This window comes from Pongo pygmaeus, chromosome 23 (assembly GCF_028885625.2).
Source record: "Pongo pygmaeus isolate AG05252 chromosome 23, NHGRI_mPonPyg2-v2.0_pri, whole genome shotgun sequence".
Lineage (NCBI taxonomy): Eukaryota > Metazoa > Chordata > Mammalia > Primates > Hominidae > Pongo > Pongo pygmaeus.
Genome location: NC_085931.1, coordinates 37,011,322 through 37,259,694, shown reverse-complemented (window position 1 = coordinate 37,259,694; position 248,373 = coordinate 37,011,322). Strand labels below are relative to the sequence as shown.

At 44.2% G+C, this 248,373-nt stretch overlaps 1 protein-coding gene across 9 annotated transcripts; it reads right to left on the bottom strand.

Moving 5' to 3' along the window:
* Positions 1-33,673: 33,673 nt before the first annotated feature.
* On the bottom strand, positions 33,674-248,094 carry SEZ6L (seizure related 6 homolog like). Of its 9 annotated transcripts, none has more exons than XM_054470080.2 (17): positions 247,793-248,094; positions 123,248-123,988; positions 121,971-122,104; positions 119,422-119,614; positions 117,325-117,510; positions 110,399-110,564; positions 105,691-105,857; positions 104,563-104,757; positions 102,639-102,777; positions 76,786-76,982; positions 69,510-69,704; positions 65,663-65,854; positions 51,782-51,976; positions 43,800-43,832; positions 41,598-41,712; positions 39,497-39,599; positions 33,674-37,008 (listed from the first exon to the last, which is right to left on the bottom strand). In XM_054470080.2, exons 1-17 carry the CDS (start codon positions 247,884-247,886, stop codon positions 36,979-36,981), a joined length of 3,075 nt encoding a protein of 1,024 aa, XP_054326055.2. In that variant the 5' UTR covers positions 247,887-248,094; the 3' UTR covers positions 33,674-36,978. The 9 variants fall into 9 exon arrangements, with proteins under 9 accessions (XP_054326055.2, XP_054326056.2, XP_054326057.2 ...); XM_054470081.2 differs by having other exon boundaries at positions 41,598-41,709; XM_054470082.2 differs by having other exon boundaries at positions 41,598-41,706; positions 247,793-248,068.
* Positions 248,095-248,373: the final 279 nt, after the last annotated feature.

Sequence of the window (248,373 nt, the reverse complement as noted above, 5' to 3'; positions counted from 1 at the left end):
TAGGGTGTCCCTAGAGAGATGTTCCTGATCTGCTATTACTGGAATTTGCAACTCCTGTAAAAAGCTGCCTGGGGCATGAGTCACCCAGTCGCTGTCCAAACCACTGCCTCTGCAGCACACCACCCCATTCCCTGATTCTCCTCTCTCTTTCTGCAGCTGCAATCCGAGAGGCATTTGTTCCCTCCAGGGAGGGGCCCCAGGACCTGGAGCCAGCATCCTTCCCTGGCCAGCTGCCTTTGCACACTGCAGGTAGTTGGAATTTTCTGAGTTCCAGGGAGAAAGAAGCCTGTCTGAAGAGCCCAGACAGTATGTCTCCTCATCACGTAGCACATACCTAGAGGGAACAAGCTGAGCACCATAACTGGGAGTCACCTGGATCAGTGTTACAAGCTCAAGCATGGTAAATGAATTTAGGACAGCTCCAAGGAGCTAAGTTTTCTTTGCACTTCTTTTTTGTTTTGTTTTGTTTCAGCCTAAGACAGCATCCAATTCTTTGCGTTTCTTAATAATTAGTTTGATCTGAATGCATCTGGTAGTTTTGCAGAAGCCTTAATCAGATGCATTAGGGGTTAGTTCAGTTTTTTTCATTTTTCTTGCAAGCTTCCTTTTTGTTGTCTTTTTGTCTGTATTTTCCCCTCCCTTACACCTGTCTAAGGTAGTTATATATCATCCCTGCCAGATTCTATCTAGTTGATTCAGCAGTGGAGTGGGAGGGTGTTCAGGTCACGATGTGACTGTTATAAATTCAACCTACTGGCTGACACATATGACCTACCTACAGCTGAGAGGCTGTGTACTCAATGTTCCTCCGAGTCTTTTGCTGGCAAAGTCATTATGATTTCTGTTAACCTAAGAGGCACTGTTCAGAATTTTTGCTTTTACACCTGGTGGAAGAAAACAAGGAGCTTTAGGCTCAAATGTAGGTTTGAATCCCCGTTTTACCCATCATTGGCTATGTAGCCTTAGACATGGGTTACTGAAGCTCTCGGAGCCTCAGTTGTCCATCTGTAACAATGGGCTTATTACCAACCTCACAGTATTGTCGTAGCAATCAAATGGGATAATATAAGCAAACCACTTACACACAGTCTGACTTAGGAGTGCCCAACAATTTTTAGTTTCCTCCTGTGCTCAGCCTCCTTATCCACCAAAGCACACACATTTTAACCACTTTTATTCAAGCTACTGACTCCAGGATCTTGCTTGACCACAAGAAGAGTTAGCATGAACATGAAGAACTGTATCATTACTCACAGCTTTCATTACCCCTTGTAGCTCCCTTGACCCAGGCAACACAGCACCCTCAACAAACCTTCTGCTAGGTGGTGTCATATGAAGAGTGTGATGTTTGTTGTACCATGTTGATTTGGGAAGTGGTAGATTCAGAGCAATGAACTAGAAATGCAGAAGGTGGGTGGTCAGGGGTCATGGAATGTAAGGGTGTGCCAGGGACTCAGGGGACTTGAGAGGGTCTGTGAAAAACTGTGGGACTGCTGAGAATCCTAGGGAATGAAATTTACGCCTCCCTAATGGGGCCATGCAGGGGATATTGGACAGGTTTGCCTGGCACACAAGAGGCCCTCAATTAATATTGGTGAATGAATACATTTGGAGGATCGGGTGAATGGGCAAACCACTGGTGGTCTCAGGGAACTTAGAAGAATTGGGTCCCTGCTTAAATGCCCTTATCAGAGAAGCCCTCTTTGACATGCACAACAGCACTCCATCAGTCCCTTCTCACAGTGCTTATTATCATATTGCATATTTATTTATTTATTTTTTCTTGAGACAGAGTCTCGCTCTGTCATCCAGGCTGCAGTGCAATGGCACGATCTCGGCTCACTGCAACTGCTGCCTCCTAGGTTCAAGTGATTCTCCTGCCTCAGCCTCTCAAGTAGCTGGGATTACAGGCACAAGCCACCATGCCTGGCTAATTTTTGTATTTTTAGTAGAGATGAGGTTTTGCCATATTGGTCAGGCTGGTCTCAAACTCCTGACCTCAGGTGATCCACCTGCCTTGGCCTCCCAAGCTGTTGGGATTACAGGTGTGAGACACCACGCCCAGCCATGTTGCATATTTATTATACACTTATTTGTTTACTGTTTGTCATATCCACTAGCATGTAAGCCCTATGAGGGCAGGGATGCGGTCTCTTTGGGTCTCTCCTGCATCTTCAGTGACTGGAGTAAAGCTTGGCACCGAGACTCAGTAAATTTGTTTGTTTGTTTATTTATTTATTTTGAGACAGGGTCTCATTCAGTAACCCAGGCTGGAGTGCGGTGGTGCGCTCATGGCTTACTGTAGCCTCTGCCTCCCTGGGCTCAAGTGATCCTCTTACCTCAGCCTCCTGAGTAGCTGGAAGGCTACTTGGCAGCCCAGCTAATAAAAAAATTAGCAGGGCTAATATTTGTAGAGATGGGGTTTCACCACATTGCCCAGGCTAGTCTTAAACTCCTGGGCTCAAGCAATCCACCTGCCCTGGCCTCCCAGAGTGCTAGGCTTACAGGCAGGAGCCACCACGCCCAACCTTCAGTAAGTGTATTTAAATAAGTGATTGTAGACACGAGAGCTATTATAGAGGTGGGTGGGAATAAGAGTGCCTGGGAGAAAGACTTGCAGTGCTTCTCAAACCTCAGTTGCCTGAGACTCACCTGTGGTTGGGTTGAAACTCCTGACCTACTCAATCAGAATCTGAATCAGGAACATGGAGGCCTGTATTTATCAGCTGCTCTAGTAGTTCGAATGCAGATGTTTTGAGGACCACATTGAGAAATACTTGCCTCATAGATATGGGCGGATTTCCCCCAACAATATATCTCCCTTCTGGAGTAGACTTTTCCTCTCTACTTATCTCCGAATCACTTTGCAATATCCAGGCACTCGATCTAATAGCTCTTCATAGCTTTATAGATCACCTTGGTGAAGGCCACCCAGAATAACTTTATGAAAAGGAAGAGACAAATTTCTCCAAATTGCTCCATTCAAAAATGATGCTCCACGTCTCTCAAAACACTCCTTCTTCCTAAATGCCCCACTTGCTTTCACATTATAAAGATATGTATTTATTTATTTTTACTTTTAGCCTGTTAGTGTCCATTATCTAATAGTCTCTAGTCTCTTATTTCTAAACGATCCTTTGTGTTTGGATTGCTCATTTTAGAAAGTAACCTCAAAGAATGAAGATTGCAACTTCTATTTTCTATCTTCTCTTAGTTCCAGCTGTTCAAGAGGATGCTCGCTTAATGCTCTTAACTCCTGGACCGATTAACAGCCACAGCAGGGCCCTGAGTAGGGGCTTAAAACATGAAAATGAGGACAAGTGCAATACTAATAATAACAGCTTCCATGTTTCTCCCTTTCCATAACACCAATGACTTGATGTAAGGAAAGAGGAATTTACCTTTCCTCTTTTTTTGAGACAGAGTCTCCACCCAGGCTGGAGTGCAGTGGCATGATCATGGCTCCCTGCAGCCTTGAACTGGGCTCAAGTGATCCTCCTGCCTCAGCCTCCCAAAAGTCTGGGATTATAGGCACATGCCACAATGCCTGGCTAATTTTTGTATGTTTTGTAGAGATGGGGTCCCACTATGTCACCCAGGCTGGTTTCAAACTCCTGGCCTGAAGTTATCCTCCCACTTCAGCCTCCCAAAGTACTGGAATTACAGGCATGAGTCACTGTGCCAGGCAAAAAAGGGATTTTTATATTGCTATGTAACTTTCACTTTTTCTTCCCTACTCTTTTGCTTTCTTTTCTAACCCATCAAAATGATCTGGCTCTAAAGGAAATTTTTCATGTAGACTCAAGAATATGTTTACAGTATGGATTTCTAGGTTAACACAGAGAGATGGGACTTTGCAGGATGAACAAAAGGGGATGCTAACAATTTTGCTGTTGCTGACTCACCTTACATTTAAAGCATAAATTGTGGCTCATGCCTGTAGTCCTAGCACTTTGGGAAGCTGAGGTGGGAGGACTGCTTGAGCCCAGGAGTTCAAGATCAGCCTGAGCAACATAGGGAGACCCCATCTGTACAAAAAATAGAAAGATTAGCCAGGCATGGTGGTGTGCACCTGTAGTCCCAGCTTCTCAAGAGACTGAGGTGCAAGGATCGATTGAGCCTGGGAGTTTCAGGCTGCAGTGAGCCATAATCATGCCGCTGTATTCCAGCCTGGATGACAGAGCAAAACTCTGTCAAAAAAATTAATAAAGAGGCATATGTTGGCAGGACAGATGGCTCTTGCCCTCTGAATTTGTAGAAATATTATTTTACTCCTGTGCCCCTCACTGATGATAAGAGCAGTGGTGGGAGAATGAAGGCTGGGACTCACTTGATTGGCACCTATTGCTGGTGGTGGTGGTGATAGTGATAATGTGTATCTCTGCATGTATGTTGCAGTGAATAGTCTCATCTTTTATTAAAATGCTTCTGACGATTCTTCAGTCCTTACTTCCAGCCCTAAATCTGAAATCCTTCTATCTTTTCCTTTTCAGTTACTGACGCTGCCATTCTCCCAGAGCCCAGTTTTGAATATTAGAAGCCAACTTTGATCCTTTTCATTTATAAATGCTTGCTACATCCCATACAGTCTACCTCCCTTGTCTTTCTCACAAGCATCTCTTTCCCATTCTCTTTGCTACCATGGTAATTCCAATCTGCACAATTCCCCAATCTGTACCCTCTTCCCCATTCATCCTACATATCATTCATGGCTTAAGCCTCCTAAATGAACAACTTGGTTTCAATGGCTCTCAGTTAACCAATGGAAAAGATATACAAACTCATCAGCCTGGTTGTCAAGACCTTCCACAAGAAAGCCCGTATCTGGCTGGGCATATCCCCTATACACTGACATTTTCCTCCTTTAGGTATGAAAGCTGGATACACAGCTCAGGCTGTGTCTATGTCCAGGAACGCCTTCCTTTGGTGTTGTGCATCTGTAAAAATCTTTTTTCACTATTTGAAGCCTCATGAAGTGCCTATAAATCAGCCCTTTGTTTTAGCCAATCTTTACTGAGTTTTAGGCACAGTGCTAGGTACTAGGGAAGACAAATAAATAAAGCGTGGTCCCTGCTCTCGGAGGAGTTCACAGTCTGATAGGGAAGGGGGACGGAAGAGCAGATAATTCAATAAAGCTGATAGTTCCAAGGATTCAGATTTCTGTGGAGTACTGAAAAGGGGCACCTGACTTAGACCTTTTTGTGGGATGGAAATGGTAAGAGGATAGGGAAGTTGATACTTGGGCCAAGTCTTAAGGGGTGAGCAAAAGTTAGGTAAAGATTGCAGGGCAAGGCATGAGCCAAAGATGGAGATGGAACAAACATAAAGCGATGGGATACTGAGCAAGCCACAGCTCCAAGAAGAGGCAGAGCCAGTTTCTCAGTCACGTGGGACATCTCTGAGCAGGCTGTAGAGAAACACTGTGCCTCAGAACAGTTCATCAAAGAGAGGAAGAGAGACGAATTTTTCCCTTGTTTCCTCTTGACTCTTGACTCTCATTAATTAAAGTTTATTTCACGGAGCATTAAGTCTCCATACTTAAACTAGCATTTCTGGGAAGCTGCTGGGAAGGCCAGATCCCAGGCTATGTTTCATGGTGCTTCATCTAAATCTAGACATCATGAGCAGAGTCAAGTCTCTATGAGGTTGGTGTGGTCAGGAACTTGGGTGTCCAGCTGCTATGGCTCCTGCCATGGTGAATGCAGTGAAGACTGTTATCTCAGAGAAGGCAAGAAGGTCAGCAGTGGGGCAGTAGAGGCTTTGGCTGTGATAATGGTGTCTGGGCTTTCCAAGAGGGGGAGCATCAATTGTGACTGATACAGTCCACCCCTGGAACTCCTCAGCTATACTTATGCCTTTTTATGATATCCAGCTTTCATACTATAATATCTGGCCTCAATTTTTGGAAAACAGGGCTACTACATGGAGGGTGGATCTGAGGAGGGCAAGATCAGGAGCAGAGAGATTAGCTAGGATGCTACTGCAGTAGTCTTAGCAAGCATATCAACTGGGACAATGATCGTGGCAATGAAAAGGAGCAAAGAAACTTGAGAAACATTTAGGAGATAAACAAAATTTGGTGATTGATGGATGTGGGGGTTAAGGGAGAAGAAGGAATCCAGGTTGAGTCCCAGCTTTCTACCTTGGGTAACTGGAAGAAGGATAGTGATTCCAGCATCTGAAATGGAGAAGTCAGAAGTTTCCCATTAACTATTGGAATCATGGATAAAAACCAAAAGGTAAAGTCATAGTTTTCTAATGGCTCAAATGAAGTTTACCAGAAAAATAAAGGCCAGAATGGGACCTTTGTCAGAATAGCTAAGTTTTTATATCATAACAGAGAAACAAAAATTTTAGTTTCTCTATTTTTTTTGAATCTATTTTTTAAAAATAAATTGAGTGTTCTCTTTAGAAGCTCTCTTTTAAAATTTCATCTTATGGTATGTTAATCTGACAGCTGTTAGAAGATGCTATTATCTTTCATTTCACATTACTGCCTTACAGAATAGATTTAAAAAATAGATATACTGTATAATCAAACAAGTCGAGGAGCTCTTTTTTAGCCCTGAGAGTGGGAGGTAGGTTGGCATGCAAGAGATGCTGGGTTCATTTTGTAAGCGTATTCACAGTCATGTTGTTGCATTGACCTGTCAAGATTTAAACTCTGAGAAGAGCAAACTGGTTTCTTGCCCATAATAAAATCACGTCTGAAGTCAGGAGCCTGCAGATCAGCAGGTCTGCTTCACACGATAGCTGCCCAGAGCTTGTTTTTAAAAGGACAGAAAAATCCAGACAGGATGTTGGGATCTAGAAATGGTGTCAAGCCATTCTTATGATGGTTTGTTTTCCTTTGTCCTCTTTGCAAAGTTGTGCTATTGTTTCTCTTTTACATCAGGTCTTAGAAAATATATGGCAGGGTAGTTCTGGACATCTTGACTTGAAATTTCTAGCAGCTCTTCCAGCAAGTGCTTTTTTGTCTCCATGGAAACCAATAATGTTTTTAAGAGGCGGTGACAGGTGGAGCACATATGAGCTACCATGGGGAGTGCATGTCAGTCTATCGGTTAAAGTCAATAGCAAAATACCCACAGTTCTGGGGCTTTCTCCAGCACACCCAACTTGACCTTCCGAAGGAAGAGAAGCAGAATGATGAAGATGAAGTCATTTTTCCCCCCAGCATTTTAAGCCTATACACTAGTTCCTTTTTACATCACCAAGTCATTGTTCCAATTCATCTTCAGCACTCCCACTTTTAAGCCACCAGTGGGGCAGATGCGGTGACTGACGCCTGCGTGAATCTTGTGATCACAGTGCTAGGGAGATGGCTCTGGCAAGGCGAGGCTACTTTTCCATTGGCTGGTATTTCCTCGCTTGTGGGATTCATTCCCAGGAACCCTAGCTTTTCTTACTAGTAAATTTCAGGTTGGGGCAGTTGCTTAAAGAATTCATGGTTTTCACATATGCATGTGTGGGGGAGAGAGGAGCATGCATTTTTCACAAACCCTGGGATTCTTCTGGATTTGGGGAGACATTCCTGATTGATCCTTGGAGGCGGGACCCACCTGCAAAAATCCAATTACTTGTAGGCCAGGCATGGAGCACTATCAACAGGAAAGCAGTGCTGACCTTCCACTCCAGCTTCCTAATCAGCTGGTAATGATACGTTTTTATGGAAACAAATATATGTAGGGTGGGTGTGGGGGCTCATGCCTGTAATCCCAGTGCTTTGGGAGGCCGAGGCAAGTGGATTGCTTGAATACAGGAGTTTGAGACCAGCCTGGGCAGCACAGCAAAACCCTGTCTCTACAAAAAAAAAAAAAGGCCAGGCATGATGGCTCATGCCTGTAATCCTAGCATTTTGGGAGGCCGAGGTGGGAGGATTGCCTGAGCTCAAGAGTTTGAGATCAGCCTGGGCAACACGGTGAAGCCCCGTCTCTACTAAAAAAATACAAAATATTAGCCAGGCATAGTGGTGTGCACCTATAGTCCCAGCTACTCGAGAGGCTGAGGCAGGAGAATCACTTGAATCCAGGAGGTGGAGGCTGCAATGAGCCAAGACTGTGACACGGCACTCCAGCCTGGCGACAGAGTGAGACTCTGTCTCAAAAAATAAAATAAAATAAATAAATAAATAAATAAATAAATAAATAAATAAGCTGGGCATGGTGGTATGTGCTTGTAGTCCCAGCTACTCGGGAGGCTGAGGCAGGAGGATCCTTTGAGTCCAGGAGGTCGAAGCTGTAGTGAGCTGTGATTGTGCCACTGCACTCCAGCCTGGGCAACAGAGTGAGACTGTGTCTCAAGAAAGAAAAAGGAAGGAAGGGAGGGAGGGAGGAAGGAAGAAAGGAAGGAAGGAAAGAAAGAAGGGAGGAAGGGAGGGAGGGAAGGAAGAGGGAGAAAGGGAGAAAGGGAGGGAGAGAGGAGGGAGGTAAGGAAAGAAGGAAGAAAGGAAAAAAGCAAAGAAATGTAATTTTCAATAAGATTCAGCAAAAACACTTCACTGCTCTCACAAACGCAAACGGAGAAACTGTTATATATATTTCGCTCTGGCTTTTACAAGCCATTTGACCGCAGAAGAGGCACTCTTGTTTGTCTCATCACACACTCTCATCTTAGAACTTGCAGGAGATGCCACATATGCCCTTGTTCTTGAGCACTTATGTGCACCTGCGTCCCTTGCCTTGAGGGCTTTCTCTGGAGACCTCCATTTGTTGACACAGGGGGCAGGCCTGAAAGTATCAGGGATTAACATCCTCTGAGAGCTGCCCTCATACAATGACTGCTGAGAGCTGGAAGACAAATATCTCTATTCCTTCACCATTTGGAATAGGAAGACCAAAGTGTGTATTCTCCACTGGCCCCCTGAGGTCCCCAGAGGGATGGAGCTCCAGTCGCCCACAGGACTAACTTGCTCAATGTACTTTTTTACTAACTGTCGCCTCTTCCCTGTCTTATTTCCCTACTTTCCTATAAATATTTCCCGGGAGGGCTTCTTATGTATTTATTTTTATTTCATTTTCCCATCAACTTTTTTTTATTGAGGCGAAATTCGCGTAACACAAAACGAACCTTTGCAAAGTAAACAGTTCAATGGCATTTAGTATAGGCGCAATGTTGTGCAACCCCACTGCTAATTCCAAAATATTTTCATCACCTCAAAAGAATACCTGGTACACATTAAGCAGTTACTCCTCCTTCTTTTCCACCCCTAGTCCCTGGCAACCACCAATCTGCTTCCTGTCTGTATGGATTTGCCTCTTCTGGATATTTCATATTGATGGAAGCATAGAATATGTGATCTTTTGTGTCTGGCTTCTTTCACTTAGGATAATGTTTTCAAGGTTTATGTGTGTTACAGCATGCATCAGTATTTCATCTTTTTTTTTTTTTTTTTGATGGAGTCTCGCTCTGTTGCCCAGGCTGGAGTGCAGTGGTGCGATCTTGGCTCACTGCAAGCTCCGCCTCCTGGGTTCATGCCATTCTCCTGCCTCAGCCTCCCGAGTAGCTGGGACTACAGGCGCCCGCCACCATGCCCGGCTAATTTTTTGTATTTTTAGTAGAGATGGGGTTTCACTGTGTTATCCAGGATGGTCTCGATCTCCTGACCTCGTGATCCACCTGCCTCGGCCTCCCAAAGTGCTGGGATTACAGGCATGAGCCACTGCGCCTGGCCCATTTCATCCTTTTTTATGGCTGAATAATATTCCATTGTATAGGCCACAATATACTTATTCTTTTGTCCATTAATGGACATTTGGGTTGTTTCCACCTCTTGGCTGAAGAGTGCTGCTTTGAACATCCAGGTACAAGTATTTGTTTGAGCACCTGTTTTTTAAATTCCTTTGAGCATATACTTAAAAGTGGAATCGTAGCATCACATGACAATTCCATTAACTTCTTTGAGAATCACTCAACTGTTTGCACAGCAGCTATACAAGGATTGCAGTTTCTCCCCATCTTTGCCAATACTTGCCATCTTCTGTTTCTGTTTTTGTTTTTATTATGGCATACTAGTGGGTGTGAAGTGGTAATCTCTGTTTCTGTTTGCATTTCTCTAATTATTGGTGATGGTAAGCATCTTTTTTCTTTATTTTTATAGACAGGGTCTTGCTCTGTCACCTAGGCTGGAGTGCACATGACCATAGCTCATTGCAGTCTCAAACTCCTGGGCTCAAGTTATCCTTCCACCTCAGCCTCCTAAGTAGCTGGGATTAGAGGCATGCACCACCACACCTTGCTAATTTAATTAATTTTTTTTTTTTTTTGGTAGAGACAAGGTCTCACTATGTTCCCCAGACTTGTCTCAAACTCCTGGGCTCAAGTAATCTTCCAGCCTTGGCCTCTCAAAGTGTTGGGATTATAGTTGGGAGCCATCACACCCAGCCTAGGCATCTGTCTTACTAATTTGTTTTCATTTTGAAAAATTCCAAACACATTGAGAAGTTTAAAAAAAAAAAAGGACACAGAACACCTCCTGTATATACCCTCCACTTCTAATTGGGCATTTCCTGCAAACTAGAAGTTTTGTGTAGAGGTTTGAATAGGTTCAGGTAAAACATTTCAACTTGGCATCTTTAGTAACATTAGCAGGTGAGAGTACTGAGCGTTTTCTATGGGCCAATTGTCTCACACCGATATTCTCATGGAATCTCATAATGATTCTGGGTAGAGGATGCAGTGGTTGCTTCTATCTCCCTAGAATCCACAGCTCTCTCTCCTGGTAATGACATTTTGATTTTCCTCCCAGAAACCACTCATCCTTTGTCGATCCAGCTGCTCGGATGAGGCTGACCTCAACTTCCAACCCTAGAGGTGCATGTGTCTGAGGCATTACAACTAGAGACTCCATGATTGGCCAGGGAGAAGCACGTGACCCAAGTTGGGCCAATAAGAGCCAGCCTCTGAGCTACCATAGATCATTGAATAGGAGGTACATCTTTGTAGGATTCACTGTTCTTTTACATATGCTGAAGACGATGCTGCCAAGTAGTTATAAAATAGCATCAGTTGTAAGATATATCCTAATTTCAGAAATGTTCATATGTGAAAGGAAAGAAACTGTCTTAGATTGCTGGACTGGAGGTCATCTCACCCTCTCTGGAGGAGAGTCTATCTGAAGAGTTGAGTAGTGTTTACCCCCACCCCCAATTTTTTTTTTTTTTTAAGAGATGAGGTCTCTATGTTGCCTAGGCTAGAGTGCAGTGGCTATTCACAGGCTTAATCATGGAACACTCAGCCTCACATTCCTAGCCTCAAGTGATTCTCCCACTTCAGCCTCCCAAGTAGCTGGGACTACAGGCTACAGACACCTGCCACCATGCCCAGCTTCCTGGTTAACCCTCCACACCTTCCTGCCCGTTCTCCAGTGGCCCACAGTCATGCACTAGGAAGCTACTGGCTGGAGCTCTGGATGCTCAAGAAACAGACCCCCAGACCCCACCCCCAAAGGCTTGCTGAAAATGCCCTGTACTCACTTACCCATCTGCCTTGACAACCAGGGTGTCGTGGTTCTTTGAATTTGTAGGACTGTTTGGAGTCCACTCCAATGAGGGGTCAGCACTAAAGGCAGTTACACACCTTCCAGAGGCACTATATGATGGGTGAAAATTCCACTGGGAGTGACCATGGTGCTTAGTGCACTCAGAGGTGAGGTGGGGAGTACCAGGAACCAGCATTCCCCCCAACTCAAAGTCTCCAGGTATTGGGCCAAGGAACTGGACTGTTCAAAGAGTAGACCACTTAGCTGCATAACATTGGCTGAGTTAGCCAGCCTCTCTGAGCTGCAGCCAGTTTGTCATTTACAGGATTGCAGGGAAGATTAAATGAGATCATCTTTATGGAGCTTATCACAATGCCAAACACATTGCAAGTACTGAACACTTGTTAGCTGTCAGTCTGCCCAAGGTTAGCCAGCCCTTAAGTGTTCTGGCCAGGCTTGAACCCACGGATGTCTGGCTCAACTGCTGAGCTCTTAACACCTCTTCAGGATCTTTTCACAGCCTTACCCTACTCTCCCTTCTCCTGACTCTTGTCACTCTCTGAAGCTCACAGCTAAATTGTAACAAAAGAGGAATTTGTGGCTAATGGCTCAGCAGGATTAGGAGGCAACTGCTGGGCACATCTGCTGTGCATGTTGACAGATTCCAGAAAACAAAATTGTTATCAGCTCAACTCACTTTGGTGTTCATGGTGGGCACTGGGGAGAACTTCACTTGGAGGATTGCTTGTGGGGCAACTCCCACTGAGGGCTTCCAGGGGTTCCCATACCCTCGTGCTATGTGTCTTTCAAAAAAACACAAAGTTTATTCTGCTTCAGGCAGCAGAGACAGAAATAAAATAAAAAATAATCACAAAGTTTAGGAATGAGGTTTGTTTTTTCCAGGCACTGCTATTCCCTGAGGCCATTCTATGGTCTTTTTATTTGAATCTCAAAAGTCAAAAGATTTTTTTGTTTTAAGTAGAGGTGGACGCAGGAGAAATCTATCTATGAGAACGTGCGTGGCAGGTTGTTTCAAGGCAGCCCACGACGTGAGCAGCCTGACAACTTGGTCCCTGCAAGAGGAGGCTGGTGTGGGGGTGATGTGGCGGGGGTGGGATACAGACAGAGACCAGGAGAGAAACAGAAAGTGAGAAAAAGAGACAGAGAGAAAGAAACAGAGCCACACAGAAACACACACACACACACACACACACACACACACACACAGAGTGAAATAGACCACAAGAAAAGAGAATAGGAGAAGAGAGACACACAGAGAGAGGCAGGGATGGAACTAGAAGAGACAGACAGAAAGACAAAGAGACAGAGAATCAGGAGAGAGTGGCTAAGAGAGGCAGGACCTCAGGTCCTCTGGGATTTAGCCAAAGGCACTGCCCACAGCTTGGCCTTCTCTTGACTTCATTCATTCATTCAACAAATATTTAAGACTGCTAGACTTGAGTGGCAACAAAGGCCTCCATTTCTCAAGCATTTTCCATGTGCCAGGCACCGTGCTAAACATTTTACCTGTATTATCTCACTTTGTTCTCACTAGTAACTATATAGAGTAGTTATCATTATTATAGATCCATTTTACAGACTGGGAAACTGACACCTCTGGCCAAAGTCCCAGGGGTATTAAGTGATAGAGCCAGGTCTGCCTGCCTGGATCTCTCACTGTGCCATTAGGCCATTCCAATCACTATTGCCCTTCCTCCTTCCTCTTTCCTCCTTCCTCCTTCCTCCTCCTCCTCCTCCTGTTTTCTTTCTTCCTCCTCTTCTTCCTCCTCTCCTCCTCCTCCTTTTTCTTGTTTTTGTTTTTTTGACACAGAGTCTCATTTTGCCACTCACGCTGGAGTGCAATGGTATGATTTTGGCTCACTGCAACCTCTGCCTCTTGGGCTAAAGTGATTCTCCTGCCTCAGCCTCCCAAGTAGCTGAGATTACAGGTGCCTGCCACCACGCTCGGCTAACTTTTTGTATTTTTAGTGGAGATGCAGTTTTGCCATGTTGGCCAGGCTGATCTCAAACTCCTGACCTCAGGTGATCCACCTGCCTTGGCCTCCCAAAGTGCTGGGATTACAGGCGTGAGCCACCGCTCCCGGCTCACTATTGCTCTTCTAAATGGGACAGGAGACAGAAAGTGAGGCTCAGCGGGTAGGGAAGGAGCATCTGCTTCAGGAATTCTTCTTGTGGGCAGGCAGATCACAGGGAGCTGAATTAAAACAGTAAGAAGGCTGTTCCACATAAACATAGGGTTTTTAACACAGTGGAGGTTTGGGCAGAATTGGCAAGGAACAATAAATCATGCCCCTAAAAGCACAACCTGCCTGTGTCCTTGGAACACGAGGATTAGAAGAGTTCAAAAATTCACAAACTGATGGCAATGAGAATATCAGGTATAAGGAGCTACAGGGTCTCGGGAATTTGTTTCTTTTTTTAACAAGGCGCTAAGTCACCATATCAGGTGGCTTTGCAGTGAGCACCGCTTGCTTGGTGTGTGGAGTCCTTTAGAACAGGGATTTTTAGTCTGAGGATGTGGGTGGACTCTGGTTTGTTGGGAGTCTCCTGAGTTTGAATAGAGCTTTCCTGGTTTGGTTCTCTGGAAGCCGACCCTGAGTCATGGATTCCTCTAGAAGTGGTTCATTTGGAGGTGATACCAGAATGCACCAGAAAAAGGACAGAGAAGTGAGTCTCGGAAAGGAAGAAAGCCAATAAAAGGCATGTTACTGAGCGCTGTGGACAACCGAGGCCTCGATCTCCCTGGGAACTCTGGGGACGGCGCAGAACATGCCTCAAAGGTGTCCCTCCCAAGGAAAGGAGGAGCTGGGTATTTACCCCTCAACCCCATCCCTCTTTAGCTGAGGTCCGCTTCCAGGCATATCTCTCTGGCAGTTCCAGATGCCTTATAAGCCGCCAGCATAGAGTATTTGATTCTTACCTGTGGGTCTTGAATCCTTACGGATCTCAGACTTATTGTTAGAAGTAGGAAAACTGTTTGTATGTTACATCAATATGATAACTTTGCAGATGAAGTATAGGTGTTTTGTAAGTATGACTGAATTCTTAATAGCTCTCTGTATGTGTGAAGTTGGGGTGGGGTGGGGAGGCAGGATGTATTTTCTTTCTTTCTTTCTTTTTTTTTTTTTTTTTTTTTGAGACAAGATCTTGCTCTGTGGCCCAGGCTGGAGTGCAGTGGCACGATCATGGCTCACTGTAGCCTTGACCTCCTGGGCTCGGGAGATCCTCCTGCCTCAGGAGATCCTCCTGCCTCAGCCTCCCAAGTAGCTGAGACCACAGGTGCACACCACCACACTTGGCTAATTTTTAAATTGTGTATACAGATGGGGTCTCCCTATGTTGCCCAGGCTGGTCTCAAACTCCCGGACTCAAGGGATCCTCCTGCCTTAGCTTTCCAAAGTGCTGGGATTATAGGCATGGGCCACAACGCCTGGCCGATAGGATGTATTTTCTTAATTACTTGAAATACAAATAGTGTTCTATTACCAAGACCTCTTTTAATTTCAACGGACAGAAACCCAACTCAAACTGGCTTCATCCCAAAGAGAATGTTTGGTTCATATGACTGCAAAGGTGAGAGGTGGGTGGGTCTCACTTTCAGTCCAGCTGACTCTAGAAACTCCAACAACATCACCAGGGATCTGTCTTTTTCTCTTTCTAGGCTCTGTTTTATTCTCTCTTGTTTTCATTTGCAGTCATGATTGCCCTGCACGGCAATAAAATGGCTGCCAGTGGATCCAGGCACACCTCCTAGAGGCCTGGGAGCTCCTGCCAAAAGAGCAAGTCAGTTTCCCATTGGTCAGTTTGGACCATGTGACTTTCTCTGAGCTACAGTGGAATCTTTGATTGCCCAGGCTGTGGTCAGGTCCTCATGGTGTCAGGAGGGAGGATCAGTTCCACTTAAGCATGTAGCCCCAGAGCCCCTCTCTCCTTCCTCAAAGGAAAAATTGAGGAACTGTTACCATGAGAAGAGGGCCTAGATTTCCATTATAACCAACATATGGAGTTCCTGAAGTGAAAAAGGGACCCTTCTTTTGGAAAATGTTGAGCTCTAGGCCAAAATGTACCAGGGTCTTTCTAGAGAGACATGCAATTGCTTTGCCATGGTGTATGGCTGCTCTTTCATCATTTGATGAAATACTTTTGATTATATAATCTCTCAGAAAATTCACCAGTAGAAGATAGTTGAAAGAAAGGAAGGCAGGACTATGGGGAGGGAAACTGGGGAAGCAGAGCAGAGCAAGGCTTCAAATATTCACTGGAGAGGAGGGCCAGGTGGAAGCCATCTTCCTCCAGATGGGATCCTGGAGTATTGAAGGTCAGGTCCAGACTGATAAGAAAAGATGACTTCTAGATCAACTAGTAAAGCCTCTCGAGATAAAAAGCATGTATACGTTTCACATGCCATAAAACGAAATGTGAAAGGAAAAAAAAATTATTGTATTGTTAACGGTCCCCCAATATTAAACTCTACGGATATCTACTTGCCCCTACCCCTGCCTTCTTAGAAGGAAGGACACCAAGGAGGGTCCTGCAGGTGGATGGATGGGGAACTGAAAAGGGAGACCTTGCTTGCATGTATCTATGTATGAATATATTCAGCCCGAGATTTTATTAGTAAAGGAAGTCCTCTCAAGCAGTCTCACCTGGCACAAAAGTTGTGAGATTCACGACGTTGGAAAATTTGCAAATCAAATGGTTCATTTTGTATGATACTGTACTTGCAAGTGGGATTATGTTGATTATGCACTATGAATAGCATATTTTATTTTTCTTTCTTTTTAAAAAATTGGTTGTGGCAAGAACACTTAACATGAGATCTCAACTTTTAACAGATTAAATTTTTTTTTTTTTTTTAAGACAGAGTCTCGCTTTGTCTCCCAGGCTGGAATGCAGTGGTGTGATAATAGCTTACTGTAACTTCAAACTCCTGGGCTCAAGGGATCCTGCTGCCTCAGCCTCTCCAGTAGCTAGGACTACAAGCATGCACCATCACGCTAAGCTAAGTTTTTAATTTTTTTGTGAAGGTCGGGTCTTGCCATGTTGCCCAGGCAGGTCTCAAACTCCTGACCTCAAGCGATCCTCCGACCTTGGCCTCCCAAAGTGCTAGGATTACTGGGGTGAGCCACTGCACCTGGCCCCGAACAGATTTTTAAGTGTACAATATAGCATTGTAGAACTTGTTCATCTTATGCATTATTTTTATATAAGAAGGGTGTGGTGGTAGGGTTGCTAGAGAAAATGCAGGATCCCAGTTAAATTTGAATTTCAGATAAACAACACTTTTTTTTTTTTTTTTTTTTTTAGTATAACTATGTCCCAAATATTGCACTTTCCCATTGGCCCAGCTTGGCTCATGCGACCATCTCTCCACTAATCATGGAACCTCTGATTGGCCAGACCATGGTGAGGTGTCCCACAGTCAGGACTTATTATTAATACTACAGATTTATTTAATTTTCAAATTTAATTGGATGTCTTGTATTTTTATTTTGTACATTTGGTAACCCTACGTGGAAGAAAGTCAGATGGGTAGGGGGTGGGAGAATTCCTGAGTTTGGGGAAGGAGAGCGATTCGAGTAGGTTCCCAGGAACGTGAGACTCTTGGGGACAGAAATTGGTACAGAGGATTTTATAGAAGTTTTTCTGTGTGATGCGCCTGGTAATATACTTCCCACTCAGTCCCTTCTAGAGAACATCAGTACAAGTTAGAATCTTTGAAAGTCTTTTGTGTGGTTCTCTGGTTGGGGGCAGCATTGTTTGAGCCCTGGGTCCAAAGCCACCCCATTTTTTATCTGTAACACGCAGCCTGGGCAAGGATGAGTAACAATGACGCTGGTTTCTTTTACTGCCAAGAATGAAGGGCAGCCTGCTAATTCTCCAAATCATATTTTGTTTTACCGGAAAGAATCCATTTCATCACATGTCTTTGTCCAAAGAAAATAACCATTGTGAGGAAACAGAAGTGTGATTCAGTTTCTGTAGGATTCTCAAGGCCTTCCTTGAGAATCCCATGCTGAGGATGCCATCTGGTGGTTTAAAGGGACCCAGCTTGCCAGTGACACCAGCCCTGCTTTGGGCTTCTCTACTGGCTGATAGTCATTTCTTCACCAAATATTTGAGTGCCTACTCTGTGCCAGGCACCGTGATAGCGCCACCAACAATAGTATTAATGACATAGTTTTAGAGTGATGCAGGCATACCTTGTTTCATTGGGCTTTGCTTTATTGCACTTTGCAGAGACTGATTTTTTTACAGATTGAAGGTTTGTAGCAACCCTGCATGGAACAAGTCTACTGATGCCAATTTCCCAACAGCATGTGCTTACTTTATGTCTCTGTGTCATGTTTTGTTAATTCTCACAATATTTCAACTTTTTAATTATTATTATATCTATTAGAGTTATCTATGATAGGTGATCTTTGATGTTACTACTGTAATTGTTTTGTGGTGTCATGAACTGCACCCATAGAAGATGGCAAACTTATTCCATAAATGCTGTGTGTGTTCTGACTGCTGCACAGACTGGCTGTTTCACCATCTCTCTTCCAATTTTTGGGCCTCTCTGTTCCTTAAGACACAACAATATTGAAGTTAGGCCAATTAATAACCCTGCAATGGCCTCTAAGTGTTCAAGTGAAAGGAAGAGTTGCCCATCTCTCATTTTGAATCAAGAGGTAGAAATGATTAAGCTTCGTGAAGTAGGTATGTTGGAAGCCAAGACTGGCCTATTGCTAGGTCTCTTTTGCAGCTTAGCCAAGTTGTGAATGGAAAGGAAAAATTATTAAAGAAAATTAAAAAGTGCCACTCCAGTGAAAACACAAATGAAAAGAAAGCAGAATAGCCTTATTGTTGATATGGAGAAAGTTTAAAGATCTGGATAGAAGATCAAACTAGCCACCACATCTCCTTAAGCCAAAGCCTAATTAAGAGCAAGGCCCTACCTCTCTTCAATTCTGTGAAGGCTGAGAGAGATGAGGAAGCTGCAGAAGAAAAGGTTGAATCTAGCAGAGGTTGGTTCATGAGGTTGAAGGAAAGAAGCTCTCTCTATAACATTGAAGTGCAAGGTGAAGTGGCAAGTGCTGATATAGAAACTGCATCAAACTATCCAAAAGATCCAGTTAAGATCATTGAGGAAGGTAGCTACATTAAATAATGGATTTTCAGCATAGATGAAACAGCCTTCTATTGGAAGAAGATGCCATCTAGGACTTTCATAGCTAGAGAGGAGAAGTCAATGCCTGGCTTTCAAACTTCAAAGAACAGGCTGACTCTCTTGTTAGGGGCTAATGCAGCTGGTGACTCTAAGTTGAGGCCAGTGCTCATTTACTGTTTCAAAAATCCCGGGGCCCTTAAGAATTATGCAAAATCTACTACTCTGCCTGTGCATGTATAGCACATCTGTCTATGGCATAGTTTACTACATATTTTAAACCCACTGTTGAGACCTACTGCTCAGAAAAAGATTCCGTTCAAAATATTATTACTCATTGACAATGCACCTGGTCACCCATGGGCTTTGATAGAGATGTACAAGGAGATTACTGTTGTTTTCATGCCTGCTAACATGAAATCCATTCTACAGCCCATGGATGAAGGAGTAATTTTAACTTTTAAGTCTTGTTTAAGAAGTACATCTTCTAAGGCTATAGCCGCCACAGATAGTGATTCCTCTGATGGCTTTGGGCAAAGTAAATTGAAAACCTTCTGGAAAGAATTCACCATTCTAGACACCATTAAGAACATTTGTGATCCATGGGAGGGGGTCAAAATATCAACCTTAACAAGAGTTTGGAAGAATTTGATTCTAACCTTTCTGGATGACTTTGAGGGGTTTAATACTTCAGCAGAGAAAGTGATTCAAATGTGGTAGAAATAACAAGACAACTAGAATGAGAAGTGGAACCTGAAGACATAACTGAATTGCTGCAATGATGAGAAGCTTCTTCTTACAGATGAGCAAAGAAAGTGGTTTCTTGAGATGGAGTCTAATCCTGGTGAAGCTGCTGTGAACATAGTTAAAATGACAGCAGTGGATTTAGAACATTACATCAACTGAGTTCATAAAGGAGCAGCAGGATTTGAGAGGATCGACGGCAATTCTGAAAGAAGTTCTACTGTGGGTAAAATGCTATCAAATAACATTGCATGCCTCAGGAAAATCTTTCATGAAAGGAAGAGTCAAACTTCACAATTTTGTGACAAATTTTACTGTTGTCTTATTTTAAGAAATTTCCACAGTCACTCAGCCTTCAGAAACTACTGCCCTGATTAGTCAGCAGCTATCAATAATATCAAGGCAAGGCCCTCCACCAGCAAAAAGATTATGACCCACTGAAGGCTCTGATGATCATTAGCATTTTTAGCAATAAAGTATTTTTAAATTAAGCTATGTAATTGTTTTTTAGAAATAGTGCTATTGCACACTTAACAGACTACAGTATAGTGCCAACGTAACTTTTCTATGCACTGGGAAACCAAAAAAGATGCGGGATTTGCTTTGTTGTGATATTAGCTTTATTGTAGTGGTCTGAAACAGAATCTGCATGATCTCCAAGGTGTACCTGTAATTTCTTAGTTCAATGCAAATAAAAATTTATATTGGGAGTATAAGAAAATGAAAACTTAGGTCTTTAAGACTTTTAAGCCATGAAATTAATGTTGAAACTGTGTTTTACTTTGCTATATCATCTTTCAGTGCAAAGGGTTAGTTAATCTTGGACAGTGACATAATATGGAGAGAGAAAGAGAGAGAGGGAGGGAGAGGAGAGGGAGGGAGAGGGCGAAGCTTGCCATGGGAAGTTTGCGGGGGCACAAGATCTGAAAAGTAGGTAGAACTTTCCAGAAAATGGCATTTATACCTTATCTGTGTTTTTAGATTCCACCTTGATGAACAATTTTCTTGCCTTATACTTTTGCAGGACATGTAGATCTATCACTTAAATTTCACAATGTACATAGCTAGTTTCACGAATTATGTTTTATGATTCTCTCAGGTGGAATTATGTTGGCACCCTCAGAAACCCAGAATTTTCTCCCTCTTTTTGCCATAAAAAACATTTTTTAAGTTTCATAGACACAGGGGGTACTTGTACAGGTTTGTTACATGGTTATACTATGTCATGGTGATGTCTGGGCTTCTAGTGTACCCATCACCCAAATAGTGAGCATTGTACCAATTGTGCCACCCATAACCCAAATAGTGAGCATCGTGCCATTGTACCTATTGTGAGCAGGTAACTTTTCAACCCTTCCTCCCTTTGCCCCTCCCACCTTTCCTCCCTTTTGGAGTCCCCAGTGTTTTTTATTATTATTATTATTATTTTTATATTTATTTATTTATTTATTTATTTATTTTTTGAGACGGAGTCTCGCTTTGTCGCCCAGGCTGGAGTGCACTGGCGCAATCTCGGCTCACTGCAAGCTCCACCTCCAGGGTTCACGCCATTCTCCTGCCTCAGCCTCCCAAGGAGCTGGGACTACAGGCGCCCGCCACCACACCCAGCTAATTTTTCTGTATTTTTAGTAGAGACGGGCTTTCACTGTGTTAGCCAGGATGGTCTCGTTCTCCTGACCTCGTGATCCGCCCGCCTCAGCCTCCCAAAGTGCTGGGATTACAGGCGTGAGCCACCGTGCCCTGCCTCATTATTTTTATCTTTATGTCCATGAGTACCCATTGTTTAGCTCCCACCGATAAGCGAGAATGTTTGGTATTTGATTTTCTGCTTTTGAGTCATTTCACTTAGAATAATGGCCTGAGTTCCATCCATGTTGCTGCAAGACATGAGTTTATTCTTTGTAATGGCTGCATAGTATTCAATGGGGCATATGTATCAATTTTTTTTTTAATCCCATCATCTACTGATAGACACTTGGGTTGATTCCATGACTTGCTATTGTGGATTGTATCGTGATAAATGCATGATGAGTGCGGGTGTCTTTCTGATGCAATAATTTCTTTTTCTTTGGGTAGACGCCCAGTAGTAGGATTTCTGAGACCCAGGGTTTTCTGCTTGTCCACCCCAACATTCTTCATGTATTGCTTTTGTCTTCAAGCTGATCACATCCATTGTGAGATGGCCATGGAAGTTATGACACACCATGACGGGGTTCAGGGTAGGAAGACAGGGGCCTGGGGCTGGAGCTGTTGCAACTGTGTCTGCCCCCTTTTATCAGGAAAGCGAATACTTTCTGAGAACAGCCCCTCTGCCCCAAGCCAGTTTCTGCTGAGGCTCATTGGCCAAAAGGAGTCAAGAGGATCAACCCTAGCAGCAGGGGAAGCTGAAAAAAATGAGTGACAGGATTATCCTAAGTAAAACCAACCATGATGCATTGCCTGTGGCCGGGTTCATAGTTGCTCCGAACAAAATTGGGATTCTGTTAGCAAAGGGAAAGGAAACAGATATGGCTAGGTACTTTTGAGTGTCTGCCCCAACATTCTATGACAGTTAGTATAACTTTTTCTCTTTCTTTTGCATGGGGAGGTAGGAACACCCTCTTGGAGAGTCCCACAATGATACAGGAGGAAATCTATCCCCTCCAGGGTCCCTCACTCCACTAAGCTGCTAATCACGGATGGAGTTGAGATTCAAACCCAAAGTTCCAGCTCTTAGCCACTGCCTAATCCATCCCTAACACCTCCTGGGATATGAGCCAAATAAGGCCGGGCTTCTGCATCCAGGGCATCCCCAGGCTGAAAGAGCCCTGCTTTGTTCTGAGCACCCTGGGAGGAAGTAGCTCTGCTCTCTGAAGGTTGGCCTTTAGTGATTTCTACCCTGGCATCCAAGGGGAGCCAGACCTCCTGGGTGCTGTTCCTTCATGTACCAGCTGTGTGAACCTGGGTAAGTGACTTCGCCTATTTGCACTTCAGACGCCGCATCTATAAAAGAAGATGGCTAGTTTCTTTACCCACAAAAGTAAATGAGATATTAAAGTGCATCGAATAGTTAGGAAATCTAAAAAGTATTCTAGAATTTAAAAGGTGTATTTAAAATGTAAAAAACAGCCAGATGTGGTGGGTCACACTTGTAATCCCAACACTGTGGGAGGCTGAGGTGGGAAGATGGTGTAAGTGCAGGAGTTTGAGGTTGCAGTGAGCTTGTGACTATACCGTTGCTCTCCAACCTGGACGACAGAGCCAGACTGTGTCTCTAAAATAAAAACATATATAAAATAAAATACAAAAAGCAAAACAAGCTGGGCGTGGTGGCTTACGCCTGTAATCCCAGCACTTTGGGAGGCCAAGACAGTTGGATCACTTGAGGTCAGGAGTTCGAGATCATCCTGGCCAACATGGTGAAACCCCGTCTCTACTAAAAATGCAAAAATTACCTGGGTGTGGTGGCAGGTGCCTGGAATCCCAGCTGCTCCGGAGGCAGAGACAAGAGAATTGCTTGAACCCAGGAGGCGGAGGTTGCAGTGAGCCGAGATCACACCACTGCACTCCATCCTGGACGACAGAGCAAGACTCTGTCTCAAAAAAGAAAAAACAAACAAAACAAAAACAAACAAACAAAAAAAAAAACCAAAAAATAATTAGCTAGCAGTCAACAAATGCCAGCAATTATTATTATTGTCGTTACTGTGTTATCCTGACAGGGATCTCTTTGGTCACTTTTTTGGGGTCCTTTCTCTCTCCTGGCCCAGGTCTCTCTATCTTGTTTTGTTTGTCTGAAGTACATCTACTAGTGAGGTAGGTTCTGATCTCAGGAGAAGCTCTGTCTCTTCGCTATTATTCTAAACTTGGAGGACAGCCAGTCCTGGTAAACAGGATCTGGGTTTCTGCGGCATCAGGGGCATGGAGTGACCTTTCCATCTTTTTTCTTTCCTTTGTTTGTCCTTCCTCGGAATCCCCATTCTTTTACTGACTGAGTGACAAGCCCATGAATGATCAGCTGAGCTCTGGCCCTGCCAGCTGTCCCAGGTTCACTGAATAGGCTTCTCCCCATGGGGCCCGTCAGAAGCCCAGCCCTCTGTCTGCTTTTTCCTTTCTTTCTTTTCAAATTTTTTTTTTTTTTTTTTTTGAGATGAAGTCTTGCTCTCTCGCCTAGGCTGGAGTGCAATGGCACGGTCTCGGCTCACTGCGACCTCCACCTCACAGGTTCAAGCGATTCTCCTGCCTCAGCCTCCTAAGAAGCTGGGACTACAGGTGCCCACCACCACGCCTGGCTAATTTTTGTATTTTTAGTAGAGATGGGGTTTCACCATGTTGGCTATGCTGGTCTCGAATTCCTGACATCAGGTAGTCCTCCCGCCTCAGCCTCCCAAAGTGCTGGGATTACAGGCGTGAACCACCACGCCCAGCCCTTTTTCAAGTTTTTTGAAACAGTGTCTCACTCTATTGCCCAGGCTGGAGTGCAGTGGTACAGCCATAGCTCACTGCAGCCTGGACCTCCTGGGCTCAAGAAAACCTCCTGCCTCAGCCTCCCGAGTAGCTGGAAGTACAGATGCATACCACCATGCCTGGTCAGCAGCCCTCAGTTTTCTAATGGGAAAAAATTGGATCCCTAATGGAAAGGGGCAGCCCGACATGTACCTAGAATGCTTCCCTAACAAGCCTCCCCCACTTCTCTATGTGTTGTGCATCCTCCATGAAGGTAAAGGGTGAGCGTGGAGCCCCCAAATCCTCCTCCTTGGAAGCTACCCAAACTATTGCAGTCCCCATGTGGCTGTCAGAGGGGTTGTCACACATGAGGTCCACTCTTGTCTCTCCCCTATTTCTGTGGGTTGAGTTCTGCCCCTCCCACTATATGACCCCCTCTCTCCAGCCTCCAGCCACACTGGTTGTCCCTCAGAGGTGCCAAGCTCCTGTTGTCCTCCCTCCACATCCTCCATCTGCCCTGAAAACTTTCTCTGATGTTCCTTTACTGCTCCACTCTTGCCTTAGGTCTCAATACCAATCACTTCCTCGACCAACAAGAGCGAAATTCCGTCTCAAATAAATAAATAAATAAATACCAAAAAACTTCTAGCTAACTTCTCAATGATCTTAGAACAATAGCCAATACAGTTCTTGGCAAACAGAAAAGGCCTTTGAAGTTTCAAATATGTCTAGAGATCATGCAAAGTGATTGGTTGGTTAATCAAATAAAAATATGACACTGATACTATAGAATACAATAACATGGGAGCATTTATTCATAAGATTCTAAGTTACAGGAGATCTGTACTTATAAAATCCTAGCCTATATATTATGATTCTGTTGAGCTTCAGTGTGAACAAACCCCCAGTCTCAGAAACATCTGTAGTGAAACTACAGAGAGAGATGGTGGGATGGCTGAAGAGTGACAGGAACATCTCCAGCTGGGATTTTGGACCTTCTAGGGGAGGCTTCTTTTTTTTTTTTTTTTTTGGAGATGGAGTTTTGCTCTGTTGCCCAGGCCGGAGTGCAGTGGCGTGGTCTCAGCTCACTGCAACCTCCGCCTCCCAGTTTTAAGCAATTCTCCTGTCTCAGCCTTCCAAGTAGCTGGGACTACAGGTACCCACCACCACACCTGGCTAATTTTTGTATTTTTAGTAGAGATGGGGTTTCACCATATTGGTCAAGCTGGTCTCGAACTCCTGACCTCAGGTGATCCACCCACCTCGGCTTCCCAAAGTGCTGGGATTACAGGTGTGTGCCACCAAGCCCAGCTAATTTTTAGTAGAGATGGGGTCTCACCATGTTGGCTAGGCTGGTCTTGAACTCCTGGACTCAAGTGATCCACCCGCCTCAGCCTCCCAAAGTGCTGGGATTACAGGTGTGAGCCACCGCGCCTGGCTGAATTCTTTGAAGGCCACCTAGGATTGCATGGATTCTGATTGGCCCTATGGTGACTGTGCCTTCCTGGGTACAGAGGGCATCTCTCCCAGCTCTCCTGTCCTGATCCGAGCTCCAGGCATGGCCAGTATGTTCAATGGGAGCACTGTGGGATACAGTTGAAGGATGGACACTGACTCCCTTTATGGCTGGGGCTTTTTGGAATTCCCAAGGGGCCATTAAACATTTGAAAAAAGTCAGCTCTTTGTCTTCTTACTCTTCCACAATGCCCCCAGAGATTAAGAGCCATGGAAATTCTTGTCTCTCAAGAAGGGCTCAACTCTTTCTGGAATTTAAGTAATTTGGGTGCATTTGTATCCCCAGATCTCTGACAGCTTTGGGGTTTTTGAAAAAACTTTTTTTTTTTTTAAGCTTAACTGGATTGTTCTCAGGGTTGGGTGGAAGCAATGATTTCTTGAGCCTTTTATGTTGCAACTGGAGGCAAATGTTCAATAAACAATTTTTGAATGAATAAATAGGATTCTGACCCCCTTACGGGAACTTGGCATTACCAGGCTCAAGAGAGAGATTCTGATATTTTTGCTGATCTCTATTTCATAACCAATACAGTCACAAAACATCACAGCTAGTTTTTCTGTTCTTTGTGTATGTGTGTGTGTGCTGAATATTTTGTTGCATTTCACACCAGAGGAAAGACTGTAGATGGAACTGTCTTTCTTATTTCTCACCCCTTGGTCCTCTGCCCAATTGCTGGGGAACAGATTGAACTTGAAGGATTTAAGAACAGCAATTTTCGTGCCACCGCTTGGCCAAATTGTTTTCTTTGGGCTGTGTTGCTCTACTTCCCGTTAAGATTTTTCTTCTGTCCTTTCTTCTGGGCATCATCGGGAGAATTGGTTTGTCAAATGGATACAGGCCTGGGAGAAAACATCAACTAAAAAGACACCAGTTTTGCCCACTTCACATCACTTTCTGGAAAGGCTGTAATGTGATCTTTTTGATGGCTGACTCTAAATCCTATGTAATGTGTAGGAAACATTTGATGGTACTTGGGTATATTAGGGCCAAGGAAAGTCACCCAAAAGGCATTTTCTCTGTTGCTTAAGGATGGTAGGGGACACTACTGTGATTAAAGCTTTGTTTTATACTGTCAATTCAACTTTTTTGTAGATTTAGGAAACAGTCTGTGAGGAAGCAAACAATGGTGAATGAATTCTCATGCAGGATCATGGCATGAAAACATATACTTGTCCATAGGGTCTTGCCGCTGTAAATGTGCCCGATCTTATCTGATCCTGGAAGCTAAGCAGGATCGGGCCTACTTAGTATCTTGGATGGGAGACTGCCTGGGAATACAAAAGCCTACAAGTGCTGTAGGCTTTTGAAAAAACAAAACAAAAACACACACACTTATCTTACACTGCCAATCTGTGTCTGTCATGTTAATAGATTTCCAATTCATAAAGGGTAGATCAAGAAGTAGTTACAAAACTCTTAGGTTACTTGCAAACCCTCATTTAAAAAAACTCTCTATCCTGCAGAAAGCTATACAAGAAAGAAGTGGGGCCAGGTGCAGTGGCTCATGCCTGTAATCCCAGCACTTTGGGAGGCCGAGGCACGTGGATCACTTGAGCTCAGGAGTTCAAGATCAGCCTGGGCAATATGGTGAAACCCCATCTCTACAAAACAAACAAACAAACAGCAACAACAACAAACCCCCCCAAAACAAAAATTAGCTGAGCTGGGCATGGTGGCAGGTGCCTGGAGTCCAGCTACTTGGGAGGCTGAGGCAAGAGAATCACTTGAACCCGGGAGGCGGAGATTGCGGTGAGCCAAGATTGCGCCACTACACTCCTGCCTGGGTGACAGAGTGAGACCCTGTCTCAATACAAAAAACAAAAAAGAAGTGCACAGGGTAGACTCTCTGCCCAGAGTAGAAATCATTTAATCAAAAAAATGTTAAGCACAATTAAAATCCTTGTAATTCTATCTTTTCTCCTTGCTGATCTCACCAGTGGCCACTGTTTCACCAAGTCATGTTCCAAAACTTTGGCATTACGTATACTATCAATTTCTTTCTTTCCTTTTTATTTATTTATTTATTTATTTATTTTTGAGTGGGAGTCTCACTCTTGTTGCCCAGGCTGAAGTGCAATGGCGTGATCTCGGCTCACTGCAACCTCCACCTCCTGGGTTCAAGCGATTCTCCTGCCTCAGCCTCCCCAGTAGCTGGGATTACAGGTGCCCACCACCATGCTTGGCTAATTTTTGTATTTTTAGTAGAGATGGGGTTTCACCGTGTTGTCCAGGCTGGTCTTGAATTCCTGACCTCAGGTGATCCGCCCACCTGGGCCTCCCAAAGTGCTGGGATTAGAGGCGCGAGCCACCGCACCTGGCCTCTTTCCTTCTTAACACGCCTATTTTGCTTATTTTAAGGGTAAGCATTTATAGAGGACAACGACAAAGTGTAACCTCATCAAGACTGAAGACTATCACTCCCTTTTGTTGAGATCTTTCATCCATCCTTTCCTGGTCTCTAATAGCCTCATTTTCATCCTCTTACAATTCCCTCCTAGCTAACAGTTTTGGTCCCATTAGTATTAGAGGTGATACAATGAATCATGAAAGCAAAACTAACCAGAATTTTGTCACTCAGATTTTTTTCTTTTTTGAGGAAAGATCCAAGCTCTTAAAAACACAAATTGCTGATGTGGGAATTTTTTTTTCATCTCAAATATTATTACTGAGATGGAAACATTAGTTTCAGAAATGTCAATTGAAAAATTTCTAAACGTTATGGACTTTTTTTTTTTTTAAAGAAGTGAGCAAAAGAAAAAAGAATTTTAAAAAAAACAAAGAAATGAGCTAGTGTGCCTTCGTTTGAAAACACTGTTTAAATCTGTATGTTAATTGAAAGACATTATTATCATCAGAAGGGGAAGGGTTAATTTTCAATGAAATTACTTTGAAATCTTAGGCTTTCTTTTTTTTTTTTTTTTTTTGGTCAGTCAGCTTTCTCAGGTTGAACGACATCTTTAGTCTTTTAAGTTTTGATCCCACATTTACTTATATTTTTAGGCTTTCCCACATTTGACCAACTTACCAAGGTGTTGGCATCACAATAAGCTGCTTTTTTAGGTGCTAAAAATATTTGTTGATGAATTGATTGACAATTGACTTGGGCAATAAGTAGGTGTAAAAGATGCTGTAGGTGCTTTGCCCATATTCCTTTGGTAGTTGCTTTCCCATGAACTCTACTTGATGCTTTCTACCTGCAGGCATAGATAACTCTCTTTCTCTTAGCACAGGGAATCCCAGAGGTGCCTAGGAGTTAATGCCTCCCAGAAACAACTCAATCAGTGACAGTTGGGAACTGGTGGATAAATACCCCAGCTCCCTCACTGCTCAGAGGGAACAACCCTGAGGCTTTTTCTTCACCACCTCGCAGAATTATCCAGCGCGATGGATTCCCAGTTGTCCCCAGGAGTAACTTGCTTGACCAATGCACTTTTTATTGGCTTATTTTCCTTTCTAGTCTCACTTCACCACTCCTCTACTGGTACTCTGTGGAATTGCCTAGCAAATACATTATTTGCTCTTGAATTTTTATCTGAAGGTTTGCTTCTGGGGGAGCCCAACCTAAGATATGGGGGTAAGTCAAATATGCCTATATCTTAAGAGTTGTGAAAACATTCTTCTGTTTCTCTCTGAGAAATAGCAGCGTCATTGCAAGACTTTAGCATGGACACCATAGCTCATTAGAGTTGTCACCTTGCATTTATAGGGCTTTGGGAGTGTGACAGTTAATTTTTGTCAATTTGACTCGGCCATGGGATGTCCAGCTCTTTGGTCAGACATTATTCTGAGTGTCCTCATGAGGTTGTTTTGGGATAAGATTAACATTTGAATTGGTAGACTAAGTAAAGCAGATTGCCCTTCCTAATATAGAACCGTCATCCCATCAGTTGAAGGTCTGAATATAACCCAAAGGCTGACCCTCCCATCAGTAAGAGGGAACCCCTCCTGCCCGACTGCTTTGAGCCAGGACATTGTTCTTTCATGACCTTTGGATTTGAATGGAAGTGTCTGCTCTTCTTGTGTCTTATGCCTGCTGGCTTCCAGACCAGAACTTACGTCATTGGTTCTTCTAGGTCTCAGGCCTTAGGACTTGGACTGGAACTACATATCAGCTTCCTGGGTTTCCAGCTCCCTGGCCACAGATCTTGGGACTTCTCACTCTTCATAATAGCATGACCCAATTCCTTGTACTCTCTCTCTCTCTCTCTCTCTCCATACACACACACACTCACTTTATTAGTTTTGTTTCTTGTGGAAGTGGCTTTGGAACTGGGTAATGAGTAGAGGCTGGAAGGGTTTTGAGATGCATGCTAACCTACATTGCCATGAACAGAATGTTGGTAGGCATATGAGCATTTAAGATCATTCTGCACTTTGGGAGGCTCAGGCAAGTGGATTACTTGAGCCCAGGGGTTCGAGACCAGCCTGGACAATGTGACGAAACCCCATTTCTACAAAAAATACAAAACTTAGCTGGGTGTGGTGGTGCATGCCTGTGGTCCAGCTATTTGGGAGGCTGAGGTAGGAGGATCAATTGAGCCCAGGAGGTCCAGGCTGCAGTGAGCTGTGATCACTTCATTGCACTCTAGCCTGGGTGACAGAGTGAGACTCTGTCTCAAAAAAAAAAAGGTCATTCTGGTCTGCTGAGATCTCAGGCAGAAACTAGAAACATGTTATTTGAAACTGGAATTAAGGCAGTCCTAGTTGTAAGTGAAAAAGAACTTAGCTGAACTTCGTCCTAGTGTTTTATGGAAGGTAGAATTTGTGAACAATGAAACTGGAGACGGTAGTCCCCCCTTATCCATGGTTTTGCTTTCTGCATTTCTGTTACCCAAGGTCAACTGCCATCTGAAAATCTTAAATGAAAAATTCCAGAAATAGGCTGGCCGCAGTGGCTCACACCTGTAATCCTAGCACTTTAGGAGGCCGAGGCCAGTGGGTCACCTGAGATCAAGAGTTTGAGACCAGACTGGCCAACAAGTTGAAGCCTCGTCTCTACTAAACATACAAAAATGAGCTGAGCGTGGTGGCAGGCACCTGTAATCCCAGCTACTCAGGAGGCTAAGGCAGGAGAATCGCCTGAACTCCGGAGGCAGAGGTTGCAGTGAGCTGAGATCACACCATTGCATTCCAGCCTGGGCAACGAGCAAAAACTCTGTCTCAAAAAAAAAAAAGAAAATTCCAGAAGTAAACAATTTGTAAGTTTTACATTGTGCCCCGTTCTTCTGAGTAGCATGATAAAATCTTGCACTACCTCATTTTGTCCCTCCTGGGACATGAATCACCCCTTTGTTTAGCATGTCCATGCTGTCTATGCTACGTGCCTGCCCATCACTTAGTAGCCATCTTGGTTGTCAGATGGACTATTGTGGTGTTTCAGGGTTTGTGTTCAAGTAACCTTTACTTTACTTAATAATAGCCCCGAAGTTCAAGAGTAGTGATGCTGGTATATTGTTATAATTATTCTATTTTAATATTATTCTTCATCTCTTTATGTACCTAATTTATAAGTTAGACTTTATCATAGATATGTATGTATATGAGAAAACATAGTATATATAGAGTTCAGTACTATCTGTGGTTTCAGGCATCCACTTACATCAGGTAAGAGGGAACTACTATATTTAGCTGAGGAGATTCCAAAGCAAAGTGTTGAAGGAGTGGCTTGATTCCTCCTGACTGCTTATAGTAAAATGTGAAAGCAGAGAGATTAATTAAATAAGTGAGAAGTCACGCCTATAATCCCAGCACTTTTGGAGGCTGAGGCAGGTGGATCACCTGAGGTCAGGAATTTGAGACCAGCCTGGCCAACACGTTGAAACCCTGTGTCTACTAAAATACAAATATTAGCCAGGCGTGGTGGCATGCACCTGTAATCCTAGCTACTTGGGAGGCTGAGGCAGGAGAACTGCTTGAACCTGGGAGGCAGAGGTTGCAGTGAGCCTAGATTGTGCCACTGCACTCCAGCCTGGGCGACAGATCAAGACTCTGTCTCAAAAAAAAAAAAAAAAAAAAAAAAAAGTGAGAAATAACAATAGAATTCTCAGTTCCCAACGGACAGAATGAATTTCCTCTTGGCCAAGGAGACCCCAGGGAAACTGAAGCTGAGTTTCTGGCCATGATGGGACAGGGGTCAGACATACCTCATTATCCCCTTGCCCTCAATAATTGCCATCAGTCTTTCTTTTCTAAGGGCTAAACAGAAACCAGCCCTTTCAAAAGACTACACACTGATAATGTAGACAACTTGCTTATTTTCCCAGGTACAGAACAAAGACAAGATGAGATTCATCGTTTCTTCACCTCTCCCTGAGATGTCTGCTTCCTCTATTCCTTTTTTCTTCAAATATTCATCTTATCTTACGTAAAATGTAAATTTTTTGGGCACTAACTAAAGTCTCTCACAACTATGTAATCATTTACCTCATTGCCCCCTCCTTCCTTTTAAGGAAAATGTAGAACTACTAAACCTCTTAAGAACCTCTCTGGAAAATACAGCCACAGATGTGTCTGTGACTCACATTTTTCCTGGGTGCACCCTTCAGCTGGCTCCATAAACCTTGATTGATTGAGACACCTGCCTCCATCACTCATTTTCATTGTCAGAAAAACCAATTAAGCAAAAAGGAAGCAGAACTTGAAGATTTGGCAAAATTTCAGCCTATCTATATTGCAAAAAAAAAAAAAAAAAATAGAAAGCTTGTTCTGAAGAGAACACTGAGGATGTGTCTGAACAATCACGTGGTGAAGAGATCACGAGGCCAGGAATGGTGGCTCATGCCTGTAATCCCAGCACTTTGGGAGGCTGAGGTGAGGGGATCACTTTAGCCCAGGAGTTCGACATCAGCCTGGGCAACATAGTGAGACCCTGTCCCTATTAAAAAAAATAAAAATTTAAGTAATAGAGATCATGAGTACAACTCGTGGACTTCATCAGCTATCTTGGCAGAATCCAGGAATGGAATTATACCAGTGAAGACACTGCCAGTTTGAACTAAAGGGGGTAGAGAAAGCAGGACACAATGAAGGATAACTCTCAACCTTCTTGGAATCTACAGAACCAAACCATAGAGCCATCAGCTGCGAATGCGTGCTAAGAATGAACCAGAAGGTGATTAAGGAATCATCAGGGGTGCCACTGCTACCATAGGTCCCAGAACCAAGGTGTTTTCTCCTCTGTTTCCAAGGGCAGGGCTGTGTCTCTGGTTTCAGCCAGGACAATCCCATCCAGTGCCTCAGGAGTGGGCTGCTCTCTGAAGAAAGCCGTGTGAACAGGGCAGCTTGAAAGAGCCGTGGAGGTGTTGCTGCCACCTCAGTGGGCCTTTAGGGCAGAGCATCAAACCATAGAAGCTTATTCTCAAGTCTTGAGATCTAATGAAATTTGCCTTGCTACGTTTTGCACTTGCTTGAAACCCGACACCCCTTTCCTCTTTCCTTATTTCTCCCTTTTGGTACAGCAATGTCCATCCTTCGCCTGTCCCACCATTGTGTTTTGGAAGCACATAACTTGTGTGGGGTCACAGATTTACAGATAGAGAGCAGTTTGCCTCAGGATAAATCATACCTTGAGTCTCACTCATATCTGATTTAAATGATATTTAGATGAGACTTTAGACAAGTCGATGGTGTTATGAGTTAAGACTTTGGAGGCTGTTGGAGTAGAGGAAATGTATTTTATGGGCAAGAAGGACATACATTTTGGGGGTGCCAGGCGTGCAATGCTATAGACAGCTGTGTCCCTCCAAAATTCATATGTTAAAGCTCTAACCCCCAATGTGACCGTTGTTGGAGATAAGGCCATTAGCAGGTAATTAAGGCTAAATAAGGTCATAAGGGTTGGACCTCATTTGATAAGACTGTGGCCTTTTAAGAAGAGGAACAGCTGCCTCTCCCTCTTTCTCTTCCTCTCCTCCCCTCCTTCCTGCCTTTTCCCTTCCCTCCACTGTGTGAAGACACAGCAAAAAGGTCATCTATAAGCCAGGAAGAGAGCTCTCACCAGGAACTGAATTGGCTGGTACCCTGATCTTGGACTTCTCAGCTTCTAGAACTTTGAGAAACAGGTTTCTGTTGCTTAATCCATCTAGTCTGTGGTATTTTCTTATGATAGGCTGAGCTAAGACAGGGAGGATGGTGGAACATCGGATGATGGCAGTGCCATCAAAACCATCTTGTCCCAAACATCCCTTGAAGGTCCCAGAACCATTCCAGAGTGGGATGTCCTGTCTTAGCATTCAAAGTATCAGTAGGTATTACCCCAACCCAATCCCCAGAAACTGGATACATTCCACTTGGTGCCATCCTGAAGTGTCTGTAACAAAAATCCCACACACTTGAGTCTTTTTCATCTGTTTTATTAGCATCAATATATACAAAGTGGAAAATGACTTAATTTCATTATTCTAGCTTAGAAAGTTTGTTTTGCTTTTTATTCTGTTTGGCAATAAAACGGAAATGAAAATTTCCCAGGAGAATGCCTACCTTTGGGGGTGCTGAACAACTCAAATAATATCTGACCTCAAATGACTCGTCATGCCTAGTCAAGGACATAGGAAGGTCATGCCCTTCAGATTCACTCGAAGGGCATTTTTGCCTGAGGCCCGTGCCTCAGCCTAAAGCTACCCACATATTTGCCAAATCACTACGTCTTATACAACCCTCCTGATTATGCAGATGCTTTGCTTCCTTCTGGGCTATTTGGCAGTCTTCAAAGCTATCAGCCTGAGGTTCTGTAGGCTCTCCAAGGGGTGAGCTTCAAAGGATCATAGTTAAAGCACATCTATGAAACTAAGTAAGAATGGCCATCAGGTAGCGATCAGAATACTTATGTTAGCTAAATAATTCTACAAAAAAAAAAAAAAAGCAAAAAGCTGAGCTCCAAGCTAAAGAGGGTCGAGTGTGTGCATTTTTAAAGCACAGGGTGGTAGCTGACAGATACAGCTTATATGAATTAGCATGTAATACACGCCATCACATGCATTCTCTGAAGCTCACAATCTCTGTAAACGTATTTCCCCACTGTTTTAAAAACAAAGAGTGGCTTGTAGGAAGGCTCAGTCCATTCTCGAGTTTCTCAAGAGTGTATCCTATTCAAAAATATTTAATCCCAATGGGTTTTAATATTGATCTTATAAAAACAGACGTATATGAACTGTAATGAGATGCCTTGCACATTTTTGGCACTATTATTTTTTTACCTTTACGTATTACAAATACACATTCAGATATTTTAAAAAGAAAAATAGACACCAACCTGTCTTTTCAATCACACTGTACATTGTTGAACTCGTATGATCTGTCTCTAGGCTAAAACAAACTTTTAAAACATGGTTACAGGTGTGGTACTAGTAAGACAGAACTGAGACACTGGTCTTCTGAAAAAAACAACAACGACAACAACAACAACAACAAAACAAAAAACCCAACGCCTTTTCTGTCTTTCCAATAGTCAGTAAGAACATCTGGGGTGTGGCCTGGCTAGTTTTGGGGATAGGGTTAGAATAAAGATTTATATTTTGTCAGTCTTTGTAAAAGGCATATGTTTAGTTTTCACATAACCATAATACATTGTAAAATCAAATATTATTAATAGAGTTCTTCATTCCAGGTGACCCAGGGTTAGGGTTAGAATAAGCATCAAATAAAATGGATTGGGTTCTGCCTTTTAAGGAAAGGTTACATTATTTGTGTTGTTATCTTTCTCCAAACATGACATTGTTCACTAATGGCCTAGAACACCTCTCTGGTTCTTGCATTAAATGGGGCTTTGGGTCCTGGAAAGCAGCCTTTAGCTATTTCTTGCCATGGACCACACATGCATGCCTTCAGGAGTATATGTGCAAGATTCTTTTCTGGCAGAAGGAAAATATTCTGGTCTTAGACCCCCAAGACTGAAGTCTGAATTCCTGCTGGCAAGGAGGGTACATGTGTGCATAAAACCAAGTTTCCCTATCTTGCTTAAGATGTTTCCAATGTAACCACCAAAACATAGACTCCCCTCTATTCTCCCTATGGCAGGAAAGGTCTTTTCTTGTTTGAAAACCGGCAGACTTGAAACAATTCCAGAGAGAATGGGAGGGCACCAAAGAGGGTTCCAAATGCCACTGAGCCCGTGTGCCTGTCCAAGACATTGACTGTCACCACCATGTCACCGGTCCCAGGGAGGTGAATCTGCTTCACACATAGTATTTCTTCCATGCACCCGCACCCTCCACCTTCTCTTTATACCTGTATTTAGAAAAGAATCTTCCAAAGAGTCACACACTCACTGGTTTCACTGGGTTGGGGGAAAACAGACCCTGATAAAATAGGAGGAATGCCCGTGTGATTAGATGTGGGGCTATGGAATCCTTTCTGAATGAAATTCCTCTCTCTGTCTTCATTGATGTTCAGGTCAGATGACACAGGATTCCACTGGATGGTTTGCTGTGATTTAAAATCCCCTGCCCCTGTTCTCCGCACCTCCTCAGTCAGCATTCACACCACCCTCCAACATCCAGACAGCTTCAGAGAATAGAAAAATAGTTTCTTCTCATAGGACCCTCCCGCCCCCTGGAATGCTTGATGGTAAGTATATTCTGAAGATGACACCTTTTAGAGAATCAGTGCACTTGAGTCTTCTCTATTTTGAGGGCTGAGATATTCCAGAACCCCAGGAGAAACCAGAGCTCACCCCTGGATTTCCAAACATGGCACTTCCTTTTTCCCATCACAAATCCTTGTCACTGTATGAGTGGGGCCACTGGTGCCTCCCAAGCCTGTGTGTTTATTACCACAGCTTGAGAATGGCTTGCTGAACATGGTGATCAATTCTGGCACTTGTAGCATAAATTACGTGCTCTTTCATCGTTGAAAGAGTGTCAAAGAAAAGAACATTTTATTAACCCAATTCCCTTACCCAATGATCCCCCTCACCCAATTCTTCATTGGAACTCTCAAATCTCTCATTTTTCTCTGAAAAATTCCCTTTGGTCATTTATCACCTTTTTAGAAAGAAAACGTTTTCTTGTTTTGTCACTGTCCAGCGAGGCCAGAGTGGTAAAAGACAATGTTTATATAACACCTTTGCTACCTTCAGAAGAACCGTGAGAGGGAGGGGCTGTGGAAAAACCTTTCAGAAGCTGGCAAAATGGGAAGAGAGGACAAAGAATTTGTTTTGGAGCACAGCTCCCCAAATGGGTTTAAGTACCCATGCTAAATTCCAACCCAAACTAAGCCAACAAGAAATACCCTTTCCAACCTAATCTTGGGACTTAGATTTGTACTGAAAACACCACGGGCATGGTTCCCAAAGATGCATGCAATTCGATGCAGCCTTAGCATGGCATTGCTGATGGGAGAAACTCCATCTGTTGTTTTGTGTTTTTGCTGCCGCGGTTTGCCATTTTGCAAGTCTTCCACCTGCCTTCAGAATTGAGGCTGTAACATGAATTTGGCTGAGGCCGCGAAACATCCAAACCCACACCTATTTCACTTTTAAATATAATAAATACAGGGAAGAAAACAGTAAACCTTCAATAAAGAGTCTAAAGAAAAGACAGTCGACATTCTGGGGTTTCAATCAAATGCCACATGGTCTCTGGATGAATGTCTCGAGGAGATTGTGGTTGAGTTCACAAGTCCCCTTCTCAAGTGTAGCTCTCTTTAGATAGAAACCTCATACTCTCTGGTTTCCTGCAAGAGAGAGAAGCACGGATTGTCAAACGCTTGTGTGGTAGAGGGATATACATAGCGGGATGCAGTTCTTTGCACCTCCGTATGTCCATGCCCTTGGTCGTGACTTTACAGTGCCCTCCCACTCTGACCCTGACTTGCTTTTGCCAATGGGTTATAAGGAAATGGCGTACAACAGCTGCTTGAAACATGCTTGTGTGTTTCTGCTCACATCCTGTCCATCTGTCATCACCATGAGCAGGGCGTGCCCTGCTAGGCTTTAGTCTCTTCAGGAAAATGAGGGACACACAGAGCAGAGCTGAGTCACCCAGCCATCAACCAGCCAATGCCAGGATTACCATCCAGCTGAAATAAGCCTAAAACGCTGTGCCACAGATTGATGAGCAAATGAATGCTTGTTGCATTAAGTCATTGAGTTCAGAGATCTTTGTTACTCAGCATTACTATAGCTCTAGGTCACTGATACACTCTACTAATAAGTATTCATTCATGTCTAGTCTCTAAAATTCTCCTTTATTTCAGTCTGACCTTTTCCCATGATTTCAAAGCAAGCTACATAGAATGCAAAATAACATATGCCCTGATCTACCATTGCCATATGAAATGACTACAACATGGGGGTAGTTTGATTTCTTCAACATTTATGGAGTGTGAGTAATGTATTCCAAGCCCCAGGGACAAGGAGCAAGGAGATAGAAGAAGGCTCAGCCCTGGAAGTTGTCACTGTCACATGCTTTAATGGAAGTCTCCAGCTCCCATTCAGCCAACACAGATATGCAATCACATCTATGCTTCATGGTACATGGGATTGTGGTGGGCAGGCCCCAAGGTGATCCCCATGATCCCCACCTCCTGGGGCTCATGCCTTTGTGGGGTCCCCTCCTTTTAAGGGTGAGTAGAGCCTGTGACTTGATTCTAACTAGGAGAATACACAGGTGCTAGGATGTCACTTCCATGTTTGCATGACAAAAGATTGTGACCTCTGTCTTGCAAGATGACTCTGTCTCTCTTGCTGGCTTTGAAGAAGCCAGCTGCCATGTCATGAGCTGCTCTATGGAGAGGCCCACATGGAAGAAACTGAGGGTGGCCCCTAGAAGACAGCCCACAAGAAATTGAGGCCCTCATTCTAACAGCCCGCAAGGAACTGAATGCTGTCAACAACCATGTGAGTTTGGAAGTGGATCCTTCCCTGGTTGAGCCTCAGATGAGACTGCAGCCCAGTTGCTGCCTTGTTTGTAGCCTGTGAGCCATAAAGCAGGGGGTCCAGCTAAGCTGTGCCTGGCTTCCTGACTTATAGAAACTATGAAATAATAAATGTATGTTGTTAATTTAAGCCCCTAAGTTTGCAGTAATATTGTTACACATCAATAGATAACTAACACAGGAGATCAGAGGAAGTGGAGGTGAAGGAAGGTCAGCAGGATAAGAAACAAGTCAGGTTTATTCCCCTCAAATGTTGGGAGATGGCTGCATATCGTTACACAGTGAATTTGAAGGATGCTAGTTTTGCAAAGTCATAACCAGCCTTTTGCTTCCTCGCATGTGCCCTGGACATTTGCACATGCTCTCCCTTCTGTCTGGCATCTTCTTCAGCCCATCGTCCAAGCTCTACCCACTTCCCATGTCTCAGCTTTACTCTCACTTTCTCAACGATGCCTTCCCCAACTCCCTCTAAGTGTCCCCATTATACATTCTCCTAGTGCGCTGTTCAATTTTTTCATAGTCCTTAAAAAGTATTATTTGTTGTAATCAAAATATTCATGGGCACATTGGATTGTCGGAGGTTCGAGGGAGGCAAGATAGCATCACGATTAAGAGTGTCAGGTTGAATTTGCGTCCTGGCTTCAGGCTGTGCATCCTGGCTGTGTGCCACCTTGGCCAAATTATTCTTTCCTCTCTCTGGACCTCAACGTTCTCATCAATCAATTAGAGACAACTGTGGAAACTACTGCAGAGACCTGCAAGGATTTAAGGAGATTATGCATTTAAAGTGCCCAGCACATGGCATGTATTATTATTGCTAATAATAATTCACAAGACGGTAGGCTCGTTAATGGTGGAATCTGTGTCTATTGGGGTTCATGACTATGTTCCTAGCACCTAAAACAGGACCTGACACTCAAATGTGTAGGGATGTTTCACACTGCCATTGAATAAAGGGTGGAGCCCAGTGGGATGTGTGGGAATGCCGCACGTTGCCACCGGCCACCGGTGGTCTGCTCTCTGTGGGTCTTGGGTGCAGCCTCTTTTTTCTGTGGGTGTTCTGCTGACGGTCATCAGCCTCCTAGGCTCGTCCTCAGCACCAATCACCTGCAAAGAGAGCTGGGTTCTCCCAGCATTTATCTCTTTAGGGCTCTTTGTGGGGATAAGACAGGACCACTGGCTGTGCCTCTTGTGAGCAATAGGAAATGAAATGTTTTGTCTTATTCTTGGTGAATTCAGAGCAAAGAGGGAGGGAATTGGGAAGAGACAAGAGAGACCAACTCACCCCTGTCTCGTAAATGGGGTTGTCAAACTCGGTTTCCACGGTGATCTGGCTGTAGGGGTGGGAGTACATCAGAGGCAGGCGGAGGTTGGAATAGTAGCGACATCTGGGGGAGAGAAAGGAGAGAGAAGTTACTTCTCCCCAGCTAGGAGACACATTACAATATTGAACGGGAACAGTTGGTGCCACTTCCTGAGCAGCGGCACCTCTGTGAATGACAACGAGGATGTGTGCAAACAGCCCTTTTTGCAGGCGAGAATCCTAGTGAGGTGAAAGCAGAAATCATAATTGCTCTCAACTTGCAACCCAGGCAGTGAGAACCAAAGCCTTGTGATCTCTCCTTACTAGGGAGGGGGTGGAGCTTAATTTGTTTTCCCCTGGAAGGTCATTCAAGTCCCTCTTGAATGCAAAGGGAAACAAGAACAAGGATGAACATTTATTGAGCACCTACTGTATGCCATATTGCCTTAGATCAGCCTTCCTTGACCACCTATTTTTTTATTTAGAGACAGGGTCTTGCTCTGTCACCCAGGTTGTAGTGCAGTGGTGCCATCTCAGCTCACTGCAACCTCTGCCTCCTGGGCTCAAGTGATTCTCCTGCCTGCGTGCACCACCACACTTGGCTAACTTTTTAAGTGTTTTTTTTTTTTTTTTTTTTTTTTTAAGAGGCGAGTTCTCACTATATTGCCCATTGCCCAAGCTGGTCTCAAACTCCTGGGCTCACGCAATCCTCCAGCCTTGGCCTCCCAAAGTGCTGGGATTACAGGGATGAACTACCATGCCTGGCCCCTGACCACCTATTTAAAGGTGATCTCTCTGTTACTCACCACACCTACCTATTTCCTTTATTGTGTTTATCTTAGTGTGTTATAATTTATTTGTGTATTTACTCTACCTGCCCCCAGTAGACTGTGGGCTCCATAAGGGCAGGGATGATTTATTTTAGTCACGCTCCTGCCTCAGGACCTTTGTACATGCTGTTTCCCTGCATGAAACCCTCCTTTTTCACATATTTCCATAGGTTTCTTTTGTTTTTGAAATGGAGTCTTGCTCTGTTGCCCAGGCTGGAGTACAGTGTCATGATCTTGGTTCACTGCAACCTCCTCCTCCCAGGTTCAAGTGATTCTCCTGCCTCAGCTTCCCAAGTAGCTGGGATTACAGGCACCCACCACCATGCCCAGGCTAATTTTATTTTTTATTTTTTTAGTAGAGACGGGGTTCCACCATGTTGGCCAGGCTAGTCTCGAACTCCTGACCTCAAGTGATTTGCCTGCCTTGGCCTCCCAAAGTCCTGGGATTACGGGTGTGAGCCACCACGCCTGGCCTGCATAGGTTTCTCATGATCACTTTCAAGTCCTTGCTCAAATGTCATTTCTCAGTGGGGCCTCCTCTAGCTACACTATTTAAAAGTCAACCACCACTTCTCTTCCAGAATTCTTGCCCCCTCCCAGCCTTCTCTTCCTGCACTTATCAGTTTCTAACACTACATATTTTCTTATATACTTTGCTTATTGTCTATCTTCCCTTGTTAGAACCTGAACTCCAGGAGGGCAAATATCTCCTTCTATTTTTTTTTTTTTTTTCCACAAATGATGTTTCTAGAACCGAGAAAACTGCCTGGCACCTAGTAGGTGCTCAACAACTGTGAATGTGAATGAATGAGTGGCTATTCTGGGGCATGGTTTAATATCTTCCTTCTGCATCAAATGCAAGTTTCTAGACCCTCAACACCTGGGACAATGTCTGATATACAACAGATTGTCAATACATATTTGTTGAATAAATGAGTGAATGTGTGAGTGAGTGATGGAAGGAACGAATCAACATGCCTGGCAATATGTCATGTCTGTGTCCCCCACTAAATCATAACCTCCTTGAGGGCAGAAATAGTATTTGTCTTACTTGCTTGGAGGCTTCATAATTGCCCAATGTAAATATTTATCCCACAGAATTGGGCTGAATCTAGGCATCTCTGCAATAACACAAATGCCACTATGCCCGAGCTCCAGGTGGAGACCCTGAGGCTCAAAGAGGTGAAACGCCCAGTCCCTCTGAGTACTGGTGGCTGAGTGCTTGGTAGTGGTCTCCCCCATCAGCTCCCTACCTTGTGATGTAAATGTAGGCTCCTCCCAGCAGTAAGGAGATGATGAGGACCGGGATGAAGATAGCCAGGGCCATGTTCCCCCCTTCCAGCGACGTCTCTGCTGCCGCTTCTGCTACTGAACACAGGAGCCAGTGAGGTCCTCATTTCCCAGGTAGCTGACTCCCAGTGAGTGCCCAACTGCCCAGTTCTCCACCCTTTGGAGACAGCTTTCCAAGGTCTAAGGCTCTGGGAGGGCCTTAGACCTTGCAGAGCCATCTCCAAAGACTAGAGGAAATGGTGGTGGTCCTTTGCAAGGGGTCCCAGACTCATCCTTTGGTGGGTTGGCCATAGGAGCTACAGAGAATTACACTGTTTGAAACCCGATCGTACCATTCCCATTTTTCGGGGGCTACAGTTAAAATCTGATTAAAGTCCAATTCACAGGAAGACTTGGAGAAAATCCCAAATTCAGTAACTGGGAAAGCAGATTTGCTGGACATTCCATGGAGTGGAGAAGAGAAACAGGAATAGGTCTGGACCCCAGATGCAGGAGTGGTGGGCGGATCTGGGTTTGTGTGTGTCGTTGAGTTGAATGGTGCTGGTGGTCAGCCACAAGGTTTCTAAGGGATTCTCAGACCTGGTGCTCACCTGTGGACTGGGGAGCTTGTTGCATGCAGACTGACGGGCCCCTCCTAGACCTTTTGAGTTCCACTCTCCAGTCCATGAGTGGGCTCTGAGCATTGGGGACAGCTCTCTGTCCTGCACACCCCAATGACACCCCAAATGTGAAGGCCCGGTTTGATTCCCAGAGGCTACCCCTGCACATTTCCCGGCTGCTCTCTCAACCTGCCATTGTTTGTGGCAATTGCAAGAACTATAACAGCTGCTGCAGGCACCTGGGGCAGAAGGCTGCTTTCCCAGCATAGCTCGAAGGGGGATCCTACATTCCTTCTAGAAACTTGGCCTCCAGGTTTCCTCTGCCATTCTCCATGGTCACATCTAATAGAGCTTGCCTGTATACCAATCTATAACCCATTAACCACCACTTTATGGGGTCTGAAAAATCAATCCTGATACCCACAATAAATGCACGAGCACAAAACGTTACAATGGCTCTCATAAGCTCCGAGCAACTCCAGCCCTTTGAGACGTTCTCATGGTTCATTGGTTGGCAAAAGGCAGAAAACGGATACTCTGAATGGAGACTAACACGAAGTGCCCTCTATTTTCCAAGTAGAGTGTATAATTCATGCTCCTTCACTTATATTTGAGACCTAGTTCCACCCGCTTGGATTCAAGTGTTGTCTGTTACAAGGAACAGCCACTAGTGAAATGTAATTTACATAGCCCCAGATTCTAAGTGAACTCATTATTGTCAGAAAGCTAAAGATGGCTCCAGGAATAATAAAAACTGCTTGATTTGGTAAAAACATTAAAAAAAGAAACAATATATTACAGTATATATTTTTAAATATATATACTATAATATACTGTATTTGTATTTACATATATATATACACACAGTAATATATTACAGTATATATTTTACATCACAGTCCCGGTGAGTGGTTTTGTACCGAATTCAATAGCGGTGACATAGAACGCTGGACATTTTACACACGGGAGGGGTTGGAAAGGGAAGGAACCACAAAATGAAAACAAAACTGAAATAAAATCCTGGATAGATTTTAACATCTGCTCCTCATTAATAAGTCTCATTTGGGAATTTCTAATAAAAGGAGAGCTGAAGTAAGGAGAGATGGGAGAAGGGGTGGGTATGTTGAGGGGAAAAAAGACTCAGGGAAAAATGGACCACTGAATGCTTCCAGGGCAAACTCTTCCCTCTGGAAACCAAAAGGACTCTCAGCATGGAAGGTGACATGTCACTAGATTTAGTTCCCCTTCTAGAATGACATCATGAAAAGTTTTACAATAGGGTTATGCCTTTCTCAGGCTTATGGGCTCTGAGCTTTCCTTATCTCATTGCTGTTACCATGTATAGAACAGCTGTCAAATCCCTTTCAGGTTATTGTTAGGGTCCTGACTTGCAAATCCCATAATTTTTTTTTTCCCTTACAATATTATTTTAAAATTATCTTTTGCAGTCTGAAGGTAGAATTTATTTTTTTTAAGTGTCTAAATAAAGATACTCAAAGACCTGCCCTTGTTTTGTGCTATTAGTTTGATTTATTGAACTTTTTTTTTTTTCGTTCTGGAACTCACCTTCTAAAGCATGTTCAAAACTGTCTTGATTAACTGAAAGAGAAATCAGGAAGCATTGGTCAATGTAAAGTGAATTCACTTCATTTGCATGAAATGAGGCCAAAAAATTAGATGCAAAAGCCCATGCCATGCTTTGGTGAAGTTAGTGGTATGTTTTTACTTATCTTGGGCCACTATAATCAGTGAACGTGCCTGGACTATTCACTTCCTAAGTTCCCAAGAGAAGACGAGATAGATAAGACCCAAGATCAACAACAGTGATAGCGAATAATTACTGAACACTCACCGCGTGTCCAAAATTGTGCCAAGAACTCTATATACATTTGCTCATTTAATCCTCACAACAATCTTGTTAGGTCAATGCTATTATCATCCCCATTTTACAGATCAGCAAACAGAGGTTCAGAGAAGTGAAGTGACTTCTCTGACATCACACAGCTTCTCAGTGATGGAGGTAGGATTTCAATCTGGGCTGCTCAAGCTCTCTGGTTTCTGCTCTCAATTATGTGGTTAAGGTCTTTTTATCATTTTCATGTGGGGCAAAGCACGAATGAATTGCGAGGCCGAAGACCTTTATACAAAATCCAGCCAGAGGTGGAACTGTTTTCCTGTTTTGAAGACTATCTATGTAAACCTCTCTAATTTCATTTTTATTCCTTTTATATTTGATGAGGCTTTGTATCCCATGTGAAACTATTTTTAATCATTTATGTTTTTTGTAAAACTTCTCTGGAGGTTCAACATGATGGGGACTGGCACCCCATCTTTGTCATCAGTCATCATGGTAGCTAAGCACAAAAATATACCAACAAGGATGGATGTTTATTACAGGAATGCAAAACCCCAGCATGAAGGACTTTGATGAAAAAATTGCAGCATTAAGGGATAGGAGGGAGTGGCCACCAAAGGCTTAGCTATACTGATGTCCCCAATCCCAAGACATCCTAATCCATGCCTTGGTTAAAGTCACTCTCTGGTTTACGCCATCATCACACCATGACAACAAAACCAGCTGAAAAGCTAGCTGGCTAACTAAGTGCACTCTTCTCTGCAGCTCTGGCATCAAGAAAATGGAAAGATTGAAGCAGATGGTCCCGCCCCAAGATGTGAGTTGCACCGTGGTTGAGTGGGAGTGCGTGAATGTCCATGGAATCTTAGAACTGGGAGGAGACATTGAATCATGTGTCCCTCGGAGCCCTGTGCTCATGAACCCCACAGGGCATGTTAAATGCAGATTCCTGGGCCATTCCTGGGACTTGTCAGAGTGGTATTCTCAGCGGTGGACCTCTGCAGGTCTTACCAATGCCTCAGCAGTTCTGATGCATCCAGTGGGCTCACCGGCTCCTCTTTAGAAACTCTGATCTAGACTCCCCTAGTTATTTCACAAAAAGGGAAACCAAGGTCAGAGAGGGAGGGGGGCTCACTCAAGGTCACACAGGTGGTCCACAGCAGAACTGGACTGGAGCCCGGGGTCCCCAAGTCCCAGTCAGGTGGCCTCACATTGGCACTGAGTTGCTTCCCCTCCTGTAGACCACAATGTCACGCATCCCAGTTTTTTTCTGAAGAGGAAGTGATTTATCATTTCCTTACAGAGTTGGTGGTGGGACAGATCTCAGGAGTGGAAGTGGAGAGGTGAGAAAGGTGCAGGGGTCTCCCGAGAGCCTGCCTTGCTAGCAATTCCATCACTGTTGTGGGAGAAGGCAGTGAGCTGATTCACCTTGTGGGGCTTCTAGAGATACTAGCCCATAGAAAAGAGAGGTTTCAGGGATCACCTGCAAAATGGAGCCTCTTTTTATCTTTTCCTGTTTTTTTTTTCCTTTTTTTGTCATTTGTGTATATTCTTTTTTTTTTTTTTTTTTTTTTTAAGACAGAGTCTTGCTCTGTCACCTAGGCTGGAGTGCAGTGGTGCAATCTCGGCCCACTGCAACCTCGGCCTCCCGGTTTCAAGCAATTCTCCTACTTCAGCCTCCAAGTAGCTGGGATTACATGTGCACACCACCATGGCCCAGCTACATTTGCGCATATTCTGATGGTAGTTTTATTTTCTTTTCAGTTTGGCAGCATTAAAAAAAATTGAAAACATACAGTGCTGGCGAGGAGGTGGAGAAATGGACATATTACACATTGTTGGTGAGCGTGGATTGCTCCAATTGCGGGAAACAATTTGGTGACATCCAGGACAACTCGATATCCATAGATCTTTGCCCACACCTTCAATCCTGCTTTGAGGAATCTGTCCTGCAGGATGAAAAGTGCCAGCATCCAAGGATTCATGGGCAAGATTTTTTTTGGCAAAACAAAACAAACAAAAAACTGGAAGAGAACTGATGTCTCCATCAACAGAGGAAGGGCTGAATGCACTGGGGAACAAGCAAAGTGTGGAATGATGGGTGGCAAATAAAAAAAATAACATGGCGCTACTTTTGTAATAAGTAAAACACAGAGTACAGCATGATATGAACCTCCCTCCCTTTTTTTTTTTTTTTTTGGTGATACAGGGTCTTTCTCTGTTTCCCAGGCTGGAGTGCAATGGTGCAATCACGGCTCACTGCAGCCTCAAACTCCTGGGCTCAAGCAATGCTCCTGCCTCAGCTTCCCAAGTAGTTGGGACTACAGGAGTGTGTCACCATGCCCGGCTAATTTTTTGATTTTTTGTAGAAATGAGGTCCCACTATTTTGCCTAGGCTGGTCTCGAACTCCTGGGCTCAAGTAATCTTCCCACCTCGGCCTCTCAAAGTGCTGGGATTACAGGTGTAAGCCACCACACCCAGCCTTTTTTTTTCTTTTTTTTTTTTTTCTGTAAAACAAAAACAAACATCCCTCTCTCTTTCCAAATATGTCTATGTGTATAAGCCTAGGGAAAGGTGTGACACTGGAAATTCAGGTGATTAGCACTGGCTTCTGGAGAAGAAAGAAAAGGATGGAGGAGAGAGGAAAACTCTGCTCCTTCCATTTGAAGCTCTGATTTCTTCTACTTGTTCCATGAGATACCTTTGCAATTAATCCAAGAAGAATTTAAAAAGCTGCTGTGGCAGATACAAACACGTTGTCCAGGCCAAAGTGGCCCTTTTCATGGTTTTCTTATTTAGGGTTTTTTTTTTTTTTTTTTTTTTTTTTTGAGATAGAGTGTCATTCTGTCACCCAGGCTGGAGTGCAGTGGCTCGATCTTGGCTCACTGTAAGCTCCACCTCCCACATTCACGCCATTGTCCTGCCTCAGCCTCACGAGTAGCTGGGACTACAGGCGCCCGCCACCACACCCGGCTAATTTTTTTTTGTATTTTTAGTAGAGACGGGGTTTCACCGTGTTAGCCAGGATGGTCTCGAACTCCTGACCTCATGATCTGCCCACCTTGGCCTCCCAAAGTACTGGGATTACAGGCGTGAGCCTCCACGCCGGCCGAGGTTTCTTAAAAAACAAATCCTGCTAATTTTTCTCCCCTGCAGAAAACTCATCAACAATGTCAAATTAACTTCTATTAATGTCCTTGTGACAGAGGGTTTACAGGCAATCTTTACTCAGGAACTTCTCAATACTTAAGCTCTACAAAGCAGGTTTCCTGTGCTATCAAAAATAAATTCAGGTCGGGTATGATGGCTCACGCCTGTAATCCCAGCACTTTGGGAGGCTGAGGTGGGCAGATCCCTTGAGCCCAGGAGTTCAAGACCAGCCTGGGCAACATGACAAAACTCCGTCTCTATTAAAAATACACAAATAAAATAAATTCAAACACAGGGCTGGACTTAGTCAAAATTATGGGGGAATGAGGGAAGGCAGCTGTCTTAAATGCTAATTGTGGATTTCTTACTGTTCGCTGCTCTTCAAAAGGACCCCTTATTCTCTTATTAGGAACTGCTTACGGCCGGGCGCAGTGACTCCGCCTGTAATCCCAGCACTTTGGGAGGCAGAGGTGGGCAAATCACGAGGTCAGGAGATCGAGACCATCCTGGCTAACACGGTGAAACCCCATCTCTACTAAAAATACAAAAAATTAGCCAGGCGTGGTGGCGGGCGCCTGTAGGCCCAGCTACTCTGGAGGCTGAGGCAGGAGAACGGCGTGAACGCGGGAGGCAGAGCTTGCAGTGAGCCGAGATCGAGCCGCTGCACTCCAGCCTGGGGGACAGAGCGAGACTCTGTCTCAAAAAAAAAAAAAAAAAAAGAACTGCTTATATAAGTCATTGTCATTCATGTGATGAGCCCCTGCTTCTTGATACCTGGTAAGATTAAATTGCATCCCTTATGCTAGTGTTTCCCATACTTGGCTGATGATACAATTCACCTGTGTGGTTAGTTAAACTGGTCCCTGGGTCCTGCTTTAGACCCAGTGAATCAGAATCTCCGTGGAAAGGGCTCAGGACTCCGTTTATGTTTGGAAATCACGGCCTTAAATGGTTCTCACATTCAAAGTGCATTTGAGAGCTTGTTAAAATGTTTATTCCAGGCCCGCCTCTCAATGATTTTGCTTTGGGAGATCTGGGGTAGATTCGGGAATGTGTGAACACACCTAGGTTTCCATGCTGCGGTGATTGGCTGGTTGGGGGTCTTTCTTAGTAGCCCTGAAGGCGGGAAATTTATAGTCATGAGATGCAGGTTCAAGTCCTAGCTTTGTCTTGTACTAGCTGTGTGGCTTTGGGAAAATCACTTAACTTCTCTGAGCTTCTCCTTCCATATCTGTAAAACAGGTAAGATGGCTCACCTATCTTAGACAGTGGTCATAAGACTTAACCGAGGTGATTCAGGGGAATTTTTTTTTTAGGTAGATAAAATTCACATAACATAAAATTAACCATTTCAAAGTGTTACAATTCAGTGGCATTTAGCACATTCACAATGTTGCGCAACCATGACCTCTGCCTAGTTCCAAAACATGTTCATCATCTCCAAAACAAGCCCCATACTCATTAAGCAGTCCCTAGACAACCACGACTCTGCTTTCTGACTCTATGGATTTACCTATTCCAGATGTTTCCTATAAACAGAATCCTAAAACGTGACCTTTTGTGTCTGGCTTCCTTCACTCAGCATAATGGCTTTGAGGTTCATCCATGTTGTGGCATGTGTCAGTATTTCGTTCCTTTTTATGGCTGAATAATATTCCCTTTTTTCTGCCACACTTCTGTTTATCCATTCATCAGTTGATGGGCATTTGGGTTGTTTCCATCTTGTGGCTATTGCGAACAGTGCTCCTATAAACATTCTTAGATAGTGTTTGTTTAAATACCTGTTTTCACTTCTTTCGGAAATACACCTCGGAGTGGACAAACTAGCTGGGAAAGTAGTTTTAAGCCTCAGAGCTGGGGTTCATGAATAAGGCATTTGGGGATCCACTGAAGTTATGGGTTCCCAAGTAGAGACATAAAACTTCATGCTTCTGTTCCTTCTGGAGGGCAAATTCAGAGCCTTTTGCCTGATTCTCAAAGGGGCACTAATGCAATAAAGGTTAAGATCACTGGCCTAAAACACTGAACATATTTCCGTTACTATTACTGATTGTGCACTTCAAAAGTCCAGATAAACGAATCCAAATTTTACTTAGTGTGTTACAACTTAATTTTAGTGATGAGTGTTCAATGGATTCTAAGATGCAATTTTCTCACTTCACCATCTGGGAGGTGGGGGAGAGGCTTAAAGCAATAATGTGTAATAATAGCTGCCACCAGGTGGCGCTCACGATTTCCCGTGTGCACAAACGTGGGGCGTTAAGAGTATCAGGGTTTGCAGAATGCCGGGTAGCGCCCTGGGAGATCACCCCGTAGGCAGTGGCGGAACACACCTAACTCATGGTAACTAACTGGTTGTGAGAAGGCGGTGCAAGAGGTGGGAAATAATTAAGCAGGGTTCTCTAAGCAGGGATCAAAAGCAGGCAGAGGTCGGATGCGGTAATCCCAGCACTTTGAGAGGACGAGGTGGGAGGATCGTTTGAGGCCAGGAGTAGAGACCAGCCTGGGCAACATAGTGAGACCCCCATCTCTACAAAAATAAAAAAATTTAGCTGGGCGTGGTGGCGTGCACTTGTGGTCCCAGCCACTCGGGAGGCTGAGGTAGGAGGATAGCTTGAGCCCAGGTGGTTGAGGCTGCAGTGAGTAATGATCACACCACTGCATTCCAGCCTGTGCAACAGAGTAAGACCCTGTCTCCAAACAAACAAACAAACACAAACAAACAAATAAACAAAAACCAGACTGGATCACAGGGCCGGGACTAAGGCAAGGCGAGAGGTGTCTAGGGCGAGAAGTGTACGGAGACTCTTTTTTTAAGGCTGTTCTACGGGACACTTGGTCACCTCCTTACATTTTTCACCTCAGGCACCTCTTTTGCCTCAGACTCGTCCCAGCCCTGCCTCAATGTAACTGCAAGCCCCTTGTATCAAAGACTTTAGTTCATTATGGACGTTCCTACAGAATTCTGCATCCCTGATGCTTTAATGGGACAGGAGCTATACATATATACATACATATGTATGTATATGTATACATATACATGTATGTATGTAAATGTATATATATTTTAGTACAGAATGACATTCAACAGGAGCAATATTGAGTGGAAAAATAGGATGTCGAAGACTTGGAGTAAAAAACGATTCTACAGCTGGGTGTGGTGGCTCATACCTGCAATCCCAGCTACTCAGAGGCAGAGGAGGGAGGATCGCTTGAGGTCAGGAGTTCTAGGCCAGCCTGGGCAACATAGCAAGACCCTGTCTCTACAGAAAAATTTAGTAATAATTTAGAAAATCAAAAGTGCCAAACTTTGAAGGTGGGGAAGTTTTAAATACACTGGAACCAATTTATTTTGCTTGTATTTTGTTTGTTTGTTTGAGACAGAGTCTCACTCTGTCACCCAGGCTGGAGTGCAGTAGCATGATCATAGCTCATTGCAACCTCTGTCTCCTGGGATCAAGTGATCCTCCCATCTTAGCCTCCCAAGTAGCTGGGACTACAGGCACACGTCACCACATCAGGTTAATTTTTGTATTATTATTATTATTACTATTATTATTATTATTTTGTTTTTGTAGAGACAGTTTTACCATGTTACCCAGGCTAGTCTCAAACTCCTCGGCTCAAGAAATCCTCCCACCTCAGCCTCCCAAAATGCTAGGATTACAGGTGTGAGCCACTGCACCTGGGCTGCTTATATTTTCATTTGAACATTTTCATAATTGTGATATATGATAAAAAGCTTAAAGACCTTTATGTTTTTATGTTTTAGATAGAATCTCGCTGTGTCACCGAGGCTGGAGTGTAGTGGAGCCACCTCGGCTCACTGCAACCTCTGCCTCCCGGATTCAAGTGATTCTCCTGCCTCAGCCTCCCGAGTAGCTGGGACTTCAGGCATGCACCACTACACCCAGCTAATTTTTTTGTATTTTTAGTAGAGATGGGGTTTCACCATGTTGGCCAGGCTGGTCTTGAACTCCTGACCTCAAGTGATCTGCCTGCCTCAGCCTCCCAAAATGTTGAGATTACAGGTGTGAGCCACTGTGCCTGGTCAAAAGCTCCTTTAGTAAGTAAAAATAAAAATGCTAAGCCAGGAGAAGACATTGTGTCATAGTATAATTGGCAGCATGTTTTTTTCTTTTTTAGTGGTGCATAAAGTAATGGTGACATCTTAGATTTAATGAAGTACAGTAGCTCAGCTCTATTATTTTAAAATTTAATTTAATTTTTTTGAGATAGATTCTTGCTCTGTCCAGGCTGGAGTGCAGTGGCATGATCAAGGCTCACTGCAACCTTGGCCTCCTAGGCTCAGGTGATCCTCCCATCTCAGCCTCCCGAGTAGCTGGGACTACAGGTGTGTGCTGCCATGCCCGATTAATTTTTTTTTTTTTTTTTTTGGTAGAGATGGGAGTCTCACTATGTTGCCTAGGCTGGTCTCGAACTCCTAGTCCAATTTTTTAGAGCAAGTTCAGAACTCCTGTGAGCCAGGAGCCTGACATCTCCAGGCCCCGTGGACCCTGTGTGGTGAGTAGGTTTCTTTACCTTTACACACGGGCAGAGGCCCGTTCCAGTGGGATGGCTGTCCCAGGATGCAGCGGATGGTCACTTCACCCATGAGCTCAAAGCCTTCGTAGCACATGAAGGTGAGGGACTCTCCTGGCAGGTAGAGTCGCTTGTACAGGATTTGGTATCCATTTTCAGGCAGCCCTGGGTTGTCACATGCCAGGGACTCCTCCGCTGAAATGCAAGCCAGAAGGGAGCTCTGATGAGATGATGCAAATCTTTGGGGAGTCCTGCTCAGAAACTGTGTGATCTAGCTTTGATCAGCCTCTCCAGCATCCTCTCTCTGCATCCCCATCTTGCATCAGACTGTTTTCTATTTCTCAAACTGTCCTTTCTGTCTTCCACCTCTGGGCACAGATTACATACTGGCAAGGTAGAATGAAGTTGGCTGAGGAATCAAGGTTAAAATATGAGTTCTGTTACTTATTAGCTGTGTGATCGCCAGCAAGTGGCATAACCTTTCTGATCCTTAGTTTCCTCATTAGCATAATGACGATCAAAGTAATATCTATCTCATAGGAATTTGGAGGACTAAAATAGGTAAGTAAGGAAATGCTTAAGATGTTTTGTTTTTGGCATGTCATAGGTACTTAGTAAATGATGGACGGTGGTGGTGTTTATGAAATCTTCCTCTTGTTTTTCACCTGACACCAAACCTGCACATCCCTCATGACCAGGTCTTGTCTTTCAATACTCAATCTTCATTTCTCCTTCTCCAGTAAGGCTTCCTTGATGTCTCCTACCATCAACTGAGTCGTCAGTATTCTTAGTTTTTCCAGCACTGCATGCACTGTACTATACTGAATTAGTTATCTGTTTCCCTCACTGGAGATGAGCCTATTAGAGCAAGCTTGAAGCTCAGGGCCTGGGATTTAGTAGGAATGCAACAAAAGGCCCCAACTATTACAAATAAGCCCATACTGCCATCTGGTGACTGCTCTCTTCAGCTGCAGACACAAAGTACCCGGTAGCCTAAGACACCCAGGCTGGAGTGCAATGGTGCAGCCTGGCTCACTGCAGCCTCAACCTCCCAGGGTCAAGCAATTCCCCTGCTTAAGCCTTCTGAGGAGCTGGGACTATAGGCGTGTCCCGCCACACTCGGCTTTTTTTTTTTTTTTTTTTTTTTTTTTTAAAGTAGAGACAGGGTCTTGCCATGCGTCCCAAGCTGGTCTCAAACTCCTGGGCTCAAGCAATCCTCCTGCCACAGCCTCCCAAGGTGTTAGGATCACAGTATTTATTGGAGAGTTGAACCTGCAGGTTTAACCCATTCCAGGCCGCATGTGAGATCTAGTCCTTTTTCAGCACCTGGATGGAATGGACAGCCAGCAAATTGCTTCGCACACAGGACTACAAATCCTAAAACATTCTAAACTTTATTATTTAAAAAATTTTAAATTGTAGTAAAATCTACATAACATAAAACTGACCATCTTAACCATTTTAAGTGTACAGTCCAGTAGGTTAGTATACTTTTACATTGTTGGGCAACTTATGTCCAGAACTCTTTTCATCTTGCAAATCTTAAACTCTATATGCGTTAAACAACTTATCCCTAGCCCCTGGGATCCACCATTCTACTTTCTGTCTCTATGAAGTTCACAGCTCTAGTTACCGCATGTAAGTGGAATCAAATAGTGTTTGCCTCCTGTGACTGGCTTCTTTCTCTTAGCATAATGTCCTCAAGGTTCATCTAGGTTGTAAGATGTGTCAAAAATTTTCTTCCTTTTCAAGGCTGACTAATATTCCGTCGTAGGCAGGTGTCATACTTTGTTTTTCATTCATCCATTGATGGACACTTGGGTCGCTTCCCTTTTTGGCTACTCTGAACAATACTGCCATGAACATGGGTGTACATGTTAAGCTATGCCCAGATTTCTGACCCACAGAAACTGATAATAAACACGTGTTGTTTGAAGCGTCTTATTTTGCAAGATGAATCTCAAGCATGCCTTCAAGACCCAGATTGCTCCCCAAAGGCATGAATTCCTCTGTCCTTGGAACTCTGTCTTATCACCATCATAACCTCAGAATCTTTTCTGGCACCTCTTTCCCAGGCTTAAAACTCATATTATGCTCATACCCGGTACAATGCCTGGTTCACAGGAAGCATTCCTTTATTTACTCAAATAATGTTTATTGATCAATTACTATGTGCCAACAACATAAGTCGTACTGAGGACACAGAGGTAAATAAAACAGATATAATCCCTGGTCCTACGGCACTTGTGGTTCAAGGCACACAGTACAACATAGGTCCCAGCTAGAACCCTTTTCTCTGTGAACATGACTTACATCTGGGCTCTATTCAGCTTGAGCAATGTCAACTAAAACAATAGTTACCGAGCTTTCACAAATTAGGAGATTTCAAGTAATAATTTAGATTTCTGGATTCTTCTGAAACATTAGAAGATTGGGCAATACTGGGTTCACATAGTTACATGGCAATGACTGGCTAGTGTTGAGTAGTGGCTTTCCCTGTTAGACCAGGAATATTTTTTACTTTAGCCCCAGTCTCTGCCACTCCCTATTGTCTTTCACGTGCCTGGCCTTGTAGGCACTTAAATATATCACTTTTCCAATGAAAAGATGAATGAATCAATCAATGAGTATGTTTTAGTCACAGTAATCACCATACATGAAGAATCAGGACTTTGATCTCCTCCAGTGGGTGGACGGGTAGGAATCTGGCTTCACTCTTGAGGTTAAAGGGTTTTCCTTTATACGTCAATAGCAGTCTTCACTGGGAGTTATGAACTGTTTCCTTCCCACCCTTGAAATCTAGCCCAGAAGTCAGCCTGTGGGAAGAGACTTTCCAGGTCATTGTGCAGCTGGAGTTGCATCTTGGATGACACCATAGATAGCTCTGGCAGGCACCCATGCATTTATTCAGAAAATATCTCTTGAGTGCTTACTTCATGCCCAGCAATGTGTCCAGCAATGCGGTGAGGAGGTGAATCAGACATCATTCCTGTCCTCTAGAGCTCATGGTCTGCATGCTCTAAGGGGCCAAGCAAATGTGTAAATGGACAATTTAATTAAAAATGGCAGATGCCATAGAAGAAATTCAGAAGACCCTGGGTGGCTGGAGAAGACCCCTAATGTAGCCAAGGGAAGGGGCTGGTGGAATAGTTGAGCGATAGAGGCAGAGATGTTGAATGTAGCTCCCTTTCCACAAGACTCCCAGAGATGAGGCAGTAAGTGGTTCAGCTGACACTTGGCCAAAGCTAATCCTTCCACTAATTGAAGGTCATCTGTATACTTGAAGTTTGCCCCCTGGCATTCCAGAGCAGGATGGATATGCAGCCAATGCTTCTGTGTCTGAGCCCAGAATCAAATCACAAAGCCTTGCTTAAATCAATCATGGGGCTCCCTCCAAGGCAGCACTCTATTATGTGTTTATGGATGAGACCTAAGAGGGCTGGCAAGGAATCATTAACCCTGCAGAGCATGCCTTGGGGATGGACTGTAGGAAGGGAGAATTTTATTTTTATTTTTACAGCCTGTGCTTTGATGTATTTTTTTTTTAAATGCAGGGTGAGTCTGCATTACTTTACAATAAACATAGATGGTATAATGAGCAGAATCCAGTGCCAATCATGTTCTAATGATTCCTCTGAAAATATCCTGAGGAAGTCTTTGGTCCTCAACCCAGCTGAGCTCACTGCTGCATCCTTGGCAGCCTGGTACAGGATAGGTGCCCAGTAAATATTTCTTGAAAGACCTCACATCATTTCATTTAAACGCAAATTGCAGAGTAGGAGCGTTTGGGCTCAAGTGTCCAAGGGCTCAGGATTCAGATCCTAGTTGTATGTCTGTGAGCACAACTGACCTCTCTGAGCCTCAATTTCCTCATCTTTAAAATGGGCTATCTCATGGCATTGTTATGAGAATAAAACAAGCACCACACATGAGATGGGCAGCATATAGTGAGCACGCAATATACACTGATTATTTTTATGGCTTTTAAAACTCTTGTCATGTTTTCATACCAATTGTACTGTTGTTTACTTAATACATATATATATATATTTTTTTTTGAGACAGAGTCTCACTCTGTCACTCGAGATGGAGTGCAGTGGTGTGATCTCAGCTCACTGCAATCTCAGCCTCCTGGGTTCAAGCAATTTTCCTGCCTCAGCCTGGGACCACAGGCATGCGCCACCAAGCCTAGCTAATTTTTTTATATATATTTTTAGTAGAGACGGGGTTCCACCATTTTGGCCAGGCTGGTCTCGAACTCCTGACCTCAAGTGATCCATCCGCCTCAGCCTCCCAAAGTGCTGGGATTACAGGCGTGAGCCCCCACACCTGGCCTATTTAATATATTTTTAAAAATTTCTATTGACTTGTTTTTCTATTTAGATTGCACTGTATAATTTAGCCTCACTCTAAATAATAATAGTCTTATAATCAGAGGTTTCACATGTCAGTTTTAATTTTTCTAATTTTCTTAAGCCAAACGACTCACAAAAAGTTCATCTGGACACTGTTTAAAGCCGCTTGGGTATCCCCGTAGTGTATCTAATACTCCTACTCCTCGGGAAATGCAGCCCGGTGCACTACACTTTATAGTTTTTGAACTCCCAGAGTCCAGAGTACACTCTCTGGTTTTTTTTTTTTCAGCCTGTAGACTCTGTTCCTCCAACGTTCCATCCCTGTGCTAGGAGCTGGGTATGAAACAGTGAATTAGAGAATCACGGTTTCTGTTCTCCCAGAACTCAGTCGAGTGGGGAAGAGAGAACAGTTACCGGGTCATTCCAACCCAGTGTGGTCTCAGTTGTGCTGGGGAAAGCGCAGATGAGAAGCTTCACTTTCCCGCCCCCTGGTCGGGGAGGCTTTTTCTTGTTGACATTGGTGGCTCCCTTCAGAGAACACAAATCCCTACCGTATTACCTGCAGTGCAGCAAAATGACCAGCAGGTGGCAGTGGCAACACAAAAGAAATCCCCCATGAACCTTTCCCTGGAAATGTTTTCTTTCATAAATTAACAGATGAATTAATACAACAAATATTTATTGGACACCTTGTGTGTGTCAGGCATTGCATGCGCCGGGCATACAATGATGAGCAAGGCGAACATGGTCCCTGCCTTCATGTAACTTAACACTAATTCAATCCTGTATGTATTCCACAAGTATTTCCTGGTACCAAACCTGTGCTAAACACTGTCCTCGCCCTGGGGAGATAGAACGTGCATAAAGTATAAATCGTTAGACCTGGGTGTAAAGGAGGATATTGACAGCCGACCTAGAAGCAGGACCCCCAGGCTAAGTGCTAGAAAGGCCTTGGGTTATCCTGTACCCTGGCTCCGCCCCCTATGGTATTTTAATTTAGTCACCCAGAGTATTCTTTTTAAAACTCTCCAGGAGATTTTAAAGTTTGGCAAGGGCTCAGAACCACTGGTTTGGTGTCCTGGCATGGTTAACATATTAACTTATCATTTAATTAATTTCCAAAATATTTGCACAACCATTCTGTATTAGATGATTTGCATATATTATTTCTAATCCTTCTGCAAAGTCCTTGAAGGTAATAGCAATCATGACCAAAACAGCCAACATTTACAATATTTACTGAGCGCATTCTCTGAGCCAGATTCCATTTTGAGTGTTTTATATCTATGAACTCATTTAGTTATCACAACAACCCTAAGACACAGATATTATATCTTCATTCCTACTTTATTTTATTTTTATTTTTGAGACAGGGTCTCATTCTGTCCCCCAGGCTGGAGTGCAGTGGCATGAACACAGCTCACTTCAGCCTTTACCTCCCTTTCAAGAGATCCTCCCACCTTAGCCTCCCGAGTAGCTGGGACCACTGGCGTGCACCACCATGTCTGGCTAATTTAAAATTTTTTTATGAAGACAGGGTCCTGAGGACCCTGAGGTTACCCAGGCTGGTCTTGAACTCCTGGCCTCAAGTGATCCTCCTGTCTCGTTCTTTCAAAGTGCTGAGATTACAGGCGTGAGCCATCATGCCTGGTCATCATCCCCATTTTATATCCAAGGCGAATGGAGCACAGAACTGTTGGGTAACATGTCAAAGGTCACAGGCTAGTTAATGGTATAAATAAGATTCAAATCCAGGTGGTCCAAGTCCGGTCTTAACCACTGCACCATGCAGCCATTTTACAGATGAGAAAACTGAGGCTCAGGTGGAACTCACTGGTGAAAAGTCCACTCAAGCAGGAAGTGGCTGAACTGCGATTTGAGCTGAGGATTCTCTAGCTTTCAAGTCGGCCTGATTCAATTTTGACCCAGTCCTCAGTAAGAGTTTGAAAACAATGTCATATGGAATTTTTCCCCACCAGGAACCAGCTCTTGGAAGGCACTTGTGTGTATCTTCAGCACCTAGAAGATGGCAGAAGAGTCAAAGGAATAGGAGCTTGAATTTGAAACTGGAGGCCTGTGTCTGCTGCACCACCTTGAGCGAGTTGCTTATGTCTCTGTACTCCATTTTTTTCCTGCCCATAAACAGGCTGGACCTTAGCCGAGACATGGCTAGGCAGTGACATGTAGTCACACTTTGAAATAAGATCATCTAAGGCAGGCTTTCTCAACTTAGACAGGATTTACATTTGGAATGGATAATTCTTTGTGGTGGGGGCTGTCCTGGGCACTGGAGGATATTGAACAGCATCCCGGGCCCTGACCTGCTAGAAGCCGGTAGCACCCCTCTTCCCTGACAAGTTGTGACAACTCATAATTTCTGTAGAAATTGTATTGACACATGTACCCTGGAAAGCAAAATCACCTCTGGTTGAAAACCACTGGTCGAATGTTTTAAACAATTCGGGTTGCAACTAGTGTAACTCCAGGCGTTCTCTTCCAGGAATGCAAATGAATTGGACCGATGGCCTTGTAGATCTACTCACAAACCCTCTCTCATTTCTATTTTCTTTTTCTGTTTTCCCCTCTCTTTAACAATAGAAGAAAATGTACATTTCTGGAGCACATTTGAACAAAATGCTCAAAATCAAGTCCCCTAGTAATAGTTACAAATGGTTTGCAATATGCCCTACAAGTAGTGGAGCTTTGAAACAGAGTGGTGATTAGCAGCCAATGTTAATTGAAGACTTGCTATGTGCCAGGCACACCATTCATTAAAAGCCTTTATATTTATGATTGGCATGTTCGTTTTTCAATCTTTTTGATGAGAAAGCTGGCTTGTATAAAGTCATGGTGCTTGTAAGAGGCAGGGCTGGGGTACAAACCTGGACGTGCTGGTTTTGAGTGCTGTCCATTTAATGGTTCTGCTATAACAAAGGCCCTTCTTTTACCCAAATCCCCTAGGGTTATCATGGATTTCCCTGAAAGACCGCTTTCCCAGAGACAGAGATTTCTAAATGAGGATGGGCACTCAGCTAACACTGGACATGCTGGCCAAGATGTGGCCACAGGAGACGGCTCAACAGTGGAAGCTCCTACCGTGGCCACAGTCTGGCCACAGCACCTGTGGGCTCTGTCCAGGCTGGGAAATCCTTATGTCTCGTATCCCAGGTGTTCTGGGCTCAGGGCTGTGATGAACCAGGGCCTCCCGGGGAATCGCCGTCTCTTAAGCAAGCTAAGTGACTCCTGAGGGCCACCCATAAAACCCTTGCTGGATTTGTCAGATTCTTGTTAGTTTTGGTGGTGTGGTTTATGTCTTTGGGTTAGGTACCTTAGGAGTCATCCACCACGTCCCTGTCAAAGAGGGGAAGTTGCAACAAAGTGGAGGTGTGATGAAGATCACATTCGTTTTGCTAACAATATCAATGACAGTAATAGTAACATCATTTGTCAAGCCTCTTAGGCTTGGGGGATTCAAGGATCAACTGGAGACAATCCTAGCAAGTGAGTTATGTGTTTGATTCTATATATATATTTTAAAATTCTTTCTCTTTCTTACTCTAGGGAATGTGATTCTACAAACATATAAACAGATCATTTCAATAAACTGCAGCAGCTGTGGTGACAGATGTCACTGTAGGTTCCATGGGAATTCTGAGGACAGAAACACAAGCCAGCCTAGGAAATCAGGGAGGACTTCCTGGAGGAGGTGATGCTGACGATTCATTGTGATTTCCTTCATAGACCTGTCTCTCCACCCTCCTTTCCAAATAGGCCCCAGGCTCCATGAGAATGTGGGTCATATCTGTTTATACCTTACTGTTTTTCCAAGGGCTAGTGCCAGGGTTCCCAAACTGTGCACCAAGGTGACCCAGGATGCCACCAGGAACTCACAGGGGGTGCTGTGGGATTTTTTAAAAAAGTTCTGAGGGCTGGGCAAAGTGGCTCATGGCTGTAATCCCAGCACTTTGGGAGGCCAAGGCGGGTGGATCACAAGGTCAGGAGACCACCCTGGCTAACACGGTGAAACCCCGTCTCTACTAAAAATACAAAAAAATTAGCTGGGCATGGTGGCGGGTGCCTGTAGTCCCAGTTACTCTGGAGGCTGAGGCAGGAGAATAGCGTGAACCCGGGAGGTGGAGCTTGCAGTGAGCTAAGATTGTGCCACTGCACTTCAGCCTGGGCAACAGAGCCAGACTCCGTCTCAAAAAAAAAAAAAAAGTTCTGAGGAAACACAGTGATGTGTTGGACCCTTGTGAACTACCAGCTCAAGATAGTTCACCGTTTCAACATTAGATCACGTCACCTTTCTTTTGATGATGACTCATCATTGCAAAGCTGGATTTTTTTGTAGTGCTTGTGCTAACTGTGACAAAATCAATGTGGAACAGGAAATTAGGGTGGCGAAGTCCCGTCTGATCTTAACGTTTAAGAAGTTTTGCACAGCCTAATGGGCATACACATCCTCGTAGCAGCAATTGTCATTATTATTATTATTATTATTATTTGAGACAGAGTCTTGCTCTGTCTCCCAGGCTGGAGTGCAGTGGCATGATCTCAGCTCACTGCAACCTCCGCCTCCCAGGTTCCAGCGATTCTCCTGCCTCAGCTTCCCACGTAGCTGGGATTACAGGCACGTGCCACCACACCCAGCTAATTTTTGTCTTTTTAGTAGAGACGGGGTTTCACTATGTTGGCCAGGCTGGTCTCGAACTCCTGACCTCAGGTAATCTGCCCGCCTCAGCCTCCCAAAGTGTTAGGATTACAGGCGTAAGCCATCACGCCCAGCCAGCAATTGTCATTATTTAATAATGAAAAAAACCATTTTTCTTTTAATGTATGTGCATTACTTTTTCAAATGGCTACTGTGTTGTGAAGAGATAACTACTCATTCAGTTGTTTGTACCTAACTGTTTAATGAATGGAACTGGTATTTAATAAATGGAAATGGTATTCTGGCCTAGGAAATCTGTGAAAAAATTCCTGAGACACCAAGGGTGTCATGAGTTGAGAAAGTTTGGGAACCTCTGTCCTAGCGTGTGCCTGCATATAGGAGGCCTGAACAACTGAGTCAGTTGAATGACTGAGTGAGTTGCTCCCAACAATCCTTCTTGGTAAAGGGTATTATTTTCTTTCACAGATGGGGGCTCTGAGGCCCAGAGAGGGCAAGTTACTTGCCCAAGGTCACTCAGCAGAGCTGGAGGGTGTGTCTGACTTTGACACCCAGACTCTTCCCTTTATCTCTGCCTGACCTGTCTGTTCTTAAAGTGCCCTGGGGTAAATGGACTAGGATTAAAAAGATATGGCTTTCAGTCCCAGGGGACCAAACTATGGCTTTGGGCAAGTAACTGGGGAAGAGGCTATAGACAACCAGAGCTTATACAGTTTTCTTTTCTTTTCTTCTTTTTTCCTTTGTTGTTGAGACAGTGTCTCCCTCTGCTGCCCAGGCTGCTGTGCAGTGGCGTGATCTCTGCTCACTGCAACCTCCACCACCTGGGCTCAAGCGATTTTCCTGCCTCAGCCTCCTGAGTAGCTGGGATTGCAGGTGCTCACCATCAAGCCTGGCTAATTTTTGTATTTTTAGTAGAGACAGGGGTTTCACCATGTTGGCCAGGCTGGTCTGGAACTCCTGACCTCAAGTGATCCTCCAGCCTTAGCCTCCCACAAGAGTTGGGATTACAGGCGTGAGCCACCGCACCACTTGGCCCAGCGGCTTATGCAGTTTTCTGTCTGCTTCATGAACTTCTTGGTGGAAGATCTTTGTCCACTCTTAAGCACCAGAGGTTTGCCCAAAAGCTGAACTGCAGAGTGATGAGGTTGGGAAGATGCTTTTGGGTTTAGTCAGGCTTGAGTTAGAATTCTGGTCTTCCTGTTGTGTGACCTCAGGAAAGCTACTCACCCTCTCCAGTCCTTCTTTGCCTGCTTTTAAGTGGACAGGCATGCGCCTGTGGAATTTCCGTGAGGGTGAAGAGTGTTAGTGTTGGGGAAAATGTCAGCCTACTGAAAGGGCCCATCAAATGGGTGCTGTTCCCTTTGTTCATTTGACAAAATGTTTCAAAGCTGTTTTATGTCTGACAACCTCAACCTTAAAAATGCCTTCAGAATCTAGACTGCATCCTCCCTCTTACTCAGGAGCCGTACTGCCAGAATCTGACCATCTCTCGCCTCCTGTGTTATCTCCCATCAGCCTTGCCCGCTTGTCACGTTGCTGCCACCACACACAGGGCTCTTCTTCAGGCTTTTGGGAGTACCGCGTGTCTCCTGACACCCCGCGTGGCTCGTGAACTCATTAGCATGGGTGTAAGGGAAGCCGCCGTCTCTACTCAGCACTGCAGATCCAACGCTGAGATTTCAGGGAAAAGCATTCCCGAAGGGAGGGAGGGAGGCTTGCGTCTTGGAAATCCAGCAGCAGCTGCCGTAGCTCAGAGGGTCTTTAGAGACTGGGTCTCATTGGTGAAGTGCTTTTTCTTTTTTAAGAAAATGATGCCCCCACCTTTCAGTATTTTAATAGAAGCTTTTGTTTTAAGCTTTTCATCTCTGGGTCTCTGCAGCTGGAGTTACTAAAGTAGCTGCTTCTGATCGCTCTTGCAGTCACCAGAAGGAAATGGGAATGACACTCACGTCCTAGGGCTGCCCTTGACAAAGGACCACAAACCGGGAGGCTTAGGACACAAACTTGGCTGGGAGGCTGGAAGTCCAAAATCAAGGTGTTGGCAGGGCCACACTCCCTCTGAATGCTGCAGGGTGGAGGGGGGTCCTTCCTTCATGCTCCCTGGCTTGCAGCTGCATCACTCTAATCTCTCCCTCTGTCATCCTGTGGCCTTCTCTGTATCTGTGTCCCCATCTGTGTCCAGATTTCCCTCTTCTTACAAAGACAACAGTCATTGGATCAACACCCATCTTAATCCAGTGTGACCTCAGCTTTACTTGATCACATCCGCAAAGATTCTATTTCCAATCAAATCCACAGTTACAGATACTGTGGGTTAGGACTTCAGAGACGCTGTGTCCAATCAAGGTCACAGTTACAGACACAGTGGGTTAGAACTCTGAAGTTCTAATCAAAGTCACAGTTACAGAGACCATGGGTTAGGATGTCAAAGATGCTATGTCCAATCAAGGTTGCAGTTACAGATACTGTGGGTTAGGACTTTAACATATCTTTTGGGGATAGATTCAACCTATAACAGGAACCAACCAATGTGGATTTGGCCCAAGGTTCTGGGGCTTGGGGACCAAGTGTGGTTGTGGTTAAGGGGCTAGGTTTAGTGTGTATGTATAAATACACACACACGCATAGATTCACAAATATATATATAGTGTCAAGAAATGTGTCTTATACATTCAATGAGCAATGATTCTTGTTATTTGTACTTCCCTCTGAATATCAGTTTCCTTAGTATATATGTATATGCATATATATGCACATATGTACACAGACTATATATACACACACATACACAAAAACACATGTTTACAGATATGTACAGTGTGCTTAGCAATGTGTCTTTTACATTCAATAAGTAACTATTGTTATTATCTGTATAATGGGGGCAGTTGCATTTTATCTCTAAGTCATCCTGCAATTGTATTTTATCTCTCAGATTCCCTTCAGCTCTGAAATTCTGGGACTCTGACTAAAAAGACAGATGGAGACACAGGACTGTGTGGTCCAAGAATCCCTGTTACTTGTGGAAACAGAATAATAAAGTCTCCCTTTTTGAGAAGAGAAAATAAGAACACAGAAATGGAAATTTTTCTCTCACAAGAAAAGGATCAGATGTTAAGGGAAATCTATGGAGCAAGCGCTATGGGCCTAAAACTCTTCATTCTTTTGGGGTCTGTAGAGTAAAGCCCTTCTGTGGGCTGGGGAAGCTGAATTTACGAACTAGCAAACGGGAACTTGGCTTTGGCTGGCTCATGAATAGAGCAGAGAGGAAGGTCTCTTGTGAGTGTGAATTTGGCCATGCTCTGTCTTCAACGAGAGGCAAAAGACATCTCCATTTTTATTTTCCTGCCAGGAATAAAAGAGTTAATGCATGCGCCATTCTTAGAATGACACCTGGCCTACAGTAAGTGCTCAGTAAGTATCAGCCTATCCAATGAAAATGGACAAGGACTTTCCTGCTTTCTGGTTGCCTTTCTGCAGTTTGCTCATCTAAATTGTAGAGTTGCTTGTTAGTGTGGTCATCAAAATTTGTGAAGCCTGTTTTAGGTAGTTGTGAGAAGTCACAAAACATAGCCACTATAGGAGGTGGCCAAGTCTATAAATTGTACACAGTGTTACTCACATCAGATGTAGGGGAATTTATAATCAGCTCACAGGAATTCTATTTTTTCTTTTCTTTTTTTCCCCCCAGAGTTAAATTCTTGGTTCTTCAACACTATCAAGACCTCACTGTGGCTTCTGGAGTTTGAACTGGCTGTATTCCTAATGGAGTTGTTCATAACACACTAATTTAAAATATTAGCGCAGCTGACAGTTTCTAACCCCAAAAATACGGTGTAAGGCTCTGCTCCTTCCACATAACTTCATGCTTTCCTTATGCAATGACTGTGAACACTGTTTGTACATCAGAATCCCTAGAGAGCCTTGAAGTAGTATTCCTTTTTTTTTTTTTTTTTGAGGCAGGGTCTCGCTGTGCCACCCAAGCTAGAGTGCAGTGACACAATCACAGCTCACTGCAGCCTTGACCTCTTGGGCTCAAGCAATCCTCCCACCTCAGCCTCCTGAGCAGCTGGGACAATAGGTGCACACCACCATGCCTGGCTAATTTCTGTATTTTTTTGGTAGAGACAGGGTTTCGCCATGTTGCCCAGACTGGTCTCAGACTCTTGGGCTCGAGTGATTTGCCTGCCTTGACCTCCCAAAGTGCTGGGATTACAGGCGTGAGCCACCACACCTAGCATAGTATCCTCTTCTTAAAATGAAACCAGTGAGGCCAGGGTGGTGGCTCATGCCTGCAATCCCAGCATCTTGGGAGGCCGAGGCGGGTGGATCATTTGAGATCAAGAGTTCAAGACCAGCCTGGCCAACATGGTGAAACCCCATCTTTACTAAAAATATAAAAATTAGCCAGGCATGGTGGCATGCGCCTGTAATCCCAGCTACTTGGGAGGCTGAGGCATGAGAATCGCTTGAACCCAGGAGGTGGAGATTGCAGTGAGCCAAGATGGTGCCACTGCACTCCAGCCTGGGTGACATAGTGGAATTCCGTCTAAAACAAACAAACAAACAAACAAACAAACAAACAAACAAACAAAGTATACTATGCTCCTAGGGCTACTTGAGGAAGAAAGAGTGAAATTTGGTAGAAGACTTAGAGCAATGCATGATAAATTTACTGTAAATGTTATAGTATGTGTGCTCCCGATCAGTGTTAGGTACTGTTTTGTCATAGTAATAATAATAAAAGCCCCTGTCGAAAAGCAGAAGGCCTCCTCCTAGCAGCCCAGCCTTCCATCATGAACAAGAGAAAGTGAATCTGCTTCTACCTACTGGGGGCCCAATTCAATAAACAGGACTCACAAACGCAGTGGGGCAGGCGAGACGTCCAGATGGGAGTCCCTGTTTCACGGCTGTAGCAGGTCAGAAGAGAACTCCCTTCAAGCACAAAACCGGGGTTGCAGGTGTATTGGATGGTGGTCCCCACCAGCAGCACAGGATCCGAAATTAAGCGGGTCGAGTGATCCACCTCTCCGGGGTCGGTGCAGTACATAACTACACGGGATGAAACCAGACCAAGAGGACGTCAGACCTCTGGATGACCATGGGTTTGCTGAGAATTACAGAATGATCTAGAAAGTTTCCTAACTTGGCCGGGTGTGGTGGCTCATGCCTGTAATCCCAGCACTTTGGGAGGCCGAGGCGGGTGGATCACGAGGTCAGGAGATCGAGACGATCCTGGCTAACATGGTGAAACCCCGTCTCTACTAAAAACACAAAAAATTAGCCTGGCCTGGTGGTGGGCGCCTGTAGTCCCAGCTACTCTGGAGGCTGAGGCAGGAGAATGGCGTGAACCCGGGAAGCGGAGCTTGAATTGAGCCGAGATCGCGCCACTGCACTCCAGCCTGGACGACAGAGCGAGACTACATCTCAAAAAAAAAAAAAAAAAAAAAAAAGTTTCCTAACTCAGTTCTTTTCCTTTTTGGAAGATAATGTATCTTTTGCTTGATAAAGGTGGCTGGAGAATAGGCCAGGAGAAAATAGCCTTGAATTTAATTCCTCTTTTAAGAATTTGCCCAAAGAGGTGGGGCACGGTGGCTCATGCCTGTAATCCTAGGACTTGAAAGGGAAGACAGAGGTGGATGAATCGCTTGAGCTCAGGAGTTTGAGACCAGCCTGGGCAACATAGCGAGATCTGGTCCCTACAAAAAATACAAAAATTAATGGGGCATGGTGGGGTACACCTGTTGTTCCAGCAACTCAGGAGGCTGAGGTGAGAGGATTGCTCAAGCCTGGGAGGTCAAGGCTGCAGTTAGCCATCGTGGCACCACTGCACTCCAGCCTGGGCAACAGAGTGAGACCTTGTCTCAAAAAAATACATATATATATTATATATAATATATATATGTATTTTTTATATGTATGTACATATATTATATATATTATATATATAATATATAGTATATATAATGTATATATAATGTATATATATTATATATAATATATAATATATTGTATATATAATGTATATATAATGTATATATATTATATATATTATATATAATGTATATATATTATATATATTATATATAATATATTGTATATATATTATATATATACAATATATTGTATATATATTATATATATACAATATATTGTATATATATAATATATTGTATATATATTATATATATACAATATATTGTATATATATTATATATATACAATATATTGTATATATATAATATATTGTATATATATTATATATATACAATATATTGTATATATATTATATATATACAATATATTGTATATATATAATATATATACAATATATTGTATATATATAATATATATACAATATATTGTATATATATTATATATATATACTATGTATGCATATATATGAATTTGCCCAAATAATTTGCATCAGGGTCCAAAGACCTGTGTATAAGGTTGCATATTGCATTATTATTTGTGATTTTTTTTAAAAAGGAAACATTGCAAATACTTTAACAGGGAAAGAGTTAAATATCATGGCATAGCCATCCCATGAAATTCTGAGCAACTGCTAAAGAGAACAAAGTGAGGGGGAGCCTTCACTGCTTTCTCTGTAGTGCTGGAATGTAGTAAAATAAACTTTCATTACTTTTCACATTAAAAAATCAATATAGATAAAAGGAAAACAATAAACCAATTAAAAGAGAATAAACTGGACAACATATATGATATGAAAAGATATCCACATTTCTGAGCTGAAAAAAAAGCAGATGCAGGAAGTTTGTAAGAATGGATCTGCTGGGTGTGGTGGCTCCTGCCTATAATCCCAGCTCTCTGGGAGGCTGAGGCCAGGAGTTTGAGACCAGCCTGGGCAGCATAACAAGACCCCTGTCTCTACAAAAAATTTTTAAAAATTAGCTGGGTGTGGTTGTTCACATCTGTAACCCCAGCATTTTGGGGGGCTGTGGTGGGAGGACTGCTTGAGCCCAAAACCTTGAGGTTGCAGTGAGCTATGATTGACATATGACAGATGACACATATATAGATGTCTATGTGTGACACGTAATGTATGTATGATGTGCATGTACACACACACACAATTGAAACAATATAGAATAAATTTTTAACAGCGGCGTTGTTTCCAAAGAGTAACATCATCAAAGATTTTCACTTTCTATTCTATCATTTTACTACTGCCTGGGTACTATAAGTAAGCATCGTTACCAACATAATTTTAAGATATGGCTATATATGTCTTTCAACGTCAAGACAGGAGATTAACCAACGAAAGGTTAATGAAATCCAGCGACTTCTATGGGGAGACCATTGTGACAAGGGGTTTTTCTGACCTCATTTCATCAGAAGAGAGAACAACAGAGGTGATTTGGTGGGTCTCTGCTGTCTTGGATGGAGGATAAGTGAGAGACCCAGCATGGAAATGCACACAGTCCCACATAGAAGGGGCCCAATTCAAATTTATTCGCTCACTTTGGGCCTTTTCTTGGCAAAAAATGAGGCAGGTAAGAAGACTTCTATAGGGAACTAGTTCATATTCATTCCAATCCCTTAAAACGGTTAAATAATAATGATTTTTCTCTCCCTTCCTCTCTTCTCCTCTCCCATTTCTCTTTTTCCTTCCCTCCCTCCCTTCCTTCCTTCCTTCCCTCCCTCCCCTCTTTCGTTCCTTCCCTTCCCTCCCCTTCCCTCCCCTTCCCTCCCTTCCCTCCCTTCCCTCCCTTCCCTCCCCTTCCCTCCCCTTCCCTCCCCTTCCCTCACCCTCCCCTCCCTCCCTTCTCTACCCTTCGCTCCCTTCCCTCCCCTTCCTTCCCCTTCCCTCTCCCTCCCCTTCTCTCCCCTTCCCTCCCCTTCCCTCCCCTTCCCTCTCCCTCCTTTCCCTCCCCTCCCTCTCCTTCCCTCCCCTTCCCTCCCCCTCCCTTCCTCCCTTCCTCCCTTCCCTCCCTTCCCTCCTTTCTTTCTTCTTTCTTTCTTTTCTTTTCTTTCTTTCTTTCTCTTTCTTTCTTTCTTTCTCTCTCTCTCTTTCTTCCTTCCTTCCTTCCTTCCTTTTCTTTTTCTTTCCTTCCTTCCTTCCTTCCTCTCTCTTTCTCTCTCTCTCTCTCCCTGCCACCCCTCTCAACAGGGTTTTGCTCTGTCACCCAGGCTAAAGGGCAGAGGCATAATCATAGCTCAAACTCCTGGCTTCCAGCAATCCTTCTATCTCAGCCTCCTGAGTAGCTAGGACTACAGGTGTGTCCCACCACACCCAGCTAATTTTTATGCTTATTATTATTTTTTAGAGATAGGGTCTCACTGTATTTGCCCAGGCTGCTATCAGACTCATGGGCTCAAGTGATCCTCCCACTTCAGCCTCCCAAAGCACTAGGATTACAGGCACGAGCCACTACACCCAGCCAAATGTTCTTTTTCACCAGGTTACATACGCTCCCATTCACTGGAGTTCACACCACTCCCTAATGTCTCACACCCAGCTTATCTCACTTGTTTACATTATGGGCCAGGTTTCTGAAGGCATCTGAGTCTGTAATTCCACTGAGGGCTATAAAATGACATTTGTGAGCAATGCTCGTGAACTGGTGGAGGAGGGGGAGTCCAGATTCTACATTAAACAGCTCCACTGCACCCACCCAAAAATGATCCCTAGAAGGGATTTGCCACCCAGAGACCTAGAGGAAGGAAACAAGACCACTCTTACTTTTCTCACAAAATGGGGGGTCGCTGCTCCAGCTGAGGTCCCACTGGCAGGTGAGGGTGTCACTCCCCACGATGTCATAGCCGGGGTCACACTGGTAGGTGATTCTGGCTCCCCGCACCAACTCCGTGTGAGAAGTGGTTTTCCAGCCGTTCTGGATCTCGGGTAAATCCGAGCAGGAGTCATTCCTTGACACCTCTTTAAAAGAGAAATGTCAGCCTTAGATGGGGGAAGCAGTCTTGTTGTCGGGGCCTCCTTTTATGAAGGCTAGAGGGATGAGCAAAGAGAAAAAAAAGCCTCTAGAAATGAGCAACACGCTTCCAAAATCGCTTAACTGGCAAGAGCTCATCTATAGTGAAGCTTTATGGTTACCTCTCTCTGTGGGCCCCTGAACTCACTGAACATTGTCTTGGTTTGATAAAACCAGTTTAGGATTTCGAGTCAGGCAGAATCCTAGCTCTGCCACTTACTAACGGTGTGATGGGGGGACAATCACTTTTTGACTCTGCAGCTCAGGTTTCTTGACCTTTCATGAGGGAATAATTATAACAGCACCTGCCTCACTGTGGCCGCTGCTTACCAGATGTCACTGGATGACTCTCACCTCCGAGGGTTTACTCTTTAAAAAATTTTTTTATTTTTGTTTTTTATTTTACTTTTGCTTTTCATTTATTATTATTATTATTATTATTATTATTATTATTATCATCATCATCATCATTATTTTTACAGGCAGGGTCTCTGTTGCTCAGGCTGGAGTACAAGAGTATGATCATAGCTCTCCACAGCCTCAAACTCCTGGGCTCAAGTGATCCTCTCAATTCAGCCTCTCAAGTAGCTGGGACCACAGTCATGTACCACCACAGCCTGGATAATTTTTTTTTTTTTTTTTTTTTTTTTCTGTAGAGATGAGCTCTTGCTATGTTGCCTGGGTTAGTCTTGAAGTCTTAGGCTCAAGCAATCCTACTGCCTGGGCCTCCCAAAGTGTTGAGATTGCAGGCATGAGCCACTGTGCCCAGCAGAATTTACACTCTTGTGTAGTCCCTACCAACACTGAATAGGAGATTGCAAAAGTGGCCCTGGGTGGCTTCCAAGGTTAGGTCATAACAACATTAAGGTTCTCTCCTTGCTCTCTGTTGAATCACTCGCTTCGGAGGAAGCAGCTGCCATATTGTAAGGATGCTCAAGCAGCCCTCCAGAGAGACCCATGGGAAAAGAAACTGAGGCCTCCTGTCAACAGTTGGCATTGACTTGCCAGCCACATGTGTGAGCCATTTGGAAGTTCATCATCCAGTGCTTATCAAGCCTTCAGGTGACTGCAGCTCTGGCTGGCATCCTGATGGGAGCCTCATGAGAGACCCCAAGACAAAGCCATCCAACTCATGCTGCTCCTGAATTTCTAACCCAGAGAAACTGCAAGATGATAAATGTTTACTGCTAATTTGGGGTATAATCTATGACACAGCAATAGGAGACTAATATGCTCAGCTTCATCTTAAGAATATCTATAAATCCATGAGTTTGGTGAATAAGTAATATATGCATTTTTAATATGCATTAAGAGAAATAATTAGCTATCAAAATAAAAATAAGCTGGGCACAGTGGCTCATGCCTATAATCTCAGCACTTTTGGGAAGCCAAGGCAGGAGGATTGCTTGAGCCCAGAAGTTTGAGATCAGCTTGGACAATGTAGGGAGATGCCCCCCCCATCTCTACAAAACAATAACAAAACTAAAAAAAATGAGCCAGGTATGATGGCACGTGTCTGTAGTCCCAGCTACTCAGGAGGCTGAGGTGGGAGGATTGCTTGAGTCTGGGAATTCGAGACTGCAGTGAGCATGAAGGCATCACTGCACCCAAGTTTGGTGACAGAGTGAGACCCTGTCTCAAAAGAAAAGAAAAAAAAACAATTTGAACAAAAATAAATAAAAATAAACTGTTGGTATATTCTTCAAATCCAATTGCATATCGTTAGTGAAAATGAACCATACTCCAGAAAATGCTACCCACAGCTTATTATTGTGTCTTTCTCTGTAATTGTTCTGTTTTTCTCCTACAAACTCTTGTTGCTAAGGTAGCAATGCATGGCAAACTATTACTATTCTTGCTTCAAAGTGCCCACTGCACAGATTTGGAGGAGCGAGCTAATTATGTTGTATAATTAATTTGCAGTTCTTATGTGCTTCTGGGGAAAGGAGAGCACCTCCGCTGTCTGCAGGAAAGTCGTTCTGAGAACCAAGCAATGGCTTTTCCCGGGATTTCATCATGATTTTATTTGGGGAAAGGAGATCTCATGGGTGTCTGCAAGAAGGGTAAGAAAATAGCTTCGAGAATTGCTTGGTGGGGGGGACAGGAGCCTCTATTTTTAGGCCTCTGAAAAATCAACCAAGCCCTGGATTTGGGACACAGCTGCAGATGCTCAGACTATGGATGAAAGGGGAGAAATGGGAGTAGACACCAGAAATGTGGTCTGCCTTGAGCCAAATGCTTTGAGACGGAGAAAGGCTTGCTTGTCTGACTTTTCAATATGGGCCACCATGGCTGCATGCTCCCGTGGGACCTCCTGTCTCCTTGGTGGACCCACTGCATTTGTAATTTCTCAGTTGCTGCCACGATGTAGAAGCTTGGCTTAAATCTTGTCCCCACTGTTTACTAACCGGGTGGCCTTGGCTAAGTCACTTAATCTTCCTGTTCTTCAGATCCCAGGGCCTGTACCCCAGGGACCCTGATTCAGGAACATGCATTTTTATCAAGTACCCTAAGTAGAGGTTTCTAGAATGGTCTGTCCCCATGGGCCCTTGTTAACTTTGCTAATAATTAGAAAACTGCCCTATAACCTTCCTGTTCTTCAGATTCCAGGGCTTGTACCCAAGAGACCCTGATTCAGGAACATGTATTTTTTTACCAAGCACCCTAAGTGGAGGTTCTGGAATGGTCTGTTCCAATGGGCCCTTGTTAACTTTACTAAGAATTAGAAAACTGCCTTAGGAGTTGGAAGACTTCTTTTCTACTCTTCTTTCTTTTTTAAATAAATGGTGTGACCCCGGTCATGCCAATTAACCTCATTGTTCTCATTTGCAGAGTGGAGTGAAGAATTATTACATTGTCTATTCCAAAGGGCAATGTGAAAGTTAAATAACATGCAGGATATGATAATGTTGTGTGAACACTAAGATGAGTTAGATGGATTCATTTGTTTGTTTGACTGAGATATTATGAGCATCTTATTAGACGCTAGAAATACAGGGATCTGAAGTCATGGTTTCAGTCTCATGGACAAGATTAGCACCAAGGTTCAATTTTTGTGCAAAAGAAATGTACAAATGCACTGAATGCACACCACCATCTACCATTTCATGCTCATGGCAGACATCACTAATCAAGCACAGCCCTCTGTTTGAATCAAGAGGAAACCTCCCAATCCTCAAAACAGCACTCCAGAGAGCTACTGTCATTTGATTGGAGTTGACTTACAATGTGGAGCTTAGTTATTATCCTAGACTTGGAGGAATAAACACACGACAAATAACCAAAGTCTTCTCAAAAAGCACTGCTTACTCATATCTGTTTCTTAATCCCTTCCATCCCATGCATTTGGCCATAGACAGTGGGCAAAGAACAGGAAACAGTGAATGGGTCTTTGCATCTCTCTGTTCAAAGGTGAATATTGCGAGTAGAATTCACATTCTAGAACCACGTAGTCCCAGAGTCTTCCTGTGGAATGCTCTAATTGCAATCATAGCAGATTAACTTTGGCCACCTTCCAGAGCTGGGCTTAGGCATTTAGGTCGATATAGGATCTTCAGAATTCTCTAGTGACCACAGGAACCCCTGACCCTACCATCTGATGCATCCATTGAATGGGAGTTAGATCTGCGTATGGTAAAATCTAGACCAGAAGAGCAAATACCCGTCTCATGCCCATGGCAGGCATCTCTGATCAATCATGACATTCTTTGCCATAGACTTTAGGCATGACCTCCTTGGAGTTCTTTTCAATATGATCTTCAACATAAGTAGTAAGCAACTGAGTGGCATCACAATTAGCTAGAACTGTCTGTTTGCCATTCTTGTAAAATTAACTGTGTGTTTCTCTAACAGGAATAACAATCAGGAACTGTTCTCTCTTTTTTGTTACCCAAACTAGCCAAGCTGTGTATCCCTGAAAAACATTCTCTGCAATCCTTTTTCTGCCTGTCCCACAGCATCAGCTTGTGATCCTGATATTGTCTATTAATGGGACTGCCTTTTGCATTTCCACTAATGCCTTAAGGGTAGGGAGAATTTTATTCATCTCTATATCCTAGTGTGCAGAGCCTAGCATATAGGAGGTGTCCAGTGATTTTTTGTGAACCAAATCCTCTGGAAAATGGAGATAATGCATTTGAAGATGAAATAAAATAATATATGTTAAAGTGCTTGCCAACTGTAAGTTGTCACACAAATCACAAAAAGTTTCAACTTCAATTAACAAAAACACTTCTTCTTCAAGATATTGCCAAACTGAACACTGGCCAGACTTTCTGGTTAACCTTGACCAGACTTGGATAGAGTCAGAGTCAGATTTTTTTTTTTTTTTGCCATCAAGCTGAATGCAGGTTTGGAATACTGACTTGGGCACTAGGGGAGATAAATGAGCAAAAACCATGACCTCATCTTTCAGTGGAGAGGGAGAGGATGTCTAAGGAGAGAGACAGGAGCCAGGAGCCCAGAGACTTCCTCCAAAGGCAGCTGAGTCTGGAGGGTACATTGCCTGGACAGCCAACATGAGTTATCCCCTGAAGCCCAGGGCACTGCCCAGAAAAGAGCGGGGAACCCACAAGAAATTGTAGCAATAACACTCTGAAAATATTTAGCAGCACAATCAAAGGTAAAAAGGCCCCTGGGAAACATAAAAAGGAAAATCAATACTCGTGTTAGCCTCTCTGAGAGGTGGACATGTAGCAGGCAGGGATGAAAAATGTTCATCATCTGGAAATAAAAATGCAAGGAACGTACTTTGGCATGCATGAGGCTTCTTGAAACAGCCCATGGTCAAGGGGGTAGCTTGTTTTTTAGGTGCAAGTGCTGGTACAGAGAGGACAATTCATATTATTAGGTTGGCGCAGAAGTAATTGCAGTTTTTGCAAATTAAAACTCCAAAAACCATAATTACTTCTGCACCAACCTAGTTAGAGATGGACAATTCTTTTCTTTTCTTTTTTCTTTTTTTCTTTGAGATAGATTCTCGCTCTGTCACCCAGGCTGGAGTCAGTGGCACGATCTTGGCTCACTGCAACCTCTGCCTCCTGGGCTCAAGCAATTCTCCTGCTTCAGCCTCCCGAGTAACTGGGACTACAGGTGCCTGCCACCACACTCGGCTAATGTTTTTTTTTTGTTTTTTTTTTTGTATTTTTAGTAGAGATGGGGTTTCACCATGTTAGCCAGGATGGTCTCAGTCTCCTGACCTCGTGATCTGCCCGCCTCAGCCTCCCAAAGTGCTGAGATTACAGGCGTGAGCCACCACGCCCGGCTGAGATGGACAATTCTTTAAGTGAAGGGGGAGAAAGAACCAAAGACATGGAATCTTGCTCCAACCACAGGGTCTTTGGTGGTAGTGATGGTGGCAGAGGGCTGGGTGGGATGAATTCTCCTTTTCTCTGCTCCATCCTGGAAATCAAGATGCCAATCTAATTCCTGGGAAGTGCAAGCACATTTCCTAATCACTGGCCGAATCCTGCCCATTGAAATTCTTGGGGTGCAACCACTCACCCATTCTTCTGGATGTCAAAGGATGTTAGGTCTTAATTACCCTCTGTGTCTCCCAGGTTCTCCACTGCTGCCCAAAATATTGGGGGTGGAGGAAGCTTTGGAGCTGGGGATGAGGAAGCGTGGATGGAAGCTCAGCTCTGCCCCTGATGAGCAACACTTCATCCTTGCTTGTTCAGGGTTTCTTCTGCTGGAACATGACAGGACTGGACCAGTTCCTCTGTTAGTGCAAGTCTCTTCTGGGGCTGGAATCAGTGGGACTTCATGGTGTCCCAGTCCTCTGACATCTGGGAATGTTGGTAGTTTGGACTAGAGTGGTGGCCATAGAAAGACGGGGACATGTGCTTGGATTTGAGACATATTGAAAAGTGGAGTTGAGAGGATGGATTGGATATGGGGGCAAGGAGGGAGGAAGCAGCCTGAGAAACCAGGAGAGCTGTGGTCTCATTTCCTAGGATTGGCAGATAGCAGGGGATGCTGTTGGGTAGTGGTGGTGGTGGGTAGGAAAAGAAATCATTCTGTTTGGCCATGTTAAATCTGAGATGTCTACTGGATGGAGGCAAGGGAGGAGTTGGCAGGGAGTTGGATAGATGGATTTGGAGTTTAAGGTCAAGGTTGTAAGTATGAACTGGTCAATGGATATTGGTACTGTTTAAAACCATGGGACCTAATGAGGGCATGGAGGGAGTGAGCCTAGCTGGAAGAGAGGATACAGTCCAGGATGGAGCCTGGGACCCTCTAGGGTTTAAAGGTTGAAAAGGGGTGGGTCGTAGAGCCAGTAATGAATGAGGGAGAGTTACAGGGTGGGGAATGAGAAGGGAAGAGTGTGACTGGATGAAAGCACAGGAGGGGTCATAGGAGTGTGTGAGCTTAGCTTGAATTTGATAGCAGGTTGTTTTTTTGTTTTGTTTGTTTTAGGATGAGCAGGAGAGACATGGTTTGGGGGCCACATTGAGGATCAGGAAAGACATCTTTTGCATCTATAGCTCCTAGAGTACAAGAAATGCGAGAGGAAGACTGTCCTTGTTCAACGAGGCTACAGGAAAAGAAGAGGCCTTAGAGGAGAGCTGAGCTTCAGTTCGGGCAAGAAGGTGAAGACGATGTTTGAGAAGTTGCACAAATTGGGAAGAAATTAGGAAGTATGTTGATGTAAGATCTCAGCTGACCACAAATGAAACATGAGGACAACAGGTTCTCAGCTGACCACACATGAAACATAAGTTATAAGGCATTGTCTACTACATCCTGATATCAACCTTGTGAAATAGGTATCGCTATTCCCATCTTACAGATGACAAAAAGAAGGCTCAGAGAGGTTCAGTAACTTTCTCAAAGCCACACAGACATTGATGACCGTGCTAGGGCTCAAACCCTGGTCTTCATGACTAGAGAGCCCAGGCTCTTAAAAATGACGGTGCCAATACAACGAAAAATCACTGTAGTACAAAACCGCCAAATAACCTAGAGGAAACCACCTTAACCTGAATCTAAACACAAAGAAAAAATAAATAGACCAGATGAGACACCTACCTATGTAGTTCATGATAAATCCCTGGCCCTTTCCAAAGATGAGGCCAGCAGGGTCCGAATGGAACTGGATGGTTAAGTCTGGAGTGGAGGAGTACAGCTTCTGGGGGCCACTGTTCCCAAGGTACTGCCCCAAGATATGGGGCATGACCTCGTCGCCATCGTAGATGGTCAAGATGTCACTGTTGCTCAGATTCAGGCTTGGAGGGCAGAGAAGAGGGAGAGTCATGTGAAACAGAATGGGCATTCAGTAAGCCCTTGATTAACTTTTTCAGGCAATACACAATTTCTTAAGTGTGTATGTGTCAGGCTCCAGGCTATGTGTCCTATCCCCAGGCTGAGGGTAAGATTGGCATAGACTGCAAATGTGACACAAAGATTTGTAAGTCATTTTTTTTTTTGAGACAGAGTCTCACTCTTTCACCCAGGCTAGAGTGCAGTGGCACTTTCAGCTCACTGCAATCTCCGCCTCCTGGGTTCAAGCAATTCTCCTGTCTCAGCCTCCCGAGTAGCTGGGACTACAGGTGCATGCTGCTATGTCCGGCTAATTTTTTTTGTATTTAGTAGAGATGCGGTTTCACCGTGTTGCCCAGGCTGGTCTCCAACTCCTGAGCTCAGGCAATCTGCCCACCTCGGCCTCCCAAAGTGCTAGGATTACAGGCGTGAGCCACCAAGCCCGGCCGTCAGTTGGGTTTTTGAAGACACATTGATGCAATGGTCTTGGCTGCATGGGACTCATTGCAAAGTCAAATGCTGCATTGTAAGAAGAATCGCCTTCAAAACTCCCATTATTGGCAACCATTTCTTAGGTGACATCTCTGTGTTAGGCACCAGGCTACAGGCTGGGGCTGTGACCTGCATCTTTCATTCTTCTTCAATGCAGAACATGCTGACAGCTTGCTAATTACAACTTGCATTTTTATATAAGGTGAAATGATCTTTCCATTTATCACGGGGCAAATTCCTCAAAGTCAACTGAGTTATCCATTATGTTTAAGGGGTAGGGCAGAGGTGGGATGGAGGCACCTTATTTATGGGATATGCTCAAACCTGTCACCATTCATACTGTTAAAAGATGACACATTTTCAAAGACTCCAATGCAAGAAAGCACCTTGACACTAAATAATTAAACCACAATGGATAGTTAATAATCCAGAAATCACTTCACTATACCACAGAAACATGTGCCCTCTCAGACATGCTAGACAAAATTGATCTCTAATTGAAAGAATGCCAGATAATTCACCTTTGGTTTCATCAATCATGGACAGATATAAACTCACATTTCTTTCCTTCCTTTCTTCTTCTTTCCCTCTCTCTGTCTTCTCTCTCTCTCATGTCTTTCTCCTTTTCTTGTCTCCTTCTCCCTAATTTTTTTTTTTTGAGCATCTACTATGAGCCAGGCACTGTGCTGTGCTCAGAAGGGTCACAGAGTAGTGATCTATTTAGATTTGTAAGCCAGGGATTGTGGCAGGAGTTATAATCAAAGTAAGGACAGAGAAAGTAAGGACAAACTCAGATTAGGGGCATCATGGAAGCCTTCCTGCAGTAGGTGATGCTTCTTGCTCTGAAACCTCAAGAAAGAGTAGGAGACCTCGAGGCAGATAAACACAGAGTAGGGAGTCCAGGTGCAGTGGCTTACACCTGTAATCCCAGCACTTTTGGAGGATGAGGTGGGAGGATTGCTTGAGGCCAGGAGTTCAAGACCATTCTGGGCAACAAAGAGAGACCCTGCCTCTACAAAAAAAAAAAGAAAAAAGAAAATGTCCAGGCATGGTGGCTCACACCCATAATCCCAGCACTTTGGGAGGCCGAGGCAGGAGGATCACGAGGTCAAGAAATCGAAACCTTCCTGGCCAACATGGTGAAACCCCATCTCTACTAAAAAAAAAAATTAGCTGGGCGTGGTGGCAGATGCCTGTAGTTCCAGCTACTCGGGAGGCTGAGGCAGGAGAATTGCTTGAACCTGGGAGGTGGAGGTTTCAGTGAGCCGAGATTGTGCCACTGCACTCCAGCCTGGGTAAAGAAACGAGATCCTGTCTCAAAAAAATTTTTTTTGGTGTGGTGGTGCACCTCTGTAGTCCTAGCTTCTCAGGAGGCTGAGGCAGGAGGATTGCTTGAGCCCAGAAGTTTGAGGCTACAGTGAGCTATGATTGCGCCACTGTACTCCAGCCTGGGCAATAGAGTGAGAACCCATCTCACAAAACAAAACAAAACAAAACAAATGAATGGTGGGGAGAAGGCAGAGGGAAGAAAGGAGTAAGACCATGGTTCCTGAAAGAATTTTCCCAGTGGTCAGTGTGCCTGGGGTATGCGGATAGGCGTAGAAGTCTGCAGAGTTCTGCAGGGATTAGATCATGAAGGGCTTAAAGAGCCAAGCTTCAACGTTTGGACATCATCTTGCAGGAGATGGGGGAGACACTGAAGGGTTTTATACAGGAAGTGCATGACTGAGCAATTCAATGCCAGAGGATAGGTGTTCCAGGAAACGGCCCTGAGCAGAGTTCCTGAAACTGATGCAGACTGACAGCGGCCCTCCCTGCTGATAGCTTCATCCAATGGCCAACAGTGGTGTTTGCTGCTAGTCCGGGAGTAGGGAGGCGAGGTGGCAACTACCCATGTTGGTGTTTCAGGTGGTCAGAACAAAACAACAGAAACACAAAGAAAGGTATTGAAAGTTTGCTTCTGGGAGGGCAGGGATTGTATTTTATTCACCCCAATACCTTCCACCATACCTCTCATAATTCTTCATGTAAAGTTGCTCCAAGGGGTGGCTTAGGAAGATTTTGATTGCCCCCATAATTTTCATCAGTTTCCCCTATGCTACTCCCAAAACATCTTCAAATAAAAGCTACCTGCTTGCTTTGCACACATGTCTTCAAGACAAAACCCCCAGACTCCTCCTACCCCCTGACAGTTTTTAACTAGATGGAAGCCCCTAAACCCCTGCTATATTGAAATTCTGGAGTTGCCACTTGTTCTTGCACACAGTAGGTGCTCAATAAATGCTAAGGTATGAAAGAGCCTGCCAGAGAGTCTACTTGACAGCAAAAGTAGTGGGAATGATGTCAGCTTTGGACCTATGGTAGGGGAGGGCCTCTTTAGCTGTAAGTACCATGAAAACATCAATTGTTCATGAAAGTGCTGGATTAGACTAGTGTGAAACATGGTAGATGGCAGATATATTCCTTAAGACGACTTCACAGCTGATCCGCTGGTAACAGTAGTTTACAGACAATGCACATCTTGGCTTTATTCTATCTTTCACTTCAATGGCCAAAATGCAGTAGCAGCGTCTTCAAGGGTGAAAATAGCTTTCATTTTAAAACCATACGGCAACTCTTTGTTCTCCATAAAATAGGATGGAGCAATGTGCAGGGAAGAGCACACTGGCTTGGAAATCAGAAAGCTTTGGTTTGATTCTCAGCTTTGTCACTTTCATGGAAGGCATGTGGTTTTTCTGAAATTTCTTGTCTATGAATCAGCCTTAATATTCCTCGTCTATGTCATGAGCTCTGGGGATGAGGTGAGGCAGGCAGAAGGTCTGGATTCAAATTCCAGCTTCACCATTAGCACCTGAGCAAGCTGGGTGATGTCATTTGAATGTTATGTTGTTATATTCCACTTTCATTTTTGGCATCATCATAGTTACCATCACCATCATCACTATCGTCATCATCATCATCACCACCATCATCCTTCTTTGGATTTCTGTTTATGCCAAATGACATCAGATGACTTATGTCAGTGGTTTTCAACTAGGGGCAGTTTTCCTCACAGGTGACATTTGGCAATGTCTGGAAACATACTTTTCCTAACTAGGTGGGTACCACGGGTGAGTGGAGGCCAGGGATGCTGTTAAACATACTACAGTGCACAAGACAGCCCCTCAACCCAAAAAAGTATCTAGTCCAAAATGTCAATAGGGCTAAACTTGAGAAACCATGACTTATATAAATTCACATTGTAAACGGTGTGCAACAGACCATTAAATGCAATTTCTTCTGTTGTTCTGAAATTTTAGCAGTGTCTCCCTAAGCTAAGAACAAGACAATAGGTGCAGTGGATTTCCACTTTCCAAAGAGAGATACTTGGCTGTTGATTGCATTTGGATTCTCTAGATGCAGAGATCAAGCAAACATACAAATGTCTTTTGAAGTCTGGCTTGTCTGGGAGGCCATCCCAGGCAGCACTGGTGGGGAAATGAGACAAGAAGAAGGGAAGGACTCAACGAAGAGTGCATTGATGAGCAGGTTTCACTGTGCATTTTGGGTTCAGTCCTGCAGGAACTTTAGAGATGGTGCAGAACACATCCATAGGGAGAAGGAGCTGGGGTATTTATCCTCCAGTTCCCATCCTTTATTGACTGGGGGCTGCTCCTGGATGTGTTGAGTCCCTAGCACTTCTGGCTTGCTCATGTGATCACATGGCATCAGAGAAATGCTGGAGAAGTGGACAGGGCCTTGCAGTAGGAAGTCATTATGGGTACATGGTGGCAAGTATTGCACGGCTTAGACAGAGTACCAATGGCATCATCTACTACCATTGATGCAGCTCTTCTGGTCTGAGCCCTTTTTCCCACCTTTAGCTTATATAAGAGAAGGAAAAGAATGCACTGGGCCATTGAGGAGGCTGGCAGGAAGGACTGCCTTGAGGGGAGCGGTCACTATGGGGCATCATAGGAGGGAGGGTCGAATGTGTATCACCCTCACATTAAGCCTAGTGAGGAGGGCTTCAAGGGAACTCTTGGTGACTTGGCAGGTGTCTTTCTTTTGTGGCTTGGATAACAGTGGCTGGATTTGATGCTCACCAAGAGAAATGATAAAATCAGACTGGGACTGCCTGCCTGCCTCTGGGCAGAGCAAGGAGAATAAAATCAGATATTGACAGTGAGCATCCCATCACTGATGACAGTAGGGATATGATCTATGTTTCCTGGGTCTAGTTGTGAACCTTGAAGGCAGAAGCCAACTATAGGTCTCCTTAAAAGTGGCCTTCTACTGAAAGGGTGATAGAACCCCAGCAAAAGGGAAAGTTAAGAGCAGCTGTGCTCAGGAGACTTTCACACATTGAATATCCTATTAGAGATAGAAAAAAAATCAGCATTCTATATATTCTATAACATAACAGTGTAGCCAAGTTAGAGTCTACTGTTCCCTTACCTCCCATGCCCCTTGTCTGCAAAATTCCCAGCCACAGGAGCACTGTTGAGGGAGAGATGAAGTTTCAAAATGAATGATACTTAGGGTTATAAGATTTTCAGACTGGACTGCAGTTATTGTGACCAGAAGACCTACAAAAACGCAGCTTTCACCCAGAGGAAAAAAATAATATAGGATGTGCCTGAAGGGTCATTGGGAGAAATAATCAAGTTACTCTCTGCCTCATCCTTCTGAATCTTTTTTGACAGACTGGTTCCAATTATGTACACAGAGTCTGGCAATTTAGTTTTTTCCCCTCAATGCAAAGAGGAACTTACATTTTCACTTGCTCATCCATGTATTTACCAAGCGCATTTAGTGTCCCTGGAATCGGACCTTCGTAAGCGACAGAGATGAAAATGTGTTGAGTTCACTGCAGGGAGAGCCACGGGGCAGAGTGTGGTTTTCTGCTGAGGTCTGAATTGAGATATCAGCTAGATACAATCCAAGGAGGCACTAGGAAAGCGGGATGGCAGTTTGACTCTAGGATGAAGGGGAGATGGAGAGATGCTGGCAGGCAGGCAGGCTTGGTCTGACTGTGATTGGGAGTGGCAGGATCCCCTCTGGGAGAATCCCGTAGGACCACAGAGCTTCCCAAGACCAGACCCTGCCCACTCTGGCCTCTCTCAGGTGCCAGAGTGAAAGGCTTTCCACAGGCACAAAGTGTGAGCTCCTGGCAGAAGACCTCAGCTCCCATCTCCCCCTCTACATCCACCTCTTTCTTCTTGGTCACTGTCGCAGGCCATCCTCCGACCATCATCACCTTTCTCTTGGGCGGTTGGACAGCACCTCGGTGGTTTCCTGACTTCATCCCCACCTGGCCCTGATACTCCTCCCCTTAGCAGCCAGATGAATCTTTCCAGAAGGTAAATCAGATCTGTTCCCTCAACAGATGAATGAATAAGCAAAATACGGTCTATTTGTGCAGCGGAGTTATTATTCAGCCATAAAAAGGAATGCAGCATTGGCCCACGCCGCAGCACGGGTGAACCTCAGAAACACGACGTGCAGTGAAAGAAGCCAGCCATGAAAAGCCACCTGTTGAATGACTCCATTTATAAGGAATATCCAGAATAGGGAAATCCACAGAGAGAGAAGGCAGATGGGTGGTTATCAAGGGTTAGGGGGTGAGGAGAAGAATGCGGAACAACTGCTTCATTGGTATGGAATTTGTTTTTGGGATGATGGAAATGTTTTGGCACTAGATACAAGTGTTGGTTGCACAATATTGTAAATGTATCACATATGTAGAGAGAGAGAGATATATATATAGTATATGTTAAAATGACTAATTGTATGTTGTATGAATTTCACCTCAATTAATAAAAAGAAACATCTTAGGACAGGGTGCAAAATTTTAACCCTAGTCTCAAGGCTCTATAGGTCTATCTTTTGCAATGCCCCCTGCCCCGTCCCTGCCGCCTCATTTCTGACTCTCTCTCTCTTCCAAGCCATTATTTTACCTCCAACCAGACTGCATTGCTCATCAGTGTCTCCAAAGCACGATGCTCTTGGTGACCTCTGGGACTTTCCACATTCCTTTCCCTGTGCCCTGAATTCTCCACCTGGGAAACTCCTACCCACCCCTTAGTGTAAGCCTTCCATGATTCACTATTGCACAGAGCCCCCAGCATCCCCTCCTGGTCTGGGCTGCAGCTCTTGTGCTCACCCTCCTTATGGAGCTCAGTCAGCACTTGGAGCTCTATTGGTCTGGGGATGCTTGTCTGCAACAGATCAGGAGCTCCCTGAGGCCCTCCCCTGTCTCACTCACTGCTGGCTGTATCCCTAGCGCTTAGCACCATGCTGAGTGTGTGTCTTGGGTGAATCAGTGCCAGCTCAGGGCATAGGCCAGGTTTTGGGCTCAGATCTTGCACAGAGTAGACTGTGGCTTTGACCCCAATTCCTACCTAGGCCCCTAACCCCGACTGGACTCTTCCCTGCTCCAACCTTGGGAAGGGGACTCCTCTCAGCCAGTGCCCTGGCTGCTTTCAGCACTTGCTCCTCAGGGGTTGAGTTGAAAACTTTGATATCAGAGGGAGGCTGCCTCAAGGGATTTCTGCCCCGCCTGCCTCTAGGGCTCCTTGTTGGCTGTGCCTTGATCCTTCTTGGATATGTAGGTCGCCAGAGTCAAGTCCGATGCCACCTGACACTCTGCATGCCTGAGAGGCCACTCCAAAGCCAACCCGCTGGCTTGTCCAGCTTGTCTAACCTCCTCTCCTTCCCCACCTTGACCCTGCTCTGGGCACATTCTGCAGTCCCTTCAAGGGCCTGAGCAGCAATTTGTTGACATGCCATTTGGTGTTACCACTTCTGGCTGCTTCTTTAACTCCTCCCTTTCTTGGGGCAGTGGAAACACTGGTCCCATTGGATAGCGAGAAAGCATTTCCCAGGACCCACAATTAGCTTTTGAATAACAACAGTGCTGTCCGTCAAGTATCAAGCATTCAAACAACCTCACAAGTAAGACTTGCTCCATTATACAGATAAGGAAACTGAGGCTCAACCAGGAAGGTCAAGATTCAAACCTAGGTCTGTTGATGCCAAAGCTTGAGATCTGAACCGCTATTTTATACAACAGCCCATGAAAGCCACATACATGCGTTTTCAAGAAGTGTGTTCCAATTGAGTCTTGTATCAGAAAATACGAATTAAAAAAACACAAATAAAATATTCAGTACAGCTGGGCATGATAGTTCATGCTTGTAATCCCAGCACTTTGGGAGGCCGAGGCTGGAGGATCACTTGAGTTCAAGACCGGCCTGGGCAACATAGTGAAACCCCCATCTCTGTAAAAAATAAAAACATTAGCCAGGCACGGTAGCACATGCCTGTGGTCCCAGCTACTCAGGAGGCTAAAGTGGGAAGATCACTTGAGCACTGGAGGTTGAGGCTGCAGTGAGCTTTGATTGGACCACTGTACTCCAGCGTGGGTGACAGAGTGAGATGCTGTCTAAGAAAAAAAATCCTGGACCGGGTGCAGTGGCTTGCACCTTTAATCCCAGCACTTTGGGAGGCCAAGGTGAGTGGATAACCTGAGGTCAGGAGTTCAAGACCAGCTTGGCCAATATGATGAAACCCCATCTCTACAAAAAGTACAAAAATAAGCTGGGCATGGTGGCATGCGCTTGTAGTCCCAGCTACTCGGGAGGCTGAGGTAGGAGAATTGCTTGAACCTGGGAGGCGGAGGTTGCAGTGAGCCGAGATTGCGCCACTGCACTCCAGCCTGGGCAACAGAGCGAGACTCTGTCTCAAAAAAAAAAAAAAATCTGTGGGATGAAAACATCCCTTTCTGCTCCTTCAATCTTGGTGTGCCTGTTGTGTTCTTATGACGTCACTGCTAATGTTAGTTTGATTAAACCTGGGATTTCCAACTTTTTTCCACAACCAAGATAATATTTCTTCTCTCTATGAGCTTCCTATTTTTCTTTTATTTAAAAAAATGCTTCCAATTTATTTATTTTTAGTTTTTAATTAACACATAATTGTACATACTTATTAGGTACAAAGTCATATTACGTTACATGTGTAAAATGTGTACAAATCAATTCAGGGTAGTTAGCATATCTATCACCTCAGACATCAATCATTTATTTGTGTTGGGAACATTGAAAATACTCTCTTCCAGCAGTTTGAAAATATACAACAAATTATTGTTAACTATCGTCACCCTACAGTGTTATAGAACACTAGAAGCTATTCCTCCTATATAGCTGTGATTTTTGTATTACAGACTTTGTTTTTTAAAAATTAAATTAAATTCTTTTTTGAGATACAGTCTGGCTCTGTTGCCCAGGCTGGAGTGCAGTGGCGCCATCTCAGCTCATCGCAACCTCCACCCTCCAGGTTTAAGCGATTCTCCTGCCTCAGCCTCCCAAGTAACTGGGATTACAGGCGTGTGCCACTATGCCTGGCTAATGTTTGTGTTTTTAGTGGAGACAGGGTTTCACCACGTTGGCTGGGCTGGTCTCAAACTCCTGGCCTCAGGTGATCTGCCTGCCTTGGCCTCCCAAAGTGCTGGGATACAGGCTTAAGCCACTGCGCCCGGCCCAGACTTCTTGTTTTAAAAAGATTTTATCTCCTAACATTTTACATTTTTTGGTAACAAATGTTCTTTGTGTTTTGTTCGTGGTTATTATTGATCAGGTATAACAGAGTTTGCAATAAAATCAGTGTTAATCTAGTTACTTAGTCTGGGTGGCTTAATTTTGATAGATAAAAGCTTTCTGTTATGGTTTTTGAGATATTTAGAAAGATCTGGAGAAAGATACACAAGAAAGTAATTGCCTCTAGGGAGGAGAGCCAGAGAGGGGGCTGTTTGCTGGGGAAGGATGGGAAACTCAATTTTCACAGTAGACCTTTTTGTACTTTTGAATTTTGAATTATGTGAATGTAGTACCTCTTCAAAAAGGATAAAAACAGCCTAAGCGACCCTCATTGCTTTCACTGGGGTCTAGAGAGTGGAAGAGGTGAGGATAGAATGCAAACTAGAATCTGACACAGACCAGCGAACCCATCTCTGGTTATGTAATCCTTCTCCTCACCTGCAGAGGGCAGTGTATGCCTAAGCATGGAATGGGCTGACTTCCCCTGCAGGTGCCCTTTTTACCCCAACCAATCAGGAGCCTGGATGTGGGGAGCAGGTGGTAGGTGAGGTTGTTAACTATTGAGCTAGAGTCAATATTCCGGAGAGGGCATAGAAAGACATGATGAGCAGGCCACCTTTCTCTTTCTTATTCCTTTCTAAACAAACGTTTGACCCTGGGCTTAGAAATCTTGCCTTTAAAAGGCTTTTTCGAGCCTCATTCACAGGACGATTTTAGGTAGGCAAACATACTTTAAAATGTCTAATGTTTATGCATTTCTTTAAATGCAAATTAGAAAAATATATAAATATATGGTTTGCACATCAAACTTCTAATTTCATGGACATTATTTTGGTTGGAGTAAGCCAATTTACACGCAGTTTCGGGAAAACATAAACGGTAACACAAGAAGAAGTAGCTGGTAATAGAATTGGACTGTGGAAACCGCAAAAATTATCCCACAGACTAAAGTCCAGTTTCTCAGCCTGACCTCCCAGGAAGTCCACAGCTGGGTCTCAGCCCATCTCTTGCTGTCTCAAACATCCAGTACACCAAGCCCCTAGACCCTTAAAGCCTCCATCTTTCATGCCTTAGCTCATGCTAGTCTCTCTACCTGGAAAGCCCTCTCCTCTCTTCTCTGCTAGACAACACCTTACTAATTCCTCAGGATCCCTCTGTCCACCCTGCATTTACAGCTATGTAATAATTAGCTAAGGTTTTCGAGTGCTTTTCAAAGCACTTTATATGCACCATTTCATTTTATCCTCGGACTAACCCTGTAAGTATGACTATTTACACCCATTTCACAGATAAGCCAACTGAGGCGCCCAGAGGTGAGGAAACACGCTTAAGCTCAAGCAGCTGGTTATATAGCAGAGTCAGAATCCAAACAGACGCTGTTGGAAGACAAAGCCTGAGCAACAGACCAGCAACCTTCATCTGCCTGTGTTGGCTCCCTGAAGGTACATGTCTTCACCCCAATCCCTGGAGCCCACCCAGGGCTTGGCACAGGTGAAATAAAGTTCACTTAAATGAAGGAATGACGGCGAATTTATGTCCATTTTCCAGATGAGGAAACTGAGGCTCAGAGGAATTAAATGACTTTCCTAAGAAAACACTATCTTGCCCTTCAGGCAAGATCTTTATGGAACAGTAGAGATACTGATGAAATAAATCATAGGATCTAAAGAAAGGAAAAACAAGAATCAAAACCTGTAAATTCAATTGTATGCAATAAAACTTTGATAAAATATTTATAGTTTTTTTTGAAGGCCTTAGAAGGGACATGTTTAAAGTTGTTTTGTATCTATTTCCTCATCTGATCCCCTCACCCACACAGTCAGGTGGTCAGAGAAAAAACATTATGAATCCCATAGAGGAGTAAACTGAGCCCCAAAGACCCAGGTCCTAAGGCCTCTGTGCTCCTTTCCGATGCAGCACAACCTTGCCAGGCACCTCTCGAAACACAGAATTGTCGAGGGGCCTTTGGCCCAGTGAAACCCAATTAAATTTGCTTTCAATTTAATTTGATAAAATGGCAGTCAGGACAAGAAACCATGTCAGCTCCAGGGAGGACATAGAAAACCAGTATCTTTGGCTCCCTAATAGGACACCTTAAAACACACACAAAATGATGAGTTTTCTTTTTCTTTTTTTTTAAAGATGGTGTTTCACTCTGTCATCCAGGCTGGAGTGCAATGGCATGATCTTGACTCAATGCAACCTCTGCCTCCTGGGTTCAAGCTATTCTCCTGCCTTAGCTTCCAGAGTAGCTGGGACTACAGACACCTGCCACCACGCCTGGCTAATTTTTGTATTTTTGGTAGAGACCGGGTTTCACCATGTTGACCAGGCTGGGCTTGAACTCTTGACCTCAGATGATCCATCTGCCTTGGCCTCCCAAAGTGCTGGGATTACAGGCTTGAGCCACCGTGCCCGGCCTGTTTTCTTAGTCTCTTCTTTGTTCTTTCTTTCTTCCTTTCCTTCCACCGTCTCTTCCTCCCTGTTTCTCTCCAAAAATATTCACCAAAACGCTTGTCCACTCCAGGCTGTGAACCCACTACCCCGTGGTTCTCAATCCTGGCTGTACATCAGAATCTCCGGGGAGGTTTAAAAACTCCTGATCCCAGGCTGCACTCCAGACAAATCAGGCCATCAGAAACTCTACGAGTGGAGACTGGGCATTAGTGTCGCTTAAAACTCCCATTCCCAGGGGGTTCACCTGGGCAACTGGGCCTGAGAGCTGCAGACCTGGAGTTTTCAGCCTGAATGATACCCAGCCCTGACTTCAGAGAGGCTCCCAGTTTCCATCGCCTTTCTTCTTTTCTTCCTTTTCTCCATTTCCTCCTCCCTTCTCCCTTTTCTCAATTTCCCTCTTATTCCCAAAGAGAAAAAGAGTAGGAAAGAGATTCCTGCTCTCGGCCTGCCCCCCCCCCGGGCCTGCCCCACGGGCAGCTCAAGCGGTTTCTCATTTCCACGTCCCTGGACTGAGCCATTTCCGAAGGCAGTGGGCGAGGCTCTGGCAACGTCACTGATAACGTTTTACACCCAGCACCATGACCAGGAAAACCCGACAGCTCCCCTGCTGCTTTGCCTACAAAGACGGCTGTCCTTAACTACCCTGGTGTTTCACCTCCAGCTCAGGAGGCAGCATTAAGAGAACAGGTTCAAATTCTAGCTGGGGGACCTTGAAGCAGATTAGCCTCTCTGAGCTCAGTGTTCCCACCTCTAAAATGGGGATAATATTGTCGAGAGCTGTAAATAACAATTAATGCCAGGAATTCCACTACAAGAGCATTTTTTCCTCTATCACAAAAACTATTTATAAGGAACTAGGCACCCTGCTGAGGGGCAAGGGTGGCATGGCAACAAATCCTGTTGTGACGAGACCTCAGCAAAGGGCATTCATGCTGCCACCTTTCTGACCTGTGACTGGACAAGAGGCTTCCCAGCCCGGGTCTCAGTTTCCCCAGATGCAAATCTCAGAATCCGCAAATCGTAAAAAAGTCCATTAACAATGACCGTGACCAAGCCACTTCATGCCTCCCTCTGTGGAGGAGGTTGGACCCACACACTTTCCCCATTTCTCCACTCAATAGCAAGGAAGGGGTTGATCTGGGGGATACAAGGCTTTAGAAATAGGCTGCTGAGGCCTCAGTTTTCCAGACCTAGGGGTGACCCCAGATGGCATCTGTGGCCCTTCCATGAATTTCCTCTGTGGAACCGCCCACATTGCTTCCTTTTTCTGGATGTAAGCTTCCCCAGGTTTATAAAACACGGAGTGGAACCCAGGGCCCTCTACATTCTGGGACATCTAAGTCAGGGTGCGAGAGCTCGCCTTGAGGGAAGCGTGATCAGCTGGTGAGGTCGGATGTGTATGTGGCAGTATGTGTCCCTGTGTAGTGTGTGGCGCGTGTGTGTGGGTGTGTGTGGTGTGTGTAGTGTCATGTGGTGTGTGCATGGTGTGTCATGTGGTGTGTGTGGTGTGTGTTTAGTGTCATGTGGTATGTGTGTGGGGCTGTGTGTGTGGTGTGTGTGGTGTGTGTTTAGTGTCATGTGGTGTGTGTGTGGCGTGTGTGGCATGTGTCGTGTCATGTGGTGTGTGTGGGGTGTGTGTATGGTGTGTATGGTGTGTGTGTAGTGTCTTGTGTGTGGCGTGTGTGGTGTGTGTAGTGTCATGTGGTGTGTGTGTGGGGTGTGTGTGTATGATGTGTGTGGTGTGTGTAGTGTCATATGATGTGTGGCATGTGTGTGGTGTGTGGGGTGTGTGGGCGGGTGTGTGTGTGGTGTGTGTAGTGTCATGTGTGTGGTTTGTGCGTGTGTGTGTGTGGTGTGTATGTGGTGTGTGTGTGGTGTGTGTAGTGTCGTGGTGTGTAGTGTGTGTGTGGAGTGTGTGTATGGTGTGTGTAGCATTGTGTGGTGTGTGTGGTGTGTGTAGTGTCATGTGGTGTGGCATGTGTGGCATGTGTGTGGTGTGTGTGGTGTGTGTGTGGGGGTGTGTGTGGTGTGCGTAGCATTGTGTGGTGTGTGTGTGTATATGTGTGGTGTGTATAGTGTCATGTGGTGTGTGTGTTGTGTGTGTGTTGTGTGTGTATGTGGCATGTGTAGTGTCATGTGGTGTGTGTGTGGTGTGTGTAGTGTCATGTGGTGTGGCATGTGTGGCTTGTGTGGCGTGTGTGGTGTGTGTGTGGGGGTGTGTGTGGTGTGTGTAGTGTCATGTTGTGTGTGTGGTGTGTGTGGGGTGGTGTGTGTGTGTGGTGTGTGTTAGGGTGTGTGGTGTGCATAGCATTGTGTGGTGTGTGTGTGTATGTGTGTGGTGTGTATAGTGTCATGTGGTGTGTGTGTTGTGTGTGTTGTGTGTGTATGTGGCGTGTGTAGTGTCATGTGGTGTGTGTGTTGTGTGTGTGTTGTGTGTGTGTGTATGTGGTGTGTGTAGTGTCATGTGGTGTGTGTGGTGTGTGTGATGTGTGTTAGGGTGTGTGGTGTGTATAGCGTTGTGTGGTGTGTGTGATGTGTGTTAGGGTGTGTGGTGTGTATAGCGTTGTGTGATGTGTGTGTGGTGTGTGGTATATACTGCCACACACACGCAGACATGCACACGTGCAGAGGGCAGTGGGGCCAGGGCTTTGCATTGCTGGAGGAAGAGCTGACAGAGCTTTTCCCAGCAGAAGCTGGCGGTGGCTGGGGTCGCCGCTTCCTGCCATTCTGCATCCGCATCATGCACATATTCTCGAAGGCCTCCCCTGGAGAAAGCCCTGGTGTGGCCAATCCAAGCGGCCAGAACACCTCCAGGAAACTCCACGCAGGGGCCGTCCCCACCTGGTGTGGGAACTCCTCCAAGAAAAACGAACCCTTTGAAACCTAGAGGGCTTGTCCCAGCTTCTCCCCGGAAGGCCCCAGAGGGGTTTGCAGGGGCTTCCCCAGGCCTCGGCCATCACAGGACCATGCCAAGCCAACGCTGCTGCCCCTCTGCCTCCTGCCTGGCTTCCTGCCACCTCTGCCCACCTCTGCCTTCCTCCCAGGGGTGCCGTCTAAATGGCAGGTCTGACTACACTGCTTGTCTGCTCAGCTCTCAAGGGAGGCTGGCTGCCCTCAGGATGAAGTCGATTCTACTCTGTGAAGCAGGGTTGAGGGGTGATGAAGGGTGTGAGGCTGGCACTCTTGGGTCTAAGTGGCGAGCCATTTCACCCCTCGGAGGAGGATCACTGTCCTCGTCCATTACATGGAGAACAAATCGTGTGACTCTCCTAGGTTGCTTCGAGAATTAACTAAGAGGTAACGTGCTCAGAACAGAGCTTGGCACAAAGGTAAGAGCACGTGAGTATTTTGGCACCATAGTAATCCATGTGAGTGATTATTGTCATCTCCAGACCTCTGATAATTGGATGCATCTCTAGCCACATGGTATGCCCACAGTAAACACTTGTCGAATAGTAAGTTCAGGATGACAGCGCATGTCAGGGACTCGTAAAACAAGCAGTCCTGTCTCCCTAAGATGTCAGGTCTAATTGCATTCGAATGCCTTGAGCTTGTAGGGATGCACCGATAAGGCAATGTCCAGCTCAGACAGAGAGCAGGTCCCCTCCCAAGTAGGCTCTTGCAATCACCAAGGTGAGAAGAGCGTGGTGTGGCCAAGGAGCAGAACACGGGCATGTATTGGTGGAGGACCTAACCCTGGGGCTTGTGTTTCCAAGTTACCACCACAATCCCCTGCAAATAGTGGGGGAGAGGAAGGTAATTAGTCAGCTGGGATACCTGGGTAGGACCTGTGTATGGATTCTCTTCATTCCTACTGTAACACTCAAACTGCAAGCTCAGAGGAATCAATGTGTGTGTGTGTGTGTGTGTGTGTGTGTGTGTGTGGTTAAAAACTGGCTTTGGTCTTAGAGACCTGGGTTCAAGTCCTGACTTGGCCACATCCTAATTGTGTGACCTTGGGCAAGCAGTTTCATCTCTCTCAGCCTCAGTTTCTTCATCTGTACAAAGGAATAGTCATACTGATGTGATGTAGATATTGCATAGGGTACTGATATTGCACTGGAGAGTGAAATGAGTTACTATAGATAAAAAAAGCACGTAAAGACTGGCACATTGTAAGTACTCAATGAACGTCAGTTGTTGGTCTTTCATCATCATCATCATCATCATCATCATCATCAATGAGATAATGTGTGCCAATATTTAGCATAAAGTCTGGGATATAGTAGGGGTAAAAGTAGTGTTAGCTATGGTTATCTGCCTATCTTGTGTCAGAAACCTTATGTTGTTATTTTAATTTTTACATTATTTAATTAATTTACACACCCACCTTCTCTGTCTCTCTTTTTTTAGAAACAGGGTCTCACTATGTTGCCCAAGCTGGTCTCAACACCTGAGCTCAGGTGATTCTCCCACCTCAGCCTTTCAAGTAGCTGGGACCACAGGTGCGTGCCACCATGTTTGGCTAATTTTTAAATTATTTGTAGAGATGGGGTCTTGCTTTGTTGCCCAGGCTGGTCTTGAACTCCTGGGCTCAAGCGATCCTCCCATCTTGGCTTCCGAAAGTGCTGGGATTACACACATGAGCCACTGTGCCCAGCCTTACCATCTCTTTCATTCAACAGATATTGATCAAGAACTTTCTTTGTGCCAGACACTGGGGATAAAGTGAACAAAATATCCCATTGTGGGGGCAGGCACCAGCACCTTCAATAATCTGCCTGAGGCCACAGAGCTGGTGAACATCAAGATGCACTTACAAGCACCTCTTTTTGACTCTAGATGCTTTTATGTCTCCTTGGCTGCAAAGCATCTTCAAGGTTGTGGCCCCCCGTGCTGAGCTCTTGTGGCCACAAGCAGGTTGTCTTTCTGGTCCTCTCTTGCTGTGTGATACTTGCTAAGTTACCTCCCCACTTGGGGCCCCTCTTGAATCTTCTATTCTATGATGCCTTCACCAATGTTAGCTCCCTTATTCTCCTTTCCATAATTTATTTTGAGAGTTGGGGAAGGGGTGTGGAGAGAGAACAAATGAGAGTGAGTGAGAGGAGAGCAACATGAAAAGTCCCTTAGGATTTAAAAGTTTCTGTTCAGTTGTGTTTTTAGAGTAAGAGGCAGATTTCTGATGGAGCTGGGAGGGATACATGGTGGGTTAGGGAGGCATTTGGGGTGTGAAGAAGGTTTAGCCTGAGGGCTCCTGACTCATCCCAAGTTGATGCAACCTCCTTCTTTCCTCCAACACCAACAATGTGGGGCAAACAATTGTAACTGACGCTGTGATTCAGAGCATTCATTTCACGCCTAATGGTCACTGTCATCACTGCTTGAATCCTTTGCTCACGACACTTTTCTCCCATTAACTCCGGGCAACTGGCATTCTTCAAGATTCCTTCTGGATGTCACCTTCTCAGGGATATTTCCATAATTCACGGAGATAAATCTAGTTCCCCTCTACCTCCCCAACTCACCCTCCAAGCCACAGGACTTTGCCTACATTTTGCCAGGTTGTCTGTTTATGGCTGTACGTCCCTTCCTGAACTTTGAGTCCCTACAGGCCTGGGAGCCTTCCTGCATTGCTGCTGCATTGCCGAGACACGCAGCTGGTGCCCTGAAAGCTGTTCAAGTCAGTGGAAGTGGAGGCTACAGTGTGTGCTCCATCTTTACTAGCTGTGTGACCTGAGGAAGCCACACAACCTCTCTGTGCTGTCATTACCCAACCCATAAAGTGGTAATGATAATATCTGCCTTATCTGAGGATTCCTGATAATAGTAGTCTCCATTTATGAAGCACCAACTATGTGCCAGATAACATGCAATGTGCTTGGCATACATTATCTCTAATTTGGGTAATTACCCTTCTGTAATTATCTCTACCAACATTAGCTCTAATTTATGTAATTATTATCTCTGCATAATAATGTTCACATTTATTATTGCTCACGGACCTAAACGATGCAGCTCAGGGCCTGCCTAGCACATAGTAGGTTTTTAATAAATGGTAACTAATTAGAACCGCTATGCCCACGGTATCAACAGACTGCCCAGTAGACGAAGAGGGAGAGAGATCCCCTCTCGCCTGGGAAATGTGGCTTACGTCCTCATTCATGACTCAGCAGACAGCTAAGTCATGCGCCTACTATGGGCCACCTACCCAGCTCGGTCTGCAGTGCACACTCCCTCCCCATCGTCGATGTGAAAAATAACAATTGCAAACACTTAGGAGGGCTGAGGGGCCCGGAGGATGGAATTATTTTTACTATCAAACCCAAATTGGTTTACTAAAACTGTCAGTGGAAAACCAAGCAAGATAAATTAAACCCAGCAGCTCTTGGGCCTCACGTAACCCTGGCTGTTGAGATGCTATTTTCACTCCCTCTGTGGGAGGGAGGAGGTGCCAAGTCCAGATGCCACTCTGCCAAGCGTGTGCCAAGCTTGTCGGCGTGAGCCTCGGGCTGGTGACCAGAGGACTCAGCTCCCTTCTGCAAAGCTTTAATCTCTTTAAATGCTTAAACCCTTTTCCTGCTGCCCAATTTGGGGAAGCCCGGACTCCCTAATGTGGCCTTCGAGGCGCTGCTGAGTCGCACTCACCTCCAGGCTGTCCTACTTCATGGATGCGCCCTTGAACTCCAGACACACAGGGTCCTGGAGACATGGCAAGTGGAGTTAAAGTCCAAGCTCCGCCAGCTTCTAGCTGTGCGATCGCAGGCACTCTCCCACCACCCTAAGCCTCAGTCTACTCATCTGGAAAATGGAGATAATAACAGAACCCAAGGCATGTGCTTGTCGTGAAGATGTCTAGGATGTAAATGCTTGGGATGTCCTAAGTGCTCAGCAAATATTAAATATCATGGACAATTAAGAAGGGAGCTGTGCTTTCCTGCCTCTGGACCTTAGCACATGCTGTTCCTTTTGGCTGGAACACTGTTCCCCTCCATCTCTGCCCATCTTCTCTCTGTCTTTCAGGTCTTAGCATAGATCAGGGTTTCTCTGCTTCAACACCATTGATATTTTCGGTCAGCTCATTCTTTGTGGTGGGGACTGTCCTGTGCATTGTAGGATGCATAGCAGCATCCCTGGCCTGTCCCCACTAGATGCTGGGGGTGCTCTCCACCCCACCCTCCCATTGTGCCAACCAGAAATGCCTCCAAACATTGGCAAGTGTCCTCTGGGGCAAGATAGCCCCTGGCTGAGGAAAACTGACTTAGACTTTACTGTTCTCAGGAAAGCTTCTCCCTCACATTCTCAGCCAGGCTCACCTTCCCTCTCTCTGGGCCCCCAGAGTGCTGTATTTCCTCTTGCTGCTGCTGTATCAGCCTGCGACATGGCTCCCCGAGGGCGGGGCTGCATCTCTCTTGCTCACTGCCAGGGCCCAGCCTCAATGTCTGCTACATAGTGGATGCTCAATAAATATATGTGGAATCGAATTAAACTTGCTCAGTGACAAAAATGACAGTCCTCACATGTCCATGATGATTAAAACTGGGACTGAATTGATTTTGATGTCACTGCAAATCCTAAGGCCCTGGGATGACGCTGGCTGCTTGTCCTAACACAAGTCGTGACAGCTGCCTTGGGGAGGGCGATGCCCCCCCTTATTGGCCTCATTCTGAGCCTGTCTGTGGTTCCATCATCACTTTCTGCTTGGCTTAGTGTCCAGTGCTCAGAACACCCGGGAGAATGATGTAGGCTCCCCAAGCCCCACGGCACTTGGTCCCTGAACTCTGCCAGCATATCTCAGCATCACTGGATTGGGGGATCTTGAAGCCCCCTTCCGCTAGATAGTCTGATTCTAAGGTCTGTGATGACACATCCTTTGAAACTATAACCCTATAAAACATTCTCTTGGGGAGTCCTCCTACTTCTATTATTTAATACTTTACCTGATAAGTAAAGTAAAGTTTTTCAGCCAAGTGTTATTTCTTATCGACCAGGTTCCCTGTCATGTAATAAACCTGTACTTATTAAAAAATGGAGGCCATGTCCCCAGAAGATCTTTCCGTATTTTTCTGACCCTCTTTTTTCCCTCCATGTGCATCATAGCCAGCTGAACATAAATTTGGGTTCAAATTATTGCTTTGAAGCCTCATGTCTGTATGATCGTGACAAGCTACATTTATTTCATTGCCTTTTATTTATTAAGCACCTACTATGGGCCATGCACTGGTCTATATGTTAGGGTTACAGCAGTAAATAAGACATAAAATAAACTCCTGCTCTTCTCATGGAGGTGACATTCCAGGTGGAGGTGTGGGAGTTGAAATACTTCAGGATACACCACAATGCGTAGTGTGTTAGGTGGTGGTAAGGGCTATGGAAGTGAAGCAAAGTCAGAGGATGGAGAGATGGGGAGCAAGCTCTGCAGATATTTGGGGCAGAGCATCCCAATGGCAGAGGAGACAGCAGTGCAAAGGCCCTGAGGCATGTGTGTGGAATGGCAAGAAGGCTAATATGGTCGAATGTACCATATAGAAAGGAGAAGAGAGGAATAAAGTGATGCTGGAGATGTAACCAGAGCTAGATCCCATAGGGCCTTTTGTAAAAACACTGGCTTTAAGTCCAAATAAAACGGGGAGCTATTGCAGAACTTTGAGCAGAGCATGGGTGATATGACTTCGGTTGTAACAGGATCACTCAGAGTGTTGGTTAAAAAGAGCCCAAAGGGGGCAAAAGTGGGAACAAGGATACCTCAAAGGCTGTTGCAACAATCCTGGGAAGACAAGGTGGTGGCGTGGACCCTGCAGGTGGCAGTGGAGGTGTCAGAACTGCTTGGACTCTGGGAAGACTTTGACTTTTGAGTAGAAGCAATGGAATTTCCTGAGGATTTGGCTACAGGGTGTGGGAGAAAGAGAAAGGTCCAGTTCACAGTGAGTGTGCTGGGCTGGGGGCAGGCTCATACTGGCTTGTAAGAGCTAATGGTCCAGGCATTTGGAGAGCCTGTTGTCATTATGTTGGTAGCTTAAAATGGGTCATGGTGGGAATATTTACACCGTGGAAATTGACAGATGCTACAAATCAGGGTGTGGCCCACTGTGCCATCAACTTGCTAAGAAAGTCAGCACTCCACTGGGCCAGAATAATGCCAAGGTTTCTGTTTTGTCGTTGTTTGATTCTTTCCCCCAAGCAACTGATGGAATAGATCATACCTTACACATATGAGAAAGATAGGGTAAAATAAGTATAATAGATAAATAGATAAATATCTCCCTATAAATAGATATAGGGAGGGAGAATCAGGAGTTTGTCTTTGAATACATTTCATTTGAGATGCCTCTTAGACATCCAAGTGAAGTGGTGAGGAAGCAAGAGGATATAATTAAATGTAATAGTTGCACCTACTTCATGGGATTAATCCAAAGAGCAAATAATACAATTTATTTTTAACTTATAGGAAGAAAAAATTAATGTTAGTAAAGACCTTGAAAATAGTAAGTGCTTAAAAATATGAATTTCTTCATTGCCGCAATGAGAAAGGAGCTTAAACCCTCAATCACCTTAATCATTTGCAAGGGTTGCAAACTGGTGGCCCTCAGTTTGGATTCAGCCAGTAGGCACTTTTTTTTTTTTTGGAGGAGAGGATGTTATTTTTAAAAACTGAAATTATGGCCCGGGGCAGTGGCTCACACCTGTAATCCCACCACTTTGGGAGGCTGAGGCAGGCAGATCACTTGAGATCAAGAGTTTGAGACCAGCCTGGCCAACATGGTGAAACCCCATCTCTATTTAAAATACAAAAATTAGCTGGGTGTGGTGGTACACGCCTGTAATCCCAACTACTCAGGAGGCTGAGGCAGGAGAATCGCTTGAACCCAGGAATTGGAGGTTGCAGTGAGCTGAGATGGCACCACTGCACTCTAGCCTGGGTGACAGTGAGACTCTATCGCAAACAATAAAATAAAATAAAATGGAAATTGAATTTAAATGATTTTAGATAGGGTGTGTACTTCCTAATTCATCACAGCTCCCTCTCCTCCATATAATCTCACAACAGCTCTAATTCCTGCATTTGTGTTGCCTGGACCTTCATGATTTTGGATTTGCATCTACCCTTGATTCAAGGTAGCCCATCATTTTGCAGAGGAGGAATCTGAGGCCCAGAGATGCTAGGTGCTGGGTCCAGGGCTGCTGAGGGCATGGAGTATCAGGGCAGGGAGGAAGGAAACTGAGGGTCCTCTCTACTGGTCAATGCTCAATCTACGATTGTGAAAATGTTCAGAAGAGAGAAAGCCTGCCCCCGCTGCAAGGGCTCCCTTCCTGATACTAATGCCAGTGGCCTGGCTTTGGGGAAGCTTTAATTGCTTGAGGTTCCCGGATCGGCTGCTCCATTGCATGCATGCTTAGTGGTAGAAATAAAACCCAATCTGGTGTCAGGCTGAAGGTTAATTGAATATTTGATGCCTAGAGATGATGAAAGTAAAGATTCCCATTTTCTTGTTTCCTCCTCCAGACCTCTGGCACCAAAGGGAGATGTGGGCCTGTCTTATTTAAGCAAAACCACTCATCTGGGAGGCTCCCTGTGAGGCGAGAAGAGGCGAGCCAAGCAGAAGAGGGGGGATTATAGATGACTTCATGAGGCCTGGGGTTGGGTGGAATCTTCTGCCAGAGAATCCAAGAACTCAGGAGTAGGTTGTACCTTCTCTTGGCTGAAGACAGGCAGTTTTCCTGGTAACTTCTGGGGGAAGGAATTCATAAGCTGGAACCATAAGTTTATATTTATGGACAAGGACAAGGGGGCAACACAGAAGGCTTCCTAAGGGATGCAGCCTTAGAATAAAGTTTTCTATGTGAAGCTTCAGCTAAGAAGACCCCAGAGCTTCCCTTTGATCCATTCCCTCTGTAATCTCTACCCACCTGCCATGCTTTGCTCCAGCCACGTTCAACTTTATTCATTAAGTGGGTCACACTCTCTCATTTCCAGGCTTTGTAGATGCTTTGCAGATGTTCTCATCATGCAGGTAGGACATTCTTCTTCCTTTTCTGTCCTGTTCTCCCTCCCTCCTTCCTTCCTTTCTTTCTTTCTCTCCCTTCCTTCCTTCCTTCCTTCCTTCCTTCCTTCCTTCCTTCCTTCCTTCCTTCCTTCCTTCCTTCCTTCCTTTCTTTCTTTCCTTCTTTCTTTCTTTCCTTCTTTTTTTCTTCTTTCTCTCTCTCTCTTTCTTTCTTTCTTTTTTCAGAGTCTCACTCTGTCACCCAGGCTTAAGTGCAGTGGCATGATCTTGGCTTACCGCAATCTCCACCTCCCGGGTTCAGGTGATTCTCTTGCCTCAGCCTCCCGAATAGCTGAGATTACAGGCACCCACCATCACGCCTGGCTAATTTTTGTATTTTTAGTGGAGAGCGGGATTTCACAACGTTGGCTGGGCTGGTCTTGAACTACTGACCTCAAATGATCTACCCACCTCAGCCTCCCAAGGTGCTGGGATTACAAGCGTGAGCCACCATGCCTGGCCAGGACATTCTTCTTTTCCCCTCATCACCTGCCTACCTTCTCTTTCATGCTATTATAGAAGTCACTTCCTCCTGGAAGCCCTCCTGATTTCACTCAGGTGCCCTCATCTGCCTGTCACTGCTCCTTTCACACTGCATTTACTTTCTTACCTGCCTCACCTGCTAGGCATGTAGGGTGAGGACCGCCCTGTTTTTCTCACAACTGTATCTTCAGTGCTAAGCCTACTGCTGGCACACAGTATGTACACAATAATTTTTTCCCTAGAGTTAAGAGAGACAATCCATTCCATTCTTTTCAATATGAACTTCACCACTGAAGGAACAACCATTAGAACCTTTCCAGCACATAAAATTGTGCTTGGCTTATAGTAGACACTCAAACAGTTTGTTTGGAATGAATGAATAAGCATCTTATTCCAGACTCTAGAAGTCAGAGAGAAAGGAATGGGGGGAAGAGGATGAGGTCTGTTTAATTCAATTTTAATTTTAATTTTTTTTTTAAGAGACAGAGTCTTACTCTGTTGCCCAGGCTGAAGTAGTGGTGCAATCATGGCTCACTGCAGCCTGGAACTCCAGGGCTCAAGTAATTCTCCCACTTGAGCCTCCCAAGTAGCTAGGACTACAGGTGCCACCATGCCTGGCTAGTTTTTTTAATTGTTTGTAAAGATGGGGTCTCACTATGTTGCCTAGGCTGGTCTTGAACTCCTGGCCCCAAGTGATTCTCCTATCTCAGCCTCCCAAAGTGTTGAGATTACAGGTGTGAGCCACCGTGCCCAGATGAGGATGAGCTTTATTGAGGAGTGAGGCAATGGGCTAGGAATGCATAAAATCTGCCTCCAGCAACCACAAAGCATTGATGTTCCAAGACCCCCATTACAGGAGAGAAAAATTGAGGCCCAGAGAGAGGTGAGAACAGGTGAGCCCAGCCCAAAGTCACATGGGAAGGAGGTGGAATTCTTTCTTAGATTGGCCTGGCCCCAAGTCCACAAGGGGCAGCTATTCAAGCTGTGTAAATCTCTGACTCCACTGGAGAAGGAGGTTCTGGGACAGCCTCTGGGGACACTTTTTTTTTTTTCGAGACAAGGTCTTACTCTGTCACCCAGGCTGGAGTGCAGTGGCATGATCATGGCTCACTGCAGCCTCAATTTCCCAGGCTCAAGAGATCCTCCCATCTCAGCCTCCCAAGTAGCTGGTACCACAGGCGTGTGCCACCACACCCAGCTAATTTTTATTTTTTTGAAGAGACAGGATGCCTCTATGTTGTTGGGACTGGTCTCAAACTCCTGGTCTCAAGCAATCCTCCTGCCTCAACCTCCCAAAGTGTTGGGGTTACAGGCATGAGCCACTGCACCCAGACTAAGGACATTTTTGCTGCATCTAAGGAACAGTCTCAAAAGCCAGTCACTAATAATTTGAAACTAATTTCTCTTTCTCTTGCAAGATTCCTCTGTAGAGCCAGAGAACCATGAGTGCTGCTTCCCCAGCCTGCTGGGTTTCAGCACTCTCTCCTCCCGCAGCCACCCTCCCGTCTGCCACCTGGGTCTGTCGGGAACCCTGTATTCTGCTTTTTCCAGACACCACCATCTGTCTTTGTCCACTTCTCACCCCCATCTTACATGGGGCAGTGGAAAGAGCATGACTGAGAAGCCACAGAGGCCTGAATTTCAGCCCTGCTACTCGCTGGCTTTCTGGGTGGGCTCCCTGCACCTCTGCTGCCTTCTCAGACAGTGGGGTTAATGACCTCCCAGGGAGGGTTCTTTGTGAGAATTACCTAAGACAGAAATGCTTAGAGCAGTCACTTTTGCATCTGGCCCAGGTAGCTGCTTCCCTGCAAGTGTCACCCTCCTGGGGAGCTAGTGGGGAACATTCTGGATGGAGAATCTAATGGTTACCCCCTGTGAGTACAGGAAACCCAGCCGCACAGCCAAGTAAGTCCGTTCATTAAAAACATTTTTTTTTTTCATTCAGCAATCATTTCCTGAGCATCTACTGTGTATCGGACTCTGCGTTAGACTGTGGAAACAGAGGGTAGTCAGCCCCAGCCCCAGTGGAGAGGACCTTCTGGTTTAGTTGAGGGAGACAAACAGGAAAATAAACAACTGTAGTCCAGTAAATGGGTGTTACAGTGCCCCCTTCTTCCTGGCCACACTGGCCAGTTGGTCCTTTGAAAATGAGATGCTTGCCACAGGGCTTTTGCACATTCTGTTCATTTGGGATGCATCACTCCAACTCCTCTTTTAGTTCTGAGCTTTAGTATCAGATCCTCGGGGAAGACTTTTCTGACCTTCCTTTTTATATCAAATTCCAGTTATAGAATCTCATAGCACCATTAACCTCTCCTTACAACACATATTGAAGTTAGAGTATGCAATTATTTGTGTATGTCCTCATTTCATATTTGTTTCCTAGGCTGAATTTCCCAAAGATAGGGACTCTCTCTCTCTCTCTCTCTCTCTGTGTGTGTGTGTGTGTGTGTGTGTGTGTGTATGTGTGCTGCTGTTGTTGGTCTCACTATGGGAATGCCTGTTCTCTGCACAGTCCCGGCACATAGTAGACGCTTAGTTAACATTGGTTGAAAGAATAAAGCAGGAGAAATTTCTTTCTCAATCTCCCAAACTTTGCCAAATTAGAGGGCCACCCATTATAAACACTCACAACTGGATATCTAAGAAGATCCGTTTTTCTTCTCCCACATGGATCTTCCAGATACAATCTTCACCTTCTACGTAGGGCTCCGGCCAGTTTGGGGACAATACCACTCCAGCCACAGCAGAGAGCTCCCCACCACACATGGCTGTAAAAGACGGACAGGCAAGAAGACGGACTTTATTTGTAAAGAAGTCAATGTGGCATAGCGGCTAACCATGTGGGCTATGAAGTCAGACAGCCGTGAATCTCTGTGTACTGTGGACAGGTGCCTTCACCTTGGGCAGCCAGCACGTGTGTGTGTGTGTGTGTGTGTGTGTGTGTGTGTGTTTAGTGATTAAATGAGAGCTGGCCAGCTGCCTACCTTGCGCCTGAGGGTTGGTAAAAGTTGGGCTAAGAGGCGCTATTGCTCTTTCAAGACCAAGGACAGAGCTCAGTGGTCAGAATGACTCCTCAACAGCCTCTGCTCTTTTGCAGGGTGAGTAGTGGCTAAGAGACCGCCCACTCAAGTTAGGTGGTCCTGGGGTTCCAATCTTGCCTCTGCCGCTAACAGGCTGTAGGAGGAGGTACGTAATTTCCCAGAGCCTCAGCTCCCTTTCTCTATAAAATGGGGGCAATACCACTGCCAACCTCATTGGGTTATTTTGAGGCTTAAGCTCATGAATGTCAAACATGCTGCACAGCGTCTGGCACGTGGTAGCTGCTCGATAATTTAGATAATGTTGCTATGACAGGTCCCGGCCCTGAACTGGAAGCAGAGATGTGGCTGCGGCAGGTGCCCTTTAAATTCCACTCTGTGTTTACCACTTTGGAAAGTTCTGAACATGGCAGAGGCCAAAGCACCAATAAATTCCGCTCTGTTAAACCAGCACATTTAATATAGGGATCAATCCCTCACCATGGCAAGGCTGTGATTTCACACCAACTGCCATTGAGGCTGTGGCTGCCAGGAGTGAGGGCACCTTTCATTACTCCACATGCCAGCAGGAGACCCAGGCTCAGGGTGGCTCAGCGGCCTTGAATATGGGGAAACAGGCCAGGTGCGATGGCTCATGCCTGTAATCCCAGCACTTTGGGAGGCCAAGGTGGGTGGATCACTTGAAGTCAGGAGTTCGAGACCAGCCTGGCTAATGGTGAAACCCCGTTTCTACTAAAAATACAAAATTAGCCGGGTGTGGTGGCACAGGCCTGTAGTCCCAGCTACTCAGGAGGCTGAAACAGGAGAATCGCTTGAACCCGGGAAGCGGAGGCTGCAGTGAGCAGAGCGAGTCTCCGTCTCAACAACAACAAAAAGAATATGGGGAAACTGGCAGGACAGTCCGCTGGAGCCTGTGTAGATGAGGGTTCTATGTAGCCAACATTGTCCAGTGGGGCTCAGAACAGGGAGACCTGAGTTCCATTCCTGTCCCTGCCACTTCCCCTCGGTGTGTTCTTAGGCAGGTCACTTCACAGCATTAGTTTCTCACCTGCAAAAGGGGCTGTTAGAATCTACTTCATAAGGCTATGGTGAGGTTGAAATCAGATAATGCACATACACTCTTAGCAAAGTGCTGGTAGCGTAATTATTACACACCAATTAAGAACTATTATTGTTCTTATTAATGAGGTTGTTGCGTGGGTTGTGCACTGCACAGGCATACATAGCAGAGGGAGTATTTAGGAGCTGAAATCCATGCAGTATTCAGCTCACCAAGCTGTGCACTGTGGGACCTATGCCTGGAAGAAGGTGCACCTTTTAAAATTTACCCATTTTGTAATTTTCTCAGGACCAGCAGCAACCCTGAACCAAAGGACAGTGAACCCTGGAAAGGGTTCTAATCCTAAAATTGGTATGAAAACTGGGAACAGACCTCTAAGCTGGGGCCTTGGTCTTCTCATCCAAAGGGGGGAGGTCCCTGGGGTGCTGTGGGAAGAGAGTCGTGGGTCCACTCACCTCTGCACAGGGGTTCCGTGTCATTCCAGTATGGGTCCCGCACATTGATGCATTCGATGATGGCCGGGCCCTGCTCCAGGGAGTGGCCGGGGTCGCAGGTGAACTCCACTATAGTCCCAATGTTATAGGTCGGGTCGGATGTAGTGAAGTTCCCATTCTGGATGTAGGGCTCATAGCAGTGGCCTTTCTCAAACGCTGAGGAAGGGAAATAAAGAGAGGCAGCAGTTCAGATGACGCAAGGACTACCCCACGGTGCTGTATTTCAGAAGATGGGTCCCCTTTGCTGTTTAGAAAAGCCCCAAAGAAAACAGGTACCAGATCACGTGTCCTGGTTCCAGCTGACGTGCTGAGAACCCTGGGGCCACCCAGTTGATTCCTTGGGGCCTCTTTTAAAAAAACCTAAAATAGGAATAAGAATCTCTGTCTTTTCCACCCTGTGGAGTTGTTGTGTTTTAATGCCTTTCCACATCCTATATGGATCCTTCCCATGGCCCGTAACTTCAGAGCCCTGATTTTTTGCCACTGGAAACTGTAGGGTTGTCTATGATAAAAGCCAACTTTTCTTGGCAAAGCCAGAACAGAAAGTCCCCCAACGTACATGAAATGCCCAGCGAACCCCTTCTTCAAGAGTCAGGGTCTCAGCAGGAGAGGCTCTTGCTAAATTCTTCTTGGAGGAAGAAGTGGCTGAATTCTAAGAGGTCTAATAGGTGGAGTGGAGCAGAGCTTCAGGGCTCCCCAGTACAGGATGGACAGAAATCTTAACTCCATCCTTGTTCACTGGTGGTCTTGTGCAGGTCACCCAAGTTTCTTAAACCTGTTTCCTCACCAAAAATCAGATAGAATAACAGTTCTAATGTTTCAGTGTGATGAGGATCAAACATGAGGCAGAAGCTGAAATCCAATCAGACAGTGCACCGAAGGCACTGAGCACGTAGTAAGTGCACAGTTAATGATAGGCATTGTTATTATTAATGAAACCAAGAGCCTGTCTTTGGAAACCAAAGGATCCACATGGCCATGGGATTTCCCACATCCTTCGCAGCCCAGATTTCTATCTCCCCATGCTTTCCCTGCTCCCAGGCTACCCCCAGCCCCACAAGAGAAGGGGAAGCTCCCAGGGACCCTCACCTTCAAATCGGATGTTGAAGGTGGAGGCCTCCCGGGCCTGGTCGGACGTGAACTCGATGCGGATGGTGTTGCCTTCGCTCAGCAGGCCCTCAAAAGGGACACTCTCGGTTTGAAGGGAGTCATAGAGAAGAGCTGACTTGTTGGTCTGCCCGCTGTGAACTGTCATCCTGGCAGTGGGAGCAGAGAGGAGGGACACTGACAGTTCTTCCTGGGTCACTGACATGGCAGAGGAAGGGATGTGCTACGACTGCCTCTGGAGCCTCATTACCCAATCCCAAACCTAACTCTGCCTCTTTTTTTTTTTTTTTGACGGAGTTTCACTCTTGTTGCCCAGCCTGGAGTTCAATGGTGCGACCTTGGCTCACTGCAACCTCCGCCTCCCAGGTTCAAGTGATTCTCCTGCCTCAGCCTCCCGAGTAGCTGGGATTACAGGTGTGCCCCACCATGCCCAGCAAATTTTTGTACTTTTAGTAGAGACGGGGTTTCACCATGTTGGCCAGGCTGGTTTCGAACTCCTGACCTCAGGTGATCCACCCGCCTTGGCCTCCCAAAGTGCTGGGATTACAGGCGTGCGTGAGCCACCGTGCCCAGTCCTGACTTTGCCTCTTATGTGCTCAGACAAGCATCACCTTATCGAACCTGTTTCCTCTTCTGTACAATGGGACTAAATGCCTGTCCTGGCTTCCTTATGGATTTATTCTGAGGTTGTAGGGAGAGTAATGTATATGATGTAATAAACCAAATGATGAACTAATGAATTGATGTTGACTATTATTATTAACTGAGAAGTTGGAATTAATGGACTAATCTCATTGCCGAAATGGTGGCTTATGTAAAGTCAGGCAGACCTGGGTGTGAGTCCTGACTCTGTCACTTCTCAGCTGTGTGACTTTGCACAAGAACACTTCACTTCTCTGAGCCTCTGTTTTCTCATCTGTAAAATGGGTACAGTTGCACCTATATCAGAATGTGGGGCATGGTGGCTCACGACTATAATCCCAGGACTTTGGGAGGCCAAGGTGGGTGGATCACCTGAGGTCAGGAGTTAGGTAGCAGCCTGGCCAACATGGTGAAACCCCGTCTCTACTAAAAATACAAAATTCAGGCGGATATGGTGGCGAGCGCCTATAGTCCCTGCTACTCTGGAAGCTGAGGCAGGAGAATTACTTGAACCTGGAAGCCAGAGATTGCAGTGAGCCAAGATCGAGCCACTGCACTCCAGCTTAGGTGACAGAGCAAGACTCAGTCTAAAAAAAGAAAAAAAAATGGTTAACAGGACACAGTAGGTAAGTTTTGTTTATTAAGCATTTGACCCCTGCCAGGCTCTGTCTCTGATCCCCATTTTCTAAGAGCACTATGTGGGAAGTCAGGAGTCATAATTCCCATTTCCCAATTCCCCATCTGGATTTACATTAAGTCTTAAAACATCTTTCAGCCTCAGTGTCCTCAACTGTGAAAGGAGAGACCCGACCATAACGTCTTTCTGACCCCTGTTACAGGTGGACTTTGAGAATATTGCAAAATAAAAAGTGCCCTGAAAAATAAAATGTGTTAAACAAAATGTTTGGTATTTATTTTTATTGTTATTAAAGCTATTTGAAGTTGACTCCTTGCTAGCCTTGGTTTTTTAAACAAATTATGGAAAAGTGGTGAAGAAAACTGTATACAAATTAGATAAGCTTCTTTTATGGAGTCATAAACACACATTTTTAAGCCTTTGAGGTTTTTACTGACTCATAAAAATAGTTTATTTTATGCTGCCCAGACGAGTTTCTAATGTCACTAAGATGTATAAATGTTGGAGCCATAGTTTGTTTATTTTGCCATGTGTCCAGTATGGCTGAGGCAAGGATGGGGGCTGTAGTGGAGTCCAGGGGGCATTCCAGGAGTGGGAAGGGGCATCTACATAGTCTTCTGATTCCTGATGACTCTGTTGTATCTTAGGGGCCGTGTGTTGGGACACTTCTTTCAAAGAACAGAAGCCTTTGGCAAAGAGGGTTGCTCTGGAGGAAAGCTTCAAGATTTCAAAATCTCTGTAGTCTATTAATCTTTTAAAACCAGCAATTTTCTAACCATATTTTCTAGAATGTCTGCAATAGTAATACATTTTCTCTCAAGTTCTTATATAGTATATGGTCAAATGGATTTGCAAAATGCTGAATTAAATAAAAATTAAACTTTTTTCCCTGCAGGACTTATTAGTGCCTTTGTTAGCTAGTACATATTATGACCTTTCAAGGCAAGGACAGGGTGGGCGCAGTGTCTCCCAAACATGTTTGACCAGAGAACTCACTTTTTATGGGGCATATTATGAGACTGGAGTTTAGAAAGGGTTCATTTTGAGGAAAATCATCTTAAAATCTTTATTCATGTCCTTCCTCTATTAAAAAGACTTCATGGCTCTCTGTTGCCTATAAAAGTAGCCTGGCATTCAAAGTCCTTCAGGATATAACCTCAATCTAGCCTCCCAGATCTCTTTCCTCCTGTTCTCATGAGAGCTTCCGCTGCAGCCCCCCAACAAATTTGCTAACTCTTTCCCCTACATCTTTGTGCTCATCCTCCGATTCTCCATGGTTGGAATACTCCTCCCTCTGTATTTTTGGATCCATTATCCAATCTCCTTCCATTTTGACTTTAGGTCAAAGTCCCCTTTCTTATGTAGAGTCTTATCTAGCTCTGAGTTCTTGCAACTGACATATTGTGGTATTTTAGCCATTTCCCCCTCAATAAAGTACATGGAACAGACATAATTGATTTCTCTTTTCTTCTTGGCCCAGAGAGTAATGTCTTCATCATTTTCTTGTGTGTGTTGACCTTTAACCTTGATGAACTCTACAAACTTCTCTTCCTGCTGATACACTTGAAAGCTGGTTTTTTCCTGATAGGTGTCTGCTCATGCAGATCTTTGCAGGACCCCAGAGAAACTACTAGTGACCAGTGCCAGTGGGGGGCCCATTTGTCAGGATTTAAACAACTTTCAGAAAATAAGAACATACTCATTTTGATGCATTCTTTTGTCTCTGCTAATTCTTGTTGTCTAGTATAAACTTAAGCTTGGCTCATCTCAAGCACCCCACAGAAGAGGCAGATCTGAGGTTTAAGATTTGGAAATGGTCCTTCACCAAGGGTTCCCATGCCTGGATTTTCAGAGTCTCCAGAAGAAAGGATAGGGAATCTGATTTTTAAAGAATTCCCCAGGTTATTATTCTGGTGCTGCTGAAAAGCCATGTTCGGGAGCCCCTGCTAGATACCTTACACTTTAAAGCAGCAATTTATCGATATAGAGTTGTTTTGGATAAAGCTGAACTGCCTAGAGGGAAGTGGACTTAAGAGGTATGGGAAAATTATTCAGTTCTCTTTTTTTTTTTTTTTTAAAGTCTTTCCAACCTAAAGACCACATAGTCTAGGTTTGATCCATCAAAGAAGCCAAAACATTAGAATTCTTAGATCAAAGTTTCTCGGACTCCAAAATTCTAAGGTGGGGGCATTCTGGAAGTGCGGTAAACACTGCCAGTGCCCTACCCTCTCCTACACCTCAGCAGTCAACTGCTCCCACATTTTCTGCTGGCTTCTGACCACAAGTCTCTGAGACTCAGTCAACTCAACCAGCTCAAAGGGTGGCAGCTGATGTTGGGGATAGTTAGTGCTCCTCATTGCATCTCTCATCCAGTGATGAATGGGAGCTGGTGCATAAATACCCCAGCTCCCTCACCCTTCCAACAGGACCACTCTGAGGTATGCTCAACAAATTGCCCAGAGGTCTCCAGGGGACAGAATCTCGGTTTTCCCAGCAGTCACCTGCTTATTAATGCAGCTGGTATTCACAATCTCACTTTCCCATGTGCCTCCTAGTGCTTACTAGGATCAGCTCCCCAGTAAACTACTTCCTCTCACATCTTTATCACCATGTCTGATTCCAAGGAAACCCAACTAAAGACAGCAAGTCAAAGCAGCTAAAGTCCTAGTTTTCTAGACTATCTTAGAATAAGATCGCAGAATAATCCACAATATTCTAGAACAAAACCCCATAATATTCTAGAATAAGACGCTGGAATATCCCAGAATAAGATCCAAGAATATTTCAGAACATTCTAGAATAAGACTCCATAATTTCTAGAATAAGATCCCCAAATATTCTAGAATAAGACGGAAGAATATTAAAGTTTTATAATTCTGGATTCTATGCATATTCTGGATTCTATGCATATTATTAAGAGTCTACAGACACACTCTTGCTTAGATATTGCCTGGTAACTTCTCCCTCATTCTTTCATGTGCATGTGTCTAGTTTTTCCATCTCAATTTCCTATCATGCCAGAAACTAATATTTTCTACTTCTTTCCTGTTCTCCATGGAGCCTAATATATGGCTGGGTACTGAGCAGATGATCAATACATACTTTCTTTTTGTTCAACTGAAAAAAGGGGTGTGCAAGAGAAAAAATAGGGCAGTTCCCTTTTTGCCTGTTCCCCTAGCCTGCTGTGTGAGCTGGGGCAGTTCCCTTTCCTTCTGCATACCCCGGTTTCCTTATCTGTAAAAGGAAGAGATTGAAGCTGATGGTGTCTAAGATCTTTGCCATCCACCCCAGCTCTTCTTTTCTTGAATTCCGCAGGTCAAAACTTCAGCCATTTCAAGACTCCAAGTCCTCAAGCCATGTTCTAATATTTTGGGAAGAAACGGGGTTGGGTGTGGACCTTCAGAGCTTTACCTGTCCTTGTCATGCAGCAACAGCCTCTCAAAGTGAAGGTGCAGCTTCTGGCCCTCTGGAGCTTCAATCGTCCAGACGCAGAATTGGCTCCCATTGGTGTTTTCAGGGTAGCTTGGGGAGAGGACGCGGCCGATGGTGGCATTGTGCACTGCCCCTCCACAAGGAGCTGATCCAGAAAGGGGTGGGTGGGCAATGGTAGAGAGCAGAGAGGGAGAGAGAGAGGAGAGAGAGAGAGAAAGAGAGAGAGAGAGAGAAGGAAGTGAGTGTTTCATTCTCCCCGATCCCCACCCCTGCCCCTTGCCCAGGATTAAACATCAGAGACCTGGAGCGGGAGGAAACCGGGCAGGGAGAAGGGACTTGTCCTCCTGGGAGGGAATCCTCCTGTTTGACAGGAGATTTCACTCTACAATTGGAACCATCAACATGTGTATTTCATGGTAGGGAATGACTGCAATTTAACGACAGTTCTGTGGTGCTGGCTGTGCCCTGACTTTTAATTACAAAATGGCAATCAAGAAGGATATAAACAGGCAGTTCACAAAAGAAGAAATATATTTCTAGTACTTAGTAAGCACTAAAAAATTCAGCCTCACTCATAATAAATGAAATGCAAATCTAAACTCTATTCTACTTTCATCCACCTAATCGGCCAAGATAAAAAGCAGCAATAAAATCTGGAGATGGTAAGGGTGATGGGAAATGCTCACTTTCATTATGACGAGTTAGAATGCAAACTGTTATGAACTTTCGGGGGGGGAATTTAGTGAAAAGCCTAGAAAACATGCTCAAACACTTTGATCCGGCAAATGCAGTTCTGGATAATTATAATAAAAGATTTAGAGATTTGCACCAAGAGTTAGGAATGAGAATATTCATGGCTATCTTGTTTCTAGGAATGAAAAATAAAAAAAACCAAGATGAATGTCCACTCACAGATGTTTAGTGAAATACATCACGTGCCACATAACAGTGTTTCAATTTATGACAGAGTGTATATATGACAGTGGTCCCATAAGATTTTAATATTATATTTTTATTGTATCTTTTCTATGTTTAGATAAACAAATACCATTGTATTACAATGTGTTCAGCACAGTAACATGCTGTACAGGTTTGTAGTGGAGAAACAATAGGCTGTACCATATAGCCTAGGTACGTAGTAGGCTATACCATCTAGGCTCGTGTACATACACTCTATAATGTTCATGCAATGATGACATCATCTAAAGATGCATTTCCTAGAACATATCCCCATTGTTAAGTGATGCATAACTGTAAATACACTCCACCCATTCAGAAACTAAATACCATGTTCTCAAAGAATACTTCAGCATATAGGAAGATGCTCACTATTTTTTAAGTGAAAAAAAAAAAAAAGTTAGAAAATAGTGTGCCATACCTATTTTAATAAGCTGTTTTCAAGGATCACTTGAGACCATGAATATAAAAGTGATTTGTTCCTATTTCTTACACTTCACTATTTCTTGAAAAATTTCTTACCAGAATCATCTATTACTTTTATCATAAAAATCTAATGAAAAATATTAAAAAGTGATTTGTGCACTGGAAAGAACACTTTCCAGTTCTCAAGCAAGAGGGTATTCTTATTCTTACTCTAATTCTTAGGAGATATTTGGTTCTTAGGAAATTGTTTTCTCATGTACTATATGGGAGAGCAGTTTTGAATTTTTCTTTCTTTCTTTCTTTCTTTCTTATTTTCTTCTTTCTTTCTTTTTTTTTTTTTTTTTTGAGACAAAGTCTTGCTCTGTCACCCAGGCTAGAGTGCAATGGCACGATCTCGGCTTGCTGCAACCTCTGCCTCCCAGGTTCAAGTGATTCTCCTGCCTCAGCCACCTGAGTAGCTGGGATTACAGGTGCCCGCCACCGTGCCCGGCTAATTTTTGTATTTTTAGTAGAAATGAGGTTTCACCATCTTGGCCAGGCTGGTCTTGAACTCCTGACCTCGTGACCCACCTGCCTTGGCCTCCCAAAATGCTAGGATAACAGGCGTCAGCCACTGCACCCAGCCAGTTTTGAATTTTCTGAGGAGAGCTGGTGGGGAGCAGACACCTCTCACAGAGCGTGGCAGTCAGTCCAGGAGGAAGGGATGTGAAGAATAGCCCAGGGCCATGATTGGGTAAAGCCCTACACCATGACCAGGGTTTCAAGTCTTGGGAGCCATTTCTATCTTTTAGGAGGATCAAAGGAGCTTGAAAAATATTTCCTTCCCAAGCACAGGACACTTGGTTCCCCCTTAATTTTCAGAGAAATAGGAGAGGAAGTAAAAGTGGGACAGGTTATTTGGAACCATCCCACAGATGGCTAAGGAGTTTTGTAGGTTCCACAAAAGCTAGGGCTACTTTTTGTTTGTTTGCTTTCAGTCACACTACCAGCAACCAGAAGAGCTCCTGGTATGTAGAATGTGCTCAGTAAATATTTACTGAATAACCACCATTAATTTTGCAAAAGAGGAAAAAAGAAGTTCAAAGGTGTTACGCCACTTCCTCAAGGACATACACATAATAAGTGGAGCAGTTGAGACTCAAGCTCAGGCTGCCTCACTCCAGTATCTCTTATTGAAGTCACTACTCCACTGTCTGTCTTATTTATGATAACCTGCTAATCCAGAAAGGTATATAGCATATAGTAGTTGCTTTATAAAATGTTTGTTGAATGAAAGAATAAATATTTTTTCCTTTTTGTATCTCTAATATCAGCTCAAAGCTTGATACATAGCCGGTACCCATTAAATGTTTGTTGAATGACAGTATGACTGAATGGGGCTTGCAGTAGCAGAGAAGGGTGGATAACTCTTCTCTCTGCTCCAGACTGTGTTGTGACCTACAGCAAAGACATTGCCAAGAAGCTCCATACTTCTTTCAGGACCACAGACAGAAAGCTAGGTTCATTTCTCTCTCCAGGCTGCCCTTCTGTCCTAGAGGAGAGATTGTTCTGTGAAATAAGCCAGCCCTAGGTTCAAACCTTGCTGGTTATCTGCTGTGGATCTAAAACAAGTCACGTGTTGACCCACTGTAAAATGGTGATAAGTCCGCCCTCCTTATAGGACAGTAGTGAGAAATCAAGGAAATGATGGGTATGGGGAGCTTCGTGCCATCCCTGGCACAGAGTGGGCACTCAAAACATAGCCAGCTCTATTGCCCTGTGGCTCAGGAGCTGAGAGATGGAGGACACTGTCCCTGGTGGGGGGCTCTGGCCATCTGTCCTCCCAAGCTGCTGATCATTTGCAGCTTCTCTGCTTCCCTTCTTTGCCTGATTAAGCATACTGATGGCTCTGTTTGGCTTCAATTTGCCAGCCGTGGCTCCCCATCCATCTTTCTTAGCACAAATTGAAGCTTAATTCCTCCCTGATTGCACACATAGATAAAAATTAATGTGAGAGAGGCGTGGAGACCAACTGCCCTATGGTTTGGATTTTTATCTTTGTTTAAAAAAAAGAAAGAAAAATTCTGAAGGGCCTTGGGGGAACAATACTGGAACAATTGAATCTCAGCATTTATCATTAGCTCTTATTTGCTTTTTGAGCTCCACTTGACTATGAATAACTGGAGAGCAGGAATTATGTTTTATTATTTCCAATATTCTCTTCATACCTGGCTAATAGCCTGGCACATAGTAGGTGGCAGGGCAACCTATACTCTCTCAACCACCATCAGGACTTTTGAGAATTCTAAAAGGGTTTTGCTCTCTTGATAGTTGAAAATGGCCAAGGCTGTGCCCACCGGTGCAGGGATAGTGCGTTACAAACCAGCGCTTCTCCAGGTGTAATGTGCATATGAGTCACCCAAGGGGCATGTTAAAGTGAAAATTTTGATTCATTTGGTTTTGCATGGGGCTCAGGATTATGCGTTTCTAATAATTTCACTAGTCTGAGGACCACACTTTGAGTAAGGAAGTTGTAAGGGGAAGAGCTCAGGAGAGAAGGGATCTGGACTAAGTTCGCCACTTCAAGTATGTTACTTCATCTCTCTAAGCCTCATTCTCTTTGCCTATGAAAGTGGTAATCTTATCTCCCTGAGTTCAAGTGGAATAGTGGATATTGTCCATCTTGATTTCCATGGATCCACTCTGACCATCCCCAATCATTTTTGCCAAATAGAAGTCAGAACCATCACCCTTATGCTTAAATTTTTCCAGATATCCCCTGCCTAGTCCACCTGTCTTCTCATGACCTTGAGCAATACAGTTTCTGACCACTGCCCCAGCCTCCTGTCCTGATATTTTCTCTGCAGTTTAGTCAGATTGATCTTATTTATTTGCTTTCTCAAACTCATCAAGTTCCTTCTGACCTCTAAACCTTAGCATATGCTAGTGCATCTGCCTGGAATGTTTCCCCTTTCTCCCTCCATTTTCCACCCTCAGTCTATTTCCTACTCAACTTCCAAATCTTGGAGTGTTATCAGGTAATCCTTCCCTGACCCTTCGCTTATCACTGTCCTCCTCCCAGGTGAGGTCCTCTATCACATCTTCCTCCTGTATACCTTTTCTCCATTGCAACGCCTCTCACAGTAACTGGTGTCTTCTCCATCCTCACTCTGCATCATTCCACCCTGTGAATTTCTTTCCTGGTCCTTAACACAATCTGTTACCAGCATGTTTGCATCCTTGTTTACTCATTTACACACTACAGCCTCACCTTGACTAGAAACTCTGTGAGAGCAGGAACTGGGTCAGGGTCCCTGCAATAGCTCTAGCAACAGGTGCAATGCCTACCACACAGTGGGTGTTCAATGGATGTTTGTTGAATGAGTACCTAGATAGGAAAGGCTCTGAATGACAAACAATGCCCAACAGGTGCTTAAAATTCCTTCCGTCCTCGAAGTCTCAGATTCTGTCTGCTGGCTCAGAAGGCCCACTTCTTTTTACTAGAGGGCATCAGACTGTGTCAGCAGGCTACCTTCAACAATTTCTACATGGAGGCTTTGAGTAAGTGACTTCACCTTCATGAGCCTCATCTGTAAAATGGGGATAATGGCTCCCATCCTATGAGATTGCTGTGAGGATTAAATGCAGCCCCTGGCATGGTGCACAACACATATTGGCTTGGCTTGAAAAATGGCAGTAGTTACACTCAAAGCACAAGAAAGAAAAGAAAAAAATATTTAATTTTGCCAAATGTAAAAGCTTTGTGCATCAAATAACACTGTCGATAAGTGAAAAGACAACCCATGAAATGGGAGAAAATATTTGCAAACCTCTTATCTGATAAGGGTCTAGTGATCAGAATATATAATGATTGCTTACAACTCAACAACAAAAAGACAAACAACCCGATTAAAAAATGGAAATAGGAACAGTTTTACACTGTTGGTGGGACTGTAAACTAGTTCAACCATTGTGGAAGTCAGTGTGGCGATTCCTCAGGGATCTAGAACTAGAAATACCATTTGACCCAGCAATCCCATCACTGGGTATATACCCAAACGATTATAAATCATGCTGCTATAAAGACACATACACACGTCTGTTTATTGCAGCACTATTCACAATAGCAAAGACTTGGAACCAAGCCAAATGTCCAACAACGATAGACTGGATTAAGAAAATGTGGCATATATACACCATGGAATACTATGCAGCCATAAAAAAGGATGAGTTCATGTCCTTTGTAGGGACATGGATGAAGCTGGAAACCATCATTCTCAGCAAACTGTCGCAAGGACAAAAAACCAAACACCGCATGTTCTCACTCATAGATGGGAATTGAACAATGAGAATACATGGACACAGGAAGGGGAACATCACACACCGGGGCCTGTTGTGGGGTGGGGAGAGGGGGGAGGGATAGCATTAGGAGATATACCTAATATTAAATGACGAGTTAATGGGTGCAGCACACCAACATGGCACGTGTATACATATGTAACAAACCTGCATGTTGTGCACATGTACCCTAAAACTTAAAGTATAATTTTAAAAAATGGGCAAAGGACTTGACTAGACATCTCCCCAAAGAAGATCTACAAATGGCCAACACATACATGAAAAGATGTTTGACATCATTAATCATCAGGGAAATGGAAATTAAAACCACGAGATACCTTCAAACCCATAAGGATGGCTACAATAAAAACAACAACATGGAAAAGAACATGTGTGGGCAAGGACGTGGAGAAACTGGTACCGTCACATTGCTGAGGGCAAAGTAAAATGGTGCAGCTGCTGTGGAAAATCGTTTGATGGTTCCTCAAAAAGTTATACATACAATGACCCTATGACCCAACAATTTCACTCTCGAGTATATATCTAAGAGAAATGAAAACCATATCCACACAAAAAACTTGTGTACAAATGTTCATAGCAGCATTGTTCATAATAGCTGAAAAGTAGAAACAACTCAAATGTCTACTAACGAATAAACAGATCAACAAAATGTGGGACACCCATACAATGGAATATTATTCAGCCGTAAAAAGAAATGAAGTACTGATACGTGCTACAACATGCACGAACTTTGAAAACACAGTGCTAAGCACTAAGTGAAAGAAGTCAGACATAAAAGTCACATATTATATGATTCCATTTACATAAAATATCCACAATAGATAAATCCACAGAGACAGAATGCAGACGGATGTTTACTAGGGAGTGTAGGGAGGAGGGAGGGATGGCGAGTGACTGCTTTCAGTACAGTGTTGCCATTTGGGGTGTTAAAGATGTTTTGGAGCTAGATAGTGGTGATGGTTGCACAATAGTGTAAACATACTAAAATGTCTCCAATGGTAAATTTCGTATTATGTGTATTTTACTCCAGTGAAAAAATAAATAACAATAGTCATTCATATTTGGAGCAGTTTCTTCCCCTGGGCTGAAAGCCATTCCCTGAGGTCACTCTTGATGTCCTACAGGTTGGTCTTTCCCCTCTTAGTTGGACCATCAGTTTTGGTCCGGCTGAGGCTGGAGCGTACCTGAGCAGATGGGCTCCTGGCTGCTCCAGTGCGGCTTGGAGGCATTGATGCATGTCAGCATCTTAGCGCCCTGGAGCTCATAGCCCAAGTGGCAGTGGAAGTGGGCCACCCCACCTGAGTGCAGGTCCATCACCGTGACATCCCCAGAGTCAGGCCGGCGGGGAAAGTTGCAGCTCAGCATGAAGGCTGGGAAGAAATGCAGAGGCAGACTCAGTCATCACTCGGAGTGGGAGATCAAGAACCTGACCCTCATCCTGGGAGCCAGTTTGTGCTGGGGAGAGAAGATGAGGCCCCTGGGGACTCCAGAGCTCTGGAGAATGGTATTTTTGTGACTCTCTTTGATCATGTCATGCTGAAGCTGCCAGGTTAGCACTTTCTTGGGGCTTAAAAATCGCCATCCTGCCTAACCAGAGACAGCAGGTTTGGGATGAAAAATGAGTTTCCATACCTCCTTTGAGCCTATCTCTATCTATGGGGACACAGAATGGCCTTCTCTCTGGGACTGGGAGGGGCAAGACCACCCAGGAAGTTTAGTCCCACCTGCGTGCACATTCTTGGGTGCTTGTTAAAAATGCAGATGCTTGAACCAGGTCTTTGGGAAATGCCCAAGGATATGAAAGCTCGAGAACTACTGGCCTGGGAGACAAGAGCTTGGGCTTTAGAGAGAAAACTAATGTGAGTTTACAAAACGATGTCACCTTGAGACAAGGACTCAGTGCCTCCACCTTACAGGTGGTGGTGGGGATTCAATGAGATAATACAGAGAAAGAGCCTCCTTTGCAGTCAGTAGATGGGGTTAGTAAAAGGGTGCATGGGGACATATTGAATTCTTCAGTTTTCCTAACAGGATGTCAAATTCATCCTCGCTTCTTCACCCCAGACCATGGTATGACCTCTCCTGCAGCACAGGATATCTGTATTCTCAGTACTGATTAGGAGGAATACATTCAAGTTCATGATTCAAATTCTTTTTTGTTGTTGCTTTTAAATTCACAACAACAGCAAAGGGCAGTATCCCATATTGAAAAGTTGTGATGAAGTGGACACTCCCCTATGCAGTCATCCACCTGTTTCAGAAACAGGTGAGAGAAAAATGGAAAATGAGTTGTTGTTGTTTTCAAATGTCTGGACAATTTGATATAAAACATGATGGCTCTCAATATCTGATTGCATGGTTCACGAATCCACTTTCGATTCAGATATTTCAGCAGTTGGTAAGTATCCAAGGGAAAGTTCCTGGGTGAGGCAAAGGAGACCTGAGGTCATGGGAGCTGCACAGGAGGAAATGGGGGTGGAGGAGAGGGGAAGAAAAGAGGAAGAAAAGGACTAGGAAAGGAGAGAGAGACAGAAGGGAGGGAAAATAGAGGGTGGAAAGGAAGAGAAAGAGAGGAGGAAATGAAGAAATAAAACAAGCAAGAAAAGAGGGAGGAGAAGAGAAGGAAGGAGAAAGGAAGTAAGAGAAGAGAGGAATGAACAGAGAGCAAAACAGAGAAGACAGGAACAGACAAAAAGGAAAAACAGTAGAGGAAGAAGAAAAGAGAGAAGTACCCTGTTAAGGCTCTTTATCAGGAGTCTGTGGACGCACAGGGGATCTATATATTGAATTCAGGGCCTGTGAACTTGAATGAAGAAAAGCTGCTTGCTTATTTTCATTAACCTCTACCTTAGTTGTGCTATTTTCCTGGAAACAAACTGAAACATTGTAGTAGAACCTGTGACTTTGACACCAAGAGAAACCACAGATATTTTTCATATCATAATGGATATCTCAACATATTTCTTATGCTCTTTAGTACTTTGAAATGTCAGCAATTATAAGAACTACTAGAAGACCTTGTTTAATGAATTAATAAAAAGCACACAGATTAAGGCATCATAGATTATAACAGTATTTTGATAACTGCAGTTCAGTAATACTGTTTTCTTTAAAATTGTGTAGATTTTATTTTATACTTTTAAAAACATTATTCTGAGAAGAGGTTTGTAGGTTTTACCAAACTGTCAGAGAGGTCCCTGGCACAAAATTTTTAAAATCCTTTTCTCCAGAGGAAAACTGAGGCAAACGCCTACATTTCATCAGCCTTGGCCTGACCCTACCCTGGTAGTGAAGCTGGAAGGTCCCAAGGCCGTCATCCTGGAAGGTCCGGAAGTAGACGGAGATGGTGTTGGTGGGGCTTCGGATTACCTGCCCCTCCACCAGGAGTGTCTGGTTGGCCAGGACGGTCAGGGTAGGGCCGTCCACCCCGCGGATGGACAGCAGTTCCCCATCGGACAGGTTCACACTCTTCACCTGGGAACAGGAAGAAGCAGACAGAGAGGAACTCTGAGTTGTGTTTGAGACAGAGCCCTCTAAGGTTGCAAAGATGTCAATGAAAAGTGGCCCAGGCACTGCTAGCCCCTGGTCAACAGGACTCCTGGGCCCCATGCCCAGCCCACAGGAGCCCTGGGAATATCAAGGTCCCCCTAATTTCCCCAAAAGGCAAGGGGATAGAGTGAAACCAAACTGCAAGGCAGAGGCATTGCAAGGGACTTGCAATGTGAGGCCCCCATTGCTTTGGCACAGGCCCTGGATGCTAGAGGATGGGATAGATTATCCTGGAGCTGGTGAGTGGAGGCAGCAGTTGGATCAGCTTGTGCTTGAGATCCAATCTCCAGGGAGCTGGGAGAGGCATTCTACTAGAATGTATACTCTGCAAGGGTAGGGATTTCTCTATGCTGTTCAATGCTTCCAGTGCCTAGAATAGTACCTGGCACATATTAGGTTCTCAGAAAATATTAAAAAAAGATTGAATATATTCTTCCATTTTCTGCATAAATTGGTAAGTGAGGGGTGGGGGTCTCATTTCTAGGGAAATCTCTGGCCCATTTTCTTATTCTTCCCAATGGTGGCTACAACTGCAGGACAATCAACCCCTATCTCAAAGAATCAGGCACTTGCTTTGCCATTTACACTCTGTGGGATTTGAGAAGAAAGAAGGGAGATACTTTAGTTGTATGCAGGGAAGCTGAACAAATGGTATGTGCGTGTGTGTGTGTGTAAGGGAGACTTTAGTCAGGTCTCAATGCCTAATTTGAAGGCTTACGCTTTTATGAGTAGGGCTTGGAACTTTAGTTTCTCTGCCTCTCCTCTAAACAGGGCAGGCCTTACCCACAAGCTCTTCTTCCTTTGGGCCCTATATCTTATCCTCTTTTCTCTTTGATGAACTCCCACTCATTCACCAAAGCCCCATTAAAATTGCCCTCCTTTATGAGACCTTCCCTGATTGCCAAGGAGTTTGCCTGTTCCTTTGCTGCGATTCTACAACATCCTCTAAAACACCAATTAGAGTCCCTATTAAATGGCATCCTATGTATTTCTCTTTTAGGGCAGGCATTGCATCAGTTTTTTACATCAACATATTCTCCTGTGTCAACAGCTTTGCCTGGTGCATTGTAATTGCTCGATGAATGAACTCTACTGTGCCTGGTAAAAGGCTCCACACAGTATTGGACACATAGTGGGTCCAATACTCTTCAAGACATGGAGGAAAGGGTCCTTAAGCACTAGAATCATCTGGACTGCAGGTTTTCTCCAGTTTATTTTAATTCCATGAACAATTATTAAGCACCTACAATGTGCCACACACTGTGCAAAGCTCTGGGGACTGCGAAGACTATAGGTTCTACTGCTGAGGGGCTTACCTTTTGTCTCTCTTATACAAGTAAAACAAAAACAAAAAAACCTTCCTAAGGTAAGGTCATACACCTGCCGCAGCTCAGAAACTTTTGACGGCTCTTTATTTGCCATGAGAAAAAGGAACATATTCAGGGTGATTAGCATACTGAAGATAATTGATAATATACACTGCACGGTCGCGATTTCTGCTGGGCTCTGACCAAATGATTTCTCTCTCTCTCCTCTCTCTCTCTCTGCTGGGCTGTGGCCAAATGATCTCTGCATTATCATATTTACTGCTCCCCCAAACTTTACAAAGCAGTAACATTATTCCTATTTTATTGATGGGGAAACTGAGGCTCAGAGAGGTGAAGTTCCTTGCTCAAAGTCATGCAGTTTTAACTGGAAGAGGTAGGACGTAAAACCCAGATGTTTGAGCATTATGCCACCCTGCTTTTCCTTTCTTACTGTACGGGCAAAAGTTTAAGAATAAAATGTTCTAATAACCAGAAAATGAAGGAAAGCAAGCAAGCAAGAAAGAAAGAGAAAGAGAAAGAAGCAAGAAAGCAGGAAGCAAGCAAGCAAGCAAGAAAGAAAGAAAGAGAAAGAGAAACAAGCAAGCAAGCAAGAAAGACAGAATCAAATGGACCAGGTGGAGCTTCCGTGCGTGTGTATGTGTGTGTGTGTGTATGTTTATGTGTGTGCATGCATGTGTGTATATGTGTGTGTGAGATAAGCAGAGTATCAAGGGATTTTCCTTCTGGGAAATGCCTCAGAATTTGTCAGCATGTTCCCTCTATCCCCGCAAGCTATTTTAGAGAGGCATTGAGTTAAGAACTCCTACTCATTCGCCAAAACCCAGCTAAAGTTGGCCTGGTTGAGCAAAGACAGAACCAGACTGGTTAGCATAACAGTAAGCCTGACTCCGACAATCCTCCTGAGACTTCCTGCTAGAAGAGGCAGCCTCTGTGAGGTACTCTCCTGGGGTTACCTGGAGCTCCACCCCATAGCCAGTGTAGACTGTCACGTTGTATGTGCACTCCAGAAAGTTGTTGAGAGGCAGCAGTGGGTAGTCGCTGGAGTCAATGTACCCTTCAGGATTGGAGAAGCTCACACTGCAGAAAGCTGGAAGGAAGGACTTTAATTAGGACACCAAAGACAACTTGGATGTAAGCTCAACCATGGGCTGTGGGTTGGAATGGGGGCTCTAGGGGAACCTGCATTTTGCTGTTCCCATCTGTCCTTCTGCTGTTAATTCTTCAGCTCCAGAATTGACATGATAATAAAAATAGCAGTAATTGACACAGAATGATCACTTACTATATCCTGCTAGGCACCATTTTAGCCAGTCAACAGGGGTGACCCCACTCATTCTCATAGGGACTGATAATATTTCATCCCCATTTTAGAGGGAAGTAAACAAAAGCTCAGAGAGGGGTCAAGCTCAAACAGCAAGCAGGATTTGGACCCAGAGCTCACATGCTTTGAAGGGTGGCCACACTGCACTTGTCCAAAATCCGTGTATGCTTGACAATTGGGGGTCCTTCTCCCATTTTAAAGATGGTAGAGAAGACTGGAACACAGAAGAGCATTTTATCAAGTCTAGAAAATACATGTAATGCTAAAAGCAAATGTGCTTTGAAAAGGCTAGTGGCTTTGAAGCAGATTAAATGAAGAATTCCGTTCCAAGATGAAAAGGTTTGGAATCTTGCTCATTAGCTGTGCGACCTTTGGCAGGTGCTTGGGGGTCTCAGGGTTTCAGTTGTCTCATCTTTAAAATGGGGATGTTGGCTGAGTGTCCTGCTCATGCCTGTAATCTCTGTGCTTTGGGAGGCTGAGGTGGGAGGATTGCTTGAGCCCAGGAGTTCCCCAGCCTGGATAATAAGCAAGACCCCCTTTCTACAAGAAACAAAAAAATTAGCTGGACGTCATAGTGCATGCTTGTAGTCCCAGCTACTCAAGAGGCTGAGGCAAGAAGATCACTTGAGCACAGGAGTTTGAGGCTGCAGTGAGCTATGATCGTGCCATGGCACTCCAGCCTGGGTGAAAGATCAAGACCCTGTTGCTAAAACAACTCCCCAAAACAACAAACAAATGAAATGAGGCTATTAATTCTGAGCCACAGGACGAAGCTCATAGTCAGTGCTCAATGAACGGTAACTGATGGTGGGGCCGGGGCTTCTTGAGATTCCTCTACCCCCATGCCCTGAGCATAGTGAGTGCCTCGTGGCTGTTTCAGGATGGCTTCAGGAGATGGGGGCTGCATACCTGGTGCCTGCTCGGTGGTGATGACTGTGGTGGTGATAATAGTGGAGGTAGTGGTCTCCTGGCTCTCTTCTGAGGCTGACCCAGTCAGCTCATTCTCACCTTTGTCCATCAGGGCCATGGGGCTGGTGTCCTCTTGGGGGGCCTCCTGGGCCATGTCAGGCCTGGGCTCCCCGGGTTCTGGCCTCTGGGGGAGCGTGTGGGCCACATAGGGCTGCGAAGTGAAGGGGGAGATTTGCAGGGGTGCGGGCGTTGTGGGGACTGCACTCTCCTTTCGGTCCAGCCAAAGGGGCACTTCTGATGCCTCCTCGGAGGCCACAATAGGGTCCGGGTCCCCCGGTGGGCCAGGTTTCTCCGTGGAGGAGGAGAGGAGATCTAGGCCCTGGGACGCTGGCTGGGACCCCGCCCTTTGGACAGTGGCTGCGGAGGTGGCCTTGGGCCTCAGCTGCTTCCTGGAGGAGTTCACCTGCTTGAGCGAAGGCAGTTTCTTCTTGGGGGGCAAGGTGTGCTTGGGGTGGGCCTCCTCTGGAAGCAATGGTGACAGGGCTGGGGTGTCGTGATGTGCAGAGGGTGCGGTCCCATCCAGCTCCAGCTCGCCCAGCACTTCCGCCGACTGTGAGGAACTGGGGGATGCTGTTATCACTCTCTCTTCAGGGTGCTCTTTGCCAGGACTGCCTCTCTCCAGGGCTCCTGAGGGCAGGAGGTAAGGACCCAAAGGGCTAGCATCTCCCTCAGGAAGAACATCTTGGAAGAGGAGAAAAGACACCAGTTAGTTTGGGGAGATTTAGGACCTTCACCTGCTATCAGACTCTGAGGGTGGCCCTCCTAAGGGCGGTGCCCAAGGCTAGTCCTGCTGGCCTCTAAACCAACTTCTCCTTTCTGCCTCCCTCCCTCCCTTCCTTTCTTTTTTCTCCTCCTTCCCTCTCTCCCTCTTTCTCTTCTTTCTTCCTTCTTTTCCTCCCACCCTCCCTCTCTCTCCTTCCTTCCTTCCTTCCTCCTTCCTTCTTCCTTCCTTCCTTCCTCTTTCTTTTTCTTTCTTTCTTTCTTGCTTGCTTTCTTGCTTTCTCTCCTCTCTTTATCTTTCTTTCCTTCTTTCTTTCTTTCCTCCCTCCCTCCTTCCTTTCCCCTTCCATTTTTTTCTTTCTTCCTTCATCCTTCATTTCCTTCCTTCTTTCCTTCCTTCCTTCCATCCTTCCTTCCTTCCTTTCTTCCTTCTTTTTCCTGAAGACTTGGGCTTGATCACGCCAGGACTGAGCTAAGCATTAGGAGTATAGAAACAAAAAGCACAGGGGTCTCACTGCCTGGCTGTACATGTACTGGGAAGGGGGATGGGAAAGTAGACACAATCATATTTGATACGATGAATGCTTGGAAAGAGAAAAGCTTGTGTGCTAAGAGGACAGAGAGAACGGGCCCCTAACCCCGTCTGCAGGACAGGCATGCCATGTACAGTTGGGCAGATTGTTCTCTGTACAAAGACAGGCAGCTAAGAGGATAAGTGGGGACGGACACCAGGCCACACTCTGTTTTCTAAGCTGTGTGCTCTGGCTGGGCTTGGCAGATGGGGGAGCAGAGTTTTTTTAAATTTAAATTTTAATTTTAAGTTCTGGGTTATATGTGCAGGATGTGTAAGTTTGTTACATAGGTAAACATGTGCCATGGTGGTTTGCTGCACCTATCAACCCATGCTAGGTATTAAGCCCAGGATGCATTACCTATTTTTCCTAATGCCCTCCTTCCCCCAACTCTACCCCCTAACAGGCCCCAGTGTGTGTTATTCCCCTCCCTGTGTCCGTGTGTTCTCATTGTTCAGTTCCCACTTATAAGTGAGAACATGTGGTGTTTGGTTTTCTGTTCCTGCCTTAGTTTTCTAGGGATAATGTCTTCCAGCTCCATCCATGTCCCTGCAAAGGACATGATTTTGTTTGTCTTTATGGCTGCATAGTATTCCATGGTGTACAAGTACCACATTTTCTTTATCCAGTCTATCATTGATGGGCATTGTGTTGATTCCACATCTTTGCTATTGTGAATTGTGCAGTAATGAACATGTGCATACATGTATCTTTGTAATAGAATGATTTATATTCCTTTGGGTATACATGTAATGGGACCCAGTAATGGGATTGCTGGGTCAAATGCTATTTCTGGTTCTAGATCTTTGAGGAATCTCAGCACCGTCTTCCACAATGGTTGAATTAATTTACATTCCCACCAACAGTGTAAAAGCAGGGTTGGGGGATGTACATTTTAAACTGAAAGAATATAAGAGTGACCTTGTGGGAGACACAGAAATGTTTTAGGATTCAGAATAATGAGGCAGATTCAGAACAGAGGCCTGTGTGAAGACCCACGGAGGCTTGGAGGCTGGGCAGAGGTGGGCACAAAAGAATTGCAAGGGGTTTTGGAGCACAAGTGGAGGGTACGGGGGATAAAGCTGGTAAGGTAGGGAGGCAGGGGCCAGGCCCTGGAGGGCCTTGTATACTTTGCTAACTTCTTGTAATTCATTTTGTTTTTTCTCGAGACGGATCTCACTATGGCTGGTTGCAAACTCCTGGGATCAAGGGATCCTCCCACCTCGGTCCCCATCCTTGCGATTTATTTTTGTCTTGAAGGTAAAACTATTTAGTCATTTTAAAGAAGAGCTGGCCCAGGCAGCTGTTGGGCAGAATGGTGCTGGAAACCAGCTTTGTTTGCTTTTTAAAGACCCAGTTCTGCCAATTGCTGGTTAATGACTTCACTCTCCAAGCCTCAGTTCCCTCAGCTGTCAAATGGGGCTATTATTTCCTATTTCCTGGGGTTGCCATCATTCAGCAAGTTGATGTATGCAAAGCACTTAGGACAGTGCCTCACCCGTAGTGAGTGCTTAGCAAATGCCAGCTGCCATCATGGTTTTTACTCTTGTCATTGCAATCACAGCCCCTCAGCAGGAAACTGGAGCAATCAGAACATCCCCGTGAAGATGTCTAGATAGAGAGGAATTACATCACGGGGACAAAGGCCCTTGGACTGATAGCTGCCCTTGTCGATTTTCTGCAGAGAGACACTCGCTCAGCTACAGTCTCCAGGCCCTCCAGTGCTGTCATTTAAATTTATTTCAGCAGTCGTTGGAGAGGCTCATTTACTTTCATGGAGTTGGCGGCAGTGGCTTAATCTATATAGACTACAACAGTTTGCAACTGGCATCAACAAATGTTCCTGTTGTGTAACATTGATTACCAGCCAGTGTTCCTTCCAGGCCGCCAGTGATGCTGGGCCGGGAATGGGTATCTGGGAGCAGCGTGAGTGGATGGCATGAGGGCAGGTCAAGGTCATTCAGGCATCAGGCAGATTTCCTAGTCCAAGGTGGGGAGTAGTGAAGCTTCAGAGTTAGGGTTCAAATCCTGCTTGTTACAGTTACTAGCTGAGTGAGTCTGGGCAAGTCCTTGAAACTTACTGAGGTTCAGCAGCCTCTTTTGTACAATGGAGGTATTCTATCTACCTTGTTGGATTAGACCAGACGTGGATCTGCCCCAAAACAATGGCTTTTATGCTCACTGTCGCTCTTCTAAAATGATTGATGTTGACCATCTTTGTAGACTGTGGAGTGAAAAGAGGGTATAGGGACAAAAAGAGCAGGGAGGAGGGGTCAGGACACCCAGCTTCCAAGACCCAGCTGTGGTACAACACAAAGTACTTGGATACAACCGGGAGCTGAGGGACCTGGTTGGTGCCCCATCTTGGCCACTATTCACTAGCATGACTTTGCATGGGTCTCCTCTTCTCTGCATCTTCTCTATGTGTCAAATGGGCGGCCAGACTGCATTATGAAGGAAGGGCTTTCTAGCTCAGACATTGTTGGGTTTTTGAAATGACCAGGGAATTGACAATTATTCTTAGAGCCATTTGTTAACCCTGCTAAATTGGGAAAGGTGACTGCTAAATCCCAACACTGGCTGATGTTGGGAGTTTTTTTGGATTATCTGGCCAGCCAGCTCCTTTGCAAACATTACCCCTTAATTATAAGCAGGGATGAGAGAGAGAGAGAGAGAGAGAGAGAGATTGAGAGAGAGCAAGACTGGGAAAACAAGTTGTGTCATCTGCACACAAGGAGGTGACAAAAAGCACATCAATTCACCTTGGCCAAAATAACAGTGATATTTATAATGTTTTAATTTTGATTGCTTTGTTGAGTGATGAAGAGGGCTTTGCATCCATTGCCTCATTTTTAATTCCTTCTCAACCTTATCAGGCAGAAATTATTGTTCCTATTTTATGAATGATCAAAGTGAAGTTTTGGGATGTTAAATCACTTTTTGAGGTCACACAGCAAAGCTGGATTTCAAATCTTGGTTTTTATGACCCCAAAGACCATGCTACTAGCTCTTTTAAGAAATATGGGATATTGGTTTCACTTGGCATCCTTCTCCTCAGCTTGAATCAGCCTCTTCCCTTTCCCTCTCATTTTGTTTGTCTCTGCTGGGTGGGCTACAGTGTTTTTCTAATCTCCAACCCCAACTCCACAGAATTCAGACCCATCACATCTGAATCTCCAGGGGTGGGTCTTGGGAAGCTGATGATTGAAAAACTCCTCTGGTGACTTTTATTATCAGAGTTGTCAGGGAAGTTTGGGAACACGTGAACCCACCTGACTTACTATGTGTTCCTCATCTGTTTTGTCTTCCAAGTGCCTAAGGATGCAGTTAGCAGAAAACAAAGTGTGGGTTTGTGCAGCAGATGGTGACTCTTTGACTCTTTCCAAGCCTTGTGATCTCCCCTAGCAATCCCAGTCCTCCAAGACACAAATACAGTCAAAAGAACAGAAGGAAATGCAAGAAAACAGATTCCCTAACTGGCTTCCTCTTCACAGCTGCTGTTCTTACTCTCTGGGTCTCCCAGGGTAAAAGGGTGCTAACCACAGCGGCTATAAACCACTTTAAGAAGGAAACCCAGCTGGGTTCAGAGTCAGCCCTTTCCCACTGAAAACCTGACCATCAAGGAGAGTTTTGTATCCACCAGATAAATTCATCTCTCAGTCCCTACTATCCCCTTTTCCTTAATCATGCACAAGCTTGGATCTTGCTAGCTGGCTCCAAACTTAAGGCCAGGTCCAACACGGATGATATGCATCTGTGGTCTGCAACATAGGTAGCCCACAGGCCTCATTCTTAGCCAGGATGTTGGCCAGATTAGTGCCATGCAAAACCAAGTCCCACTGGGAATTAGCGAAAATTGTACTTCAGGGCCTCAGCAGGAAACTGGAGCAATCAGAATATCCCCATGATGATGTCTAGATAGAGAAGAATTACATCATGGGGACAAAACTCCTTATCCAGAAACTTTATAAATTCCTTCAATAGCCTTGTTTTTCTTGGTGTCCGATGACCGCTGAGTTAAATTAACTCATTTTTTTTCAGAACATTTAAAATTTTCAATCATGACAGTCACATTTATCTGATTCTTCCTTTATCATGTACATTCGGTGCTCTACTCAAATGCGGTCAATCAATCAAAGTGTTGGGTGTTCACTTTCTCCTACGGTTGACACTCGACACAAGAGAGTGAACATTCTAAGATATGACCCCTGCCCTCAAGGAGTTAGGAAAACAGACACACACTGATAGTCAACTACAGAGATCAAACAGAAGAGATGGAGCTTTCCTTAAATGCACGCTGTTGTTGCTCTTCCTCCCAGGGACAGAGCCGTGCCACGTAGAAAGCAATTGAACATTTGTTCTGCCATCCAAGTTGGGGAGGCAGCGTATCTCTCTTTCTCTCCCACTTTTCTAACTTTGATGGGGAGATGGGAGATTAGACTGGGAACATCCCATTAAAGTGAAAAAAAAAACAAAAACGAAAACAAAAAAAAGGCACAAGCTCGACTGGGCGTGGTGGATCACACCTGTAATCCCAGCACTTTGGGAGGCTGAGGTGGGCAGATCACTTGAGGTCAGGAATTGGAGACCAGCTTGGCCAACATTGTGAAACCCTGTCTCTACTAAAAATACAAAAATTGGTCAGGCATGGTGGCAGGTGCCTGTAATCCCAGCTACTTGGGAAGCTGAGGCGGGAGAATCGCTCGAACCCAGAAGGCGGAGGTGGCAGTGAGCCGAGATCGTGCCACTGCACTCCAGCCTGGGCAACAGAGCAAAAATTCCATCAAAAAAAAGCACATGCTCTGAAGCTAAAGGTTTGTATCTTAAATCCCCAGCCGCAGCAGAATGCCTGGGAGAGGCACGGAATTCCAAGCAGTAGTATAACATATCATTATGCAGGTACAAGGTGATGTGAGTGAAGAAATGAGAGCTGGGAGATGCTACTGCTATAATGTTCAGTGAAAAGAACGAGATATGAAATTCTATGGTATGTATGAAAATGGCTAGAAGCAACCAAGTAAAACAAATTGCAATGCAGAGAATCATGTTTTGGCTTGAAGTATGGCACTAAGATGGAGGCCCTGGTGGCCTCTGGGTGTATTTTCTCCTTCCTACTTTTTGGCATTTTGCAAAATATGTATAATAAGTACTTAAAAGACTTTCTTAAATGAAATAAATATTTACAGAACGAGCTAACTTTAAGATGCTCTCTCTAGCCCCTGGTGATTGAGAGGTCTAGGAATGCACACACACCGTTGTAATCACAGAAGCACTTCACAGACGGAATCATTGAGCCTCTTTGGAATGCAGTTTCCTGGTAGAGATGATGATCATTATTCCCTCGTGGCACTATTTACAGTGACTACCTTTAGGATGCAGGACTGGCAGGTGAATCAATGGATGTATTTTTGGTAAAAGGTGCTGCAAAACTGTTAGTCACTATTCTAATCCTCATTAATACCCAATCCAGTGGTTATTTCTTATACTTCAGACTCCACAATATAAAGACTCGCCCAACCTGCCTTGATTGTTTGGCCCCAGTGGGGACAAAACTGAAAATAAATATCACATCTTAAAGGTCAAAAGGCTCCTGGAGATGATGGTTACAAACTGCCCAGCAAAGGAGTGTGAGGTTCAAAGAGGGGAAGCGGTTGTCCAGAGTCAACACAGCATATCAGTAGCAGTGAAAGAACAAGGCTGTTTGAGGCTTGAACAACCACAGCAGAGCACATCAAACAAAATTAAAAACAAAGCCAGGAACATCTGGATAGATGAAGGCATAGAATCAACTGTACTGCCAGTTACTTTTATGCCTTTGACATCTAGGCTGGATCATTTTTGCTGGGTAACAGAGGCTGGTCTGTGCATTGTAGGAAACGGAGCAGCATCCCTAGCTTCTACCCACTAGATGCCAGCAGCAAACCTCCCCCAGCCTGCGTGCCCTACCCTCCCATCCCCTGCCCAGTTGTGACCACCAAAAATGATTCCAAATACTGCCAGATGTTTCCTGGGTGGCAAGATTGCCTCTGGTTGAAGACCACTGGGTTAATGACAGTGTACACAACACAGAGGTGATCTGGCACTGCCCTCAGGACTGAGAAAGTCTTCCTTCCCAATTCCTGGAACTGATCAGCTTTGTGTTGCTTGTATCATTGAATTTGAGGGTTGGAGAAGGTCTTAGTTTAATGTCTATTTTATAAATAAAGAAGTTGGATTTAGCGAGAGCCGAGTTTCCGTCTCGGGCACATTTGATCATCACTTCATTCATCCATTTATCATTCATTCATTCATTCATTCAGCACTTATTACATGCTCGTCACTGGGCCAGGCAACAGCTGTCGGCCCCCTGAGGTCCACTTGGAAGGATAGATTCATAGTGTTGATCCCATTTGCACTTTGAGAAGACCTTCTGGAACAAAAGGCAGAGGTGGTGGTGGCCTTGGGGGCAGCAGGGGTCTTCCCTATCAGTCAGTTGCAACCCTCTGCCTGTATGCCCATGCTAACAATACTGATATTCAAGTGGCGATTTATACTCCACAGAGTTCATTCCCTCTTATGATCTCATTCCGATCTCCAAACAATACTGTAAAGTTGACATCTTGTTTTTCCCATTTTATAGGTGAAAAAAAAAAAAAGCCTCCTACAGGGGAAGTGACTTGTTCAAGATCATAGAGACAAAACTGGGGTAGAGTTAGACACTTTCTGACTTTGTTTCCTGTGCACTTTTCCTCTTTCCCACATCTTCAAATAATTATTTCCTGTGAAATAGTTTATTCAAAAAATTCAAGAATACCTGAGAGGTAAGAAATCAAAAGTACAAGCACTTCTCTCCCACATTCTGTTCACCAATCCTGCTTTCTACAGGGTATCAGTGTTAATTGTAATCTTGTTTAAACCATCGTTAGGGTTTTTTTTTTTTTTTTTTTGGATTCCTGTTCTGTCATAGAGGCTGGAGTGCAGCGGCGCAATCTCAGCTCACTGCAACCTCCGCCTCCTGGGTTAAAGCGATCCTCCCATTTCAGTCTCCAGAATAGTTAGAGTTACAGGCATGAACAAACATGCCCGGCTAATTTTTTTTTAATATTTTTAGTAGAGACAGGGTTGCACCATGTTGACCAGGCTGGTCTTGAACTCCTGAACTCAAGTGATCCATGTGCCTTGGCCTCCCAAAGTGCTGGGATTATAGGCGTGAGCCACCGCACCCGGCCAAGTCTTGTTTCATCTCTAAATAAAATGTATTGATATAAAAACAGTTACATATTTTTACTTTAAAAGGCAAAACAGCACCTAGGAGTGTGAGATTGGGAGTCAGAACTGTTTGTGTTCTGGACTTAGCTCACTGTTACTGCCAGTAAGACCCTGGACAGCCACTCCCCTCCTCTGGGGCTCACTGTTCTCATCTGTACGGTGGGGTTTCATCAGCCTTGTCTTTTGGAGTTGTTAGAGAGTAAAATGAAATCATGCCAGTAAAACGCAGAGCTGACACAGCAGCCTGCCAGCCACCATGAACACAGATGTCATTTTCTATCTGTCTGAACATTTACAAAGTTATCACATGGTATATATTGTTCTGTCACTTACTGAGTAACACATTTTGAAATATTTCAGTCAATCAAAAAGAGTTAAAGCGAACACAGCAAATACCCACATATGTGCACCTTCATCTTAAAGAATAGAATACTCCTGATATAGTTGAAACCCCTGCCTTTCCTCCCCCATAATATTCTCCATCTCCTTCTCCACCCCCTGGAATGAACTACTGCCCTGAATGTGGCATTTAGCATTCTCATTTATTATGTGCACTTGTTCTTATTTTACAGCTATTATTTATTGTATGCATTTATTTGTTACAGATATAAATATCTGTGAACAACATATGGCATTGTGTGGCACATTTAAAAATATTATATAAATGCTGTCATACCATAGGAATTATCCTGAAAACTGCTTTTTTCTCTGTTTTTGTTGTTGTTGTTGATCAACACTTTATGGAATTCATCCATGTTGATAAGTGTAGCTGTGATGGATTCATTTTTCACTGCTGTATAGTATTCCATTACATTAATATTCTACCACCAACTTTGTACTTAGAAGCCATGGGCTTTCAGCTAGAACATACATAGTCACTTTACTCTTTTTAAATGATTACATTAAAATATAAACATATACCTCACTGAACCAGTCTCCTATTGATCAATATTCAAATTATTGCCATTCCCCTCCCTTCCTCCAATTAGTACTGCAATTAATACACATCTTTGGGGATTACATTCACATAATTTCTTAAGGAGGGCGTACTAGAAGTTGCATTGCAGCCGGATGCAGTGGCTAACGCCTGTAATCCCAGCACTTTGGGAGGCCGAGGCGGGTAGATCATGAGGTCAGGAGTTCAAGACCAGCCCTGGGCAATATGGTGAAACCCCGTCTCTACTAAAAATACAAAAATTAGCCAGGCGTGGTGGCATGCCTGTAGTCCCAGCTACTCAGGAGGCTGAGGCAGAAGAATCGCTTGAACCCGGGAGATGGAGGTTGCAGTGAGCCGAAATCGCTCCTCTGCACTCCAGCCTGGGTGACAGGGCGAGACTCCATCTCAAAAAAAAAAAAAAAAAAAAAAAAGTTGCATTGCTCATTGCTCAGCCAAAAGATTTACACATTTTAAATTTTGATTGACATAGAAAAAAAAATCACCTTCAGAATGATCTGAACCTATTTACCCTGCCACCAACTCTATTTGAGAGTGCTGCTGCTCTTCAGCAGTGAAGTCAGCATTTCTTTTCTGATGATTTTAACTAGACCATCTAAATTGGAATCTGGGGCAGCTGGATACTGGCACAGTAGGCTTCTAAAAAGCCCCCTTGATGATTTTTGAGGTACTCTCGAGCTTTCTCTAGATGCTGCTTTCCACCTGAAGCTGTGCCTACGGTTGGTCCCAACCTTTCACCTGCCTCACCACACTTTTTTCTCAAGACCATCCAGGGAGCCTATTTGAGGGTGCTTTGCAGACATGCTCCACATCAACCAGAGTTTATGTAACAGGTCAGACTGGAGATCCATGATAAATGAGGGCTAGGAAGACAGTCTGGGTTCAATGGCCTGAGAACAAAAGAGGCTTCACTGAAACAGCAATAGATTTTTAGGTAAACAGGCTGCCTGGTCATGTCCCAAAGCTGAGAGACCTTTGTGGTCGTTGACACGTACTAGGGTGTTGCAGTGTTCACAATACAAAGCATTGTTTATAGTAGCAAAAATCTGGAAACAACATACATACCCATCCATAAGGGACTAGTTACATGATTGTAGAACACAGTAAAATATCTGCAGGGTTTAAAGGAATGAGATGAAGTCACTGGTGAATAATATAGAGTGTAACTGGCAAGAACTTTCAAAATTATTTGTACATCTTCCCTTTGACTCATGAGTCTGCTTCTGGGAATTTATCCTACAGAGAGATGTTTGCCCATGTGCAAAATGCTATGCAGATGGGTTAAGCAATGCCGCCCCACTTGTAGTAGCAAAAGACTAAAGGATAAATCAAGAATACATCAATAAGGTTAAATCAATGACAGAATATCCAGGTGGAATGCCATGCAGCTGAGAGAAGAGAATGATGAAGCTATCTATGCACTGAAGAGGAGAGATGGCCAAGGATTCTGTAATGTTAAAAAGTAAGATGTAGTGGAATCCGAAAGTTTGAACTCACAGAAGCGGTGGGTAGAATGGTGTTTATCAGAGGGGCGGGCAGGGATAGGTAAGGATTAAGGAGATGTTGGTCAAAGGATACATAATTTAAATTAGGATTTCTTAGTTTGTTTCCCACTGCTTATCACAGAACATCGGAACTGGGTAATTTCTAAAGAAAAGAAGGCCAGGGGCGGTGGCTCACACCTGTAATCCCAGCACTTTGGGAGGCCAAGGTGGGCGGATCACGAGGTGAGGAGATCAAGACCATCCTGGCTGACACGGTGAAACCCTGTCTCTACTAAAAAAAAAAAAAAAAAATTAGCCAGGCGTGGTGGCGGGCACCTGTAGTCCCAGCTACTCGGGAGGCTGAGGCAGGAGAATGGTGTGAACCCAGGAGGCGAAGCTTGCAGTGAGCCGAGATGGCGCCACTGCACTCCAGCCTGGGCAACAGAGTGAGACTCCGTCTCAAAAAAAAAAAAAAAAAAAGAAAGAAAGAAAAGAAAAGAAACTTATTTCTTACAATTCTAGAGGCTGAGAAGTCCATGGGTTGGCATCTGGTGAGGGCCTTCTTCCTGGTGGGGACTATCTACAGAGTCTCATAGAGACGCAGAGCATCATGCGGCTGCAGGGCGGAGCATACTAATATGTTCATATCTCTCTCCTGCTTCTTATAAAGCCACTAATTGTACTCCCATGATAACCCATTAATCCATTAATCCATTAATTCAGGAGTAGTTAATCCATTTGTGAGGGCAGAGCCCTCCTGATCCAACAGCCTTTTTAAGTCACCACCTCTCAATACTGTCACCCTGGGGATTAAATTCCAACATGAGTCTTAGAAGGGACAATAATTTAAGCCAAAGCGTAGGAGGGATAAGTTCAAGGGATCTATTGTATGACATGATGACTACGGTGAATAACAATGTATTATATCCTTAAAAATGGCTAAGAGATTAGATTATAAGTGTTCTTACCCCAAAATTAATAAATGTGTGAAGTAGGGCATGTGTTAATTAGCTTGACTTAGCCATTCCACAATGCCTGCATATTTCAAAACATCATGTTGTATGTGATAAATATATACAATTTTATTAGTCAATTAAAAATAGATAAATTTTGAAAAATCAGTTCTCTGAACAACAGGTTTCCCTTGGGTTCAACCCTATGTCAATATAGATACAGGGGAGGTGAGCAGCTCAGAATTGAACTGTAATGATAGCTCTTTGTTCATAAGGGTGGGGTGGGGAGAGGTGGAGGTGTACGGTGCAGTTTTAGGAATGTTTTCAGACTGTATAGACAAATTGGCTGCTTAGTCCTACTAGCAATAAAGAAGTCTTCTTTCTAAAAAGAAAACAAAAACCAAGGTGCAGAATGATGTGCAGAGTATGTTACCTTTCATGCAAAAACAGAGAGATCAAATAAGGCTACATATATTTGCATTTGTTTACCTGTGCATAGAGGAGCTTTGAAAGAATACATAAGAAATAAACTATGCTGGTTATAGTGGAGATGGGGCATTGGAAATAGAATGACGAGGAATAAAGGTGGAAAGCAGAATATTCATTATAGACCTTTTTTTACATGCATAAATATATATATACGTGTATAAATGTATGAATGTATTTATAGGGAGACTATTATTTATTCAAAAACTATGTAACCAATTGAAAAATAATAAAAAGGATGGCACAGCTGTATGTCAACACAATTCAATGTGAAGCAAGAACAATCAAGGTAGGCGAGTGTGCATCCCAGCCCTCACGTGTGTAATATTTGAACCAGGTAATGGGCTTTACCTCAGCAGAGTAGAAATGAGATTTGGGCTCAAAGAGAGAATCACTTTTTATTTTTTTTATCGTATATCATTTTATACAGTTCGGTTGTTTTTCCACATGCATGCTATTTTTATAGCAATAATTGAAAAAGAAATAATTAACTCCCTTTATCACCTCAATTTCAGAGGAGGGCAGAGAACAAACCCCAGCCTTCTCAGGTTTTCTAACTGCTCTCACATTTCCGTGGGGAGCAGGGAAATCAGCTTCTCTCCTGCAGGCAGTCCCCAAGAAAAGACACTTGTATTCTACCTCTCCAGGGGGAGGAGGGATGTTTGGGGGCGTTTAGCAAATGCTGAGGAGCTGATGACGTTTCCAGAAGTTCTATAATTCTGAACGTAGCTGTGCATGGGTGACAGGGAGCAGGGTGTAGACATTACTCACACAAGACCAAGTGCCCCGGCCCCATCCTGATGGAAACTGCTACAGCCTGGTCCTCAGCCTTCTCGTAGATCAGTTGTTCTAACTTCCTTTCTTTTTGCCCAATTTTTTCCTCAGGATGAACATGGACAGATCTCTATTCCATGTTCTTCCTCTAACTGGAGATGAATTTATTGGCAGTGAGACAGGAAAGGCAGGAAAGAAGAGGAGGAGGATGGGGTCATAGACTGACTCTCTGTGATTCAACACCTCCAATGTCACGGCACAGGAAAATCCCAAGATCCCCAGCCTTCCTCTTCCTCTCAGAGTAGGTGGCTGGGTGGGAAAGCGAGGCTGGAAGCAAAGCCCCATCATATTCTCCTACAGGGAGTTCACCCTCCGTGGGAGAAGAGACAAAGAAAATCTCAATACTGGGTCTGCCTAAAGCAGGAAGCCATCCAATGGTCATCCCTTAGGTTCTGCTCAACACTCTCAAAAAAGTTGCCTAAGGTGATTACTTGCACTGGTGTTGTGCAGTCACAGACAGAGCATGGGAAATGCCCAAGGGGAATGCCTAACTTTCCATGGGAAGTCGAGGCACTGGGGAGTCATTCAACGTGGTTGGGTGGGAAGCTGGATGAGCTCCACTTTTCATTTTTTTCTTCTTTCCTTTCTTCCCTTCCTTCCTTCCTTCCTTCCTTTCCTTCCTTCCTTCCTCCCTCCCTCCCTTCCTCCCTCCCTCCCTTCCTCCCTTCCTCTCTCCTCTTTCTTTCTTTCTTCTTTCTTCTCCTTCTCTTCCTCTCTCCTTCCTTCCTCTCCTTCTTTCTTTCTCTTTCTTTCTTCCTTTTCTTTTCTTTCTCTTTCTTTTCTTCTTTCTTTCTTTTTCTTTTTCTGTTTCTTTCTCTCCTTCCTTCCTTCCTTCTTTCCTTCTTTCTTTCCCCTTCTTTTCTTTTTAAAAAAGCTCATTCCTTTTAGTGAATGGAACACATTTCATTGTTACAATACACCAGAGAACCTGGGTCCCACCACAAGAGAAGCCAGGAGAGCAAGCTGTCTCTTAAAAAGACATTTTTAGGAATGAAATCATGTCCTTTGCAGCAACATGAATGGAGCTGGAGGCATATCCTAAGTGAACTAACTCAGAAACACAAAACCAAATACCGCATGTTCTCACTTAGAAGTGGAAGCTAAATGATTGGCACACATGGACATAAAGATGGAAATAGTAGGCACTGGAGACTCCAAAGGCGGGAAGGGTGGAAGACGGGTGAGGGTTGAAAACTTACCTAACAGACACCATGTTTACTATTTTAGTAATGGTTACACTAGAAACCCAAACCTCATCGTTATGCAATATATTCACGTAACACACTGCACCTAGACCCCCTGAATCTGAAATTAAATTTTAAAGAAAGAGATTTCTTTTTAGATATCCTATTATTCCCAGAGCAATTGTTAGGAAAGCCCTGCTTCTTGCCTGGCCCTCACTCCACAACCTCCTTGCTGGCCTCCACAGCAGCCAGAGAGATCGTTCTAAACCACCCCTTCCCTGGCTGGTGGTCATGCCCGGTAAACCTCAAACTCCTTACCTTTCCCTGGAAGGTTCCTGGTGATCTGTCCCAGCAAATTTCCCCATCCTCATTTCTCACTGCCTGCCTCATGGCAACTAAATTATTTCAGTTCTCCTGAGTTCAATCCATCAATGCCTCTCTCTTTCCCTCTCTTCTAAGATATCCAGCATTTTCATAGGCTATTATCTTTACTTGGATTTACTCTCCTTCCCTTATTTCTTAACTCCACCAAAGAAATAAGCCAAAGCATTAATCACACTCTCAAAATTACCTGGCTTCTTTCCTGTCTTCCCTACTAGGAGGAGGCTTCTCGAGGACAGAGACCATGTGTACCCTATTCATCACTGTCTCCCCAGAGCCCATTCCGTGGCTATGGTTCTGATACATAGTAGGCCCCCAGTCAGTATCTATTTAAGAAATCACAAATGTGCCTGCAGTGCTGAGAACAAGACTTGGTGTGTATGACAAAGTCAATCTCTTTAAGTGACGGATTGTAGATTTGTAGATGGTGTATGCTACTGGTTATCACAAAGGTTAATCCTTGGTAGACTTAGTCCTAGATAAACGTGCTTTGACTTACAAGCAAAGAACTTGAAGGCAGCTCATCCACATAACTCGCATGGTTTGCTTTAGCATTAGGAGGTCAAACAGAAGCCCAACTGATTAATTTCTTGCTGTTCTCTTCATTTTCTGGCATATGCCACGGTCATACAGATGGAGCGGGGATTTTCGCCACCCTAAACAACACACCAAACTGCACACATGAACTCACACCCTGGATACCTCCTGAGTCTGCTGCAGAACCTAGGGGCCTTTGGGGGACTTGTAGCAGGTGTTAAGTGGGAAAGCTTGTGCAGGCAAGAAAAGATTCTTTCAGTCTGGGTGCAGTGGCTCACACCTGTCACCCTAGTGCTTTATGAGACCAAGGTGGGAGGATGGCTTGAGCCCAGAGATAGAGGCTGCAGTGAGACATGATCCCACCACTGTACTCCAGCCTGGCTGACAGAGAGTCTATATTAAAAAAAAAAAAAGACTCAGTGTTTCGGCTACAAGAGTAATTATCGGATAATCATCTTCTGTGAGCTGGCTTCTCCCCCACGAATGGGCCTCCTTTGTAATTCATGTTGGGTTCAGAAAGCCTTGAACATTCTTTTATGTCCAGTTACATCTCATTAGAGCGTTGGCTGGGCCCTGCATCCATCTTCCTCGTGAATGAGCCCAGAGAGCCTGGCACAGGCGCATGATCTTGCCCTTGTATCTTTAGCAATCTGATTAACTGTGGCTGACATCAATGCCAACTGATTAGCATTTAAACACTCCTCTTCCTTCTCTCCTCCATAACCACCTCCCCTCACACCCCACGCACCCCCACTCCTTTCGCATCTCATGGTACGGCTTTGTGAATTCTTGCAGGTAGCCAGCGAGGGGGAGAGGAATGCATTGTGATTTATGTGTGTACATACACAAAAAATCAGTGAGTCATTGAGGGAGGGAGACAGACACACCAGTCAGCACAGAGAGGAAACTCAGGGTGGGAAATCGATCTGGATTCAATTACCTATATGCTATACTTCAATCACCTATGTAGACAAATATAATACTTGGAAATGAATCCAGTTTGCCAAGTGAGTTTAAAAGCCATCAAGAGTAAGTTAACAATTCGCTCCACCTGTTTGCTCAGATTCCCAGACAAGAATAAAGAGTAGCTTGACCTTCCCAGATACTTACAAGGATGTGCTCAGAGGTAGAAAAGATCCAGGAAATCAGGAGACCTGGGTTCTAGCACTGGCTTTGCCCCCAAGTTGCCATGTGACCTTGAGCAAATTCCATCTCTCAAAACCTCAAGTTTCCTGCTTTGTAAAGTTTGAACAATGATCTTTGACTGGTTAACCTTAAAGAAACACTGGGGTAAGGCAAGGGTTGGGTTTTAGATGTTGAAAGCAGTTTTACAAATGCAAGGCTTAATTGGTCTCATTTAAGAGGCGGGAACTGTACTCCCTTTAGACACAACAGGGACAGCGGTGACTTTGTGATTGTTAACTTCGTTTCAATGGTGAGCAAACTAGGGCTCTGAGAGAGAGGTGCCGCAGCTGGTAAGTGGCAAGGCCAGGATTTGAAGCCAGGCTGGCTGACCACACACTTATGCCCCAGTGAGGTGAGGGAAGGGGGTGTATTTGCTCCATGTCTCTCCTCTAGCCAGCCTCTGAATCCTGGCCTGGCTGTGTCCAGAATGAGCACCACCTATTACAAACAAATCAGCAGGGGATCTGCTCCAACTAAAAGGTCCCCAGTGACTCCTCAGGGTAGGAGTCCTGGGGATGAAGGAGGACACTTGGTGGCCCCAAAGGTAGCTGACAGCCAGGCGCTCCAACTGAGGACTAGACTGCAGAAAAAGGTGGGGGAATAACTTCTGTAAAGGCAGAACCAAAAGGCACCTAGGAGGTGGGGGTGCTGGCCTAGCACCCTCATTTTACAGATGGGCAAACTGAGGCCTGTGGTATGACAGAAAAAGTTCTGGGCTAGGACAGTCAGAAAGCCTTATTAACTCACTCTGCAGCCTTTGGGAAGTCCATTGTCATTTCTGGGCCTCAACTTACCCTCTGTATAATGGAATCATTCCTTCAAATAAAACCTTAAGAGGAATGACAATATACGTGCTCTTTGACTTATGATGGGATTACATCCTGACTAACCCATTGTAAATTGAAAACGTCTTAAGTTGAAAATGCATTTAATACACCCAACCTACTGAACATCCTAGCTTAGCCTAGCCTACCTTAAACATACTCAGAACACTTACATAGGCTTACAGTTAGGCAAAATCATCTAACACAAATCCTATTTTATAATGAAATTGCTATAAAGAATTTTGAATCAAAATTCAAAGTTAGAAGTACTGAATACGTATCTCTTTTGCAACATTGTAAATTCAAAATAAAAAAAAGTCAAACCATCGTAAGTTGGGGACCATCTGCATACTGTTGTGCAGTAAAAGATTAACTCAGCAGGTCTGGGTTGTCCACACCCTGCACAGTCTGAAAAAAGGTTTGGCCCTTGAGCTTGCCTCCAGAGAGGTAACCTTTAAGTCCTTGGAATATCCTGCTTGATTAGAATCTTTGTATACCTGGGGGCCTTGGGCAATGCCAGTGTTAGCAAGATACTCCATGCTAACATTGTGATTGATGGTGGGGGCCTTGGCCTTGGCATTAGCTTGACCTCTGGAGAGGCTGGAGACTAATGGTAGCCACATGAGTGGTCAATCATGCCTGTGTGACCAACCCCAGATAAAACCCTGGGCACTGAAGGTCGAGTGAGTTTCCCTAGTTTGCAATACTCTGTGGGTGTCGCCACAACACCATTGCTGGGAGAAGTGCTGTCCACGGGGCCCCACACGGAGAGGAAAGCTGGAAGCTGTGCCTGGTTTCTAGAACTCTGTCTCCTGTACCTCTTTCCTTTGCTGATTTCAGTCTGTGTCCTCTCCCTGTAATAAACCTTATGGTTATGGCTGGGTATGATGGCTTTTCTGAGTTCTGAGTCCTTCTAGTGAGTTATTGAAGCTGAAGTAGTCCAGGGGACCACTGAACCCTAATAATAAGTAAAAAATAGGAGCACATGGATTTAATCAGAAGTAGGGGCAGGAGTCTGAGAGCAGCTCCCTAAGTTTTCCCCTTACTCGAATCATCTTTGATGATGATGATGGTGATGATGAAGTCCAATGGTGATAAGTGCTTGTTACATGTCAGGTCCTATATTCATGGTCCTATATCCAAGGTCCTATATCCAAGGTCCTACATTCAAGGTACTATATCCAAGGTCCTATATCCAAGGTTCTATATGCAAGGTCCTATATCCATGGCCCTATATCCATGGTCGTATATTCAAGGTCCTATATTCATGGTCTTAAACTTATGGATCATTTCATTTGCTCCTCTCAACATCCCTGGGAGGTAGATAATGTTATCACCCACATTTTACAAATGAGGAAACTGAAGCTTAGATCAGTTTAGTCACTTGCTCAAAGCAATATAGATTATAGATGGCAGTGCCGGGATTTGAACGTAATCTGAAAAGCACTGGACAGAAAGTTCTCTAATAGCCCTTCCAGATCTCATGTTCTATGGATGGGTGATCCTAAGGTACAATTTCTCTTTTGGGGCCATGGCTGAGAATTGCAGGGCTTGGAGGGAGAAATAGTGTCTGCTTATCGCCCTTGCTCTTTCAGGTGACTCTGTCCACGCCAGGTCTACACCTGCTGACTTCTCAGTCGACTTGAGGAAGAATTTGGATCTCCAACAAAAGAAGAAAATGTCCAGAGTCTATTCTATTCTATTCCATCCTGTCCTGCCCCACCCCAATCTATCCCATCCTGCACCATCTCACCCCATGGCAGCCCAGCTCCCAGTCATCCTGTAATCCTGTATTGAGCACCACTTTGAGCTAGAGGGACACAGGGATGCATAACACATCATCTCTACCCTCTTCCTCCAGAGTCAAGGTCCTCACTGGGCAGCAGAGCCCCAGTGCATGCAGGGGAGCGGACTGGCATCATCTAATGCCAAGCCTCAGGCTCCTCCATTCTTTGAGTTGTGGGCCTTGATGTCTGCCTCCTGGAGTCCAGCCAGCCTCTGCCCAGAGCCTAATGAGCTCTCGCAGCCAACAAGAACAATGCCTCGGATGTGTGTGAGCCTGAGGCTGAGGCGGCACACAGAGCCTCCCTTCACTTGCAGGCTTGCCCAGTGGGCAGGTGCTGGGTGTGGGGCTTGGGGAAGCATAGGAGGAGGCAAATTTAATGGTCCTCAGAGTGGCCATTGTCAGCTCCCCACCCGGCAGGGGCTACACAGAGCGCCTCAGTGCCCTGGCACCCACCTGGCCCCCTTCGCAGGCATGATGCCTGCATGTGGTGGCACTAGGCCATTTTCCTGGGGTGGGGGAAAGATGCCCTTTTATTCACTGAGCAGCAACTCTGCCAAGGTTGGCTAAGCACACGTGGGGCTTGTGACACAGAGAAAGAGAGGAAGAGAGAGGCAGAGAGATGGAAAAGGAAAGATGCCAATTCCCCCCACCCATGAACAATAGCTACAATTTCATTCACATGATGATAGTAACTCTTTCATAATGACAACCATGGCTACCACTTTTTCAGCCTTACAATGTGCTAAGTGTTTTACATGCATTGTCTCATTTAATCCTCAGAACTACTCTGTCATGTGGGGACTGTTGCTTTCTACATTTTGCAGATGGGGAAACTGAGGCTCAGAGACAGAAGTACACACACCCACAAACACACTGAGAGAGGTTGATGGGTCTGGGATTCAAACCCAGGTCTGTCTGATATGAGCCCCATTAACTACTAGCTCTATTTTGTTTTAGGTGATGTTAAGAGCATTCTAAATACATTATTTAATTTTCACAAAATAAAATGAATTCACTTATGAATTCATTCATTCATCCATACCCTCATATAGTCACTCAACAAACACTCACTACAAACCCAGTGGCTGCCAGGTGCTTTGCTAAGGAACATGGAAGGAAATATAAAATACTCCAGAGTCCCTGCTTTTTCCTGTCTAAGGCACCCCCACCTTTCTGAGGCTGTGGAACCAGGGGCAAGGGACATCCCAAAGTTTATCCTTCACCCCTGCCTATGCGGTCTGAGTTTTCCCCTGGGCATAAGATGACCAGCTGCAGCCTGGCCCAGTGGTGATAACACTGGGTAAAAATTTTGGGGTCCAACATCCAAAGTGAGGGATGTCATGCAGAACCTATTTAGAGTCATATGGTCCTAAGCATATCTTTTCATGTTTTTCATAAACTTTTATTGAATGTAACTCAGACATAGAAAACTCCCCCCAATTGTAAGAACACAGCTTGATGAAATTCCTTAAATGGGACCTAGATAAATAGCCACCAGATAAATATGCAAAACATTTCCATCACATTCTGAAGTTTTTGGTTTGCTGTCTTCAAGGGTAACGTCTATTTTGCCTTCTATGGCCAAGGACCAGTTCTGACTACTAAGAATTCATTGGCTAATTATGCAACGTGTTCTCTGTTGTATCTGGCTTCTTTCAGTCAACATTATATTTGCAAGATTTATCTATGTTGCTGCATGCAGTGGTAGTTCATTCCTTGTTTCTCACTGTGTATTATTCCATTTTATGGCAACACCACAATTTATTCATCTTATGTCTACATCACAGTTTATCCATTTTAGTGCTGATGGGCAATTTGAGTTGCTTCACAGTTATTATTATGAATAGTACAACTGTAGACATTTCTCTGTTAGTCTGCTCTTGCACTGCCATGAAGAAATGCCCAAGGCTGGGTAGTTTAGAAAAAAAGAGGTTTAATTGGCTCACGGTTCCACAGGCTGTACAGAAAGCATGGTGCCAGCATCTGCTGGGCTTCTGGGGAGGCATCAGGGAGCTTTTAATCATGGCAGAAGATGAAGTGGGAGCAAGCACATCACACAGCAAGAACAGAAACAAGAGAGAGAAGGGGGAGGCCTCAGACTCTTGTAAATAACCAGATCTCACAGGAACTGACTGAGTGAAAACTCATTCATCACCAAGGGAAAGACGCCAGGCCATTTATGATCATGAGGAGGGATCCGCTCCCATGATCCAACACCTGCCACCAGGCTGCACCTCCAACACTGAGGATCACATTTCAACATGAGATTTGGAGGGGACACATATCTAAACAATATCAATTCCATTCCATGTTTTTGGTGTATGTGTATATTCATTTCTGTTAGGAACATTCCCAACAGAATGCTGGTTGCAGGATATGTTACTTTTGTATTTAACAGATACTAACAAAGATTTAGTGCAAGTGTTCTGATTTTGATGAAGAATCTAGACAGCTGCTTTCCTATGATGCTGTAACCAGCAGAGCAACAGAAACCTAATGTTTTTTTATATAAATACTACTAATCATTACAATTTTATTGCTGTTCTATGGTTCCTATCCTTCAAGGACTTGGGAATGAAGGGATATGCTAAGCACCGAATGAATGGTTTGAATAAAAACCCAGATACATGTGCACCCAAAGAGGACAATTAGACATTATTATTCTAAGACAAATTGTCATCTTCTGAGGGTCAACTGGCCACGCTTCATCCTTATTTTTGTATCTGGATCATTAGTGGACATCTCATTACACCCTTGAATGGGGATTGCTTCTCACAGCTTCCTCTTTAACTAAGCATGAAATGAATGCAGGGGCTGGGCTCGCCTTTAATGAAGTTTCAAGGTGGCTGCCCACTTTTGAGGGTTGGAAGCTCGAGGCTGGGGAGCAGGTTGTCCAGGCAGGAGGAGGAATGATGAGTGTCCTAGCAGACACCAGCGAGGGGTTTTCCTTGAGAGCCAGCCTTAGGCAACCAGGCTTTAAGCTTGAGGCAATGCCTCCTCCACTATTCCACCTGATCCCCTCTTGATGAGGAAGAGATAAAGAAGCGGTATAAAGATAAAATTGTGCAAATTTTCAATAATCCAAAATGTAAATCTCTAAAGGATCTGAATGCACGTCCTCTCCCTGCAGAGCACTGAAGATGTCTATAGCTCCTATTCCATACATTTGCCTCTTATTTTTTGTCCATCATATCTATGCTATTTCTTCCTCCAGGAGTGCTTCACTCTCTGACACACACACACACATACACACACACACCCCCCTCACAATTTTCAGCACCAACATCTCTGTTCCCCAAATCTCTGATAATTCTATTTCAAGTTAAGCCTCCTGTTTGGTGTTTTGTTTTTGTCTCATAGATGCAAAGGAATTCTTATTTTAGAGTTGGGGAAACTGAGGCCCAGGGAGGAAAGGTGACTTGTCCAGTGTTACCCAGGAAGAAATAAAGATGACAACAAGAACAATAACAAGAATATTTCCACAATAATCACTGAGCCCTCCCTGAGTGCATTAACTGGGCTAAACATTCTATTACGTATCCTCTTATTCAATCCTTCTGTGCCAGGTTCTATTTTTGGGGGTCCATTTCATAGATATGAAAGCTGAGGTTCAGAAAAATGAAATTGTCATCATGAAGCTTCTGAAGGCAGGCTTAGCAGTGTCCCTGGGTGTGTCCAAGGCCGGGGCAAGTGTCTTTAACCACTTTTCATGTCCTTGCTCCTCTGGGTCTTTCTCCGGGGTCTTTTCCCTGATACCGTCTTTCTTGTCCCCTTCTGGGCTGGCTTCTCTTCCCTCTTTTTTTCTGGTCCTTTTCCTTTGTGCACCCGACTTGTAACACGAGAATGACAACTCATTGGCCATAGCTGGAACAATACTGGTGGCCGAGATAATACAATATTGATCTTCCCACAGTAGACTCTATTCCTTGTAGCCGAGTGGAAGGGAGATTAATGCCAGGCCCTGGCAGATAGCAAACAGCATCTGTAAGGCAGCTTCTGTGACAGGCAGGATAACATGCTTTATTAGCCTCATGACAAGACGATGTTTTACCACAATTTTTGATCAGAGACTGGGAGATGTTAGCAGCAAAATATGTTTGGGAGGCAGTCACGCAGCATAAATAGCAAATGAAAAATAAAGGCAAGGACGGGAGCTGGTGCATCAAGATTGGGATTAACCTCAAATTTCCAAAGGGACACAGAAAATGCAATAAATGCTCAGATCAGCAAACAATGAGATTAGGGTTCCAATCTTGACCTGGGGCGGTGTTAGCAATACCTTCTCCCACTCCTGCCCTAGGTTTATGCATCCATTTAAGTTCCTGAACCCCTGCCAGAGAACAGTGGGTACTGCTAGTTGAAGCTCTGAAGGAGCCTTCTCCTACACGCATAAAAGACCACTTGCAGCAGAATCTCCAGGGCTGATTTTTAAAAGGCAGATTTCTAGGCTTCATTTTGACCCACTGATGTAGGTGGGAGCAAGGTGTTCGCACACTTACCAAGGACTCCAGGTGAGTCACAAGCCTATTAACATTTAAGAACCACTGCCTTCAGGAGTTCTGGACATGGAGAAAATTACATCCCATAATACCCCCTAACCATGCCATTATACCAGCACAGCATTGAACAGCATCACAGTTAATCATGTGACATTTTAAGCACTTTTTCATGTCAAGTGCACAGTCACATCCATTGTCCTGTTTGATCCTAGAGCAAAAACCTTGCAGGGGAGAAATTATCCTTCTCACCTTATAGATAAAAGAATTGAGGCTCAGAGAGACTAAAGGGCTGGGCAAAAGCCCTCACACTGGGTAAATAAACCAGGCAGTATTTATTCCCTAACCCTTCTTCAGACACATCTTGCTTTCTGAAATTTTCCATAGGCCATTGGTTCTCAACTGACGATAATTTTGTCCTCCAGAGGACATTTGGCAATGTCGGGAGAAAGTTTTAGTTGTCACAGCTAGGGCAGTTGGTGCTACTGATATATAGTGGGTGGAGGCCAAGGGTGTTGCTACACATCCTACAATGCACGGGACAGGCACCTTTCCCATAACAAATAATGAAATATCCCGAATGTCAGTTGTGCGGAGGTGGAGAAACCCTGGTCTATGCAACCTCTGCTCCATCCTATCAGATTTTATTCTGAATTCATTGGGATGCCTCCGGGGAATTTTTGGCTTAAGGGGTCATAGAATCAGATTAAGGTGCTAGATCCCCCTGGCTACTGAAGCGGGAGTGTACTGGGCTGGAGAAAGAGTCAAACTCGGAGACCAGTTTAGGAAGCTAATTTAACAGTTGCGCGACCTTGGTCATGTTGCCCCTCCTTGCTGAGCCTCAGTTTCCCCTTAGGTAAAGCAGGGGTGGAGGGGCTAGGCTAAACAAGATGCCTCTTTTCACTTTAAAAATGTCCTTTGATCTAATTCTATCTGCTTTTCTGTTCATACCGGGTGACCTCCTTCAGAAAGAGAGACAAGATCTGAGAGGCTGGCCCAGGCAGAGGACAAAGTCGTGGTGCATGTTGGCCAATCCATCTTCCCACCTCATCAGCCAGATTTGCTCCACGTTACAAAGGAAACTCCCGAGGCAGAGCATGCATTGGAAGGAAATTGGATTGGAATTTAATTGATGGCCTGGGCGATTTGCCACTGTCATTAAATTGCCCTGAAAAGCCAGCCCATTGTTCTATAGAGAGGCAACATGGCTTTGTTTGGATAGTGCCATGTGTATGAATTCAGTTTCTTCCCCACTGGACCCACTGTGAGTAGAAACCTCTCTTTGATGCCAGTGGGCCAGACGCAGCCAGACTTCCTCTTCCTGTTGGTCTTCGGCGCATCCTGACTGGGAGGGTCTTGAATTCAGCAAACCCTCTAACTCCTGCCTCTTAATTTCAGTCACCTTCCCTGCAGTCCTGGTGACCCCTCTCATCTGACCTCAAATCCTTAAATTCCCTCCATGGATCTCCATCATCTATGCCAGCAATCTCCAAATTCACTATTCTGTGGGTTATTGAGAAATACTCCTCAAAAGTTAAGTTCTAAGTGCCTTTTCTGTCTCTTGCACAATTAAAATGCCTACTTTCATGGCAGAGGCTCTGACAAGTCCTGCAGCAAAAAGAAAATGTGTTTAGCTTGGTTGAAGCTATGTTTCCCAAATAATTTGCTTAATGAATTTCCCCCCCACTCCCTCTTTATCCAGAGCTCACTTATTTACATCTTGTAAAACAGTGTTTTGCAGAATTCCAGCTTGGGAAATATTGACCTATAAGCGGAACTACAAAATATTTAGCCTAGCATTCAAAGCTCTCTACAAAAAGGTCCTTGGTTATATTACCAGCTTCATGTCCTACTTTCCAGCACTCATTTTACAGCCATATCAAACCCCTGGATACTTTCCCGTGTTTTGAAAACCCATATTTTGGAAGGGCAGGCAGGAAAACCTGGCGGTTACAGCCAAGCTTTGTATCACTGGATTAGTAAAGCCACTGAGGCACATTTTTGTCATTTCCTAGAAGTGTGAGCTTAGAGAGTTAACCATCGTGACCTCAATCTCCTCACCTGTGAAATGGGTATGAGAGCACCACCTCATATGGTAGTTGTGAGAATTAAATGAGCAGATGCAAGGAAAGAGCCTAGAACATAGTAAATAATAAATGTTAGCTCTTGGTTTAATTATATTATTATGACTCGGTACACACGATTTCCTCTGCTCAAAATACCTTCCCTCTAATTGGCCATCTGGTGAGGATGAGCCTTTACTCTTCTCAGCTCTAACATCATTTCTTTGCAAAACCTTCTTTACATCCCTTTGATAGAAATAGATGCTTCTTCCCCCATATTCCAGCAGCACGTTGCATTCATTCATTCGTTGCTTTCACCTTGCATTCATTGATTGATTTGTTGCTTTATGCACTTAATTCTGATTGAACCTCTACTCTGCTTGCCCCTTTATAGGTATTGGGAACACAATGGAAACAGAACTGACCTGGTCTCTGCCCTAAGTCTAGAAAGAAAGTCAGACTTGAATAAAGCATGGCAAAGATAATGAGCTGCAACCAGGATGAGAGCTACGGGGACACTTACTGGGACCTTGGTTTTTATTCTTGCTCCTAATATGTTGCTATTTATTTATTTATTTATTTATTTATTTTTGAGGCAGAGTCTCACTCTTTCACCTAGGCTGGAGTGTGGTGGTGCTATCTTGGCTCACTGCAAACTCCACCTCCCGAGTTCACGCCATTCTCCTGCCTCAGCCTCCCAAGTAGCTGGGACTACAGGCACCCACCACCATGCCCGGCTAATTTTTTTTGTATTTTTTTTTTAGTAGAGATGGGGTTTCACCATGTTAGCCAGGATGGTCTCGATCTCTTGACCTCGTGATCCACCCTCCTTGGCCTCCAAAAGTGCTGGGATTACAGGGGTGAGCCACCACGCCCGGCTGCTTTTTATTTTTATAATAAAAATAAATGCTTCATTTAATAGTCACAGATCATCTCTGTGGGCCCAGCGGTCAACTCTGCCATTGAGGACTCAGCAATCGAGTGCAGCACAGCCTCCGAGCTTCTTGCTCTGACTCACCATAAATTCCACACACACCCGTGTGCACCATCCTTGTGAGCTGGTCCTGCCCAGCACCTTGGTGGCCTTGACTAGCTTGACAGGCTGCACACAGCTCATGTCCATGATGGCAGCGAGGCAGTGGTCAGGTGGAGAGCCTTGTACGTTGCATTATAATGACTTGTTTTCAGGAACATCCCCCCCACCAGACTGGGAGCTCCTCCAGGGAGCCAGAGTGAGTTATTGGACCATGGAAGATGCACCCGAAATATTTACTGAATAGGAAGAAGGCCTGGGAGCAGCAGAGGTTGGGAATGACCCTCACCTCCCTGGCTGCTCCTAGGATATCAAAGGAGTGTCTGCCTCTTGCCACCAACCACAAAACCGAGCCCTTAAGAAGAAGAAGAGAGAATGACCTGGTTTATTCTATTTGAAGAACTCAGAGTTCCCAGTGCCCTGGGTGCCTCTTAGAGCTCCATTTTTATTTCTTAAAGAAAAATAATAAACCAGGTTAGCTCTAAAGAAGATGGATAGGAATGAAGGCAGGCTAACACGCGGTTTGCAGCTCTCTGAGGTGCTTTCCTTGTCAGTTCCAGTGAGAGGAAAAGAGAAAAGACACGATTCTTCAAATAGCTCTTCTCTTTTTGGGGAATATGTAATCGTCTCAATTAAAACACAGACCAGAATATTTAATGGCATGGAAATTGATTTTGATGCTATTTAAATAATTTCCCCCTAGAGTAGATGGGTATTACTTGGCCTAATTTGATGGAAGCATTCATTTTTTTTTTTCTCAGCTCAGAACTTGCGTGCGGGAGGTTCTGTTCACACAAGGCAGATCTGAATTCCTATCAGGCTCAGAGGACTTTTCCGGGTTACCAGAAGAGGACAGAGCATAAGCTAAGGCAATTCAGGTTGACAAGAGAGGTGCATAGGATGGTGTAAGGAAACTTGCCCCAGCTATGCCATCCTTACCTCCTCCCAGGATAAGTTTTCATGATGCCCAGCCATAGGGAGGAGCTTCCAGAGAGTGGGGAATATAGGATCCTGCTATACTGTTCAAAATGTCATTAAGAGTGGGGGCTAAGAGGGGGAGAGATCAATGATAGGTGGTCCTACCTGTAAACTTCCTCCACCCCTAAAACACGTCTAGTGAAATATGAATGCACCATAGCCTGCAGAATATCCCCATATTATTGTCTCTAAGTTGCTTTTCTTGGAAGAAGATACAAGGAAGGGAGGAAATAAACTCCTATTTGCTGTTTGCTAAGCACTTGCAGAAGCTCCATGAAAACTCCAAACTTCACATCCCAATAATTTCTCCTCCCTGTGATAACAGAAAATCCATGGGTTTAAAGCAGGAGTTGGCAAACTACAGCCCATTGGTCAAATTTGGCTTTCCTCCTGTTTTTGTAAATTAAATTGCATTGGAACATGGTCCTGCTTTTTCTTTTTATGTATTGTCTAAGGATGCTTTCATGCAGAGTTGAATAGATGCCCCAGAAGCTAAATTACCATCAAAGTGTAAAATATTTACTATTTGACCCTTTAGAGAAAAAGTTTGCCAACACCGGCAAATGTCTGTTCCTTTAGAGAAGTATAAACATATGATATTACCATGTATTTTAATAGGTAAACTTTAAAAACGTCAAATTTTGATAATTTCATGGGTTCTATCTAATGACCCATTTTGGCATTAAATCCTGGAAGTCATACAGCTTGTTTCATCCATCTTCCTCATTTGTATTTGCATAGTAAATAGAACTGTAGCTCAGAGAGGTTAAGTGATTTGCCCAAGGTCACACAGCTGCAAAGTGACAAGATCAGGGGCAGAAGCTTTTCCTGATCCCTGTGCCTCTGACCAGAGAGAGCCCTGACAAAGCCTGTGCTCTATTGTCAACCTCAGAACTCTCATAGTTACCAAATATTCACATCCTCCCAGGCAGTGCTTGCCCTAGCAAATGCAGCCTCAGAATCTGCCAAGAATCCAGAATTGGAATGACCCTGAATTTACTCTTTGTGTTGCTAACATCAAGTTTTGTGACTGGAATCCTTGATCTGAGAGATGGCCAAAGATAATCTTAGCTGTCCATGTTGCAAGATTTAGACGCTCTCTCAAAAGCAATGGGGGGTTTCACACGTGAGATAGAGGGGACATCACTAGAATTGCAAAGATCATTCTACTTTCTGGCTGGAGCTTCAAGAGGGATTAAGGTGGAAGCAAAAAGATCAGTCCAGGTGAGAGATGATGAGGCATGGCTAGCTGTGGGGACTAAAAGGTGAACAAGATTAAAAACAGATCTGTTTAGAGTCAAGAAGTCATGGGATTGAGTTGGATAGAGAGGGGAGAAGGCTGAGAGAAGGAGGAGATCAAGGAGGATGCCCAGGCTTCTGCCTGAGCAGCCAGGTGGAGTGGAGACTTTCCTGCACTGTAAATGCTGAGTAAGGACCAGCTTGCGGAAGATCAGATTTGCCCTACAGGTCACTGCATAAAAGGGAAACTGTCTATCTCAGATGATTGTTGGGAATTGGGACAACATTTGTGCAGAGCTGAACGTAGGGTCTGTATTCCTTAAATGCGTGATTTGAGAAGATAAAAGGATGTCAATAAAGGCGTTATGGCAGGATGGAAAGAATGTGGATTTTGGAGTCACAGAACTTTTCATTCAAATCCAGCATCTTCCACTTACACATGAGGTGACCTTGGATGCTTTATTTTACTTATCTGAGTCTTGATGTCTCATCCAGGGATATTGAGACATGGATGAGCAGACACAGTGCTAAGTGCACTTGCATATCTCCATTAGCTGTCACATGCACCCTGATGGGTGGGGGCTACTTCTGCCAGGCTTGTTTTACAGATGAGGACAAGAAGGCTCAGAGAAGTAAACATACTTGCCTCCAGGTTACACAGTAGGCAGTGGTGTTGGATTTGAAATGCAGGACTGTAAACTCTGCAGGTAATAACTTCCCCCTCTTGGGTGGTTGTGGAAATAAGTCCAGGGGAAGAGCTAATGTGGCACGTGGCACCCAGTAGACCATGGGAAGCATGAAAGTGCTGAGTGATACCAAGAGTCCTTTCCATAGGAATTTAGGGGAACCAGGGCTAGGTGCTCATGGGGGCTTCTTTGTGGAAATGACATTAATTCTGAGACTGAATAGTAGTCAGTATAGCGGGGCAAGACTATGGGAAGAAGGGAAAATGGATGTAGCTGCTCAAAATATGAGCTTAGTAATTTTGTGAATTGAAAGGAAATCAAAGTTCTCAGTCCTTTGCTCAAACCATTTTGTCACCCTTGTGATTTGCTTTGAAAGTCTAGTGAACTCATGGTGGTCTCCCTTTAGGGACCAAGGTTTCTCTTGATAAAGAATTTGAGCTTCATGTCCTGGGCTTTCAGAAGCTCCCCCATCAACCCATGCACATGCTGGTCCTCCTTCTCCCATCTGGCTAGTCTTTCTTACCTGGATTTCAGGTTCTCTGCTTAAACATCACCTCTCTGGCTTTCTAGACTAGTTTTGTCACCCACTACAAGCTCCCTGAGCTCCCTGTGCTGGTAACACTTATATCTGTCATTCACTTTAGGAAAGAAGCCTGAGAATGGGAATGGTATTTGCGTTTACAAAGCTAGCACCAGCAGCTGCAATATGGGCACATAGAAAAGGCTATGTACTAAATACTTGAAAACAAGAATAAATGAATGAGTTTGTGTGTTACATCCTGGTTCCTAATCACATCTGGATTAATATCTTTCCCTTTTTCCCTCAAAGATTTCTGCAGATTTACATGAGGAGATGTGCTGCAGTTGAGTCTCACACCTACCATATATGTTCTTCTTCTCACAAGAAGGGTCATGTATTTCTTTTTAAAAGAGATAGATAGATAGATAGATAAAATATATCAATATATAAAAGATGCATATATATATCTTTTATATGTCAATATAAATATATATTTGTTTATATATCAGTATATTAAATACATATATATTCCCATTATACCTCTGGCCACCAGATTATTTCCAGAATTCTTTCATCTCATAGAACTCACTTGCTACCCTGGAAACAAGAGAAAACCCAAATGGTTTGACTAAGCTTTCAAGACCCACTAGGGCTGGGTCAAACAAACCCCTTATTTCCCTCTGTTTCCCAATCGTGTAGGCTAACTCTTCCTCACTTCTGGATGATCACTCAGCTGAAATCCACTGGTCCTCTCTGTTGCTCCTCCTTGACCAATCCCACGTCCTCCTTAGAGCTACCTCCAATCATCTCAGTTCAATCTGACTTCTCCGAAATACCCATATCAATTTTGTCTGAACCACACTTTTTATTATTTTATCCCCATTTTATTCACGTTTATCTACCTTCCCAACTCTATTCTTTCAAAGGAGAGACCTCACCTTGGCCAATTTTGTCTTTTTACAGCACATGTACTTTATGCTTAGTAGGCACACACTACTTGTCTCTCTGTGTAACCAACATTTCTCCTGTAACTCCTTGTTCAGAGTCTGTCTTCCTCATTAGATTGTAAATTTCACAAGGTTAGGGACTATGATTCATCTCTATACCCTCTGTTTCCTGAATCCATGCAGTACAGTAAGTGGTCAATAAATCGTTTGTTGAAGCAAACAAAAACATAAAGTGTGGAAAGGACACCCTACACAACAAATGGTGCTGGGATAATTGGCAAGTCATATGTAGGAGAATGAAACTGGATCCTCATCACTCACCTTATACAAAAATCAACTCAACATTGATCAAGGACTTAAATCTAAGACCTGAAACTATAAAACTTCTAGAAGATACATCGGATAACCCTTCTAGACATTGGCTTAGGCAAAGACTTCATGACCAAGAACCCAAAAGTAAATGCAACAAAAACAAAGATAAATAGGTGCAACTTAATTAAACTAAAGATCTTCTGCTCAGTAAAAGTAACAGTCAGCGGAGTAAACAGACAACCCACAGAGAGAGAGAAAATCTTCACACTCTATACGTCCAACAAAGGACTAATACCCATAATCTACAATGAACTTAAATAAATTAGCAAGAAAAAACAAATAATCCCATCAAAAAGTGGGCTAAGGACATGAATAGATAATTCTCAAAAGAAGATATACAAATGGCCAACAAACATATGAAAAGATGCTCAACATCACTAATGATCAGGGAAATGAAAATCAAAACCACAATGCGATACCATCTTACTCCTGCAAGAATGACCATAACAAAAAAAATCAAAATATAATAGATGTTGGCATGGATGCAGTGAAAAGGGGACACTTCTACACTGCTGGTGGGAATGTAAACTAGTACAACCACTATGGACGACAGTGTAGAGATTCCTTAAAGAACTAAAACTAGAACTACCATTGGATCCAGCAATCCCACTACTAGGTTTCTACCCAGAGGAAAAGAAGTCATTATATGAAAAAGATACTTGCACACACATGATTATAGCAGCACAATTTGCTGTTGCAAAAATATGGAACCACCTCAAATGCCCATCAATCAATGATCAGATAAAGAAATTGTGATATATATAATATCTATATCTATGCCTATATGTAATATATCAATTCTTTCCAAAATTGTCATACGTATATATGATGGAATATTACTCAGCTATAAAAAGGAACAAATTAATGGCATTTGAAGCAACCTGAATGGAACTGAAGACTATTATTCTAAGCATAGTAACTCAAGAATGGAAAACAAAACATCCTATGTTCTTACTCACAAGTGAGAACTAAGCTATGAGGATGAAAAGGCATAAGAATGATATCATAGACTTCAGGGACTCGAGGGAAATAGTGGGAGGGGGTGAGGGATAAAAGAGTACAAATTATGTTCAGTGTATACTGCTCAGGTGATGGGTGCACCAAAATCTCACAAATCGCCACTGAAGAACTTACTCAAGTAACCAAATACCACCTGTTCTCCCAAAACCTGCTCATCATCACTGGCCATCAGAGAAATGCAAATCAAAACCACAATGGGATACCATCTCACACCAGTTAGAATGGCGATCATTAAAAAGTCAGGAAACAACAGGTGCTGGAGAGGATGTGGAGAAGTAGGAACACTTTTACACTGTTGGTGGGACTGTAAACTAGTTCAACCATTGTGGAAGTCAGTGTGGCGATTCCTCAGGGATCTAGAACTAGAAATACCATTTGACCCAGCCATCCTATTACTGGGTATATACCCAAAGGACTATAAATCATGCTGCCATAAAGACACATGCACACGTATGTTTATTGCAGCACTATTCACAATAGCAAAGACTTGGAACCAACCCAAATGTCCAACAATGATAGACTGGATTAAGAAAATGTGGCACATATACACCATGGAATACTATGCAGCCATAAAAAATGATGAGTTCATGTCCTTTGTAGGGACATGGATGAAATTGGAAATCATCATTCTCAGTAAACTATCGCAAGGACAAAAAATCAAACACCGCATGTTCTCACTCATAGGTGGGAATTGAACAATGAGAAATCATGGACACAGGAAGGGGAACATCACACTCTGGGGACTGTTGTGGGGTGGGGGGAGGGGGGAGGGATAGCATTAGGAGATATACCTAACGCTAAATGACGAGTTGGTGGGTGCAGCACACCAGCACGGCACATGTATACATATGTAACGAACCTGCACATTGTGCACATGTACCCTAAAATTTAAAGTATAATAATAATAATAATAAAGAAAACATTGTCTGAAAAAAAAAAGAAAAAAGAAAATGTGGCACATATACACCATGGAATACTATGCAGCCATAAAAAAGGATGAGTTCATATCCTTTGTAGGGACATGGATGAAGCTGGAAACCATCATTCTGAGCAAACTATTGCAAGGACAGAAAACCAAACACCACATGTACTCACTCATAGGTGGGAATTGAACTATGAGAACACCTGGACACAGGGAGGGGAACATCACACACTGGGGCCTGTTGTGGGGTGGAGGAAGGGGGAAAGGATAGCATTAGGAGATATACCTAATGTAAATGACGAGTTAATGGGTGCAGCACACCAACATGGCACATGTATACATATGTAACAAACCTGCACGTTGTTCACATGTACACTAGAACTTAAAAGTATAATAAAACTGTTGTGGGGTGGGGGGAGGGGGGAGGGATAGCATTAGGAGATATACCTAATGCTAAATGGCGAGTTAATGGGTGCAGCACACCAGCACGGCACATGTATACATATGTAACTAACCTGCACATTGTGCACATGTACCCTAAAACTTAAAGTATAATAATAATTTAAAAAAAAGAAAAAAGTATAATAAAAAATAAAACAAAAAACAAAAAACAAACAAACAAAAAACCTACGGAAATAAAAAAAAATTTTTTTAAGTAAATGTTTGTTGGATACATTCATCAAATGCATGCCTCAAACTGATGTTTATCTTTGCATTGTGTATAATTTATTCCTCTATTAGATTGATAATAACTCTAAGCATGCCAAATCAGGATATGGGAGGGGGGGAGTTGTAATGATTTCCCCACTCAAGTTCCCAGAGGGAAAATCAATTTGTAATTGTTGGAAACATAATCAAATGTTCATAAACTTAGATCCCTACATAGTCACACCTAAATCGTGGCTCAATTTTTTTTCTTTAATAGCACATAAATCACAAGCTTTTCATCAATAAATTAGGAGAAATTATGAGCTCTGGGAGATGTGATAGATATGATTGACATTCCAGGATTAGAAGGTGGCCCTGCAAGCAGCCCAGAACACAATGGCATTTCAGCACAGCGGACAGCACCCCGCATGGATGCCTCCTTTAAATACTTGAGCTATTCACGTGGTGGATGGCGACCTCAGCAGATCATGACCTTAAGAGCTCCGACACCTGTGTTAAGAAGCCTCAGGGTATCTCTCTAAGTTGAGTCTCCTCTCTGCCCTCCTGACCCCTTTATTTTACCGTGATCTTTCCTGCTGTTTCAATATTTGTACTCAGTTTTTGCCTCTTACCGATCTTGTTGAATTTGTGCTTTTGCTTTTTCTTGGTAGGCTGAGTTGAAAAGGAAAGCTAGTTGGAGCAGAGTAGCCTTCCAGCTGCAATTACATGGGTTCCTCACCTTTCTCTCCTCCTCAGATTGCCCTTGAAGGCCAAACTCTATTTAGAAATCATTACTATAGGTATATGGGCTATTTTTGCCTCAATTCTTTAAAAAATTGTCAAGGATAGAGAGAGATATCAACAATTATTATCCTACCTCTCTTGGTGCTGACCATTTCATCCTCACCTTCTCACCCCAACCTTACCCCAAAGCTGTTTTCTTTCTCTCATTTGGGATGAAAAATATTTTTCTTCTCATTTCAGCTATTGTGGTAGTCCTAGCTCAAGCCAGAAATCTGAAAATCTCCAATTTCTGCTCCCTCTATATCCAGTCAATCACAAAATTTTGTTTGTTTTTAAACTTTATCATTTCCTTTACCTCCATTGGGCCATGCCCACTGGCCCAAACGAATATCTTCTCTTCCTTAGATGATTACAGCTGTCTCTTCCCTAGTTGCCCTGACTCCAATCTCTCCCTCCAAAAGATCCTCCTTCCATGATGATTTTTCTAAAATTCAAATAGGACCATATTATTCCCCAGCTTAAAATCCTTCATATTTCCTCCCTCAGAATAAGGTCTGACTTTTTCAAACATTGTGTATAAGGCCCTTCAAGTCTACCCAGGTCTGCACTTGCAGCCTCAACTACTTCACCCCCTTTCTTACCCCAGATCCTTTATAATTCAGTTATAGAGAATTACGTATCATTTTCTAGATAGATATGATATACAGCATAGTGATTAGAAATACAGGCCCAACAGTCAGACTGCAATAAATACTGCAATTTGCTAGCCATATGTAATATCATTGTACCCCCAACTTCGTGATTTAAACACAGAAAAAAATGTAGTAGGTCAAATGGGATAATTCACACAAGAGGTCTCAACATGGTGCCATTTTAATTATCATCAAATGTGCTGTGTTCTCTGTCCTTGGTTCATGCTGGTGCTTTTGCCCTCTCTTTTGCATCTGGTTAATTGCTAGCTTGTCTTCAACTCTCAATTCAGGCATTGCCTCCTCCAGGAAGCCCTTTTGGATTCTGCAGCTGGGGTGATGACTCCCTTCCCACTTCTTACACTGTCCTGTAACCATTCACATGTCTGACACACGCTATGTGAATACGAGCACCTTTCTTCATCCTCAGTGCCTGGTGCGGTGCCTGATGTGGGGTTTAAACTCGGGGAGCACCTGTTGAATGAATGGATATGTTAGAAACTTACTCTTCTATGCGTCTTTGTGTATTTCAAAGGTAGAGGCTGCACCTTCTCTTCTGGTCTCTCCTCCGTAGCTCTCCACCCAGATCTGGGCAGAGTGGATGCTCACAAAAGACTGTTTAGTTAGAATGAATTGGAGATGACAGACTCATTCCGGAAGTCCTCTCGTGGCCATCTTGACAGAGGGAAAGGGCGGCTAGCTGGCAGGAGCACGCAGATAAAGCGGGCCAGAGTTGGTATAAGCCATTTATTCTTCTGAAAGAATTAAAGCTAATCTTTCATGAGCAGTCTGGTCGGATTCTCATTTCTAATACAGATGCTATCAGGGTCTTAGATATGATAAACTCCCTGGGGTTTCTATAAGACTCTGAATGCTGTCTGGAGTTAAATGCCTGTTCTTCTCCAAGCTCCAGCAACTGCCTCCAGATCAGCGAGCGGCAGACACCTGGCTGCAGGGAAAAGCCAGGTTCTCCTTGCAGGCTGGAGTAATGGAGATAGGACAGCTTCTGTACTACCTGTTCTCTCTCTTCATGGCTTTCCCTCTTTAGTCCTCAGACCTCAGCATAAATGTCACCTCCTCAGAAGAGCCTTCTCCTGCCAACTTAAATTAAGAAGTCCTTATAATTTTACTGATGCCTTTGATTATTGGGAGCTCTCTGAGGGCAGGAATCGTCCATCTGGTCTGCCATTACATTCTTCTTATCAGCACAGTACCTTGCACTTAGCAAGTTTTCAATAAATATTTATGGAGGAAATTAATAGACAGGAATTGGGAGTGTTGTGAGATGCTAGAAAATAATTTCATTTCCCTGGCTTGTTTTCTCTCCTGTAAAATGAGAAGTTAAATGGGATTTTGTAGGGGATTTTTTCCCCCAGATCCATCATCTATAAGCTTATAGAAACGAGATCAAGATAAAAATATTTTGCACTGGGTACTTCTCTTCAAAGACTAGAGCTTGCTTAGGTGCATTTACCTAGATTGGGGTTCCTTAACCTCAATACAATTGAAATTTGGGCTGGATAATTCTTTATGATAGAAGACTGTCATGTGCATTTTAAGATGTTTAATAGCATCTCTAATCTCTACCCTCTAGATGCCAGCAGTAACCCCACCCCACCTGTTGTGGGGATGTTGTGACCATCAAAAACATCTCCAGACATTTCCATATGTCCCTTGGAGAGCAAAATTGCCCCCCGCCTCTGTTGAAAACCACTGGTCCAGACCACGGTGGCTCTGGTGATCATGCTCAGGAGTCTACACTTCGTCCTGCTTTGAATCTAACCTGAACTTTCTCTGCTGCAACAGGAGCATGTTTCCTCTTGAAGGAATCTCAGCAGATGACAAACTCCCTCCATGGCAGTAGATGTCAGGCTCGAGTGAGCATCAGAACCCCAGGGAGGGCTTGTTAAAGCACAGATGCCAGGCCCTGCCCCCAGAGTTTCTGACCCAGTGGGTCTGGGGAAGGGTCTGAGATTTTGTATTTTTAACAAGGTCCCAGGTGATGCTGATACTGCTGCTCCAGGGACCAGGCTATGAAACCAGTGCCTTATGGCAGTGGTTCCCAGCCCTGGAAGTCCACGAGAGTCACCTAGAGAGCTTTCAACAATCCTTATGCCTGGGCAACACCCCAGCCCAGTGCATCAGCCTCTTTGGGGTGGCACTGAGGCATCTGTGTCTTTTAAAGCTCTCCAGGTGATTCCAATGTTTCAGACAAGGCCGAGAACTTCTGCACTATGGCACAGAGCAAGCCATGGGTCTCTTCTATGTTTTCTACATTCTGTGTGCATTTGAAAAGAGCCTTTTGACCATTTTGGCTACGAGGAAATACTGGAATGGAGGAATCCTGCTTTTCATTCATGTGTTGGTTTCCTCCTCACTCAGGTGGCCTCTTATTCACTTCCTTTGTTCACTTGTTAGCTTATCTCCTTGTCCCCATATTCCTTTGTTATTTATTCTTTTATGCACACGTCCCTGGCATCCCTGAATACCCCTCTAGCTTATCTGCCTTTCATTGTTTACCTAGTCTCTTATGCATTTCCTTACTTCTCCAACTATTTGCTCATGCTCCTTCCCATTTTTATCTTTGCTCATTTATTTCTTCTTTTGTGAGAAGAGAGGGGAGAAGGATGAATAAGGCAACAGGTTTTTGTACATAGAACTCTCTTCCTCTTCCTTCCCTTCCTTCCTAATCTTCCTTTGAACTTCAGCTTAACCATCACTCCCTTGATCTCCCAGGCCAGCCTAAACCCCACTCATGTGCTCTTCCAACACTAAATATCTCACAGATGTAAGTTTACAATGATTTTAAATGGGATGATGGCTGCTTGTCTGCCCCATATGACTGTCTGCTCCACAAAGGCAGGGGCCCTATTTATTTCACTTTTATTGGATTCCCAGTAGCTAGCACCGAGCCTTCCCTGAGCAGGTGCTCAACACTGCGAGGTCAAATAGACAACTGCTGCGTGTTACCCTCTCCTGCCTCTGGGGATGCTTTTGCTATTCTGGAGAAAGTAGACATGGAGGTGAGTCTTTCCCCAGCAACTGTGAGCTGGGATGAGTTCTGAGATTCCCTAGCAGAGATAGGAACAGGCCTAATTCCCACTGTCTCGGCAAAAATTATCCTCAGGAGTCATGAAGGATTTCTCAGGGTGGCCTCAAGTGCTGGCATTTTGATTCAGGCTCACAAACCGCACAGAAAGTCCTTCTCTTCCATGTAGTGGGCAAGGGAGCCTTGTGTTAGCCATCTTCTTTGTTTGGAGACACCACTTTGAAATCTCAAATTGTCTAACGTTTACACAGCAGAGGGGATTCTTCTTCTCTATGAAGGCCACCCAGATGGGAAAGCTGTGGGGGGTTTATTCTAGGCCTCCTTTAAGCATTAACCAGGCTCCCAAGGGAAGCAAAAGGCAAGTTTGTAAATGCAGATGCCTGGGCCTTAGATGGATAAGTCTTAAGATGCCTTTACATCCTTAGGTCATAGGAAAGATGGGCACTGGAGGTTTGCACTGATGTTTTCATGGGTGTGTACTCACCTCCAAATCCATCAAATTGCATGTAACAAATACCTACACATTTTGGTATGCCCATTACACCTCAATAAAGTGGTTTTAAAAAGAGAATTCTAAAGTATTCTTTAGAACTGGTCTGCACAATGTATCCCAGGTTGGCTCCGCTGGAAGCTCCTTTATCCAAGGAAACTGGAAACAGTGGCTTGCTCATCAACAATGAGCTAGGACCAGGTGATGGAATTCTGAGGACAGGAAACCACCCTCGAATTCATTCCTGGAGACACCCATTCCTTAATAAAGAGAGCTGTGTAGGATATACCCCTATCCACTATCTTGGTAGCTGTCCACTATCTTAGCTTGCTGGGGTTGTATTCTAGACCCTCCTCATTAAGACCGCTGGCACTCACCCTCCTTCTGAAGCCCCCCAGTATGACAGATGCTCAATTGCTCTGGTCTTACTGCTAGTAGAGAGGAAGAATTAATGGTGATAGTACTGTTTGTAGAGCACTCACCAAATGCTCGGTACTCTGTTGGGTGTTTTACATGTGTTATTTATTTATTTTTAAAGACAGGATCTCACTTTGTCACCAAGGCTGGAGTGCAGTATCACAATCGTAGCTCACTGCAGCCTCAAATTCCTGGGCTCAAGCAATCCTCCTGCTGTGGCCTTCCAAAGTACTGGGATTGCAGGCATGAGCCACTGCAGCTGGCCTATGTGTGTTCATTTTATTTGACATTTTTCCTTCCCTCCCATCTTCCTTCCTTTCCTCCCTCCTTCTCTCCCTTTCTGCTTCCCCTTCTCCCTCTTCTGTCCCTTTCCCTCCTCACTTCTCCTCTTCCTTTTTTTTTCCAGTGCTAGCTATAGTTAATGAGCATCTTTGTGTGCTCATTGAACTGTGCTACAGTTGAATCCATCTTCAAGCAGAAATTCCCTGGAATGAAATCCTTTGGTCAAAGGGCATGAACAATTTTACCGCTGTAGCTGGACAGAATTGCCATGTTGCTTTCCTAAGGGGTCTTTCAAATTACAAAGCACCTGAGCTTATCAATGTTCTAATAACCTTGCCAACACCAAGTGTTATTGGTTTAAACATTCTAAGCTAATTTAGTTGGTATAATGTGGTCCCTCAAGGGTAGTTTCAGGTGCATTCACTTGGCCTCTATGAAGGATGAACATTTCCTATGAGTTTTCCACTTGTGTTTTATCCTTGGTGAGTTATTTAATTATGTATTCTGTCTATTCGTGTTTTGTGGTCCAGATTTTTAAGATTAAAACTTTGAATGAATTATGTTATAAACTCATGCTTATAATATCTTTTTTCCTCATTATCACCCGTCCCGGGAGCCTTTTAAGATGATTTTTTCCATGACAATTTAATACTGCAGATATACTGTATGCTTACTTATATACCATAGGAGATCTGTGTTTTATACATACACAGGAATCTAAGCACCAATTTTTGTCCCTTTGGGGGCAATATTGCCCTCATTGAGAATGTATACAGTAAACTAAATTTAACTAAATAGTTCAACTAAATAATAATGCACTAATGATAAAGAACCAAATAATAATTGAACTAAATAAATAAACTAACTTCAACAAGCATTTTCTGGGCATCTATTATGTACAAGCAATGAGCTTGGCACTGTGGGTTTAAAAAATGAAGTCAAGAGCCCTGATATCTTTTCTTCTAGGACTTTTAATGCAAATAGGTGAAAAAGTTGAGAAAGGACATTGCAAGTAGCGGAGTAAAAGGAACAGCCTAAATAAGGGTCTAGGGACAGTGAAAAAAACCAACTAAATATCATCATCAGCAGCAGCAGTACCACCAACAATAAAGGTTCCAGAGGCAGGGGAACAGACACATTTTATGCAGGAGTGGAGAGGTGGATCCAAGACTATGCTGGTGATGCCCTTCTGCTGCATAAGAAAGGTTATCCTGGTGGTCAAAGAGAGGCCTAGGAGCAGGAAAACCCCGTTCAAAGCCAGATGTGTAATTTACTTACACTGTGATTCTGGGCCAGTCACATCATTTTGGATCTCAAATTTATAAAATGGAGGAGAATAATAATACCCACCCCTCTAGGGAGATGTGAGGATTAAATGAAATAATTCACTCTCAACTCTTAGCCCAATGCCTGGCCCAGGGGTAGGGCCCAAAGACTGTCTGCTATCATTATTAATATTACTCTTTGTTGAACTTAAAGCAGAACTACGATTCGACCTAGCAATCCTGTTACTGGGCATATATCCAAAAGAAAATAAGTCATTCTACTAAAAAGACACATGCACTTGCATGTTCATTACAGCACTATTCACCATAGCAAAGACATGGAATCCACCTAGGTGCCCATCAATGATGGATTGGATAAAATAAATGTGGTACATATACACTGTGAAATACTATGCAGCCATAAACAAAGAACAAAATCATGTCACTAGCAGCAACATGGATGCAACTGGGTGCCATTATCTTAAGTGAGTTAACTCAGGAACAGAAAGCCAAATACTGCATGTTCTCACTTATAAGTGGAAGCTATGTACATTTAGATGGTCACAATAGACACTGGGGCTACTAGAGGGAGGAGTGAGGGAGGGGGACAAGACTGAAAACTAAAGACTGGGTAATATGCTCAGTACCTGGGTGATGAGATCAATCATACTCCAAACCTCAGCATCACATAATATACCCACGTAAGAAACCTGTACATGTACCCCGTGAATCTAAAATAAAAGTTGAAATATATACATATGTTTCTTTGTCAATTTTGAGAACTTCCTCTGAGGTAGGGAATGATTCTGCAAAGGGGTTTTTCAAGGATCTTGGGTAGAGTCTGAACTTCAGATAGATAACCAAAAATAGGTGCATAAATCACTGAAAAACTAAATTACTCCCTTTCTAGGGTTAGGTTACCATTTTCTTAGCCCAATCCTTTCCTTTTTTCATTCTCTAGTCCAGCTTCTTAAATTTGAATGTGCACATGAGACACCTGGGGACCTTGTTAAAATGTAGACTCTGATTGGGTAGGTCTGGGATGGGATCCAAGAGTCTGCATTTCTAACTAGCTCCCAGGTGCTGCTGCTGCCGCTGCTGCTGCTGCTGCTGCTACCATTCACAGACAACCCTTGGAGTTATTTTGCCCCAGTGAGTTTAAATAGGGGTGGGGTGGGGGTGATCTCAGAATTCCAAAGGCATCCAGGGAGAGGCATGGGGAGGAGGAGGGAGTGGGCAGGACACCCCCACTTACTTCCAGGGGGATGAGTGGCCACACACCGGACCACTCCTTTGCTCTATCAGGCAAGACTTGAATGTGTGTTGGGAGATGGATGTCCATCCTGGCTCAGGGGCTGTGAGTCTCCCTGGCCCTGGGGTGAGACACCTCCATTTCACAAATACCACTGAGCAGTTTCCATAATGACATCCCCTTTTCAGTGGGCACTGATTCTGTGCAGGCACTTTGCTGCCTTAGCAAAGATCCCCCTAGCAGCCCTAAGCTAACTAAGATGGGATTTGAATGAAAAACTGACTCCAAGCCACCTCCCACCACCCCAAATACACAAACCCAAGATGCCTGACTTTCTCCAGCTCCCCTTCAGTCTTTACAGGTCCTGAAGTAGCTTCTGGGACATGCAGCACTCGCTGATGGTTTAATATGTGCAAATCAACAAATGTGATACACTACACCAAAAGAATCAAAGACAAAAACCATACGATTATTTCAAGACTTGCAGAAAAAGCATTTAATGAAATTCAACATCCATTCATGATAAAAACTTTCAACAAATTAGGTATAAAAGGAACATACCTCAACACAATAAAGGCCATATATGGAAAATCCACAGCTTACATCATAATGAATGGATAAAAGTGAAAAGCTTTTCCTTTAAGAACTGGAACAAGACAAGGCTGCCTACTCTCACCACTCCTATTAAACACAGTGCTGGAGACCCTAGCCAGAGCAACTGGGCAAAGAAAGAAAGAACATCCAAAGTGGAAAGGAGGAAGTCAAATTGTCCCTGTTTGCAGATGATATGATCTTATATTTAGGAAAAACTAAAGACTCCACCAAAAAACTTAGAACTGATCAACAAATTCAGTAAAGTTGCAGAGTATGAAATTAACATACAAAAATCAGAGGACTTCTATACATCAGCAACAAACTAGCTGAAAAGAAGAAATCAAGAAAAACAATCCCATTTACAATAGCTACCCCAAAAATATATAAAATGCTTAGGAATAAGTTTAGCTAAGGAGGTGAAAGACCTCTATAAGGAAAACTATGAAACACTGATAAAAGAAATTGAAGAGGACACAAAAAAATAGAAAGACATCCCATATTCATGAATTGAAATAATTAATTTTGTGAAAATGACTATATTACCAAAAGTGATCTACAGATTCAATGCAATCCCTATAAAATACCAATGACATTCTTCACAGAGATAGAAAAAAATTCTAAAATTCCTATGGAAGCACAAAAGATCCCGACTAGCCAAAGCAATCTTGAGCAAAAAGATCAAAGCTGGAGGCATCACACTTCCTGACTTCAAAATATACTACAAAGCTATAGTACCTAAAACAGCATGGTGCTGGCATAAAAACAGATACATAGACCAATGGAACAGAATAGCAAACCCAGAAATGAATCCATGTTATTTACACTAACTGACTTTTGATAAAGGCACCAAGAAAATTCACTGGGGGAATGGACAATCTCTTATTAATGGTGCTGGGAAAACTGGATATCCACATGCAGAAGAATGAAAATAGACCCCTATCTCTTATCATATACAAAAATCAACTCAAAATGATAAAGACTTAAAAGTAATATCTGAAACTATGAATCTACTAGATGAAAACATAGGGGAAACATCTTGGGTCATTGGTCTGGGCAAAGATTTTTTGGGTAAGACCTCAAAACGCAGGCAACAAAAGCAAAAATAGACAGATGGAATTATATCAAACTAAAAAGCTTCTACACAGCAAAGAAAACAATCACAGAGTGAAGAGACAACCTGCAGAATGGGAGAAAATATTTGCAAACTATTCATTCAACAAGGGATTAATACGCAAAATATACAAGGAACTCAACTCAACAGCAACAAAACAAATAATCTGATTAAAAATGTGACAATGAGCTGAATAAACAAACATCTCCTAAAATAAGACATGTAAATGGCCAAGAGGTATATGAAAAAATGTTCAACATCCCTACTACATCAGGAAAATACAAATCAAAACTACAATGAGATATTATCTCATCTCAGGATGGTTATTATTAAGAAGACAAAAAATAACATGCTGGCGAGGATGCATAGAAAGAACTCTTATACACGGTTGGTGGGAATGTAAATTAGTATAGCCATTATGGAAAACAGTATCAAGGTTTCTCAAAAAATTAAAAGTAGAACTACCTTACGATCCAGCAATCCCACTATAGGGTATATATCCAAAGGAAAGGACATCAGTATGTTGAAGAGATATCTCCTCTCCCATGTTTATTGCAGCACTATTCACAATAGCCAAGAGAAGGAATCAGCCTAAGTCCATCAATGGATGAATGGATAAAGAAAATCCAAGAAATGGACACATACAAACACACACACACACACACACACACACACACGCGCGCGCGAATACTATCCAGCCATTTAAAAAAGAAATCTGTCATTGGAGGTAACAAGGATAAGCTTGGAGGCCCATTGTGTTAAGTGAAATAAGTCAGGCACAGAAAGATAAATACCACATGTTCTCACTCATCTGTTGAAACTGAAAAGGCTGATCTTACAGAAGTAGAGAATGAAATAGTGGTTACTAGAGTCTGGGAAGGATAGGGGGAGAGGAGAAGGAGAGGTTGGCTAGTGGATACAAACTTACAGCTAGATTGGAGGAATAAGATCTCATGTTCTATAGCACTAGAAGGTGACTATAATTAACAATTGATTGTATATATTCAAATAGCTAGAAGAGTGAATTTTGAATGTTCCCAAGACAAAGTAATAATACATTTTCAAGGTGATAGATATGCTGATTATCCTGATTTGATCATTTGTGTACTCGTATTGAAATATCACACTGTAGCCCATAAATATATAAGCTTATTATATGTCAATTAAAAAATACTTAAAAAAGAGAAAGTTTTAGTGCAACCAGAAGATGGCTCTTTTTGAATCTTATTACTTTAGCTTTGCCATTCCAAAATATTAAAAGACAGTTCTTATCAAGAGAAAAAAAAAAAGAAATGCATGGGGCATGGGCAGGTTCCCCTAGGAAGGCAGTCTTGCATAGCTGCTTCAGCCACTGGGTTGTTTGTACCAGCTTTGCAGTAGGATCCACCCCATGAAATTTCTTTCCTTAAAACCAGATTCCTTTCCAAGGAAAATGGAGCTGGTCTTTTGTGCAAGGTCAACCTAAACTTCCACAGTTGAAAATGTCACTCACAACTCAACCATCCTGTCTCCTTGCTGGAAGCAGAAGGCAAGTTGGCAAGAGAGGATCTTCGATGCATGAAGTCAGAGTCAGAATCGTACATCCAAATCCTGGATCCCGTGATTCATGCATGGCTGGGCAACCTTGTGCCAGTTATTTTACCTCTCTGAACCTCATTTTCTCAACTGTGAAAAAGAGGTCATTACAACAATCAAAATAGAAAAACTAGCTGGGCATGTTGGTCCCAGGTACTTGGGAGGCTGAAATGGGAGGATCGCTTGAGTGCAGGAGTTCGAGGTTACAGTGAGCTATGATTGTGCCTCTGCACTCCAGCTGGAGCAAAAGAGTGAGACCCTGTCTCTCTCTAAACAAAAAGATACCAATAGTAGTTCCCTCTTACTAAACACTTATGTACAAGTCATTATGTTTCCTTAATCTCATTCCAATGCTATGAGGTAGGAATGTTACCATTCTCATTTTACAGATGAAGACATTGTGGCTTAAGGAGGTAGTACAATGATGTCGACACTGTAGGCATTCTGAATATTTGGTGTGACTTCTACGAACTACCTGGCACACAGTAGGTCCTGATGCTGGGCTGTCATCAGGGACTTGTCCAGGTATTGCAGCTTTTCCTTGTCCCTGCCCTGCAATCCTCCAAATGCACCCTGAACTCTTTGTCCAGGCTGGCTCTCTGTGATAGAGGCACAGACAGAACTCTGTTAGAGTCAGGTGACTACCTGGACACTCTCTGGAGGCTGAGGGCAGGCAGGGACATCAACGAGACAGCCCAGGTCATTGTGGGTTCTAACGATGATGGTGTCAATGTGTGATCATCTGGAGACCATTTAAGTGCCTGGCACTGTTCTACAACCTTTGCATGGATCATCCTGCAGAATCTGTCTAGTGAGATGTGAGATTTCCGCTGTATCATCACCATTTTATAAAATCCCAAAGCCTAGAGAGGGTATATTAGTTTCCAAGAGCTGCCACAACAAATTACCACCATCTATCTGGTTTAGAATAACAGAAATATATTCTCTCATGGTCCTGGAGGCTAGAAGTCCAAGGTCACTGTGTCAGCAGGGCCATGCCTTTTCTGTAGGCTCCAGGGAAGAATCCTTCCTTGTGTCTTTCAGTGCGGTGGCCCCTGGCAATCCTTGGTGTTTCTCGGCTTGCAGTTGCATCACTCTCCTACCTGCCCCCATCATCACATGGCATTCTTCTCTGAGTGTGTCTCTCTGCATCTTCCACATGACCTTCTTAGGAAGATACCAGTCATTGGACTTAAGGCCCACCCCAATCCAATATGACCCCATCCGACTTATTACATCTGCAAAGACCTCACTTCCAAATAAGTTTGCATCCTGAGCTTTTCAGCAGACATGAATTTGGGGAGGGTGGGGACACTATACAACGCAGTACAAAGGAGGAATGACTTGCCTGAAGAAGTAGCAGAGCTCAGTGTTGAACCCAGATTCTGTGAAGCCCAAGTCCATGCCTTTTTTAGTGATTTTCTTAATAACATCATTGGGACCTACCTGCCCTACAAATGCCCTTTGTTTACTTGAATCTTAAGTGTGCCTGGTGTGGGCAAAAAGAACACAGCCAGACAGTCATTTCACATCATGAGATGAGGGTCTGGGGTCTTCCTATTCATATAACAGAGTCTATCTCTACCTCTCAATTTAGACAACAATAAAATAGCCACCCTTGATATTTGCAAAGCCTTCTAGAGTCTGCAAAGCACGTTCGCACTCAGGACTGTGAGAATGACCTCTCAAGAATTTCACATAGTTCAAATTGTCATCCCCATTTATCTGACGGAAACATTGAGACCCAGACGGTGCCATAAGGAAATGCATTAGAAGATGGGTTAGAAGTTCCAAAGTACTGTGCTAATGAAGGGGGTTATTAATAGCTCTAATTAAGAGCAGCAACAACAATGCTAATCATCTCTACCCATTATAGATTCAATTCTATGCAATAAACATTTCCAGGCGCAGTGCTACGTGCTCAACAAATATTATCTCATTTAATTCAATTAATGGCAACCAGCCAGGAGAAATGTTGTGGGATTAATTGACTCGGTTGTAATGAGGAGCACTAGTGGGTTTGAAACTTTGTGCTTTCATACTTGGAAATACCTTTTTTTTTCCTTTGGGCATTGGTGAATAAAAAAAGAAGAGAGAAAGTCTGGAGTTAGAGGGGAAAAATGACTTTTCCACGGAGATAAATATGAGAGAGTTGGCTTCTACCTTCTTCTCTAGATTAATAACTAGAGGGTCTTGGGATTAGAAAGCAGTATGGCCCATTTTCTTCTTTCTAATTCTTTCTTTCTTTTCTTCCTTTCAACAAATGTGAGTGTCTATTACATGCCAAATACTCAGGTTGGGTTAGGGTTAGGGTTAGTAATACAATGTGGACTAAATCTGTATTAGGTAAAGGAAGGTGTCTTTCTACAACAGGAGAGGCTGTGTCTTACAAGGGTCTGAACTCAGGATTCTCAGTTGAATTTAGGATCACCTAGAATGCAAACGGACATGGAACCCAGACCCAGCGTCAGAACTCAAGGAGAGGAGATTTGGTCAATTATTAAGACTAAGACAAGGGAATGTCTAAGGACTACCTCCCCTAATAAGTTTCAGCACCCACAAGCAATCCTGTCTTGATATGTGTAGAATACAGCATTTCATTTTTATAAACTCTTCATGTAACAATTTCTCAAAAACACATTTTTGCATTGCCTGCTTTGGCATATAGTTTCACATTCTAATTACGTGGAGTATTTACAGGAGTCATCATCTTTGCCCTTTGTAGCAGGTAGCAGCAACATAGGTGTTATAATAATAGCAATGATGAAACAGCAATACTAATAATAATGGTGACAATAGCAGCAGTAGCAGCAACAACAACAACAATAAAACGATAATAAAGAGACTGTAGACCCAGCATCCCCATCTGACACATAAGAACAGGAAGATTAAAGAGAAGGGAAGTGACTTTCTCAAGGTCACACATCAATCAGCGGCCACTCTCAGAGGAGGACCTGGTGTTCTAAGAGCCAGCATTCTTTAATCACAATGCCAAATAACAATAACTGCTAGCATTTTGATCTGCTTACCCTGACCCAGGCATTGTGTACGATGCTTGGCAAACAATATTGCAAGTCATCACAAAAACTTAAAGGAGGCACCACCATCAGGTCAGCCCATTTTCCAGATAGCCCAAGTCCCCATGGTGTAAAAGGCATGCCAAATGGGGAAGGGTGGGCTTGGGAGAGTCCCTCCCTGGAGGAGGGAGAAGGAGCCTGCAGAACAGTTTCAAGGGAATTCAAGGGCTGCCTGGGAGCCTGCACCCCTGTTCCAGCCAAACATCTTTGTCTCTCGTCTCTCTTGTTCAATTTTACTGCATCCCAGTTTTTCTAAAGTCAGGCTCTCAGCAGCCGGGGATGCTGGCTTCAAGGTCCACAGGAATGGTGCCTGGGGAATTTGCATAGCTACCTTGGCTACAGGCAAGCAAAAGGTTGCCATGGAAACCCTTCATCCCTTCTCAGACCTGCAGCCTGTTCTCCCTCCCTTGATGCTCCATCCCCCACCTCCCCATCACAAAGGGGCAGGGGAAACCAGAGCGCCCCAACAAAGGCAGGTGCACTTAAGGGTTATCTTTTGATGCGAGCTGGCTTCCTTGCCTCTGGTCCCCTTCAAACCCATCCTTGCGTGCTGCCGAAATAATTATTACTTGTCCAGTTCAGATCATGTCATTTCCCTGCTCAAAACCCTCCGTGGCTCCCCATTGCTGAAGGAGCAAACACAAACCCCTTGTTCTGCTATTTAAGTCTCCCTCTCCACCTCTCTTCTCCAACTCAGCTGCACTGAAATCCCATCAGTCTGTGGTTTCCCAGAGGGATCCCAACAGCCTTGTTCATTATTGCTTCCCTGGTGCCTCATATAGCTCCTGGTGCATAGTAGGCACTTGGGAAGGGGGAAAAATACATAAAAGAAGGGAGGAGTAAAAAGTGCCAACTTTTCCTACCCTCAACATAGCCTTTGCTTCAGTTTCCTGTGAGACAAATTGGAGTTTGACATCCCTCCTCAAGATGCCTCCTCCAAGACCAGGTAGGTGCACACCTCAACTCCTGCCAAATTCTACCTATCCTTAGAAAGCTCAATGCAGATGCCACTTCCTCCAGTAAGACTTCCTAGATACACTATTTAAAACAAATATCTTTCTGTTCTAGAGCTCCCTGTGGCTGAGCTGTGTGTGCACAGAGCACCTTTCTCTCTCCTTGGGAAGCCCTTTGAATGTAGAAACTCTGCATTCCTCACTCCTGTGCCCTCCGTCTCCCCAGTGGCTAGGACTTAACACCAAAGGGTGCTCAGGAAACAAATGGAAGCAGGTAAGTTTTTAAGTCATTCACATCAAAGGGCATGGTGATTTTCTGTGATTTCAGGGCTTCTCAACTGAGCTCATTTTATCGCAAGGTTCACAGCTTCCTTAACGCACATGCAACTTGGGTGATGGGTCACCCTGCTCATTTTTCTACTCTTTTCTTTCTTTCTTTCTTTTTCTTTCTTTCTTTCTTTCTTTCTTTCTTTCTTTCTTTCTTTCTTTCTTTCTTTCTTTCTTTCTTTCTTTCTTTTCTTTCTTTCTTTCTTTCTTTCTTTTTCTTTCTTTCTTTCCTTCCTTCCTTCCTTCCTTCCTTCCTTCCTTTCTTTCTCTCTTTCTCTCTCTTTCTCTCTCTCTCTCTTTCTTTCTTTCTTTTTTTTTTATAGGGTCTCACTTTGTCACCCAGGCTTGAGTGCAGTGATGTGATCTCAGCTCACTGCAGCCTCAACCTCTCAGGTTCAAGTGATCCTCCTGCTTCAGCCTCCTAAGTAGCTGGGACTATAGGTGTGTGCCACCACGCCCGGCTAATTTTTGTATTTTTAGTAGACACAGGGTTTCACAATGTTGCCCAGGCTGGTCTCGAACTCCTGAGCTCAAGTGATCCATCCATCTCGGACTCCCAAAGTGCTGGGATTACCGGTGTGAGCCACCACGCCAGGCCTCCCTGCTCATTTTTCTTCTCTGGGGGCTTAATGGGTTAAATCAAATTACCAGACCAAGTGCTTTGATGAACTTAGAACTCTCTCCTCCTCCTCTTCTTTTAGTTGCCCTACTCTCATCCTTGTCCTCTTTATAATCTGTTCTCAACGCATCAGCTAGAGTGATCCTTATAAAATGTAAACCACAATAAGGTTGCTCCATGGCTGAAAACCCTCCAGTGGCTTCCCGTCTCTTTAAGACACCCTCAGTCTCTAAGATGATTGTTCTGCTCCATCTCCACCCTTCCCTCACTTACTCTGATCCAGCACCCTGGACTTTTTGCTGTTTCCTGCACATCCCTAGTGTGGTCCTGCCTCAGGGCCTTTGCACATGCTCTGTCAGAATGCTGTGGAACAGTTATTTGCATGGCTCATGTCCTCATTCACTCAGCTCTCTCTGCTCAATGCTGTCTTCTCACAGAGGCTTTTCCTGCTTATTCATTATCTGAAATCCTCCTTAACCCTGCTTCACTTTCTCCATGGCACCCTCTGATAAACTCAGTGGATATTTGTTTATCCTTGATATCCTTGTGGTGGGTCAAATTGTCTCCCTCAAAGACATATGTTCAAATCCTAACCCCCTGTACCTGTGAATGTGACCTTTTTGGAAATTGAGTCATTGCAGATATAATCAAGTTAAGATGAGATCATTCAGTATTACAGTGGGCCTTGATCCAATGACTGGTGCCCTTATAAGAGAAGGGAAATTTGGCTACAGAGACAAAGAGAAGGTCATGTGAGACAGAGGTAGAGCAGAGACTACCAAGGGTTGCAAGGCAAACACCAGAAACAAAGACACGGAACAGATTTTCCCTCAGAACCTCCAGAAGGAACCAATCTTGCTGATACCTTGGTTTCAGACTCCTGGCCTCTAGAAGAGTGAGAAAATACATATCTGTTGTTTTAAGCCACTTGGTTTGTGACACTTTGTCATGGTGGCCCTAGGGCACTAACCAACTCCAGGAGGACTGGGAGCATGTTTCCTGCTGAATCCCTGCCATCTTGACCACTGCCTGGCAAGAGAAGACACTCTACCAACATTTTTTTAGGTAAATAAAAGAACTCATTTTTCAAGTCTTCATCAAGAACAAATATGTGCACAGTGCTATGTTAAGTTCTGGTAAGTTTCATGTTAATCCGAGGCCCCAGCATCTCCTCTTCCAAGGAGCAACCAACTCCAGAATAATAATCATTGCTTTTTTTTAAATTGTTTTTATTTTTCTTTTTTCTCTCTCCATTTCCACAGGTATCAATAGTCGTGGTTCTTAAACCACTTTTCCAGTTTCTCAAGCATTTTCAGCCCTATGATCACTCATGACCCTCACCAACAAGCCAGCAAGCCATGAGCTTGAGCTGGACTTACTATCATTATCCCGATTTTCCAAATAAGGAAGCCGAGACTCAGAGAGGTAGAGAGGTTTGTCCAAGATCACCCAGCCGGGGGAGGGGCTTGAGCCCAGGGCAGTCTGCCTCATACAGAATGAGCCTGGCCCCATGGCCTGGAGGATATCAGTGAAGGAGCATCTCAGGAAGCAGACCCGTGGTTGTGTTAGGAAGCATTTACTGAGTGCCTACTGTGTGAAGTCAGCCTCTGTGCTGGGCGTGGCATGCAACCCCATGCACTGAGACAGAAATGGGGAATTGGGGCTCCATGATTTCAGAAACCTGCCTGGGCAGCAAGTCTGAACGCCAGCTTCACTGAGAGCTGTTTGATTTGGTCAAGTGACACCCTCTCTTTGAGCTCTGGAGACACCTGTAGCGGCATCTGCATCCACCTCCCCTAACACCTGCCCACCCACTGAATAAGTCAGTTTTCCATGAGCCTCAGGTATGGTGGCTCTCCTCAATGTGCACCAAGTCCCTTAACCATAGTTAATCACAGAATCTCACTTTAAATAAACCTTAAGGGAGCCTATCTTGTCCTCCCGGTCTCCCTGGTGCCCAGACTCATGTGCCATTAAGTCTGTGACATTAATGGAGAGTTACTCCAGCCTGTGGCATGAAGCAAAGAGGCTCCTCTTAAGATAAGATGGGAATCTGAAAGCCCAAAAGCTATATTTAAGGGAATTTTAGAAGTGTTTGTTTTTAAAATGTAATGAAATGGTTATTATCAACTTTTTTCCTTTCTCCTCCTGCCTTCTTCCCAAACAGGTGCAGTGAGATTAGTGGTAATTTAAAAAGCAGGATTGCCTCTGTGTCAATTTCCCGCTAATGAGCAAAACACGCCGTGTAATTGCTATGTATTGAACGAGGCAACAATACATTTTCAGTGGCTGTTTAATATGCTGGGGCTTGGTTTAACAGATGTTCTGAGACTCACTTTCCAAGACGGAGGAGCCAAGCCTAGAAGAAGAAGGTGACATTTCCCTTTCTTTTGCCTCTGTCCAGTGCTGAATCCCTTGGAGGGTGTGAGGCAAGGCCACCTGAGACACAGTCGGTGCTAGGTTCCTGGAGGCAGAGCTGAGGGGAGGTCTTGAAACCAGCGAGGGTAGCAAGCAGAGGAAGATGACGATCCATTCCTCTTACAATCTTCACTATAAGGGGCACCAAGCCCTGGGTCATGACAAGGTCTTATATTTAGCATGGACTTGCACCCAGAAAGTGCTGTCCCTTGCTAGCTCTGTGACCCTCTCATGTGACTTTAACCTCTCTTGAGTCTGAGCTTCACCATCTTTCCAATGGGGATAACACACAACATATCTCATGAGGATGAAATGATGAACAAACAGGGCTGTTCCCCTGCCTGGACGCTCTTCTCTAGAGTGCCTACACGTCTCTCTCCCTCACTTGGGTGCATGGTCGCCTACTGTACATTGCCCTCCTCTGTCTGCCTCTGGCAAATGCTTTGTGCTGGGGGTTGGTGGACATGGAGATCAACTGTCACCATCTTCCTAGGCCTTTCCGGAATGCTCTGTTGCCTGCTCTCTCCTTGACATGCTCCATGTTTCTCCCATAGCACCTGACACCCTCCAACACTCTGTGTAACTCACATATTCTTGTTTGTTTGTTTCTCACCCTCTGTCTCTCCTTATTAGAAGGTAAGCGCCACAGGGGCAAGGATTTATGGACTTTTTCTTCCATGGATGACTCTGAAATGCCTAGAACAGTACCTGGCACACAGTAGGTGCTCCACCAATGCTGAATGAATGATGCATGTGGAAGGCTGAGTCTAGTTCCCACAACACAGTAGTAGCTCAATAATGATAGCATATAACTTATTATTATTTAATTATTATTAAATTGCCTCAAGCAATTATGTGTCCACTGTCTGTCAGGCCTGGATGGGACCAGATGCCATTAACTACATACTCAGTCCTCCTAACAACCAAGTATAAGGCAGGTACTATTATCATGCCCATTTGACAGAGGCTCAGGAATGACTGCCCACATTCACACAGTTGACAGGGAATAGGGGGCTGATTCAGCATCACACCTAGGCCTGAGTCCCAAGTCCTCTTTTTACGACTTGGGTACCTGAATGTGGGAGGTACCTGATGAATGGGACTCTCCTTTCATCAAAGAGGAGGGGCTGTTTGGTTTGAGCCTTTAAAAAAAAGTCAAACACAAGAGGAGAGAGGGTATATGAGACAGAGGGAACAGCATGAGCAAAGTATGGGGGTCTACCAGATGTATTTCTTGTGCATCCTCTATGTGCCCAGCCCAAGGCAAGATGCAATGGTGTGTGTGTGTGTGAGTGTGTGTGTGTGTCTGTATGTGTGTGTGTGTTGAGGGGATACACAGAAAGCTCCTTCCTTGCATTGGAGAGTGGGTGGAGGGAAGTAGTTCCCAAGAAACACCAGTGGATAGTAAAAGAAAGAGTAAAACAAATTCCACAATATAACTGATATTTGCAGCTCAAGAAGCCCCAGCCCCAGCCTTGTTGAGGGAAGTTGAATTCTCTGAGTTAAGCCAAGGGTGAGGTGAAGGTGCGGGTGGAGGGGGCTATGTGTGGTGGCGGGGGGATGGCAGAGGGGATTGGGGTTGGGAGAGAATGAATACAAAATGAATGGCTTTGTGCTTGGGCCTGCACGCAGCAGCAGAAGGTCATGCCAGCAGGTTCAGGATGCATTTGGCCAGCGTGGAAAGTGAAAAGAGAATGTTTTACAACCTCAGTGGCACTGTGAGTCAGAAAACCACAGCTGTTCCATGCTGATAAGAAACCAGGGGAAGATAAGTTGCCCCTTGGATCTGAGGAAGAGGTAGCAGGTGGAGTTAGAAGGATTTGGGGTTGGAGCCAGGAGTCTGGGGTCTCATCTTGAATCAGTCCTCAGAGGGGCTCCAAGGCTGAGAGAAAGAACTTTGGTTTCAGAGTACTGGAGGCTTGGATTTAGGTGTGGATTCTCCCTCTCGCTAGTTTCAGTTCCTTCTGTGCAAAATGAAGATTCCCACAATCCCTTTTCATGGTCTTACTGGATAAAATGCTGCTTTGTGAACAGCACTAAACAAGAGGTGCAGAACCTGCCTGATGATGCTTGAGAAGGCTTCCAAAGAACTTGCTGGCTAACTGGCAAGTGCTTCTTGACCACCCACTATGAGCAAATGCTGAGGTGTGTGCTGGGGATAGGGGACCTAAAGCCACAGCCCTCTCCACTCCACCCTGCCCCCCAGCCGGCCAGATGCTCCGCCTCCTTTTTTTGAGACAGGGTTTCACATTGTCACCCAGGCTGGAGAGCAGTGGCCCGATCATGGCTCACTGCATCATCAGATTCCTGGATTCATGCAATCCTCCCACCTCAGCCTCCCAAGTAGCTGGGACTACAAGCACCTGACACCACGCCCTGCTAATTTTTAAAACTTTTTGTAGAGATGGGGTCTTGCTATGTTGCTCAGGCTAGTCTTGAACTCCTGGCCTCAAGTGATCCTCTTGCCTTGGCCTCCCAAAGTGTTGAGATTACAGGGTTGAGCCACTATGTAGAGGCCCAGTTACACTTCTAGAGTCACACTGGACTTTCTGTAGCTTCAACCCAGCAGTTACAACATGTTGTTCTAGTTATTTGAGAGGCAGAGCAGCCTAGTGTGACCAGCAGGGGTTTAAGTTGGAAGGAACTGGTTTGAATCATGGTTCCTTCCTACCTGCATGAACGTCAGTCAAGTGACTAACCCTTTCCATGCCTCAGCTTTTCCATCTGCAAACTCAGGGTAAAAATAGGACCTATCATCTCATTAAGCAATGGAGAATATTAAATGAAATAACTTATGCGAAGCCTGGCTTATTGTTGGTGCCCAAAAAACAGCAGGTATTACTATTTTTGCTATTATTGTTACAGCTGTTATTATTTATGTACTTTCTTTATCTGGCCACTTATGCTGCTGTCTCCTGGGAAGCAGTGCCTGCATTTTACTCCTATTTGACATCCTCAAGGGATCGGAACTGCCTGGCTCAACGTAGGTGCTAATCAACAGTTTTGAAGTGGATGAAGGAGTGGTTGAATGAATGCCATCTTGTCATGAGGCCATCTTCATAAACACGGTTCCTCAACTTTTGTCTTCTTCCAGATGGAATGCATATTTTTAGTTCTTGCACATCCTTCTATGTTTCCCTCCTGAGTGCTTTGCCCCGTAGCGGCTCACAGTGGGTCCGTACAAAATACCAGCCTGAATGCCTACACAGCCCTTCAGGCTAAACCCTTCTAGAACACAATCTTTTCCTCAACTGCATGGGCCCAGAGCTACCCCTTAGCCCCTTTGCCCTTCTGCCTGCTCTGACCAATGCCCTGCCCCTTTAATTAATAATAGGGACATGATTTGCTCAAATCCTGACCTCTGTTCATCCACTGCCCTGGGATATCAGTAAGACGTTTACTCTTCCACCTCCCCCGGGGAACTTGGGTTCCACAGCTCCTTTATCAACAATAATCCTGGGCTGCAGGCTTGATGGTGGAAAATGAATATTCTGGCTCCTTTTCAGTTTCCAGATTGATTGGGGACAAACGGGAACTCAGCCCTCTCAACCAATCATCCAAGGCAGTCAGCTGTAACTAGGTGTACACTTAAACAGCCGGCGTGTGAAATAGCACACTTGTGCTCTGCTGATTAAAAAAAAAAATCCAAATCATTATTCCCCACCTTCACAGGCTTGGAGGCCTGGGAGCAGGTGGGGTGGGGTGGGTGGCAGATGAGGCCGCCTCAGTAGCCCTAACCATTTCATCATTAATATCCACCCACCCACCATGCACTGTACACAATAAAATGTACACACTGTATTGGTGAACAAATAAATCACTCAGTTCCTTGGTTTTAGTAAAACAATAAGAGCAACACTGGTGTAGTGTTTACTTTGTTCCAAGCACTTTGCATATATGAACTCACTTCATCCTCCTAACAACCCTACAGGTAGGTATCATCAGGATACCCATCTTATAGATGAAGAAACTGAGGCACGGAGAGGTGAAACAACTTGCCAGGTTTATCCACTATATAAGTGGCTCTGGCTCCCACTCTGACATCTTTGGATTCCTTCATGCAAACATTTTATCGGGAGTTTCCTATTTGTGAGATGTTGCACCAGAACCTGAGAATAGACGAAAGACCTGGTACTGCTCATTGTGGGAAACAGGCGTGTAATTGAAGGAATGAAGCAGTGGCTAACATGAATTAGAGCTTACTCAGCGGCGAGTCAGTGCTAAGAACCTTTACGTAATAGTTCTCATGACAACCATATGAGGTAGAAACTTGATTATCCTTGTTTGACACACAGGGAAACTGAGGCTCAGGGAGGGGAAGTGGTGAAGTCACACCTTGAGTTGAGCAGCTAAGCCTGGATTTGAACCCATCCCTGTGTGACTCAACATCCCACTGCCTAGAGACCCCCTGGCAGCTAGCCCAGCCTGGATGGTCAGTGGCAGCTTCTGGGAGTGGGAAGACTGAGAGCGAGGCAGAGAATGAAAGGGGAAGCAGAGACAGGTTCTGGTAGAGGGTTCTGGATATGAATAAGGCTGGTGTGTTAGGGGGACTGTTGTGTATGGGGGCTTCTGCATGGCCAGAAGGCAGAGGAGAGGCTGATGGTAGCCACACCAAGCTGAGGCTCAGAGGCCACGGTCAGAATGCCATCCTTCAGGTATTACTGATTGATTTTAAGCCAGAAAAACTTGACCTTTTCAGCTAGCACATTCAGCCTTAGTAGAATCAGCTAAGTAGAATCTCCATTAGAGTTTTCAAAACCCTTAGTTTCTCTCTCAGCACCCTCCTCCCCCTGCCCATCACTCCTTTCAAGGACTATTAGAGTCAGGTGGACCCTAGATTTGAAACTGGTGGTTTAGTCTATAATCAACTTTTTGAAGGATGCTTTGGAAATAAATGTCACAACCTCAATCAATCAAGTCCACAGGCTCGGAAAGTTTGACTATCTCCTGTTTCCATACCCAGTATTTTAAAAACTTACCTTCCCAGAGAGATCGACCAAATGCATAAATAAATGGAATAAAAAATAAGACAGGGTCTGTTTTGGAGAGCCACTGGCAATGGCCGAGCCACACTGTGAGAGTCATACATCATTCAGGCATGAGGAGTTTCAATAACACCCAAGTTCTCAAGCAATTAGAGGGTGGGTCCCCCTCTGTTCAGCTCCAGGAGAACTAATGGGTTGGCCATGCCAAATCTGCAGAGCTGAGCTGCACGTTGCACTGCCATCTGCCCTCAAACTCCAAAGGCAATTGGGCCTCAGTGGCAGGTTTAATGGCATGGGTAGATAAAACACTTTCCTGCATCCACCTGGAGGGACTGTCATGGCTGGGAAACTGGTGGACGGGAAGGAGGCTTTTGTGGGCACAGCAGCCTGAGATGCAGATTTCAGGTTGCCCGAGACAGCGGGGCGAGATCCAACCTGAAGGGCAGAGCCAAGGCCAGGCCAAGGTCAGGAGGTGCCTGGGATGTTATGAGAGCATCTTCCAAGGCCACAAGCCCAGTGACTCACGCAGCTTCAGAAAACTTCTCTGCCACTTTGCAGCCAGAGTTTTTCTTACTTGATCTGATCATATTCCTTCTTTCTCTGCTTGGAATTCTCCGATGGCTTCCCCGTGGCCCTCTGGATGAAGCAGACTCTTCTCAATGACTGGAGAGGCCACTGTTCTACCCCTCTGGCCTCCTTGGAGATCCATGCTCCAGGTATGAGCTGCTATACTTCCCCAAAAGGGTAGGTTAATTCAAGCCCCTAAGCCTTTTGCTTGTCATTTTCTTGGTCTAGAATGACTTCCCTCTCTTTCACCTGGCTAATGTCTATTTATCACCTCATCCAGGGAGCCTTCCTGGAATGCGACCATCTCTCAGCTGTCCTCACCCTACATGCTCCCACAGCCTCGGTGCTTCCCCATGATAGCTTTGTCTCTTTGCCCCGCCAGCCAGGCAACTCTGAGGGTAGCAGCAGTGGCTGTATCTTACATATCACTGTGTTCCTAGTGCCCAGCAATGTGTCTGGCCCATGGTAAATATTGAGTAAATGTTTGTGGAATTCATTAATGAAAATTAAGTAAATGAATAAATACATGGATATTCTATGACAGTGGTTCTCAACCAAGAGTGATTTTGTCCCCAGAGGGACATGTTTGCTTGGGCATATGGAAGAGGTGCTACTGGCATCCAGTGTGAAGAGGCCAGGGATGCTATTAAACACCATACAATGCACAGGATGGGTTTCCCCTTCTCCACCCTCCTGTCGCAAACCAGGGAATATCCAACCCCAAATGCCAATAGTGACAAATTTGAGAGACTCAGCTCTATGACTGGGTCCTGTGTTCACTACTGTAGGGGATGGAAGAGAAGGGAAAGGCATGTTTCCCATCCCCAGTGAACATGCAATATGGTGAGCCACACAAAAGCAACATCCGAGAAAGCACTAGGAAACGGAATAAGACACTAACATTTATTGAATTCCTCCCAGTATCAGCCACTGGGGTTCTCTCTACCCTGTTGAACTCCTACTCATCTGTCAAGACTTAGCTTAAATATCACCTCTTCCAGGTAGCCTTCCTTGATATCCGAGGTCATTTCTCTCTGCTACTGCAGTTTTCATCACACTTTCATATAATTATTTGTATATGTGGCTGTCTCCCTTCTAGACTGAGGACAGGGGCTGTGCTCTATTTGTCTTTATTTCTCTGGTGCCTAGAGAATAGTTATATAGTTTACTAAATGTTTGGGAAAATGAACTTCAGAAATAGGCCTATTGTGGCTATCAAGCCAGCAGTTGGGTTTCCCCATCTTCTGCTGAGATGCCCAGGCATAGAGATGAGCCCCCAGCCTTATTCATGACCTCATACAGAGGAGGAATGCTGTTCTGGGCTGTCAGTACTTTGTCATTGACTTTGCTGCCAAGCCAGAGAGCAAGACGTTCTCCCAAGGAGCACGTCAACCAATGAGCTATAAATTAGAAAGGAAAAAAAAGGTCTGCTAATTCCGACCCACTCTATTTTTTACTCGCAGCTGCTAGGGAGGGAATGCACTGGCTTTCAGATGGAACATTTCTTTGGCTTAAGTTCCCCTCTCTCTGCTGGCCCCATTATTTCCTTCCCCCAAGGTCCAGCCTAGCTGGAGCCAAGAGAGCGTGGGCTTTGGGATCACACAAACCTGGGTTCCAATTCGGGCCAATCTGTCTTTCCTGGGAACTTCCCAAGATGCAGCAAAGAGCTAACATGATGTTTCAGAATGACTCCCCTGCCCCCTCTCTTGGATCCTGACACCCCAATTTCCACAAGGTGGTCAGGAAGTCCTCTAAAGTGTCAAGTGGCTGATTCACGTCCCCCATGCTGTGGCTTCCCATTGCACTAAGAATACAATCAAACTCCTACATTGGCATCAGAACCCCATGTGAACTGACTACTCCTGGCTTCCCAGCCTCACTTCCTGCACTCCTGCCTTTCTTCCCAATGCCCAGCCAGGCTGGGTGAGCCTGGTCCTCCATCTGGCGCTTGCCCTTCCCGGAACCGTCTCATTCCAGGTCTTTACCTGGCTGGCTCTTCCTCACTGCCCAGGCCCCAGCTCAAATGTCACCTTCTATGGGGGACTACCTTTCTAGGGAACCACATTCACCCTCTTCCCCCATACCCCAACACTCATTATGACACTGCATAGCAGGGGTCACAATTTCAAATTACCTTGCTTATTTATGGGTTTACTTGTTTGTCGTCTGTGTTCCATGTTCAGACCAGAGGCTTGCATGTAGTAAGTGCTCAATAAATACATGTGGAATGAGGGAATGGAAGTTCTGATCTGGCACATTCTCCCCAAGCTTGGAGAATCAGGGACTGGAGCAAAGGTGTGGGACCTTGGTCCACATGCTTGACTTCAAGCCTCAGCTTCCTCATCTGTAAAATGAGCATAATAGACTTCCCTTCCTCATGATGGTGCCAGGAGGCATGCGGTTCTATGAATACAGCATAGCCCTCCTCTTTCCTTATTATTTCTTCCCTGGGTGGGAAGGTGGAGAGTGAGGACTTCAGAGAGGCTCCTCCAGGGTCCTCAGCCTGCAATCCTGGACAAATGTCCACCTTCCACCTGCAAAGATGTGCCGGGGAGGATCACGCCACCCGTGACAGGATGAAGGCAGCTCCAGGAAGAGGCGCCACATGAGGAGAGAGAGTGAATGTCCCTGAGGAAGCAACTCCGCTGGAGACAGGGAAAGGCTTCAGACAATATCTAATTTGTATTCTCTAAGCAATGCAAAAGGACACTGCATCTCCAAAAAGGGAACAATCGGAGATTAGGGACGATTGCTGTGAGAGAAAACCTTGTTTAAATCTATTACTGAACAAAAATGGTCTTCGGGTTTTGAATGGAAAATTTGTGTCTCTGCCTCAATCTTAGATTAACCCATGGCGGAGCGCCGCTGAGTACACAAGGGTGTGTGTGTCGGGGGAGGACAGAGTCTAACAGCTGACATTTGTACAATGATTCTAAAACCCCTGGGCTAAGTGCTTACCTGCAGGGTCCTTCTGAAGCTCCAGACCACTTTCTGACATTGTCCCCGTGGTCATCCCTGTTTTACAGATAAGGAGACTGAGGCTCGAGGGGTTAAATACAGTCATGTGTCACTTAATGACAGGGATATGTTCTGAGAAATGTATAATTACGTGGTTTTGTGGTTGTGTGAGCATGATAGAGTGCACTTGCACAAACCTAGATGGGACAGCCTACTACACACCTATGCTGGATGGTGTAGCCTATTGCTCTTGGCTGCAAACCTGTACAGCATGTAATTGCATTGAATACTGTAGGCAGTTGTAATGCAATGGTAAGTATTTGTGTATCAAAGCATGAAAAAGGTGCAGTGAAAATATGGTATTATAATGTGATGAGATCCCCATTGTATATGTGGTCTGTCTTGACTGAAATGTTGTTATGCGGCACATGGCTGTATTTTGTACAAAGTCACATAGTCAGGGCAGTTAACGTTGACATTTGAATACATGTCTGTCTGTTTCCAGAGTTCAGGCTCTTAGCGTGTGTGTGTGTGTGAGTGTGTGTGTGTGTGTGTGTGTGAGAAAGACAGAGAGAGAGAGACTTAATGACTTTCAGGGCAGGAGGGTCCTCAGAATTCAGCTCATATTGCTACTTCCTTTCATAGATGGGGAAACTGAGACTCCCTTCGGGTAAGGACTTTTCCTGGTGCTATAGTTGCTCTGAAACCAGAAGGAGAATGGGAATTCTGATTGAATGAGTGCTCACTAGGTGCCAGGAACTGTGTTAAGCCTTCACTTTTTTCTCCTCACCTACCCCATGAGCCCCATTTCATACCTGAGGGAACTGAGCCTTAGAGAATCTAAGTCACTGCTCAGAGTGACGGACCAAGTAGGTGGTGGAGCTTGCATTGAAACCCAGGTCTGTTGCAGTGCCCCATGGAGTGCTGTGGGGACCCCAGGGCAGGTAGCCTTCCCCTCCACTTGCATGTCCCTCATGTCACAGGATGACAAACTGGCTTACCAGGGTCCACAGCCATGGCACTTGCAGTTGGCCTCCACTCAGGTGACAGCTAAGGGCCAAGCTTAGGTTGGAATTGATTTTGACCAGTGGTCACTTGCTTAGCCACAGAGGGCTGGGGGCTTCTGCATCGTGGGGGCAGGCAAGGAAACTCAGAATGCTTTCTGCCTCTGCCAAGTTGTGGAGCCAGACGCCAAGGCAGGGCGGGTGATGAATGATCTGTCTCTTGGGCCTTGACACAGAGATATTAGCTTGAAGGCAGCACCAAAGGAAGAATAGAACCAATGTAGGCAACAAGTCTACTTCTAGGACCATTACTCAGTGTGGTAGAAACTGCATCCCCTACTGCAAACTCTCACTGGACAATGACTGCTGGTCTCCTTACAGTACAGATAGAAGCATCCCTTCCAAACAGAAAACTCCGCATAGGTTTCCCAGCATATTGAGAATCAAGCTGAGGTAGGAGGCAGGACTAGACACTGGAGGCTGGGCTCAGACACTGAACCAAATTGAGGACTAGCTAAACCAAAGCCAGGGTGGAAGCATCTCCCCATAAGACACGCTCACCAGAGTTCCATGTCAGTTTACCATCGCCATGGCAACACCCAGAAGTTACTGCCCCTTTCCACGGCAATGACCAGACAACTCTGAAGTTACCACCCTCATCCTAGAAATTTCTGCATAAACCACCCCTTAATTTGCATGTAATTAAAAGTGGGTATAAATATGGGTGCATAACTGCCTCTGAGCTGCTGCTCTGGGCACACTATTATGGGGTAGCCGGGCTCCACAGGGAGCAATACCTCTTGCGCCTGCCGCTGTGCATTGCTGCTTCAATAAAAGTTGCTGCTTAACACCACTGGCTGGCCCTTGAATTCTTTCCTAGGCAAAGCCAAGAACCCTCCTGGGTTAAGCCCCAATTCTGGGGCTTGCTCATCTTTCATTAAAACTAACTTCCATGCTGGCCTAGAAAGCCTTGGGCGACTTGTCTCTAGGTCACTGTGCTGGCCTCGTCAATAATCAGCCTCTCCATGGCTCACTATACTTCAGCTGCACTGGCCTCCTTTTGGTTCCCCAGACATATCAAAATCTTCCCCTCCTTAGGATCTTTGCATTCACAGCTTGGAATGCATTCTCTCTGGCTCTTCCCAGAACATTCTCCTCGGTTCTTCCCGGGGCTCCCTCCCTCCCTTTTCTCAGGCTTCTGCTTAAATATCCCCTCCTCACTGAAGCCTCATCTGGCCACTCTGGCCAGTGGTGACTGCAGGCAGTCTCCAGACCATTTCCCTGAAGGATTTCCTCAGTCCTTGTTCTAGCAGCATTTTCTGTTTATCTAGCTGTGAGCTGAATGTTTATTATCTGATTAATTCCATTAGAAATTAGAATATAAGGACCACAAAAGCAGGAACCTTGTCCATCTTGCTCATGGCTATTATCCCAGCACTCAGTTCTGTGCCTGGCACACAGTTAGTGCTCAATAAGTATTTGTTGAATGACTTAACGACCTGACCAGGGTCCCAAAGCACAAGAGAGACAGTGCAATCAAGGCAGGCTGCATGGAGGAGAAACTTCTTTTTTTTTTTTACCTTTATGGTTAAGGAGTAACCCTCAAGTGGTTATCTTTTTTCTCCCTCAGTTTCCCAAATTGTAAAGCGAGGGGCTTGATGAGATGGTTCTCATGGCCCTGCTAGCTCTGCCTCTGGGTTTCATGAAACAGCAGATTCTGCTTGTCTCAGTCACCCTTAGCTCTACAGCCTGTAAGCTGAGCTGGAGGGATGCCTGTTCCTATGGATGCTGATGCCAGGACCACGGCTTAGCCTCAGCTCCTACACAGCAGACGTCTTCACAGCTGCGGGCGCTGTGCATGGCTTCTCAGATGCTGTGCCCAGGAGATTATTGACGAACATGATGCCACATGTATTAAGAACAATTCCAGGGTTGAGAGAGAGAAGGCTTATTTTAGCAAGAGAATTTGGGCCTTCCATTTCTTCTGGAATATCTGCAGGACCTGACTTGCCTTTCCTGGCAGAGCAGGGGGCATTTGTTAACACCTGCACCTGGCTTTGAACAGCCCTAGCCTGATGTCCTGAAATGCTTCTTAGCTCAGTGGTGGTTCCCAGTCCTGGCTGCACATTTGAATCATCTGGGGAACTTGCAAAAAAATACCTGCTTCCAGGTCCCATCCCCAGGGACCCTGTCTCAGCAGATCTGGAGTGAGTCCTACGCCTTGGTGTTTTGTAAACGTTCCCTAAGGGATGCTGAGGTGCAGTTGTATTAAGGACCTCAGGCTACACACAAATTGGGGCAGCAGAGTCAGAATCCTCCAGAGGATGTTTCTTAAGTCACAGATTGCTGGGCCTCACCCCAGAGCTGCTGAATCAAAATCCCTATTGGCAATGGGTGGGGTCTGAGAGTCTTCTAATACGCAGCCTGAGAGATTGTTATGCATATTAATTATTTTGATTATTATTTTTTTAAAAAACAGCTGGAGACATTATTGACATATAATAAATTGCACATTTAAAGAGTACAGTTACAGCCCGGGGCAGAGTCTGACATATAGGGACACTCAATAAAAGTTAACGTAATTGATTAAGATGTCTCTGGAAGCCGGGAGCGGTGGCTCACACCTGTAATCCCAGCACCTGGGGAGACCAAAGCGGGTGGATCACCTGAGGTCAGGAGTTCCAGACAAACCTGGCCAACATGGTGAAACCCCGACTGTAGTAGAAATACAAAAATTAGCCAGGTGTGATGGCGCATGCCTATAATCCCAGCCACTTGGGAGGCTGAGGCAGGAGAATCGCTTGAACCTGGGAAGCAGAGGTTGCAGTGAGCCAAGATCGTGCCACACACTCAGCCTGGTGACAGGGCAAGACTCTGTCTCAGAAAAAAACATAGTACAGTTTAATACAATTTGACATACATACATTCATGAAACCATCATTACAAGCAACATGGTGGTCATAGGTAATCCCTCAAGAGCATCCTCTGATGCACCTTAAACTTTGAGCCTCACTTGCTTAGAGTAAAAACTTGAGGAGGCGAGCACAGTAACAAAGAGGCCAGACTCAGGTTCCTCTTCTGGTGCAGCCAATGAATAGCCGTGGGACCTCGTGGAAGTTGCTTTTCCTCTCTGAGCCTCAATTGCCTCATTGCAATGGTTCCCTAACCCATGGTGTTATTGTGATCATTAAAGATGTTTGGAGAGCACTTTGCTCTAAGCAAGCCCCCAGTAAGTGGCAACTACCTTTCGTATTAGATTAGATCCACCATCATCTCTGCTATCCTCAAGGCGGGCTGAGAGGAGGAAGCAGAACTGGGAAGGAGGGAAGGTTGGAAAGCATGAGGAGGTACAGAGGGCTGAATGGTTTTGTCCTCTTCTCCATTGGGTACCCATTGCCCAGCACCATGCTGGTGTATACGTGGTTTCCAGTGAAAACGTGTGGAGTGACAAATGGCATAGTGTCACGTACAGGACATTGGGGCAGGGGGCAGGGTGTGTATTTTAGCCTTATCTTCCCATCCTAACTCCGCCCCTCACCTTCATTAACCTCGCCCGACCACATTTCCCCACTCTGATTCTGGCCACAAGCCTGCAGCCTGGTCCTTCATCGACTCAGACTCTCATTTTTTAGAGCATGGTTATTTCCTGGGAATACTCCTTTCATTTTCTAACTCGTTTGTTTTTCTTCAGAAGTTCATTTGTTCACGCATTTGCTCATTTAATCCATTGTTCAGGCAGGCAAGCATATTCATTTAATCATTTCTGCATCTCTGTTGGTGGGTGCCTGTGTTATCCTAGCACTTAGCTGCTTCATGGAAGGTGATTGATAAGTGTTTGTTAAGTAAGTGAATGCAGAGGAAGCAGGCTCCCTGTCCTTCACTGTTCCCAGGGACAATTTTATCAATGCACATTATTTTGCCCCTTCCTCCACTCTCATGGGGCCTGTGTCCCTTCTGTGGCCATTGGCACATTTTTACAGATGGGCATTGTGAGTTCTCCATGCATGTGTGCAAATCTTCCATCACTAAGTGAGCAGCCCAATCCTGGAGGGCAGAGGCCACTCCACAGACTTCCCTGGCACCCCAAGTGCCTAATAGTGCCTTGTACACAGTCAGCACCCAAAGTGACATTTGGAGGTGACAGATCCAATAACTCATAATCGTACTACGAACAAAGGGTGGGTGTGGTGGCTTCCGCCTCTAATCCCAGTGCTTTGAGAGGCCGAGGTGAGAGGATCACTTCCAGCCAGGAGTTCAAGACCAGCCTGGGAAACATAGCAAGAACCAGTCTCTACAAAAAAAATTAAAAATTAGCTGGGCATGATGGCTTATGCCTGTAGCCCCCCAGCTACTCAGAAGGCTGAGGTGGGAAGATTGCTTGAATCCAGGAGGTTCAAGGCTACAGTGAGCTTTGATCACACCACTGCCCTCCAGCCTGGGCAACAGAGAGACCTCAACTCTAAAAATAAAACAAAGCCCAACAAACACTATTAACTGAGCTTCTAGTCAAGGTCTGGCACTTTCTACATGTCAGCTCATTAGACCCTCAGAATAACCCCTTGGGATGTTATCATCCAGTTTTTATGCTTGAGGAAATTGGCATAAATTAAGCAGAAATTAAGCAGCCACACAGCCTTCAGCTGCAAAGCAAGATTCTGAGCCCGAATATGCAGGACTCCAAAGACAGTGCTCTCTCCAGCCACTCATTCAGCAGATGTTCACTGAGCAGAGACTATGTGCCAGACACTGCACCGGGGATGCGTGGGGAACAAAAATAGACACAGTGCACATGTTCACAGAGCTTGTATCAGTTAGAATTGAACTGAGCTGCTAGTAACAGGAAACCCTGACCTACTGGCAGTAAGAGGTCCGTGGTACGTGGACCAAAGCTGACCAGACCACCAACAGTGACAACAAGGGCCCCAGCTCCTCTTTCTGCTCTCTCATCTTTATTGTGTGGTTTCATTCTTCATGGTAGAAGGGGTCTTTGTCTCTCTATTTCAGAGAGGAACAAAGGGAAGAGGCAAAAGGAAAAAGGGCATCCAAGTTGAGTCTGCTCTCTTCAAAGTCTTTCCTGCAGGTCTCAGCTGGCAGCTTCTGCTTACATCTCATTGGCCAGTTGGTGTCACATGGCTATTCCTGGGTGCAAGGAAGGCTGGAAATTCAGCCACTGTAGAGAAAGACTAGACAGGATGGGAGGGGGTTGAGTGTTCAGTAACCTTATCCATAGTTTCTGCCATAGAGCTCACCAGGAGTCTGATTTCAACTGAATAATCACACACACACACACATACATATACACACAAAAAACCCACAAAGGTATATTTACTAGCTGAGATAAGGGCACTGAAGGAAAAGAATTTGATTCTCTGATATGCTTAAGGTTCTGATTTCAAATGTAAGGGTGTTTGGGAGCAACAGAGAGGTGCTATCCAGAACTGATGCTTGAGCTGGAATTTGAGAAGCCACTAAGTGAACTTGGTGAAAGTTGGACGGAAGTGTGTTGCAAGCCCGTGGAACAGCTTGAGCAGTGGTGAGAGGTGGGCAGGGAACCAGACCACGCTGGGAACAGTGGATCACATTCATCATTTTGGTCTTTATTCTGAAAGCAATGGGGAGTCACAGAAGGGTTTTATAACAGGAAGGTGGAGTTGGCAGATGTGTGTTTTGAAAAGATCTCTATGGCAAGCAATGTGAAGGATGGATGGAAAGCAAGACAAGCTGGAAGCCAAAGACCCAGTGAGGGATGGTTGCAGTTGGCCAGGTGAGAGCTGATGGCGGCTTAGACCAGGGTGGTGGCAGCAGGCATGGAGAAAATCGAGTTACTTTGAGAAATATTTATGAGGCAAAATTAACAGGACTTGGAGATGGATGGATAAGGGAAGTGAGAGAGAGCAAGGAGTAATGGATGACTTTCAAGTTTTTGTTTTGCTCAACCACACATATGGTGACATCATTCACTAAGCCAGCAAATAATGCAGAGACAGGACCAGGTCTAGGGCATGGGGGGAATCTTGAGTTGAGAAGTGAAAGCCAAGGGAAGATTTGCTGCTGGGTGGAACTAGAAGCCATTCTTTATTTGCAAAGTCCTTCACCTTCCAGACAGCCACAGTCAGTCAGCCCAGCTTGTTCCTAAATGCAGCTGCTTAAGGTTTCTCGTGGAGTCTCACTTACTTACTTCCTGTCCAGATTGCAAATTACCATTTGGGATGGCAACAATTTTCCTCAAGCACATCCCTAATCCCTCTTTCTCAGTGGGGAACACAATGCATTATCCTAACACAGCTAAAAACATCATTTTGTCAGTTGTCTTTCTTCTTTGAGTCATCTAATTCCTCAGCCATGGATGCTGGGCTAGGGCCACTGTGTTTTCCCTTCTATGTGTTCAGCTTGTCCTTGAAAAAAATCCCCCCACCCTCCTTCTCAAAATCAGTCAATCCAAGTCTAATAGCTTCTGACAGACTGAGTGATCCCACTGCTCAAAACTAGTAATGGAGGAGCAAGAGCTGACTTGGCAGTGGTTGTGATTCTTAGTGTTTTGTGGATGGCATTGATTAGGGGGAGGCAAGCCAATCTCTCTGACTGAGTTGGCTTCCTGACCAGTGATGAGCTCGTCCTGTGTTTGGTGTGACAAGTTATCTGCCCAACAGAGTTCCTGTGAGCTGCACCAAGCTAATCAGAAAACTGAAATTACTTGAGCCTGGGAGAAATTGGAGTGTTCTCCTCTCTCTTGATGCCCTGAGTTGTAGAATGGCTGGGACAAATCTTTTCAGGTCACTTTAGCGTCAGACCACCACAGATTCTTCAAACATTGATTTTTTTCATTTGTTTAGAGTAGCTTATTTGTTTGTTTTAGGCCCCAAAGTAAAACATGTTAATTGTAGCGCTTTTTTTGTAACAATAACTAGTGGCACATCTAAAATAGATTTTCTAATTATAGCCCAGCTGAACTGCAGATGGCTGCAGAGTCATGCGGTTGCAGTTCTAAGTCCCTGAGTTGGGGGTAGTTTGTTACACAGCATTATCGTGGCAATAGCTGACTGATGCAGGTTATCAACATCTACCTAACTACTTAAGCTCTAATCTAGGAGGCATCCTTGATTGCCTACCTTCTCCTTTACTCTCCACAGCCAGTTTATTAGCACTTCCTGCCAGCTTGACTTCTAAAACATATCCTGTATCTGTATGCTCTTCTCCATCACCACTGCCACCACCCTAATCCTATGTCCAACCTCTGTAGACTCTTATCCAGACAACTGCAATAACTTCCTACCAGTTTCCCACTTTGTCTTTCTGAAGTCTAGTGGCCAGAGTGAGTTTTACACAATCCTATGAAGCCACTCCCTGCTCTAATCCCAACAAAGATTTCCTATTACACATAGAGTAAGCCCAAACTCCTTGCCATGGGCTTAAGGGCACTAGATGATCTGTGTCTGTCTCCTTCTCTGATAGCTCATATTTCTCTCCCCCTTTACTCCTGCACCCAGTAATAGAGAACAGAAGCTGAGCCAGGCCCTGCCAGGCTGACTGCTAGTTCAGGTCTCCTTCTGCCCCATACCCCTCACTGGAGTAATAGGTTTCCTCAAATCTCCCTAACTCCCGCTTGGTTATAGAACTTCTAAGAGAGCCAGCAGGAGTTGAATTCTTCATTTCTTCTTCTAACTTGGTTTCTGCCTCCAAAGCTCTTTCATGATTTACAGACTCCTAGAATTAATTGTCAGCAACAGTCAGTGTTATTAGGGATTTTTCAACGGGCTCCAGGATTGTGTATTAATTCAACTTCTTTTTTCTCCTTGAGACATTTTATTCAATGACGATAACCCACTGAGTCCACCATTGATCCCTTGATGCTTAATAACGAGGCCAATTTAATAGTAATTAGTTCCAATATTGAATATATTTTCATTAAAGGCAAAAATGATGGGTCAAATTTAGTAAGTGATGAATTATCAGATCCAGACTGTACCAGCTTTGTTTTACAAATGCCTAGTATTCCCCAAACTCTCCAATCTACCACATTCTCCCTATCCGGGGGCCTTAATTATAATGACAGTTATGATGACAATGACCGTGATGATAATAATTGTTACTGTTGATATTTATTGAGGGCATTTCATGTACCAGGTACCATACGAAGTGTTTTCTATACATTATTTGATTTAAAGTGCACAATAATCCTTTTAAGTGGGTTCTATTGTTATCTCCACATTTTGGAGGAGGAAACTGAGTTCCAGAGAAATGAAGGGATTTTTTTTTTTTTTTTCAGGTTCACACAGCTAAAAATCATCTGGGCCAAGATTCAAACTCAGGCTGATCATAAATCCACATTCTTAGCTCCCAAGCAATACCTCTTACCACTGAAGGGGAGGCTGAGGAGCCACAATTTGTGCTTGAAATTAAACTTGTGAAATCCAATTTACTCTACAATATAATTAAAAATAGATTGTGTTCAATGCAAGGAAATTTAGTGGCTTATGTTGCAAAATATATGGAGTATATGGAGGATTCATCTATGAGGCAAGAACAACACTTGAAATATCATTAATTCTGGAATGAGACCTACCTGGACTTGGAGTCTAATTTTATTTCTTGGTAGCTGCATTATCTTTGACAGGAGACTTGGTTCACATATAACCTATTTTCTGTCTTCTTCTACTCACAACATCTAACACCACTGTGATATACCCATTTTGTGGGTGGAAGACAGAACAGCTAAGAATCCTGTGACTACTACGTTTGGGGTGAGCTGCTACAACTCCTACGGTGGAGGTGGCCACAAAGATGTCACAACAGAAGTAAAAAGTTCACGTCTCGCAGATCAGGAATTCTCAACCTAGGCGCTATTGACATTTGGCGCCAGATAATTATTTTTTGTGGGAAGCTGTCCCATGCATCATTGTATGTTAACCAGCCTCTCTGGACTCTACACAGTAGATGCCAGCAGCAAACACCCCAGGTGTGACCCCCAGAAATGTCTCCAGACGTTGTCAAATGTCTCCTGGTGGGCAAAACTGCCCCTGGTTAAGAACCACTGTGATGGATAAAATTCTAACAACAGCAAGTCATGGGCCAGAGATTTCCTACTGGGTTCTAGCATATAATATACCCTGCTTACATAAATGAAAAAATTTTTTTTATGTAAATCCATTTGCAAATCATTTCACATGTATGTGGGGGTTCCCCCCAGTTTTTCCCTATGATATTGAGATTTGTCTTGTACACCAGAGGATTTTGCTGTTCAGCAAACATGATGCTTTCTCTCCAATCCTCAGTTTTTTTTCCCCAGAATGATAGGCATGGTAATACCTAGCCTTTAGGATTGCTAGAAGGTCCTATGTCAAGTGGCTAGAACACAAGAAAGGCTCAATAATGCTGGTCACCTCTTCCCCTTGCAGAGCCAGCAATAACTCCTTCCAGAGGAAAAGGTGGGTGATGCAATGGAGTAAAGGCAGCTGGCCAGTGAGGCCTTCGGTTTGTGTCTCAGCCCTCTCACTGCCTTGCTGTGTGACCTTGCATAAGCCACTTAACCTCTCTGTGCCTCACTTGCTCCATCTGTAAAATTAGGAAGTTGGACTAGAAACCCTCAAAGGCCCTCCAAGTGCTGCACTCTAAGTTCCTGTGAGGCTGGGCATGGCAGCAGTTCCCTAAGCATGCACCAGAATCATCTAAGGAGTGGGCTAAAATGCAGATTCCCAGGCTATAACTCGAGAGTTTCTGATTTAGTAAGTCTGGACTGGATCCCAGAAATCGTCATTTTTAACCACCCACCCACTGCCACCCCAGGCGATTATGTGGAGGGAGCACCGGGCCCATGCTCTGGGAAACTGTCTTCTCTTCTATTGATACCTCAACAGGGAAATAGTATTAGAAGCTCCCACAAGCTTGTTGATGACACGCACGCAGATTGCCTTTTCATTTGTCTCTGGTTTCCTGCAATAAGGCCCTTTCTAAAAGACTGGCTTGGATAAAACCATTGGCGAATTGATTCTCACCTACCATAAATCTTTAGGAATGAAACTTCCTTGACTTGGATCTAAGCAGAAATCAACCAATAAGCATTCTGGTTATCCAGTCCTGTGCTAGGGAGTGTGTGTGTGTGTGTGTGTGCACGCACGTGCAAGCGCATGAGTTCAGGCGCACACACACCAGGTACGAGAGATGGTGCTTTTCTCTTAGAACCTTAAAATATTGTTGAGTAGGTGAGACAGTCACAGGTTAGGCAACAATAGTAATGATAGCCATTGACACGAGTGAGTGCTTGCTATGTGCCAGGCTTCACATGTAGCTCCTTGTGCACTTTCTCAGGGTGTAAGTCTTCCTAATACCTCTGTGAGGCAGCGTGTCTATTTCACACTTGGGGCAATGGAGGCTCTCGGAGTTGGAATGACTTTCTCAGTCACTTTCTAGCAAAGTGACAGAGCCAAAATTCTGCCAGCTAGTTTTCCTCCTGTAGGCCTGTCATGGTAACCACTACCCAATGCTAACAAGTGCTATGGTTGGTTTCAATTAGGGGAGGTAAGAGTGTGCAACCAAGATGTTAATTGGAAATTAGATTGGAGGAACACTACAAGGCTTGAAAAAAGACCAGTCTCTGTGGGCTGGAACAGACCACAGGGGTAAGATTTAACTGCAGTTTGAAGGATGAAGGGAAAGTCAGGTGAATAAGGCCAGGGGGTAAGCTAAGCAGGCAAAAGAAGGGATCTGGGTTGAATTTAATACTTTATTTGTTCAACATTCATTGACTCTTCCAAAGGAAATTTGCCTATTTCTCCCTCTCTCCGTCCCTAGGTTTTCCTCTTCCTCTCCCTCTCTTCTTTCTTTTCTTTCTTCTTTTATCCATTCACCTTTCCTTCCTTCCCTCCCACCTTCCTTCCTTTCTTCCTTCCCTCAAATCAACCACTCATCATCTATCCATCCACCCATCCATCCATCCATTCATCCATCCATTCATACAGTATTTTTGTGTGATGTAAGCACATTCCCCCTTCCTTCCTTTCTCCTTCTCTCAATTCATCCGTTCTTTTATTCATCACGTGCTACCTGAGTGCTTACTGGGTGCTAGACCCCATGCTAAGCTCTGGGGATACCCAGTGGCCCCTGCCATGGATGAGCTCACAATCTAATGGGGGAAGGACAGGCAGAGGATTGCAGGACCATATGACAGTGACTGTGACAGGTTCTGTAGGCTTTACATATGGTGACATCATAGGGATGAGTTCTAGCCAGAGTAATAAGCCTGTGTAGCACCTGTCTCATCATCATCTCAGCTGGCAATGAGACCTGCTTCACCCAAGGCAACTGACAGACAGGCAACTAAGTGGAGAGTCAGGAGCCCTGCAACCCAATGCTAGGTGTGTGACTAGGCATTGGTCTCTTCATCTGCACAATGGGGACACAACAGCTGCTCTGCCTGTCTCAAAGGGATGTGAGGAGAATTGAGGAGGAGAGGGTCAGTGGCAGATTCACTGTTATTACTGTTGCTGACTTACAGTTCTATGCAAATGTCAGCTTCACTGGCAGGGTTTTACCAGTTTTGTTCATTGATGTAGCTCCAGGACCCTGCCTGGTACATGGCTGGAGATCAGTAAATATTTGTTGAATGATCAATGCATGACGATGTCCATTTTGCAGATACGGCATCTGTGGCATCTGTGGCCCAGAAAGGTGGAGCCGCTTGCCTGGGGTCTCACAGTGAGTAGGTGGTGGACCTAGGGTTCTAACTGGAGCTACCAGACTCCCACATCTGTGTCTCTCCACTTCCTGTGAGGCTTATTTCACCCATCGAAGCTCACTGGCATCCCCACCCCAGAAGCCTCTTCACCTACCTGGTGTGCTGTTGGACAGACAGTGTTCTTTTTTCAAATTTTTATTTTATTTTAAGTTCCAGGATACGTGTGCAGGATATGCAGGTTTTTCACATAGGTAAACATGTCCCATGGTGGTTTGTTGTGCTTGTCAACCCATCACCTAGGTATTAAGTCCCACATGCATTAGCTATTTATCCTGATACTCTCCCTCCCCCCACTCCCTCAAGAGGCCCTGGTGTGTGTTGTTCCCCTCCCTGTGACACTGTTCTTTTTATTTTCGTCACTGTCACCAGGCATTGCGTGATCCTCTTTATTGCCGAGGCTACATCTGCCCTATTCACATAGCCAGAAGTTTAATGATCCTCCTTGGACTTCTCCTCTTAGTTGTTTTAATTATTACTTCTTTTTTCTCATGGCCTCAGATTTTTAAAAATGCCCTTAGAAAGTGGTCAATTTACTGGCTTGTGTAGGTTTCCTGGGCTCAGGAGATGGATTCACATCAAATAGGTTCTTAAAGTCTGAGACAAGAGTCCATACGGAAAATAAAGAAGCAAGTACTATAATTTGCTCAGTGAAACTTTCTAATTTTTTAAGTCTTTCAAACTGTCTACATATAAAACAGATTTTGTATAAAAAAAAAAAGACAAGAGGGCTCAGACTTGGCCAATCTTGTTCATTTTTGTCATTGTGGGGTTGTTTTCTTCCTACCTGCTTTCCTACTGATATTTGCCAGGAGTGAAAAAAAAAAAAAAACCTTGTATTTCTCGAACATCTTCTACGACGAACTGGGAATATTTACAAGATTTGTTTTATTTGAAACTTACAACCACCCTGTGAGTAAGGTGATGCTATTTCTACTTTGCTAGTGGAGGGAGCTCAGGCTTAATGAAGTGATGTACCAATTAGAGGCATAACCAGCATTCGAATCCAGAACTTTCTGGCTATGGCTGGGGAATGATTTAAGGCAAAGAAATAGAAAGGAAAAGCCTATGACTCTTTAGGGGGACCGGGTGCTTACTTCACCTTTTTCTTTTTTCTTTTTTTTTTTTTGAGACGGAGTCTCATTCCGTTGCCTAGGCTGGAGTGCAGTGGCACAATCCTGGCTCACTGCAACCTCCGCCTCCTGGGTTCAAGCGATTCTCCTGCCTTAGCCTCCCAAATAGCTGGGATTACAGGCATGCACCACTATGCCTGGCTAATTTTTGTATTTTTAGTAGAGACAGAGTTTCACCGTGTTGGCCAGGCTGGTCTCAAACTCCTGACCTCAGGTGATCTACCTGCCTTGGCCTCCCAAAGTGCTGGGATTACAGGCATGCACCACTACACCCAGCTAATTTTTTATATTTTTAGTAGAGACAGAGTTTCACCATGTTGGCCAGGCTGGTCTTGAACTCCTGACCTCAAGTTATCCACCCGCCTCAGCCTCCCAAATTGCTAAGATTATAGGCATAAGCCACCACACCCAGCCTACTTCACCTCTTTAAGTCTCAGTAATATATGTAAAACTAGCAGTTCGAATGAGAACACATGGACAAAGGGAGGGGAACATTACACACCAGGACCTGTCGGGAGGTGGGGAGCAAGGGGAGGGAGAGCATTAGGACAAGTACCTAACGCATGTGGGGCTTAAAACCTAGATGACGGGTTGATAGGTGCAGCAAACCACCATGGCACATGTATTATACCTATGTAACAAACCTGCATATTCTGCATATGTATCCCAAAGCTTAAAAGTAAAAAAACAAAACAAACAAGCAAAACTAGTGGTTCAGATGGCTTTGGTTAGGGTTGCAAAGGGATAATGAATGGGTATTTATAAAGTGCTCATCACTGGCCTGACACAAAGCATGTCCTCAATAAATGGGAGACATTGTGCATCTGTTTTCCTACTCAACTGTGTGTTTATCAAAGGCAGGAAGTGTGTCTAATTTACCTCTGCTCTCCAGCACCCAGGAGATTGACAGGACAGAGAAGGATCTCCAGGAACTGTTTGCAGAGGGAGCCTATGTCTGTGTTCATTTCTTGTCGACATCAGCCTCAGAAGTGTCTTCTACGTTCAGAATTCAATTCACCTCTGATGAAAGAAAGCCAGGCACTTCGCCTTCCATCGCAGCAGGTGGCAAGGGAATTTTAGAAAATGCCGTATGGCAGGACCTAAGGGGAAATCCCTTGAGGAGGAGGAGTCCCACAGAACATGTTGTATTTGCGAGGCGCACTTGGGGCCATCTAAGCTGATCTTGGAAGAACTGTGGGGCCTTGTCATCCATTTTACAGATTGAAAGAGTGAGGCCCAGAGTGGGGGACTTGCTAATGGCCATACAAATTGAAATTGGATGGGCAGAGACTTAACATTACCTAATTAATCACATTAATGTGGAACCACAAATAGATGGATACCCCAGAGGAAGAGAGAGAGCTGTCTTCAGAAGTGACACTTACACTGAGGTCTGAAAGAGAAGTAGAAGGTAATCAGGCCAAAAGTCAGGAAGGGGTTTACAGAAATGTTTAGGAAGAGGGAACAGCAGGTGCAAAATCCCTGTGTTGGCAGGAGCCACAAGAAGATCAGTGTGGTGGAAAGAAAAAAGGGAGGATGTCACTGATACAGAAGGATAGCCAGGACCTGATTGTGCATGTCTTGTAAGTTCCAAAGAAGAGCCTGGGTTTGGTTTTAAGGGTTAGAGGGTTATAGTCAGTGTTGGGTTTTGAACTGTCACTATGGTAGTGGGAAGGGAAGAATGGGGCATTCTGGGGTCCCAGCTCTGCTACCTACTAGCAGTGTAATCCTGGAGGAGTGCAAGTTGCCACACAGGTACTTAAAGCTATTGTGTGGAATAAATGAGATGATAATTAATGAGTTACCGTTATCATCATTAGTCAAAAGAGCAAAGCACTAAAGAGTCAGAAGTCCTGGGTTCAAATCCCAGTTATTCCCATTTAACCCTCAGGGGTGCAGGAGAGCCCAGTGGTTAAGAGCTCTGGCATTGACACCAGACATCAAGGGGTCTAGGCTAAACCCTACCACTTCCTTTCTGGTTATATGGCCTTGAGCAAGTGACTTTACCTCTCAAAGCCCTAGATTTTCCATATGCAAACTGGGGACAATAATGAGAACGACCTAGTGGGTGGTTGTACAGATTTAATACAAATTAATAGCATGATGTCTGATAAATTTTGGCCATTTTGATGATGATAATGATGATTGCCAAATTGGTTTTATCCACATAAGGACACTACTTTTACCTGCCGGACCATTTCATTTCCATTTTCTTTTTCTTTTTTTTTTTGAGATGGAGTCTCACTCTGTCACCAACGCTGGAGTGCAATGGCGCAATCTCGGCTCACTGCAACCTCCGCCTCCCTGCTTCAGCCTCCTGATTAACTGGGATTACAGTTGCACAGCACCACACCCAGCTAATTACTGTACTTTTAGTGGAGACAGAGTTTTACCATGTTGGCCAGGCTGGTCTCGAACTCCTGACCTCAAGTGATCTTCCCGCCTCAGCCTCCTAAAGTGCTGGGATTACAGGTGTGAGCCACCACACTCGGCCCCTGCGGGATCATTTCTTAGGACAATAAACTAAACATCCACCACTTGGGGACAGGTCAGCTGTCCCCTTAGGGATTGAGTGATTTCTCAGGAAAAGTTCTGAGACAGGAAAGACTGATTTAGCAGAAAGAGCTAGATCATTTCCAGTTCCTCCACCAACTGACCACGTGGGACTGCACAAGGTCCCAGCTCTGCCTGGTTTTCTATTTCTTCCTCTCTGGGCTTTGCTTCTGACAGGGTTTCTGTTTCTTCCTCTCTGGGATTTGCTTCTGTTCCTTTAAGCTTGCTGGATGGTCAGAATGCTCTAGTTTGGGGGCAGGGAGAGAGGAAGATGGGAATCACTCAAATCCAATTTCCGTGGCTTCACCAAGTGCTCCCGTCATGCAATAAGGAGCGTCCGGGACCTCTGCTCTGCTTCTGTCAGCGAGAAGCTGGGATGGTTCAGTGCCTTGCAAAGCGAGCTCATCACATCAGGCTGTTCACACTGCTCTGTAGAGAAGGCTCAGCTCATCAGTCAAGATGCCCTAAACGTTTCCTCAGATTCCTGCTCACCCCAGGCGAATGGCCCTTCTTCCCAGAGGTGAACACATCTGAAAGGATCCCTGACAAGTCACTGGGATTGAGCACTTGATCCAAACCCACCTCAGGCTGGGGGCACAACCTTCAGTCTATGAAATGAAGGCCTGGGGAATTCTTTTCATTCATTCATTTACTTCTTTATGGGGTTTCCTTTTTGCTCCCTTTTTTCTCTTTACCTCTCACAGCTAGGATCTCCAGTGTTCTTACGGATTGATATGGATTCAGCCTTTTCTTTTTTTCTTTCATCCCTTCCTGAGTCTCCATTAGGGATCCAAACGAATCGCCTCTCCCATTTTGGTCGGCTATTTCAAGATGGTGGGAGTCATCTATCCAGCAAGTTTTCCAAGCAAGGAAAAAGAAGACCAGGACTTCACCAAGAACATGCAGAAGTATGTCTGAGTGGGAGGTGGGGTGAGGGTTGAGAAATTACCTATTGGGTAAAATGTTTAATATTTGGGTGATGGGTGCACTAGAGTCTAACCTCCGCCGTTGTGCATGTAACACCTGTGTAACAGGCACATATACCAAGTGAATCTAAAATTTTTTAAAAAAGAAGTACATCTTAGGCCAAACATAAACTCTACAATGATCTCATTTAACATCATGATTAAAACAATAAATTTAAGTAAATTACAAAGTTACTGATACATGTAATTCAGTCTTTGCTTCTAACCAAGTACTAACCATGTGATGAAAGTTCAGGGCTGAGAAACATTTTTCTTGAATGATTCTGTTCTCCTCCCTTAAAAAGTATGTACCACTTTCATTTCTTTAGTTCAATAAACACTTATTTAGTGCCTGCCCAATGAATGCGTACTAAATCACATTGAGCTTTTTTTTTTTTTTTATCATATGCCAGGCACTGTAAATGTATTCCTTTATGTAGTCATTTACATGCTTCTATTCATCAGTGTTATAAGTTTGATCAATGCCATGCCCATCACCCACCCAGAAACATCCCCGCAAACTCTGTCTATTCCCCAAGTCATAATTCTGTGTTTTCTACTTTTTTCCCCTTCTCCTTTCAGTCTCTTTCTGACTGCAGGCAACCCACTCTTTTCTTCCTCCCCTCCAAATCTGGGCCTACTGGCGCCAAAATCCTTTTGTTGAAGCTTCTGAAAAAAACAAGGTGTTGCTGTCTGTCTGTTCACACCTTTTCTCTGGGCAAGCTGCTTCCTTCCTGAAATTCCGCAGGAGATCCGACCAGCATTTCTTATATATAATACTCCACATGATATTCCTGCTTTGTATAGTTCTGGCTCCTTCAGGACTTTAAAGTTTTTTCCTTCCTCTTCTTCCCCATCAGGGAATCCATAACCTTTAATCCATGTTCCTGCAAATGTTCTATCTGAGAAAACAGGTCTAGGATGCAAGTAGCTAAGAATAGCTGATGTTTATTGGTTCTTTTCGTGTGCCGGGCCCTGCATGAAATACTTCACATGCATCTACTTCTTTAATCCTCAGGACAGCTCTGTGAGGCAGGAACTATCACTGCTTCCATTTCTCAGATGAAGAAACCAGGCTCAGAGAGGTGAAGTGAGCTGCTCAAGGACACACAGCTAGGTTTAAAGCAAAATTTATCCCAATGCCTTTTTTTCTTAACCATTAGACTGTATAGTTTCTCCTTCCCAAGATACTCAAGAAGGTCACTGATCTCCAAAGTCATTAGTTTCTCTTGCAGTGGCAAATTTGAATTCTTGAAAATTGAATTCTTGAAATTTGAATTCTTGAAATACTACTATGAATGCCACTGGTTATTAAGCAATGTGTGGACAGAGGCTATCATTGGGAAGTCCTTGTACTGCCTCTGTGCCTTGCACAATGTTGGGCTTGTCCTGTGGGCCCAATCCATCCTTGCTCAAGGTCTTTCTTTCTTTTTCTCTTTTTTAAGACACAGGATCTCATTTTATTGCTCAAACTGGAGAGCAGTGGCATGATCATGGTTCACTGCAGCCCAGACTTCCTAAGTTCAAGCAATCCTAACACATCAGCTTCCCAAGTAGGTAAGACTACAGGTACACGGCACTACACCCAGCTAATTTTTGTATTTTCTGTAAAGACAAGGTCTTGCTTAGGCTTGTCTCAAATTCCTGGTCTCAAGCCATCCTCCTGCCTCAGCCTCTCAAAATCCACATTCTAATTTAAGAATTTTGCCTAGTCCAGCTGTGTGCTGGGTGTTAGGAAGAGAAGGGAAGGTTTAATCCTTCTTGTCAAGGAAGAAAATAAATAAAAGTAACCAGGGGTTGTTAACTTAGTATGCAGGGATAGGCTCGGGGGGAGTGATCTGTGAATGAACTGCATTTTGGGGTGACAATGTCCATGGCTATGAGTTGACTACAATCCTCTAAACAGATAAAGATTGCATGTGTTATGGCAGCTTCCATAGTAAAGGCAAAGTTCAAACTAAACTGAACACATCAGTGTTTCCACTCTGCAGGTCGGAAAGTGAATGCCCAGCATGGTAGGGGTTCATGTCCAGGACCACCCAGCCAGTGTCTGGAGCCAGAAGCTGAATTCACTTCCTTGCTTCCTTGTATTAGGTCTCTAATGCTCTCATTTGGAATTGTAATAGTCCATTGTTAAGTCAAAGACTCTGTTTCCATGATGAAGCAGGTATTTTGCTTTAAAAGAAAACCTGGGGGTCAGGGAGAAGGTTATATGGCTAAGTTAAACCTCACCTCAGCCAGCCACACGATTCATACTGACCATTATTTGTGGGAGGAATGTAGGGAGCCTAAGCACCCCCATCCTCCAGGATTTAGGACCCAGCCCTCCTGGATGCACACATATCTAGCACTGGGCTTTGGTTCTGATAACAGGGCTTCTGTCTTTATCTGGACCTTCAGCCCATGCCTTGCTAATTCTACTTTATTTTTGCCAACCCCCATCCCAAGCATGGGAGTTCTGACCCCAAGGCTGAGGTCCATCCTCTCACTCTAATCCCACTCTGATGCATGGCCACCATTTGCAGTCTTACTCTCCAGGGACCACATTTGGCTTTTCCTCTCATCTCCAGCTTCTCACTCTTTCTCCCCACTGTGCCATCCTTCTTTCTCAAGGGGCAGGGTCTACTTTCAAGGCCCTTATCTTGGCCAGGCGTGGTGGCTCACACCTGTAATCCCACCACATTGGGAGGCCGAGGTGGGAGAATCCTTGGAGTCCAGGAGTTTGAGACCAGCCTGGGCAGCATGGTGAAACCCTATGTCTACAAAAAATACAAAAATTGGGCGGGCATGGTGGCGCATGCCTGTGGTCCCAGCTACTCAGGAGGCTGAGGTGGGAGAATCACCTGAGCCTGGGAAGTTGAGGCAGCAGTAAGCCATGATGGCGCCACTGCACTCTATCCTGGGTGAAACAGTGAGACCTTGTCTCAGAAAAAAATAAAAAAAAAAAAAGCCCTTTGTCTTGAACTATTGCTTGGAGCAATGGGTTTTCCAACTCGTTTTAGCTATAGAATCTTTTATTCCAATGAGAACATATCATGAATCTCAACATAGAAAGAAGATAAAAATGGAGTTTCCTGGCTGAAACTTCATGGGACTGTAAAACCTTTACATTCTGTTTATGATAAAGACCAGGCCCGGTGCCATCATCTGAAAGGCCATGTGTGGTCTGAAATTACCCCATTTCCCTGTCTCATCTCCACCCACTCACCTGCTTCTAATTCCTTAAACTCTGCGTGTTCCCTCTCATCCCAGGCCTCTGAAATCTGCCATCCTCTTTGGAATAGTCTGTCCTTGCTCCCCTTCATCTAGTTAGCTTCCACTTGTCCTTCACATTTTATTATTTCACTGGGAAATCTTTCCCAGCCATCAGGTCTAGCTGAAATCCCTGTTATGCAAATGAATGGTCCCCATATCCCTCTCCTCGTTTATATTTGATTTATTTTGGGTGGGCACGAATTTTGTCTACCTTTGCTTACCATTCCGCTTGTCACAAACAGTCTCTTTAATTTTTTAATTTTAATTTTTATTTAATTAATTAATTTTTTTTTTTTAGAGACGAGGTCTCGCTATGTTGCCCAGGCTGGTCTCAAACTCCTGGCCTCAAGTGATCCTCTCACCTCAGCCTGCTGAGTAGCTGGGATTACAGGTGCGAGCCACCACACCTGGCTACAAAATCGGCTATTAATAAATATCTGATGATGCTTGAATGGGATGGGAGGCTCTAAAGCCATCTGGCGTGACCATCACTTTCTTGATTTCTATTGGCTCCTGATGGAAAAAAACACTGGACTGAATTATTTGTAAGGTATCTTTTGAGCCTAGTGCTCTATACAGCTGTTGTTGCAGCTCCAGTTGCATATAAAATGGAGTAGCAGTGTGGGCAGGTGGGCAGAGCTGGATCTACCTTCCTTTAGATCTTATATTCTGGGTCTAGGACCTGGAGGTGGGTGGTTGGGTTGCTTCTTCCCCATAGCCTTGCTTCTGGATGACACTGATCTTCAGTGAAATGGCAAAGAGTTTGGCCAACACCATTAACAGCCCAATGTCATTCCAACAAACTGCATCAACTAAATGGCAGCACTGAAAGTGTACTATAGCAAAACCTTTTGAAAGAGAAAAGAGAAATCTTGAACTAGTTCTTCCTTTCATTGGGTGGAAATTTCCATCACAACAGTACAGACCTGGTTGGCTCCCAGAGTTCTCTTCTTCAAGAAATAGAGAGACCTAGGCTAGTCTGTGGAGAAGACCAGGGCTTGAGGCTTCCAAAGCTTAGGGGCAGGATTGGCAGGGTCAGGTGCCCACAAAGGCTGGCAAAAAATGCAGATGAGTGAAGTGGAGCTGGTAGGTCCATAGTATATAAGAGAACGCAGCAGGCCAAATTAAGGGGCAGGCTACTGCTACTCTACCCCAGCCAACTGTTGGAGTGCAGGAGGGTGAGTCCCAGGTTGTCAACTCTTCTGATTTTTCTAGGGATGCCTGACATTGGAATTGCCATGCAAAGTCTTCTATTTTAAATGTTGGAACAAATCCTTTAAAGTGTTACAAAATATTTCCAGGCCAAACCAGAAAATGCATGTGGGCTAGTTTTGGCTTGTGGACTCTCTTCTGATTAGGAGTTTGGAAAAATCTCCAACTTCTTTTGTCTCCCTAGGAGTCCTTTGGATTATAATAAAAAAAACCATTCTGAGAATGGAGATGAGAAAAGGGGAAATGTGCACGGGGCTGCCAGGCTGGTGTATGAATGTCCGCGCACCCACTCTCCCAGGCAAAACACAAAAGAAACTGCCCCCAGGGAAGCTGACTAGGCCACTGTGGCGTGTCACTGACATCGGAATTACATTAAATTATCACCACACGAGTGCCTTCCACTGTTGTTATTTGTGTTCCAAAATATCCCAATGAATTCTAAAAGGAGCGTTATGTTCCCTTAAAGAGAAAAACCTAATGTTCTGTCCTTTATTAGAACCCACTCAGGAAAATGAGCTCATTGTGAATGTGAGCCTTCCCTCCTCTCTGGGGGCAGAGAAGGAAACAGGGAGAATTGATTAAGGCTTTTGATTAGTTCACTGAAAAGTTTTCTTTTGCTTTTATTGTTGCTTTGTCTTTCCCCCAACGGAAATCCACCTGATGGTCTCAGATCAGAACCAATGTGAAGATGTGGTATGTGCACTGACCTGAAGGGCTGGGGGAGGGCCATGGTTCATCTCTACTGAGAGGCTTCCCAGGTGGTTGGACTAAGTGTCATCCTCCCAATTCCTCACCTTGGTTCACAAACAAATATTTTTTGCTAACATAGTGCATGGTATTTACAGCTTCATAATACATATTTTTTTCATTGAGCCATCCTTCTTCCTTCCTTCCTTCCTTCCTCCCTCTGTTCTTTCCCCCTCCCTCCCTTCTTTCCTTCTTTCCTTCCTTTCTTCTTTCTTTTCTTCCTGCCATCTATCCATTTATCTTTGCTCCTCCTTCCCTCCCTCCTTCCTTCCCCCTTCCTTCCTGCCACCCATACACCCATATATGCATCTTCCTTCCTTCCCTCCTTTTTTCCTTCCTTCTTTCCTTCTTTCCTTCCTTCCTTCCTCTCTCCCTCCCTTCCTTCCTCCCTTCCTTCCTCCCTTCCTTCCTCCCTTCCTTCCTCCCTCCCTCCCTTCCTTCCTCCCTCCCTCCCTCCCTCTCTCCCTTTTTACTTCCTTCTTGCCATCCATTCATGCATATATCCATATTTCCTCCTTCTTTCCTTCCTTCCTCTCTCCCTTCTTTCCTTCCTTCCTCTCTCCCTTCTTTCCTTCATTCATTCCTTCCTCTTTCTTTTTTCCTTTCTTCCATCCATCCATCTATTCATTTGTTCCTTCCTCCTTCTTCCCTCCCTCCCTTGCTTCTTTCCTTCTCTCCTCTCTCCTTCTCTCCTTCCTTCCTCCCCTTCCTCCTTCCTCTTTCTTTTTTCCTTCCTTCCTGTCATCCATCTCTCCATCCATATATCCATCTTTTTTCCTTCCTACCTTACTTCTTCCTTTCTTGCCTCCTCCCTCCTTCTTTCCTTTTTTCCTACCATCTATCCATCTTTCTTCCTTCCTTCTCTCCTCCCTCCCTCCTTCCTTGACTTCCTCTTTCCCCTTTCTTCTTTCCTTCCTCCCTGCCATCCATCCATCCATTCATCCATCCATCCATATATCCTTCCTTCCTTCCCTCTCCTTTTCATCCATCCATTTGCTAGAGCCCAACTAAATCAATTGCCAACTGAAACAAAAATATCAACACTCTTCAAAGAAATGTAACCAAATCTAAAGTTCCTACAATACAGTATTGACAGCATATGGGTTACAGCCCTGAATACGTTGACATATGAAGAATCAGGGAAATTTGACACAGGCTCAGGAAACAAGACATCAACTAAGACCCACTCCACGATGATCTAGATGTTGAAATTATGAGACCAAGATGTCAAGGAAGTAACTATAACTAAGCCTAATAAACTAAAAGAAGATATAGTTGAAATCAATGAAAAGATAGAAAGTGTCAGTAATTAAATAAAAGTATAAAAACTCTGGAATTGAAAACTATATCTAAAATTAAATATTCACTGATGGAGCTTAAAAACAGAATGAAGATGACAGAGGAAAGTGTAAATAAACTCGAAGCTAGGTCAACAGAAATTATTCAATCTGAAGAAAATAAAGAAAAAAGATTAAGAAGAATAAAACCCAGGGATTTGTGGGAAATATCAAAAGATTACACACACACACACACACACACACACACACACACACACACACACACACACAGAGTCAAGAAGTAGAAAAAAACAGAATGGGGCAGTAAACAAGTTTAAATATATAATAGTTGAAAAATTCTCAAATTTGATGGAAAACCTACATTTACAGAATCAAGGAGTTAGCCAACTCCAGCAGGATAAATATGAAGAAAACTATGACTATGTATGTCATAGTCAAACTACTAAAAACCTAAAATAAAGAGAAAATATTGAAAGCATCTAAAGAAAACAAACATATCATATACAGGATGTATTTGAAACTGTGTACATATTGCGTGCATATGAGTGATAAGTTGAAACCTCATAGATTTCTCATCATAAATTATGGAAGCCAGAAGCCAAGAACTTATAGCTTTAAAGTTTTAAAAGAGAAAACATTTTTCGAAATAGATTTCTATACCAAGGTAAAATAGCTTTCAAGAATGAGAAGTAAACTAAAGACATATTCAGATAAAAGTAACTAAGAAAATCTATCACCCAGAAAAGCTAAAGGAAATTCTTTAGGCTGAAGGAATATGACACCAAATAGAAATTAAGTTCTTCAGGAAAAATCAGGAGCATTGGAAGTTGTCAGTATGTGAGTAAATGTAAATAACCAACTAATGTTTTGTCTCAATTTCCTTAAAATACACATGAATATTTAAAGCAAAAATTATAACATTGCCTGTGGGCTTATAAGGTATGTAGATGTATTACACACAGCGACCATAGCATAAAGGATGGTGGATGAGGGGTCAATCAAGGGGTCAATAATTGCAAGGTTTCTAAATTTCATGTAAAGTGGTAACCTAAAGTAGAATATGAAAAGTTAAGGATATATAATGTAATTCCTAGAACAACCACCCAAAATGCAAAAATGTATAGCAAAATAACCAACAGGTATATTAAAATGTAATTCTAAAATATTAAAATAATTTGAAAAAAGACTGGAAAGGAGGAATAGAGGAAGAAAAACAGAAGGGCAGATAGAAAAAAATACTAAGATGGAAGATTTAAATCCACCCATATCAATAAATACCTTAAGTGTTGTTATGATGATAGCTAACATTTGTTAAGGACTTATGATGTGCCAGGTACTTTACGTGAATTATTTCATCTGATCCTGATAACAACTTTGTAAGATAAATATTTGATTTCATTGATGAAGAAATTGAGGGTCAGGGAAGCTAAATGTCTTGCTTCAGGTGATGAAGCAACAATTGATAAAGCCAATATATGAGGTCTCCCTGCAAAGCTTATAATCATTTTACAGCATCCTGCCTCTAACTAAGGTGGTTACCATGCCTTTTGGTGTCAAAGCAAGATGAATGGAATACTGTGGTGACTTCTCCTTCCCAATTATCTCCTAACAATTATAGTGGGTGCAAGTGACTTGAAAACAAAACAAAACAAAACAGAAAAAGAGCACCATAAGAGAAAAATACCTGTCCCAACGTCTACCTTTGGCAAGAGTGACCCTATATGCCAACCCCTAGTAAAGCTAATATTCAATTTATGCTTTTTGCTTTAAACAAAATTTTAGATGCATTAAGAAGAAAATAAGGTTGTCGAGGTTCACAAAACACTGGGTTATTCCAGAGATCTCCATTAGAAATAAATTGTCCCTGGAGCTTTCAAAATAAATCACCGTGGCTTCATCAGGCCTAGAAGATTAGCTTTAAGTCCAATACTTCAATGCCATTTTGAATTTTCTGTCCAGAAAGAGATAGCTCAGTTACTCTGAGTTCATCTAACTTTCTCTGATAATTTAATTTAAAACAAGTTTCTCTAGGTTACGTGACAGCAACTCAAATGGGTGCTGTTTTTTATTTCCTAGGATACTGTGATTATCTACGCTAGAGGTAATACATTATGGATGTCTAGACCATCTCGCTGTTTCGTCACAGACAAGGGCCAGTCTGTGCTTTTTGGGATTTTTAGGTTGCTCATGTTATTGGCAGCAGTTTAGTGTTAATCAGATGGCTGTGGTTTTGAATCCTGACTCTTCATCTTATTAGCTGTGTAACCTTGGACAAGGAATGTTACCTTTCTGGGTTTTAGTTTCCTTATTTTCAAAATGGGGATGGTATCTACTGCACAGGAGTTTTGAAAGGTAGGTAAGATAAGACATGCAAAGGATGTAACAAAGTGGCTGGCATATAGTAAGCACTTAATTAAATGTTTTAAAAATTATATACTAGGCAGAACTCTTGGATCATAGGGGGTGAGGTGCTGTCACTGCTCTGGAGTAGGAATTGGGGGTAAAGGAGGTGGTTCTGGACATTTTCTCAGAAAAGGGACGATTGGGGTTGGGCCCTCAAGGGCAAACAGTAATTTTCAAAGTGAGTAGAATGAAGAGGTTATTCCAGATAGTACTAAAAGTATTTGCAAAGACATGTAGTGAAGCATTGCCTAGAGTGGTGGGAATCAGCCTGGAAATTTATGATATGGCAGAGTTGTGAAGGGTTATGTTTGTAGAGTGAAGGAGTTGCACATTTATTCTATAGGAGAGGCCATCAAGTTATTGGATGCTGAGAGTGACACATTGCAGGCTCTTTTAGGGGAAGATCACTGTAACAGGAGGGCAAAGGATGAGTTCCAGAGCATAAACTGGACACCTGGAGGGTCTGGAAGTTCTGACATGATGGTTCCCATGAGTGGGAATGGTGACCTGGACAGGGTTGGAGTCTCAAATCATTACACAGACTACTAGCTAGTCACTGGGAAATGCTTGAAAAGGAAAAAAAGATTCATTCTCTTGAGGAGGAAGAGATTCTGCTAAATTGATTCTTGAGGAGACTCTCGGGAGAATTACAATTAATTCAAGAATAAAGCAATTTAGTTAGTGCAGTGTGATTGGATTGGAGGAGTTGCTAAAATGCCAATTTCAGCCTTCCCTTTCCCCATCCCCCACCATCGAGATTTTGGTGCGGAGAGGTTAAGATGGAGAATCAGAAACCACGTTTTTAATAGTTGCCCTGGGTGATTCTGATGTAGGTGGTCCAGGACTCACACTTAGAGAAACAGCGGTTTAGGGATAAAAGACTTACAGGCATGGTGTAGTTAGAAAGCCTTGCAAAACTGAATTGAAGCAAGGCTTTGTGAGATAAGCAATTAAGGTAAACCTCAGGAAGAAGGTCAGTTGTGAGCTGAATCACAAAGGAGGAGAAGAGGAGTGGGGAGCACATTTTAGGTGAGGAATTCAGAACTAATAACAACTGATGTCTACTCACTGGCAATGAGAAGACCATCCTGATGCATGTACGTCACTGAAGATAATCTCGGAGAGTCAAAAGTCACCAGACTTGAAAGGGCCTTGAATGCCAGGAAAGCGTTGGTAATTGGCAGTGTTTAAGTTGATGGACTGTACCAAAGACAGGCATCCCTGTCCTTGAACAAATAAGAGGCAGTGAAATCTGCCCCATAAATGGAGTTCCTCTTCTTTTTAAATTTGACATTGAGATTTATTTGCCAGTTATACCAATGGAAAGGAATAATGAATGGGAAAACAAGGATGAAAGGGAACCAGATCTGGTGGTTCAGTTTATCTCTTGGTTACCTGACATGGGTCTGTTCACATGACAAGCCAAGTGGGCTTCTGGCTGGCACATGTCACATTGGTTTGAAGTGAGGTCTTTTTATCAGAAAGAGAGATAGAGCTGGGCAGGGGCAGTGAACAGAACCACTGCACAGATTGGTGTGAAGTTTCTTGAAAAAGCTGTCAGAAGGTCCAGAAGATGGATCCAGCTCATTAGAGCATATCTGCTCCTGTCTTTGGCAAATGTGATGGGCTCCAATCTGCCTGGAGCCTTCCCATATAGCATTCCCTCTGGCAGAACACTCTTCGACCTGCTCTCCACCTAGGAAACTGCTTCACCTCTTTCCACTCTCAGAAAAAAAGACATGTCCTTAAGGAAGCCTTACCAAACTACCAGACTAGATTAGACATGGATTTTAGATACTCTCACAGCAACAGATCTTGGTAGTTAAGAACAAAGGCTGTGGCATTAGAATGCCTGGATTTAAGTTATACCACTTATAGCTGTGTGATGTTGGGAAACTCCTTAACCTCTTCTAGCCTCAGCTTCCTCCTCTGTAAAATGGGGTGATATTCGTAATATCTGTTTCATAATTCAATGTGATTATGTATTGAGCTAACGGATGTAAAGTGCCTAGAACGATGACTAGCACATAGTAAGTGCTATATTTGTGGTATGCCTATTATTTTACAGCCCTCTGTACTGTTATTTTCAAGCACCCATCACAATAGTAGTTAGTAATATGTGTATGATCATCTGTGTCATGACTGACTTCCCATATGGATTAAGAGTCCCAAGAGGGACCATGTCTGTATTGTACCTTTCTATGACTCTAGTACCTGGCACATTGTAGATACTCAAGAACTATGTATTGAATGGCAGTATCTAATCAAATTTTCATAGTACACATGGGAAAGCAATGAGATGTAGGAATGGAAGAGTACTTTCCTGAGGTCACAGAGGAGTGGGTGCTAGAATTGCAGAGTAAGTTCTAGAATTAAGGTGTCTGGAGATTTGAATCACTTGGGGAAGCATTTTGGAAGCTTTCTCCCACATTCAAAGCCATGGCAGTAACAACCCTCTTGCCTCATAAAATGTAGGGCAAATGACCAGAAATAAAAGTTGAAACATCACCTTACCCTCTCCCTCTCTGTGCTCCTACTCTTCTTCAGCTCTTAAGGGGTCTAACATTGTTCAAAATAACCCTTCCTGTACCTCACTTAGAGGTCCATGTGATGGTTCAGGTCTTGAGCTCTTGAGTGAAACATACTAGGGTTCCAAACCTGGTTAACTGTGGGACCCTGGTCATGTCCAACACCTCTCTGAACGTCAGTTGTTTTTTTTTTAACTGTAGCATGAAGTAATAAAGTGTCCATATTCTAGAGTTCTTGTAAGATTTAAATGAGAAGATGATGCCTGGCATATAGCATGTGCTTAGTAAGTGTTCCTGTGATTGTTACATCCTTATTTTATATAGGAAGACTAGGCTCAGAGAGGAAAGAAATGTGACAAATGACAAATCCAAATGAATTGACTCATCCATTTAAGAAGCTTGTACCTATACCTTCTATGTATTTGCTGCTTGCCAAAGATGTGAACAATAAGCAACCGTCAACTCAGAGAGCTCAGAGGCTAGTGGGATAGAGCTATTAGTTAACAATCACAACATGCCCAGTGGTGCTATACGTGAAGGAACATATCTGGGATGCAGAGTGCAAAAAGGCCTCATCTAACTCAATCTGGAGGGGTCCAGAGAGGGCTAAGGACATTCCAGTCAAAGGTGCATGGCACAGAGATGAAAGTGAGCAACTCGCAACTGAGAGCTTCATTTCAACAAATGTCTAAGGAGCCACACTTTTGTACTCCACAGTGTTCTAGGATCTAGAGAGATGTTCTAGACACTGACACCTTGATGATTCATGAATGAAACACAAAGGCAGAAGTTCTAAGTTGCAGGCACAGATTTGCAGTGGAGCTGCTTCTCACCAAAGCAACTCTAGGAACTGCTCCACCAGTGGGAGCTGCAATGATAATCTGTCCTCAGTGGTGTAAGCAGAAAAATAAAAGTGGTCTGCAATATATGGAAACTTTGTTGCAAATTTGAAAACTAAATAGTGCTCTTTAAATATTACAATTAGGAAAAATTATTGCAGCCCAGTGTTAAGGTATTAAATTATTTCTTTTGAACTTTAGTTAATGATGACTAATGATTCGTCCCATGCAAGCTCGATACTACAGTTAGTGGAGAATACTCTAAATCATCCAGGGGCTGATCATTCTTCTAAAGGTCTCCTCTATTTTTTGTGGTTGTGATTGAATAGTAGATCTGCCCTTCCACCCACGTCGTCTTAAATTCTCCCTCTCCTCTGCCACTAACCTCATCTGAACAAAAGTAAGACATAAAATTGATGAATTGTTTACTGAAAAAAGAATATCAGAGTTAACCCCTGTCACCTTCCCGTCGCTGTAGCTTAGGATTCTGTGCCTGACAGTGTCCTCAAGGGAAAGTTTTCGGGAGGAAGCTGGGTAGCCCTCTCATCCATCAATCTCAAGGGTTAGGAACATTCCATAGACAACCCGTGCCTCCTTCACTGTCTATTAGGGAATATGCCATCATGAATTTATGAAGACCCATGAGAACCTTTGTGCTGCTTCAGCTGTACCTTCCTGTGGCTCAGGAGGATGGGGAAGTGACCTTTTCATTTTCCTATGGGATCATCTAGCAATAGATTCTGCTTTTACACGATTCAGAGATTTAACCATTTGTTTAAAGGAATGTATGTGGAGATAGATGCAGGTATGACAGAGAATAAAAAAATCTGACTTGGCCGGGCGCGGTGGCTCACGCCTGTAATCCCAGCACTTTGGGAGGCCGAGGCAGGCGGATCACGAGATCAGGAGATCAAGATCATCCTGGCTAACACAGTGAAACCCCGTCTCTACTAAAAATACAAAAAAATTAGCCGGGCGTGGTGGCGGGCACCTGTAGTCCCAGCTACTTGGGAGGCTGAGGCAGGAGAATGGCGTGAACCTGGGAGGCAGAGATTGTAGTGAGCGGAGATTGCGCCACTGCACTCCAGCCTGGGTGACAGAGCCAGACTCCATCTCAAGGAAACAAACAAACAAACAAACAAACAACAACAAAAGATCTGACTCAGCTGTTGTCTTCCTTTTAGAAAAATAATAAAATAATAATAATATCAGTTACCATGTATTGGTCTCCTATTCTGGGCCAGGGCTGTGAAAATGTTTTTGGAGGTATTAGCTTATTTGACCAACATCAACTACCCTGGAAGGCAGATATTATTTTTCTCATTTTAAAGGTAAGAAAACCAAGGCTCAGAGAAATTAAGGCAGTTGTCACAAACAGTGGTAGTATGGGCTTTAAATATAAGTAGTCATTGCTAAAGCCTATGCTTTTTAACTTCCCACCCTTCTACCGCCTCCAGAGACGTTTTATTTTATTTTATTTTTATTTTTTATTTTTGAAACGGAATCTTGCTCTGTTTCCCAGGCTGGAGTAGAGTGGCACAATCTTGGCTCACTGCAACCTCTGTCTCCCAGGTTCAAGCAATTCTCCTGCCTCAGCCTCCCTAGTAGCTGGGATTATAGGCACAAGTCACCATACCCGGCAAATTTCCTTTTTTTTTTTTTTTTGTATTTCTGTATTTTTAGTAGAGATAGGGTTTCACCATGTTGGCCAGGCTGGTCTTGAACTCCTGACCTCAACTGATCCACCAGCCTCACCTCCCAAAGTGCTGGGATTACAGGCGTGAGCCACCATGCCCAGACTCCAGAGACATTTTAATCAATTACGTTAACTTTTATTGAGTGTCTACTGTATGCCAACCTCTGCCAGAGGCTCGGGCTCTGAGCTGCATAAAACGTGCTCTCTCTGAAGAGCTTACAGTTCAGCTGAGAGAAAAGACAAGTTCACTGAGGAGCAAAACCTAGATGAGATGGGAAAAAGAGTACAAGGACCCATAAGGCTTCAAGAAGGCCTGTTGGGGGAACCAGCCCTGTTGGGGGAACCGGAGGAGTCTTTGGATTGGGCTGGGATTCTGCATGGGGTTTTGACTGGTTGGGGTTTTGACTGGAGGAGGTAAGTCATATGGAAGGTCCAGCTTGAACAAAGGCTGAGAGGTGGGGAATGTGTTTAGGGGATAGTGAGTCATCCACGTGGCTCAAGCAAAGATCGATTGTAGGAGTGAGGTTAGATATGTTACCCAGAACCCCAGGATGAAAGCTGGAACTGGACAGAGGCACAGAGTCTGTTTAATAAGGGGATAGGCATGATGAGAGAAGTCCTTAAAATGACAAATCCAGCAACTGGCTGGAGGCTGAGAAGGCTGATGGCACACTGGGAGCAGTGGGCAAGCTGGCCTTCAAAGTCATATTAACTGAGACCAAAGCCTGGGCTATGCCCACTGCACCACATTGCCTTCTTCATCTCCTTCCACCCCTTCTCAAATAGGAGCTCAAGTAGCTCAGAAATAGTGAGATCTCAGCCCAGGAAGGTGGGGTGGTAGGGAAGGAGGTGGCTGGTGGGGGTTCCACAAGTTCTGTCCACTAACTTGAGGTGGGACTGAAGAAAGAAGGACTTGCTGTCAGCCTGTGCACCCCTTGAAGGCAGAAGTGGTGCCTCTTGCACCAGCCACCAAGCCTGGTGCATAGTCAGCGCTCAAAAAAAATTACTGAAAGGATGGATCATATGCACACAAACACACATACACAGGCATGCACATGCAAACACACACATGCACACAAACATATACACACACCATCATACACACACTTCCAAAGTTCAATACTGGAAGAAAGAAGGGAAGTTAAAAGGAAATATATACATTAGGAGGAGGAAGTGGTTTGAGGCCGGGAGAAGGAAGGAGGGGAATTCAGGAATGCTTGGGAAGCAGTGCTACATTCCAGTCCCATCCCCACCACTTCCTATTGGTGTGATCTTTGCTCAGTAGCTTAGCTACGTAGTCTCAGTGCCTCACCTGTAAAATAACAGTACCAAGTTGGAGGGCTGTTGTGAGATTTAAAGGGGCCAACTCATGTGAAATGCTCAGCCAAGCACCTGACTCCTGATAAACACAGATGTAAGGTGGTGAATATGAGATGTATGAGACTCACTGGCCATGGGAGGTGTTCTAGAGCTGTCAGCTCCCTTTCCTCCTCTTCATTTGTTTAGTTCAGCCTCAAGTCTTGTGGAACTGAATCTACAACTTCCAGTCTTGGCATGCTGAAAGAGGACTCTACCCATTTGCTGAGAGTATAACTTAGCAGAAGGGAATTCACCAAACTGCTAAAAAGCTGCACTGACAGTCTGAAATGAATCCTTGCCTCTAGTCCTGGATGTACTTCTCTTTGCTTAAGTTTTGCTGCATAAATATGCTTTGGAAACATCGAGAGGTAATGGAACTTCACATATGAGAGAATCAATTAAATTAATCTCTCCCCAAAAGCATCAGGTAGACAAATTGAACCAATGCAATTAAAGAGATTACGTTTGCCTCTCCTTTAAGTTGTCATTTTGTATAAAGTGGCTCCCAGCATCATCAAACTGTGGGTTTTCTCTCAGACAAATAGATACAAGTTAAATCAGTTCTCAGAAAAACCTTTCCCTCCCAGGCTTTCTATTCTGAAAAAAACAGACTAAAGATTAGCCCAGAAGGTAAACAGTAGTTGGAAGTTGGGAGCTGTGTTCAGTCCCTACTAAGCAACAGGCCCTGGGAGCTGTGTTCAGTGCCTACTAAGCAACAGGCCCTGGGGAGCTGTGTGCAGTCTCTACTAAGCAACAGGCCCTGGGTTCTTTGAGCGCTGGGTATGGTTCTTCATTTTTGCACCGTAGGCTTTAACTCAGTAATTGGTGCAAAAGGTTGGTTGGTGATTGGTAATGGGCTAAGTTTCTCCATTGCTAATTTGTAAGTGATTTGGACCATCCTTTTCCATTCTTTAGGCCTCAATCTTCTCATCTTCTCAATGGGCAGAAGATTATTTTAGAGACCTGTCCAGAGCTGATAATCTCTGACTTGTCCTCAGTAAGCTGGATGTGTCATGAAGTTTCCAATGACTCTGCTTATCCCGTCGTCTCTCCAAGTTACTGGGAACATTTCCACCAGCTTCCCATTGGCCAGAACATGCCACATGGCCACATTCAACCACAAGGGAGGCAGAGACTTGCAGTATATTCCAGGTGGCCACATCTCCAGCTAATGTGAAGATTTTGTTATTAAAGACAGGAGGAGGTGGGAATGTCTACCGGGAGCAGTCTCAGCTTCACAGGTCCTAAAGGAAATGTCACAAGGATTCTTCCCCCATGAATGGGATCAGAGCCCTTATAAAAGGGCTCCAGGGAACTAGCGAGGCCCTGTTGGCCATTCTGTCTACTGCTATGTGAGGCCACAGTGTTCATCCTCTCTGGAAGATGCAACAACAGGCACCATCCTGGAAGCAGAGAACAGCCCTCACCAGACACCAAACCGGCCAGTGCCAGCATCTAGAACTGTGAGAAGCAGATTTCTATCATTTATAAATTACCCAGTCTGTGTATATGCTGGTATTATATCAGCATAAACTAACCAAGATATTTCCTGGTTTTATTTTATGCTTGTTGTCCCCATTGTCTCTCTGTACATCTGTGCTCTTGCAATGACTGTCCACACCACAAGTTTTCAAAGGAATCCCTGAATCTAAGCTTACAGTCTTTGGATAATCTCAGTGACAATCAACATTTATATAGCTTTATGGACTTTCTGAAGTACTTTTACATGTATTATCCATTAGATCTTGGCCAGAGCCTTGCTAAGCCTTTAAGACTAGCCTCATTGTCATCATCATGATAATTGTCATCATTCTGATCACCTCTGTTTCACAGAAGCAAAACCAGAGGCTTAGCATGTTTAAATAACTTGCCCAATGGAAGCCAATATTTGAACTCAGTTGTGTCTGATTCGTACACATTTGTAGTCTCAAAGAGCAAAGAGATGGATAATTGCATGAGTTAAGAAAACCCTAGGTAGACCAGTAGCTTCTCCTTTTGCCCCAGTCCATTTGTAAGTTTGGTCAAATCTTCAGGGAGATCTGGTGTCACCAAAGCCCTCTAGAGAATCTACAGAGAGAGACGACCATGCCAGGGTTGCCTAGGAATTCCATGCAAGTAAAGGAAGCTACACAGATTGCCCATTTACCCCTTTCTCTAAATCCATCCTTTATTGGATGGCGGCATTCTCTTTGGTAGCAGCTTGAAAGCAACCCAAAGGCCACTTGCATGTCTAAGTCACCCAAGTCTACTGGAGATTGGAAAGATCAAGGTGAAAAGTCTCTGTCACCTAGGAAGGAAGCCTGTGTTCCATCTAGAAAAAAAAGTGTTTCTCTTACATATTATATAACCCCGGGGAGGTAGTTGCTTAGCAACTGAGCCCAGTTGACTGGGCTGGGAGTAGTTATTAACTCTTCCTACAGTCAATCAACATTGTTGAGTCTTCCTGGAAGGCCACCAGCCACCCCATTTCCATAACAGAAAGCTCATGCCTTTCATTTGTCACTATGCCAGGACCCCTCCTGTCTGTCTCCTCAGCAGAGTTGCAGTTCTCTCCTCCTGGGAAGGATGACAACATATGCACAATGTTACTTACTCGCCCAGTAAGACCAGGCTCAGGCTTTCCCCAACCTGCGAAAACCCACTTGGCCATTTTAGTTATGTGAAACTGAACACCTGTCATGCAATAGAAGGTAAATGTACACGTAGCAATGTGAAAAAATTATGTTTTCAATGAGCATTTATGGAGCGCCTATTACGTGCCAGTACCAGGCTTAGGTGCTGGGAATCAATAGGGAACAAGATAGTAAGTGCCTCACACTCGTGGACCTTACATTCTAATTGGAGAGATAGAATGAAAAGAAATAAATAACAAGAAAAAAATAAAGAATTCTGATTGTGGTGAGTGCCTTGAAGGAAATAAAATAAGATGATGTGAAAGAAGTAGTGTCTGTATGGAAGTGGGTGTATCTATACCTAAAGCTATCTACATGCACCTCTCTAAAATGTATCAGCAAACAAGATGCATCCACATGCCGTATGCACTGTGTTGCTGTCAATAGGGATTTTCCATTCAACGTTAGTGTTGCAAGAGCCTTGCAGCTGATCTTGTTTACTCTCTAAAGCCTTCCCTATTGCGGCAAAGGTACCATCTGATCCAGCCAGTCACTCAAACAGTAACCTGGGAGACGTCCTTGAATCTATTTTCTCCCATTTCCCCACATTTTATCTATCAGCAAGTCTATGGACTTTAACTTCAAAATACACCTTGAACCTGTTGCTTCTCCCTATCCACACAGGGTCCACTCAAGTCCAAGCCACCATTCTGCCTCACTGAGATGAGTCCAGCTTTCTACCTGGTCTTTCCCTACCATTCATTCTCCACCCAGCAGTCAAAGTGAGTTTTGAAAATTGAAGCTCAGACCCCATCACACAATCCTCTGCTTAACACCTCTCAGTGGCTTCCTTCCCACTGTTCTTAAGTTGCCTCCAAATTTTGCTGCAAGGCTGTGTGTGTTCTGGAGTCTGACTTTGTCTTCCACCCCATTTCTGAGCAGGCTTGCCCTCATTTGCCATGCTCTAGCTACATTGGCCTTAGTTCTTACTCAGACAGAGTGAGATAATTGTACTAGGGCATTCTTGCACTGCTATACAAAAATACCTGAGACTGGGTAATTTATATAGAAAAGAGGCTTAATTGGCTCATGGTTCTGCAGGCTGTATAGGAAGCATAGCAGCTTCTCCTTCTGGGGAGGTCTCAGAAAACTTACAAAACTGGTGGAAGGCGAAGGGGAAGCAGGCACATCTTACATGGCCAGAGCAGGAGCAAGAAGAGAAAGGGGAGGTGCCACATGCTTTTAAACAACCAGATATCAGGAGAACTCACTCACTATCATGAGAACAATACCAAGAAGATGGTGCTAAACTGTTCATGAAGGACCACCCCCATGATCAAATCTCTTCCCACCAACTCAATTTTCAACATTGTGGATTACAATTTGACATGAGATTTGGGCAGGGACACAGATCAAAACTATATCACTCATTCCTTCCTTGGGGCTTTGCACATGCTGTTTCCTTTGCTCTTGGCCCGATAACTACCTATTCATCCATCAGATCTTAGTTTAAAGGTCAATACCTCATAGAAGCCTTCCATGACCACCTGATCTCAGCACCCTGATTGATGTTTTCACAGCATTTATTCCTATTTGTAATCACACACACACACACACACACAAACTATATATCTATATATACACACACTATATATATACACACACTATATATATATACACACACACACACACATACACATACATATACATACACACACATATTAACTTACTTATTGCCTTTCTTCTGTGATAGATTGAGCATGGAGACCATATCCATTTTGCCACTGTATCATCAGCTTCCACCCCAGGACTTGACACATAGTGATAATTTTTACATATTTCTTTTTGCTAAATAAGTGAATAAATACAACATAATAGAATATCTAGAATATATTGAGTGCTTACTACATTCCAAGCACAGTGCCACTTTACATATTATGATCTCATTTAATCTTTATGGTAACCCAATGAGACAGGCATGAGTACCACCATTTTTGAAATGACTAAACTGAGACTAGGAGAGAGGTGCTGGTAAGACCAAGGTCACATAGGTAGGCAGTGGTGAGGCTGAAATTAGAACTAAGCTTCCTCTGACTTTCCAAGCTGGGCTTTTAAGTCACTATATAATTCCTAATACTCCAAAGAGTTTTACCACACTTTTATCACCCCCTCTTTGCTTTATCATATGAGGAATATTTAACTCATTGGCAGTGTATCAAAGACAGCTTGAGAGTTTGAGGTGGCACTTCAGGTAAGCCCAGTCTGGCTGGTCTTGCAAAGTCAGGCAAAGTCCAGTTATCTGAACAACCAGAGCAGAGCAGACAAAAGAGTGAACCAAAATAACTCCCCACACTGAGTCATTCCCAGTTGTGCCTGGGAGGCTTTGCAGCACAGAGCATCTTTCTATTTCTTTATGTCCTGTCCAGCAAAAACTGTTATTAAAAGGAATATGTCAGTGGATAAAGCTGACCCCAACCAGTTCTGGAAGCTGAGGGAACTTGGTTTGGATTAAAATAAGATAATTCAAACTACACCATTTGCTGGGCACTTAGGATGTGCTGAACACTTAAGTAAGATCTTTACATGCTTTTGTATCTACACAAAGTCCCTCCAGGTGGGAGCTATTCCAGCTCCCATTTGACAGGTGAGGAGACAGAGAAATGCAGTTGCTTGCTTTGTTTGCACAGCTTATAAGTGGAGGAGCTGGGATTCAAATCAAGGTAGGTACAAGCCCAGAGTGCAAGCTCTTGACAATTGTGTTCTATTTCCTACACTACCAGGAACATCTCTTCCCCATGATCCCTCAACTCTTTTCTAAGAGCCTAGTGCATATTATGTCCAATGGTTGGTTCATTGCTGATTCCAAAATGTCATCAGCTCAGCCAGGATTAAAGTTACAGTGGATCACAAACAGTTGACCTGCAATCCAGTCTTGCCAACCAGTGACTGTAGCGCCAGGCCTTCTGAATTCTGGGGTAAGGATAGCACTCCATGCATACATTTAATCTACATCTTCTTAACTTCAGGATGCCCTAGTTATAACAAAGATCTGCAGGATAATCATGCTAGACAATACCATTGTCTTCCATTTGCATCCCACTGCAAATAACGTTTGCTTTTGTAAAGGCCAAAAAGAACAACAGAATGTGCTATCTTGTGTAATGGCACCAAGGGCTTCAAAAAGACCTTGGTTTTCCCAGCTGTGACATAGGAATTATGGGAGTATGGTGGCATGTAAGGTTGCTTTCAGCCCCAAAGTTCTTGCCTACAAGCCTTGAGCTTGCTCTTTCCTGAGCTTGTAATGCCTTTCTCTCTCCCATCTTTACATTGCTAAGTTTTACTCATCCTTTGGGATCTAGGAGGGATCATCTCCTGCAGGAAGCCTCCCTTGACTCCCAGTCTGGGTCGGTGCATCCCTGGACTTCTGTGTCTTATCCCTATCACAGGACACATTGCTCTTTGTCAAAATTGTTTATACACAGAACCTCCCACAAGCCTCTAAGTCTCTTGCAGGCAGTGATTCCATTCTGGTTAACTTCTTTCCCTCATTAACTAGCACAATTCCTGATATCCAGGGGATACCCAACATGAGTGTACTGCATACACGTCACCGTGAACTCCAGCATGGTAATTATTCCTGGAAGAATTTGGTCCAAATAGCAACAGACAATTGAGCAGAATTGAATGCCATGGGAAGCCTGTATATCATGGAGACTCAAGAAGCATATAGAAACATAAAGAGAAAATTGCTTTTCAAAATTGTAACAAAAGAAGGAAAAGATTTGCACAGGCTGTTAACAGAGGATTCCTTGGTGCAGTGGGATGAGGATGGGTTAATTAACTTTCTCAACACATCTCCCAAATGTTCAAAAATGTCTAATAAAGAAAAAAAGCAAATTGTAAAAAAGAATACCGTTCTCATTTATGCATTTTCCACTATTTTAGGACAAGGTACACCATGTGATAGCAGAACCACATTGGGCCAGGGTCAGCCATTGGTCTGTCTAGGCACAAACTTACTTTGTGATCTTGAGTATGTTACCTCCACTCCCTGTGTTGAACATGCTTCATCATTAAAAAAGGGAGACAGGCTAGGATATTCACCAAGGGCTCCAATTCATATATATGCTGAAGCATTAAGCCATATTTGTCTCATATGAACTTTTTCCAGTGACAAACTGGGAGTTTTTCTCCCTGGAGAATTCTCTTATTTTCCCATGTTCAAAGACACACAAACTGCTCACAATTCCCTGCTGTTGTAAAAGCAATTTGCCTTCATTATCCTAAACCTTTCAGCACTTATTGAAACCTCTTTTTGTATAGGAAAAAAAATGTTCCCAATGTGATCACAGGAGATAAATCTGCAATTTCACATTTCAAAAAGTAATCAAAACACTCCCTGCTAGAGTAGGTACTCATTACGATTTACAGTGAGCCCTTGAAATCATCTTTATCTTCACCCCGCATCTGTCCAGAATTATTGTTTCTATTCAGGACAGGAATACCTAAAGGGATGGAGGGCAAACATGAAGCAGTCTCCTTAGTGTGAGGTTGATGCTTCATGTATGTTTCCTTTACACATCTATTTTATTATCTTGGGTTGACCAGATAGGCCTTTTACATAATCTGTCTGTCTTCATCCAATTAGGATCCGGGAAATGCAGGAGGGATGTTAAAAGACTTTGGAAATGGGCCTATTTTACCCATTAGGCCCTGAGGCCTACAAGCTTTTTAAGAGCCCATGAAAATGCCTGAGAGCTGAAAGTAATATATTGGCTCCAAAACAGTAAAAGAAAACTGCAAAAGCAAAATTAATAAAGGCTTAAATTAAATGCCTCCACAACATGCCGTTATATCAACCTCAGTGTTTTTTAAATTTAGTGTTCATAAAAGTTTCATTATATTTGAAAAAAGTTGATGAGTTAGAGTCTCATTTCACAAGAATTCCTGAGTATGCTTGATGATTTTCAAGAAATTACAGGTATATATAAATTGAGAGAGTTACTGGTAACAATATAATTTCAAAAACATAACTTTAGTGCTTCTTCTTAAATGTTACAATAAGAATTCTTTAAATTTATATGTTATGATGTGAGTGTGAGACTCCAGAATAATACTGCTTAGATCAAACCAAGGTCTTAAAATGGCTTTGCATAGGATGGGTTGATGAATGGACAGGTTGATGGAGAGATGGAAGGATGGATTAGTGGACAGATGAACGAATGGATTTATCAGCAGGTGGATGAGTGGACAGATAAAAGGATTCATTGATAAATGGATGGACAGGATGTGATGAACAGATGAATGGATGAAAGGATGAATGGACAGATGGATGGATGAAGAGGTGGGTAGATGGTTGGACAGATAACTGGATGCATTGATGAATGGATGGACAGGGGATAATGAGTGGATGGACGGATGGATGGATGGATGGTTGGATGGATGGATGGAGTGACTTGCTTAATATCATTCAGTGAGTTAGTGGATGTGCCCTGACTCCTGACTTTCAAGCTGTCATTAAAGACATTTAAATTTAGTCATAATCACTTGAACACAAGGACTGGAAGTGTCCTGTGAGGCCAGATGGTACAACTTGCTCATTTTGCAGATTAGGGAACTGAATCTCAGAGACAGGAAAGGACTTAGTTGATGGCAGATTATTTCTTATTTCCAACTTTTATTTTAAGTTCAGGGATACATGTGCAGGATGTGCAGGTTTGTTACATAGGTAAATGTGTGCCATGGTGGTTCGCTGCACAGATCATCCTGTCACCTAGATATTAAGCCCAGCATTCGTTAACTATTCTTCCTGATGCTCTCCCTCCTCCCACCCCCCAACCCTCCAACAGGCCCCAGTATGTTTTGTTCTCCACCATGTGTCCATGTGTTCTCATAATTCAGCTCCCACTTACAAGTGAGAGCATGCAGTATTTGGTTTTCTGTTTCTGCATTAGTTTGCTGAGGATAATGCCTTCCAGCTCCATCCATGTCCCTGGAAAGGACACGATTGCATTCCTTTTTATGGCTGCATAGTATTCCAGGTGTATATGTACCACATTTTCTTTATCCAGTCTATCACTGATGGGCATTTAGGTTGATTCCATGTCTTTGCTATTGTGAATAGTGCTGCATTGAACATACATATGCATGTATTTTTAGAATAGAATGATTTATATTCCTTTGAATGTATACCCAGTAATGGGATTGCTGGGTCAAAGGCTATTTCTGGGTGGCAGATTTTCTTTATTCTCATTAAACAAGAGGTTGTTGCTTAAATGTTTGCCTCTTAGACAGACCTGACATGGACCTATTGCTCAAACATCCTACACTTATAGGATAATGTTTTACAACCAATGACAACTCACTGCTAAACTGACAGGCCTCTGTCTTGCCACACCTTCCATGCACACTTTCCATGCTTTCTCCTGCAGAAGGTAAGGTGGTAAATGGCAGTGTTGGGTCTAGATGCAAGCCACTTTGTTAACCCTGCTGGGGAGAAACATATCTGCTTAATTCACAATTGGGTCATTTTATTATTAGCACACACTCAGTTCCTTTATTAGTCTTTCAGATATTGATTGAGACGTGGCAGGAAAAAAATAAAAAGAAAACTCTTAGTTCCTTAACATGCTGGACTTCTCTGTGACTTTTCTCTTGGCGAACATCTCCTGACATTCCTTTGGCAAGTCCCCACCTCTCTCTTTCAGTCCATGTGTTGGGGGAGGTCAGAGCTGGCCAATCAGGGTCCTACATGGTTCCAGCCCCAGCGACTTGTTCAAAGATGAGCACATGAACCAAGGCCGACTATATACTTAATCCCCTCCACAACCCTGTGAAATGGGTACTATTATAAATCCCTGTTAAAGATGAGAAAACTGAGGCACGGAGAGATGAAATAATTTGCCTAAGTGGCAGAGATGGGATCTGAACTCAGGCAGCCTGATTTTAAGTCAGTGTGCTTAACCTATCATCATCCTGCCTTTTAGTATATTTATGTCCTCCAAAAATACCAGTTGATGGGTTTTATAGGTGCTAAAATATATACATATATATCTTTGCTCCCATCAAGTGCATAATTTATAACTTCAAAGTGAGTTAATCCCTGGGAAAATTGGACTCAATAACCTCATGTAACTTTACACATATGACAACTTGTTTATCTGAAAATTTGCTTCTTGGTAACCTCAGCTATGTGGAAACCACCAAGAACTAACAATGGGTGAAGAATAAAAACTTCCAAATGGTCAAAGCAGGCTTTAAAACTGGTGGAAGTTTTTCTTTTCTTTTTTCTTTTCTTTTTTTTTTTTTTTTTTTTTTTTTTGAGACACAGTCTTGCTCTGTCGCCCAGGCTGGAGTGCGGTGGCGCCATCTTGGCTCACTGCAAGCTCCGCCTCCCGGGTTCAGGCCATTCTCCTGCCTCAGCCTCCTGAGTAGCTGGGACCACAGGTGCCTGCCACCACGCCCAGCTAATTTTTTGTATTTTTAGTAGAGATGGGGTTTCACCATCTTAGCCAGGATGGTCTCGATCTCCTGACCTCGTGACCCGCCTGCCTCGGCCTCCCAAAGTGCTGGGATTACAGGTGTGAGCCACTGCACCCGGCGGAAGTTTTTCATAGAAGAGTCCCTCATTCTGATTTTTCATATTACAGTCATCTGTCAGTATCCATGTGAGACTCGTTCCAGGACCCCCAGGATACCAAGATCCACGGATGCTCAAGTTCCTTATAGAAAATGGAGTAGTATTTGCATATAACTTATGCACATCATCTCATACAATTTAAATCATCTCTAGATTATTTATAATACCTAATAGAATGTAAATGCTATGTAAATAGTTGTTATAGTATATTGGTTTTTAAATTTTAACTTTGTATTATTTTCTATCATTGTATTGTTATTTTCATTGTTTTTAAAGTATACTTTCAATCCACAGTTGGTTAAATACTCAGATGAGAAGCTCTCAGATACAGAGGGGAGGATTGACTGTATTTTTATGTGAATGTTTTCTCAGCTCAAAGTAATTTAGAAAATGGTAATCTGGGAGGAATTGAGTGTAGCATTGTGGAAAGAGTCTTTGACTCAAGAGTTAGACTGATCCAGATGCAAATCCTAGCCAGGAAACATAAAATCCCAGACAAGTCAAGGACTTCACCTCTCTGAGCTTCAGTTGCCTCATCTGTGAAATGGTGGCAATAATGGTATCTACCTCACAACATTGCTGCAAGGAGGAAATTAAGTCATTGGTGTAAAGTGCAAATAGTAGGTACTTGACAATGTCAATTTTAATTGACTATTGACAAGTTTTTGTTCCTTCCCAGACTTAGTTTCCTCATTTATAAACTATGACTTATAACAAAAATCCTCCTGGGCCATTTCACAAAGTTGTTGAATAGCAAAGTAAGGTAATGGAAAAAAATTATTGTGTAAGTGGTCAAATGCCTCTTAAGTGTAAGGCAGAATTACATGTATTAGTGCTAGAGCAGTAGAAATTATACTATTGTTAATACTTCCTACTACTATTAATCATCATTATGACTACCGCTATTATTTTTACTGCTGGTACCATAAAAGAATACTGATGCTGGCCCTTAGATTCCTGCATTCTCTCACCATAATCTCCTGGGTTAAGAGTGACCACACTTGGTGTGAACACTTAGAGCCATGGCTTTTCTGTTGAACCTGAACTAACTGCACCTCCTTCGTTGCAGAAATGAATTAGACAAGGGTTCCTTTGTGCAAGGAGACACAGACATAAACCAACGATGGAGTACAGAGTGCCGAATACCTAGCATAGTACCCGCTCAGCACATGGGAACAACACTATATCATGACTTAGTACAAGGGAGTGGTAGGTTATAGATGGCTGCCAAGTCACGTTTAGAGAGCTTCGGCTTTCACTTTTGCTCTTAGGACACTCTCTCTTGGAATCCACCTCCCATGGTGGGAGAAGCCCAAGTCACATGAGGGAAAACTTACATGCTCGGGTGTCAAGCAGCTGAAGCTACCAGACATGCGGTTGAGCCCCTTGGAGGCTCAGAGATGATTTGGCTCTTTTCAACACCACGCTGAGCAGAAGAATCTCCAAGCTGAACTCAGCCAAACCACAGAATCATGTGAGATGTTAGTAAATATTTGTTATTTTAAGCCACTAAATTTCAGGGATGGTTTGTTACACAACAATAGTTAACTAAAACAAAGTGGATGTGGGTACTCCAATGCGATGCCCCTAACTCAGCTGAGACAGGCAGGGAAGGCTCCCTGGAAGAGGGTACATGTGGAAATCATATGAGATTTGCTGGTTATGCAGGTGAAGAAGGAAGGGTCCCAGTTCTCAGTTATGGGTCAACCCTCTTCTCTACATGATACATTTTGAGTCCAAGTTAGGTCAGTAATGAGGACCAGAATTTTAAAATCTCCTCTCACCTGGGTAATTGTTTCTCCTCTTTAGGGATCAGCCCCACTTCCCCGGCTTTAAATCAAAATGACAGGGCTTCCAAATTGGTTCAGGTTCTCATGCATTTGTAAAAATGTCTTTTGCTGGAAAAAGCTTGATATGTCTAATTTCTGCCCCAAGCACATTTTTATAGGTCAGCTATATTATAAATGTTGTTTAATTTACCCAGCAATGTTGGCCCTACATTAAACTGAGAGCCAGTGATAATATATATAAGATTCTTTCTGTACAGTCTGATCAGGGTTTGGGAGGCGGGGAGGGGTGGATTTAATCATCATTTGCCCAAATTTATATTCTTTTCCTCTCCTCTCTGCTGCTTTTTCTGTATTCTAGACACTATGGGGAAGCAACAGAGAAAATCTTTCAAAGCACCCAGCCATGTTTAAGATGGCAAGTTTGCAAATGAGTTGGAGGTTTTAGACACAGCCAAAGGGTGAAAGGCTGGGAATCCTGTGGATGTTTTAGCAAGTGCAGAGCATCAGTCTCCCTTCCATTGCAATTGAAGAGAAATTGCACCGGGAGCAGTGGGCTTGGTGGAATGAAATTGTCCCCACCCAAATCTCATCTTGAATTGTAAGGCAAATTGTATTCCCCACGTGTTGGGAGAGGGATCTCGTGGGAGGTGATTAGATCATGGGGGTGATTCCCCCATGCTGTTTTCATGATAGTGAGTGAGTTCTCACAAGGTCTGAGAAGGGGCTTTTCCCCCTTCACTTGGCACTTCTCTCTCCTGCCACCATGTGAAGAAGGACATGTTTGCTTCCCCTTCTGCCTTGATTGTAGGTTTTCTGAGGCCTTCCCAGCCATGCAGAACTGTGAGTCAATTACCTCTTTCCTTTATAATTTAACCAGTCTAGGGTAGTTCTTCATAGCAGCATGAAAACAAACTAATACACAAATTGTCCCTAACCTTAGCGGAGAGGCTAGAAGAGGTGAACCTATCTTAAGCTGGGAGGTGTGGGGTAGAATTAACTCCTTCAAATCCTATCCGCGAGGACCTCCTAAATGATTCCTCTTTTGTCTTTAATGCTCTCATTTTCACTTCATAGACAGCATTATCAAACCCAAAAATCCCCTCCCATGCTCCTAAGCACAGCTGAGAATAAACTCCCAACACCTCCCAGCAAGTCCTCCCTGCGCTATAGGATCTGGGCCTGGCCACTGACAATGATTCTCTGCCTGATCAAACTTCAATCAGGCTCCTGAACCTTCTTCTAGGCCAATTTGTGCACTTCTTTGTGGAATCTCCAATTTTAGCAAAGAACCCTGCTAGTCACTTTAACAAGAACCCTACACTCTGGATATCTGATCACCTTCCATATCTGATCAGGTCCCTCATCCTCCACCATCTCCAGGTGATGTCTGATCATGCTGGTGTGCCTTCAGCAAGAATCCTGTTAGGTGGATTTAGGAGAATCTCCCTTACCCCTGATATTTCCTTTCAGTAGTTTTCCATCCACTAACCTCCCCACCCCTACTCTGCATCTTGGCTATAAATTCCAACTTTCCCATTCGTATTTGGGGTTAGCCCAATCTCCCCCACTGCAAAATCCCATTGCAGTGGTCCCCATCAATGTGATGGTCCTGAATAAAGTTTGCCTTATTATGCTTTAACAAGTATAACAACTGAATCATTGTTTTTCTTTAATACTTTCTCTTAACTTCATTTTGCCAACTTCCTTCTCTGTTCAGGATATTCTGGCCACACTGGCTTCTTGTCAGTTCTTCAAATGCCCCAAACTCTAGGGACTTATCTCTGGCCAAGCCCAGAGTGGAATCCTGAGTGTCCACAGGTCCCTGGCTCAGCCACTCCCCTGCAAGTGCAGGAGCAGAAAGGAGGGCTGATGGTAGCAATAATTCATGTCAGGGAGGCTGTCCCCGGTGGGCGGCAAACCTGTGCTTGGTTCATGGGCAGCCAGGGTGTGATCGATCACACACTTCACAGGGCACATTTATTTGGCTCATTAGAAGAGTTAACTAGATTTTCAGGGAAGAGAGGAGCCAGGAGAACAGGGCTACCTCTGGGGAGGGAATATGGTGGGCTAAGAGTAGATTCCCACCCCTATTCATACTACAGAGAGGTGGCAAATTCTTTTAAAGTGACATAGACACAGATATGCATGCAGGATCTTACTAGCTGTGTGATCTTGAGAGAACTGCTTAATCTCTCCAAGCCTCAGTGGCTCCTGCTGTAAAATGGAAGTATCAGGCCCCACCCCACTGGTCTCATATGTGGCTTAAATGAGATCATGTGAGTAAAGGATTTAGCATATGCCTGGCATATAAATGGTGGACATAATTATCATGAACAAAGGAATCATAAAAGGTCATGGCTTGGGGGTCGAATCATCCAGGTGAAGTTTACGGATGGCCTCAGAAAAATCCAGAAGGCAGCATGTATAGCTCAATCATGGGTCCGACTCAGTAGGCAGGGGTATAGCTGGGTTTCTGGGTCTTTAAAAGCTCTTCGTGTGATTTTAACTCATAGTCCATTTTGGAAACTATGATTCAGCCCAGGCCACTAAATTTAGAGATGGAGAAACTAAAGACCAGAGAGGGACAGAAATGGGCCCAAGGTCACACAGCATATTTTTGGCAACCGTGTCATCTCCAGAACTCAGGTCTCTGACTCTCATTGGGTGGTCTTTCTGGTAATTCATGCTGAGAAATTATATGTCAGATCAAGGTGTCTGGCTGTGGCTGGTGCCCCCAAGGGCAGTGTGACAGAAGGATTCCCATTCTCTTTGAGATTCTAGATGCTCTCAGAATCCCCCAGCTCTCTTTTTAACCCCTTCACATACATAGTGTGCATTAGAATGTCTGAAGTTCATTGGAAGCCCTTAATCTTGTTTACTATCACAGATTTGTTTTGTTTTGTTTTGTTTTGTTTTGTTTTGTTTGGACAGAGTCTTGCTCTGTTGCTCAGATTGGAGTGCAGTGGAGCGATCTCAGCTCCCTGCAGCCTCTGCCACCTGGGTTCAAGCAATTCTCCTGACTCAGCCTCCCAAGTAGCTGGGACTACAGGCATATGCCTTCATGCCTGGCTAATTTTTGTATTTTTAGTAGAGATGAGGTTTCACCAGGTTGTCCAGGCTGGTCTCGAACTCCTGACCTCAGGTGATCCACCTGCCTTCTTGGCCTCCCAAAGTGCTGGGTTACAGGCGTGAGCCACCACAGCTAGCCTCTATCAGCGATTAATAAGCCTAACCTTTTTTTCTTTTATTGTAGGAGTAGACCACTGTTTCTACCCCATTATGCAAACATTGAATGATCCGCATGCTTTGGGGTATGCAGCCCAGCACACAAAATATTAATGAATATTTATTGAATAAATGAATGGATGTTTCGGGTCAGTAAACGAATGAAAGATCACAGGGAGCATACATTTCTTGAGGGCTGGCACTATCAGTTTTTGTTCCAGCACCTACAGCAGAGCCCACAAAGTAGACATTTATTAAATATTTGCTTCTTGGGGTTGAATCAGTGAATCAGATTCTGAATTTCCCATGGCCTAGTGGGAAAGAGAGATGCATAAACAAATACTAAGAATAGAGCAGGCTCGTTACTATAGCAAGGGTAGCAGCCTGGTGCCGTGGAAGCATTGTGGCAGAAGTGGGGTGGAGAAGGAGGCAGGCATCTGGTTAGGGATCCCAGAAGTGGGTTAGAGGGGCACCCTTGCTTGGTACTAGACACTGGGGTAGAGGGAACCAGTGAAGACAGCCTGACTTGGGGGAATTCTAGGCCTTGTTTCAATCATAGCAAAGACACCCAAGAAGGAGAAAGGTAAGTGATAGGCCAATATGGGCTGCATGCTAACATTTTGTAAGAATCAAAAGTCTATATGCCCAAATTGAGGGTCATCCTATAAAATAATGGGTCTGTACTCTTCCAAAATGTCAATGTCAGGATAAATAAAAACCAAGGCACTGTTCCATGGTGGAGTTTCTCTGACCCTCAGTTTGCTGAAAAACAGAACTAATTTTCCATAGTACTAGGTCCTTGGAGTTGTTTTTGACAATCAAATGCAATAATGGATATCCTCTGCCATGTGCTAAGCATAAGAAATGACTATTTATTTTTATTATTACTTAGAATACAACTACCCCAGGACCCAAAGGAATTAATTTGTTTCTGGCCAAACCTCATTAACTGATTGTCCAAGTTTATGCTTTATGGAAATAGTGTGCATATTATTTATATCTATACACATGCTCAGCTGCATCTGTATAATTCTGTGCAGTTCTGCTCAGGATATATTTTCCCACATTCACAAAAGAAGGAAATGCCAACATATTGTTGCAATAATTGAAGGCAGCAACGTCGCTCTCAGCAGGCCCCGCTGGAGTTCTCTGCCTCTGTGAAGTCTGGGATGGTTATTGGAGGTTCTCTTAAAGTGACACATTTATTTCACCCATTAAAGGAACATCAACTAGATTTTTTTTCTAGTTGAAGATAAGGAAGATCAAACGAGCTTGCTTTGTTTCAATAGGCAACTAGGGCTATAGGGAGTGGTCCCAGAAATTCATGGCTCCCAACCCTGGTCCCTTGGAGAAAGTTGCCCCCTGCCCGGAAGTCATCAGGACAACGTAGAAGTGAGGAGAGGACAGAAGAAAAGAACTTGGTCCTACCTGAGTTTGAAGAATGGTTAGATAAGTTCTTGAGGGCAAGGATATGTTTTGTTTCTCTCTGTATCCCTAGTACTTATCAAGTGATTGGTACAGAGTAGAATGTCTGAAATAAAGAGAAAGTAGGTCTTGGATGAAAGAATGAATGAGTCATAACTCCAGCATTGCTTAGCCATCTGACCTCAGCTTCTTTATGTATAATCAAATGGCTGTAAGGCACCTTTGAAGGTTCTGCTGATAATTAAGCAAGATTCTGTAAATGAAGCCATTAATAGGGATTCTAGTGCATATAGGAGTTTGTTTCCTTCTCAGCCTTCCCAGGGTTTCTTTAGAAACCTCAGCTTTCTTTAGAAACAGGGAAGGAGTCTGGTAGAGACACAAGCACTGTTCTCTGGAAGCCCCTTGCTAAGAAGTTGCTCCTGATGTCACTCACTCACAGATGGAAAGGCTCCCGGCAGACAGGCCACGCCCATGTGGTGCCTCCTCTAGGGTTTTGTGGCTGATCTGAGATAAAATTTGATTATAAAACAACAGCCAGAGAATGATGGACTTACTCACTTGGACCCCTGCCTTCTGCTTGGAACCTCCATTTTATTAAATGAGATAATAACATACCTTAAATTGGGAGGGTGTGCATAGATGTGGTTGTTGTAAAGTCAATGCTCCTTGTTGAATTCCCACAGAATGTTTTCTCTATGGGGATCATAAAATTGTAAATTCTGTTCTAGCTGGTTATTATACACCAAGGCCTCTTTCCTGTATCAAGACACTTGGGAATGGCCATGCATTCATTTATTCACAGTAGTATCTATATTGAGTACCTAATTTGTGTGTCAGGGACTGTGCTAAGCTCTTGATCAAAAATTCCTGATTTCTGTCTCACATCAACTCAATGAAAAAGGTACAGTTAGTTATTTTCCTTGCACATGTTATTTCCATAAAGCACAAATATCTTGCCCAAAGTTATGCAGCCAGTAAATTATAAAGCTGGGATGCAGAGTCAGGCCTTGGACCTTAAATTCTGAGGTCTTAGGCACCATCATACACCAAATGAGCACCTGCTGACTACCTGATATGCCAAGCACTGAGCCAAACATTGGTGACCTAGACGTGAGGAGTTTCTAGTCTGCAAGGAAGACAGCCATTCATTCATATGCATGCTAATAAGAATCATTTCTTGCATACTAATTAAGAACAATAACACTTCAGCATTTATTCATTCAACATGTCTGCACTTATTGAGTTTCTACTATCTGGGAGATGTAGTGTTGAGAGGTGGGGATTGGGAGGGAGATAAATCAGTGCCTGCCTTGGAGGGACTTCAGTCTAGAGGGGAGAAAGGCTTTCAAACACATGCACCTATGGGGCAGTGATTAATAATGATAATAATGCATTCATTGTAGGGCAGCCATGCATCTCACGACTGAGCTCTTGCTGTGTTCTAGCACAATTCTAGGTCCTGAGCTCAAAATAACTTCATGTGGGTACACAATGATATGCATCTTTTAGAATTTCTTGTAATATCAAGTGGACAAGATACATTGCATACTTAATGATAATGATATGTTATTGTATATTACATACAGTGTATAATTATTGAACTTCTGCTACGTACCAGCCACTATTCTACAAGTTTTACAGAGTCAGCTCATAACTCCTCACCACAATCCCAGGATGTAAGTCCATTTATCATTTTCATTTCACAGTTGAGGAAATCGAGGCCTAGAGAGGTTAAGTAATTTACTCAAGCTTACACAGTCGGATTAACAAGAGAGGCTTCCTTTAAAAACCACAACTACAAATAGCAACAACAACAAAAACTTCGTTTTTAACCCCAACTGAAGTTAAAGTATGCAAATTAACCTGGCATATCATTTTTTATTTATGCCATAAATTATGCAAATTTCCTTTCCTGAAGCCCTGGAAAACTGGCTTGATTCCACATATTTTACATTAATTTCCAAGGTGGTTGGCCCCGAATTAGCTTTCCACTCTGTTAAACCTGCTTTAAAAGGGGGCATAGAAGGTGGAGGCCTGATCAGAAGTCCTTAGGGAATGAAAAGTCTTGGGAGCTCTGTCCTTCTTCCTCTGCAAATTGATTCATAGTTCGGTGGCATACTTCCATATTCAGGGCTGCCACATATGGCAGCATAGGTTGTATACTGCTTAATTCCAAGGGTACCATTCACATACACTGTAGTATAAATAGCTCCCTCTGGAGTTGTGCAGGATAGTAGTCACATGCATTACATTCTCTCTATCCACCCTGCAGAGAGAGGCAAGGGAAGAATGCTATTCTCATTTTGCAGATGGAAACTGAGGCTTGAGGAGATTCAGTGACTTGCTCCAGCATGACACAACACAGAATTGGCAGAGTGGGGATCCACAGTCAGTCCTACCTCAGTCCTAATCCTGTGCTGAGTCCCCCATTCAGAATGCTCACTCTGAGTACATTGTTCTAAACATCTCCTCTCCCTGTTTCCATAACATTAAAACTTTGTAGAAAAAATGGTTACCAAAACCATGCATGGAGCCACATTCTGTGTTCCTACCAACCTCCCTTATTGCTCTTAAATCCACTGTCATCATTCCAGATGAATCTCTCATTGGAAAAGAGGAGAGCTCCTGGGACCCCACCTTGAGGCTTTTCTTCATTTTCCACTCCAACCTGATTTTCAATGCCTGGATCACTTTTAAATGTCTAAATACACGAATTTATGAGGCTCCCTCTTTTCTAGCTCTCTATCACCCACAACTCCTACCCTAAATTATTTTTTCCTAAGTCATTTACCCAAATAATGTGAAGATTGCACATTTTTTGCAAAGGCTTTTGTGTTCTATGTCCAAACACCTTGAGTCATAGCTGAAGACTGCATATCATTCATTCATTGATTCATCCATTCACTCATTTATTCAACAGAATAGCTAAGAATAGAGAGATAATTAAAGTCAACTCCTAACCCCGAAAATTTCATTGTACAGCACAGAGGGAGGCAAGTCAACAGATAGTTACAATGATGATAGGATTCTTCCCAGTTTTCTTGGATGTGATTATCAGACAGGCCACATCTTGATGAATATGAGTCTTACTGGCAAAAGGGTTGCAGAGCCACATCCTAAAAATGAGAAGAGTTGAGAAGCAGCTATCAAGGCCAGCAGTGAAAGTGTGTGAGACACCATCAGTGGTGATTGCTGTATCCCAAGCTTTGGTTTTGTGTCACATGGCATGCTTCCCATACCAGTTGCAGATGACTGGATTACGTATGAAGAACCAACCTATTGCCCAGTTGCCCAGTGCAAAGGACTGGGCAGAAATCATCTGTGCTGTCTCCATGCTGTCCAATATGGCGGCCATGAGCCACACATAGCTACTGGGCACTTGAAACGTGGCTAGTAGGACTGAGGAACTCAATTTTTAATTCAATCTGGTCTTAATTAATTTAAATTTAAATATCTACATGTGGTTCGCGGCTATCATATTAGACAGTGCATACGTGGTGATTGTGCTGGAGAAGCCATAATAGCGAATGGGTAAGTGGAGGTGATGAGAGATCTATGGTGAGTGAGCAGAGGAGTTAGGCAATAGAGAGGAAGCCAGAATGAACAGATGCGTGGGGAGAAGCAGATGCATGCAAGAGAGAAGTGGAGAGAGTCCTGGAATGTTCTTGGCTCAATATTTGCAGTGTCCTTAGAGAAAACCTTCTTATTCTTCAGCTATCCTGAATGAGTCTTTGTTTTAAATGCCTTAGACCCTTTTTGGCTTCTACAACAAAATACCATAAACTGGGTAGCTTATAAGCAACTGGACATTATTCCTCACAGTTCTGGAGACTGGGAAGTCCAAGATCAATGTGCTGGCAGATTCAGGGTCTGGCGACAGCCTGTTTCTTATATATCACAGCTTCTTGCTTCAACATTTCTACCTCTCATGGTGAAAGGGGTAAGGTGTGTCTCTCCATTTTTTTTTAAATACAAGGTCTTGCTCTGTCACTCAGGCTAGAGTGCAGTGGTGCAGTCATAGCTCACTGCAGCCTTGGACTCCTGGGCTGCAGTGGATCCCCCCATCTCAGCCTCCTGAGTAGCTGGGACTACAGGCATATGCCACCACACCTGGCTAATTTTTAGAATTTTTTGTAGAGACGGGGTTTTGCCATGTTGCCGAGGCTGGTCTAGAGCTCCTGGCCTCAAGTGGTCTTCCTGCCTCAGCCTCCCAACTGCTGGGATTACAGGCACGAGCCTCCATACCTGGCCTCAAGCCTCTTTTTTTAAGAGCACTTATTCCATTCATGGGACCTCTACTTTCATGACCTAATCAATTCCCCAAAGCCCCACTGCTAATACCATCAGCAGAGAGGTTGGATTTCAACCTATACATTGGTTTCGGGGGAGAGGACACAAATATTCCAACCATAGCACTATACCACAAAAATCACATTAGAATATACTATTTCCTCTCTTGGAAGCCATCAGTGACCTGAGAATCAGCTCGGTCCATCAGTAAAAACAGCAACTCTTAATTCCCCTCCTCATCCTCATCACTACCACCCACTCCCATCATCTCAGAGTTAAGTGACTTGTTCAAGATCACAGCATTAGGTTTGAACTCACATCTCTTGGACTCCAGGGTCTGTGTTTTTTTTTTTTTTTTTTTTTTTTTTTTTTTTTTTTTATTATGGTGTACGGCTTTGAAGAGCCCATTCCATTTTGGCAACATGAACTCACCAATTTATGACACTAAGCTAAACTGGGAATAGGTGAGACCAGACAAGAAAACTGACACCCAGAGGCTTATACCCACTAAGACTTGTCCTGAGCTTCAGACTCCAGGTGCTATACTGTATCCACCTACCTTGTTCTAATCTCCAGCCCCAAAACATCCCCGGTGTCCACTACTTGCTCCGGGCTGGCACCAACTACATTAGCTATGCCTCACTCAGTCCTTCCCGGCTCTCCACACCCCAGATCCCCAGTGGGTTTCTCAATCAGCCACTATCCATGACCCATGGTGAGAGTGAGGAAGCCTAGGAGGGATACCTGGCCTGGGCCCTGGGTCTCCTTGAGCCTCTTCATTTAACTCTTTCTTGCTTGACTCAAGCCAGATGCTTGGATGGCACCATTCCCAGGTGCAAGCTTATCTGCTTGTGCCTTGAAGATTCAAGTGCCAAGTCAGCAGGGAGGGAGCTATGGCTTGATTTACACTTCTACCAAAGCCTCTTTCATGCATTCAGTCTTCCATGGCCACATAATGTAAATGTCCCATATGGGTAATAGACGCCAGTGGTTTACTGAAAACAGATACCCTTAAAACTTCCATTGCCACACTCCTTGGGTCTCAGGACATAAACTTGAGAGGGGTAGGGATTCCATTTTTCTTGAAAGTAAGTGGAAGTCACTTTAGCATGGGAGTCAGAAGACATGAGTGAGGGGTTCAAGTCCTGGCTCTGCCACTCACAGTTGGGACTTTGAGTAAGCCCTTTCTTGTCTCTGGGTCTCTTTCCCCAATAAAATGAAAATATCAGGGAGAGGATTGAGGCAGATAAGAATCCCAAATAACTGCTAGAATCTGATTAATACTATAGACACCAAGGAAGCCTACTCTAACTATACAACCTCTCTCCCATATCATATTATCCCTGAGAAGTGGGCAGAGCGTAGACCCTCACTCCTATGCAAGGGCTGGTGCCAGCTCAAGGTGACAAAGTGGCTTGACTAAGGATACACATCTAATAAGAAGCAACAGACTGAAACCCAGGCTGCTCTGACTCTAGAGCCTGGGTTTTTATTCACTTTGCTATACTGTCCCAGTTTTCAGCTGGACATTTGCTGTTTTTGCAGCTGCCAGAGACCTAAGAGAAGGCAGATTCTACAATAAGCAGTAGGACATCCAGAAGGTTTCTGCTTTGAAATGAGCTTAGACACAGGGCAAACAATTGCATCCAATATTTCCTTTGGAAAGAAAGATGGCTTTAGTGAGGACCCGATGAATGGCCTATCTTGTGGTTTTGTGTTTGCACAAAGGTTTTTTCTTTTCTCTTTACAAAGTGTATTTCTCTCTTTCTTCCACCTTTTAATCTTTCTTTCTCTTCCTCCTTTTTTGTAGAGTTACGCAGTGATTTCACATCTATTATCTCATTGGTTTTCCTCTACAGCAATCCTATGAGGTTGGACACTATTATTATTCCCATTTTTCAGATAAAAAATCAAGGTTTATACAGGCTGCCTAAGACCACACAGGATAGGAGAGTCAGGAATTAAATTCAGATGTCAGGACTCTAACTTCACCTCCCCAAAACTAAGATTAAGAGGAAAAGTAATTTAACATAATGGGTTGAGAATTTATACTGGATTAGATACAGGCTAAGGGGCATATGAATGAGTAAGATTCAGTTGAGGTTTTCTATGAGTTCATTGTTTAGGGGGAGGGAGTTGTGCAAATTGGCAACTCAGGCATTATCAGTGTATGAATTACCCATAGTAGAGGGATAAAATGTGATAAGGGGCCAAGAGGATCATTCATAATTGGCATAGAGAGGAGAGAAGCAAGAGAAGACTTCACAGAAAAGGAGAATTAGGACTGGGTTATGAAGGATGAATAGAAGTTTACCAGGTTAATAGTAGAACAATAATGGCAAATTTTTATTGAGTGCTTGCAATGAGCTATGAATACGCTCATACATTGATGAGTCTTAACAATCTTGTAATGTAAATCTAATCCTCTCATTTTATATATCAGGCCAAAACAGGCCTAGAGAACTAAAGTAAATAGCTCAAGATCATACTGTTAAAATCAGCCAGTTGGGAATTTGATTTAGTCCTCTCTACACAACCAGCTATGTGCTCCTCTAGGATGACAGTCCAGGCTGCAGGAATAGCATGAGTAAGATGAGAATAAGGCTCACGCACAAGCCATCAAAGCAGGTATGAAAGAGCCTGGGATAAACTGTTTTCTGTCTCAGAAAGCTGACTTCGGACACCTGGCATTTGCCACTAGATGAGAAAGCATCTCCCCTCTTGGAGTCCTGTCAAGCCACCTTGATCTCCAGGCTTGCATCAGCTCTCCATTTCCATTTTGCTCTGTGCTATGTGATACCCACATCTTCATGCCCCAGTATCTAGAACAAGCGTGGGCTTTGGAATCAAAAAGTTCTGGGGTTGAATCCTGACTCCACCGCTCATTGTCCATGAGACCGTGAGCAAGTGCTTGTACCGTTCTGACTCAGCTGCCTTATCTGTAAAATCTAGTTTATCATACCACCTGATAGGAACACATGAGGATCAAATACCTGAATACAGGATAAGCACAAAGACAGCCCCCTGGCACAGAGTAGGCCCACAATCAATGGCAAATAGCAGTGTTATATTTGCTATAACGCTGGCTATAACAAGCCCAGGAAGAAACACATGGGGGTGTTTGAGGTCTTCAGCCTTCCATGCTGGCACTTACTTCCTCAAGGATTGATTTCTTGGTATGTGCAAAGCGTCTTAACTCTCTTGTCCCATCCCCGCCCTGTGAGGACAGCTTGATGAATGTGGTAGTGATTACTGTGATCCATTTTACAGAAGGAAAAATTGAGACTCATAGATAGGAAATGGTTTAGCTTAGGTCCTGAATTTAGGGGCTTACAGAACCAATTTTATACAATGTGAGTTCTCCATTAATGGTTGGGTGACCTGGAAACTTGAGAAATTGCCAACAGTCACATAAACTCAGTGCCAACCAATGAACCAGCTGGACTGCTCACTCTCTTTTATGAGGTCTTCTCCTTTCCTCAACTGGAAAGAATAATCCCTATGTTCATCTTTTTTGGGAACTACTGAGGGTTGGTTTTGGTCTCTGTCCTGTCAGTCTTTGGAGTTTGGTACACTTACCCATCCAGACTATCTGCACATTAATGGTGAAACGGTCTTTCTCACACATTTTATTTAGAAATACAGAAGGACCCAGCTTGGAAGGCACCAAGGATTTAAACCTTACCTATGCATAACTCAGCTTCTCTAAGCCTTGGTTTCCTCATCCATAAAATGAAATGATATTGTTAAAATTAATTAAAATAACCAATGTAAGTGCCTGAGATATAGTAAATGCTCACTAACTGTAATGATTGTGAATTAATTGCCCATAAATAAAATTGTAACCTGTTTTGACTCATTTCAATTTGACCAGCTTTACTTAAATGCTTGCTATGTGTGCCAGGGACTGTGTTAGGCATTGAGTACACATCCCATGCGCATCTGGCAAACACACACCATCCCTTCCTATGAACCATCAGAATCTGCACATGGTCTTGGGGAATGCAGGATATAAAAGGTAGCAGTGGGACTTGATGTTATGATTCTGACACCAGCCTGGATCTGAGGCTGGACTTCAATCCCTTTCTTGGCTTTGTGATGCTAGACACATTGCTTAACCTCTCAGTACCTCAGTTTCCCCAGTCCATACAATGCAGATAACAACTGCATCTCTCTCATGGGCTATTGTGAGAATTCTCTGCACATATCTATATAAAGCACTTATTATAAGGCTTTGCACAAAATCAACACTCAATAAATGCTGTTTGCATTGCTTAAACTCAGTCCTTGCCATGTTCTAGTAAATTATATCACGTGCGTCCACTGACCTCCTCCCAACTCACCATCCTTTTACCCTTTACTCAAAGCAGTCCTATTCCCTGCCCTGCTCCCTATTGTCACAGCCACCAAAGGGATGCTTCTAAGGAACTACAGTAACCAGAGGATTATGCAAACATGCAAATCCACTAAAGCAGTGTTTACCCAGGGCTGTGTGATGCTGTCTGTGCTCAGCAGCTGGGCCTCGCTCCCTTCTGAGAAGATTCCTTCGGTGTCATCACAACCTCTAGTGGACAATAGCGAACACAGCGGCTTAAAGTCCTTTGTTCCAGCTCTCATCTACCCAGCCCGTGAAGTTCAGGGGAGAGCAGGGAGGACAGGCAGGTCCGACAGATTATCTTTTTTTTGAGCGTGAGCATGTGCACCTGCCTACTTTCTCCTCCCACTCGCTCCTCTGTTTCCTCTCTCCAATTCCGCGGGGGTGTGATGTGTTCTGAGAGTGAAGCCTTCAGGATTTTCCCTATCCTACTGTAGAAATTTCTCCTCTGGCTGCTGGTACCTGTCATATCCCCTTCAGGGCCAGTTCAAATGCTACCTGCTCCAGGAAGCCTTCACTGACCACCCCTGGTGAGAATTAAACACATCCACGTGAGGTCCCATAGATCTCCGACATCCCCCCACCAAAGAACTTACCACATGGCATGGATGGTAGTAGTTTACCTGCAGATGTCTCTTGCTAGGCTGCCATTACTGGGGCAGGAGACTTATCATATTATAGTAGTCCAGCACCCAACACAAGGTCTACCGCATGTGTAGTGCTATAGATCAAATGGCTGTGTCCCCCCTAAATCAATATGCTAATGGCCTTATCCCCAATGTAATGACATTTGGAGGTGGAGCCTTTGGGAATTAAATAGGTTAAAATGAAATCATAAAGATAGGGCCCCCACGATAAGGATTAGTTCATTTCTAAGATGAGGAGACCAGGGCTCTCTGTCCCTCATGGCCATATGAGAATTCAGCTAGAAAGTGGCTGTCTGCAAAGCAGAAAGAGAGGTGACAGACACTCACCAGATACTGAGTCTGCTGGCGCCCTGAGCTTGGACTTCCCAGCCTCCAGAAATGTGAGAAATAAATTTCTGTTGTTTAAGCCACCCTATCTAAGGCATACTTGTTATAGCAGGTTGAACTAAGACACATAGGAAGTGCTCAGTAAATTCAAATGAATGAATGAAAGGCCAAATGTCTTTTTCCAGAAGACTTGCTTCTTATGTCTTCTTCCCAACAGTTAACCTGCTCTCCTGCATCCGCTCGATCTCCAGTACCATGAACTCTGATTCCTGATGGTAATATTGAGGTTCAAAAAGAAACAGCATGAGAGTTTGGGAGGGAAGGGTGTCTGCACCAGGCAATGTCAAATTCTCATCTGCCAAAGGTGAGAATACAGGTAACTGGAGCTACTCACTATGCCCTTCAACCCCTTTCAACTTTAGCCTGAATTATCCCAATATTTACACCAATATCTGCTTCATGCCAATCGCAGAGATTTATTTTCTTGGTGTCTACTAATAGGAGCAGTTTGCCCTTTGGAAAGCAGGGAAAGAAAGAAATAAACATTACTTGAGCACCTACTCCGTGCCAGCTGCTTTTACATGCATTATGTAATCCCTGCAACCATCCTTCCAGGCTGGTATGATCAGTCCTCCTTCCCCTGCCCCCATTCCTCAGATGGTGAAATGGAAGTTCAGATAAAATAGTTCTGCTGAAGGCCATGCATTAATAGACAATGGAGCTGGCCTCTGGACCCAGGTCACTCTAATTATGGAGCTACACTTCTTTTCCTGGACTTTATAAATCTAATTCCAGTGCCCAGGTCAGTCAAACTCCCCAGAACAGCCTTGCCACAGCCTCTTGGATGTTTTACAATTTGGCTTCATGAAGGAAACTACAAAAATACAAAAAGGGCAGTTGGATTGACACTTTCTTTGGAGCATTCTCCGGGCTTCTTTTTACCTTTTCTTTCTCTTTTTCACTGCGTGTGTCAAGGGTGATCAATAATTTTTCTTTGAGAAACAGTAATAAAATGTAGTAATCAGAAAGAGGGAGGGGAGAGATGATAGCAAGGCCTCCAGGCTGAGAGGAGCTCCATTCTGCTGACCTTTGGTGTTGCACACACCTGGTTGTTCCACAGGTCAGAATTCCCTTCTCTTCTGCCCTTAGTCGCCAGCTAGATCTTGGAGCGCCCCTAGTGGAGGTCTGCACAGTGGGTATATTGGAGAAATTGTCTCTGGACAGAATAGGAGGGCCAGTAAATCGAGCTCGTTTGAACAGCTTGCAGGAATGGACTTGTAAGCAAAAATAAGAAAATAAGCCACTCTGATCAGAAAATATCCTTTTGCCTTGGAAGGGGAAGGAAAGGAATGTAACATTATTTTCTTAATACCTAACTGAACCATATGAACACAAGATGAATCCCTCAAGCTTAGATACGGTGGCCCCTGGCAGGAACGGGCAAAACTCCATGGAAAATAATGCCAATCCATAATGAAAATAGTCTTTAAGTGAATCTAACCACAACACACCTTAGAGACTGGGGAAGCAGCAAATTTGAGTCTTATTGAGCAATACTGAATTTGCCTTATTAATTCAAGAGAAAAAAAAAGAAATTATACTTAGGCTTTGCAGTCTTAGCACGTAGTTACAATTATTCCCCATGTGCATATCTTAGACAATAAGGAGCCTCTTCAAAAACAAGTTATACTTTATACTTATTCATGCCTTACAGCGAAATGGCCCAGAGAACCACGTGACCTGCATAAGAATGTAGCAACAAGTCCCTTTTGAGTATTTACAAATCCCCTCACTCCACCGCAAGCAGAAGAACTAGTTTGCAACAACGAGTTAGGTGAATGGTTCTCCATCTGACATTAGTGGATGTTGGGCTCTATATTAAAAATAGAATTTATTGTGGAAGGTCAATTGTCTCCAAATGTACCACCAGACTTGGCAATGCTCATTGGCCAATATCACTCCCTCCTTATGACTCAGAGTCAGAACCACACAGTTATTAATGAGCTTTCTGAAGTAGCACATCACTTGACTTTAATTTGGTGGTGACCTGAAGTTAATTTAAAAAACATGCTGGCTAGCCATGGTGTTGAGCAGTTGGAAAAATAGTATGAAATGTCTTAAAAATTAAAACACACACATATCTCCCTCTGCTCTTACAATGTGTTTGAAGCCCGTGAAGGAAACAGAATAGGAAATCCTTGTCTTAGATGACAATTCAATATGTGCCATTAAGACAATTTTTTCCCCCCTGCAAGGTGGTGTATTGGAGAGTGGAGTCCTCAGAGGTAGAACTGCTTTAGAAAATCCAGTAAGCTGCTGGGTAGATTCAGGTTCTTTTTATATGTGTGTTAGTCACAACACAGATTCAAAAGGGGGTGGGGGAGGGAGAGCTGGACTCAGTTCAAGGCCACCAAGCCATTGTTAGAAAGAGACAGCTAATTAAGAAAGGCCATGCTGCGGTGGAAACGATTTGTTTAAACCAAATCTCTTTCCCTATCTTTCCCAGAGAAATTGTCCAGACCTGGTGTAAATTGTGGACATTATTGCCTCATAAAAAAAGGGTGGGGGTTCTTCAATGACATGCTTTGTTAAACAAAAGGTGATGAACAATTTCCTTTGCTCTGCACTCCGGGCTCTACATTTAAAAAGACGGGGAGATAGGGGATAAAATGCCTGATTTATGCTGAGGGGGGCACTCCAGGCCACCGCGAAGGGTTGAAGGGAAAGGGACCCGGAGCCAGGGCCCATGGAGCTGAGAGCTGTCCAGGGCCTTTGGTGCTGAAAGCAGGTGCGCGCGCTGGGGGTCCAGAACTCCCCGGGAAAGAACACCGCCTGTCCCCCAACTCCGAGTCAAGACGGTGCAAATGACAGAGGCGGAGCCCCAGATAAGCACAGTGCCTGCTCTCCCTCTGTCTTCAGCCTGGGCAGACCCTGCAGCTGCCTGCTTTTTTACACGTGAGGAGCGCATTTCTGGGACCTTGCAAGAAGGCCGGGTCCGGTGGCGAACTAACGCTCACATTGATTTTCGGGTCTCCTAGGTGCCTGAGAAAACCCCCAAAGCTCTGAGGGTTAGCTTTGGGTGAGTTAGGCGTTGCACCCCTCTCTCTATCTGGCCCTCTCCCCCACCCATAACTTTTCCTGGGGTACCTTACCGGGGTGGAGAGAGGGTATGGTTCCAGGTCTGAGAAAGAGGAGCTGTCATTCTCTGCTAAACTTGGGCCCCTCTTCCCATTCAACAAACACGTGGTAGATGAAACTAACACCCCCCACCCCCATTCCTAACAGTGATCAGAGATGCTAGGCAGTAAGGGAGAGAGTAGAGGGGAGCCCGTTCAGGTTCCCAGCTGCTAACTAACATCTCTTCTCCCTCCCCTACCAAGTTCTCAGAGCCCTCAGCCCCCTCCACCGGCCTCTGGCGAAAGCCACACCCAAGTCCGGTATCCTGACGCTTGGCTGAGATCGATCCAGGGACACAGACCCTCGGGGCAGCCTGAACCAAAGGAGTCAAGGGTTTCTGAGGTGTCGGGGGGAGCGGCAAATGCACTGTTTGAGTCTAGTCCTCAGTTGCAGGGTGGGTCAGCTGCTCACCCCCTTTCCTGTCCTCTCCCGGAGAGGAACAGAATTATCTGGCACCCAGCCCCGGGTGCGGTTGCAGAGAAGCGCCGGGAATTTGGGGTTTGGAGGCGACCCCACTCCAAGGAGATCCTCTTTGGCTGCAAAGGAGAATCAGCCCCACAGCCGGGGAAGACCGAAAGGGAGCCCGCAGCCGAAGCAGGGAAGCGCCCGAGTCCTTCAACACATCCCCGCCTCCACACTCCCATCAGCCCGGGCCAAGGGGACGTGCGGTTCCTAGCCCCGATTTTGGGCAGCCAACACCGCTCCCCATCCCGGCGGGTGGTGCCTGAGTCGCCCTGGTCAGCCCCGACCCCTGGCTGCCCCGCTCTCCCGGCAACTTTGCCCCCTGCCCGTCCCGCCCCTCGGGGCGCTTACCTCGCTGCAGCGCTGCCGCCGGGCTCCCCAGGAGCAGAGCGAGGAACAGCGAGATCCCGCGGAGTCCCGCGGCGGGCGGCCGGGCCGCGGGCATCGTGGCTGCAGGGGGCGCGGAGCCGCGGGCTGCGGGGCGGGCGGACGGCGCGGGTGCTGGGGAAGGAGGGCGGCGGTGAGCGAGAAAGGGGAAGCGGGAGCGAGGGAGGGGGCCACGGGCCGGGGCAGCTTCCGGAGCCCCCCGGGCGGACGCGCGCTCAGCCCCGCGGTCGCTCTGGCCGAGCTGCGCCGGGCGCGGGCGGGCGAGTGAGGAGGAGCCGGCGAGCGAGCGAACGAGCGTGGAGCGAGCGGGAGGAGGGAGGGGGCTGGGGCCGAGTCTGTGCCGAGCGAGTGCAGGGAGGGAGGGGGCGGGCGAGCGGGCAGTGAGCTGGAGGGGCCGCGGCGGCGCCGGGGGTGCCAGCCGCCTCCTCTGGCCGCCGGCCCGTCGGCCCTGCAAAGTTTAACGCCGATTCCCCTTGCGTCCCGGGAGCCGAGCGTTTTCTCTCTCTGCTGACGCTCCCAGCAGCTCTGCCTGGCCAGGCCAGGCT

Bases quoted from the DNA above. Each gene is read 5' to 3' on its own strand.
- SEZ6L (XM_054470080.2), bottom strand. From the start codon at position 247,886: ATGCCCGCGGCCCGGCCGCCCGCCGCGGGACTCCGCGGGATCTCGCTG. The intron at 76,983-102,638 runs GTGAGTGTTTAT...CTGCCCTCCAAG, and splicing joins ATCTTCTTAGATATCCAGTT to CCTGAATCTGAGCAACAGTG. The intron at 37,009-39,496 runs GTGAGTTGGTCT...TCTCTCTTGCAG, and splicing joins ACCCCATTTACGAGACAGGG to GAAACCAGAGAGTATGAGGT.